The sequence below is a fragment of the Rissa tridactyla genome, chromosome W (genome assembly GCF_028500815.1).
Source record: "Rissa tridactyla isolate bRisTri1 chromosome W, bRisTri1.patW.cur.20221130, whole genome shotgun sequence".
NCBI lineage: Eukaryota > Metazoa > Chordata > Aves > Charadriiformes > Laridae > Rissa > Rissa tridactyla.
Window position 1 is genome coordinate 8,587,802 of NC_071496.1, and position 288,358 is coordinate 8,876,159.

Below are 288,358 nucleotides of genomic sequence, written 5' to 3' on the forward strand. Positions count from 1 at the left end.
TTCTGCTCCTCACACCACCCCACCAGTGAGTGGGCTGGGAGTGGGCAAGAGGTTGGGAGGGGACCCAGCCGGGACAGCTGACCCCAACTGACTAAAAGGATATTCCATACCATATGACATCATGCTCAGCAATAAAATTAGGAGGGAAGGAGGAGGAAGGGGGGACCTTCAGAGTGATGGTGTTTGTCTTCCCAAGTAACCATTATGCGTGATGGAGCCCTGCTTTCCTGGAGATGGCTGAACACCTGCCTGCCGATGGGAAGCAGGGAATGAACTCTTTATTTTGCTTTGCTTTGCAGCTTTTGCTTTCCCTAGTAAACTGTCTTTATCTCAACCCATGAGTTGTCTCACTTTTACCCTTCTAATAGTCTCCCCCATCCCACCAGGGGAAAGGGAGCGAGGGATTGTGTGGGGCTTAGTTGCCCACTGGGGTTAAACCATAACAGTGTTTTAACATAAGAAAACTTATGTCACGCAGTTCCTCATTCCATAAGATCTTCAAACAGTAGAATCACACAGAATTACTCATTGACAACTCACTAAAAAATAAGTTATCTGAACAGATAACTCAGACTAAAAATTATGCAATTATTTTGCAAACAGCAAAGCTAATTTTCATAATTTTTTTTAGACTAACACCCTCAAACAGTAACTTTAGCTCTTCTCTTATCTCCAAGACCCCTTCCCATTTCAGTATGACTAACCCACAAAGCCCCCACCTACACTGTCCCCATATAGACTCCAATACTTTCAAGTTCACATTTCTCCTAATCCTTCTCTTGGTATTCTTTGCATGTTTAGCCTACCACTAGGGCAAGAGATCACACATGCTGCTGCTACCTTGGAGCTACATTTATGCTGACTATTTAACTAATACAAATGTCCTGGCTAGTAAAGCAATCAATGCCTCTCAGCTGCTAAGTAAATCAAGCAGAATGGATGAAGGCTTGTGAGAAATAAGTTCCGGTCCGAATGAAATAGGCTCAGGCAGAATCCTCTGTGAAGCACATTTTTATTCACGTTCTTGCAAGAGCAGGTGACCTAGCAAGTAGGCACCCTTTCAGGTCTTGAAACACACCTTTTTATTCCCTAATCCCGGACGAATTTTTCCCTCCCCTGTTTCCCATTGGTTAGGTACTCCAGGGTTCACAGTCTGTCCGAGGCGCCTAAAATTCTTCCCGTATGTCCTGCCTCTGTTTACTTCTCTTTATGCTACACCTAAAGGGATTATCTGACTAGTTTATTTCCTTCCTTTTTGGTAAAAAAAATTGCTCAATGTCATTAGCCCTGGTTAAATGTCTGACTCCCCTTCTAGACACTAATCCAGTAGGAATCAGTTTGTCCTTTTGTCTGTGGGATAAGAGATGTTCTACAAGCCTTTGCTGGAGCCTCTTTGTCTTAGTCATTCCCTTATCGTGTCACCTCTGATGGAAACGGCTTTTCTCTTCTGCAAAAGCAATACCTGCCTTTCTTACAACTTCCCCCTTTCCTTTTTCATAATCTTATTGTCTTTTGCATTTCTAGGGCATGGTTCCATATAAGGCCTCTAGAGCCAACAGCATGATGTTACATTCTTCTTCTTCTTCTTCTTGAGTTTTTATTTTCTTCTAGATGAAGCATTTTTCCAGGTTATGGGGGAGGGTCTACTTCCATTCGTTTCGTTAGGGCAGTTTCAATTAATCGTTGAACTAATCCTTGCACACAGGGAATGATACAGCATCCTACAGCCACTAACATTCCCGCTACCATTATAAGAGAAGTCAATATTGATACCACCATACCTTTCCATTTCCCAAACCAGGAATCCAGCCAACTTGTCAGTGAGGTGTCTATTCCAGAGTTCTCAGGCATCTGTTGGCATCCCCTTCCCCCATGGATTCTAGTTTAAAGCTCTCTCGATCAGCCTCACCAGCTTACACCCAAAGACGTGTTTTCCCCATTGGGACAGGTGGATCCCATCAGGCCCCAGCATACCTTGTGTATCAAAAGCTCTTCCATGGTTTAAAAACCCAAAGTCTTGGTGCAGGCTCCAGTCCTGTAGCCAGGTATTGATGTCTTAGGCACATCTGTTTCTTCCAGTGTCTTTCCCCATTACTAGGAGGACTGAGGAAAACACTACCTATTGTGGCAGCGTGCTCTCCCCCTTCCCCCATCCGTGGCTCCTGCTAAAGCCATAACTGTCAGTGGGAGTTACGATGGGTTGCACCCGGACTTTGGGGGATGGATGGCAACATAGCCAAACACTGTCTGGCATAGGGACCTAGGTGTCTTGCTGCTATGCAAATATAACGATAGGTCAATCATCTTACCCCAATAAATACTAGACAGACCAAGGCCCGTTGAACTCTCATGAACAGCAGCAGGCTGCATGCCAGGATCTCTCCTTCAGCAGGGATGCCTGCTCAAGGTTACTCCTCAAGGTTTAGAGATTCTTTGCCACAACAGATCCTCGATAAGTGGTTAATAGCATGCTGAACTTTGAAATCTTAGCTAAGTGATATAAAGGATTGATTGCACATATATAATCCTTTAGACATAAACCGTTGACCAAGTCTGGGACTAGGACTGGATCCAGCCGTACCTAGACTCCTCTCTGAGAAGGAGTTTAGAAAGCCAGGGGGTCCTTTCTGAACCTCGTGACTCAATGGGAGGGTCTCCCTGACAGCTTGTCTGACCCTGGCCTCTAGGCAGTAAATAACCAAGTGTACCCTGGCATCAAATCTCATTAAACACCGTCGCATTCGCTACTAACTTTGTTAAATCACTGTTTTATATCAATAAATATTTCACTGCTTCTCTCTTACAAGTGAGGTGAATCACTCTGCCTGAGACACCTGTGCTCCTCAATTTTTTAGCATTCTTCCCATTAGTACATCTTCCCATTAGACATCATTAGTACCCACGTGAAAGAGCAGGAATGGATAGTAGTCTGAAGGTTGTACTCTTCAGTCTTGTGGTGATGTCCCTAATTCAGGCCCCAGGGAGGCAGCAAACTTCCCTGAAAAGAGGGTCCGGTCTGCAAAGGGATGCTTCCATTCTACACATGAGGGAATCACCAATGACCATAACTCGCCATTGTTTCTTCTCAGTGCTGGTCTTAATGCAGGTTTTGTTGTGAGGGGTTGGTCTCTCTGACCTTGGCAAGACTACTTGTGGAGATTCCTCCTCTATCTCATTATGTGCTTCATCTACCGTACCCAGGGCCTCATACGTATTCTGTAACGGTATCTTAAAGGGTAAGGAGTGTTTTCTCTTACTGCTCCATACTTTAGCTTTCTTTCACCCCTCCTTATCCCTCATAATTTTTTCTTCCTCCTGGCACAAAGCAGATCCTGGACCTGCCTCCTTAGTGGCCATGCTGAGTTGGCTTGCATGCATCATAGATGGCAGAATACAGCTCCCATTGATCTATCTCCCTCCCAGACTCTCGAATACTCCTCAGCCTGCCCACTTCCTCCTGCAGCTCAGCCACCAAGCAGAGCAGTTTATCAATCTGGTCACACCTTCCACAGGCTTGCTTGCTATCCCTTTCCACCTCTAGGAATATCCCTGCACACATCCCACAGCCAGAAACCTGGGTGGTCTCATGCTTTGACAGGAGCTCTGTCTGTGTGGCTGCACTGGTCCTACCAGGTGCTAGAAGCTCAGGAAAAGCAGAAGACACTACTGTTGTGGTTTGAGCCCAACTGGCTAATGAGAAGACAACAGATGCTCTCCCCCACCTCTCGCTCCAAGGAGAGGAAGAAGAGAGATAAAGAGAGTTAAGAGTTTAAAAGGAACTAAACTACTTTAATGAAATATTAATAATAAAATAATGAAATATATACAATATTTACAAAACCATATCAAGCTCCCAGGATGACATCGCCAGCAGGCACTAGGGTGGGGTTACCAGGTGTGGTAAAGAGGGGGTGCTTTGAATACTGGATAGTCCAGATGCATTGACCTGAGGTGGCTGCTTTGCTTTTGATTATGGTGGATATGCATGGCTCCCTCATTAATATGAAGAAGTCATAATACTTTTGGGGAGAGATGTCTATGTTTTATAAAGTTTCACAAAGCTGAGACTGGGGTTAGGAAATTGCCAAGTATAGTTCAAGAAATATTAAATGTACAAAGGAAAAAGGGTTTTAAAGTCTTGTTTTTTTTAAAAGCTGTTCAGCATTGGCCTCTGTGTTTCTCTGTCAGCCTTGATAAATGTTCAGCTTCAGTGGGAGCAGACTTTGGTGAATGAAATTGCATTTTCTTGTTTGCACTTCCACCCATCATGTATTATTTCTCCTAGTACTTTACCACTATGCAGCTATAGTAATGCTAAATGGGAGACTTCAGATATCCTTAACAGTTTTTTTCTATCAGCACATTTTACATTTCATGTTTCTTGACTTCTCTGCCAGAAGTCTGTCAAAAATTAATGTAGTCAATTAAAAAGTAAGAAAAAACCATATAGGCTCACTGTGATCTTATCCCATTCTCCTGACAACTTGGGTCCAGTTTCCTGCTCTGACCAGCTTCTAGGTGGATTTCTCCTTATGTGTATCTAAGGAGTAGTTCAGGCAGGCAAGGCAAATCAGCACAGAAGCTGCTCATGACCTTTCTCCTTTGGCTGTTACCAAAGGGGCCCTTGGGGTGAAGCAGTGGAGAAGCATCTCATTGCAGTTAGGCATCTGGTAAATAATTTGCTGATGTAATCTCTTTCCCCTTGAGAGGTGTTTGAAAGATGGTGTTGCTATCACCCAACTGTTAAATGGCCCCCTTTTGCCACATCCTACTTAAGTCCTCAAGGACACCCTTGTATGAGCAAATGTCATTGACATAACTTAGTGAAATAGGATTGGCCACTGCAGCAATTATTTTCCTTTCCCTCTCCTCCTTCCCCCCTCTCACATTACCTGGAATCCTGTGAGTACACCAACTTGTTATTCCCTTTACACTCTGGGCTCACTGCAGGTAGCAGGACGTGTCTACCTTCAGCTTCAAGGTCAGTTTAACTAACTCTATTGCTTATCTTATTTGAGATAACTCAAATGGTGGCATTTCAAATACAGGGCTTATTAAAAATTAATTCAAAGCACCACAGGATGTGGTTATAATTATAACCACATTATAACTTGGTTATAATGTATTGATTTGCATAACTACTTGGTGCAGGAAAATGTGTCAGCCTACTGTGCAGCTGCTTCAAATGTTAATCCTTAAGTAACAGTTTAAATAAGGGGAAAATAAGTTCCTTTGCAGAGGTGTAATAATAGTTCAGAGAAACTGTCTTTAAATTGGGAAGTTATTTGAGAGTTAGAGAGTTTGTAGCTCTCTGCACTGTGGAGATGAGTTTTTCATATTGTAAAATAGTGGTTGACTGATTCAAAAGGGCAAGCACTCCTAACACCTTTGACTGGCTTCAGTACAAAAATTTGGGGTTCTAAATCTCACCAGATAAAATCTAATTGACCAGATCTTTAGCTGGTAGAAATCAAAGAGAGTGTTGTGACCAAAGGGTAGTTGTTTGACCTATTAAGAGTCACAGTCTTTTCCATATCTCCTCCTTTCATAACAAGGAGTTTGGAGTTTTGTAGTTTATTTTCTTAAAAAGATTAGATTTTTATATCTGTTCAGTGACCTCTGGAATTATGAGGAGAAAAGAAACTGAATTTTAGTTTATTTTTCCTAGAGACATTCCATGCTATGATTAAGACAGAATGATGTCTGCACTAATATTATTTCTGCGTTCTGGAGATTTTTATCTTAAACAGAGATCAGTCAGAGTGGCTCAGGTCTTGCTCAGGCTGAGCTATGAGAAACTGAAAACAGCCCACCAATATTACTTTATGAGATTTAATGTTTTACTTTAGATCTTATCCTCTTATTCTCAAACCAGGACACCTTGTAGAGTGATATAGCAAACCAAGAGCAATATGTAAACTGTTTTTTAAGCATCTAAAATAGTATATCAGGCATTTAGTCACTTATTACATTTCTTGCAGATGTTTCTAAGGTGCCTACGACTGCTGCAGAAGGGCAGAGAAAAATTTCCACTGGCATCTGTGGGTTCTAGATCAAGCTAAGGATAACTCAAAGGAATTATTTCTCAAATATAAAAGACCAGCATCTTTTGTAACCCATTTCTCCACCACATGGAAAGTTCTGCTCAGTACAGTATAACCATTAGACAACTTAACAATTTAACATGTGCATATATGTTATTGGTGTTTATGTGTCTGTGTGAACTTTAGCTATGGCTCTGACATTCCTCTAAAATGTCACTCAGGATCACATGGTGTGGTACTTAATATCACCCATGACATGATTCAAATATTTAATCTAGTTCTATTTCTAGAAATGTCACTGTTAAGTCTGTAACCTTTGTACTTTCTTTCCATCCTTGGCTAAAAGCACATGTGCTGCCTAGTGTAAAATAAAGGACAATCAATACTTATGTTCAACTACATGAATATCCATCTAAGAAAATAGCGCCAACAACTTTCTCTTTAAAAGAAGTTCAAGAAATTAAAGGGTTAATTGCAAAAGAGTTTGTTTATATTAAAAGTAGTAGTAAACATTGCAAGTTCCTTAAAGGTTAAAGAGGTGGTTTGTGCATTTATGATGATTCAGTCTCTGAAATGGATGGAATGGTTTCACCTGTGTGCAGATCACAGGATCACTGTGTGCAGAAATTAAAAAAAGGATAGATTCAGACTAGATAATAAGGAATTTTTACAATGAGAGTGGTGCAATACTGACACAGATTGCCCATCCCTGGAAACATTCAAGGTCAGGTTGGATGGGACTCTGAGCAACCTGGTCTAGTTGAAGATGTCCCTGCTGACTGCAGGGGGGTTGGACTAGATGACCTTTAAAGGTCCCTTCCAACCCAAACTATTCTATGATTTTATTATTGCATTGGAGAGTTGGCGAGCCAAACCCAACAGTGATGCCATGTGCGGTAAATGCAGGTGCACACTCCCAGTTGAAGCATTGACTGGTATAGCAGTGCATAAGGTGCATTTTTGTATTTCTGTGAACTGCTATGGTATTTGAGAAGCTCCTGCTTTTCTCTAACTGATATTCTCTGTCTGCTATTCTTTTCATCAGCCTGCAATAACATTGATGCTGTGGATCTGTGGATCTGAGTTAGCGTTCTGATTTATATTTCCTCACTGGGAAATACCAGTTCTCATTTATTCAATTTGGACTGTTGTGTTTCCCGATGTGTTAACTTTTGATGATCTGCATATAGAATATATACAGTGCTCTAGATTCAACAGTCTTACATTGAAACGGTTCATTTTAGATCACTTCCCTAAAAATTTCTAATACAGTGTGCAAAATGGGTTAGTAGCTGAAATCCCTGACGTCATCCAATTAATAAAGGAAGAAGCTATCTATAATGTTTTGGAAAAACAGTCTTGTTACTATGAGAGTATCATCTGAGTGACATATGGTTGTGGTCTCTTGCTACAAATCCTAAAAGTGTCCTTCAAATATATAAAATTAAATTACTAAGCTTTATACTTCAAAAAAGTGTTGTGTACAATATCACAGAAATTAGACCTCATTTAGACAACTGAAGAAGAAATGTTTAAAGAACTAAAAATCACAGGTAGTTAAGATGCAACTAATTCAGTCATATACATTTCCAAAATAAAGTCCAAATGTGTATGTAGCTTGTGGTGCATTGAAAGAACTAATTTCTACAAAGATTGATGCAGTTATAAACCAATTAGCAGAGAAACATTTTTTAAGTAGTGTGGTGGGTTGACCCTGGCCAGCAGCTAAGCACCACATAGCTGCTCACTCACTCTCTCAGCCTACTGGGATGGTGGAAAGAATAGGAAGAGCAAAAGCAACAAAACTTGTGGGTTGAGATAAAGATAGTTTAATAAGTGAAGGCAAGAGGAAGAAAACAAAAGAAGTGATGCAAAGGCAATTACTCACCACCTCCCACAAGTAGACTGATGCCCAGACAGTCTCCAAGCAATGGCTACCTTCCAAACCCCTCCTCCCCTCAGTTTTTATTGATGAGCATGATGTCGTATGGCATGGCATGTCCCTTTGGTCAGTCTGGGTCAGCCATCCAGGTTGTGTCCCCTCCCACCCCCAGCCTACTCACTGCAGGGAGCAGAATGGGAAAAAAGAAAAAGCCCTGATACTGTGCGAAAACTGCTCAGCAATAGGCAAATCACTAGTGTGTTATCAACACTGTTTTAGCCACAAATCTAAGACACAGCACCATATCAGCTGCTATGAAGAAAGTTAACTCCATCCCAGCCAAACCCAGTACAACTTCTACACCTTATTCCATATCACTTACGTCACACTCAGGTCCTACACTATCCAATACATCCTTATTAATCACCACTTCCTGTTCCTTCCTGTTCCATACACACAAATCCCATTCCCTTAGTCTATGGGCCTCCCCTGTAGAATGTCCACAAAATGTCCATTGAGTTCAGTCTATGACTTGGGCTCCATTCATTATAGTGATCGCTCAGGACAGAAGAGGTTACATGTTGTGTTGAGTTATTGGATGTCAAAGCCAGTTCAGGTTGGGTCCCTGCTGCACTTGCTTGGCTTCTTGCAAGGCTCATTCTCTGTTGATTCAGGTGATTCCCCCTGTTGTACTTCCTATAATATGCAACCCAAATCATGGGTTATTTTCCCCTAGGGTTAAATCTCCTTGAGGTACCCAACAGATTTCTTCATCCTCCTGCATTACACACCAATTATACCCGTGTCCTCAACTGAAAGTGTCCTGGTTTGAGGTAAAACAGAACCAATTTTCTGTTCAGTGATTTTACTTCTTAGCTAAGCCTCTTCTAACTGTCTGAAATTAACAGCATATTGCGCAGAAACTGTTCACTCTCAGAGTGATAAGACCAAGGAATGGTAGGCAGAAAGGCTCCTGCTTAGACTTATTGCTAAAACAACCAAGGTCAGCTAACTTTGTTGTGTGCCCCGCTGGAGGGTCGGAAAAAGAAAAGCATAGAGGGGTTGCACCTGCGGGGAGGAGCAGACAGGACAGGTCACCCCAAACTGACCAACAGGGTATTCCATCCCATCTGCCTCATGCTCAGTATAAAAGCTCTTTCTTTAATACCGGCATCCAAGGAGAACTCTGTCTATTCATCTGCCTTTGATCCTGATCTGAGTGTTCCTGACTCCAGATCTGGAATCCAGTCCCCGTCCGACACTGAGTCCAGTCTGGGTCCACGGACTTATGTATGTTGGGCTTGCTACAGCCTTTGCCCCTGAAATTAGTTCAAATGATGCCTCTACGCATTTGGGATCTCGAAGGTCGAGGGTAGCAAGCGTGCAGGCTAAGATCCAAATTCTCAATGCAACACACACACAGAGATCACGATATTCATAAATTCACAGTCTAATTTGACAGAAAATAAAATACAGGAACATAGGAACATGAATGTACAAGCATAAGTATTTTGTTTCAGGGTTCCTTAAAAACAGTTCCTGGTAAAACAGGATTTCTACTACAAGCAAGGAATCGTGCCTTTAATCAGTGCTTTGCTAATTTAGCAACTCTCAATTTCATCAAATAGGGGCTATATCCCCAGAAATTCCTCTGACAAAAGGGCCCTCCAGAATCTGGAAGGCTATCCAATTACAATTTATAGAAACTTACAGCAAGGATGACTAACTAAAGATAGAAGTCTCTGAAAGCATTAGGAAAAGAGAAAGAAAGAGTGAGAGAGAGAGAGAGAGAGAGAGAGAGTGTGTGTGTGCGTGTGAAAGAGAAAGCTTCATTTTCTCGTATGAGATAAGGTCCCTGGTGTTAAGTTTGGACTTGCTTGCTTGCCTTCCTTTCTTCTTTTCTTTTACTCTCTGTTTTGCTGTGTGTAGACCCCATATTTATATGAAAATTATTCTTATGGAGTCTTTTTAAGATTTACATGTGTTAACAAAAAGGGGCTCTTAACTTATAAATTCTGCTTGGGGGGGGCGGTACTGGCAGAAAATAACAGATAGCTGTTAATCCTGGCCTGAGTCAGGGTAGTAGTAGATGGTTGCTTCTCCTGGGAACAAAAGGGAGGTTCCAGAGAGCTATTACCTTGGAAATCCCACCCAAAGCAGGACCATTAAGAGCTAACAGCTCTTCCTAGCTCTCTCTAGGTACAGGGAGTTGTCCACAGAAGGGGACTGTATTGTCATGCCTGGAAAGAGAATTGCATGAACATACATTTCAGTCCCATGCCCGTTATCAGTATTGCCATACCTGAGCTGTCACGGGAAAGTGTGCAATTGATTCAGAAGCATTTGAGATAGACTGCCAATCAAGCCCATGTACAGAATCAAAGAATCACAGAATCACAGAATCACAGAATGGTAAGGGTTGGAAGGGGCCCCTGGAGGTCATCTGGTCCAACCCCCCTCCTCAAACAGGGACACCTAGAAAAGGCTGTCCAGGACCATGTCCAGATGGCTTTTCAATATCTCCAAGGAGGGACACTCCACAACAACTCTGGGATACCTGTTCCAGTGTTCGGTGACCCTCAAAGTAAAATAGGGTTTCCTGATGTTCACACAGAACCTCCTGTGTTTCAGCTTGTGCCCATTGCCTCTTGTCCTGTCACTGGGCACCACTGAAAAGAGCCCGACTCAGTCTTCTTTACACCCTTCCATCAAGTATTTATAAGCATTGATGAGATCCCCCCTGAGCTTTCTCTTCTCCAGGCTAAACAGTCCCAGCTCGCTCAGCCTTTCCTCGTAGGAGAGAGGCTCCAGTCCCTTCATCATCTTCGTGGACCTTTGCTGGACTGTCTCCAGTAGCTCCATGTCTCTCTTGTACCGAGGAACCCAGAACTGGCCACAGTACTCCAGGTGTGGCCTCACCAGTGCTGAATAGAGGGGAAAGATCACCTCCCTCGACCTGCTGGCAATACTTTGCCTAATGCAGCCCAGGATACTGTTAGCCTTCTTTGCAGCAAGGGCACACTGCTGGCTCGTGTTCAACTTGGTGTCTACGAGGTCCTTTTCTGTCAAGCTGCTTTCCAGCTGGGCGACCTGCAGCATGTTTTGTGTCATCTGCAAACTTGCTTAAGGGTACACTCTGCCCTATCATCCAGATCATTAATGAAGATGTTGAACAGGCCTGGACCCAGTATTGACACCTGGGGTACACTGGTATTATTGGCCTCCAACCAGACTTTGTTCCCCTGATCACCACCCTCTGTGGCCAGCCGTTCAGTTTTCACCACACCTCGCTGTCTGCTCATCCAGCCCATATTTCAACAGCTTCTCTATGAGGACCTTATGGGAGACAGTGCCGAAAGCCTTCCTGAAGTCAAGGTAGACAACTGCTCTCCCTTCATCTCCCAAGTCAGTCATTTCCTCATAGAAAGTTATCAGGTTGGTCATGCATGACTACCCCTTGGTGAATGTCGTGTTTGCTTAAGCATTCCCCAATTGATCCTCTTCTACCAAGGGGTACATTTCCCTTGCTACAGCCTTTGCCCCTGGTCTCTGGAGCCTGGGATTCCCAAAGGCTGGTCTTGCTAGTAAACACTGACGCATTTGGTACCTCGGCCTTTTCCATGTCCTGTGTCACCAGGTCCCCTACTCCATTCAGCAGCGGGCCCACATTTTCCTAACCTTCCTTTTTCTACTTATCTACTTCTGGAAGCTCTTCCTGTTGTCTTTGACATACCTGCCCAGATTCAGTTCCAGGTGGGCTTCGGCTTTCCTAACTGCATCTCTGCATGCTCAGACAGTATCTCTGTATTCCTCCCAGGTTACCCATCTCTGCTTCCACCCTTTGTATGCTTCCTTTTTGTGTTTGAGTTTGGCCAGGAGCTCCTTGTTCATCCATGCAGGCCTCCTGGTATCTTTGCCTGATTTCCTGCTCTTAAGCTTGGAGGAGGTGATCCTTGAATATTAACTAGCTTTCTTCGGCCCCTTTTCCCTCCAGGGACCTATCCCAAGGGACTCTGTCGTGGTTTGGGCCGGACTGGCCACTGAAAGGAACGGCAGATGCTCTCTGACCTCTCTCCCTTCAGAGAAGGGAGAGCATCTCCCTTCAGGGAGAGGAGGAAGAGAGAGAAAGAGACTTATGAGTTTAAAAGAAACTAAACTACTTTAATGAAATACTAATAATAAAAAAATAAAAAGAAAATAATGAAAAATATACAATATATACAAAACCATATCAAGCTCCCAGGATGACAATCATGTCACTAGCAGGCACTGGGAAAGTCACAGACTGGACTCAGCAACAGACGGGAGCTGAACTCAGGAACTGGATTCGGGAATGCACAGATCAGGATCAAGGGCAGACGAACAGACAGAGTCTTCTTCGGACGCCAGCCATTGAAGAAAGCGGACTGACCCTTTGATCCCTCGGCTTTTATACTGAGCATGAGGCAGATGGGATGGAATACCCTGTTGGTCAGTTTGGGGTCACCTGTCCTGTCCGCTCCTCCCCGCAGGTACGACCCCTCTATGCTTTTTCAGTTTCCGACCCACCAATGGGGCACACAACAAAGTTAGCTGACCTTGGTTGTTATAGCAATAAGTCTAAGCAGGAGCCTCTCTGCCTACCATTCCTTGGCATAAATTATAAACAATCAAGTCTTATCACTCTGGGAGCGAACAATGTCTGAACGATATGCTGTTAATTTCAGAGAGTTTAGTTAGTTAGAAGAGGCTTAACTGAAAAGCAAAATTACTGAACAGAAAATTGGTTCTGTTCTACCTCAAACCAGGACAGACTCTTCCAAGCAGATCCCTGAAGAGGCCAAGGTCTGCTCTCCTGAAGTCCAGGGCTGTGAGCTTGCTTTTCACCCTCCTCCCTCCTTCCCCTCAGGATCCTGAACTCCACCATCTCATGGTCACTGCAGCCAAGGCTGCCTTTGACCTTCACATCCCCAACAAGCCCTTCCTTGTTGGTGAGCACGAGGTCCAGCAGAGCACCTCTCCTCATTGTCTTCTCTGTCACTTGGGTGAGGAAGTTGTCATTGATGCTCTCCAGGAACCTCCCGGATTGCTTATGCCCTGCTGTGTTGTCCCTCCAGCAGATATGAGGGTGGTTAAAGTCCCCCAGGAGGACCAGGGCCTGCAAACATGAGGCTGCTCCTAGCTGTCTGTAGAAGGCCTCATCCACTTGTTCTTCCTGGTCAGGCAGCCTGTAGCAGAAACCCACTAAATGTCAAGGGGGATAATATCAGGCTTGCCCGTGAAGAGCTGTGGGACAATAAATCAAGGTTAGAAGTGCTAGCGAGGGCCTTTAGCCCTCTGAGACATGCTGGGTACACTGCAGCACACTTGAAGCCTTACGGAGATGAGCCAGGGGCTCCTGAGGTAATAGGAGCCAAGAGGGAAACACCGGTGAAATACCTCAAAGGAATTAAGGAGTGTTCCTCTAAGAAGGTGACACGGCCAACAGCCCAGCTGAAGTGCCTCTACACCAATGCACGCAGCATGGGCAACAAACAGGAGGAGCTGGAAGCCACCCTGCTGCTGGAAAGCTACGACCTAGTTGCCATTACTGAAACTTGGTGGGACGAATCCCGTGACTGGAGTGCGGCTATCGATGGCTACAGGCTGTTCAGAAGGGACAGGTGAGGAAGGAGGGGTTGCCCTCTACATCAGGAAATGGCTAGAGTGTGAAGAGCTGTCTCTGAAGAATAGCCACGAGCAGGTTGAAAGCCTATGGGTAAGAATTAGAGACCGAGGGAACAAAGGGAGCCTCGTGGTTGGTGTCTACTACAGGCCGCCTGATCAAGGGGAGCCTATTGTCAAAGCCTTCTTACTCCAGCTACAGGAGGCATCGCACTCGCAGGCTCTCGTCCTGCTGGGGGACTTCAACCACCCTGACATCTGCTGGAAAAGTAGCACAGAAAGCTGTAGGCAACCCAGGGGACTCCTGGAGTGCATCGAGGATAACTTCTTAAGCAAGGTAATAGACAGCCCTACCAGAAGGCATGCGATACTGGACCTGATGGTCACCAACGCAAGTAAGCTAATCGGTGACATCAAGATTGGAGGCCTGGGCTGCAGAGATCATGCACTGGCGGAGTTCATAGTCTTGAGGGATATGGGTCAGGAGAAGAGTAAAGTCAAGACCCTGAATTTTAGGAAAGCAAACTTCCAGCTCTTCAAGGAGTTAGTTAATAGGACCCCCTGGGAAACTGCTCTCAGGGACAAGGGAGCAGAACAGAGCTGGCAGATCTTTAAGGACTCTTTAAGGTTCGAGACCACATGAAGAACCTGAACATATACAAGTCTATAGGACCTGATGAGATGCATCCCAGAGTCCTGAGGGAATTGGCTGATGTAGTTGCCAAGCCACTCTCCATGATATTTGAAAAGTCGTGGCAGTCAGGTGAAGCCCCTGGTGACTGGAAAAGGGGAAACATTACACCCATTTTTAAAAAGGGTAGAAAGGAGGACCCTGGGAACTACCGCCCTGTCAGCCTCACCTCTGTGCCTGGGAAGATCGTGGAACAGATCCTCCTAGAAGCTATGCTAAGACACATGGAGGACAGGGATGGGATTTGAGACAGCCAGCATGGCTTCACCAGGGGCAAGTCCTGCCTGACCAACCTGGTGGCCTTCTACAATGGAGTGACTGCATCAGTGGACAAGGGAAGAGCTACGGATGTCATCTACCTGGACTTCTGCAAGGCCTTTGACACGGTCCCCCAAACCATCCTTCTCCCTAAGTTGGAGAGATATGGATTTGATGGGAGGACTGTTCGGTGGATGAGGAACTGGCTGGATGGTCGCATCCAGAGGGTAGTGGTCAACGGCTCGATGTCCAGATGGAGAGGGGTGACAAGTGGTGTCCCTCAGAGATCCGTACTGGGACCGCTGCTGTTCAACATCTTCGTCAATGACATAGGCAGTGGGATCGAGCGCACACTCAGCAAGCTTGCCGATGACGCTAAGATGAGTGGTGAAGTCGACGTGCCAGAGGGACGGGATGTCATCCAGAGGGACCTGGATGAGCTGGAGAGGTGGGCCCGAGCAAACCTTATGAAGTTCAACAAGGCCAAGTGCAAGGTCCTACACTTGGGTCGGGACAATCCTCGTTATCAATACAGGCTGGGGGATGACGTGATAGAGAGCAGCCCTGCGGAAAAGGACTTGGGGGTCCTGGTGGGTGAAAAGCTGGACATGAGCCAACAATGTGCGCTTGCAGCCCAGAAGGCCAATCGCATCCTGGGCTGCATCAAAAGAAGCATGGCCAGCAGATCGAGAGAGGTGATTCTCCCCCTCTACTCTGCTCTCGTGAGACCCCACCTGGAGTACTGCGTCCAGCTCTGGAGCCCTCAGCACAAGAAGGACATGGACCTCTTGGAATGGGTCCAGGGGAGGGCCACGGAGATGATGAGAGGACTGGAGCACCTCTCCTATGAAGACAGGCTGAGAGAGTTGGGATTGTTCAGCCTGGAGAAGAGAAGGCTCCGGGGAGACCTTATAGCGGCCTTCCAGTACCTGAAGGGGGCCTACAGGGAAGCTGGGGAGGGGCTATTTGCAAGGGCATGTCGGGATAGGACGAGGGGCAATGGCTTTAACCTAGAGCAGGGCAGGTTTAGATTAGACATTAGGAAGAAGTTCTTTACAATGAGGGTGGGGAGGCACTGGCCCAGGTTGCCCAGAGAGGTGGTGGAGGCCCCATCCCTGGAGACATTCAAGGCCAGGCTTGATGAGGCTCTGAGCAACCTGATCTAGTTGAAGATGTCCCTGCTGAATGCAGGGGGGTTGGACTAGATGACCTTTAAAGGTCCCTTCCAACCCAACACATTCTATGATTCTATTCTATGATTCTATGATTCTATTCTATGATTTGAAAAGTTGTGGCAGTCTGGCAAAGTTCCTGCTGACTGGAAAAGGGAAAACACAACCCCCATTTTCAAAACGGGAAAAAAGGAAGACCCAGGGAACTACAGGCCGGTCAGTCTCACCTCTGTGCCTGGCAAGATCATGGAGCAGATCCTCCCGGAATCTCTGCTAAGGCACATGGAAAATAAGGAGGTGATTGGTGGCAGCCAACATGGCTTCACCAAGGACAAGTCATACCTGACGAACTTGGTGGCCTTCTACGATGTTGCCACAGCATTGGTGGATAAGGGGAGAGCAACCGACGTCATCTACCTGGACTTATGCAAAGCGTTTGACACTGTCCCGCAATGACATCCTGGTCTCTCAATTGGAAAGGCATGGATTTGATGGATGGACCACTCGGTGGATAAGGAACTGGCTAGATGGCCGCACTCAAAGGGTTGCGGTGAATGGCTCGATGTCCAAGTGGAGACCACTGACGAGTGGCGCTCCTCAGGGGTCGGTACTGGGACCAGTGCTGTTTACCATCTTTGCCGGTGACATGGACAGTGGGATTGAGTGCATCCTCAGCAAGTTTGCCGACGACACCAAGCTGTGTGGCGTGGTCGACACGCCGGAGGGAAGGGATGCCATCCAGAGGGACCTGGACAGGCTTGAGAGGTGGGCCTGTGTAACGGGTTCTTTTTTGGAGAGATTCCAACATACAAACCGGAGCCCACACAAAGAAAAAAAAGGTTAACTCTGCTTTATTGTGAAGCCTTGCTACAGAGAAAAAAAGCAGTGAATTCAGCTTTATTGAGAAGTCTTGCAAAGCGGTTCCCAAATGTCCCAAAAGTTACTTCAGAGAGTCTTACCAACCCATAGATCGTAGCAGCACCACTGAGCAGCAGGATAACGAGGAGCCCCATTGGTACGGCAGAGGGAGGCAAGGCACAGCGCGGTCAGGGCGTCCCCTGTATCTTCAAAATGCGCTCATGTCTCTCTCCCTCTCCCCGGCCTAGGACAGCCCCCTTATATCCTGCACCGGATTGAGTGGAAAAGTACAGGCTAGAGTCACTGCACGCGTGGCCAGCGCATGCAGCGAGCCTCACCAGACTCATGATCGGGCTTTGCTAACAGCGGCTGTCTGATACGTGACTACATTGTTGCAATCCCTTCTTGTTGTTTTCTTCTTCGAAGGTCAGGTTCTCATGGACACGCACAGAGTTTTTGCAGCAACAGTACTGAGGTCCTTTTTCTCGGCACGTATACTGGGTTTGGTTCAACTAGTAATTTTCCGTCGTGTCTCACTTGGACCATCCCCTATTATCCCTTACACAGCCTGTGCGAACCTCATTGTTATAGTTGAATTTAAAATAAATCAAGTCCGAAATAGATTCAATAAATATTTATTGAGGTAGGAAGGCAAAAGCAGCGCTGGGCGGCCGGGGAGCCGCAGCTCCACCAAAGGCTCGCAAATTCAAGCAAGCTGAGCAGCTCTTTTTATCTTCACAGAGGTCGGGTTTCGACATCTTCGGTACGCCCCTCCGTAGCTTCTTGCTTGAGGTAGTTTAGATAAAATGTTGGTCACAGAATCAGCTCAAAACAATACATTCTGATAACATTGTGGTTAAGCTTTTTGTCAAACAGGAGTTCCCATGTTGGTGTAGCAAGATAACATTGTGGACATGTCTCTTCTGGTTAAACAGGGAGTTCTCAAGACTGCCACAATGGGTTCGTTCCTCTTGCTTAACTTGTTCGATCAGCAAATCACCTTTAGTTACTTATTACAATCCCCCCCTTCTTTTATTTATAAGTGATTTGCTGATCAAACCTAGACAATACCTCACAAGCTGCATCTAATTCAGGATTTTCGTTCGGTATAAGTTTCATTTCCAGTTCTGATTGCTTCATCACCATTAGCTGCACTTTTTCTAACCTGCTTTCAACAAAGGTTACAAATTTGTTAATGACACAGGGTCCAAAAGTCAGAGCCAACAGCAACATCATGAGGGGTCCTGCCAAAGTAGAAATTAAGGTACTCAGCCATGGTGACTGATGAAACCAAGATTCATACCAGGAGGACTGAGCCTCTCGCTCTCGTTTTCTTTTCTCTAATCCCTCTCTCAGTTTAGCTAACGAATCTCTTACTACCCCTGTATGGTCAGCATAAAAGCAACATTCTTCAGCTAGGGCAGCACATAATCCTCCGTTTTGCAAGAACAAAAGGTCCAATCCTCTTCGATTCTGTAAAACTACTTCCGACAATGAGGTCAATGATTTCTCTAAATAGGAAATAGATTTTTCTATTCGGGCCAAATCTTCGTCTACTGCAGCTCTTAGAGATGTTAGACTCTGCTGTTGTTGCACCAAGGAGGTTATGCCAGTGGCGGTCCCAGCGACCCCTAAACCAAGTAGAGTAGCTATAGTAATTGTAGATATTGGCTCTCGTTTGTTGATTTTATGTCCTAAATTGCTCCAATGTAAATACATAGTTTCTTCCCCATGTAAGAGGATTCTAGGTACCACAGTAACCTGTACACAAAATTCTGAGATACTTTTCTTGAGAACAGCAGTGGACAAACACGGTGTTAATCCGGTTATGGAGCAGACCCACCATGCCCCAGGACTAGGCAGAACCCATTTAGTATTAGATGTAAAGTTTTGAGTCTGGTTGGTACATAGAGTTCTTCTCTCGTTCGTTACCTTCCCTATACACCAACCGCTCCCTCTGACCTGTTGGAGAGTAATCCCCGCCTTCCGTTCCTTCCAGTTACATCTGGAGGGATTGTCCTCGGTAGAGGTATTAAAAGGAGATGACACAGCTATCCCCTCATAAAAAGGGGGCTTTATGTCATAACATAACCAACAGGAAATGGTAAAATTTGGATTTGTTGTATTTAAAGCTTGATAGGCTGCCTGCATTACAGCCCATAAGGGTTCATTGTCTTTGGGTATTTTCTCCACTTTATTTGTAGAGGTTAGGTATGTCCCTGGGGTGACTGAGGCTGTGGAGTTTCCTACCTTTGGCTTCTTCTTTTTCCCTTTTTGCTTTGTGATGACTCGATTGGGCCCTACTGCTTGTGGCATTTTAACTTCCCGTTTTTGAATGAATATTAGTCCTCCTCTATCAGTTCCAGATTCCCAATATCGCATTCCCCAGGTTCGTCCCAATAACCATCCGTGGTCATTAGGCTGCAGGATTTCTAGTATAACATGCTTACAGTTGCCAAGGTGGGGGCCCTCTATGTGTCCATCCCAGCTAGGAGCTGGCGGGTTGCATCCTCTGGGTCCCCATGTTATAGTTAAAAATCTATCTTTAATGGCTACGTCCCAGTTTGAAGCTATGGTTTCACATCCCCAATATGCACAGTAATAGTGATTAGGGAAATTGCAATAGCTTTTCCCTGGATTCGAACTGGGGCAGAGATAAAAAGGTTTTATTGCTCTTTCTCGTCGGCCAGGTGGGTCTAGTTCATAAAAGACTAATCTTCCAATTTAACTTGGAATTCTGGGGGTCCGGCTGTCACATTATACCGAACTTCCATTGAATCTTCCCATCGACCTAAGGTCCAATTGAAGGGTTGATGTTCATTTTCTAGCGTCATGGTAATCAATACCATTAATAGGATACCAGCTTTCATTTCCCCACTGTTTAGTACCTCTCTGCCTTCCTCGTCTACTCCTTTGCAGAGAGCAACGGGATATCAAGATCTTCTTGGCGGCAGCAGCAGATAGTCTTCAGGGGAATTTTGCTGTTATCCTGTCAATAAGTTCCAAGGTCTAAAGAGTTAGTTATCTCTCAAATATATTTCCACCTATGTGGTTGTTGTGCCCGTTTCCAGGCGAATCTTATAGCACACTGTCTTAAAACTCTATACCAGTCTGTTTCATATACTTCCCAAAGTTCAGGTACTGACAGTTCCCACCCACAAAATAATTTACGAATTTCCACTGGATCCTCTGGTCCCCTGGCACGTATCAAATCATTGCGACATTTCATACAGTAGGGTTGTCTCTTAAATGAAACACAGGACCAATCTCTATTACAATTTAGACATCGGCAAACAACCCAACATAAATGTCCGGAAGTAGGGTGTTTTAAGCAGGGTATTCCCCAGAGATCTCCTATTCCGGGTGATTCGGGTATCTCCGTCTCTGTTTCGCAACAAAATGGAAAAAACTGGGGAGTTCCTGTTAGTTTGTATAATCCACCCCCCCCGTTTGGTCCGGTATCCTTTCTTCACTCCAAGGTGCAAAATATACCTTTCGTAGAGTATTTCCTGGTGGTATTCGGAACCATCGATATAAACTATCTCTTACTTCCCTTCTGGAGTGGTTCATTTACCGGTCTCACTTTTCCTTATCTTTACTCGAAGATCTCCTGGTTCCGACGTCACAGTCCACTTCTCTGGGAAGATAGGTCCCTTAATCCTACTAGCGTGAGTCCATCCTTTTTCTGCTGTCCGTACAGCCGTATCTGTGGTAAGTAAAACAACAAAGGGTCCTTCCCAACGGGGTGTTAGGGAGGTTTCTTTCCAGGTTTTGATTAGTACCTGGTCTCCGGGCTGGATTCGGTGTATGGAAATGTCCAAGGGAGGTCTTTGTACTACCAAGCCCTTCTTTCTTAGTTCCTGTCTTCTTTTTGTAAGTTCTAAAATATATTCTGTTCAAAGTTTATCCTCGACTTTTGGGTGTTCCACTAATAACCCAAAGTCATAAGGCATTCCATACAACATTTCAAAGGGGGATATACCAGTATCTGTTCTTGGCTGAGTTCTAATGTAAAGCAAAGCCAATGGTAAACATTTAACCCAATTCATTTTTGTTTCCACCATAAGTTTGGTTAGGTGTTTCTTTATCTCCCCATTCATTCTTTCTACTTTCCCAGAACTCTGTGGGTGCCAGGGAGTATGGTATTCCCATTTTGTACCAAACAATTCAGTTGTCTCTTTAATTACTTTGGATGTGAAATGTGGACCTCGGTCTGAGTCAATTACCACAACAGTCCCATATCTTGGAATAATTTCTTCCAAGAGAATCTTAATAACTGTCTTTGCAGTAGCTCTTACCACTGGAAAGGCTTCTACAAAGTGCGTAAGGTGATCAACCAAGACCAATAAATACTGATATCTCCCCACCTTTGGCAATTCGGTAAAATCCACCTGTATTTTCTCAAAGGGTCTTTTAGCCAATTCACGACCTCCTTGAACCTTTTCCCTAAGTTGTCATTTATTCACTTTGTGACAGGTTAAACATCCCTCTAAAATCCTTTTAGCTAGACCGTATATTCCGACACAGGCATAGTTTGTCTCAAACTGATCCACTAAAGCTTGAATTCCCCAATGAGTTTTATGGTGTAATTTATTCAGTATTCCCCGAGCTAATCCTTTTGGAAGAATTTCCCTGCCGTCTGGTAGCAGCCATTTATCACCATCTCTTTTTGCTCCAATTTGTTTTAGCTTCTCCAATTCTTGGAGAGTGAAAGTTTTATCTAATTTTAGCCTTTCAGGTTCCTCTCTCAAGGTCTGAACCATTAATAATGCAGCCCGTTTTGCCTCCGCGTCGGCTAGATTGTTTCCTCTTACAGTATGGGTTAGTCCCTTCTGATGTCCTTTTACATGGACTATGGCTATCTTTAGTGGACCTCTTAATGCCTTTAAAACTTCTAAGATTAGCTTTTCATGGACTAATCCTTTTCCCTGGGTGTTAATTAAGCCTCTCTCTTCCCAAATTTTTCCAAAAGTATGTACCACCCCAAAGGTATACTTTGAATCTGTATAAATAGTTCCAACTTTATTTTCTAAGAGCTTTAATGCCCTTAGCATAGCATATAACTCACACGCTTGTGCGGACCAGGCTTTACTTAATGGTCCTGATTCTTTTATCTTAAAAGTATACCCATTCACAATAGCATAACCTGATTTTCGTTGTCCTTCAACCACTCGTGAGGAGCCGTCCACAAATAATTTTTCTCCTTCGTCTAATTCATTGTCTTCTAAGTCCTCCCTTATTTTAGTCTGCAAATTTATTAGTTGGAGGCAGTCATGTGTCAAATCTTCTTTAGGTTCTCCGTATAAAAATTGGGCAGGATTCTGAATAGAAGTGGTTTCCATTTCTAGTCGAGGGGAGTTAATTAAAATTCCCTCATATTTTAGCAGTCGACTATCTGTAAGCCACTTATCAGCCCGTTGTTGCAATACTCCTCGAATGTTATGGGGGGTGTATACTTTTAGTTCACCTCCCAAGGTGACTTTTCCAACTTCTTCCACTACTAATGCAGTGGCCACTATTGCTTGCAAGCAGGTGGGCCACCCGCGGCTTACAGAATCCAGTATTTTAGAATAATATCCTACAGGCTTTCTCTGCCCTGCCCATCCTTGGGTCAGAACCCCATAAGCTGTCCCGTTATCTACATTGATAAAGAGTTGAAAGGGTTTACAGATATCGGGTAAACTGAGGACAGGTGCTTCTACCAGATCTCTTTTTATATTTTCCCAACGATTCTCATCTTCAGGGGACCATTTTACCAACCCGTTTTTAGTTAATTTTTCGTACAAGAATTTTACTTTACTGCTGTAATTTTCTATCCACTGTCGACAATACCCTAATAATCCCAATAACTGTCTTATCTGTCTTTTATTAGTGGGTGCTGTTAGAGACAAAATTCCTTTTACTCTTTCGGGATCTAATTTCTTGTGTCCCTTTATGAGCCAATGCCCCAAATATTTTACCTCTTCTTCAGTAAACTGTAATTTGGACTTAGAAACCATTAATCCCTTGAGGCCTAAAAAGTTCAATAATTTGATGCTCTCATTTCTGACTTCTTCTTGAGTTCTTCCAGCGATCAATAAATCATCCACGTATTGTATTAGAATTAGTCCCTGACTTAATTCATAAGATTCCAGTAACTGTTCCAGAGCTTGTCCAAACAAGTTCGGAGACTCTGTAAATCCCTGGGGCAAAACGGTCCACCGTAATTGTTGTTTTCTATGGGTCTTGGGGTTCTCCCACTCGAAAGCAAAATAGTCCCTACATTTTCCTTCTAAGGGACAAGCCCAAAAAGCATCTTTTAAATCTATAACACTATACCATTTATAATCTGGACTTAACTGATTAAGTATAGTGTGCGGGTTAGCCACCACAGGGAACCGGGTAATGGTTCGTTCATTTACGGCTCTCAGATCTTGTACTAAACGATAGGACCCATCCGGCTTCTTTACGGGCAATATGGGAGTATTGTGGGGAGACATACAGGGTTCCAAAAGCCCTTGGGCCAAAAGTCTCTCAATTACTGGCTGCAACCCTTCTCTCCCCTCCCTAGAGATGGGATACTGTTTTATCCTAATTGGCTGGTCTGGGTCTTTTATGGAGACCGTGATCGGTTTGATATTTAATTTTCCCACCGACCCTGGGCTATACCAAGTTTCTGGATTAATCTTGGCTTCATCTTCTGCAGTTAATAAGCATAATCTTACTTTTAATTTCTCTTGCTCTACTTCCAAATTGATTCCTAATTCCACCATCAGGTCTCGTCCCAAGAGGTTATACTCAGCTTCTGGGACCAATAAAAATGTTCCCACTCCATATTTATTTGGGGCTTCTATTGTTACATTCCTTATCAGGGGCACCTTAAAAGGTTCCCCCTTTGCACCAACTACTTGGAGTTTATCCTTTGATTCAACACATCCAGATGGTAACTTTTGGACTGTTGATCTTTCGGCACCCGAGTCCACAAGGAACTCGAACACTTCGTGCTGAGGACCCAATTTCAATTTTATCAAGGGCTCGGTAACCTTAGGGGTCCCCAGCAAATAGAGCCCCTGACCCCCCTAATCTTCCTTAAAAATCTCCTCATCCTGCCTTCTTTTCCGACAATTTCTCTGTAGATGTCCCTTCTTGCGACAATAAAAACATTCTATGTCCTGCGAACTAAATCTTCTTCTTCTCGGTTCTACTGGGCCCTTCCGGGGACTTTCTCCTCTCCTGCCCTGATTTTGTCCTTCCCTTACAGCTGCCATCAGGATTCTGGCTTGTTTCTTCTGATTTTCTTCCTCCCTTCTCACATACACCTTCTGAGCTTCTCGTAATAAATCATCTAACCCCCTTCCCTGCCAGTCTTCTACTTTCTCTAACTTTCTCCTTATATCTGTCCAAGATTTAGCTACAAATTGAGTTTTCAGCAGGGCTTGACCCACTTGGCTATCGGGGTCTAACCCGGAATATAGCTGTAAACTTTTTCTCAATCTTTCCAGCCATTCCGTGGGGGTTTCATCTTTCTTTTGTTGTTCATTAAAGGCCTTATTAATATTTTGCCCTCTGGGTACAGAATCTCTAATCCCCTGAATTATTATATCCCGGAGATCAATCATGTTATTTCTATGTGCGGGGTCTTGATTGTCCCAATTGGGCCGCTGTAAGGGCCATTTTACATCTCCGGCGGGACCATGCTGATGCCTCTGATCCCAATGCCTCATGCCTGCTGTTCTGATCATTCCTCGTTCTTCGTTTGTGAACAAGATCTTTAAAATAGATTCCATCTCGTCCCAAGTATAAATGTTAGGCCCGAGGAATTGATCAAAACGTTCTGCTACCCCTAATGGGTCCTCTAACAAGTGTCCCATTTCTTTCTTAAATTCCCTCACATCCCCGGAGCTGAGGGGTACAGATACAAATCCAACTCCGGGTTGTGGTCCCCCCATAGCAGTCTCCCTTAAGGGATACAATAAATTTTCCTCCCTCCTTTCTCTAGTTTGACTTCTAGTTATTCTTTGATTAGAAGGAGGAGCCTCTTCCCCAGGTTCTGTGGGGGCTGTTGGAGGGAGATCTTGCTCAGGACCTTGCGGAGGGGGGACATAGGGTGGGGGAGACGCTGGAGGTTCGTCTACATCCCACCTTTTCTTTCTATCATTTTTCTTTTCTTTTAATGGAAACAAATTAGCGGCCTGAGCCGTGCCCAGGATCCATAAAAAGGCGTATTCACTCTCCTCCTTATTAAATGGTCGTTTGTTGTTAACATATATGTTTAATTGTTGGCATATCCAATCCTCTAAGGATCCATGAATTGGCCAATATAAATCTTTTCTTATCTGTTTTCTTCCCCATACCTCCATACAATAATAGACCAATTTCTCCTTGGACTTCCCTTTTCGAGAAGGGGAACTATCCCAATATCGAATCATTAGGCCTAACGGGCTATCTTGGGGTATATCGGGGAGCCCACCCCCACCCCGTATCTCCTGCATGGAACCAGAAGTCCTACTTTTCTTCTGTCCCATCTTCCGAAAGTGCCTTCTTTCACTCAAAATTCACTCACTTCCCTCCGTTCGTGGCCCACGCCCTCGCTGACAATGGGAACCGCACTATTAGGAGGTCCACACTCACTTCGTCCGGTGGGCTACTAAGCCCAGTGGACGTCTCAGTCACTCGCACCCGGGTACCCAATCCCCGACCGAACGGAACCGCAATATACTTACTCACTCCCGAGTCTTCGTCCGGCTCTTCGTGCACAAAAATTACGGGGAACTGCAGTATCTCCTTTCTCTTTTCTTTTTGCTTTCCTATCTCAGTTCGGAAAATCCAGGTGAGCTAAGTCGGAATCTCCTCCGGGACCATCCGAAGATGGGGCGCCCTCCCAGAGTTGAATTCCGAGTCGGCTGTCTGGATCCGAGTCACGGCACCAAATTTGTTGTAGTTGAATTTAAAATAAATCGAGTCCGAAATAGATTCAATAAATATTTATTGAGGTAGGAAGGCAAAAGCAGCGCTGGGCGGCTGGGGAGTCGCAGCTCCACCAAAGGCTTGCAAATTCAAGCAAGCTGAGCAGCTCTTTTTATCTTCACAGAGGTCGGGTTTCGACATCTTCGGTACGCCCCTCCGTAGCTTCTTGCTTGAGGTAGTTTAGATAAAATGTTGGTCACAGAATCAGCTCAAAACAATACATTCTGATAACATTGTGGTTAAGCTTTTTGTCAAACAGGAGTTCCCATGTTGGTGTAGCAAGATAACATTGTGGACATGTCTCTTCTGGTTAAACAGGGAGTTCTCAAGACTGCCACAATGGGTTCGTTCCTCTTGCTTAACTTGTTCGATCAGCAAATCACCTTTAGTTACTTATTACATCATGAAGTTCAACAAGGCCAAGTGCAAGGTCCTGCACCTGGGTCGTGGCAATCCCAGGCACAAATACAGGTTGGGAGGAGAAGGGCTTGAGAGCAGCCCTGAGGAGAAGGACTTGGGGGTGCTGGTGGACAAGAAGCTCAGCATGAGCAGGCAACGCGCGCTTGCAGCCCAGAAAGCCAACCGCATCCTGGGCTGCATCAAAAGAAGCGTGGTCAGCAGGCCGAGGGAGGTGATTCTGCCCCTCTACTCTGCTCTGGTGAGACCCCACCTGGAGTACTGTGTCCAGCTCTGGAACCCTCAGCACGAGAAGGACATGGACCTGTTGGAACGGGTCCAGAGGAGGGCCACGAAGATGATCAGAGGGCTGGAGCCCCTCTGCTACGAGGACAGGCTGAGAGAGCTGGGGCTGTTCAGCCTGGAGAAGAGAAGGCTCCGGGGAGACCTTATAGCAGCCTTCCAGTGCCTAAAGGGGGCCTACAGGAAAGATGGGGAGGGACTCTTTATGAGGGAGTGTAGGGATAGGACTGAATAGTGGTGGGATGTGACTCAGGGCATTTTGTTTGTTAAAGGCACCATTCGGGTTTCCGGTTCTGATTGTAATGCAGTGTTGAGACCACCCCAGGCTGAGCCATTTCCACAGCTCCCCCCAAGTTATCTCTGCATAGATAGGCATCAATAAGCATCTGCCGAGGCGAGATGGAGCTGAGTCAAATGACAACTCCCTGCATCTCACCTTTTGTGTTCTGAAACCGGTTTGGCCAGGTAGCTCCCATTCAAACATCAAGGAGATTTTAAACACAGAAATAATGTAAAAAGAAGGTTTTTCTCCTCCAAGATGAGGTGGGGTTTTTTTGACTATATAGGCATTTATATAATATAGAATCATAGAATGGTTTAGGTTATAAATGGAAACATCTTCTTCTAAGCTAGGATACAGGTCTGTTGCAAAAAATTTGTCCGTATTAAAGTGATATAACTTTGAGCTTTAACCCAATAGTTCAATTAAAACTCAGTGAATAATCCTTGATTTCATCTATATCCAATTCCCTCCCCTATTTAAATGAGTTATCCGATTATTATAAACTGAATATACATACCCTATCTTATCCCAAGGTCTAGCATCCAGTGCTTTTTCACTGTGAGCAGCATTTTTGGAGCCCATCACTGGGAGCAGTCTAGAAAGCTTTAAAACAAATACCTTAAGTTTAACATAGGAATCTAGAGACACTCCAGTGAAGAAGAAAAGCACAACACAGCCCCTTTTTCTATAAAGACACAGTTTTATATGGGCAGAATCAACAGTGAAATAATCTACAAGAGCAGGAAAAGCTAAATGAAGACGTTCTAGCAGTATAAAATTGGTCCTTACAAATACATGTGAGAGAGGCTACAAGTGCTTCCCCAACATGAAAGTCCATGGGCCGGGCTGGACCATGAGCAGCTGTTGGCCTCACTCAGTGGCTGCAGCACATCTGTGGCATCTTTCGACTCTTGGCCTTCTTAATTACGCTACCAAAATTCACTGTTTCCATGCTGTTTTCACTTGCTAATTAAAGAGTAAGGTGTGTCGTTTTCTCTTTGTATTGTCTAATTTAAACTAATGTGCCACTAGAGGGAGCATACATCTGTATCTGTATCTTGGGCACAGTTGCTGGTGCATCAAGCAGCCAAGCGTATATCAGGCAGTCCTTATCCGGGGGCCACAGCCTTTTCAAACTCCTTCAGTAAATCTACGCTAGAGACCATTCCTTCTTTATTACTTGTCTTTAATATTTTTGTCTCTCTAGAGGAATTTCCTGTTTGCATTTTGCTCATTTTCCAGGGCTTTGCATCCACTACAGGGAGGTATGCACAAAGAGTATATTGATTTTATTAAACTCCGTCACTGCCAGTGAGAGCAAACAAAGATTTAGAAATAGAGTGCATTTACTGCAGGTAAAAATAATCGATGAACACCATTTAAGAGCCACTTTTAATAAGATGGGAAATAAAATCAGAGAGACTCGGGATTTCATTTTAAAACGAAAAATAACAAGATTGCTGATGAAGTTAAAGTTCAATGACAAAACTAGGACCCATTTGTTACAGCAACATGCTGACATTGAGCCAGTAGAATAAAAACCACTGCCAAACCTGATTCAAACAGCCAGAAAGGGCTACTAGAAAAAGACAACATTGGCCCAAGGATAAGGAAGATAAAGGCAATTAGGGATCACACAGGTGTCATACACATCACATAGCAATTTCAGATATACATATGCTATGTATTGATTAGACAGTATTTTATGAATTTTTCCATCCCTGGAAACATTCAAGGTCAGGTTGGACATGGCTCTGAGCAACCCGATCTAGTTGAAGGTGTCCCTGCTCATGGCAGGGGGATTGGACTAGATGACCTTTAAAGGTCCCTTCCAACCCAAACTATTCTATGATTCTGTGATTCTACAATGTCTCCCATACCTGTATGCTCTTTAATTCTTACCTATAAGCTCTCAGAGGCTCATCATCCATCCCCAGACAGAGCTCCATACGTTCCAGTTGTTCTCTAACTTAAAGGGCAACTCCCCCTCCTTGTCTTCCTGTACTGTCTTTCCTAAAAAGCCTGTATCCCTCCATTGCAACACCCCAGTCTTGGTAGCCATGCTACAACATCTCTGTGATCTCAACAGGCTCATAGCCCTGCAACTGTGCACAGATCTCTAATTCCTTATGTTTATTCCCCATGCTGCATGCATTAGTGTACAGGCACTTTAGAGAGGCACCCCAGCATGCTAATTTCCCAGAAAGGATTTTGAGGATTTCTTGTAGACACTTCCTTGCTTACATGCAAATGCTGTATGTTACCCCACTTAAGCCCCATTTTTTTGGTTTTGGGTTCCTTTTCTGTCACCCCAGGCCCCCCTCCTTGTCTTCCTTGCCTCTTCGTTATTGCTAACAGCAATTTACTCTTCTTTATTGACAACAGCTCCTGCCTGACTTCCCCTTAGGCATGGCTGGGAAAACTTTACTGTTTTACTCTTGCAGCTTCAGATATGACCTTCTGCCTCAGCCAGCATGGCTCTGAGTTGGTGGATTGCCTGGATGCAAGCTGGGAGCTCTGCGATACATCCAGTACTGACACCATCTCCATTTACTCTCATTTATTTTTATCTTTGGCTTTCTTCGGTGTACATGCTTTTCTGTGTAGCTAAGGAAGATAATCACAGCATAAACCCAGTAGTTAATGGCCTGTCAATATTTTTAGCATGATGGCAAATTGTCCAGAGTCTATATTTTGACTGAATACACACTGTGCAGATCAAAAAAAAATCATTTATGTTCCACGTAGGAAGGTCTCCGTCAAATCAAAAATATATGGCTATTGCCACCTCTTTGTCCAATTTATAAAGTCAATTCAGGAATCTATTTTGGTTATTTCCTTTAGAAAATATTCATATTTTCTATATTGGTAACAATTTAAACTACTAGTATAACATTGAGATAAATATTACATATTTTCTGTATTCTAGACTGTCAGGGTGTGGGGTTTTTACTATAAATTTTAAGTCAAAACTACACTAATTTTAATTTCTCCAAAATGATTGTAGCAAACTGCATCCAGGTCAATTTTTCCCAGTCCCATAACTGTGTTTAAGGACTTCAAGGATCGGGTCCATAACAATAGTTTTCATTGTCACAGAGATAAGAACACAAGGATTTTCATCATGGATTTTGTTGCATCATCTCATTATTCAGTTCCTGCAGAGACATGTTTGAGAGGATCAAAGTTTCCAAGTGTTTTCATGGCAAAACTGGGCAACAGTCAACTATTTTGAAAATCCATAACAGGGATTCATACTGAGACTTTTAAAAATGCAAAAATCTAGAAGATTGCTTAAAAAAAACCCCAAAGATTTAATGTGCATTTTAAACATCCTCTGGTTGCCCAGAGAGGTGGCGGATGCCCCATCCCTGGAAACATTCAAGGTCAGGTTGGACGGGGCTCTGAGCAACCTGATCTAGTTGAAGATGTCCCTACTCATGGCAAGGGGGTTGGACTACGTGACCTTTAAAGGTCCCTTCCAGCCCAAACTATTCTATGATTCTATCCAAAGGAATGGCTGTACCTTGTTAGCTATATTCATAGCGCATTAATCCATAACATCAACCAAAAGGGAGCTGATGAAATAGCATAACTATTTATAACCTTGCAACTAGGTGTTACACTCTGGATTAACCAGGAGTTAAGAATTTATGTAAGATCAGTAACTTTTTTCATTGAATGTCCTTGTCAATATGATTATTGACAAGATACTGATTACCTATCTTAGGTTTTAGTTCATTGCCTTCTTCAGCAGAAGAGAGCTCTTCAAGAAGCACAGATCAAAATAAGAGCGCTGAGAACATAATTCCTTCATGGTTTACTGGTTAAGCTCTTTGGGAAGTGGAACAGGCTTCCCTGATTCAGCATTTTGCCTTGTTTTGCTTGTTTTCACAGTAATGCAAATTTATGAAAATCAGGGCATTGAATGTTGCAACCTCAGAGTCCGTCTTTAACTCATATCATTGCTTACTTCCTTCAGTATTTTAGGATCTTGAACCTCTAAGATGTCAGTCTTTCTGCCAAACATTAATAAGCACCGTTTGATTTCTGTAAACTCAAGTCAGTGAGAGCTGAATAGCATTCAACACAGGAGGCATTCAGTAGTTTGCATATTTGGGCCATAGGCATGTAAGGGAAACTAATAGTGCTCGGTTGATTTCTTGCAAAAGTAGGATTTTTTCTCTGAAACAAAAATGCAGCATGGAGCAAATTGAGGAAATAAATGTTGTGTCCCTTATGATGAGCAGAGAGAACTCTCTCTTTTTTTTTCTGTATGGTTGGTGTTTGGGCTGCATCATGCCCATCACAGGGCATTCAAAGATGAAGGCCTAAATTTCTCAACTGAGGAGGAAAAAAGGTAAAGCTTATCAACTAGACGATCTTTAAGGTCCCTTCCAACCCAACCCATTCTATGATTTGATGATCCTATGATTCTATGAACTTGTCTACCTTGTCATATTTATTCTGGGTAGCTTGCCACCCTATTCTCAATTAAATCCTGACAAAAAACCCACAACATTTGATATGACAGCATTTGAGGAATTAAGAACTAATAATTTTTCAGCACACACATGAAAATCAATACTTATTTGCTTGGGAAAAAAACCCAGCCAATTGAAAACAAAATTATTTGGAATGCGGCAAGTCTGTGGCACACCAAGTGATACATTTATTAAATCAGAAATTGAACCTCCGATTCCTCACTGAACCGAGGAAAAGAACAAGTCTGTGATTCCAAAAGATCAAGCTTAACACCGATTTAATTCCTACCTTGATTCATACTCAAAATAAACTGCTACGTCTCTATGCTGGAGAAATCTCTTTTCAGATCTAGCATTGGATATTTTGCTATCTTTAAGGACTCATTGCCTTCTCCTACCCTGAAATTTGTCTGTATGCAGATGCACATTTCTGGTTTTAGTGGTTAAGTCCCTCCACAATCCCCTCTGTTGTGTGTATGTGGTATTAGGTCCTTCCTCTCTACAATTCAAAAATGTTTTTTGGCAAAACTTAAGTCATATTACCAGTGTCAGTGAGACTCTCCAAGAACCTGCCCTCTAAGAAAGTCACCTGGGTAAAGTGCTTTTAGTTTTCAGTCAGGCAGGAACCAGGTTCACAAGCCATGCTATGTGATTTACTTGTATCGATTACCTTCATATTAAATGCATAAGACAGTGTTATACTGCTTCTCTGAATAAACTTCAACTTTGGTTTGTTTTTTCTCTTTCTCTGTTTGTCTTTCTCTCTCTGGTCCCATTTTGGCATCCAGGATCATTTTCTCTTTGACAAGCCAGTGTCCCCTTTGCTAACATGTGCTGGGATGGCACGTGACTGGCCAGATGCCAGAGGAATCTGGTATGTTGTGTGACATGTAGAAGCTTGTGTCATGTTTGAAAGACCGTATTACAAGTCTCCTTGCTTGTCCTAACCCCACAGTCACTCTGCACTGATACTCACAGCATGTTCAGTTTGTTTTTACAACTTTTTTGCAGTGCTTTTAATAATTAAATTTTAAAAAAAAAGTAAGACCTTTATATTCATATAGGCGGCGCAGGGGCACGGGGAATGGGGCTTGCGGTCAGTTCATCACACGTCTCTGCCACTCCTTCCTCTTCATACTGTTCCCCTGCTCCAGCGTGGGATCCCACCCACAGGAGACAGTCCTTCACAAACTTCTTCAACGTGGGTCCTTTCCCCTGGGCTGCAGTTCTTCACGAGCTGCTCTAGCATGGGTCCTTTCCACAGGGTGCAGTCCTTCAGGAACAGACTGCTCCAGCATGGGTCCCCTGCATTTTTTTTTGCAATTTTTGAAATGATTAATTAAAAAAAAATTAAAAATGCACAACCTTTATATTCATATAGGCAAAGATGCAGCAAAGATGCAGCAAAGATGCAAGGGTTGTTGAAGTGCTAGAAACCATGGAAGTGCTTGAAAGAAGTCACATAGGAATTAGGGCTTCTCCCACAAAAAAGGTGGCAAGATCAATAGCCCACCTGAAGTGCATCTACACCAACGCACGCAGCATGGGCAACAAACAGGAGGAGCTGGAAGCCATTGTGCAGTGGGAAAACTATGATATAGTTGCCATCACAGAAACATGGTGGGATGCAATACAACTGGAGTGCTGGAATGGATGGCTATAAACTCTTCAGAAGGGACAGGCAAGGAAGGAGAGGTGGTGGGGTAGCTCTGTGTGTTAGGGAGTGTTTTGGCTGTCTAGAGCTTGACGATGCTGATGAAAGGGTCGAGTGTTTATGGGTAAGAATCGGGGAAAGGCCAACAAGGCAGATATCATGGTGGTCTTCATCCAACGAGGATGAAGAGGCAGATGAAATACTCTATAAGCAGTTGGGAGAAGTCTCACAATCGCTATCCCTTGTTCTCATGGTGGAATTTAACTTACCAGATGTCTGCTGGAAATACAATACAGTGGAGAGGAAACAGTCTAGGAGGTTCCTGGAGTGTGTGGAAGATAACTTCCCAACACAGTTGGTGAGTGAGCTAACTAGGGAAGGCACCCCACTGGACCTGTTGTTTGCGAACAGAGAAGGACTTGTGGGGGATGTGAGGGCTGGAGGCTGTCTTGGGCACAGCAATCATGAAATGGTAGTTTTCACTTCTTGGAGAAGCAAGAAGGGGGGTCAGCAGAACTGCCACCTTGGACTTCCGGAGGGCAGGCTTTGACCTGTTTAGGGGCCTGGTTGACAGAGACCCTTGGGAGGCAGTCCTGAAGGGCAAAGTAGTCCAAGAAGGCTGGACATTCTTCAAGAAGGAAATGTTCAAGGTGCAGGAGCAGGTCATCCCTATGTGCCAAAAGACGAGCCCGCTGGGAAGAAGACCAGCCTGGCTGAACAGAGAACTTTGGCTGGAACTCAGGAAAAATAAGAGAGTTTATGACCTTTGGAAGAAGGGGCAGGCAGCTCAGGAGGACTACAAGGATGTTGTGAGGTTACGCAGGGAGAAAATTATAAGGGTCAAAGCCCAACTAGAACTTAATCTGGCTACTGTCGTAAAAGACAATAAAAAATGTTTCTATAAATGCGTTAGCAACAAAAGGAGGGCTAAGGAGAATCTCCATCCTTTATTGGATGCGGGGGGGAAACATAGTGACAAAGGATGAGGAAAAGGCTGAAGTACTTAATGCCTTCTTTGCCTCAGTCTTTAATAGTAAGACCAGTTGTTCTCTGGGTCCCCAGCCCCCTGAGCTGGAAGACAGAGACATGGAGCAGAATGAACCCCCCATAATCCACAGGGAAATGGTGAGTGACCTGCTGCACCACTTAGACATGCACAAGTCTATGGGGCCTGATGGGATCCACCCAAGTGTACTGAGGGAGCTGGCGGAAGCACTCACCAAGCCACTTTCCATCATTTATCAGCAGTCCTGGCTAACCGGGAGGTTCCAGTTGACTGGAAGATAGCAAATATGATGCCCATCTACAAGAAGGGCTACAAGGAGAACCCAGGGAATTACAGGCCTGTCAGTCTGACCTCGGTGCCGGGGAAGGTTATGGAGAAGCTCACCTTGAGTGCTATCACGCAGCACGTACAGGACAACCAGGTGATCAGGCCCAGTCCACGTGGGTTTATGAAAGCCGGGTCCTGCTTGACTAACCTGATCTCCTTCTATGACAAGGTGACCCACTTAGTGAATGAGTGAAAGCCTGTGGATGTTGTCTACCCAGATTTTAGTAAAGCTTTTGACACTGTTTCCCATGGCATTCTCCTGGAGGAACTGGCTTCTCATGGCTTGGACAGGTGTGATCTTTGCTGGGTTAAAAAATGGCTGGATGGTGGGTCGCAAAGAGTTCCGGTGAATGGAGTTAAATCCAGTTGGCGGCCGGTCACAAGTGATGTTCCCCAGGGCTGAGTACTGGGGCCAGTTCTCTTTAATATCTTTATCAATGATCTGGAGGAGGGGGTTGAGTGCACCCTCAGTAATTTTGCAGACGACACCAAGTTGGGTGGGAGCGTTGATCTGCCTGAGGTTAGGAAGGCTCTACAGAGGGATCTGGAGAGGCTGGATCAATGGACCGAGGCCAGTGGTATGAGGTTCAACAAGGCCAAGTGCCGGGTCCTGCACTGGGGTCACAACAAGCCCATGCAGCGCTACAGGCTTGGGGAAGAGTGGCTGGAAAGCTGCCTGGCAAAAAGGACCTGGGGGTGTTGGTCAACAACAGGCTGACTATGAGCCAGCAGTGTGCCCAGGTGGCCAAGAAGGCCAACAGCATCCTGGCCTGTATCAGCAATAGTGTGGCCAGCAGGAGTAGGGAAGTGATCGTCCCCCTGTACTCAGCAGTGGTGAGGCCCCACCTCGAGTACTGTGTCCAGTTTTGGGCCCCTCACCACAAAAAAGACATTGAGCTGCTGGAGTGTGTCCAGAGAAGGGCAATGAAGCTGGTTAAGTGTCTAGAGAACAAGTCTTATGAGGAGCGGCTGAGGGAGCTGGGGTTGTTTAGCCTGGAGAAAAGGAGGCTGAGGGGAGACCTTATCGCTCTCTACAACTACCTGAGGAGGTTGCAGCGAGGTGGGGTTTGTTCTCTTCTCCCAAGTAACAAGCGATCGAATGAGAGGAAATGGCCTCAAGTTATACCAGGGGAGGTTTAGGATGGATATTAGGAAAAAATTTCTTCACGGAAAGGGTTGTCAAGCATTGGAACAGGCTGCCCAGGGAAGCGGTTGAGTCACCATCCCTGGAGGTATTTAAATGACGTGTAGATCTGTCACTTAGGGATGTGGTTTAGTGGTGGACTTTGCAGTGCTAGGTTAATGGTTGAATTTGATGATCTTAAGGGTCTTTTCCAACCTAAATGATTCTACGATTCTATTTAAACAATCATTGATATCAGCAACACAATGTAGCATCATAAACATGGCTCCTTCTATGGGTTTTTTATATCTGTTTTTCCTATTTCAAGATAAAAATTTGATTTGAGAAAGAGCCAGTGAATCACTATGAAATCAGCAGGGTGAGGTTACAAATACAGCCTAAAGCTGGAATGTAGCAACACTCTCAGCTAGGAACCACTGGCAATACAGTTGCAGGATATTGCACTGTAAATACCTTCCCCTCCTCCACACTTCTGAGAGACAGAATGTTATTTTAATTCCCCAAGCTGAAAGTGATCCTTTCTTTCCAAATAAACTGGACAAAGACTGGATACAGAAATAGTTGAATTTCCTTTTTGGTTTAGGTCTGTTTCTTCTTTTACAACCTTAATATTTTTTGTGCTTGAATAGAATATTTTTAGAGGAAGGGACAATAGCCCCCAGTACAGTGCACGCGCACCCCCCCTATCACATGATAGAGCACGAGCTCTCCACGGGGTCACAGCCTCCTTCAGGCATCCACCTGCTCCAGCATGGGGTCCTCCACTGGCTGCAGGTAGATATCTGCTCCACCGTGGACCTCCATGGGCTGAAGGGGACATCCTGCCTCACCGTGGTCTTCACCAGGGGCTGCAGGGGAATCTCTGCTCTGGCACCTGGAGCACCTCCTCCCCCCAGTTCTTCACTGACATTGGTATCTGCAGAGTTGCTTCTCTCACATATTCTCGCTCCTCTCTCCTGGCTACTGTCGTGCACCAGTTTTTTCCCCTTCTTAAATATGTTATCACAGAGGTGCTACTACCATCGCTGAATGGCTCAGCCTTGGCCAGCGGCGGGTCTGTCTTGGAGCGGGCTGGAACTGGCTCTCTCCGACATGGGGGAAGCTTCTGGCATCTTCTCACAGAAGCTACCCCTGTAGCTCCCCCCACTACCAAAACCTTGCCATGCAAATCCAATACATGAGCAGATACCCTCTTCCTCTACATACCCTTACAGATACTACTCCCAGCTCTACAGCAACACAGACAGCACATTCACCTGAGCATGTTTTGATTTTTTTCTTTGGAGAAAAACTGGCATTTTGAAAGATTACTGTGAAACCCTGAATATGTTTCAATATGCAGAAGAGAAGCAAAGGGACTGTAACTGTGCTATTTTTCCAAGATGCTTACAACATTGAATAGTGGTGAGCACTGAGAAGATTTTACTCAGGGTGGCAATACATCCTAGGCACTTGGATGACTAGTGCTGGAGCCTGGTCCTTATTACCTGGGACCTGAAAGCTGCAGGAAAAGACTGGAATAGGCCATGCTGGGCAGGTTTCTGTTGGATACAGAATATCAGCAAACTGATGTTTGTTACTGCTGATTTTTGGTCCAGCTTGCTGCAGCCTAAGGCCACAAGCCAGAGGTGGTGCCTGAGGAAAACACCAGAGAAGTGACCTGGTGAACTCTCCAGGGCTAAAAAAGTCTGAGGGTTTGAGATGACATGGTAAAGAAGTTTGTCTGAAAACCAGTCCTGGACAGAGAAGAGACAGCTCCCATACAGAGATGACAATGGGTTCCAGATGACAGGTCAAGTGGCAGACTTCAGAGACTGAAGCCATTTGCAGCTGCCTACTCTAGTTAACTATTGAACTTACCATGGTGTTGAATGCTGAAAAACTAATGAGCACTTTTCGGCACCTTCCCTTCAGACTGACAGATTTTGCTTGTCTGGACAGTCACTTGAGAGAAGTGCTTCTGTGAATGTAAATCAGGTGCTCATAGAAGACTGCATAAATACGGGCACATACAGGGTAGAATTAAGGATTTGTGCTTTTTGCATTATTCAAGTAATACTTTCCTTATCATCAGCCAAGAAAGAAAGGTTCAAAGCCTACATAAAGCTTGCTGAGATGACAAAGGGAAAAGGGAAGCAGTCCCTACAAAGTGGTTGTCCTACTAAAGCTGCACTAAGACTAGTTTCTGTCAGTGCAACCAGGCATCTAGAGAGACGTAAGGTATCAGGCAGTGTTTTATTACACAAGATATTTATACAGAGATATACAGAGGTGCTTTCTGTCAAAATGGCAGCCATATTTACCATCATTAACAGTCATCAGCCGCAAGATCATTTCTTACCAAACTGAGGTAATGGTGGTGGTACTTTAATGTCTTGACCTCTTTCCAGTTTCTTCTCACAGTCAACTAGATAGTTGACCCCATCAATGACAAGCTGAACTAGTTCTACCTACAACAACAAGAAAAACAACAATAATAAAAGATTTTGGTAACGCTGTTAATAGAGGAAGGAAAAAAATTGACTTGTACAGCAAAGACAGCAAGTAAACCCAGACCCAAGGAGGGCCATAGAGTCCTTGGCATAGAGATCACACATGCTGTGGTACAGGGAGTATGGGTCGTGCACTGGTCCAGTGGAAGCCCATAGTAATTCCCTTCTCCCTACCCCTTCTCCTATTCATGCTGAGTTTAGCCTTCTGACAATAAAAATTTTCAAATAGGCCCCTAAAGGTATTTCCACCAAATTCTGCTCCTACACATATCCCCATATAAACAAACAGAAGTGCTTAAATAAAATGTTTAGGCATGAGTTTAGAGACCTATCTCAAATGTGACCACTCTGAGGGTACAAGATCCTTCCCAAACATTTGCTGAGAACTACAGCCTGGCACAGCCATTGGTTCCTGTCTGCTGTGTTCTCAGCATCCATATATTAGGACAAAGAAACTGAAAAGGCAGTGCCATGGATGTTCAGAGTCACCAGGCAGTTCTCTCTGAAGCAACAAATGCCAGTGTAAGTAAAGAGGCTCTGGTATTTTGCCAACAGCATCTTGTGAGGTTTGGATTAATGCCTTTATCCAAATGCCTTTGGGCTCAAAAGCTATTGAACATTGGTCTGACATTTGGCAAATGACTTCAGAGACTACTGGCACTTTGTCTTTCTTCTGTAGAAAGGGGGGGGAGTTGTGTTTTCTTGATGGATAGGAATGAAAGATATGAGTAGTACTGAAATGATTTGAAGAATCATGCTGAGCCCTCCCTTACTGTTTAGCATGCCTAAAGAAACTGTACATATGAGCTTATTTTGTGGTGGTTTAGAGTGATGTTTTCCTATATCCTGTGAAACACAACAGCTTTATTCAATATACAGTCAGTACTGTAGAAGAAAGAATGCACTGCATCCAAATGGACACCAGTTAATTGCAGAGGATAATCCATTCTTACGTATGATAGAGGCATCTGTGCAGTGCCTAGCATTTGCATTCATGCTGGTACATTTCTAGGGTTTACCAGATGTTATAATTCTGGAAAATTAGGCTAAAAGGGATTGTGAGAAACCTTCTGTCCTATCTGCTTGCCTTAGGAAGGTTCAAGACTTTCAGAGAGGATGTGATAATGTGTACTCTTTTAGGTAACAATTTCTTCTAAAAGAATCTGGCTTACTGAAATATTTTCCAATCATACTAACTCTTTTTTTTTTATTCTGACTGAAATCTCACATGTAAGACAAGTCAAAATCAGATCTGTTCTATTCAGGAGATCCCTGGATAGTATTTACATTGTTGGTGCTTTTTCTGTTTGGTTGTAGACACAATGAACAGAATGCCTCAGATTTATCATTTTCCTAGAACAAATCTCTTAATCAGATTTAAATAGGCAGTGGGGAACTAATTGGAAGATCACTGACATAAAATATCCTCACAGATTTCCAACAGACTTTTGATCAGGTTTCCCAGTGCCTGCTCCCTGACAAAGCAGGTTTAACTTATCAGAATAATACTGGATATGCTTCTGAACACAATCCAATATTGCCATAGAACAGATTTTTTTCATCAGTATTGTCTCACTCTGCATTCCTTAAAGCAATGGGAAGACTCATTTAATTAAAGGGGGAGCTGAGTCAGGCCAACATCAATCTCTTTGGAAAATCCTACCCTGAATATTTGTACGTGACTGAAAATGAGATAACTGGACCTCTCTGTAACTCTAACGTCAGGCCACAGGATGTTTGCATCTGTTCAGTTTTGCATTAGCAAACTCCAAGTGTGAAAAGTGGGTTGCAGTAAAAGACAAGCTCTAAGTTAGGCTGTCAGTGAAGTTTCAATTTTCACGTATTTCAAACTTGATAATATTCCACTATTTGTATGAACAAGTCTAATCTTATCAATCACCTTCTACATTCTGTAGAAAGACTGCTGCAAAAGACAGAAAAAATGGAGAAAAGCCATGAAAAGTGACCTCAGGTTTGACCTAGCACTTTATAATCCTAGTCGTCACTGATCTGGCTGAAGCAAGAGTAGGTAACTTCTCTAGGCATTTTTATCTCAATTGACAAGCTAGGATCTTTAATGCAGTGTCCGGAAGCAACATGTAGCTGTTTTCCTCAGACATATAATTTGACTGATGTGGCAATTCAGTGTTACTAAGTGATATGAAGGGCAATGGGATTTGATTTAGAAGACAATGCAATTAAGTTAGGTCATATGGCTGGGCCCCCCAGTTAGTTGTTTTCTAACTGCACAATTTTCGAAGAACAATAAAAAACATCCTCAGTGACCGAAGATGCAAAATTTGGCTTCTCCCTTTGCCTGTTCTCTTAGTATCTGTAGCTCCCAACTGTGTTCATGTTTGAAGACATGTTCTTCATAGCTCAGCTTCGGGGCAGCATGATGTGATTAGACAAAATTGCTCTTCTCACTGTGACCTGAGAAACCTGCATAATTCCACTAGCATGGGGGATCAAGCTGTGAAAGTAGCTCATGTCCTTAATTGTGCAGAGAAATGTTATTTTGCAGTGCTTAACCTCTTCACAGTCCTGAAAGATTGTGATAAAACTAAGAATACTGAGAGTTATTTTTCAGGGCTTATCTTGTGCTTTAAAGCTACTCATTTTTTCTCTCAACCAGGCATAACAATGACAAGACGTTTCTTATCTGGATTAATGAAGAGGACCACACCAGGGTGATCTCCATGGAAAAAGGTGGCAACATGAAACGGGTGTTTGAAAGATTTTGCCGTGGTTTGAAAGAGGTAGTAACTCAATGAATTTATTATGCCTGTTTGTTTATTGTTGGGCTGTTGTCAGCACTATTTAGTGTGCTTATCACTGCACTGACATCTACAGAAGCAACAAAATAAAAGTAACAACAGTTCAAATAGCAACCCACATTAATAGCAGTTAAAGAAGAAAACAAAGACAAATTGTTAGCTGAATTGTAAGGAAAAATAGATAAAATGTCATTTTAGCTTTTATATTAAAAATGTTGTGGTTTAACTCCAGACAGCAAGTAGTACCACGCAGTCGCTTGCTCACTCCCCCTTCCCCCCCCACCAAGGGTGTATATGCATGTGTGTGTGTATGTAAGTCTAGGCTTCTGGGCAGTATGAGTGCCCCATGGGATCCCCAATCAGGATTACAGGCAGTAGAAAAGGCCATTTAAAACCTTTCTAAAAAATCAATAAAATAGTATTTACCCCTGTCATACGGCAGATAGGACCACGCAGATGCTAGTGCAGTTCTCTCCCTTCCCCCAGAAGGGTAGGGAGAAGAGGGAGAAAAGGAGGGGAAAGGGGGGAAAAAAACCCCATGGGCTGAGATAAAGACAGTTTAGTAGAACAATAACGGAAAAGGAAAATAACAATAATAATGAAAGTAATAACAATAATAGTAAAAGAATATACAAGACACAAGTCACTCTCACCGCCCTGTGAATTGGTTGCCCAGCCTGACTCAAGCAGAGATTCCCTCCCCCAGCCAACTCACATTTAGAATCATAGAATCATTTAGGTTGGAAAAGACCCTTGGGATCATCGAGTCCAACCATCAACTCCACTCTACAAAGTTCTCCCCTACACCATATCCCCTAACACCACATCTAAACGAGTCTCAAACACATCCAGGGATGGTGACTCCACCACCTCCCTGGGCAGCCTATTCCAGTGTCTGACCACTCTTTCTGGGAAGAATTTTTTCCTAATGTCCAGCCTAAACCTACCCTGCTGCAGCTTGAACCCATTCCCTCTTGTTCTATCGCTAATTACCTGTGAGAAGAGACCAGCACCAACCTCTCTACAATGGCCTTTCAAGTAGTTGTAGAGAGTGATGAGGTCTCCCCTCAGCCTCCTCTTCCTCAAACTAAACAGTCCCAGCTCCTTCAATCGCTCCTCATAAGATTTATTCTGCAGGCCCTTCACCAGCTTCGTTGCCCTCCTCTGCGCTTGCTCCAGCACCTCGAGATCTCTCTCGTATTGAGGTGCCCAGAACTGGACACAATACTCAAGGTGTGGCCTCACCAGTGCTGAGTACAGGGGGACAATCACCTCCCTCCTTCTGCTGGTCACACTATTTCTAATACAAGCCAGGATGCCATTGGCCCTCTTGGCCACCTGGGCACACTGCTGGCTCATGTTCAGCCGCTTGTCAATTAGAACCCCCAGGTCCTTTTCTGCCAGGCAGCTCTCCAGCCACACTGCCCCAAGCCTGTAGCGATGCATGGGGTTGTTGTGGCCCAAGTGCAGGACCTGGCACTTGGCCTTGTTGAAGCTCATCCCATTAGCATTGGCCCATCGGTCCAATCTATCCAAGTCTCTCTGTAGAGCCTCCCTACCCTCATGCAGATCAACACTCCCACTTAACTTGGTGTCATCTGCAAACTTGCTGATGATACACTCTATGTCCTTATCAAGGTCATCAATAAAGATGTTAAACAGAAATGGTCCCAACACTGAGCCCTGAGGGACACCACTTGTGACTGTCCGCCAGCTGGATTTAACTCCATTGACCACCACTCTTTGGGACTGTCCATCCAGTCAGTGCTTGATCCATCACTGAGCATGACGTCTATGGTATATATGCACTGAGCATATATACTGAGCATGACGTCTATGGTATGGAATATTCCATTAGCCATTCCTTCATTCTGTCTACGCTCCTTCTCAGCTTCTATGCAAAGATGAAAAAAGTCTTTGAAAAAATAAAAACATCACCTGGCAACAAATAAAACAATATGTATTATTGACATTCCTTTCATACCAAATCTGAAAACACAGCAACCACTAGAAAGGAAATTAACTCTATCCCAGCTGAAACCAGGACAGTATCCACCCCTTGTTCCATATCATTTACATCATGCCCACATCTTACACTTTTCAATAAGTCACCACCACTTTTCCTGTCTGTGATATATATCTATTTATATACACACATAGATATAATGCCCTTAGTCTGTGGGCCATCCCTCTAAAATATCCATTGAGTTAATTTAGTCCATAACTTTGGGGTCTATCTGACATAACAGTCTTTCAAGGGCAGAAGAGAGGGGGTGTGTGGTATTGAATTGTGGTATACTGCATCTGGAGCTCACAGCTGGTGTATCTGGCACTGTCCATGCCCATGGTCTGCGGGTTGAAGATGTTGATCTCGAGAAAGTTGCCGGGTGCCAGTTGCTGAAGCCAATTCTGGTTCCATCACCACTGCACTTCACTGAGTTTCATCAAAGTTCATTCTTCATTAACTTGGGAGATTCTTACTGTAATACTATTGATATAGCATATAGCAACCATAGTAGTGACATACAGTGGTAATTTAGCAATTAACAGTATACAGTTTAATTCATTGGCTGTTCTCACCCAAATCAAATCCCCTTGAGGTATACATCAGACTTCCTCATCTTTTTGCATCACCCACCAAGCGCACCCAGGTCCTTGAGCAAAAGCAATCCCACAGATGGATCTGCCTTTGCCTGAGGCAGGAATAACTCAGACTGTTTTCCCTAACATATCTTTCTTGTGCACTACGGGTACTTTATCCCCTTCTACAGTATGTAAAAAATCTGATCGGGCAGGGCCAGCTCAATTGGCAGAACCTCTAGTGTTAACTAACCAGGTGGCCTTTGCTAAATGTGCATCCCAATGTTTTAAAGTCCCACCACCCATTGCTCTCAGTGTAGTCTTTAGCAGTCCATTGTATCATTTGATCTTCCCAGAGGCTGGTGTGTGACAGGGGATGTGATGTACCCACTCAATGCCATGTTCTTTGGCCCAGGTGTCTATGAGGCTGTTTTGGAAATGAGTCCCGTTGTCCGACTCAATTCTCTCTGGGGTGCCATGTCGCCACAGGACTTGTTTTTCAAGGCCCAGGATAGTGCTCTGGGTGGTGGCATGGGGCACGGAACATGTTTCCAGCCATCCAGTGGTTGCTTCCACTATTGTGAGCACATGGCGTTTGCCTTGGAGGGTTTGTGGCAGTGTGATATAATCAATCTGCCAGGCCTCCCCAGATTTATATTTCAGCCATCGCCCTCCATACCAAAGAGGCTTTAACCGCTTGGCTTGCTTAATTGCAGCGCATGTCTCACATTCATGGATGACCTGTGCAATAGTGTCCATGGTCAAGTCCACCCCTCGGTCACGAGCCCATCTATATGTTGCATCTCTTCCTTGATGGCCTGAGGTGTCATGGGCCCACCGCGCTATAAATAATTCACTCTTATGTTGCCTGAGCCACTCCAATCCTAGCAGCCCGATCCACCTGCTGGTTGTTCTGATGTTCCTCCGTGGCCCCATTCTTCGGTACATGGGCATCTACGTGGCGTTGTACTTTCACAACCAGATTCTCTATCCGGGCAGCAATATCTTGCCATAGGTCAGCAGCCCAGATGGGTTTGCCTCTGCGCTGCCAGTTGCCCTGCTTCCAGTGCTGTAGCCACCCCCACAGAACATTTGCCACCATCCATGAATCAGTATAGAGATAAAGTACAGGCCATTTTTCTTGTTCAGCAATATTTAAAGCCAGCTGGATGGCTTTCGCCTCTGCAAACTGGCATGATTCACCTTGTCCTTCAGTGGCTTCTGCCACTCATTGTGTAGGACTCCACACAGCAGCCTTCCACTTTCGATGCTTTCCCACAATGCGGCAGGACCCATCAGTGAACAGGGCATATTTCTTCTCATTTTCTGGCAGTTTATTATATGGTGGGGCCTCTTCTGCACGCGTCACCTCCTCCTCTGGTGACATTCTGAAATCTTTGCCTTCTGGCCAGTCCACGATCACTTCCAAGATTCCTGGGCGACTGGGGTTTCCCATTCGAGTTCGCTGTGTGATCAGTGCAATCCACTTACTCCATGTAGCATCAGTTGCATGATGTGTAGAGGGGACCCTCCCTTTGAACATCCAACCCAGCACCGGCAGTCGAGGTGCCAAGAGGAGCTGTGCTTCAAGTACCAACTACTTCCAAAGCAGCTCGAACCCCTTCATATGCTGCCAATATCTCTTTTTCTGTTGGAGTGTAGCGGGCTTCGGATCCCCTGTATCCCCGACTCCAAAACCCTAGGGGTCGACCTCGGGTCTCCCCTGGTGCTTTCTGCCAGAGGCTCCGGGCAGGGCCGTTCTCCCCGGCTGTGGTGTAGAGCACATTTTTTACATCTTGCACTGCCCAGACTATCCCCAGAGCTACTGCATGAGCTATTTTCTGTTTAATTTGTTCAAAAGCTTGTCGTTGCTCAGGACCCCATTTAAAGTCATTCTTCTTCCGGGTCACTTGATACAGAGGGCTTACAATTAGACTGTAATCTGGGATATGCACCCTCCAAAAACCCACAATGCCTAAGAAGGCTTGTGTTTCCTTTTTACTAGTTGGTGGAGACATAGCTGCTATTTTGTTGATCACATCCATTGGGATCTGACGGCGTCCATCCTGCCATTTTATTCCTAAAAACTGGATCTCCTGCGCAGGTCCCTTGATCTTACTTCGTTTTATGGCAAAACCAGCTTTCAGAAGGATTTGGATTATTTTCCCTTCCTCAAAAACTTCTGCTGTGTTGCCCTATATGACGATGTCATCAATGTATTGCAGATGTTCTGGAGCTTCACCCTGTTCCAGTGCAGTCTGGATCGGTCCATGGCAAATGGTGGGGCTGTGTTTCCACCCCTGGGGCAGTCGATTCCAGGTGTACTGGATGCCCCTCCAGGTGAAAGCAAACTGTGGCCTGCACTCTGCTGCCAAAGGGATTGAGAAGAATGCATTGGCTATATCAGCTGTGGCATACCACTTGGCTGCCTTGGACTCCAGTTCGTATTGAAGTTCTAGCACAGCATGGCAGTACTCAGTGGCAGCATGACTTCATTCAGGCCACGATAGTCTACCGTTAGTCTTCACTCTCCCTTAGACTTTTGCACTGACCATATGGGACTGTTAAAAGGTAAGCGAGTCCTGATGATCACTCCTTGGCTCTCCAGTCAATGAATTACATTATGGATGGGAATCAGGGAGTCTCAGTTGGTGCGATATTGACATCGATGCACTATGGCAGTAGCAATTGACACCTGCTGTTCTTTAACCCTTAGCAGTCCCACCACAGAAGGGTCACCTGAAAGGTCAGGTAAGGTAGACAGCTGTGTAATGTCCTCAGTCTCTATAGCTGCTATTCCAAAAGCCCCCCCGATAGCCTTTTGGGTCTTTGAAATATCCTTTCTTGAGGTAATCTATGCCAAGGATGCATGGAGCATCTGGGCAAGTCACCATGGGGTGCTTTTGTTACTCATTCCTAGTTAGGCTCACTTCAGCTTCCAATACAGTCAACTGTTAGGACCCTCCTGTTACTCCAGAAATACAGATGGGTTCTGACCCTTTAGAGTTAAATGGCATTAGGGTACACTATGCACCGGTGTCTACCAGAGCTTTATACTCCTGGGGGTCTGATGTGCCAGGCCATCGTATCCACAAAGTCCAGTAAACCCGGTTGTCCCTTTCCTCCACCTGGCTGGAGGCAGGGCCCTTCAGTTCTGATCGTAGTATACACTATCAATTAATGGGTTTGTGTGGCTTGCATGGGTTTCAGTCCCATCCTTGCTATTCGCTTCTTGGAAATACAGATCAGGCGTTTCTCCAAGTGGATCAGAAACCCTTCTACTTTGTGTGGGAAACTGCCCACTGGAAACTGCAGCAGCAATTTTCCAGGAAGAGCCTCCGTTTGTGGTTGTTTTTCCTTGCAACTCTGTGGCGATGTGCTCTCCCCTTTTCCCCTTTTTCCCCCCCTGGCTCCTGCTCAAGCCATGGCCATCAGTGGGAGTTGTTATGAGTTGCACTTGAACTGTGGGAGATGGCTGGCAACATAACCAAAACACTGTCTGGAGTGGGGGCCTAGGTATCTTGTTCCCATGGGAATATGACTATAGGTCAGTTATCTTACTCCATAAATAGCGGACAGCCCAAGAGCCCTTTGAGCTCTCCTGCACGGCAGCGGGCTGCACGCCAGGATCTCCCCTTGAGTGGGGACGCTCGCTTAAGGTTCTGCTCCTCGAGGTTGAGAGATTCCTTGCCGCAACAGATTCTCGGTAAGTGACTAATAGCATGCTAAACTTTGAAATCTTAGCTGAGTGAGATAAGGATTGATTGTGCATATCTAATCCTTTAGACATAAACCGTTGACCAAGTCTGGGACTAGGAGTGGATCCAGCCGCCCCTAGGCTCCTCTCTGAGAAGGAGTTTAGAAAGCCAGGGGGTCCTTTCTGAACCTCATGACTCAGCGGGAGGGTCTCCCTGACAGCTTGTCTGACCCTGGCCTCTAGGCAGTAAATAATCAAGTGTGCCCTGGCATTGAATCTCGTAAAACACTGTCACATTCACTACTAACTTTGTTAAATCACTGTTTTATGTTAATAAACATTTCACTACTCTCTTACAAGTGAAGTTATTCACTCTGCCCACGACAAACTCATGTACCTGTGCCTGTAGGATGGAGGTAGGTTTTCCATCCCACTTCCTCATGTCCTCTCTGTGGTCGTGGAGGTAAAGCCACAGGGTGCCTCGTGGTGTGTACTCTTTATAGCCTCTCTCCTGAGCAGAAAAATGCTTACTCCTAATAGCTGAGACACTGGTACGTACAGGTGGAGAGTAGGACCTATCCTCTTTGAGTTGATGGTGCTCCCAGACCACTTTTTCGAACAGGCTTTTGTTTTTCTTGGACAGTCTTTCCACAGCCAAGACACAGGCCCATAGGGAAGTAGAAACACTTTCTTCATGTTGCCAGAGTTGGCCACCATTGTTGCCTCTTTGTCTCCCCAACTCATTGTTGCCAATGAGCTGGCATATGATGATGGTGCACTCTGTCGAAACTTCCGCCATATGCATTGGATATATTGGACTGCATCTGGATCTGTAGTTGACTGTGGATTGTGCAGGTTACGATAAATCAGCTCCCGCAAAGCCTTTTTCCATGATGGTCCGCTTGCCTGGGTGACATATAATATCTTCCGTGAAGGGATACTTTTCCTTCACAGCTAACAGAAATCACCTCCAGAGGCTGAGGGTTTGTGTCCTTTTTCCAATTGCCTTGTCAATGCTGCCTTCCCTAGACAGGGATTCCAGCTGCCTGGCTCCCCTACCCTCTAATTCCAAGCTATTGACCCCGTTATGTCAGCATCGGAGCAGCCAGGTGATAATGTGCTCACCTGGACGAAGACCGAAATCTTTTTCTATATCTTGCAGCTCACCCAAGGATAAGGATTAGTTGATTACCTCTGGTTCTTCCTCCTGTTCTTGTGATGTTCCTGGTTCATCTTCATCCCTTACTAAGCAAACTGATTTTTTTTGTGTATATCTTCTTCTGTATAGGGGTGACTGATACTGGCGTAGGTTGGTTCTCTAGTTCAGCAGCCACAGTGCTCATCTTGGGGGTCGGAGTAGCTGCAGTGCTTGTTGTGGGGGTTGGAGTAGATGCAGTACTCATCGTGAGAGTTGGAGTAGCCGCAGCCCTCATCGTAGGGGTTGGGATAGTGTGCCCACATATGCATCGATGTTTAAGCAAGACATGAAACATATTTAGAAGCAATGAAGCACCTAGCAATAGAAGCATGCTGGTTCGAGTATCCCAAGGGTATTCAAAATTCTTGAACGCTATTGTAATTAGCCTGGAGGAGAAGGGGGAGATGAAGGAATCCAATCCCCCACAGATTGGTGCTCCAAGGGGAGAAGGTAAAAAGTGTAATTACTAAAAGTTTCCACTAGGTTCCCAAAGTACAGAGATGAAACCGCTGCTGCCGTTTTGCCTGGTTCATCGCTTTTAATCATTAACAAGTACAGCCACAGCACACCCAATTTCATCATATCATAAGCCTGCACTACAAAGCACAGCAAAATTATAATCTTAACCCATTTCCCAGGGATGATAAACAGCACATCAGGGAGCACATACAGCAGATAAGGTATTGCAAAACACAACCTCGAGAGCAAGTACAACTTTGAGAGCAAATAAATTAACATTGTGACTATTAACCCAATACAATGAATGCTTATGACAAATTTGTTCTAATGCACTCTGATCTGATCTGTCATTATCTCAACCCATCAGGCCCCACATTGGGCGCCAAAAAGGACTGTTGTGGTTTAACGCTAGCCAGCAAATAGGACCACATAGCTGCTCACTCACTCCCCCTTCCTCCCCCAAAAAGGGTAGGGAGAAGAGGGAGAAAAGGAGGGGAAAGGGGGAAAAAAACCTCACAGGTTGAGATAAACACAGTTTAATAGAACAATAACAGAAAAGTAAAATAACAATAATAATAACAATAATGGTAAAAGAATATACAAGACACAAGTCACTCTCACCACCCTGTGAATTCGTTGCCCACCCCAACCCGAGCATTGATCACAGATTCCCACCCCCAGCCAATCCCCATTTATATACTGAGCATGACATCTATGGTACAGAATATTCCATTGGCCATTCTATTGTTCTGTCTATGCTCCTTCTCAGTTTCTATGGGAAGCTGAAAAAACTCCTTGACTAGTATAAACATCACCTAGCAACAACTAAACCAATATGCATTATTGACATTCCTTTCATACCAAATCTGAAAACACAGCAACCACTAGAAAGAAAATTAACTCTATCCCAGCTGAAACCAGGACATCAATCTTCAGCACTGGTTGGCTAAAGAAATTTTTCTTCTTTGCCACCTCATGTCTACAGGCTGTAGGAGTTCATAAATAAAGCATTTTATTTTGGATGACTAGCTTACTGGTTCTCATCCCTGATTCTGGGAGTGAACTGGATGTCGCTGAGGTTGTACACAGGACTCCGGACACAGGACTCCTGAACTCACTGCCAACTTTGGGGACATACTGGGTTTTGTGACTGAAGTACTATGGACTGATAGCCAGGGATCCTGGATTTTATTCTGATCTAGCTATTAATAAAGAAAAAAAAGCCCTCATAGAATGACGTGTGGGTTAAAACAGTTTTGTCTAGACAATCCAGGTATGACAGCAATTTGGCTCTGGGCCCAGTGTAGGCCTGTGTACTGCTCTGGCAAAGAAAAAGTTGCTTTAACAGAGAAAAAGGATTCCCACAAGCAATACTAGCAAAAAAGGCAAAGTGGGATAGGTGATGTGTCAACATTGTATTCTCCACTATTCTTGTCCACATCATTCCTGGATGGATTGCCATAGAATCATAGAATCATTTAGGTTGGAAAAGACCTTTAAGATCATTGAGTTATCCCTGGTTTCATCTGGGATAGAGTTAATTTTCTTCTTAGTAGCTGGTATACTGCTGTGTTTTGGATTTAGGATGAGAACAATGTTGAACACTGTTGAGAACACTGATTTTTTAGTTGTTGCTGAGCAGTGCTTATGCTAAGTCAAGGCTTTTTTCAGCTTCTCATACCACCCTGCTGAGGAGGCTGGGGGTGCACAAGAAGCTGGGAGGGGACACAGCCAGGACAGCTGACCCAAACTGACCAAAGGGATATTTCATACCATATGATATCATGCTCAATTTATAAACTAGGGGGAAAGCTGTCCGGGGGCCGCTGCTCAGGAACTGACTGGGCATTGGTCAGCAAGTGATGAGCAATTGCATTGTACATCACTCATTTTGTATATTCTATTATTATTATTATTATTATTATTATTATTATTATTTTCCCTTCCTTTTCTGTCCTATCAAACTGTCTTTATCTCAATCCACAAATTTATTTTTTTTTTCTGATTCTCTCCCCCATCCCACTGTGGGGGGGTTGAACGAACGGCTGTGTGGTGTTTAACTACCTGCCGGGTTAAACCATGACACAGTCCAACGGCTACCACCAAGTCCAGCACTAATCCATATCCCTAAGCATCACAACTACATGTCTTTTAAATCCCAGCAGTTAGGTTACGTAAGGTTGAAACTGGGTTCAAATTGTCTCCAAGAATGAAAGAATACTCAGGCTGCAGAAAAAAATTATTTCTCCCCATTGGGATCCTTAACATGCTCAGTTCATCTGCAATGTAGAGGAACAGTGTTTATATCCATCATACTGCTTTTGTTCCTTGGAACACTTGCTTCATTCCTCTCACTCTGGCAAAACAGCTTTCACTCCAGCTTCTCTGGCTTTCTCTGGTTTCTCTGGGAAACCCCAACTGCCGTAGAGTTCATACAACTGTGCACTCCCATATCACTTCAAAGCCACCAGCACAGGCCCTGGCCTGAAAAAAAAGGCCCAAGGCAAAGTAGGGAGACCAGAGAACTATAAAATCTGATTATGAAAGTGGTCCATGAAAACCAGAAGAAGGTAAGTTCAGAGCATCTCTAAGAAATTTTGAGTATGTAGTGAGTTCGGGAACGTGGAAAAACAAAAGCGCCTAATGGATGCTTCTTTGGCATCTGGGTGGTTCACTGGGATCTGATATGCTTCTCAGGCATACCCATGAGACCGAATAATGTACAGGATTGTGGCCTAAGTGACACAGCTTGTGGATGTTGTTTCCAGGTTTGCCTCTGCTAATGTGCTTAGCTCTTGTTCAACAGAAGTAGACCTATGGACCTTGCCATGAGAAGTGGTCAGATAGCTTTGGGAACTGTGGCCAGAGCAGTTGCCTGAGGCACGAAATCAGGTCTAGTTTCTTACCAGCAATTTCTGTGTCCTCACAAAATATAGAAATGATGTCAGGAGAGTCCATTATTTTGTATCCTTCTGCAGAATGGAATTATTTGCCTATATTGCAGAGGTCTTGTGAACCTGAGCTGGCATATGTATCTGATTCTCTGCTGACAGTGAATTCACTGAACTGAAATTGTATTGGGATCACAGAAATAAGTCTCGGAAGTGTAGCTGAGTGGACAAAATTGTGGCTTATTCAAAGGTCAATAGACCTTTGTGATATTTCTGAGGATAATGATTTCGGTCTCTTTTGTAATAGGGTTTTAGAACTACTAATGAAAAGCACTATATAGAAGCTATGTAGTCTTTTTACTGTGGAAGCAGGGCTGTGAAATTTAAGCATTTAGAAATCAAGTGTCCTTCACCTAGCATCACAGAATCACCTTGAAAATTATATAAAACTAGGCTTTGACTCCCTTTGCTCCACAGTGTTTGAGATGTTTAGGCTTGTGCTTTGCAACCTTTGTTTAAAAGCACCAAGCCTAGAAAATCATTTATATTCCAGGTAAAAGACATAATTATTATGTAAATATATGACTTCATGGGCTAAGGCTATGTGATAAAGTGCCAAAGAGCCTTCAAGTTATTGGTAGTGAAAAAATGAAGGAATCCATGTAATATTCACTTGATGCCTGATGAATGCAAAGGTTCACACTAGAGGCAAACCAGACTCTACTTGGGTATATGTTTATGCACCTCCATTTGTGAATAGCAAAGTTCATCATCTACATAGATACAAGGTGAAAAGAATTTCAGCTATAAAAAAGTGTCAAAAGATGAGACATTTGTATGCAGCTCTCTTTTTCCTTTCTCTTTTTTTTTTTCCTTCTTAGGTTGAAAGATTAATTAAAGAACGAGGCTGGGAGTTCATGTGGAATGAACGTCTTGGATACGTTCTGACTTGTCCTTCCAACCTGGGCACTGGTTTACGTGCTGGAGTCCATGTTAAACTGTCAAAGCTTAGCAAGGTACATATGTTGTTTAAAAGGCCAGTGACATAAATCAGGTCTTCTTTTGATTTATAAAAAAACAAATAAAAAATGACAGTTTACAGCAATTGGATGTTTGCATGATGTGCAACACAACTAGGTCCCAGGCATAATGCATGACTAATTGAGCATACTTTTATTCTGCAAATTATTGTATTCGTTATGGAAATTAATCTACTCAGCAGACAGCCACCAAGACAGGCTATAGTCCAAAGACAGAGGAAACTGTCTCTGCCTGTCTTTCTGGAGATGCTATTAGATCATGGATAATGACAATAAGCAAGGCAAAAGGCAATATGCACAAACCTATTTCTTCTGTTAGGATCCCAGGTTTCCAAAAATCTTGGAGAACCTGAGGCTGCAGAAGCGCGGCACTGGTGGAGTGGACACAGCAGCTGTAGCAGATGTGTATGATATCTCCAACCTAGACCGCATGGGTCGATCAGAGGTAACCTGTTTGGTTTTTCCTTGCTTTTAAACTCAGATCTGCACTGATATAAGTCAGTTTCCCTCCATTTGAGTTCACTCTGATATTAGAGTCACTTTTTAGATCTATGGTAGTTTTTTCTCCTGGTGAATTTGATCGAATGAAAAGGCTTACACAATGAAAAATTACTACTGTGCATGCAGTGTTTGACAAATATGACAATGAAAAAAAAACTGTAAGCAAGTTCCATAAATGTGACTTGTTTACACCCTGTCCCAAAGGCCAGTAGGCTGGGGGTGGGCAAGAGGTTGGGAGGGGACAGAGCCAGGACAGCTGACCCCAACTGACCAAAGGGATATTCCGTACCATATGACATCGTGCTCAGCAATAAAAGCTAAGAGAAAGGAGGAGGGGGGGCATTCATTATTAAGGCTTTTGTCTTCCAAAGCAACCGCTATGCGTACTGAGGCCCTACTTCCTGGGAAGTGGCTGGACATCACCTGCTGATGGGAAGTAGAGAATAATGTTTTTTGTTTGTTTCCTTTGCTTATGTATGTGACCTTTGCTTTTCTTTATTAAACTGCCTTTATCTCAACCCACGAGTTTTTAATCTTATTTTCTCCCCCCTTGTCCTGCTGAGGAGGGGGAGTGATAGAGCAGCTTGGTGGGGACCTGGCAGCCAGCCAAGGTCAACCCACCACATCTACAGTTAGACAGCAGGACTAAGCCAGTCCTTTCACACCAAAATAATGGAGGAGGATGGGTTGGTGCTATCTTACCATGTGCAATGTCACACTAAGCACAGAATGCAAGAGAGCTGGGTTTAAATCAGTCCTCTGCCTTCTGTAGAGCAGAGATTTGAATTGTCATGTCTGAGCCCTCCCTGTTGGTCTGTAGCTATTTCAGTTTGAATGCATATTCACTGAGCCAGAAAGAGAGTGGAAATGACCCTAGAGTCTGATGGTGTCCCCTTATTGTCAGGTGACAGATGGTGGAGTTGCTCTCCTGGAAGACTCAGGTCCCAGACCTCTTTCCAGTTTAATATTTAAATATTGTATAATACTTAATCTACAGGTGAATGAGGAAAAAACCAGTAGGTGTGAAACCAGTGTGAAATAGTTGTAGCCCACTTCCATTAGCTCTACCTGAGCCAAATCCTTACTCCAAGTCATATACTAAATCCTGTAGCACAGCTATACAGTTTCCCTTTCCTCACTGAGATCAGGGCTGTGTTCATCCTTGGACATGTCAAGAACAACTGAGATATAAAAATTAACCTCGCAAGACCCTGTAAGCCCAGGGATTTGAGCACTTTTCTAGTAGATAGGCAATATAGGTTCAAATCTTCCTTCAAACATGTCTTTCACTTCCCACATGAGTGCTCTAACCTCTCAGTTATGGTCAATTGGGCAGGCCCTAGCAGGATAGATGTCTCCTGAGGACTCTTACTCCACTGGACTCTACTAACAACACAAAACAGGGTTTGGTCTCAGATGCCAACCTGCTTGTATGGTTCAGGATTTGAAAGGCTGCCTGCGTGCATAGCAGCAAAATTTTAATTACATTGGGGCCTGCTGCAAAGTTAAAACTCCACTGCAAAACAGAGTGTCCTGTCAAGGTATATTTATCACAGAATAACAGAATGGTAGGGGTTGGACCTCTGGAGATCATCTAGTCCAACCTCCCTGCCAGAGCAGGTTCACCTAGAGCAGGTTGCACAGGAACATGTCCAGGCGGGTTTTGAATGTCTTCAGAGATGGAGACTCCACCACCTCTCTGGGCAGCCTGTTCCAGTGCTCTGCCACCCTCAGACCAGCATAGCACTGAGAGGCTTTAGCAGCTTAGGTATGTATACAGTTTGGTCCTATTACTGCAGCACAGCACCTGAGTTGAGACTGATTCTTGCCATGGTTTCATAACACAAATAGAATCCTGGGATAATGGACTTAGACTGCAACTAGATTAAAACTGGTTCACATCCATCCAGTTGGATTCCTTTTCTTGCTCACCCTGCATTTTCTGCCTATGGGACAGAGCAAATGCAGGTCTTTTGTCCTTTCTTATTTGGACATCCTATTAAATGTCTTCACAGACAAGGTGTGTTTGGACAGGGGTTTGGAGAATTTAAATTTTGGATGTTGATGCCTATGCTGGCAAGTAGATAGCTAACTTCCTTTGGATCTAGCCCTAAATATATAGTCATTTATTAATATCTGAAACATCACCATGTGTGCTTTATACTAAAATAACACTAATAATATAAAAAGGATTTCATGGCATGATTATTTAATGAGTTCTACTGACAGATGGCTTGAACCTATATATTTTGCTTATATGAAGACCTCCACTGAAGTCAGTGGTGCCTCATGTAGTGAGGATTCAAAGAATTAAGCCAATAGATAAGATACATTCCCTACCTTGTAGATTTTTAAATCTAAATAAGACAAGGCAAACTCAAAGGGATATAAATGTTTATTATTGGACATATTTTTTCAGTATATAATAAAATAAATTCCATTATGTGGTAAATGTGTTTACAGAACTGAATTGTATTCCTAAAGGCACAAGATAAAACTGTTTGCATTTTTCCTTTGTTTCAGTTACTGGTCAACACAAACTTAATATGAAATTATTTTTCTCCTGGAGGTTGCAAATTCAGACCTCTGATTTTCCAACACAGCTGGTCTGTAAAAGACAGTAAAATAAACTACTAAGCCACTGAATGCTTTATAGTAATAGCAAATCCCTTGAAAATAAGTCACTGTCACAATACAGAGACAATGGGATTTAGTCTTTGCATTAAGTTTTAACAAACCAGTCATTAAAGATTGCTATTGAACCATTTAATGAAGATTAAGAAAAATCTGTAATATAGCTTGCTGGCTACTGTGAAGCTAACAATGCCATGGGGCCTGGAGTCCTAGCATGTCACTGCCTGTGGAGGAATTATGCTGGGGTCAAGATATCTTGTATTTTTCAGTAATTTTGAAAAAGATTACAAAGATACCACTATGCTATGCAATATAGAATTGCAAATTTTGATGCTGCTCTGCGTCTGAATCCAGTCCTACAGTGTACATCAAGAGTGTGTCAGCTGAAAACAAAGGAATTATAGATGATATAAAGCCAGCGTGAGTTTAGGATGAGTCCCTCTACCTGAGAAATGTGGTTCCTGGGATTAATAAAACAGTATCACCTAAAACAGTATCACCATATTAATAAAACAGTAGGACATCTTTCCCTGCATAAAGGCACCTGATTGTAGGGAATGAGAAACTCATGATCATCTGCAGGGGAATGTGTGGTGCTGCAGGTGGAGTGAGCCATGTCTTTGAAGAAGTATAAGACAGTTTGATGAGCTCTATCAGCCAGTCAGTCTAAATGGCTGTGTCCAAAAGTCTAGTCCCCAGTCATGTGAAAGAACCCTCACTTCCCTCCTACTCCATGCATCCAGGAGCATTCAGGGCTGATGGTACCACAGAATTGGGGAAATGAGTGTGTCTCTTCCCCTCCTTGCACCCCCATTCCAATTAGTTTTCAGCTGACTGCTCACATAAATTCTCCTGAGAGCACAAGGGAACTGGAAACACACAGCAAGGGAGGTGAGACTGCCTCCCTTGGCAGCTGCAAGTGACCATTAAAGAGGAGCTGAGCTGGCCTTCTGCTGACAGTCCAGAAAACAGGGGGGTTAAGCACTTTTTCCTCTTCGGAATTTGTATGGACTCAAAACGGTGTTACGATAATGACTGTTCCTGAAGCTGCAGCTGGAAACACAGCTCTTGGGAGCTTCTTTCCAGTGTGTCCTGGGGGGAGGTGGGGGACAGCATCTGTCATTTGTTTCAGTGTCTGCCAGTTCAGCCAGTCTGCCCCAAACTATGACACAGTGTTTGCCAGGAGAGGAGCATATGCCTTCCTGGTACAGTGGAAAGTCAGCAAGCAGAGCAAGGGACAGTTTGTGCTCTAGGGCCATTGAGAGCTGTGCTGGCAAACATATTGGATTGTGTTCAGAAGCATATCCAGTATTATTCTGATAAGTTAAACCTGCTTTGTCAGGGAGCAGGCACTGGGAAACCTGATCAAAAGTCTGTTGGAAATCTGTGAGGATATTTTATGTCAGTGATCTTCCAATTAGTTCCCCACTGCCTATTTAAATCTGATTAAGAGATTTGTTCTAGGAAAATGATAAATCTGAGGCATTCTGTTCATTGTGTCTACAACCAAACAGAAAAAGCACCAACAATGTAAATACTATCCAGGGATCTCCTGAATAGAACAGATCTGATTTTGACTTGTCTTACATGTGAGATTTCAGTCAGAATAAAAAAAAAAGAGTTAGTATGATTGGAAAATATTTCAGTAAGCCAGATTCTTTTAGAAGAAATTGTTACCTAAAAGAGTACACATTATCACATCCTCTCTGAAAGTCTTGAACCTTCCTAAGGCAAGCAGATAGGACAGAAGGTTTCTCACAATCCCTTTTAGCCTAATTTTCCAGAATTATAACATCTGGTAAACCCTAGAAATGTACCAGCATGAATGCAAATGCTAGGCACTGCACAGATGCCTCTATCATACGTAAGAATGGATTATCCTCTGCAATTAACTGGTGTCCATTTGGATGCAGTGCATTCTTTCTTCTACAGTACTGACTGTATATTGAATAAAGCTGTTGTGTTTCACAGGATATAGGAAAACATCACTCTAAAACACCACAAAATAAGCTCATATGTACAGTTTCTTTAGGCATGCTAAACAGTAAGGGAGGGCTCAGCATGATTCTTCAAATCATTTCAGTACTACTCATATCTTTCATTCCTATCCATCAAGAAAACACAACTCCCCCCCCTTTCTACAGAAGAAAGACAAAGTGCCAGTAGTCTCTGAAGTCATTTGCCAAATGTCAGACCAATGTTCAATAGCTTTTGAGCCCAAAGGCATTTGGATAAAGGCATTAATCCAAACCTCACAAGATGCTGTTGGCAAAATACCAGAGCCTCTTTACTTACACTGGCATTTGTTGCTTCAGAGAGAACTGCCTGGTGACTCTGAACATCCATGGCACTGCCTTTTCAGTTTCTTTGTCCTAATATATGGATGCTGAGAACACAGCAGACAGGAACCAATGGCTGTGCCAGGCTGTAGTTCTCAGCAAATGTTTGGGAAGGATCTTGTACCCTCAGAGTGGTCACATTTGAGATAGGTCTCTAAACTCATGCCTAAACATTTTATTTAAGCACTTCTGTTTGTTTATATGGGGATATGTGTAGGAGCAGAATTTGGTGGAAATACCTTTAGGGGCCTATTTGAAAATTTTTATTGTCAGAAGGCTAAACTCAGCATGAATAGGAGAAGGGGTAGGGAGAAGGGAATTACTATGGGCTTCCACTGGACCAGTGCACGACCCATACTCCCTGTACCACAGCATGTGTGATCTCTATGCCAAGGACTCTATGGCCCTCCTTGGGTCTGGGTTTACTTGCTGTCTTTGCTGTACAAGTCAATTTTTTTCCTTCCTCTATTAACAGCGTTACCAAAATCTTTTATTATTGTTGTTTTTCTTGTTGTTGTAGGTAGAACTAGTTCAGCTTGTCATTGATGGGGTCAACTATCTAGTTGACTGTGAGAAGAAACTGGAAAGAGGTCAAGACATTAAAGTACCACCACCATTACCTCAGTTTGGTAAGAAATGATCTTGCGGCTGATGACTGTTAATGATGGTAAATATGGCTGCCATTTTGACAGAAAGCACCTCTGTATATCTCTGTATAAATATCTTGTGTAATAAAACACTGCCTGATACCTTACGTCTCTCTAGATGCCTGGTTGCACTGACAGAAACTAGTCTTAGTGCAGCTTTAGTAGGACAACCACTTTGTAGGGACTGCTTCCCTTTTCCCTTTGTCATCTCAGCAAGCTTTATGTAGGCTTTGAACCTTTCTTTCTTGGCTGATGATAAGGAAAGTATTACTTGAATAATGCAAAAAGCACAAATCCTTAATTCTACCCTGTATGTGCCCGTATTTATGCAGTCTTCTATGAGCACCTGATTTACATTCACAGAAGCACTTCTCTCAAGTGACTGTCCAGACAAGCAAAATCTGTCAGTCTGAAGGGAAGGTGCCGAAAAGTGCTCATTAGTTTTTCAGCATTCAACACCATGGTAAGTTCAATAGTTAACTAGAGTAGGCAGCTGCAAATGGCTTCAGTCTCTGAAGTCTGCCACTTGACCTGTCATCTGGAACCCATTGTCATCTCTGTATGGGAGCTGTCTCTTCTCTGTCCAGGACTGGTTTTCAGACAAACTTCTTTACCATGTCATCTCAAACCCTCAGACTTTTTTAGCCCTGGAGAGTTCACCAGGTCACTTCTCTGGTGTTTTCCTCAGGCACCACCTCTGGCTTGTGGCCTTAGGCTGCAGCAAGCTGGACCAAAAATCAGCAGTAACAAACATCAGTTTGCTGATATTCTGTATCCAACAGAAACCTGCCCAGCATGGCCTATTCCAGTCTTTTCCTGCAGCTTTCAGGTCCCAGGTAATAAGGACCAGGCTCCAGCACTAGTCATCCAAGTGCCTAGGATGTATTGCCACCCTGAGTAAAATCTTCTCAGTGCTCACCACTATTCAATGTTGTAAGCATCTTGGAAAAATAGCACAGTTACAGTCCCTTTGCTTCTCTTCTGCATATTGAAACATATTCAGGGTTTCACAGTAATCTTTCAAAATGCCAGTTTTTCTCCAAAGAAAAAAATCAAAACATGCTCAGGTGAATGTGCTGTCTGTGTTGCTGTAGAGCTGGGAGTAGTATCTGTAAGGGTATGTAGAGGAAGAGGGTATCTGCTCATGTATTGGATTTGCATGGCAAGGTTTTGGTAGTGGGGGGAGCTACAGGGGTAGCTTCTGTGAGAAGATGCCAGAAGCTTCCCCCATGTCGGAGAGAGCCAGTTCCAGCCCGCTCCAAGACAGACCCGCCGCTGGCCAAGGCTGAGCCATTCAGCGATGGTAGTAGCACCTCTGTGATAACATATTTAAGAAGGGGAAAAAACTGGTGCACGACAGTAGCCAGGAGAGAGGAGCGAGAATATGTGAGAGAAGCAACTCTGCAGATACCAATGTCAGTGAAGAACTGGGGGGAGGAGGTGCTCCAGGTGCCAGAGCAGAGATTCCCCTGCAGCCCCTGGTGAAGACCACGGTGAGGCAGGATGTCCCCTTCAGCCCATGGAGGTCCACGGTGGAGCAGATATCTACCTGCAGCCAGTGGAGGACCCCATGCTGGAGCAGGTGGATGCCTGAAGGAGGCTGTGACCCCGTGGAGAGCTCGTGCTCTATCATGTGATAGGGGGGGTGCGCGTGCACTGTACTGGGGGCTATTGTCCCTTCCTCTAAAAATATTCTATTCAAGCACAAAAAATATTAAGGTTGTAAAAGAAGAAACAGACCTAAACCAAAAAGGAAATTCAACTATTTCTGTATCCAGTCTTTGTCCAGTTTATTTGGAAAGAAAGGATCACTTTCAGCTTGGGGAATTAAAATAACATTCTGTCTCTCAGAAGTGTGGAGGAGGGGAAGGTATTTACAGTGCAATATCCTGCAACTGTATTGCCAGTGGTTCCTAGCTGAGAGTGTTGCTACATTCCAGCTTTAGGCTGTATTTGTAACCTCACCCTGCTGATTTCATAGTGATTCACTGGCTCTTTCTCAAATCAAATTTTTATCTTGAAATAGGAAAAACAGATATAAAAAACCCATAGAAGGAGCCATGTTTATGATGCTACATTGTGTTGCTGATATCAATGATTGTTTAAATAGAATCGTAGAATCATTTAGGTTGGAAAAGACCCTTAAGATCATCAAATTCAACCATTAACCTAGCACTGCAAAGTCCACCACTAAACCACATCCCTAAGTGACAGATCTACACGTCATTTAAATACCTCCAGGGATGGTGACTCAACCGCTTCCCTGGGCAGCCTGTTCCAATGCTTGACAACCCTTTCCGTGAAGAAATTTTTTCCTAATATCCATCCTAAACCTCCCCTGGTATAACTTGAGGCCATTTCCTCTCATTCGATCGCTTGTTACTTGGGAGAAGAGAACAAACCCCACCTCGCTGCAACCTCCTCAGGTAGTTGTAGAGAGCGATAAGGTCTCCCCTCAGCCTCCTTTTCTCCAGGCTAAACAACCCCAGCTCCCTCAGCCGCTCCTCATAAGACTTGTTCTCTAGACACTTAACCAGCTTCATTGCCCTTCTCTGGACACACTCCAGCAGCTCAATGTCTTTTTTGTGGTGAGGGGCCCAAAACTGGACACAGTACTCGAGGTGGGGCCTCACCACTGCTGAGTACAGGGGGACGATCACTTCCCTACTCCTGCTGGCCACACTATTGCTGATACAGGCCAGGATGCTGTTGGCCTTCTTGGCCACCTGGGCACACTGCTGGCTCATAGTCAGCCTGTTGTTGACCAACACCCCCAGGTCCTTTTTGCCAGGCAGCTTTCCAGCCACTCTTCCCCAAGCCTGTAGCGCTGCATGGGCTTGTTGTGACCCCAGTGCAGGACCCGGCACTTGGCCTTGTTGAACCTCATACCACTGGCCTCGGTCCATTGATCCAGCCTCTCCAGATCCCTCTGTAGAGCCTTCCTAACCTCAGGCAGATCAACGCTCCCACCCAACTTGGTGTCGTCTGCAAAATTACTGAGGGTGCACTCAACCCCCTCCTCCAGATCATTGATAAAGATATTAAAGAGAACTGGCCCCAGTACTCAGCCCTGGGGAACATCACTTGTGACCGGCCGCCAACTGGATTTAACTCCATTCACCGGAACTCTTTGCGACCCACCATCCAGCCATTTTTTAACCCAGCAAAGATCACACCTGTCCAAGCCATGAGAAGCCAGTTCCTCCAGGAGAATGCCATGGGAAACAGTGTCAAAAGCTTTACTAAAATCTGGGTAGACAACATCCACAGGCTTTCACTCATTCACTAAGTGGGTCACCTTGTCATAGAAGGAGATCAGGTTAGTCAAGCAGGACCCGGCTTTCATAAACCCACGTGGACTGGGCCTGATCACCTGGTTGTCCTGTACGTGCTGCGTGATAGCACTCAAGGTGAGCTTCTCCATAACCTTCCCCGGCACCGAGGTCAGACTGACAGGCCTGTAATTCCCTGGGTTCTCCTTGTAGCCCTTCTTGTAGATGGGCATCATATTTGCTATCTTCCAGTCAACTGGAACCTCCCGGTTAGCCAGGACTGCTGATAAATGATGGAAAGTGGCTTGGTGAGTGCTTCCGCCAGCTCCCTCAGTACACTTGGGTGGATCCCATCAGGCCCCATAGACTTGTGCATGTCTAAGTGGTGCAGCAGGTCACTCACCATTTCCCTGTGGATTATGGGGGGTTCATTCTGCTCCATGTCTCTGTCTTCCAGCTCAGGGGGCTGGGGACCCAGAGAACAACTGGTCTTACTATTAAAGACTGAGGCAAAGAAGGCATTAAGTACTTCAGCCTTTTCCTCATCCTTTGTCACTATGTTTCCCCCCCGCATCCAATAAAGGATGGAGATTCTCCTTAGCCCTCCTTTTGTTGCTAACGCATTTATAGAAACATTTTTTATTGTCTTTTACGACAGTAGCCAGATTAAGTTCTAGTTGGGCTTTGACCCTTATAATTTTCTCCCTGCGTAACCTCACAACATCCTTGTAGTCCTCCTGAGCTGCCTGCCCCTTCTTCCAAAGGTCATAAACTCTCTTATTTTTCCTGAGTTCCAGCCAAAGTTCTCTGTTCAGCCAGGCTGGTCTTCTTCCCAGCGGGCTCGTCTTTTGGCACATAGGGATGACCTGCTCCTGCACCTTGAACATTTCCTTCTTGAAGGATGTCCAGCCTTCTTGGACTACTTTGCCCTTCAGGACTGCCTCCCAAGGGTCTCTGTCAACCAGGCCCCTAAACAGGTCAAAGCCTGCCCTCCGGAAGTCCAAGGTGGCAGTTCTGCTGACCCCCCTTCTTGCTTCTCCAAGAAGTGAAAACTACCATTTCATGATTGCTGTGCCCAAGACAGCCTCCAGCCCTCACATCCCCCACAAGTCCTTCTCTGTTCGCAAACAACAGGTCCAGTGGGGTGCCTTCCCTAGTTAGCTCACTCACCAACTGTGTTGGGAAGTTATCTTCCACACACTCCAGGAACCTCCTAGACTGTTTCCTCTCCACTGTATTGTATTTCCAGCAGACATCTGGTAAGTTAAATTCCACCATGAGAACAAGGGATAGCGATTGTGAGACTTCTCCCAACTGCTTATAGAGTATTTCATCTGCCTCTTCATCCTCGTTGGATGAAGACCACCATGATATCTGCCTTGTTGGCCTTTCCCCGATTCTTACCCATAAACACTCGACCCTTTCATCAGCATCGTCAAGCTCTAGACAGCCAAAACACTCCCTAACACACAGAGCTACCCCACCACCTCTCCTTCCTTGCCTGTCCCTTCTGAAGAGTTTATAGCCATCCATTCCAGCACTCCAGTTGTATTGCATCCCACCATGTTTCTGTGATGGCAACTATATCATAGTTTTCCCACTGCACAATGGCTTCCAGCTCCTCCTGTTTGTTGCCCATGCTGCGTGCGTTGGTGTAGATGCACTTCAGGTGGGCTATTGATCTTGCCACCTTTTTTGTGGGAGAAGCCCTAATTCCTATGTGACTTCTTTCAAGCACTTCCATGGTTTCTAGCACTTCAACAACCCTTGCATCTTTGCTGCATCTTTGCTGCATCTTTGCCTATATGAATATAAAGGTTGTGCATTTTTAATTTTTTTTTAATTAATCATTTCAAAAATTGCAAAAAAAAATGCAGGGGACCCATGCTGGAGCAGTCTGTTCCTGAAGGACTGCACCCTGTGGAAAGGACCCATGCTAGAGCAGCTCGTGAAGAACTGCAGCCCAGGGGAAAGGACCCACGTTGAAGAAGTTTGTGAAGGACTGTCTCCTGTGGGTGGGATCCCACGCTGGAGCAGGGGAACAGTATGAAGAGGAAGGAGTGGCAGAGACGTGTGATGAACTGACCGCAAGCCCCATTCCCCGTGCCCCTGCGCCGCCTATATGAATATAAAGGTCTTACTTTTTTTTTAAAATTTAATTATTAAAAGCACTGCAAAAAAGTTGTAAAAACAAACTGAACATGCTGTGAGTATCAGTGCAGAGTGACTGTGGGGTTAGGACAAGCAAGGAGACTTGTAATACGGTCTTTCAAACATGACACAAGCTTCTACATGTCACACAACATACCAGATTCCTCTGGCATCTGGCCAGTCACGTGCCATCCCAGCACATGTTAGCAAAGGGGACACTGGCTTGTCAAAGAGAAAATGATCCTGGATGCCAAAATGGGACCAGAGAGAGAAAGACAAACAGAGAAAGAGAAAAAACAAACCAAAGTTGAAGTTTATTCAGAGAAGCAGTATAACACTGTCTTATGCATTTAATATGAAGGTAATCGATACAAGTAAATCACATAGCATGGCTTGTGAACCTGGTTCCTGCCTGACTGAAAACTAAAAGCACTTTACCCAGGTGACTTTCTTAGAGGGCAGGTTCTTGGAGAGTCTCACTGACACTGGTAATATGACTTAAGTTTTGCCAAAAAACATTTTTGAATTGTAGAGAGGAAGGACCTAATACCACATACACACAACAGAGGGGATTGTGGAGGGACTTAACCACTAAAACCAGAAATGTGCATCTGCATACAGACAAATTTCAGGGTAGGAGAAGGCAATGAGTCCTTAAAGATAGCAAAATATCCAATGCTAGATCTGAAAAGAGATTTCTCCAGCATAGAGACGTAGCAGTTTATTTTGAGTATGAATCAAGGTAGGAATTAAATCGGTGTTAAGCTTGATCTTTTGGAATCACAGACTTGTTCTTTTCCTCGGTTCAGTGAGGAATCGGAGGTTCAATTTCTGATTTAATAAATGTATCACTTGGTGTGCCACAGACTTGCCGCATTCCAAATAATTTTGTTTTCAATTGGCTGGGTTTTTTTCCCAAGCAAATAAGTATTGATTTTCATGTGTGTGCTGAAAAATTATTAGTTCTTAATTCCTCAAATGCTGTCATATCAAATGTTGTGGGTTTTTTGTCAGGATTTAATTGAGAATAGGGTGGCAAGCTACCCAGAATAAATATGACAAGGTAGACAAGTTCATAGAATCATAGGATCATCAAATCATAGAATGGGTTGGGTTGGAAGGGACCTTAAAGATCGTCTAGTTGATAAGCTTTACCTTTTTTCCTCCTCAGTTGAGAAATTTAGGCCTTCATCTTTGAATGCCCTGTGATGGGCATGATGCAGCCCAAACACCAACCATACAGAAAAAAAAAGAGAGAGTTCTCTCTGCTCATCATAAGGGACACAACATTTATTTCCTCAATTTGCTCCATGCTGCATTTTTGTTTCAGAGAAAAAATCCTACTTTTGCAAGAAATCAACCGAGCACTATTAGTTTCCCTTACATGCCTATGGCCCAAATATGCAAACTACTGAATGCCTCCTGTGTTGAATGCTATTCAGCTCTCACTGACTTGAGTTTACAGAAATCAAACGGTGCTTATTAATGTTTGGCAGAAAGACTGACATCTTAGAGGTTCAAGATCCTAAAATACTGAAGGAAGTAAGCAATGATATGAGTTAAAGACGGACTCTGAGGTTGCAACATTCAATGCCCTGATTTTCATAAATTTGCATTACTGTGAAAACAAGCAAAACAAGGCAAAATGCTGAATCAGGGAAGCCTGTTCCACTTCCCAAAGAGCTTAACCAGTAAACCATGAAGGAATTATGTTCTCAGCGCTCTTATTTTGATCTGTGCTTCTTGAAGAGCTCTCTTCTGCTGAAGAAGGCAATGAACTAAAACCTAAGATAGGTAATCAGTATCTTGTCAATAATCATATTGACAAGGACATTCAATGAAAAAAGTTACTGATCTTACATAAATTCTTAACTCCTGGTTAATCCAGAGTGTAACACCTAGTTGCAAGGTTATAAATAGTTATGCTATTTCATCAGCTCCCTTTTGGTTGATGTTATGGATTAATGCGCTATGAATATAGCTAACAAGGTACAGCCATTCCTTTGGATAGAATCATAGAATAGTTTGGGCTGGAAGGGACCTTTAAAGGTCACGTAGTCCAACCCCCTTGCCATGAGTAGGGACATCTTCAACTAGATCAGGTTGCTCAGAGCCCCGTCCAACCTGACCTTGAATGTTTCCAGGGATGGGGCATCCGCCACCTCTCTGGGCAACCAGAGGATGTTTAAAATGCACATTAAATCTTTGGGGTTTTTTTTAAGCAATCTTCTAGATTTTTGCATTTTTAAAAGTCTCAGTATGAATCCCTGTTATGGATTTTCAAAATAGTTGACTGTTGCCCAGTTTTGCCATGAAAACACTTGGAAACTTTGATCCTCTCAAACATGTCTCTGCAGGAACTGAATAATGAGATGATGCAACAAAATCCATGATGAAAATCCTTGTGTTCTTATCTCTGTGACAATGAAAACTATTGTTATGGACCCGATCCTTGAAGTCCTTAAACACAGTTATGGGACTGGGAAAAATTGACCTGGATGCAGTTTGCTACAATCATTTTGGAGAAATTAAAATTAGTGTAGTTTTGACTTAAAATTTATAGTAAAAACCCCACACCCTGACAGTCTAGAATACAGAAAATATGTAATATTTATCTCAATGTTATACTAGTAGTTTAAATTGTTACCAATATAGAAAATATGAATATTTTCTAAAGGAAATAACCAAAATAGATTCCTGAATTGACTTTATAAATTGGACAAAGAGGTGGCAATAGCCATATATTTTTGATTTGACGGAGACCTTCCTACGTGGAACATAAATGATTTTTTTTTGATCTGCACAGTGTGTATTCAGTCAAAATATAGACTCTGGACAATTTGCCATCATGCTAAAAATATTGACAGGCCATTAACTACTGGGTTTATGCTGTGATTATCTTCCTTAGCTACACAGAAAAGCATGTACACCGAAGAAAGCCAAAGATAAAAATAAATGAGAGTAAATGGAGATGGTGTCAGTACTGGATGTATCGCAGAGCTCCCAGCTTGCATCCAGGCAATCCACCAACTCAGAGCCATGCTGGCTGAGGCAGAAGGTCATATCTGAAGCTGCAAGAGTAAAACAGTAAAGTTTTCCCAGCCATGCCTAAGGGGAAGTCAGGCAGGAGCTGTTGTCAATAAAGAAGAGTAAATTGCTGTTAGCAATAACGAAGAGGCAAGGAAGACAAGGAGGGGGGCCTGGGGTGACAGAAAAGGAACCCAAAACCAAAAAAATGGGGCTTAAGTGGGGTAACATACAGCATTTGCATGTAAGCAAGGAAGTGTCTACAAGAAATCCTCAAAATCCTTTCTGGGAAATTAGCATGCTGGGGTGCCTCTCTAAAGTGCCTGTACACTAATGCATGCAGCATGGGGAATAAACATAAGGAATTAGAGATCTGTGCACAGTTGCAGGGCTATGAGCCTGTTGAGATCACAGAGATGTTGTAGCATGGCTACCAAGACTGGGGTGTTGCAATGGAGGGATACAGGCTTTTTAGGAAAGACAGTACAGGAAGACAAGGAGGGGGAGTTGCCCTTTAAGTTAGAGAACAACTGGAACGTATGGAGCTCTGTCTGGGGATGGATGATGAGCCTCTGAGAGCTTATAGGTAAGAATTAAAGAGCATACAGGTATGGGAGACATTGTAGAATCACAGAATCATAGAATAGTTTGGGTTGGAAGGGACCTTTAAAGGTCATCTAGTCCAATCCCCCTGCCATGAGCAGGGACACCTTCAACTAGATCGGGTTGCTCAGAGCCATGTCCAACCTGACCTTGAATGTTTCCAGGGATGGAAAAATTCATAAAATACTGTCTAATCAATACATAGCATATGTATATCTGAAATTGCTATGTGATGTGTATGACACCTGTGTGATCCCTAATTGCCTTTATCTTCCTTATCCTTGGGCCAATGTTGTCTTTTTCTAGTAGCCCTTTCTGGCTGTTTGAATCAGGTTTGGCAGTGGTTTTTATTCTACTGGCTCAATGTCAGCATGTTGCTGTAACAAATGGGTCCTAGTTTTGTCATTGAACTTTAACTTCATCAGCAATCTTGTTATTTTTCGTTTTAAAATGAAATCCCGAGTCTCTCTGATTTTATTTCCCATCTTATTAAAAGTGGCTCTTAAATGGTGTTCATCGATTATTTTTACCTGCAGTAAATGCACTCTATTTCTAAATCTTTGTTTGCTCTCACTGGCAGTGACGGAGTTTAATAAAATCAATATACTCTTTGTGCATACCTCCCTGTAGTGGATGCAAAGCCCTGGAAAATGAGCAAAATGCAAACAGGAAATTCCTCTAGAGAGACAAAAATATTAAAGACAAGTAATAAAGAAGGAATGGTCTCTAGCGTAGATTTACTGAAGGAGTTTGAAAAGGCTGTGGCCCCCGGATAAGGACTGCCTGATATACGCTTGGCTGCTTGATGCACCAGCAACTGTGCCCAAGATACAGATACAGATGTATGCTCCCTCTAGTGGCACATTAGTTTAAATTAGACAATACAAAGAGAAAACGACACACCTTACTCTTTAATTAGCAAGTGAAAACAGCATGGAAACAGTGAATTTTGGTAGCGTAATTAAGAAGGCCAAGAGTCGAAAGATGCCACAGATGTGCTGCAGCCACTGAGTGAGGCCAACAGCTGCTCATGGTCCAGCCCGGCCCATGGACTTTCATGTTGGGGAAGCACTTGTAGCCTCTCTCACATGTATTTGTAAGGACCAATTTTATACTGCTAGAACGTCTTCATTTAGCTTTTCCTGCTCTTGTAGATTATTTCACTGTTGATTCTGCCCATATAAAACTGTGTCTTTATAGAAAAAGGGGCTGTGTTGTGCTTTTCTTCTTCACTGGAGTGTCTCTAGATTCCTATGTTAAACTTAAGGTATTTGTTTTAAAGCTTTCTAGACTGCTCCCAGTGATGGGCTCCAAAAATGCTGCTCACAGTGAAAAAGCACTGGATGCTAGACCTTGGGATAAGATAGGGTATGTATATTCAGTTTATAATAATCGGATAACTCATTTAAATAGGGGAGGGAATTGGATATAGATGAAATCAAGGATTATTCACTGAGTTTTAATTGAACTATTGGGTTAAAGCTCAAAGTTATATCACTTTAATACGGACAAATTTTTTGCAACAGACCTGTATCCTAGCTTAGAAGAAGATGTTTCCATTTATAACCTAAACCATTCTATGATTCTATATTATATAAATGCCTATATAGTCAAAAAAACCCCACCTCATCTTGGAGGAGAAAAACCTTCTTTTTACATTATTTCTGTGTTTAAAATCTCCTTGATGTTTGAATGGGAGCTACCTGGCCAAACCGGTTTCAGAACACAAAAGGTGAGATGCAGGGAGTTGTCATTTGACTCAGCTCCATCTCGCCTCGGCAGATGCTTATTGATGCCTATCTATGCAGAGATAACTTGGGGGGAGCTGTGGAAATGGCTCAGCCTGGGGTGGTCTCAACACTGCATTACAATCAGAACCGGAAACCCGAATGGTGCCTTTAACAAACAAAATGCCCTGAGTCACATCCCACCACTATTCAGTCCTATCCCTACACTCCCTCATAAAGAGTCCCTCCCCATCTTTCCTGTAGGCCCCCTTTAGGCACTGGAAGGCTGCTATAAGGTCTCCCCGGAGCCTTCTCTTCTCCAGGCTGAACAGCCCCAGCTCTCTCAGCCTGTCCTCGTAGCAGAGGGGCTCCAGCCCTCTGATCATCTTCGTGGCCCTCCTCTGGACCCGTTCCAACAGGTCCATGTCCTTCTCGTGCTGAGGGTTCCAGAGCTGGACACAGTACTCCAGGTGGGGTCTCACCAGAGCAGAGTAGAGGGGCAGAATCACCTCCCTTGCCCTGCTGGCCACGCTTCTTTTGATGCAGCCCAGGATGCGGTTGGCTTTCTGGGCTGCAAGCGCGCATTGCCTGCTCATGCTGAGCTTCTTGTCCACCAGCACCCCCAAGTCCTTCTCCTCAGGGCTGCTCTCAAGCCCTTCTCCTCCCAACCTGTATTTGTGCCTGGGATTGCCACGACCCAGGTGCAGGACCTTGCACTTGGCCTTGTTGAACTTCATGAGGTTCGCACAGGCTGTGTAAGGGATAATAGGGGATGGTCCAAGTGAGACACAACGGAAAATTACTAGTTGAACCAAACCCAGTATACGTGCCGAGAAAAAGGACCTCAGTACTGTTGCTGCAAAAACTCTGTGCGTGTCCATGAGAACCTGACCTTCGAAGAAGAAAACAAGAAGAAGGGAGTACGACAATGTAGTCACGTATCAGACAGCCGCTGTTAGCAAAGCCCGATCATGAGTCTGGTGAGGCTCGCTGCATGCGCTGGCCACGTGTGCAGTGACTCTAGCCTGCACCTTAAACCACTGATTAGAGGTCTCCCTGATGCTATGAAAATGTATGTGCAAAACCTAAAGGAAAAAATTTCACAGGCAATTGACCATAATACTCGCAACCCCCACCAGCAATGGCAGCCTGTTTTAACTTGGGGGGAACTATTACAAGAAAGAGTGATTTATGGTAGAGACATGGGTTGGTTAGAGGAAGGTTCAAATACACAGCGCCGGGTCCGTCAGGCACGGTTTGTCGGGCATAATAATCCCCGTCCTCCTCGACAAACCAGTTCTCGTTTTGACCCTCAGCGTTATGAATTGTGGAAAAGGCGTTAGCATTAGGAATACCCCGATCAATGTTACATGGACAGTCCACAGAGAATATTCGTATAATGGTAAACTTGGTGGAGCAGCCTATTAACAAAGCTACAGAATGTACTGATGCTGTTAAAACACAGAAAGATAACGTCTCTGCCCCTTGGAACCCTTTCTCAGACTTAAGGAAGGATTTGATTGATCTAAAAAACTAGAAAGCGCGGGGGGGGGGGGGGGGTATTTTAGGCCAACCCACCCATGTGATATCTAACCTAGGATGGCCTAACCATTTAAGTGAACCACATATTGTTTTAGCTACTGGCCCCAGACAAATACCTGTGAATTTTCTAATTGATACTGGAGCTCAAATAAGTGTTAGCACCGAAAAAACAGCAAAAAGGATAGGATTAGTCCCCACCCAGAAGAAGATAAATGTAATAGGAGTGACCGGAGTCCGGAGTCCGTGAAATCAGACCAATTGGTGCATTGTGTGTCTGGCTTCCAGGAGAAAGCCGAATGACTAAGATAAAAGTAGTCATTGGTCCCTATCGTAATAACATTTTGGGATTTGATGTATTAGCAAACAAAGTCTGGAGATTGCCAGACGGCGCGGTATGGAGCTTTGGAGTCCCGCCGTGTGAGGTCCGGTGGCTGGAGATTGCCATTAGGCTGCCTCCTTCTCGGGTAACAAATGTTAATCAATATCCTTTAGCAGCCACAGCCAAAACGGGAATCAGGGAAGTAATTAAAGACCTGGAAGCCTGTGGTATTATAATCAGGACACACTCTATAATTCTCCGGTATGGCCAGTACGTAAACCGGACGGTAGATGGCGACTCACAATTGACTACAGGAGGCTTAATAGCAATGTAATGCCCCTTACGGCTGCTGTTCCTAATATTGCTGACCTGGTCACTCAGATTCAAGTTACCATCACACATGGATGTGCACTTTAGATCTTAAGGATGTGTTTTTTATGATTCCTCTTCAGGAGGAAGATAAGCCTCAATTTGCATTCGCGTGGGAGGGAGTGCAATATACTTTTAATCGTCTCCCACAAGGATACAAACATTCTCCCACTATTGCCCATAATGCACTAGCAAAAATATTGAAGGAGGTAAAGGTACCAGATGGGATAAACATGTACCAATACATTGATGACATCCTAATAGGTGGAGATAATGACGAGGCAGTCAGAGAAGTGTCTAGTCAGGTTTGGGACACACTGACGTCATTGGAATTAGAGATCCCTCCCACTAAATGTCAGGGACCAAGTCAAGAAGTTAAATTTTTGGGAGTTTGGTGGTCAGGAGGAGCCGTGGCTATACCAGCTGATATCCTGGAAAAAATAGAAGCTGGTAAAGCTCTGGAGAATAAGAAGGACATTCCATAATTGCAGACCCCTGTATAATTTGATTAAGAAAAATGTTGGTTGGCAGTGGACCCCTCAGCATGAGGAAGCCTTGAACTTGCTGATTCATGAACTTCACATATATCAGTCTTTAGCCCCCATACACCAGACAGATCCTATACAGATTGAGTGGGGATTTAGTGAACATGGTTCTCATGTTCTAATTTATATCAACAGGGACCAGAAGGCCCTGATAGACCCTTGGAATTCTCCTCTCATTCATTTAATGATACTGAGCAGAGTTATACCAATTGGGAAAAAGGTATGTTATCACTTGTGCGGGCAGTAAAAAAGGCTGAGCGGATTTGCACAAGCCAAGATATGGTTGTCGGGGGTCCTTTCCTCCTCCTGGAATCAGTTAAATCAGTTGGGAAAACCTCCAGAAGACGAAGAAGATAGCTGAAGCGACACATGAGCTGCAGGACCAAATAAAGGACACATGGTTGGGAAATATTTTTGGTAAATTAGGATGGGTATTGAAGTAGGGTTTGATATATTAAAGCTGTAAACTAATTGAAGTAGAGGCTTAATATATTAGAACTGTAAATTAGAGTAGGAGCTTAATTTAGGAGACTAGGCGCCTTAAGGCTGTACAAAGAGCAGATGCAACAGTTGTAGTACTAAATGGCAGAACTCGTCTCCTATTTTTTAAGACAGAATGCTTTAGGACAATATAACCTTGTAGTAGAAGCTTATCTCTCAAAACAAGGGGCCCAGGGTTACTGAGGAATGCAGAGACTAGTCAAAGCTAACACTTTTGATGCGCCAGTAAGAATAAAGAAGTAGAGCAGAGGCCTGAAGTTCACCCGGAAGTCACAACGATGAAGAGGAGTGGAGGAAGTTAACTTCGGCATTTCATGGCATCAGTATCATACCTGTTGCTTTGTTCCATCTTGCACTCTAAATCACTTGTCAAGCTTCTGCAACTAACTATTGCTCTGTTGTCGTCGTATGAGAAGTGATAGCAGGCTTCTTCAGACTTAAATCACAAGGTAGATCTGCATGAGAATTTCAGTTTAAGAGCAACAGCTGTTTTCAGGCAGTCAAACAGAGCATGTACTTGCATAGGACTGGAAGAGTATAAGCTTCCATCTTATTTCTGTTCTTTGCTTCAGTGATTGCTGAGGAAAGTGAGGTACTGAAAAGTTTGCACTATACTCTGTAAAACAGTAGCACAGATTAGCAATCTTCAGTAACTGTTGGACAAAGCTATTTGTCAAATGCACCTACTAATAAATATTCCAAGTGATTTCACAAAGGTATGTGTAGTTAGAATGCTATTTGAAAAGCCATTGTAAAAGGTGCTGCATGTAAAAATGCTTTGTATCCACAGGCAAACTTAAAAGTTAGGCAAATTATTAGAGTTTAAGCAAAGCTTTGTGCTACCAGAAACTTCCTGAATCTCCTTGTCTTAGAAGCTGGATAGAGCTTGGTATATAATACTTTGGCTATGTAAAAAGACTCCCCCCCTACACACTTAAAGACCTGTGGTTGCATTCATAAAGAGGCCTAGCTTTTGCAGTGCTTAGCACTACACTGGCTGAGGTCTAGGTGTCAGAGGGCAGAACCTGTAGGCCTGAGTTAGGCAGAATACCAAGACCACTTGGAAACCTTAGCTGCCTAAGTACTTGTCTTGGCCTGGATGGGATTCAGCTTGCATAATTCTTGGCACTGAGTTTATGGACGTTTGGATTTCTGTCCAGTCATGGATGGAGATGTAACATAATATATTTTCTCATCTTCGTTCACAGACTGTAGGACCACACATGTTCTGCAAATATATTTAACACACACATGCAGTACCTGGCATATGTGATAGCTTCTCTTATCAAAAATACTATCTCAACATACATTCCATCCTAACATTGAGGCAGCAAGCGAGTGAAAGACAGCCTTTCTGCAATGCTTCATCTGAGATCTCACAATCTCTCATCTGTCCATCTCACAAAATTGTTAGAAAAAGTCCTAAAAGCATATCTTTTGCATACTGTCTGTTCCTGTTTGAAATGACCTTAGCCTGCATTCCATACTTGCTGAATGACCAGACAGTGCCCATCTGACATATTACAGGAAAGACAATCAGGAAACATTTGTTTTAACATTTGAAACATTGTTTTCTCTAGTTTTTATTCAAAGTTGTATTCTGCTCTGTTCAGGAAGGTCCACCTGGGAAGGACATGCTCTTTTACTCTCTTGGAGGCAGTGATCACTATCTCTGACTTTTTTACTACAAAAAACTTAACTCAAAATTTCCCTTTACACTTGCAGCAATTGATTTATTTCATTTCAGCTTTTAGTACCTCAGCAATAAGCACTGCTAAATTCAGATTCCATTTTGACCAGTCAATCAGGCTTCATGTTAGTCATAAGAAATCTGAAATTTTGTCTCTAGATACAGAAAAGCAACATAACATTTCTTCATATTTAATTTTTTATAAGCCATAAATTCAGCAGAAAATGTACATTTTCAAATATCCGTAAGCTTTCCTTTACTTTCACCCTTTGATAAAAATCAGGATACAATGAATCATATAAGTGACAAAGCTTCTCCTTCAAGAGAGTATTCACCTCGTCAAACTCATATCACATCAACTGAATTTATATCAACTCTCTCTAATCATTATTCTACACCAAAAAAGTCAAATTAAAAAGCATCTCTAATAGCAACTCTGAAATCTATTCCAATTCAAATATACTTTATAAGATGTTATTTTTCTTAAAATCCAAACTGGATTTTCTTAAAATCCAATCCCCAAACTGGGACCCTTTAGATTGTTTACCACCCCCTTATAATCCACCCCAAGCACCACCAGTGCCAGTGCTCCCAGGTCCCAGTGAAGCTGCAGGAGCGGGGGAGCCCCAAGCCCCCAGGAGAGAAGAGCCACCTCGGGAAGATTCCCAAGGGAAAGTCCCCAGTGTGCCCCCCACCAAAGCATGCTCCAGATTGAGCAAGGAAATAGAGCAATGTCGTAAAGACATCTTAAATCTCCCTTTCCCTTCAGAAAAAGAACAGTCAGAAGGAAGTGGGAGCAAGATAACTGCATATCCCCTAAGGGAGGTTCCTCTAGGAGCAGAAGTGGGTTATGTTAGTGCTCCACTCACAAATAGCGAAGTGAGGGCATTTGAGAGAGAGATGAAATCTTTAACTGAGGATCCCATAGGGGTAGCCGAACGGTTAGATCAATTCTTAGGGCCAAGTTTTTATTCTTGGTCCGAAATGATGTCCATTTTAAATATTTTGTTCATGGGAGAAGAAAGAGGAATGATTAGAAGGGCTGCTATGCAGGAATGGGAAAAACGAAACCCACCTGCTCAGGGTGTAGTGCCAGCCGAACAGAAATTCCCAAATGTGGATCCCCAGTGGGATAATAATAATCCTGAAGACAGAACAAATATGAAAGACCTGAGGGAAATGATAACTTTGGGCATTAGAGAAGCCACTCCTAAGTCACAAAATCTTAATAAGATTTTGAAATACAGCAAGGAAAAGATGAGACACCCTCTGCCTTCTTACAAAGGCTGAGGGATCAAATGAGAAAATATTCAGGCATGAACACTGATGACCCAGTAGCACAGGGGTTATTAAAAGTTCACTTTGTCATGAAGACCTGGACAGATATACAAGGGAAGTTACAAAAAATGGAAGGGTGGAGCGAGAGACCCTTAGAAGATTTGTTGAGGGAGGCCCAGAAGGTATACGTCAGAAGGGAAGAGGAAAAACAGAAGCAGAAAGCAAAAATGATGGTATCTACTGTGGATCAAGTGGTAAGACAAAGGATTGATCCTGTAATAACTCAAAGGCGAGAAACTTGAGGGCGAGGAAGAGGGGTGAATAACAGGGGAAGAGGATGGGGACGAGGACTGCCCCGACCACTCCTACCAGCAGCTCAAGGTTCACCGGTAGGGTGTTATCATTGTGGGATTTACAGAATCCCCTAATTTGTTTGGGCAAGTGTTAGAACAAGTGCTTGAACAATTCAGCCCTCCATCGGGAGTAGCCCTGCTTCAGTATGTGGATGATTATTGGTATCTGGGGAGGAAGAAGGCAGGGTAAAAGAAGCCACAAATGAGTTATTGAACTTTTTGGGACAGCAAGGTTTGAGGGTCTCAAAAAAAAAAGAATTAAAAATTGCAATATGTGGAGACAGAAGTGAAGTACTTGGGACATCTAGTCAGTGAAGGGAGTCGAAAAATAAATCCTATAAATCCTGAGAGGATCAAAGGAATAGTAGACTTACCTCTGCCAAAGACCAGGAGGGAACTGAGAAAATTTTTGGGGCTGACTGGGTACTGTAGACTGTGGATAGAGGGGTATGCTCAAAAGACTGAAGGACTCTATTCCAAACTGTTAGCTGAAGAACCAAATGTATTGGTTTGGACAGAAGAGGAGGAGGATTTAGTGGAAAATTTAAAACAGAGCCTAATCAGAGCTCCAGTTTTAGCCTTATCTTCTTTGGAGAAATCTTTTCAACTATTTGTAACTGTAGACAAAGGGGCTGCGTTAGGAACTCAAGAGTGTGAGGGGGATAAGCGGCAGCCAGTGGCCTATTTATCTAAACTCTTAGATCTGGTCTCCCGAGGGTGGCCAGGGGAATGATAGAAGTTAGCACCCCTCACCAAGTCAAAACCATTTTAGCCCAAACCACGGGAAAACGGTTAACCAATTCAAGAATACTGAAGTATGAAGGAATTTTAATTGAAAAGGATGATTTGATTTTAACTGCCAGCCCTTGCCTTAACCCAGTGAGCTTTTTGTGGAAAAATAGAGGCAAAGGATGAAGAACTTACACACGAATGCATAGATGTAATTGAGTACCAGACTAAGATACGACCTGACTTAAGGGAAGAACCCCTATCTGGGGGTCTTCATTTGTTCGTAGACGGTTCTTCAAGGGTGACAGGAGGAAAGAGGTGTAATGGATATGCGGTGGTGGATGGAGTGAGCCAACAAGTAAAAGCATCTGAGAAATTACCTAGTGCATGGTCTGCTCAAACATGTGAGATGTATGCCTTAAACCAGGCACTTAAATTAATTGGAGAAAGGGGAAGGAACAATATATACAGACTCTTGTTATGCCTTTGGGGTAGTGCATACCTTTGGTAAAATTTGGGAAGAACGAGGACTAATAAACAGCAAAGGGAAAGAACTTGTACATGAAGTGCTTATAAAGCAGGTGTTAGCAAATATACTAATACCAAGTGAAATAGCAGTTGTACGCGTTAAAGGCCACCAGAGGGGCAATTCAATTACCGCAAGGGGAAATAGATTAGCGGACAAAGTGGCAAAAGAGGCGGCCTTGGGGCAGGAGACCATTAAGATTTATAATCTTGTTCTGCAAGTACCGACAGTAACAATCCCATTGATATTCACGGAAAAAGAAAAAGAAGCAACAACAGAAGCAGGGGCAGTGGAGAAAGATGGTAAATGGATTCTGCCTGATGGAAGGGAAATGGTTAATAAACAAGCCATGAGAGAAATAATGGCAGTGTTACATCAGGGAAGCCATTGGGGAACGCAAACCATGTGTGATATAGTTTAGTGGAAGTATGGATGTCTCGGCATTTACACAGTAGCAAAGCAAATCTGCGACAGGTGTATTATTTGTAAGAAAATAAATAAGACGACCCTTAGAAAACAGCCTTCAGGAGGATGGGAACTGGGGTTAAGGCCTTTTCAAAGTATACAAGTCAGTTTTACTGAACTGCCACCCATAGGCAGGTTTAAGTACCTCCTAGTCCTGGTAGATCACCTCACTGGGTGGGTGGAAGCTTATTCTTTAGCCTCTGCAACAGCTGCAGGAGTGATAAGAATAATGCTAGAGCAAATAGTTTCTAGGTATGGAATAGTGGAAAATGTGGATTCAGACCAAGGAAGCCATTTTACCTCCAAGGTGCTACAGGGAGTGATGGAAAGTTTAGGGATAGCATGGGATTATCACACTCCCTGGCATCCCCCATCACCTGGGAAGGTTGAAAGAATGAATCAAACCATTAAGAGGCAACTATCTAAATTGGTTCTTGAGACAAAACTGCCATGGATCAAGTGTTTACCAATAGCACTATTGAGAATCCGGACCTCCCCTAGAAAGGATACTGGTCTCTCGCCTTATGAAATGCTTTTTGGACTACCTTACACTGGAGGTAGGGAAGGTGTGCCCACATTTGAAACCAAGGACATGTTCCTTAAGAAATATATACTGGGGCTGTCATCTTCTCTCTCTTTCCTCAGAACTAAAGGCCTTCTTGCTCAAACTCCGCCATTGGAATTTGTTGTCCATCCGTATAAACCAGGGGACTGGGTACTAGTCAAATCCTGGACGGAGAGTAAGCTCCAACCAGAGTGGGAAGGACCATTCCAAGTACTCCTCACTACTGAAACGGCAGTAAGGACAGCAGAAAAAGGATGGACTCACTACACTCAGCTAAAAGGACCAGTTGAACCCCCGCCAACAGATCTGGTAGAACGGTGGACTGTACATTCTACTGACAGCCCGCTGCGAGTAACCCTAAAGAGACAATGAGCTGTGGGTTGGGGCAGGATGATCCAGTCAGGAGATATAAATCTGTGTACACTGTGAATTTTAAGAAGCATTTTGCGATGATACTGGTCGTAGGGGCGGTGTCATGCTTCCCACTAGGAAGCTGGAGTGTACGCCTAGATCACATATGAAGTGCACACCCAGATTACCCGGTTAGGCTTATCATAAATATCACTAAAGGAAATACCCCACAGACCGTACGCTTTGATGCCTGTCAAGTACTGAAGTGTGGGAATCTGGAGGCCCAAAGATGGTTGAGTGGTGAAAACAGTTACCTGTGCCCAGAAATTTGGAGGGTCGCAGAGGGATATCACGAGGCTGCACCTTGTGACCGATGGAGTGAGGTGTGGTGGACCACCCAAATTGGAGGGTGGACCGTTGATGACAAGTGGATCAAGTCTTCTTATTATTACCCTCTCAAAAAGAAAATACATTTTTACAAAGGATCACCTTCCCCAGAGTGTAGCCTTTTAGAATGTTGATAACTATCAACTATCAACTCTGTTGATAACTATAACCCAGGGGGATGATACGGCTAACCTAATATATGGAATAGGAGCAGATGTGTCTGGAAGAGATCCAAGGGGAAGATTTAGAATAGACATACTGGAAAATAGCAGTTAAGCAGAAGGGACAACTATGACTACTAAAACTCCCAGTAATACAACAGTGGGAACCACCGAATGATCCAGCTTTGGTCACGGTTACTGAGATTAAAGATCTTAGACAAACATTTGGGATTGAGACAGGGTACGGTGAGACAAATGCTTGGGTAGAATGGGTAAAATATACCGTTAATAGTTTGAACCAAAGCAATTGCTCTGCTTGTGCCACAGGAAGGCCCACAGCACAGATCGTCCCTTTTCCCTTAGGGTGGACGAAAGATTCCGTAGGGATGTGGTGTATGATAGCATTATACCAAGAAAAGACCACCTGGGGAAATGAGACTTGTCATTCACTTTCCTTATTGTTTCCTGCCTTGGAGTCTAGAGATGTTAAAGTGCCACCAGTATTTTCCACAGCAATTGGTAACCATCCAGCGTGCCTCTCACGGCAGGGTGTGAAGGCTGCCAGACCTGTGGGGGGATTTACCCTGTGCACTGAAACTCTGAATGTGACCAAGGATGTGAAAGGAAACTACTCAGTGATACGAGTGCCTCGGGCGGATCTCTGGTGGTATTGTGGAGGGAAGACCTTGCGATCTGTGTTGCCGGCTAACTGGAAAGGTACATGTGGCATGGTACAATTGGCAATACCATTCACCCTAGCATTTGAAAAAAAACGGGATCCCTGAGCTCAGGCAATAGAGTAAGAAGAAGTTTAGGGGTATCCTTTGATGAACGAATATATATAGATCCTATTGGAGTCCCTAGAGGAGTCCCAGATGAACACAAAGCAAGGAATCAGATAGGAGCGGGATTCGAATCTGTCTTTTTCTGGTGGGTAACTATAAACAGAAATGTAGATTGGATAAATCATATTTACTATAACCAACAGAGGTTTATTAATTATACCAGGGATGCATTAAAAGGAATAGCTGAACAATTGGATGCAACCAGCCGAATGGCATGGGAAAACAGGATCGCCCTGGACATGGTCTTAGCAGAGAAGGGAGGGGCGTGTGTAACGTTAGGGAATCGGTGCTGTACCTTCATCCCCAACAATCCAGCTCCAGATGGTACTATAACTAAAGCCCTTCAGGGGCTCACCAGTCTAGCTGATGAGTTAGCTGAGAACTCTGGAATAGACACCTCACTGACAAGTTGGCTGGATTCCTGGTTTGGGAAATGGAAAGGTATGGTGGTATCAATATTGACTTCTCTTATAATGGTAGCGGGAATGTTAGTGGCTGTAGGATGCTGTATCATTCCCTGTGTGCAAGGATTAGTTCAACGATTAATTGAAACTGCCCTAACGAAACGAATGGAAGTAGACCCTCCCCCATAACCTGGAAAAATGCTTCATCTAGAAGAAAATAAAAACTCAAGAAGAAGAAGAAGAAGAATGTAACATCATGCTGTCGGCTCTAGAGGCCTTATATGGAACCATGCCCTAGAAATGCAAAAGACAATAAGATTATGAAAAAGGAAAGGGGGAAGTTGTAAGAAAGGCAGGTATTGCTTTTGCAGAAGAGAAAAGCCGTTTCCATCAGAGGTGACACGATAAGGGAATGACTAAGACAAAGAGGCTCCAGCAAAGGCTTGTAGAACATCTCTTATCCCACAGACAAAAGGACAAACTGATTCCTACTGGATTAGTGTCTAGAAGGGGAGTCAAACATTTAACCAGGGCTAATGACATTGAGCAATTTTTTTTACCAAAAAGGAAGGAAATAAACTAGTCAGATAATCCCTTTAGGTGTAGCATAAGGAGAAGTAAACAGAGGCAGGGCATACAGGAAGAATTTTAGGCGCCTCGGACAGACTGTGAACCCTGGAGTACCTAACCAATGGGAAACAGGGGAGGGAAAAATTCGTCCGGGATTAGGGAATAAAAAGGTGTGTTTCAAGAACTGGAAGTGTGCCTACTTGCTAGGTCACCCGCTCTTGCAAGAACGTGAATAAAAATGTGCTTCACAGAGGATTCTGCCTGAGCCTATTTCATTCGGACCGGAACTTGTTTCTCACACCACTACCTGCACGTTCTGCTTGTAATACATTGGAACTGGCATAATAAGCAATGGGTTATGGCCCTGCTGGATACTGGGTCAGAAGTAACCCTAATATGCGGAAATACATCCCATTAGCCCAATACTAAACTGATTAATATTAATGTATTTAGGGGGAAGGGAGAAGAGTGGGCTTAACATGTTTCCCTGATCTTGAAATTAGAAGGATATCTGTCATTTTTGGCTCAAGTATGGATTATGAGAGTACACGAATACATTATAGGGCACAATCTGTTAGCAGGCAAGACCTTTTATACCACTAGGGGAAGATATTCTTTTGGTATCCGATCAGCTCAGATCTGGGCATTTATGGTAGGGAGGATTTTGACTTCCCCCATTGTGCTGACCCCACCCCATCCTATAGCCTTAAAACAATACTGGTTGCCTGGGGGGCATGCTGAAATTTCTCTAACTATTAAACAGTTGTTAGAAGCTGGAGTTATCAGACAGACACATTCACCTTTTAATAGCCATATTTGGCCTGCAAAGAAACCAGATCGGTCCTGGCATATGACTAGATTACCGGCTTTTGAACAAAGCTGCCCCTCCCATGGCTGCGGTTGTGCTAGATATCTTTGCCCTGTTCGAGCTGCTAGAAGCCGAGGCAAGCGCCTGACATGCTGTTATTGACTTGATGAATGCTGCCTTCAGCATTCCTATGGCTGAAGAGTTGCAGGAACACCTTGCCTTTTCCTGGGAAGGCCAGCAGTATGCGCCTTTACAGTGCTGCCTCAGGGATACCTGCATAGCCCCACAGTTTGTCACGGGATTGTGGGATTGGAGGAGCACAGCCTGCCCCCACTGTCAACTGTTCCATTACATCCTGCTGACTGGACCTATGGAGCAGGATGTTGGAGAGGCACTGAACAGTGCTGTGGACACCGTGAGGGGGCATGGTTGGGAAGTCAATCTGTTGTCCTAAAGCAGGGTTTACCTGGTGTGCAAGATGCCAATGTACACAAATCCACAAAAAGCACAAGGGCCAGCAGCTGAAGTAAAATTTTTAGGCTTCATCTGGCAAGGACTCTGCTGGATTATGCCTGAAGCTGCAAAACAAGTAGTACTTCATATAGCTGAGCCTCAATGTTGGAGAAATACTAGCAGTAAAGGGTACAATTAACCACTCTAAATAGTTAGCAAAATGTGGCCCTGGAGAAAGAACAGGAGGATACCATAAATTAGCCAAAATAAGGGAATACCAAAATAAGCTCAAGGGGAACAGAACTGGTAACAAGGCCAAAGAAGTCATTTGAACTATGAGTGAACTATCCTAAATATCATAGTAAAAAAAACCACCCTCGGGTAGGGAAAGCCCCCTCCCCATGGAGCATGTGTAGTAAAAAGAGAGGACACTGTGACTTCAAATAGAGATGAGGCACAGCAAGAACCAATGGGAATGAGGATGACTAAGTGTAACTGTAGAAATCACTGATAACTGTTGTTTAGCCGTTGCTCAAAACATATAAATGCTCAACTGTGTGCCAACCAGGGTGTGCTAGCTTTGTGGATGAACCACCTAGCACCCATCTCTGTACAGAAATGAAATAAACAAATATCTCGCCTCTGTGTGTATATCGGCTCCTTGCACACCGGGTTAAAAGAACCCAGATTTGGGACAACGCCAAAGCAAGGTTGATGTGTAGCGCTTTGTAGGATTACTGGGGTACTGGCCAGTTTATCCCACACAGCACAGATTTTAAGATCCCTGCATAATGTAGCAAGTAAGAAGAACCAGTTTGTATGGGGGGGAAGATGAAGAAAGAGCTTTCAAACTAGCTAAGCACACTGTCTCCTATGCTGTTGCATTGGGTCCTAAACAACCTCACAAACCTTTTGTAAGAGATGACCTGTAAATTCCCTGAGGAGGGGCAGAAGGCCCTCCAAGCCTTCAATGGAATGCCTCAAACACTCGCAAGGAAATAAATAATGCAGGCCTGGCCTTCAAAGAACTGATAAGGCTAACACTTCTGGTGCCTGAAAGTGTGGGAGAACTGTCTTGTGAAGACAGGATAGTTCTGCCACTCGTGTGGTGAGCTTGCTAGTTCTCAGTTCTCGAGGCCATTGTGTCCGATGAGTGACCTTTGCTTCATTATCTGCAAAATGCATATGAAAGCGCACATAATCTAATGAAGATTATAGAGATCATGCTAAACATGTATGACTATGGCACTCATCTCTCCACCCAAATCATGCTACATGTCACCTGGGAGGGGGAGAAACCTGAGATGAAACTGCCCCATAAAGAGTGGGGTGGGCCATGCTAATTCAGCAAACATAAAAGGGGAAAATAAGTGCCCCTAGAGAGGGAACAAAGAAGAAACAATAGAAGAAGATTGTGCCTGGGAAGATTTTTCCAAGAAAGAAGATTATACCTGGGAAGATTCCCTGAAAAAGACACTGGAACCAGGACCGGTGATCTCTTTGTCTCTTTTTTTTTTCCTATCTTTTCCTTTCTCTATCCCTCAGTTTCTCTTTCCTCTCAGAGTTGTTAAGTAACAGTTAGAGTTGTTAAGTAACGACCTTAAGTACGACCTTAAGTACCGCTTGCCACAAGTTGTCCTATACCTGTTGTTAAGTAACACAATGCACACCTCACCATTTGCCATAATTTGTTATATACCTAACCAATTATCGTGGACTTGTTCAGACCTATACTAATAATTTTGGGAAGCTAATAAATGTTTGTATATGGACCTTGAGATTTATCTCACCTTAGTCCACACTGTTGGGAATTTACAAATCTGAAGTCACGTACCCCCCCTCTTTCCTGAGAGTGGGACGTGACACCTTTTGAGCTGGAAGTTCTAGTTTCAGGAGATGATATTGCTAGCACGATGGAGCTTGTGGCAAAAAGGTGAAGGGAAGCAAATCCCGCTTGGCTTCTGGTCATGTCACACCCCCCACCCTACATGCCTTTTGAAAAACAACTACTGGCTGCAAATTGCGCTTTAGTAGAAACTGATTGAGTCATGGGGGGAAAGACTGTTACTCTGAATGTGGGCTTGCCTATATTGCAGTGGATTTTGTCTAATGATACCAACTATAGAATTGAAAATGCACAACAGTCCAGCACTGTAAAAGGGAAATGGTATATTCCCATGCAGGCAAAGCCAGGTCCCCACAAAATCAGTGCCTTGCAGGAAAAAATAGCACAACTAGAATTGACAACTGTATCTCAACCTAGTTTGGAGCCACTACCCCTTGCCTGGGTTCACAAAGCCCCACCATACAAACACCTCACTCCTGAGCAGCAACAGTGTGCCTGGTTCATGGATGGATCAGCAAGATATGTTAAGGGGGAGAGGTGGTGGAAGACTGCCACCTTTAATTCTGCCAAACAAATCTCTGACTCGGCAAGGCAAGGGGGGGATAGCAGTCAGTATGTGGAACTAATGGCTGTACTCATGATATTAGAAGAGACTCCCAGTCCTGAGCTATGCATATATATCAACTCCTGTGTGGCATATAAGGTATTAACCACATGGGTTAGTAAGCAGCAAGCAGACAATTGGACAATAAATGGGAAAACATTGTGGGATCAGGACTTATGGAAACAGCCCAGAAATGTGTGAATTTGAACCTGTGGATTCAACATGTTGATGTCCATGTCACCCAAGGTGTCAGGGAGGGTGTGGGAGCACAGTGCCACAGTTGATCGATTAGCTCAAATTAATAGTGCTGCTTTACCTCCTGATATTCCATCCTCTGATGCTCTATTACCTGATGAGGAAGCCCTTGGTAAATGGGCCCATGAAAAGTCTGGGCACCTGGGTGTCGATGGTATGTACAGATGAACCCAGAGTTGGGGCCTCCCATGTACCTAGAAAGCCATTCAGGAGCTAGTGCAGTGGTGTGCAGTCTCTAAGGTACTGAAAGATAAAAAGTTGCCTCAGCAGTCTTATGGGCAGATTCAACAAGGCCCTGTCCCTGGCTATACCTGGCAAACACATTACATCAGGCCCTTACCAAAAGCACAGCAGTTACAGTATATATTGGTAATGGCTGACACATATACTATGTTGCTGTGTCCCCAGCTACACATGCCAACCAGAAAGGGACACTGGAAGACCTGTGATTATTTAGCCAGTGGGTAGGCCCACCCACCTGTATCCAGTCAGACAATGGGTCTCATTTTACAGGCCAAAAGGTTCAACACTGGGCTGCAGAGCACAAAGTGCACTGGATATACCACATACCCCATCATCCCAGGGGAGCTGGCCTAGTCAAGCAGACCAATGCCTTACTGAAGGAACAGTTACATATGCTGTTCCTCTCACACTCTGCGTAACTGGCCAACAGTGCTACAACAAGCTGTAACGAATTTGAATAATAAAGCATACTTCCAAGGCTATACCTCCTACCAGCACTATGAGGTACAATACGAGATGCTGACAGAGTCTCATGACTCACTTTGAGTCAGAGGCAACTGCATGTACCAGACTCCTCAAGGGAATTTCATCCCTGCAGAGATCCTGGCAAAGAGATCAGAGGCTACGTACCTAATCCTAGAGGAGCAGGCAAACACACCTCATTGTGTGCCTCAATATATGCTGTACATAAAATAATGCCTTTGATTTTATCTCATGCAGAACTTCTATGTGGAGCCTCACACTGCTGCTTTTGTTTGCTGCATGCTATGTATCAACAAACATGAAGTGTTGGATGCCCCTGCCCACTGGCTGCATTAAAGCTCCTTCCTGTCCACTACACAAGTAACTGTACTGTTTGGTGAAATTTGTACCACCATTGTCTCACAGGACATGGGAGGAAGGGTGGAGCCTGACGGCAGGACATCTTCAGTAGTCCTAGCCCTAATATTGCTGTTCTATACTTATTTTTACAACCAGTATTTGTTTTACTTGTCACTATCCTTGTACTATTATTATTCGTAGTGACTAGCTTAAGTATAAGAAACTTTCTATTAGCTGAACTGCTTACTAATATAATCTATAACTTATAATATATTTAAGAAAGGTAAACTGTATGTGGATCAAGGGGTGGAATGTAGTAATCCTGACCAGGAGACCACTGTATGTCAAAGAGTTAGTGATCCACATAACAGTTAACCTGGGTAGGCCCAGGCCTGGGCTGTGCTGTACATACAGTGTGTCCTTCAGGTCTGCGTTGTGCTGCACGTATCCTTTGTGCAGCACATGTCACCTGGGGTTGAATGACAGTTAATACTAAGAAAAAAGAATACCAGCTAATCCATAATAAATTAAGACAACATTTGTGAAATAAACCCAAAACAGAATATGGAGGGGAAAAAAGTTTTCAAGTCTCTAGAAGGTAGTTATAAGAATAAAACTATCCTTTAAAATGTTAGCTATAGGAACCCATTTATACATCTTTGGGAGATAAAATCTTCTTCTAGTTCTTCAAATGCTTTTTTTTCCTGAAGAAGTTCAGAAATTCATGCACAATATTGTATTGCCAAAGAAGCTGGGGTTTTTTTGTCCTTTATTATTGAAGACAATATATTTTGTTGGTTATGGAAACATATGCTGAAATAAAACATAGTACTCAGGGCAATTTAGAGCAGGCTGTTAATGATTCTAGTAATTAATATCAACATATGCACCACAGATGGCAGACAAAACAGCTAACTGCAGATCAGATGTTCCGTTCTCAACTAACACACACAAGGGTTCTTCATGTGGACAATGATTTCTTTGCCTGAATAAAATGTAACATCTATTTTAATGAGCAAATACATAACAGTGTACTTACTACATAGTTCCCAGGAGATGCTGAAGAATAAGGTAATATCAACATAAACAAAACAGTAACAACTTCTGCAGAGAGATGGTATCCATACCTACATTTATTGACAGTCATATGTTAAAGCATATTTTTATAATTAATTTTAAAGACACAGTTAAAGATTATGGGAAAATGCTATTGGTAACAAACACACAGCACCTTTTCTAATTAAGAGCTAATGGTATGTTCAAGACTAAAGCTTGCAATATAGTGATAAACAGAATTTAATACCAAATACTGCAAATCAAAATATTTCTGTTTAAGATTACTGCATCCTGGAACCCATTTTACTGAAATCAACAGGAATAACATAGTTCACATACTTAAATATGTGCAAGTTGAGGTCTGATAGCTATTCTCTATTATTTCATACTAATACTGATGCATGCATGTTGAACAGCCAATATCACTCTTTAAGATACCAAGTTACAAACTCTAGTACCAATGCCAGTCCTTGTGTCTAGCACAAGAATCTTCTGATTCATAGTGTGGGAGGCACAATAAGCTCTGTAAAGATCTACAATCTTGTAAAAGGTTCAGATCTAGGATTATTAATGTAATGTGCTTTATAAAGTTCTAAGCTTAAGTAGCACATACTTGCATTTAAGTCAACAGGAATTCAGAGTCATGCTGAACATGGACTGAATTTCTATGTTCTTATATGTACTGAATTTTTATTAAAATCCAGACCATAAAAGGAAAAGCATCTGTCTCCATTTCTTTATTTCTTTCAGACAATAAGATACTAATTTTATTTCTTTGCATTATTCTTTCTTTTTTTTTTTTCTTCAAAGGACAGTGTCCTCATTCAATTCTGGTATTTGTTACAAAGGATATTTGGAGAAAGGCAGTTGCCTGCAAATAATCCATTTTTCTTCCTTATGAAATAGTCTTTGTGATGATTCTCTGTGAAGGAGCAGGGAGCAATGCCATTATAGGAGGATGGGCTAAGACTTAAGAAACTCACTTGAGAAATGACAAAATTATTTTGTAGAATAAGCATTTTCCATGGTTGTAGACAACTTGTCAGACAACTAATTTTTACAAATCTATCTAGTACTGGACTTCTCAATTAATTTCATAGAATGAAAATGTTTCAACTATGAGTCAAAAAATACCCTAATGCCTATTTTAGTTGAGTGCATGCAAAAGTAAACAGAGGAACAGTTTTAGCTCTTTTTTATTCCTAATTGCAATGGAGTAGAAATAAAAAAATCAAAACTGAGAACAACAAAAAGAATGAATACCATCTGACAAGCCAGACACATCTTATCCAACTGCAAATGCTGATGTCTTGCAAGCATTTGCTCTATGATTCTATGTTCCTTAGTTAACAGGAGTAAATGTGGGTTTTTTATGTAAAATATGTAAGCGCATGTTAGGATAAATCTTCTCCAACTATGATTTCGGTAGAGCTTGCTAGCCAGATAGTATCGATCTAACTCTTCTTACTTGCACTAAAGGAAGCTAAAATATATTTTAAATATACTCCAGGAAAAATTTTTGTTAAGGAAGTTCTGTAACTAATGTAGACCTGTTGTGTGATTATGGACAGAGATGGATTTTTGCAGTCAAAAATGGTCAATGAGTTCCCTGTTAAGACATGGTCCTCACTGTACCTACTCTGCATTAGGGTTAAAAGGAGCCTAATATAATGGAGAAAAAAATATAAAGCATGCAATATTCTATTTGTTGAATAAAGTAGATTTTGTTTCCTGTGGTTCCATGTATTGATGAAAAACAACTCCCTTAATATAAGATGATGGCTAATATATTTAAATATGTACTTACAGAATTGGCACTGGTTGGGTTTGGCCAAGGTCTACCACCACCTGGACCCCTGTAACAGAAGATGAAAGATGAGAAACAGAATGACCTCCCAGCTTCTGACCAATTAGGAAGAAACAAATGTTTTCAAGTAATCTGTTCCCAGATTAAGTTAGGATATAGCTTTTTAAATTGTAATAAAGTGTGATTATAAACCATAACTACACCAAGTTATAAAGGTATAGCAAAATTATAATTTTTGCACTACCTTCTTCATTTAATCAGTTTATGAGAAGATTAAAGATAATTTATTTATTATCAGAACCTTGCCATTTACATTTAAGACATTTCAGTTCCTAACTCATTCTATGGCCTTTTCAGGACACTACCTGCTAGAACTGTATCATAACAAGTGTTTCATCAGTAGCCACAGTGCCAGAGGCTATAGTGGAGATGATATAGTTTTGCATCAGTGTCAGAACACTTGCAGATTTAGGAAGTGTCAGACATTCCCCTATCATGTTCTCAATTGAACAATTTGTGCCATTTACAGTGCTTTCTTCTTGTTCAGGGAGAATTTAACTCTATGTTACATGGCACAGAAGTTTTAAAGAGAGTAAAATACAAATTGCAAAATTCTTTTAAGTTCTCACGAGGAGTGCTTTTCTTTGTACTTTGTTCCCATTTTTAAAAATATTTGGAGGAAGTATCACACATTCCGCAAAAGTCGATACGATATAGACCAAAGCAGACTAAACTGTAAGTGCAATTTCAGTGATAGAAATGTACTCTTGCTTACATAATTAAATACCTTCCTGAAAGACTGTAGCAAACATTTATTGAGTATGGGTCTCAAATACTGCAAGTATAGTAAGTTTTCATTAATAAAAGTAATGCTAGTTCCTTATAAATGTTTTCATTTAAATTATTTTTTAGAAAAACAAGCCATTTGATATAATAAGTAGATTTATATATTAAAAATTGAAAACATGCCATTTTATACATACATTTTAAGCATATATTTAGATATGTATCTAAAATTTGCTACTTGACTTGGGCTACATTATCTCCACAGAAATCACATAAACATGAAATTTATCACACAGCAGGCAAAATGGAAATTTCAGACTTTTCAGACATTCTTTTGTTACACTTTTCCCAAATGGTATATTTATGATTAAGTGGCAGTTTCTTAGCAGGTGGGAGAATACAACATACAGAAGAAGTCTTTGATAAAGCTAACTCAGACTAAACATCAGATAGATACTGTAGTGAGCAAAACAGTCTTGATTTGGGGAAATTTAACTTAATTTACTGACAATTAAAATAGTTTCTCTCTGCTGCTCCTTCCTCCTCATACTTTTCCCCAGCTCCATCGTAGGTTCTCCACAGGACACGATTCCTTCAGGAACTATCCACCTGTTCTGGTGTGGGGTCCTCTACAGGCTGCAGGGTGGATATTTGCTCCGGTGCCATGGAGCACCTCCTCCCCTTCCTTCTTCTCTTACCTTGGTGTTCCCTCTACTGTTTCTCAGTCTGTCGTCGTCGTCGTCGTCGTCGTCGTCGTCGTCTCCTCTTCCCCCCCCCAGCTGTGTGGTGGTTTTGCCCTTTCATAAATATGTTTTCACTGATGGGCTCAGCTGTGGCCTCTAGTGGGGCTGTTGTGGAGCCAGCTGGAACTGGCCATATCTGGCACAGGGCAGCCCCTGACCTCCTCCCACAGAGGCCACCCCTGCAGCCCCCCTCCCACAGCTTCCCTCCCGCTACTGAAACCTTGCCACATACACCTAATACAACTAAATTTATGATGTATATGCTCCTGGATTGAAATACTATCTATGACCTCTCAGGCTGGTTGTTGCCATTTTTAACAATAAAGGATACTTTTTCATCCAGAAAAATGTGAAATTATATTTGGCAGATATTTTGCTCTTAACCAGAACAGCTTCCTTTTGAGCTTTCATGAGAGAAAAAGCTGTATTTTAAAATGATAACTGTCTATGTGAAGACTAAATGTAAATGAATATGCACTATACATAAGGCAATAGAGAAGTTATCTTTCATAGAAATGAAAGTACTACATGACTTACAGATATTTCTTAGCATTATATAATCCCTTACAATTTATTTGATGTACAAAGTATGAATTCTAACACATTTGGGTCCATTTATTGCTACTGCCTATAGGTTATCCTTAGATGCACTCCAACTGATTTTGAATACTGGAATTGATCAGACAAGTCTTTACTAAGATTTCACAGTGTAAGGACTTCAGTACTATTAGATTTCAGACAAATTTGACAGCAATAACTTTACAGTAAGAAATCAAACTCATGTCCTGGAAATACAGTTAAAAGAAACCCAAACCACAGTGTATGTTACTCCATTTGAAAGAGGAAAAAATATTGACAGGGGAAAAAAAATGTTCTAAAAAGTCATTCACGTAAAAGGCATGCAATAATGGAACTCCTTACAAAGGTCTATGATTCAGCATATAACACATATCTACAGCATAATATTCCAGCATTAGCACTTTGGACTCTCTTAAGCCTTTAACATGCATTATATGGCAAGGGACAGCGTGAAGTCTTGTTCAAAAACAAGAAACAGTATTCTGTTCCCACTTTCAGCTGAACTGGAGTAGAGAGGAGTTTGTAAGAAATGTAAAGGAGTGCAGCATATGCCTGATTGATAGACACAGAGATAGCTATGGTTATCTACTTCATAATTACTACTTTATATAATGTTGCTCAGAAGAACTCATACACTGTCTCAAAGCTCATGAATCCCCTGAGTAAAGGACTGCAGCTCATGGTATCCCCTTCAACAAAACACACAAGTTCAAAGAAAAATGCACTTCCCACATCACTGAATTAAAAGAACACAATCTATGTACATTTACTGACTCAACGAAAGATGAAATGTGCTTCTTAAATACTGCAATAATGAAATATTAGTATTTCAACCCATAATCATATTCTTTCTAGCAGAGAAGTTGTTCTTTTTTTTTAATTCAGGAACCCATTTGCCAATCTTTTTTTATGTAAATACTGATTTATGTGGATAAATATCCTCAAAATATCTTACCTATCCTGAATTTTACTTATATAACATTTTATTTTAGAAAGTTGTATTTCCTTTTCTTATCATAAAATCTCCTGAGGACAATGTATGTACTGCCTATATGCTTGCACTGAATGTCAAATATCTAAGTATTTTTTCTACATCAATTCTATTTAAAAGAAGAAACGCCTACCCTTGGGAAGATTCCTAGAATTGTCTTGAGTCCAATATATGCTGTCTATAATAGAGTAACAACCAACTTTAGATTTTATTTGCTTCAAGAATTCAAGTTTTATCTGGAAATCAGAATAAATTAAGGATATTTTAGGTTAGATATTTTTCTAAAACTCAGTACCTCTTTTACTTTTTCGGGTTGGTAAGTCTTTATTTGAAATGGAAATTATCCTCTCTTCCTTACGTTTCCTATAAACATAAAATAAAACTTAAAAATAAGAGTAAAAATGAGTATCTATGATATAATAACAAGCATATATAAATCTTGACTGTGTTTTCTGTGTCAATCTGCTGCAAACTCATTCTTGAAAGTCAAAGATGTAAAAGGAGTAAGAAAATAAAATGTACTCTTCTTTAGATTGTAATATCATTTTAGCGTCTTGATATCCTGACTGACATGCTGCCTTCTGTGACCACGCAGGGATTGCAAAATGCTGGTTAAAAAACAGTATAGTAATTTATGTAGAGGTAGGGCCAAGATACAAGAATCACTTGATAATCTCTGGCCTGTGTTATGTTGAATGTAATTATAACAGCCTCTTAAAATTTCTGAATCTCTTAAGAGAGAAATCTAAACAATGCAAGGGCACCTTATTTTTTTCCCAGGCTTGCTAATCATAGAAACATCTCTTAGTGAGTAAAGGATTTATCATAAGTGCAGAAGATTCCTCATTTTGGGCTATTTGCTATGCTAAAATCCTTAGTTTAAATCTAGTCTACTGTAGATACAGTAATTTTACATCTGAAATTTTTCTACATGCTTAGGAAGAGTGTGTGTCTCTACAGGTGTAAAAGGAATAATGCATTCCAATGACCAAATCCACACCTGGAATAAATTCATATAGCTTAACTGAACTCATTCAATTTACACTAAATGACAAACCAGCCTAAGAAGTACACAGAAATACCGAAGAACTTATATCTGTATTACTGTTCTATCCTGTTAGAGTGGAAATAAATGTAGTTACAGAAATAAAAACAGCAACAGAGGGAGAATCAGCTACACGCTTTTTTTCAAATATCTGTCCTTTTTATAAATAGTTATATAAATGGTTTTATTTTGCTAAAATATTATATTGATTATGCAGAAAAGAAGAATACTTGTACTACTCTTGGCAAAATAATCAGAAAAAAGAAAAGGAAAACAATGTCATTAAAAAAAATACATACAAGCAAATATCAGTGACCACACTGACAAAATATTCCCAATATTTGAATTTTGACCTGTAAAAGAAGCTCAGTATTTGTACAGACTTGGAAGGAAAGCAAAAGAGCCTGTAAGTGATGTGTGCAGAAGAACTGCTGTAGGTTCACTTTTTTTAATTGCAGTTATTATCTGTCAAAGCATATTTACTAACCAAAGCATGTTCTCCCTTGTCTTACATTTATCAAATGTTACTTCTACAATGAAATAATATTTTTTTCTAAATATTATAAGAATTTATTATTATGCTTACATGTTCATTCCAGGCATCCCTGGGCCACCTAAAGCATTCAGCGGGGGTCTCATTGCACCTCCATAGTTCTGCAATGATAACCAAGGGTCAGACTACCACAAAACAAAAAAACAAAACCAAAGAGGAGGGGGAAAGAAAGTACAGAAGGTTAATGATATCCCTACACAACTGCTGACTAGATAGGCCAATGTAATTCATTCTCTCAGGAAGTTCCATTGTTGACTTAAATAATAGTTATCCCCAAGGAAAAATAATTGCATGTACTACTCAAACAATATAAACACACTAAGAATACTTAAAATGTCAGTCGTTTCAGGAGGAATTATTTATACATATGGAGATCAAGTCAATGGCCAGTGAGGGGTAGCTTTTATAATGTATTCAACTTTTATACCAAGGGAGCTCAATGAAAATAAGAAATCTGGACTGTTCTGAGATTTCTACATTACAAAATTTAAATAAAATTACTTTTAATTAGATTTTGTTAATGAACAGTGTATCAATAAATGCTTGTATGAAATTGAACCACATGATATCACTTTTATAACGTATAAAATAACCATTACATTTATCTTCTAATCAGTCTATTCTAATAAATATAAGGTAGCTAATATGAAAATTATTTAATATGATAATAAATTTAATAACAACGCCAATAAACATATTGCTCAAGGCAAATCAGAGTTTGTGCTTTGATAATATTATGGCAATAACCTAGCCACTGTACTTTTTATGAAAAAATAAATTATATCTATTTTTATTTAAATTAATGCAGAGCAATCTATCTCACCTCACAAGCATAATTCACTCTATAATCTCTGTTAATTCTGATAAATTTTTCTGATATTCCAAAGGAATGGATAATAGCATATTCTCTAAAATGAACAGCTGTGCACATTGAAGGGGAGGGGGGAATGATTTACTTAAAAAAAATCCTAAATCATTGTTGCTATTTTCCAATACTAGAACTAATATGCTCTACTTTTATAGTATAAACTACATATATTATACCATAAACTATATGACTCAAGTTTATGGGTGTTCTCTATATTGGTCAGATTCAAAGATCCATGTCAAGAAGAAGTCATGAAGACCTGGGAGAAATCCAACAATGAGATTCAAAGTATTGGTCTGGTGCTGTATATACTTTGAAGTGATACAAGACATATCAGTTACCTAGAACTGATCTAGAACTGCGAGAGGATGTTCTGTTGCTGCAAACAAAACCCCCACACTTATAATTTCCTTCATTATTAGAAACTCACAAAGTGTCCCATGACAACCCAGCTGGTTGTCCTGGTTTGAGGTTGGGGAGAGCGCCTGTTCATTTCAGTGGCCAGTCTGGCCCAAACAATGACACTGGTTTGCTATAATAGGTCCGAAGGCTGCAAACTGATGTCTTTTTCTAGATCCAACTGTGCCATCTGAAGATAGTATTATTCATAGCGGCTAGTCATCAAGCACTACTCATTCCTGCCTTTTTTCCTTCCGGACCAACTGATTGGTGTGCATGCTCAGACAAAAGTCACCCAGATTAACTCAAACCACCTGTTTAACCTGAGTTATCCTTGATAATTTTGCCTGACATAGATTAGAGGATGCTCACGGTAACAACTCCTCTGTCAGAACTGTAGGGTAGTAACTGGTGGGTAGCCAAAGCAGCTAGGCTTCAACATCTTCAGTTGGCACTACTGGATCTGGAAGAGAAAACAGTCTTACTGCAAAAAAACCCAGTAGTTCTGTATTAATTTTATTTCATTTTCACATCTTGATTTGGAGGGCTGAACCATTCTCCTTATTTGGTATCTCCCCTCTTTAGTTCAAGAATCATTTGTGTGGACCTGGGTTAAAGATCTTTATGGAATCCTGCAGGGCTAGAAGAATTCTACTCAAATGTACTTCTTGGTCATAAAATATTTTAATTAAGGCTACTGATACATAGGTTCCTTCAGCTGCAGCTATGCTCTCTGCAGAAGTTATTGCCCTAATTTGTTCCTTACAACTTTTTAATCAAAGTCGTCATCTCCACTGTTTATCTGGTGGTTGAGTAAAAAGTGCTCCCTAACTTCTGGTGGTCAAAATGAGCCAGATTATCCAAGACTTATTTTTTAAGTATTTAAGACAACCCAATTGTTTTTTACTAGAATGCATTAGAGAGCATGTGAGAAGCTCACCAGCAGAGGGGACTTGGAATAAGTAGCCAGTCACAGACTGTAGGTAGCAGCCTGTTCAGCTGGCATAACTGCAACTTGAAAAAGCCTGAACCAAAGCCTTTGGAGCTTTTCAAAGGCTCAAGGATTTACAACTTTATACCACTCTCTGCTTCAAGTTATTTAGTTTGAAACAGTCTAGAATCATAAAATATAAAATTGAGGTAACTTCTGGTTTTGGAGGACTTGAGTCACACTATGTCTTTACACTGAGAAAAAAAATTGTTTACAGTCATGGTTTATATTGACGTAAGTATATGACACAATCATATAGGCATCAAAGCATTTCTATTGGTAATAGTTTATATCAGTTGGGAAACAAACATATAAATTCTATACTTGATATAAGCATTTCTATACCAGCACGCTAAGGGGTTCCCATTTACTGCCTGTGCAGCAAGGCAGCAGGCTGATTTTTGCAATTCAAGGTTGCTTTGCTCCTTGAAAACAGAGCTAGAGAGATGCTTATGACTGATAAGGAGGAAAAATGAAGAAAAATTTTTAAAGAATATTGTTGGGATTTTTTACTACAAAGAGTTTGACTAACTTAATTGTATTAGATTAATTCTTCCCTCCTAAACAGCGCAATCAATTAGGTTGGGAGGATAAGGAAACACCTACTAAGTCCTTGAGCTCCTTTACAAATCTTAGCCTTTAGTTATAACATACACTGTCTGGGGGACAAACATAATGTTTCTGAAATAACCAACTTAAGTTTTAATTTCAACTGTTAATTAAAGTAACTTATTCTTGAATTTGGGACTTTCTACAGCTGCAACTCAGAATTAATTCTATAAAAGAGATAAAATTTATTTTAAAATGGGATTAGAAGAACAGATCCTGGAACATTCTATCTTCAACTCACAGAAAGCCAGAGTAATATAGTATAAGTACAGATCCTGTCAATAAAAAGAGATATATATCCATGGAAGGTACCTGTGGTCCTAAAGGAACAATTCCTCTTGGAGGAGTCATCCTCTGCATTGGCCCACCCATGTTTGGATGTCCTGGAAAGAAATTTCTGCAACTTGAACAGCTATACAATATACAAGCACCTTCTAAAACAACTTTAACAAATAATCCCTTGGTTTAACAAAGTTGCAGTAAGCTTTGAAACATAAAGAGAAAGACACAAGTTTGAGACTGTAGTACTTTTGAACCTTCCAAATAATTATTTCACACTTCACCTTGCTGCCGTGTTGGGTCCATCCCACTAGGCAATAATGGATGACTTCCTGGGACACCTCCAAGTGCCTGCAGACATAGAAACAGTATTAAAAGGAGATAGAATCATAGAATCTTCATGGTTGGAAAGGACCTTTGAGATCATCAAGTCCAACCATACACACACACAAAAACCCCCTACAATCTCTGCCACTAGAGCATGCCCTGAAGCACCAAATCTACATGTTCCTTAAATACCTCTAGGGATGGTGACTCAACCACCTCCCTGGGCAGGCTGTTCCAGCGCCTGACCACTCTTTCAGTAAAGTAATTCTTCCTAATATCTAACCTAAACCTCCCCTGCCGCAGCTTCAGACCATTTCCTCTGGTCCTGTCATTATTCACCTGGGAGAAGAGGCCACCACCCACCTCTCTCCACCCTCCTTTCAGGTAGTTGTGGAGGGCAATGAGGTCTCCCCTCAGCCTCCTCTTCTCCAAACTAAACATGCCCAGCTCCCTCGGCCTCTCCTCATATGACCTGGTCTCCAGACCCCTCACCAGCCTGGTAGCTCTCCTCTGGACACGCTCCAGCACCTCAATGTCCCTCCTGTACAGAGGGACCCAGAACTGAACACAGTACTCGAGGTGAGGCCTCACCAGTGCCGAGTACAGAGGCACCATCACTTCCCTACTCCTGCTGGCCACACTATTCCTGATACAAGCCAGAATGCTGTTGGCCTTCTTGACCACCTGGGCACACTGCTGGCTCATGTTAAGCTGGCCGTCCACCAGCACCCCCAGGTCCTTTTCTGCTGGTCAGCTTTCCAGCCACTCTTCCCCAAGCCTGTAGCGTTGCTTGGGGTTGTTGTGACTGAAATGCAGGACCCGGCACTTGGCCTTATTAAACCTCACACAGTTGGCCTTGGCCCATCGATCCAGCCTGTCCAGGTCCCTCTGTAGAGCCTTCCTACCCTCAAGCAGATCGACACTCCCACCTAGCTTGGTGTCATCTGCAAACTTACTGAGGGTGCACTCAATCCCCTCATCCAGATCATCGATAAAGATATTAAACAAAACCGGCCCCAAAACTGAGCCCTGAGGGACACCACTGGTGACCGGCCGCCAAGAGGATTTCACCCCATTAATCCCAACTCTCTGGGCACGGCCATCCAGCCAGTTTTTAACCCAGCGAAGAGTACACTTGCCTATGCCATGATTCGCCAGCTTCTCCAGGAGAATGCTGTGGGGGACGGTGTCAAAGGCCTTACCAAAGTCCAGATAGACAACGTCCACAGCCTTCCCCGCGTCCAGAAGGTGGGTCACGTGGTCATAGAAGGAGATCAGGTTGGTTAAGCAGGACCTCCCTTTCCTAAACCCATGCTGGCTGGCCCTGATCCCTTGGCTGCCCTGCACTTGCCCTGAGAGCTCACTCAAGATGATCCTCTCCATGATCTTCCCTGGTACCGAGGTCAGGCTGACAGGCCTGTAGTTCCCCGGATCCTCCTTCCGACCCTTCTTGTAGATGGGCGTCACATTAGCCACCCTCCAGTCATCTGGTACCTCCCTTGTTGACCAAGATTGTTGATAAATGGTGGAGAGAGGCTTGGTGAGCTCTCCCACCAGCTCCCTGAGTACTCGGGTGAATCCTATCCGGCCCCATAGACTTATGTGCGTCTAGGTGCAGAAGCAGATCATTGACTACTTCCTCCTGGATTATGGGTGGGTTGTTCTGCTCTCCATCCTTATCTTCCAGCTCCAGAGGCTGAACCCCCTGGGGATAGCTGGTCTGACTATTGAAGACGGAGGCGACGGAGGCAAAGAAGGCATTAAGTATCTCAGCCTTCTCCTCGTCCTTGGTTGCAACTTTCCCCCCGGCATCCAGTAAGGGATGGAGATTCCCCCTGGCTCTCTTTCTGTTGATGTATTTATAAAAGCTTTTTTTGTTGTCCTTAATGTTAGTGGCCAAGTTGAGCTCCAGCTGGGCTTTTGCCTTCCTAATTTTCTCTCTGTATAACCTAACGAGATCTCTGTACTCCTCCTGAGTTGCCTGTCCCTTCTTCCAAAGGTGGTAAACCCTCCTTTTATTCCTAAGTCCCATCAGAAGTTCCTTATTCATCCAGGCTGGCCATTTTCCCCGCCCTTTAGACTTGCCCTCTAGACTTGGGCACAGCCTGCTCCTGGGCCTTTAAGGTTTCCTTCTTGAAGGGCGTCCAGCCTTCCTGGACCCCTTTGCCCTTCAGGACTGTCTCCCAAGGGACTCTCTCAACCAGTGTCCTGAACAGGCCAAAGTCCGCCCTCCGGAAGTCCAAGGTGGAGGTTTTGCTAACCCCCCTCCTTACATCACTACCAATTGAAAACTTGACCATTTCATGATCACTAAACCCAAGACGGCCTCCGACCACCACATCTCCCACTAGTCCTTCTCTGTTTGTGACCAGTAGGTCTAGCGAGGCACCTCCCCTGGTAGGCTTGCCTACCAGTTGTGTCAGGAAGTTCTCTTCCATGCACTCGAGGAACCTCCTAGCCTGCCTGTTCTCTGCTGTGTTGTATTTCCAGCAGATATCCAGCAGGTTGAAGTCCCCAACCAGACCAAGGGCTAATAAGAGATAATACACTATAATTTGTTAAACATATAATACAGGCATTTTGGTTTTCATTCTCAGATGTTTCATCTGAATCAAGAGCAATCTGGAAGAGTTAATTCACCTAAGATCCTGATCATGTATTTGCACAAACAAAATCTTGTGCTTCCGTGGAATTATGTATAAATGATCTCCAAAATATACTCTTGGCTAATTTTCTTTCTTTTTTCCCCAGTTCTTCCTTTAATTTACCTTACCTATTTTTTAACCTCAGAACATTACCTATTTCTTGGTTACCTGCTAATTCATCCTAAGCTTAAATTTTTACAGTTTTACTTTTTAACCATTATTTTAACATCTTCCTTTAAGAGGCCAGGATGTGAAGATTGTGATCTTCTCTGAGAATGAATCATAAATGAGCCAACTTCACAACATTCAAAGGGTAAATTAGGGCTGTGATGCGAGTGATATTTTAGCTTCCACTCTGCCTTACTCTTGAAGGACATCAATGCTAACATAAGCTTATTATCCATCTACAGGAGAGTAGTACAAGAGTCACAAAACTTGCTCATAAATCTTGCCTTCAAGCATGAATATATATTGCGTTGTTACCTCACCTCTGGTCCAAATCAAATATATTGTTTTTAAATCACCAGTTTTTTATCTGCCCTTTGAATTTATAGTAACCTTTAGGTTTAAGGATAATTTCTACAGTCTCTTACCTATAGTTTAGTCAACTAGAAAAATGTTATAAATGGATCTTTGTAGGTGATCCATAAAGCGCTATTTAACATTTCAGAACAACAGCACATTTTCAGTAAAAATGTATCTGGAGTAAATAAATCTGGTATTATGAAAGTAATCTACTCAGGCAATACAGTTATTGCTTACTGAGGGAACGGTTCAGTTATTCTTGACTTGGAAATACTGTGGTAATTTGGGATATATGCAAAGGGAAACCATCTGCAAATATTCCAAGGTTTATTTCCACAAGAGGTAGGAAATTAAAAATTAAGATCCACATTGTTACCTTATTTTAGCAACTATTCAAAAGGTATTCTATTGCAGTATTTATGGAATATATATTAATCTGAGACTACATAATTTAAATAAGAGTTTTATATTTACTTCAGTGGCTCCAAGTCAGGACAATATGCAAGAACAACACATGAAATACACAGAATAGTGCCAAATACTAGTGAAGCAGGAATTGTTTATTTCTGTCAGAGATGACAGGTGATAAATAAGGGCAAGGAGGGAGGACCTGCTGTAAGCCTATTTGATTGAAGACTTAACTCATGTAGTAATTAGTGTGGATAGTTATATAAGAGACTGTAGTTCCTTTCCAGTGTATCATATTACTATTCAAGAAAACTGCACAGCACAATGTGTTGCCAAGAGCAGATGCTCTTGTAGGACTAGATGAGCAAGTCCTAGAGGCAATTTAGGTGCATTAGTATGATACTCAGTATATGCTAACTTTCTCGCTAAAAAGCTTAAAACTAGCTCAGATATCCTTACACAGTACTGCACTGTGCTGTGTACGCATGCCCTTTGTTACACTTCCTTGCATAATAAATATAATCCCTACTGCAATGCATTAAGAGATAAAATTATAGTTACAGTGGGAACTTTAACTCTGATTTTTACTGACTTTCATGTAATAAAAATTTCAACCTTAAAGCTGCATTGCAATAGTTTATTACTTCCACACACTGCCCATATATACTGTATCTTACAGTATAGCAGCATTGCGAAAAGCAATAATTCATGAATGCAGCACAATGTAAATGAATTGCAAGAGCTGTAATTCATTATGATTATGTTACAGCTCTAATCTGAAAATAATGTAATGTACAGACAAAAATAGCTGAAAAATAGTTCTGAAACTAAACCTGCAGGTTGATAGCACTTTTATAGCATTCAGAAACGTAGAAAGAGAAATAAAAAAGTGAAAGCCAAACACTTGTGTATCTTTGGCTAACATTATTGAAAGGTGCAAAAAGCAGGAAGATATCTGATACTGAACTATGGTATATCTATAACAAATATTTAACTAAAGCCCTAATATTGCACCCTTATATTGTCCCTTGATGATCACTGCAGGAATGTTAAGTCACCCATTTCCCTTGTGAGAAAGTAGCTATGCTATAGACAACTTAACCTGCTCTCAAATATCATCAAGAGGAACATTTGAAGAAGTTTTGCAACTTGAAGTGTCCAGCTCACTAAAATTTAAACTTCAGCTTTCTGGCAATGGTTTGCCAGTGCTCAAGATCATTTTGTTGACATTGTGCCATACAGACAAACAATAGCCAAAACTGAGGTTGGTGCAGAAGAGTCTCTTCATTTTCAAGAAGGAAGTCTTAAAGGCGCAGGAGCAGGCTGTCCCCATGTGCCAGAAGACAAGCCGTCGGGGAAAAAGACCGGCCTGGCTAAACAGGGAGCTAGTGTTGCAACTTAGGGAAAAAAAGAGGATCTATGGCCTTTGGAAGGAAGGGCAGGCCACTCAAGAGGACTACAAAGAGGTAGTGAAGCTATGTAGGGAAAAAATCAGGAGGGCCAAAGCCCAGCTAGAACTAAACCTGGCTTCTGTTGTCAAGGACAACAAAAAAAGTTTCTATAAATATATTAGCAATAAGAAGAGGACTAAGGATTATCTCTGTCCTCTAGTAGATGGGGCCGGCAACATAGTGACCAAGGATGAGGAAAAGGCTGAGGTACTTAATGCCATCTTTGCCTCAGTCTTCAGCAGTAGGACCAGTTGTTCCCTGAGTACCCAGACCCCTGAGCTAGAAGACAGGGATGGGGAGCAGAATGAAGCCCCTGTAATCCAAAGGGAAACGGTGAGGGACCTGCTTCAGCACCTGGAGGTGCACAAATCTATGGGGCCGGATGGGATTCATCCAAGGGTACTGAAGGAGCTGGCGGAAGTGCTCGCCAGGCCACTTTGCATCATTTATGAGCAGTCCTGGACAACCAGGGAGGTCCCAGCTGACTGGAGGTTAGCAAATGCGACACCCATCCACAAGAAGGGCCGGAAGGAGGATCCAGGGAACTACAGGCCAGTCAGTCTGACCTCGGTGCCTGGGAAGGTCATGGAACAGATCCTCCTCAGTGCCATTACACGGCACATGCAGGAGAACAGGGTGATCAGGCCCAGTCAGCATGGGTTCGTGAAGGGCAGGTCATGCCTATCAAACCTAATATCCTTCTATGATAAGGTGACCCACTTAGTGGATGAGGGAAAAGCTGTGGATGTTATCTACTTGGATTTTTGCAAAGCTTTTGACACTGTTTCCCACAGCATTCTCCTGGAGAAACTGGCTGCTCGTGGCCTGGACAGGTGTACTCTTCGCTGGGTAAAAATCTGGTTGGATGGCTGTGCCCAGAGAGTGGTGGTAAATGGAGTTAGATCCAGTTGGTGTCCGGTCACAAGTGGTGTCCCCCAGGGCTCGGTGCTGGGGCCGGTTCTCTTTAATATCTTTATCAATGATCTGGATGAAGGGATCGAATGCACCCTCAGTAAGTTCGCAGATGACACTAAACTGGGTGGGAGTGTTGATCTGCTTGAGGGTAGGTTGGCTCTGCAGAGGGATCTGGACGGGCTGGACCGATGGACTGAGACCAATGGTATGAGGTTCAACAAGGCCAAGTGCCGGGTCCTGCACTTGGGTCACAACAACCCCATGCAGCGCTACAGGATTGGGGCAGAGTGGCTCGAAAGCAGCCTGGCAGAAAAGGACCTGGGGGTGTTGGTTGACAGCCGGCTGAATATGATCCAGCAGTGTGCCCAGGTGGCCAAGAAGGCCAACAGCATCCTAGCCTGTATCAGGAATAGTGTGGTGAGCGGGACTAGGGAAGTGATCATCCCCCTGTACTCGGCACTGGTGAGGCCCCACCTCGAGTACTGCGTTCAGTTTTGGGCCCCTCGCTACAAGAGGGACATTGAGGTGTTGGAGCGTGTCCAGAGAAGGGCTACAAAGCTGGTGAGGGGTCTGGAGGACAAACCTTGTGAGGAATGACTGAGGGAGCTGGGGGTGTTTAGCCTGGAGAAGAGGAGGCTGAGGGGAGACCTTATCACCCTCTACAACTACCTGAAAGGAGGTTGCAGAGAGATGGGGGCTGACCTCTTCTCCCTGGTGACAAGTGATAGGACGAGAGGAAACGGGTTCAAGTTATGTCAGGGGAGGTTTAGATTGGATATTAGGAAACATTTTTTCACTGAAAGGGTTATTAAACATTGGAATAGGCTGCCCAGGGAGGTGGTGGATTCACCATCCCTGGAGGTGTTTAAAAAAAGGGTAGATGGGGCACTTAGGGACATGGTTTAGAAGTAGCTCTTGTCAGGGTAGGCTAAAGGTTGGACTTGATGATCTTAAAGGTCCCTTCCAACCTCAGCAATTCTATGATTCTATGATTCATCAAGCTGTGACCACAAGAAAAGCATCCCTGGAAGTTTAAGCTGCACAAAAAAACCCTGTTCCAGCTATCCTATCAACCTTTCCCAATCTTTTAATTGACTCAATTTCACTTTCAGAGCTCAAATGTTAATTTCCATCTGCTTATATCTAACTTTTTATCTGCTAACTACTGTGTTCTCCTTATCTATCTACACTAAGGAGAACAAAAATGTGAAAATTTGTAAAAATGCAAGTTATCTGCTTCCAGAACCATCTTTTTACAGATAGGTCAATAAAGGTCTCTGCTGACAAACAGCAGCTCATTGCTCATTCTGTAAGAGGCACAGTATACTTTATCATATCTATACCTCACTAATAGTCTCCATAACTGCAAAGTAAAAATACTTTACACGTCTAACAAGGAATAGGAGGGAGTGATGCATTTTACGCATAATTAAGTAAAAAAATTCTCTGTGCTAACTGCTTAATGTGGTTAGGAAAGTTTACAGAATATAACAACCATGGAGACATTCTGCTGCCTTCTCAGAGGAGACAGCACTGATTGGATAAGGTTAATGAAGCACTGCACAAGACAACTATATTCTCCCTCTGTAGACAGGCTTAATGCACAATAAATTTTGAGGTATAGACTCTAATAAAGCATAGGAAAGTGAGCTGAGAGTGGTGTGTCTTATCACACATCATATCAAAATAACCATTTAATGGCCAGACAAAATGAGGGAGAGAGAAACTATTAGTTTTGTATGTCAGAGAAATTGGTAGTCAACAAGAGACATTATACATTTCCTGTTCTCAATGCTGCACCGTGCCCCTGGAACACAAACGTGCATCAGTGATAAATTCTTACCTGATTGGGTATTCTTAAATGTGGCCTTGGACCTCCAGAGTATCGAGGGGACATGAAAGGCTATGAAAAAAAAAGGTATTGCTGAATAATTCAAGTTAGCTTCTAAATACTGTGTTGAGTCATCGGGCATATGGCTTGTGTCATGCTCAAATCTCAGGAATCCAGCTTACATGCTTCCACAGAGCATCCAGTACATTATTCTGCAATGTTTAGCTATAACTAAATAAATGTAAAGATTCTTAGTGTATCTATCTACTAAGATACATTATTTTAATTTTGCTACAACTATTGTGAAGGCAGATATAAAGAACATAATGTATCAACTATGAAGAATAAGAAACCATTTAGATCATATAATCACACATCTAATTTTTTGTCTGGATGTCCTGGTTTGAGATAAAACGGAACCAATTTTCTGTTCAGTGATTTTACTTTATAGCTGGGCCTCTTCTAACTGACTAATCTCTGAAATTAACAGTGCGTTGTTCAGACACTGTTCACTCTGAGAGTGATAAGACCTGATTATGCCAAGGAACGGTATGCACAGAGGCTCTTGCTTATTGCTATAACAACCGAGGTCAGCTAACTTTATTTGCCCTGATGGAGGGTCAGAAGCGGAAAAGCATAGAGGGGTCACACCTGCGGGGAGGAGTGGACAGGACAGGTGACCCAAAACCGACCAACAGGGTATTCCATCCCATCTGCCTCATGCTCAGTATAAAAGCTGAGGGATCAAAGGGTCAGCTCTTTCTTCGATGCCCAATGTCTGTTCATCTGCTTTTGATCCCAATCTGAGCATTCCTGACTCCAGATCCAGATTCCAACTCCCATCCATCACTGAGTCTGGTCTGGGACTTTCCCTGTGCCTGCTGGTGATGTGATCATCATCCTGGGAGCTTGATACGTTTTTGTATATATTGTATTTATTTATTTTAAAAAATTAACATTATTATTTATTATTTCATTATTTATTAATATTTTCATTCAAGTAGTTTATTTTTTTTCTAAACTCATAAATCTCTTTCTCTCCTCTCTTTGGAGAGAGAGGTGGAGGGGGGAGCATCTGTCATTCTGATTGGCCAATCTGTCCCAAACCATGACACTGGATAAGGGGGAATACAAAAGAAAAATGTTCTTTGAAGACTCAAGAAGTAAATAGCAGCATAATAATTAGCAAATACTTTCCCTTCACTTTTTTATAATAATACAGTAAAATATAATACAAGATTTAATCAGCGAGAGCACAGATTTCAAGTTTATGTCATAAATATCTAGAACTTTTGGTGGTGGTGAACTATATTAACTCAGTATTGTACTCCTTCCATCCCTCCATACATAGCCGCATGCTCATTACAACTCTACCTCTCTCAAAACCAAATATCCACTCAACTCTCATACCACCCTGCACTCTGTGAGATTCTAGTTGCTCTTTGCTACTACTGTAATACTTTGTAGCCTAGAAAAAAGTTTGATCTTTTAAACTATGTCAAGAAATAAATGATAAACAAATGGTAGCATCAGCAAATAGCTTTAACATCTCTACTTGTTCCATCTCAAAGCGTGACAGGTGGGTTGACCCTGGCTGGATGCCAGGTGCCCACCAAAGCCAGTCTATCACTCCCCCTCCTCAGCTGGACAGGGAGAGAAAACATAATAAAAGGCTTGTAGGTCGAGATAAGGACAGGGGGATGACTCAGCAATTACCATCATGGGCAAAAAAGACTCAGCTTGGGGAAAATTAAATTTATTACCAATCAAAATCAGAGTAGGGTAATGAGAAATAAAATCAAATCTTAAAACACCTTCCCCCCACACTTCCCTTCTTCCCGGGCTCAACTTCACTCCTGATTTTTCTACCTCCTCCCCCCAAGTGGCACAGGGAGACGGGGAACGGGGGTTGTGGTCAGTTCATCACACATTGTCTCTGACACTCCTTCCTCCTCAGGGGGAGGACTCCTCACACTCTTCCCTTGCTTCAGCGTGGGGTCCCACCCATGGGAGACAGTTCTCCACGACCTCCTCCAACATGAGTCCTTACCACAGGCTACAGTTCTTCATGAAGTGCTCCAGCATGGGTCCTTTCCACAGGGTGCAGTCCTTTGGGAACAGACTGCTCCAGTGTTGTGTCCCCCGCAGGGTCACAAGTCCTGCCAGCAAACCTGCTCCAGTGTGGGCGCCTCTCTCCATGGGTCCACAGGTCCTGCCAGAAGCCTGCTCCAACGCGGGCTTCCCATGGGGTCACAGCCTCCTTCGGGCATCCACCTGCTCCAGCATGGGGTCCTCCACTGGCTGCAGGTGGCTATCTGCTCCACTGTGGACCTCCATGGGCTGCAGGGGGACAGCTTGCCTCACCATGGTCTTCACCAGGGGCTGCAGGGGAATGTCTGCTCTGGCGCCTGGAGTACCTCCTCCCCCTCCTTCTTCATTGACCTTGGTGTCTGCAGAGTTGTTTTCTCTCACATATTGTTACTTCTATCTTCTGGCTACTGCCATGCAGGTTTTCCCCCTTCTTAAATATGTTATCACAGAGGCGCTACCACCGTCGCTGCCTGGCTCAGCCTTGGCCAGTGGCAGGTCCGTCTTGGAGCGGGCTGGCATTGGCTCTATTGAACATAGGGGGAGCTTCTAGCAGCTTCTCACAGAAGCCACCCCTGTAGCCCCTCCGCAAACAAAATCTTGCCAAGCAAACCAAATATATTCAGCAATTTATAAATCTAAAAAGCAGGGTGATTAGTGGCAAGTTTGAGATCTACAGGAGAAAGGCATAAACATCTGACTAAACGTATCACGAAGAGGATTATTTTGGCAAGCAAACATACCTATAATTCCAGGAAAAAATGAAAACTAAATGTGCACTTTGACTGTGAACACAGGGACAAAAAAGACTGTTTCCTTTAAGAGCTTGAGGGGAAAAAAACTCCTTTCCATGACATTTCCTCTCAAATCTTCTACTAATACACTAGCATCTTCTCTCCTGTGGCTAAACTGCTGGCCACTGGGAAAGCAAACATGCCATAAAATTTTATATTATGAAACAGAAGCTCACTTCCATTCATGAACCAGCATAGCGGTCACAGGAGAAATGAGAGATATAAAAGAAAGGAGTCTCATAGAACTTCCCAAGACAAATCTCTTATGACAAATGAGCTACTGCAGAAACCCACTCTTTGGGATTTCTTGGAAATAAAACAAATGTTCCTAACCAGAAACCATCTCGTCTGCTATAGCTAAGGAACACAAAGAGGTCACTAAAACTCTATGGTCAACAGCATTGCTTCATGAACAAATGGCATATTTGGTCTCTGTCAGCTGTACCGTGTTATAAACTGTCATTATTAGTAATGCATGCAAAAATATTAGTAATAACTAGCAACATAATTACCTTACTAATAATTAATAATAATTTTCACATGATCTGCAGAAAAAAATTAACTGAATCTTTCACATGTCCAAATCAGATGAAAGTTGTAATAATAATCTACATAAACACATGAACCAAAAAGATACTAGAAAGTAACTTAAAATACTGAGGGTTTACGAACTGGAGAATAAAAGTTAAATGAAAGTTGTGAAAAGATTACATTAGCATGCTGGTTTTGACTGGGATAGTTAATTTTCTTCATAGTAGATAGTATGGGGCAATGTTTTGGATTTGTGCTGAAAACAGCATTGATAACACAGGGATGTTTTAGCTACTGCTGAGCAGCACTTACACAGAGTCAAGGCCTTTTCTGCTGCTCACCCCACCCCACCAGCGAGCAGGCTGGGGGTGCACAAGAGGTTGGGAGGGGACACAGCCGGGACAGCTGACCCCAACTGACCAAAGGGATATTCCAGACCATGTGATGTCATGCTCAGCAATAAAATTAGGGGGAAGGTTGGCCAGGGGGCCGCTGCTCGAGGACTGGCTGGGCATCGGTAGATTGGTGGTAAGCAATTGTTTTCATTTGCATCACTTGTCTTTCTTAGGTTTTATTTCTCTCTCTTTGTTATTTTCCTTTTCATTAAAAAATTTATTATTATTATTATTGTTGCTATTGTTATTATTATTATTTTATTTCAACTATTAAGCTGTTCTTATCTCAACCCACGCGTTTTCTCACATTTAGCTTCTTCCCCCATCCCGCTGTGGGGGAGTGAGCAAGCTGTTGTGTGGTGCTTAGTTGCCTGCCGGGGTTAAACTGTGACAATTAATTAAAAGAGCCTTTGAAATTATGTGCTAGAAAAGATGGAGGCTTCTTCATGCCCTCTATCTGATGGTGAGATTCTATGATAAAAAGAGAGAAAAAAGGGTTGTGTGTGTGGTGAAGGTTGTAAACGTGATCCTTGTGAAACAGTAAGAGTGGGAGGAAATCAGAATTTAAACATTTTCCTTAAAGGTCAACTAATTGCATTCCATGGAGTGCAGCACACTAGTGTACTTGTTTTACTATATTCATCAAACAGTACTTTATTTACAGCATTTATTATTTTATAATAGTGCATAACTCAAAGACTGTCTACTCTTTCAACTTATATATCCTTTCAAGCAGGATGGAACTCATTTTATCACCTTTAATTCTAGCTATGTCCACTCTCTTCCCAATGGGTTTACTGTTCTGTTCAGTTTATAAAAATACCCAAAAAATTAGCAACATATTTTTGTACACAATCAAAAGCTTATAAAAAGTGCTTTTCATCCTCATGTCAATGCTGCAGAAAATGTAAGAGTACAAAGTTCTGAAACCGATCCTCCCTCTGCATTAATCAGGTTTTATGAGGTTTGCTCATACAAAATCAAAATTTTACTTTTCAAAATATGACTTATTTTGTTTACAGTGCTGGAAAAATGGTAATGTCCTGGAAAACCAGGAAACTACATGAGGATTAGGGGAAGGCAGTAGTTTAAACAGTTCAAAGAAGTTTTAAAAGAAACAAAAAAAAATTCAAAATCAATGTAGATACACACTGTGGACCTGAAAAGATCAGTCATTGTTTAACTTTAGTCATGGAATTTAGCTGCAGGAATTAGATATCTTCATTCCTTGTACAAACAACAACCCCTCAGTGGACAATTCAAAATGGCTTTAAAGGGACACTGGAGGATTTCTCTCTCCTTACCTTTCTTACTGTTGGATGCTTGTTCATATTAGCAATTTGGGAGGATGTTCTGCATCTGCAAAGTGGCTGACATAGAGGATAATGTACCCAGCAGATCCCTGTCCAGTAGTATAGTTTCTAGGAGACTAATACATGTGATGCAAGGACTGAGTGAACCTGTAAATGTCCTGGTTTCACTCCACACTGTCTTGGAATCAGAAGAGATGTAAAGATGCCATCTGTATTTATTTGGGAGGCTTCACTGATCAATGACTTTAAAAAAGGACAGACTTTTTATATCCTTTCACATAAGCTTAAAAACCCATTTATAAATATACACATAGTTCACTATTTCTGTTTTGAAATGCAAAGAGATGTATGTTGTTACTGATTTTTAATTCGCTAACTTATTTTAGTTATTTTCACTATCTATTTGCTATTTAAATTTATGGGGTTTATAGCTAATAGTAATGCTAGGCAGGAAAGGAAATGGAAAAGTTCTTTTTGCTCTGTCTTACTGTAACAATGCTCTACCAGAACATTAGGTCAGCTCTACTAAAGCACAACAAGGCTAAAAGTAATAGAATAATATGGATTGAGCTAATATAAGAATGACCAACTGCCACTAGATGTCATGACAGCCTTATATTACTTTGGTAGGGTGGATTGTGGGTGGGTATTTTCGCTTTATGTAATAGCAATACATAACATATGTATTTCAAACATGCTGTCAACACATTATTCCCATGCCGATACTAGTATTTCTGATGATCAAAACCAGCGAATGAAGCAAACTACATGACAATTCCTTTACATTATTTATGCACTTCAGAAATAAGGTTTGGAGGTTAGCTCAACTAGAACAAATCTTAACAAATTTACTACAAAACAGTAACACATTTAAAAACACACTTATATGTGCAAAAGGTATAGTCAGTGGTAGAGTTTAATTTTTAAAAATTTACCAAATTAAAAAAGGGAACCGGTTTCCTCCAAATCTCAGATGGCACTTGATGACATAAATATTTAGCAGTGTCTCCCAGGTGTGTTAAGTACAATCTCAATGTTTTTATCTACCTGAGTGAGGAGAAATAACTGGACTCCAGACGATCCAATGTGAATCAACAGAAGCCGTTTATTAAGCACAGATCATCATCTTTTATACCCTGCGTTGTAGCCGTACACGCCACTGGCTTATTTCTGATTAGCTAGTTACACTGTCCATGCACTGTCCATGCAGTTCGTTCACACATCAGATTGGTTACAAGAATTCACATAGTCAATTGCTTAGTCATTAGCACAACATGTTTTCTACCTTCTCAGTTCCCGTTTTTCCCATGTACTAATTCCATCTTCTACCACCTGTTTTGCCCTTAATCTAATCTCTCACAGTAGGGAGGCTGGCTCACATGGCCATTTTCTCTCAGACACATTCCTACAATACCCCCTTTTTCTTCTTATGCATGGCATTTTCTATCATGTCAGTCACTTTGCGAAGAACACACGAGGCTACCATAATCAATAATAATATAACCAACAATAGCATGAGCCCTTGCTTTAGTAAGTCTGATAACCATCCCGTTATACCCTATGAGCTTAACCAATCATTGAAACCATTTTTGACCACTTTTAATTTGGACATGTTATCCTTCAGATCCCGTAACTGCTTATGAATGGATGATGAGTGGTCGGAAAGGTTCATACAACACATACCTTCAAAATCTTCACATCCATGACCCTGAGCCAACAGCAAAAATCAATCATCACCCCTGTGGTGTCTCCACAAAAGTTCACTAGGGACGTGTTAAATGTTGGGTAAACTGAATTGAATCCTGCTGTATTAAAAGAAGCCGAAATACCAAGGGTTCTCAATTTTGTGCTCAGCTACAACTTCCAATCACAAGGATAAGCCCGACACTAATTCCCAGTGGCATCTTCAAATATCAGTACCCTTGCCCTTCTTTCTGCGCTGTAGATGACCGAACCTGTTGCTACAGTGACGTACTACCTGTTCCCACTAGTCCTCCGGAACCGACCAGACCTCTGGCAGTAGCACTGTGTAACAGCACTGTATGCCACACCCTGACCAATCCTTGTGAATGATAGACTTCCCTAATCTCCTGTCGCTCAGCCAGCTCGTGTTGAGGTGAACCTGACTCTACGTACTCTATTGCAATAGCTAAACGAATTAAACCTGTCACCTTACTTAGTTCCTTATTAAAACACACAGCACACCGGAATCAAAATACTAGAATTAAAATACACAGCACACCGGATTTAAAACACACAGCACACCGGAATTAAAATACTAGAATTAAAATACACAGCACACCGGATTTAAAATACTAGAATTAAAATACACAGCACACCGGATTTAAAACACACAGCACACCGGATTTAAAATACACAGCACACCCTGTCACCTTACTTAATTCCTTATTAAAACACACAGCACACTAGAATTAAAACACACAGCACACCGGGCCGCAGCACGTGGTCTTTCAAACCACCACCGGCCTCAACAATCCTCACAAGGCACAAGGATCTATGGGTCACAGTTCCACACCTAGGGCACTACACTTCTTCAGCCCTCATCGTCGTCGTTGGTGTTGTGGGGTAACTCATTCGAATCCGTCTGCTCAAACCAGGGCTTTATCCACTTGGCTGGTACCCATCTGGTTCCGGCATCTGTAACGACACAGGCATATCCTCGACCCCAGGTTAATAGTCTACACGGTCCTTCCCACTTCCCCGTCACACTGTTTTTAACTGCTACCATGCCATTTTCCTGCCTAAAATCTCCCAGGTCCCTCTGCAGGCCTGCGCCATGCTGCACGATTGGAGGTACAAGGCAGTGTTGAGGAAGGCGTAGGAAGTTCAGGACGTAAACGGCTTTGTTCAGTCGATCTACAGGACTCAGCCCTTGCTCTCCCCCTTTTTGTTTTTGAAGCAAATTTTTTAAAGACTGGTTCATGCGTTCCACTATGGCTTGAGCCGTCGGAGAATGTGGTGTGCCAGTCACATGTGTAATGCCCCACAGCTGTAGACATACCTCTGTTGAACGGGCTACGTACCCTGGGCCATTATCAGTCTTTATCACACGCGGTACACCTAAGGCTGCAAACGCGGATCGCAAATGCTTTTGTACATGTTTACTAGATTCACCAGTCTGCGCAGTTGCCCAAATTGCAGTTGAATAACAGTCTACACTCAGGTGTATAAATTTCAGTTTTCCAAACTCTGACACATGGGTTACATCAGTCTGCCAGAACTCCAAAGGTCCATGCCCTCGGGGACTGATGCCTGGGTTGAAGTTAGGTATAAATGGTTGACAATCAGCACACGTTTGCACTATACCTCGGGCATCAGACTCCGAGATCCCGAATTGTCTGCGCAGCATTCGTGCAGATTGATGGAAAAATGTATGAGATGCCCGTGCCTGTGCAAACTTATCTGGAGGTGGCGCGGCCCATGCAGGAGCCACAAGTTTATCAGCTCGTCTATTGCCCTCAGCTAAACCTTCTGGGAGCCCCGAATGGCTGCGAATATGGGTGATGAAATAAGGATCGTGCCGTTCATTGAGTAGGAGCAACAATTCATGGAGCAGGGTGAACAGCTGCTCATCTCTGACCTCCTTCAGCAAAGCACGCTCCATTCGTTGAACGATTCCAACCACATATAAGGAGTCACATACGATATTAATACCTACCTTTGTCCACCTGCGAAACACTTCTAGTACAGCACGTAATTCCAGCTTTTGTGTGGACCCTTTACAGTCCGTGATCACAATATCATGCCATTTATTGTCCATGTACCATGTTATTGCTGCTTTCTGTGTCTTCCCCCCGGCATCTGTAAAGATTGTCGGCCCTCGGACAGGTCGTTGAGACAACGCGGGAATTTCCTCAATGTGTCCTACTTGTAGCACACTAAAAAACTTGTGCGGAGGCAAATGTACCTTAACTGTCCCAGCATAGTTCAAAAGCGCAATCTGCAACGCCATAGAGTGTCGCAAGGCCCACTGCAAGTATTCAGCTACTAAAGGAATTACCACATATTCAGGTTCCTGACCGGATATCTCAATGATCCTCTGACGCCCCTTAATCACAAGTTGCGCCATCACCTCTATCCTCAGGATAACCGTATGCTTTGGTTGGAGAGATAAAAAAATCCACTCCAGAATTCGTAGCGGGTCCCTTTCCTGTACCCATTGCATTACTAAAGCGAAAGGATGTTCGTCATGATTTATAATTAATAAACCTATCGAATGATCAGGGTCCCATCGATGCGCGTAGGCGTTGATGACCTTATCACTGACCATCTGCATCGCCTTCTGCGCGTCCAAAGATAACTGTCTAGGGGCATCAACGCCACCGCCTCCTCGCAGCAAGCACATGAGAGGTGCTAAGTCTTCATTCGTAAGGCCACACAATGTACGAACCCAGTTTAGATCTCCTAAGAGTTTTTGAACATCATTCAGCGTCGAAATGTGTGTTCTAATCTCTAACTTCTGTGGCCTAACTGTAGTTTTAGATATTTCCCATCCTAAATATTTCCAGGGTGGTTCTTTTTGAACCTTTTCTGGTGCAATTTGTAACCCTGCTTTCCCTAATACCTGCTGCAGCTCCTCAATAGCCTTGTCACACTCTAATTGTTGTCCAGCTATCAAGATGTCATCCATATAATGATAAATTATCCACTCAGGGTGTTTCTTCCGCACTGGTGCCAAAGCCCATGCTACGTACATCTGGCACAAGGCGGGTGAATTTTTCATTCCTTGTGGCAACACTACCCAATGATACCTGCACATAGGCCCGTTCTTATTTGTTGTTGGCACGGAAAAAGCAAATTTCGGATAGTCATCGGGGTGCAAGGATATTGTGAAAAAGCAGTCCTTCAGATCTATTATCAGAATCTCCCACCCTTTAGGGATCATGATAGGGGATGGCAAACCTGGCTGTAAAGCACCCATGTCCTCCATAGCCTCATTGATTTTTCGTAAATCGTGCGGTAACCGCCATTTGCCACTCTTTTTGGGGATGGTAAAAATAGGTGTATTCCAGGGGCTGGTTGTTGGTTCTATATGTCCCTTCTCTAACTGTTCCTGTACTAATTGCTTAATGTGGGCGATTTTTTCCGAATTGAGCGGCCATTGGTCCACCCACACCGGGTCATTCGTTTTCCACTTCAATTTCAAAATAGGTCGCCCTTCCCCAATGGCCGCCCCGGAAAATCCGTCCCCCCAGTCGTTAAATGAGTGCCCAGTTGACTTAAAGCATCCCGGCCGAGCAGGCATACCAGTGCTACTGTCACATACGGTCGAATTGAGCAAACTCCACCATCAGGCATTTGGCATTGAATCACCTCTTTGCTTATTCTTGTCGTCTGAGTTCCTCCGACCCCCATTATGGATATAGCTGGGTGTTCTAGGGGCCAAGAGGGTGGCCAACACCCTTGACTGATAACAGTCACATCAGCGCCGGTGTCTACAAGCATATCAAGCATGCATTTTTGACCCCCTGGTGCTCTTAGGGCAACTCGCTGCAAGGGCTTTGTTTTACTGATTTCAAGGGCTAAATATATATCTGCATTACCTGTTGAGCCAAAACCTTTATTCCCCCTTATCTGATTTCCAGCCGTCGGAACGGCAGCCTTAAATGGCACTAGTTGTCCAATGCGAGTACCCGCTGGGATATGCACAGGTGGAGTGGGTGTCCATACCATCATTTTAATTGGACCCGTATAATCAGCATCTATTACCCCAGGTAACACAAACAAACCCCGTCTGGTAATGGAAGATCGTCCCAATAATAGTGCACTCAGTCCATACCCCAACGGCCCTTTCATATCAGTAGGAATGCACTGCACTTGGGAGTCTGTAAGGGTAACCTCCTTTATTGTTGCCACGTCCACTCCGGCGCTTCCTGTGGTGGCAGAGGCTGCACTACCCAAGCACCCTGACCCTGAGGCCTGTTTTGTGTCATCGCGCTCGGGCCCCCCGCGCTCATCAGCCCGCTTCCCAATGGTATGCCATTCTTACGAAATTTTGAGCGGCATTCAGATGCTCTATGTCCAAATTTCTGACACCGATTACATGTGCCTGTAAATCCTCCCGTTCCTCCGCTCCTAACAGGCGTCATATCTGTCTCTCCCCTCTGCTTTCCTGCTCTACACTGTATCTTCAGATGACCAACCTTCCCACACTTAAAGCATTTCGGTCCCAAATTACGATTATTAATCAAGGGCTTGACAGCTGCAGCAAAAGCGGAGGCCAAAAATCCTGCCTGTTCTTCAGGTGTCCCTACCCTAGAGCATGCCTCTATCATGTCGGTAATGGTGGCGTGTCGAGGCAAAGCTTGCAAGATACGCTTACAGGCTGAATTAGCGTTCTCTACGGCCAATGACTGAAAAACCGCCTCTTTGGCTGCCACTGGCAGTTCTCCCCGGTCTAACGCATTCCTTAGTCTATCAAGAAACTGCATATATCCCTCGCTGGGGCCCTGTTTTATCGTCGTATATGGGGGAGTGACCTTGCCATCCTCTGGCAAGGTCCTCAGTGCTTCGCGCGCCAACTCTGCAGACTGTTGTAAGATAGCGACATCTAGCCGCGCTTGTAGCTGAGCATCAGCAAAAGGACCTGTTCCTGATAACATCTCCATAGTCGCCAACCGTAACGGATCCCCCTCTGCTCTACTCAAATTCGCTACAACCGCGCGTTGTACACCATCCTCCCACCTTGATCTCCACATTAGTTCTTGCATTGGTGTGAGGATAAGGGACATCAGTGTCCGGCTATCAAAAGGAGTCATAATATTAGTAGTGAAAATATTGTTAAGAAACGACTGAGTGTCGGGAGAATTAAGACCAAAGTCATGCACCGATTTTCTCGCTTCCTTTACGATCGGCCAAGGAAGACCCTCCCACCTACTGGGATTCTTTCGACCTCCCGTAGTTCCCCCCAGTATCACCGGAAATGCTGTTGGTAACATTACAACCTCTATCAAGGCATTTTGAATAATTCCTTTCCAATGCAATCGCGGATCCGGCGGCTCCCCTGAGCCCGCGGTTGCACCCCCCAACTCTCCTCCCACGTTCCCGTTACCGCCACCCCAAGCCCCCCCGCTTTCACCCCTCAGTCGCCTCTCCATATTTCGTATCGCTTGCTCCTCCTCTAGTTTCCATCGATTCTGCCGTTCTCTCTCTAGCTGTTCCAATTTCTGTTGCAGCATTTTTGCCTCCACGCATGCGCCTTGCAGCAGTTCTTGTTCAGCAGGAGAGGGAGGTGACGGTGGAAGCGGTGGGTACAATGATGGATCAAAAGGTTGTCTGGGGCGCACATCAACACGCTGCCATGGAGACTTAGGTGGACCTTCGTAAAGCCCAGTTCTAGGGTTGTACCATTCTGGTGGAGGTGCCGTTGGTCTCACTTCCGAGGGTGGTGGTACTGGCCAGGGAACGTCCTCCTCCATCGGTTCTTCTTTCTCTGGAACTTCCTCAGGTGGAGCAGAGGGGATCGGCAGGGGATCTTCCCAAACCTTCGGACCTGGTCTGTTCGATCCTCCCCCCGTGGGTTGTAATGCTGCAAACGCCTCGGCCGTCGCAGCTTGCTCTGCTTCTATATCTTGTAAGGTCGAATACACCAACCGCCACGTTGTCGCTAACGGTGATGCCTCTTTGTCTCCTTTACTTATCACTTCCCACAGTTTTTCCCCAACAGCCTCCCATATTTCTGGTCTAAAAGCTATCTGGGGCTCTGGTGCGAATCTGTTCTCTCTGCACCAGGTTAACAGCCTTCGGAGCATACGCTCATCATATTTCACCCCTCTCTTAGAGAGGATATGCAGGAGAAGTTTTAACATAGCCCCTTCTTCTTTTGTTACTTGTTGCCCCATCTCCTGCCCCGGCTGCTCACCTCTCTCTGGGTGTCCGTGGCCACATCGTCTGTTTCCTCTATTCCGGATTGCCGCCCAATCCGCCCGGTCTCAGTCCAGCTGAGCCGTCCTCCAGCCGGTGGATCTCCTTCTGGGTCTTCCGCCCCTCGCGTTCCGCTGCTCAAGCCAAGCGCCGATCAGTATCATGTCGGGGTCACCATCTGAGGAGAAATAACTGGACTCCAGACGATCCAATGTGAATCAACAGAAGCCGTTTATTAAGCACAGATCATCATCTTTTATACCCTGCGTTGTAGCCGTACATGCCACTTGCTTATTTCTGATTAGCTAGTTACACTGTCCACGCGCTGTCCATGCAGTTCATTCACACATCAGGTTGGTTACAAGAATTCACATAGTCAATTGCTTAGTCATTAGCACAACATGTTTTCTACCTTCTCAGTTCCCGTTTTTCCCATGTACTAATTCCATCTTCTACCACCTGTTTTGCCCTTAATCTAATCTCTCATAGTAGGGAGGCTGGCTCACATGGCCATTTTCTCTCAGACACATTCCTACACCTGAGAGCCTTGAAAAAAAAAAAAAGAAGATAACTGGGTTTTCATTAAATATGCATTTAAATGTTTCTCATAATTGCACTGCAAAATTAAACAACCTGAGTCAGATATTCCACAGTGCAAATTGTCATTAACTTGGAGAAACACGATGAATTCCAGTGGATTAGAACCTACAACTGTATATTTACCTATGTTAAAACTGAAAAAAATAACTAAAAGGCAAAGAAAATCATAGAATCACAGAATGGTAAGGGTTGGAAGGGATGTCTGGAGATCATCTAGTCCAACCCCCCTGCCAGAGCAGGGTCACCTAGAGCAGGTTGCACAAATTTGTCAGGCACGATTTGCCCTTAGTGAAGCCATGTTGGCTGTCACCGATCGTCTCCTTATTTTCCATGTGCCTTAGCATTATATCAAGACAGATCTGCTCCATGATCTTGCTGGGCACAGAAGTGAGACTGACTGGCCTGTAGTTCCCTGGGTCTTCCTTTTCCAGTCATCAAGAACTTTGCCGGTCTACCACAACTTCTCAAATGTCATGGATAGTGGCTTAGCAACTTCATCCACCAGTTCCCTCAGGACCCGTGGCTGAATTTCATCAGGACCCATGGATTTGTGCACCTTCAGGTTCCTTAGATGGTCTCGAACTTGATCTTCTCCTACAGTGGGCAGTTCTTCATTCTCCTAGTCCCTGCCTTTGCCTTCTGCTACTTGGGCGGTGTGGCTAGAGCCCTTGCTGGTGAGGACAGAGGCAAAAAAGTCATTGAGTACCTCAGCCATCTCCATATCCCAGGTAACCAGGTCTCCCTTTTCCTTCTGGAGGGGGCCCACATCTTCCGTAGTCTTCCTTTTGTCACCAACAGACCTATAGAAGCTTTTCTTGTTGCCCTTGACGTCCCTAGCAAGATTTAACTCTATCAGGGCTTTAGCTTTTCTAGCCCGATCCCTGGCTGCTCAGACAATTTCTCTGTATTCCTCCCAGGCTACCTGTCCTTGCTTCCACCCTCTGTAGGCTTTCCGTTTGTGTTTGAGATCATCCAGGAGCTCCTTATTCATCCATGCAGGCCTTCTGGCATTTTTGCCTGACTTCCTCTTTGTTGGAATGCATCACTCCTGACCTTGGAGGAGGTGATCCTTGAATATTAACTAGCTTTCTTGGCCCCTCTTCCCTCCAGGGTTTTTTTAGATCTTGCTAAATTGGTATGCAGTGAGTTTTATAAAATATTCTGTAATGCTAATGCCTTTACGTTTTTCAAGAACTGAATTTAAGGTTAATATCTTAAATCTGTAAGAAACTGATCATATTGCAAAGGTAATGCAGCGTAGTCTGTCAGTATAGATAGGGCGGGGTTTGAAAACTTAATTAATCATCTACTAATTGAAGTGAATAGTAAAATTCTCTGTAACTTCAGTGGGAGTAGAGTTAGGTCAGCACTTGAAGGTTTGAAAAGCATGTACAAAGTATTCAAGTAGATTAGCCAGCCTACAGAAATGAGTTTCTCAAAAAAGGTAGCATTGGTAAAAGTAAAAAAAAGCAATGACACTTTTTGCAATTATCACGTGGAAGACTTTCACTTGACTTTCACATTCAGAGATGGGTCTGTGCATTTTTCCTTTACCATTATTTTTCTGTGTAATATTATTTTACTAGATTATCTCAAAAAAGATTGCAGTAATATTTTTTAATGTCTGATCCTTTCATAGTTTCCAATAGGGCCAGGGTCAGATGGACCTATGAGTGGACTGGGTGGAATGGATTCACATCATATGAATGGATCATTAGGTAATAATGGTAAATGTTATGAACATTGTGAATTTACAATGATGACTGGCATTTTCTATGACTAGTTCTCTGAGTTATGTGGGATATTTTAAAAATTAAAAAAGATGTATATACGTTAATAAATATTAAGATACTTTTTAAGCATATGAATTGGATTATATAATGCACCTCTTGAAGAAAAATACCGTATGTTATTAATATAACAGAGTATAATTTTAATCCAGTTGTTTCAAACCACCCTATAAGCATACCATCACAGTAATGTAGAACTGATGGCATAAGACCCATTTTTCTTACCTCTCTTCCTCTTTCAAAAACTTTAGAAGGTATCACTATGACATGCTGGTCTGAGTTCTTATCAAGTACATGGAAGTAATTAATTACATATATTGATGTATGTGTTAAGCTGGTTTTATCCCATATTTTCATATCCTTTTTATTCTATAATTAGCCTTCTGTCTGTTCAGTATTAGTTTTTTTATTTCACAGAATCACACAATGATAGGGGTTGGAAGGGACCTCTGGAGATCATCTAGTCCAACCCCCCTGCCAGAGCAGGGTCACCTAGAGCAGGTTGCACAGGAACGCGTCCAGGCGTCTCTCCAGAGACGGAGACTCCACCACCTCTCTGGGCAGCCCGTTCCAGTGCTCTGCCACCCTCAAAGTAAAGAAGTTCCTCCTCATGTTTAGGTGGAACTTCCTATGCTCAAGTTTGTGCCCATTACCTCTTGTCCTGTCCCCGGGCACCACTGAAAAGATCCTGGCCCCATCCTCCTGACACCCACCCTTTAAGTATTTATAAGCATTGATGAGATCCCCCCTCAGTCTTCTGTTCTCCAGACTAAAAAGACCCCAGTCCCCAAATCATCTTTGTAGCCCTTTGCTGTACCCTCTCCAGCAGTTCCCTGTCCCTCTTGAACCAGGGAGCCCAGAACTGGACACAGTACTCCAGATGCGGCCTCACCAAGGCAGAGTAGAGGGGGAGGATGACCTCCCTCGACCCACTGGCCACACTCTTCTTGATGCAGCCCAGGGTGCCATTGGTCTTCTTGGCCACCAGGGCACATTGCTGGCTCATGGTCATCCTGTTGTCCACCAGGACTCCCAGGTCTCTTTCCACTGAGCTGCTCTCCAGCAGGTCAGCCCCCAACCTGTCCTGGTGCAGGGGGTTATTCCTCCCCAGGTGCAGCACCCTACGCTTGCCCTTGTTGAATTTCATAGGGTTTCTCTCCGCCCAACTCTCCAGCCTGTCCAGGACTCTCCATATGGCGGCACAGCCTTCTGGTGTGTCAGCGTCTCCTCCCAGCTGTGTCATCAGCAAACTTGCTGAGGGTGCCCTCTATCCCCTCATCCAGGCCATTGATGAGTATATTGAAGAGGACTGGACCCAGTACTGACCCCTGGGGAACACCACTCGTCACTGACCTCCAACTAGACTCTGTGCCCCTAATCACGACCCTCTGAGCTCTCTCGTTCAGCCAGTTTTCAATCCCCCCCACTGTCCATTCATCCAACCCACACTTCCTAAGCTTCCCTATGAGGATGCTGTGGGAGACCATGTCGAAAGCCTTGCTGAAGTCAAGGTAGACCACATCCACTGCCCTCCCCTCATCTCTCCATCCAGTCATGCCATCATAGAAGGCTATCAGATTAGTCAGACATGATTTCCCCTTGGTGAATCCATGTTGACTACTTCTGATAGCTTTCTTATCCTCCACATGCCTTGAGATGATGCCCAGAATGAGCTGTTCCATCATCTTTCCAGGGATGGAGGTGAGGCTGACCGGCCTGTCGTTCCCTGGGTCCTCCTTCTTGCCCTTTTTGAAGACTGGAGTGACATTGGCTTTCCTCCAGTCCTCAGGCACCTCGCCTGTTCTCCAGGACCTTTCAAAGATGATGGAGAGTGGCCCAGTAATGACTTATGCTATCTCCCTAAATCCTATAAAATCAACCATTTTCACGTTTTTAAAAAAATTAACATACTTCAATGAACACAAGGTCCAGAACTTTCCTCTGTCTTTTGTTTATTATATTTAGTAAAGCTGATAATATAGATAAAGATCACAAAGAAATATGGTCATAACAACAGTGTTACAAGCTTGGGGAAGAGTGGCTGGAGACCTGCCTGTCAGAAAAGGACCTGGGACCTGACTATGAGCCAGCAGTGTGCCCAGGGGGCCAAGAAGGCAAACAGCTTCCTGGCCTGTATCAGGAACAGTGTGGTGAGTAGGACTAGGGAAGTGACCGTCCCCCTGTACTCAGCACTGGTGAGGCCCCACCTCGAGTACTGTGTCCAGTTTTGGGCCCCTCACCACAAGAAAGACATTGAGGTGCTGGAGTGTGTCCAGAGAAGGGCAAGGAAGCTGGTGAGGGGCCTGGAGAACAAGTCTTATGAGGAGCGGCTGAGGGAGCTGGGGTTGTTTAGTCTGGCGGAAAGGAGGCTGAGGGGAGACCTTATCGCTCTCTACAACTACCTGAAAGGAGGCTGTAGAGAGCTGGGGTTTGTTCTCTTCTCCCAAATAACAAGCGATAGGACAAGAGGAAATGGTCTGAAGTTGCGCCAGGGGAGGTTTAGACTGGATATTAGGAAAAATGTTGACACTGAAAAGGTTATTAAGCACTGGAACAGGCTGCCCAGGGAAGTGGTTGAGTCACCATCCCTGGAGGTATTCAAAAGACGGGTCGACATAGTGCTTAGGGATATGATTTAGTGATGGTTTTTGTCAGAGTTAGGTTGATGGTTGGACTAGATGATCTGAAAGGTCCCTTCCAACCTAAGCAATTCTATGTTTCTATGATTTGGAATACCTTATAGTAAGTTAGCGTGAATCTTGCCATCTTCAAATCTGTAGTTAAGTCGCTGTTCAATTATTTTGTTAAATCACTTTGTAAACCTCTAAACTGGTTAATGATTAAGTGCTGCTAAAATTAACCTCTTGATCTGCCTTAAATCACTAATACATTTTGAATCACTGTTTAATCATAACTATGTCAAATATTTCCATCTGTGATAAATTGGCGTAGTCAGTAGGATGGCAAGCAAAATCATCAGATACTTACAGAAACACGGTATCCAACCAAATCCCACCTTCCCAGAGGACTGAGCTTGTAATAATTGGCATAGCTGGGAAGAGGTCGAGAAACAGTTAACTGATGCTAGATGTACAATTAAAGGTGAAAAGGATAAAGATACAGTTTTAATAAATTTTATAATTTTAATTGTTTAATCATAACCGTGTCAAATATTTCCATCTGCGACACCATATCAAAGGCCTTACAGAAGTCCAGGTAGATGACATTCTTAGCTCTTCCCTTATCCACTGACGCAGTCACTCCATTGTAGAAGGCCACTAGATTAGTAAGGCATGATTTGCCCTTAGGGAAGTCATGTTGGCTGTCTCGAATCCCCTCCCTGTCCTCCATGTGTCTTAGCATAGCTTCTAGGAGGATCTGTTCCACGATCTTCCCAGGCACAGAGGTGAGGCTGACAGGGCGGTAGTTCCCAGGGTCCTCCTTTCTACCCTTTTTAAAAATGGGTGTAATGTTTCCCCTTTTCCAGTCACCAGGGGCTTCACCTGACTGCCACGACTTTTCAAATATCATGGAGAGTGGCTTGGCAACTACATCAGCCAATTCCCTCAGGACCCTGGGATGCATCTCATTGGGTCCCATGGACTTACGTATGTTAAGGTTCCTCAGGTGGTCTCAAACCTGATCTTCTGCTACGATGGGAGGGACTGCATTTTCCCAGTCCCTGCACTGAGGTTCAGGGGCTTGAGAGATGTGGGAAGAGACATTGCCATTGAAAATGGAAGCAAAAATGTTTTTGAGTACCTCTGCCTTCTCCATGTCCTTGGTCACCAGATCCCCTGTCTCATTTATCGGGGGGATTGGGGTGTGTGTTACAAATTTTTTTGTCTTCCTTTTCTGACCAATGTTCCTGTAGAAGCCCTTCTTATGATTCTTCACATTCCTTGCCAAATTAATTTCCAACTGTGCCTTAGCTTTCCTGAGCCCACCCCTACACATCCAGGCAGCGTCCCTATATTTTTCACAGGATACATGTTCCTGCTTCCACTGCCTGTGCATTTCCTTCTTATGCTTTAGTTTGACCAGGAGGTCCTTACTCAGCCATTCTGGTCTCCTGCCTTCCTTGCCCGATTTCTTACACATGAGAATCAAGACCTCTTGTGCTCTAAGAAAAATGTCCTTAAAGAGCTGCCAGCTCTGTTCTGCTCCTTTATCCCCAAGGGCAGTTTCCCAGGGGGTCCCATCCACTGATTCCTTAAACAACTGAAAGTTCACTTTCCTAAATTTAAGGGTCCTGACTATACTTCTCACCTGGCCTATATCCCTCAAGACCATGAATTCCACCAGGGCATGCTACAACCAGTCTTGTCCTCTCCAGTAAATTCCTCTGCATTAGTGAGCAACATGTCTTGTAATGCTTCTCCTCTGGTTGGGCTGTCTATCTCCTGGTTTAGGAAGTTATCCTCTATGTACTCCAAGAGTCTCCTGGACTACCTGCAGCTTGCTGTGCTGCTTTTCCAGCAGATGTCAGGGTGATTGAAGTCCCCCAGCAGGATCAGGGTCTGCGAGCGTGATGCTTGCAGTGTAAGAACACTTCATCAACAGGCTCCCTTTGATCCGGTGGCTTGTAGTAAACACCAACCACAAGGTTTCTTTTGTTGGCTTGGTCTCTAGTTTTCACCCATAAGCTCTCAACCCGTGCACTGCTGTTTTTCAAGGACAGCTTTGTGCGATCAATCCATTTTTTTATGCAGAGGGCAACCTTTCCCCCCTGCCTCTCATTCCTTGCCTGTCCCTCCTGAACAGGTTATAGCCATCTATTGCAGCACTCCAATCATGTGATTCATCCCACCAAGTTTTGATGATAGCAATGAAATCATAGCTTTCCAGCTGCACAGTGGCTTCCAGCTCCTGTTTGTTACCCATGCTGTGTGCACTGGTATAGAGACACTTCAGTTGGACTGTCGACTGTCTCACCTTTTTGGTGGAACCTTTTTGGAGGGCTGGGGAGCATTCCTCACTAATCTGCTAGGTGCACTTATCCACCCTGTTGCTTGTGAGCACACAAGTGTCACAGCTTTGGACACCATCCCCCAAGCTTGTTAGTTTAAAATGTGATTAAATAAGTCAGTCAATCTGACAGCAAAGATTTTCCTTACTCTTCTAGATAGGTGGATCCCATCTCTCCCCAATAATCTGTATTCATCGAAAGACATCCCATGATTGTAGAAACCAAAGCCCTGGTGATGGCACCAGCCACAAAGTCGAGTGTTGATCTGCATGATGCGTCAACTTTTGCCTGCGGCCCATCCCTGACTGGCAAGACAGAGGAGAAGATTGCTTGGGCTCCTGTCCCCTTCACTTGTGCCCCCAGGGCTCTGAAGTCCTGCTTGATCTTGCCCAGGTTATGCTTTATCATGTCATTGATGTCCACATGGAAAAGTGCTTTTTACCACTTGTGGCAATCTCTCTGTGACATCACAGATCTTGGCTCCTGGCAAGCAGCAAACTTCCCTTGACTGTATATCAGGCTGGCAGATGGATGTTTCAGTGCCCCTCAGCAGAGAGTCACCCACTACTAGCACTTGCCACTTCCTTTTGCAGCTTTTAGTGTGTGCAAGTGGTGCAGTTTCTCCCTGTGAGTCTTGCTCATTGGCTTCATCCAGTGCTAAGATTTTGCATCTGTTGCTGGTTGGTACATATGAGGAAATGGGGGTGAAGTGATATCTTGTTCCCATGGGTCATCAGAGACCATGGCACCTCCTTCTCCAAGGAGCTGTCTGTTTGCTGTTGATGCTCTTTGTCTGGTAGTCCTTGGAGATCAGTGCCACAGGGCCCTAATATTTCTTCTTGCAATGCCTCAAATAGTACTATATTTCTTGTTCCCCATCCTTAATACAGCATAACCCACTGACTTCCTCCTGCAGCTCCTCCACCCACTGCTGGAGTAACTCCACCAGAGCACACCTTGCACAGGTGGAGCTTCCACCCTCCTCCACCCAGGACTGTGGGGTGCAGTCTTTGCAGCCCTCCACCTGGACAGCAGATTCCCTGATAGGAAGCTCCATCTGGGTGGCTGCCTCCACTCGTCCCAGGCTAGCCTGGCTAGATAGATGGGCTCCCAGCTGCTGCAGAGCACTGCCCTCACCTAGTCTCTGCCACAATGCTTCCGACGATCTCAAAGAACTGCTTAATATGCCTTTCTAACTCCCTGGAGACCTCAAGCTGCTGGGTAGGCATACACAGCCATCAGCTAGCTGGGGAGACCATCGGTGCTGCAGCCTAAGCCTGTGGGTGAGCAGAGCAGGCAGCAGCCCGACAACTGGTAGAGTGCCCCACCCTTCTCGCGCGAACTGCTGCGCCGCTCCCTTCAGGCACTGCTCCCTGTTTGCACGAGAACTACCACGCTATGCCCTGGTCGCTGACGCTCCCTAGCGGTTTGAACTAGCTGCGGGGACCGCCAGCACCACCTAACTCTCTCCTGCCCCTCTCGCGATACGTGTCGCCTGCCAGACGGTCCCTCCACACATACAGCCCAAGAGTGCCGGGGGTCCAGAAACCCCCTCAGACACCTCCCGGGGACCTCACAAGCCTCACACTCTTCTCAGCACACGGCAACAACTGCTGCTGCTGTTCTATTAGAACCTTGTGTAAAACTTTGACCACAGATATTATATGCATCCTCTAATATCTAGACCTGAAGGTAAATAATTGCTACATTCTTATTTAACTCCTAATGCACCCTTACTGTTTCAGTATCAGATAGGGATGCAAAAATAGGGGTGAAGACTAGGTCATGTTGATGTCTGTGGACAGACATACCAAGACATTTACAAATTACTAACTTTGATGCTTAAAAGTGACTCAGAAAATGTGCTAAATTATTTTATTAACATAGTAGCTGAGTGCTTTCCTCACATTGTAACTCCATATACAGCACAGATCATCAATGTAATGAATGTGGTTGTATTGAGCGCAGGTGGCAAGGTTTTGGTAGCAGGGGGCTGCAGGGGTAGCTACTGTGGGAGGAGGTCAGGGGCTGCCTTGTGCCAGACATGGCCATTTCCAGCTGTCTTCACAACAGAACAGCCCCACTTCAGGCCACAGCTGAGCCCATAGGTGAATTTGGTGGTGCCTCTGTGAAAACATATTTAAAAAAGGGCAAAAATGCTGGACAGAAACAGGAGAGAAAAGAAGACCGAGAAACAGTAGAGGGAACACCAAGGTAAGAGAAGAAGGAGGGGGAGGAGGTGCTCCATGGCACTGGAGCAGATATTCCCTGCAGCCCATGGAAGAGCCCACACTGGAACAGATTTTCCTGACTGGAACTATGACTGGAAGCAAGATTATTTTAGATGAGAATTTCAGACATGTATATAGTCATCTTATCCTTATGGAATCTAAGATAGTTTTATCATTTCTACTGCCAAAGCAATTCATAATCTTTAAAAAGGATTTTCTCTTATGACATTCCTTTTTGTTTGTGGAAAAACAAGAAAAAAGAGAAATGAAATTACTTATCTTGGATTACCCAGGAGAAATGTAGCTTAGGAAAGAACTGCACACATGGTTTTAAGATCCAGTCTAGCACTCTGATTTCTAACCATTAGCTTTCTCTGAGGCTCCTTATCTAAGAAAGGAACTTTCAGATTTGCTGACTCTCCAGAAATCCCAGTCATTGAACTGCTTTTGACCCACCATTACAGCCAGATACAAAGACAACTCTAAAATTTGTTTAGGTTCTCCTATTTGGGATTAAAGAGCTTCAGATCACAAAACTATTCTCTCTTCTGGTAGTCCCACACATTGAGTTTTGCAGCAAATGAAGCAGGAGCAGATTCAGTTACTGTTTAACACCAATTTATTTCCAGAGTATAACCTATCCTATGTACTGAAAGAAGACAAGGTCCTATGGATAAAAAAATATGTAGCTCTGAAATTAAAAGTTATATTAAAATACATACTGTACCAGATCTGGCTGGGATGGAGTTAACTTTCTTCATAGTAGCTGGTATGGTGCTGTGCTTTGCATTTGTGGATAAAACAGCATTGATAACACAACAATGTTTTGACTATTGTGATGCTGTGAAATGCCTTAACCCTGAACGTGTTTTACCTATATGCCAAAAATTTAAAGAATATTTAAAGAATACCTTATTAGATGGTCCTTGTCTGCTCCTGCAGTGATCCGATTGAGGCAAGGAGTCCCTCCGGGAAATTCATGGGAGTACCCTAGAGAGTCCCATTCTCAGCAGGTTCTGCAGCCGAGCAGAGCAGGTCCCATCTGGGGTGCCAGAACTGATGCAGTGAAATGCCGAAGTTAAGGCTCAATAGCCTTGGTGACTATTAAGCAGGTATTCTTTATTGCAGTGCCGGGCGCACAGGGGATTGATCCACCTAATGTGCGCGACAACTGATTTAGAGGTACAGTTTACATACTACGTATGCATATTCACTAGTTTTCCAAGAAATTATTACCTATTCATTAACTCATTATTACAGGTTACTGCCCACTCCTGCATGCGCACTAGAGTCTCTCGGTGGTCTTCAGAGACATCTGGTGGTCGTTTACTTCCTCCACTCCTCTTCATCGTTGTGACTTCTGGGTGAACTGCAGGCCTCTACTCCTTTATTCTTGCTGGCGCATCAAAGGTGTTAGCTTTGACTAGTCTCTGCATTCCTCAGTAACCCTGGGCCCCTTGTTTTGAGAGATAAGCTTCTACTACAAGGTTATATTGTCCTAAAGCATTCTGTCTTAAAAAAATAGGAGATGAGTTCTGACATTTAGTACTACAACTGTTGCATCTGCTCTTTGTACAGCCTTAAGGCACCCAGTCTCCTAAATTAAGCTCCTACTCTAATTTACAGTTCTAATATATTAAGCCTCTACTTCAATTAGTTTACAGCTTTAATATATCAAACCCTACTTCAGTTGCTGAACGGTGCTTGCACAGCATCAACGTTTTCTCTGTTTCTCATTCTGCCCCCTCAGTGAGTAGGCTGGGGGTTGTAGTGGTCTTGACCAGAAGACCATTTTACATTGAGGAGTTAGGGATGCCTGTAACAGTTAACCTGAGCAGGCTCAGGCCTGTGCTGTGCTGCCCTGTGCTAGCCCTAATATAATTGCTGTTCTACAGTTATTTTCACAACCAGTATTTGTTTTAATTTTCATTATCCTTGTACTATTATTATTCGTAGTGACTACCTTATGTATAATAAACTTTCCATTAGCTGAACTGCTTACTAATATAATCTGTAACTCATAATATATTTAAAAAAGGTAAACTGTATGTGGATCAAGGGGTGGAATGTAGTAATCCTGACTGGGAGATCACTGTACGTCGAATGATCCACATAACAGTTAACCTGGGTAGGCCCAGGCCTGGGCTGTGCTGCGCTGTGCTGCACATACAGTGTGGCCTTCAGGTCTGTGTTGTGCTGCACAACCTCATTGGCTACAGGATAAACTCAGACGGCTCATTGTAACAGAGAAGCCTGCAGGCAGCTGCCCTCTTGCTTCGATTACGCTATCTTCATGGCCTTGCCTTTATCTAACAGTGCAGCAAGAAGTTCTCATGAGAGCATACTTTCTGTTTGCCAGCAGAAATGAATAGAGTTGTTTCCTTGTAAGAAAAGCCTATAATAGCTTGAATGACCTAAATGTGGGAGTCTCCTCTATGGACAACAAAAGGAGGGCTAAGGAGAATCTCCATCCTTTATTGGATGCAGGGGGAAACATAGTGACAAAGGATGAGGAAAAGGCTGAGGTACTTAATGCCTTCTTTGCCTCAGTCTTTAATAAGACCAGTTGTTCTCAGGGTACTCAGCCCCCGGAACTGAAAGACAGGGACAGGGAGCAGAATGAAGCTCCCATAATCCAAGGGGAATAACTGTCATTATCTCAACCATGAGTCTTCTTGCCTTCCTTCTATTTTCTCCCTGTTCCACAGGAGAGGGGAGTGAGTGAGAGGCTGTGTGGGTGTTTGGCTGTTGGCCAGGGTCAACTCACCACATTTAGCAAAGCTTCCAGTGTTTGACTATAGGAATGACTACTGTGTCATACTAGTGTACTGGATTCTTTTTCTTTTTTAAAAAATAAAGGACAATTAATAGCAGTGGGCAGCAGTTACAGCGAAACTGGAACCCGTATAAGGTTTCTTGGTTCCTAGCTCAGTCCCTACCTGATTTCCACCTTCCTCTGAATTGTCTGATGAGAAGCAACTGCTGTAGCAAGACCATCCATTTTGCTTGTGTCCTAGTTAGTAGTTTGCACCACACACTGAAATCAAGTTCTAGTGCAAAACTAAGATCCAGTACTGATGAAAAATTAAATGGTTTTAAGTCACCTAGCAATTCAGAGTTAGCCAAGTAGAGCTGTAAAGATAGTGGTTGTTGACAGCTGTAACTTAGACTAATCCAAACATTTTCATGAATGCAATGAAAGGCAGCTTTATCATTCCAGGATGATCTTCCAAATAAATTGTAGTTTGCAAAACATTGAACTGTTACAATGTTTTTGTAATGGAAAGTCTTAGTAAACTAAATATAGTCTACTATAGTCTATCTATAGTATATATAGTAGACTACTATAGTCTACTATTGTCCTGGTTCCGGTGGGGATAGGATTAATTTTTCCTGGTATTCCATGCCATGTGAGCCACGCCCACCCTGAGCTGCCGGGGGAGGGGGCAGGAAGTTGCTGCTTAAAAGCGGGCTGGGGCGTCCCGGGTCCGGCCGGCGAGCGGCGACGAGCGGCGGGGGAGCGGCGGTTCCGTAATCGTGTTTGTATATTCCCCTATCCGTGTTGTTGTTGTTGTTTGCCTGTTCCCTTTGCTGTTCTGTTAAACTGCCTTTGTCTCAACCCAAGAGTCTTGCCTTTTCTTACGATTCTTCCTGTATTAGGAAGGCACGAGCGAGCGGCACGTGGTTCTTTGTTGCCGTTTGAGGCTAAACCACGACAGTCCTTTTTGGCGCCCAACGTGGGGCTCGAAGGGTTGAGATAACGACAGAATCCAACTAGAACGTGGAAAAAACGGTTTTGGGTTTTTTTTTGTATGCATTTATTTTATTAGGTAAATAGTCACTGGTCATCATGTTGCTTGGTTTGTTCTCATGGCTGTGTTACATAAATTCCTATATGGCTTATGTACTCCCTGCGATGCTGTTTACCATGTCTGGAACAGGGATGAGGATTATCATTCTGCTGTCCTGTGCGATATCTGTTTATGATATGATAACATCACTGTTCAGACGGCTATTTTGGGGTGTTTATGTGGTTTTGCTGTCCTGTCCGTACATTGGACACCGTCTCTCAGAATTTGTTAATAATTTCCCCAGCCCTTTTGCCTCCCTTTTCTCCTTCGGGTCAGGTATGACAGCTTTTGAGAATTTTGAATATCCTTGGGATACTCAAACCAGCATGTTCCTAGTGCTATGTCTCCTGAATACGTTCCAGGTCTTGTTTAGGGTTAAGCGACGATTTAAGACTACCACCCGGAGATCTGCCCCGAGGCTGGATAGTCAGGGGTGGCAGGGCATGTGGGAGAGCATGGGCAGATACCTAGAGAACTACTCACCTCCAATGGTCTGGGATTTCACCCCTGAACAATTACAGGACCCTGATAAAGTGGTAGAACATTTGAAGGGAAAATGCTGTGGCTATTCTAGAGAGGCACAACTCACTGCGCTGTGCTGGGCCCTGGCCAGTATCTACCAGGCACTGCTCAGAATTATGCAGCACCCTCAAGGGGAAGAGATGGAAACCAGACCAGCAGCCCCTGCGGCTACTGCAACCCCTGCGGCAGCCCCTGCGGCTACTGCAACCCCCGCGACAGCCACTGCGGCTACTGCAACCCCCGCGACAGCCACTGCGGCTACTGCAACCCCCGTGGTAGCCACTGCAGTTACTCCAACCCCCATAGCAGCCACTGCCACTGAACCAGGGAATCAACCCGTGCCGGTATCAGTTGCCCCCATACAGAAGAAGAAGTACACAAAGAAATCAGTTCGCTTAGTAAAAGATGATGATGAACCAGGGCCATCACGAGAGCAGGAGGAAGAGGCAGAACCAGAGATAATTACTCGATCCCTATCCTTGAGTGAGCTGCGGGATATGCGAAAAGATTTCAGCCAACTTTCAGGTGAGCACATTGTCACCTGGCTGCTCCGGTGCTGGGATAATGGGGCCAGTAGCCTGGAATTAGAGGGTAGGGAGGCCAGGCAGCTGGGATCCCTGTCTAGGGAAGGCGGCATTGACAAGGCGATTGGGAAGAAGACCCAAGCCCTCAGCCTCTGGAAACGACTCCTGTTAGGCGTGAGGGAGAGGTACCCCTTCAGTGAGGATGTTGTATGTCAGCCAAGCAAGTGGACTACCATGGAAAGAGGTATCCAGTACCTGAGAGAATTAGCCGTGCGGGAGATGATTTATTATGACTTGGACAATGCAGACTTACCCACAGACCCTGATGAGGTGCGATGCACAAGGCCCATGTGGCGGAAGTTTGTACGGAGCGCACCATCGTCATATGCCAACTCCCTGGCAGTAATGGAATGGAAAGGCAAGGAGGGACCAACGGTGGATGAGGTGGCTGGCCGGCTCCGGCGATATGAAGAAAGTCTCTCTTCCCCCCTTGTCTCAGCTGTGGAGAAACTGTCGCGGAAGGTCCAGCAACTTGAAGAGAATATGTCCTACTCCCCACCTGCACGGGCCAGCATCTCAGCTATTAGAAGCAGGCATTTCCCCACTCAAGAGAGAGAGTACGGAGGGTACACACCACGAGGCACCCTGTGGTTCTACCTGCGGGACCACGGAGAGGACATGAGGAAGGGGGATGGACAACCTACTACGATCCTGCGGACACGGGTACAGGAGTTGCAAGGAAGGACAACCACAAAAGGGGATCCCTCCAGGAAAAGTGCCGCCCCAGTTTCCAGTGGGCCGTTCCCCAGACAAAGCAGAAGGCCTGATCTTGCTTCTGATCCTCTTGAAGGAACTTCCAAGTCATTTATGCAAGAAGTGAGTAATGGATACTATGACCAGTATTAGGGGGGCCCTGCCTCCGGCCAGGTGGAGGAAAGGGACAACCGGGTTTATTGGACGGTGTGGATTCGATGGCCTGGCACATCAGACCCACAGGAGTATAAGGCTCTAGTGGACACGGGTGCACAGTGCACCCTAATACCATCAAGCTATAGAGGGGAAGAACCCATCTGTATTGCTGGGGTCACAGGGGGATCCCAAGAGTTGACTGTACTGGAGGCGGAAGTGAGCCTAACTGGGAATGAGTGGCAAAAGCATCCCATTGTGACTGGCCCAGAGGCTCCATGCATCCTTGGCATAGATTACCTCAGGAGAGGGTATTTTAAGGACCCAAAAGGGTACCGCTGGGCCTTTGGCATAGCTGCTTTGGAGACAGAGGAAGTTAAACAGTTATCTGCCTTGCCTGGTCTCTCGGAGGATTCTTCTGTTGTGGGGTTGTTGAGGGTCGAAGAACAGCAGGTGCCGATTGCTACCACAACGGTGCATCGGCGGCAGTATCGCACTAACCGAGACTCTCTGATTCCCATCCATGAGCTGATTCGTCAACTAGAGGTTCAAGGAGTGATCAGCAAGACTCGCTCACCCTTTAACAGTCCCATATGGCCGGTGCGAAAATCTAATGGAGAGTGGAGGCTAACTGTAGACTATCGTGGCCTGAATGAAGTCACGCCACCGCTGAGTGCTGCCGTGCCAGACATGCTAGAACTGCAGTACGAACTGGAGTCCAAGGCAGCCAAGTGGTATGCCACGATTGATATAGCGAATGCATTCTTCTCAATCCCTTTGGCAGCAGAGTACAGGCCACAGTTTGCTTTCACTTGGAGGGGCGTCCAATACACCTGGAATCGACTGCCCCAGGGGTGGAAACACAGCCCCACCATTTGCCATGGACTGATCCAGACTGCACTGGAACAGGGTGAAGCTCCAGAACATCTGCAGTACATTGATGACATCATTGTATGGGGAAACACAGCAGAAGAAGTTTTTGAGAAAGGGAGTAAAATAGTCCAAATCCTTCTGACGCTGGTTTTGCTATAAAGCGAAGTAAGGTCAAGGGACCTGCGCAGGAGATCCAGTTTTTAGGAATAAAATGGCAAGATGGACGCCGTCAGATTCCAATGGATGTGATCAACAAAATAGCAGCTATGTCTCCACCAACTAGTAAAAAGGAAACACAGGCTTTCTTAGGTATTGTGGGTTTTTGGAGAATGCATATCCCAGATTACAGTCAAATTGCAAGCCCTCTGTATCAAGTAACCCGGAAGAAGAATGATTTTAAATGGGGTCCTGAGCAACGACAAGCTTTTGAACAAATCAAACAGGAAATAGTCCATGCAGTGGCCCTGGGGCCAGTCCAGGCAGGACAAGATGTTAAAAACGTGCTCTACACCCCAGCCGGGGAGAACGGCCCTACCTGGAGCCTCTGGCAGAAAGCACCAGGGGAGACTCGAGGTCGACCCCTAGGGTTTTGGAGTCGTGGATACAGAGGATCCGAAGCCCGCTACACTCCAACAGAGAAAGAGATATTGGCAGCATATGAAGGGGTTCGAGCTGCTTCGGAAGTAGTTGGTACAGAAGCACAGCACCTCTTAGCACCTCGACTGCCGGTGCTGGGTTGGATGTTCAAAGAAAGGGTCCCCACCACACATCATGCAACCGATGCTACATGGAGTAAGTGGATTGCACTGATCACGCAGCGAACTCGAATGGGAAACCCCAGTCGCCCAGGAATTCTGGAAGTGATCGTGGACTGGCCAGAAGGCAAGGATTTCAGAATGTCACCAGAGGAGGAGGTGACGCGTGCAGAAGAGGCCCCACCATATAATAAACTGCCAGAAAATGAGAAGAAATATGCCCTGTTCACTGATGGGTCCTGCCGTATTGTGGGAAAGCATCGAAAGTGGAAGGCTGCTGTGTGGAGTCCTACACGACAGGTTGCAGAAGCCAGTGAGGGACAGGGTGAATCGAGCCAGTTTGCAGAGGTGAAGGCTATTCAGCTGGCTTTGGACATTGCTGAGCGAGAAAAATGGCCAGTACTCTATCTCTACACTGACTCATGGATGGTGGCAAATGCTCTGTGGGGGTGGTTACAGCAGTGGAAGCAGGGCAACTGGCAGCGCAGAGGCAAACCCATCTGGGCTGCTGACCTATGGCAAGATATTGCTGCCCGGATAGAGAATCTGGTTGTGAAAGTACGCCATGTAGATGCCCACGTACCGAAGAATCGGGCCACGGAGGAACATCAGAACAACCAGCAGGTGGATCGGGCCGCTAGGATTGAAGTGGCTCAGGTGGATCTGGACTGGCAACATAAGGGTGAACTATTCATAGCTCGGTGGGCCCATGACTCCTCAGGCCATCAAGGGAGAGATGCGACATATAGATGGGCTCGTGACCGAGGGGTGGACTTGACCATGGACACTATTGCACAGGTCATCCATGAATGTGAGACATGCGCTGCGATCAAGCAAGCCAAGCGTTTGAAGCCTCTTTGGTATGGAGGGCGATGGCTGAAATATAAATCTGGGGAGGCCTGGCAGATTGATTATATCACACTGCCACAAACCCGTCAAGGCAAACGCCATGTGCTCACAATGGTGGAAGCAACCACTGGATGGCTGGAAACATACCCTGTGCCCCATGCCACTGCCCGGAACACTATCCTGGGCCTTGAAAAGCAAGTCCTGTGGCGACATGGTACCCCAGAGAGAATTGAGTCGGACAACGGGACTCATTTCCGAAACAGCCTCATAGACACCTGGGCCAAAGAACATGGTATCGAGTGGGTGTATCACATCCCCTATCACGCCCCAGCCTCTGGGAAGATAGAACGATACAATGGACTGTTAAAAACTACACTGAGAGCAATGGGTGGTGGGACTTTCAAACACTGGGATACGCATTTAGCAAAAGCTACCTGGCTAGTTAACACCAGGGGATCTAACAATCGGGCTGGCCCTGCCCAATCAAAACTTCCACGTACTGTAGAAGGGGATAAAGTCCCCGTAGTGCACATGAAGAATATGCTAGGGAAGACAGTCTGGGTTAGTCCTGCCTCAGGCAAAGGCAAACCCATCCGTGGGATTGCTTTTGCCCAAGGACCTGGATGCACTTGGTGGGTGATGCGGAAGGATGGGGAAGTCCGATGTGTACCTCATGGGGATCTGATTTTGGGCGAGAATAGCCAATGAATCAGATTGTGTGCTGTTAATTGCTATCAGTTGTACTACAAGTAAGGCACAGGGATGATGGGATAAGAACTGATCTCAGCAGCTGGCGCCCAGGAGTTTCCTCAAGATCTACATCTTCAGCCCACGGACGGCGTGCATGAGCCACACCAGGTGCACCAGTCACAAGCTCCGAAAAATACAGCATGCAACAGACCAGCACCACCCAGCATCTCACCTGCCCTGAGAGACTGTTCTAACAGATGGAGCCCAAAGCCGTGGATTAAAAGAACTCAACGGACACTTTGGAGGGATGGCCCATAAACTAAGGGCATTATATGTGTGTGTATATATATATATACACATAACAGGGTAAAGTGGTGGCAATCCATTGGAACCTGCTGGGCATGGCATAGATGGTATGGAATAAGGGGTGGATAATGTCCTGGTTCCGGTGGGGATAGGGTTAATTTTTCCTGGTATTCCATGCCATGTGAGCCACGCCCACCCTGAGCTGCCGGGGGAGGGGGCAGGAAGTTGCTGCTTAAAAGCAGGCTGGGGCGTCCCGGGTCCAGCCGGCGAGCGGCGGCGAGCGGCGGGGGAGCGGCGGTTCCGTAATCGCGTTTGTATATTCCCCTCTCCGTGTTGTTGTTGTTGTTTGCCTGTTCCCTTTGCTGTTCTGTTAAACTGCCTTTGTCTCAACCCAAGAGTCTTGCCTTTTCTTACGATTCTTCCTGTATTAGGAAGGCGCGAGCGAGCGGCATGTGGTTCTTTGTTGCCGTTTGAGGCTAAACCACGACAACTATATATAGATATAAGTACCATTCTACCACTATTTCTATAAACTTCCCACTCTTTAAAAAATAGAATTGTTCACTTACATAATCTAGGAGTGAATTGCAGGTCCAGGTGTATAGAATCATAGAATCTTCATGGTTGGAAAGGACCTTTGAGATCATCGAGTCCAACCAAACAACCTACAATCTCTGCCACTAGAGCATGCCCTGAAGTGCCACATCTAGACATTTCTTAAACACCTCTAGGGCTGGTGACTCAACCACCTCCCTGGGCAGGCTGTTCCAGCGCCTGACCACTCTTTCAGTAAAGTAATTCTTCCTAATATCTAACCTAAACCTCCCCTGCCTCAACTTCAGACCATTTCCTCTGGTCCTGTCGTTATTCACCTGGGAGAAGAGGCCATCACCCACCTCTCTCCACCCTCCTTTCAGGTAGTTGTAGAGGGCAATGAGGTCTCCCCTCAGCCTCCTCTTCTCCAAACTAAACATGCCCAGCTCCCTCGGCCTCTCCTCATATGACCTGGTCTCCAGACCCCTCACCAGCCTGGTAGCTCTCCTCTGGACACGCTCCAGCACTTCAATGTCCCTCTTGTACAGAGGGGCCCAGAACTGAACACAGCACTTGAGGTGAGGCCTCACCAGTGCCAAGTACAGAGGCACGATGACTTCCCTACTCCTGCTGGCCACGCTATTCCTGATACAAGCCAGAATGCTGTTGGCCCTCTTGGCCCCCTGGGCACACTGCTGGCTCATGTCAAGCTGGCCGTCCACCAGCATCCCCAGGTCCTTTTCTGCTGGTCAGCTTTCCAGCCACTCTGCCCCAAGCCTGTAGCGTTGCTTGGGGTTGTTGTGACCCAAGTGCAGGACCCGGCGCTTGGCCTTATTAAACCTCATACAGTTGGCCTTGGCCCATTGATCCAGTCTCATCCCTCAGTGAAAGACAACTGGTAATTCATAGAAAAGGGACTAGAGTCCCTCAGTATTTAGGCTAAGACAGGTGAACACATTTTATGTGTCTTGGTTTACTCTTGTGATCAGTCAGGATCAGTGGAGTTGCAGAAGAGTATATGGAAACTTATTTACTAGTTAAAGGTGTACTAGAAAGACAGCATCTATTAAGAAAGTAGGATGTTTTGCCCATGAGTTTGTCTTTCTTATTTGTGTTATCACCTACTTTTTAACAAACAGGTGATGTCCCTCAATTTTCAAGGTCCACATTACAGGGCTGATGTCTGCCAATATATTTTCTTGTCCTCAGATAAATTGATATCTATAAGATTCAGCTCTGAAGGCATTACAACCAGATATTAACTGCTTCTTGATAATAGACACTCATCCCAAAACCACAATACATTATCATGGACTGTGTACATATTTGCTTTATATACACCTTATAGTTTCCACATACTATGTAACTGACAATTTTGGCTTAACTTCCTTTTGTCAGGATTGTTCCCAACCATATTAATATATTTGCTATCAAACTTACAGTTGGATTTGCTAACTAAAATTATTTCTTTATATATATTCTTAAATATTTAACTATAGAGAAAACTAATAGCCTCTTGAAAAATGCTTGTTTTGTTAACTAGGCCATTCAACTGAAGAAAGTAGATTTCTAGCAACTAAAACTACAGAGGACTCATTTCAGGTCTTGCATGTTACAGAGATACATGATGACAAGGACTCGGCGATTTTAAGAATAGGTGAATGGTAATCTCTGGAGGAGTCCAAACTAATTGGACTGCATAGATCAGTTCTTGAAACCTGCCTTGCAGAAGATTCATCAGACATATTTTTGAGTTGATTATAGCTCTAATTATTGTTACAAAATATTACAGTGGAAATAGATTTTTCTCAATTTATTTTCAGTCACAGGCCCTAGAAAAAGAGCAGGCTGGCTGTGGGGGTTCAAATAAGACTGAATTCAGATACTGACAAACAAGAATCTTTTTCTTCTGAGATATCAAGCCAGTACTGAGGCTTTTGGGGGAAGAGAATGGAAGCTTTAGTGGAACAGAAAAGGAAAGACTTTCCTCTATGGAGGAATCTTTAACACTGCAGAAATTTTTCCTGTCTATTGGCCTCACTACTGCCATCTCCTGAAGATTTTGTGACAGACAACTATAAGATATTTTATACTTGCAAGTATCTTTTCATTCATGTATTAAATGCATTGACGGAGTGACTATATCAGTGGACAAGGGAAGAGCTACGGATGTCATCTATCTGGACTTCTGTAAGGCCTTTGACATGGTCCCCCTCTAAATTGGAGAGAGATGGATTTGATGGATGGAATGTTTGGTGGATGAGGAATTGGTAGGATGGTCGCATCCAGAGGGTAGTGGTCAACGGCTCAATGTCCAGATGGAAATCGGTGATAAGTGGTGTCCCTCAGGGGTCCATATTGGGACCAGTACTGTTTCATATCTTCATCAGTGACATAGACAGTGGGATCAAGGACACCCTCGGCAAGTGTGCAGATGACACCAAGCTGAGTGGTGTGATTGACGCACCTGAGGGACAGGATGCCATCCAGAGGGACCTGGAAAAGCTCAAGAATTGGGCCCATGTGAGCCTCATGAGGTTCAACAAGGCCAAGTGCAAGGTCCTGCACCTGGGTTGGGGCAACCCCTGGTATCAATACAGGCTGGGGGATGAAGGCTCTGGGAGACCTTATTGCGTCCTTTCAGTATTTAAAGGGAGCTTATAAGAAAGATGGGGACAGACTTTTTAGCAGGGCCTCTAAGGGGTAATGGCTTTAAACTAAAAGAGGGTAGATTCAGACTAGATATAAGGAAGAAATTTTTTACAGTGAGGGTGGTGAAACACTGGCCCAGGTTGTCCAGAGAGATGGTAGATGCCCCATCTCTGGAAACATTCAAGGTCAGGCTGGACGGGGCTCTGAGCAACCTGATCTAGTTGAAGATGTCCCTGCTCATTGGAGGGAGGTTGGACTAGATGACCTTTAAAGGTCCATTCCAACCCAAACTATTTATGATTCTAAAAACCACACTTCGGATTCTGAGTCAATCAAGGAAACAACATGCTCATGCCAAGTTTTGGATTTTTCTAGGTAGATATCAATACTGCAACATAGCACTCTTTCCCCCTGTGACTGTGGGAAAAGGAACACCACCCAAATAATCCGTTGTCACTTACAAATAAAGATTGCTGATATCCTGCCATTTTTTACAGTCAACATTTTGATAAGAGAATAAAGAATTGTAAAGATGTAAGAGAGTAAAACAACTCTTTATTCAGATTAAATAGCTTCTTTTGTCAATGTATCTTATGGAAGAAGGAAAATGATGTTACCCTGTATCTCTACCTGGATTTCAGCACTTGGTTTTTATGGAACAGAAGCTTCCTATCATGATCTTCTCCCCACATCACGGTCCTGGAAATCTGAATTGTTCCTTTCACATCATGAGCTCAAGTATGTGAAACGGAAATCTCTATTGTGCCCCATCTTAAAGGACTGTTTCAATTCCAGAGTGGTATTTGCTCCTACTGCTGCATAGAGAGAGTTTGCCAGTGAGGAGAAAAAAACCTGAGCTTTGGTGACCAGGAGATGCAAGCTCACTCATATGAGCAATCCAGTCTTTGACTGCAATTGTAGTTTGGCCTTACACTATAAGTTGCATTTTTTTCCATGCTAGTATTCTGTATCCAAAGTGGTAACTGGCTATTTAATTTCATTTATGACAAAATTTATGAGAGGCAACATATGCTCTAATTGTTTTTAGAAATTGGGGTTGAGATCTTGAATGCAAAGAGATGCTCAGTAGGATGTTCTTAGTTGTCTAGGTCTAAATTTCATTGAAATTTGAACATCTTAAATGTCTGCCTTGTGGCATGACCAACAAAGTTCTTATTTCAATTATAATATTCAATTCTATCATAAGAAGTTGTTATAAAATTATATTCAAGCATTTTCAAGCTCCAACCATCAACTGTCACCATTTCTTTTTCCTGAAATTTTGAAATTAGTTGTGCTGTACTATTTCACAAATTGAATATTTGTCAGTTAGAGAGATCCCTTCCTTTCCATATATTTACTTCCATATAATTACAAACCTCTCAAGTATTGTACTGTATAATGACATATAGTTTAGAAGAAGACCTTTTCTACAAACTTTTAAACAGTGTTATGGAGGATTTTCTATCCTAAAGTTCCTGTAGTCATAATTTTTCTGAATACCTGAAAAAAACCTGGTGGTACAGGACCTACTGACATGCCATCTCCTGGGGGAATGTTTCCTACCACTGGACTGGGAGCTGCTGCAGCACTCTGAAAAGAACAAAGGGAAAATAAACCTTTGTCATTGCATGGTAACCTTAAAAAAAAAAACAAAAAAAAAAATCACCCAAAAACCTGCCATGACCAAAATGCAGAAAGTAATTCTGCAGATATGCCATAATGTCATTGTTTCATCTAAAGGTAAGTCAAAATTGTATCGTGTTTAGTCTTTTTTTATACAAGCAGAATGATTTGTTAAAGATGACAAGTGTATGTTGAGGGGAAGGATGCTAGAGACTGTATGGACACACAAATATTTATTGACTAGATAGATCTCGACTATATTTTTTTAAATAAATATATCTCAGTGTGTCTATATGTAACTTGCACACTTTTTTTTGTATTGTGTATAAACATTCCCACACATACATACAGATATATATGTAGCATAAGTAAATTAATTTACGCATTTACGAACAATTTCCAAGCACTTTAAAGATAATTTCATCAGACTGTAATATTCTTTCAAAATTATATCAAGCTTCAAAATATGATTCTGTTACAAATAGTACAAGAAGGAATGCTCACAATACTACTAGTAATACTCATGATTTTACCAACCCTCAAAATAACCACCATGATAAATTAGAAGAATTCAGGTTACATTTTTGGAAAGGAAAAGAAAAAAAAGGTATTTCTAAGAAGTGAATCAAAGAATGAAATTAGTTACCTTTGCAAATCCTTCAGATGGAAGAAGCAAGTAAAGAATATTGCTTCTGGCAATTTATAAGCAGATCATCACAAAAAGGAAAGCCAATTCATTATTGTTTTCATGTATTGGAACCTCAGTCACTTTTAATTTCCAGCAGTCTTTCTTTCTGAAATATGTTTCTGTTAGGGCACAAGTCTGAATCACCTATAAAAACTTACAGTCTTTTGTAAAAGTACTCACACACACACAGTGCAAAGTGAGCTGCTTGCAGTTCACTAATAATCTGCCAATATCTGCCCTACAGAATATGTATGCCATGTTTATTAACTTATTACTCCATGTACTCTCACACTTGCTATCAAAAAGATGCAGATCTGTAAATTATATTTCCAGGTGTTTGGCACACTGTCTAGGAAATTAAAGAATAATACTGGAAAGATTTGAAAAGTATCACAAAGATGGACTGACCTTTTTTAACCAAGCAAAAAGGAAATATTCAGTTAATTACCAAAGATTTTTCAATGGCCTAAACTGTGCTTTAGAATCAAATTTTTGAACAACTACCAGTAACATATTTATCATCTAAGCTGTACATTCTTCTCAAACAAAAGTCTAGAATGTGCTATTAAAGCATGAAGTTTGTAATAAGTACTGGCTTCAGAACTGAGTACAAGACACTTGATTCCCTAGAAAACCCTGTAAGAAAGGCCATTCTTATTTATACAAAGGTCTGGTCTGTAGGATCAATGTTAAAATATTAATTGCAATTCACAAAAAATGTCAGTCACATTAATTTGAAGTAGCAACCACATTTGAATCATAATATCTTTTTGTGAAGGACTAACATAAACCTATCAAGTTATTCTATAAAGCTTCAGCAAATAAAGATTATTGTCTGCTAGTAATGGCCATTCCTTTAACACTGCCTGAAGTTCATGGGATTGGAGTATGAGGCTGCTTAAATGCATGGAAAAGCATACTATTCCCTGGAACATCTCAGGTCCTTCTTCCATGTCTTGGCACTAACTTGGACTCCCAGAGGGGAAAATAAGCAAGTGGTGTGAATACACAGAAATAACTCATGAAGAACCATGTAATTTTGTTATCCTTCTTTTCTTTTGCACGACATCTGTGCCTGCCCACTAATTACTCTCAGAATATCTGTATTTCCAAAGGAGAACAGACAAGAAAGTTCTGGGGATTTTTTTAGGCAAAAACCAGACTTGGTTAAACTGTGCATCAGATCATAATGTCAAGTAAAATCATGAACAGATGTACAACTTCTAGATGTACAGGTTTTCTAGCTAAAGAATGACAACAGTTAACATCACTGATGGAGAAAACGAATGATATTAAAAACTTGAACAACCTAAAATGTCCAAAATACTCTGCACTGCAGCCTCAAACTAAGAGGGAGTAGCCCACTAAAAGGGCATTAATAATTATGAACTTATTACAATATCATCCCTCCTTGCATACTAATGCCTTATTCTCCCTATGCTACTTTAGATGTGTCTGTCTTTAGTGGTCATGCATGAAGCACTGCAATATGTCCAACAGAGTTGATGTTACAGAATAAAGCATTTGAACAGACTAAAATAAATCACTGGGCAAACATATGTCAACAGTATCAAGTCAGTTATTCAAAATCCTGTAAATTGAGAGATCTCAAAAAAAGAACCAAGAACCTCCTTTGATATATGACCAGTTTTCTGAAGGCTCCCACCACAAGTTCCACATTTGCTCACATTATTTAAACTAAATTATATGAGGCATTAATGCATGTCAGAGTGCCTTAATAAGCAATGGAAAATGGGTCTTAGATGTCCTTCTCGATTGAGAGCTCTGCCAGACTATCCTGGTTATGAAACAATGTAAGAGGAGAGAGTGACTTTGCACAGTACAGTGTTCCTATAGGGATAAGGTGATCTGCCCCAGCAGAGTTCACTGTTTTTCACACTTCAAAAATCACTTTAAAATAGAACAGAGCAAAAGAAAAAATGATAAATTATACTTAACAGGTAAAAAAAAAAAGAGAGAGAAAGAAATAGTGACTATTCCAAAATGGTGGAAAAAAAGCTAAAAATTATATCTGTTAAGATTTTTATGAGCCATTAAACTTTCCTAACAAAGCTTTATTTTAAAATATGCCTAAAGATAGTATTTAGGTAATTAAGCATCAATAGTTTTTTCTTTAAATATATTTTGATTACAATTTTATAATCTGACTTATCAACGATACCAGAGGAATCCAGCTCTGTTCATTCAACCTGAGGGAATAGTACACAATTTTCAAGGCCTGTAATAGTAGCAGCCATGCAGAACAATTCTTTGTCTACTGAGCTACAGACATAGCAATGTTCACATAGCAATGAATGAACATAAGTCTATCTCACACATTTATAGATGTAAATAAATTTATTACTTTTGGAGATGCTGTCACTATTGATTCCTATGAAGGGGATATGACTCTAAAGTGAACACATTTTAGGAGGAGTGATTTTTGTACAACTTTGTTAATGGAGAAGACGTATAGAAAGGAGCCTGACAAAGTAAATATATAGGGTTGGACAGTTTCTACAGTCTCCTCAGAAAGCTATTTGTTTGAGGACTGAAGCCCCATTTTGGAAAGCTACTCAGAGGATGGCCAAAAGGGTGCAAAAGAGCCATACTGTATGCTATCATACAGTAATAAAGCAGAGGTTGGCAAAAGGGAATTCTTTGTGATGATGAAGGGAAAAGGAAAGCAACATCTTGTGGAAGTGATTATACCACAAGTGATCCAGACCGAATTATTCAATTATTCTCAGTTCTAATGGTTTCTGGAGAAAAAAGTCTCAACTAGAAGAGAAACAGCTCTTTGCTCCATGCTAGTTACTAAAAATTAGTAATAGTAATGTTGGGTCATTTTTTTGTGTGGACCATGATGTTACAGGGAGGTATTCAAAGTGTTGATTTTAATTGTCCTAAATTATTTGAGACTTGATTACATTGTGTAGTTTATGGACACTACGTAAAACCATTTCTCCTCTACATTTCTGGGAGTGGGAAGGAGGACAGAATGATGCAAAGTGTGAGTGGCTACAAAAGTCGGTCAGTTTTATCACACCTTGCTAAATAATGGTAAATGTGTGCTGCTTTATAATTGTAAGAATTTTGTAGTTATAGGCATTCCACAGTAATTTAGGCTTAGGTGTTCGTGAAATTACAATTTCTATCTTTCATTATGTAATGTACTGGGGTTTGCTTCTGTCTTCGTGTTTGTTTGGTTGGGTTGGGTTTTTTCCCCAAAGGACAATGAAGTCCCAAAACCAGAAATATTTTCAGTGTTTTAGGTATTATATGTTTTCTAGACTGCACTATATGGCAAACATTTTAAAAACTTATATCAGGTAGATCAATAAACAAAACTGCAGCAGCTGCATTGAAATATTCTTATTTAGCTTGTTCTGATGAATTAGTCAGTTCTCCTTTCACACTCTCACTACAAACCATGGCTTCTTTTTGCATGCATTACAAGTTGTTCAGGATTTATATTTCCAATACATTTCCAAATTTAAAATATATGCAATATTTGAAATTTGCTTTCCTTGCTTTTCATAAAAAGAAAATTTAAATTGTTTAATCTCTTCATATATTTTACCTCCTTAAAATGGAAAACTTTATTTGTTTTTTCTATCTAAAATACTGAATTTATGGTATCTCTTTACAATTATTAAATAAAATGGTCTACCTGAAGAACAAATACTGTGAACATTTATTGATCTACCCAAGCAACACTAGACAATGTAAAAATAGATGATTATATAAAAAAATTAAAACTAGTGTCTAATCAGTAGCTGCTGATAGCCATGGTTTAGACTAATTTTTACCAATAAAGAAATTACAAAGTAAATACAAAATAAAAATACAAATAGATTAGTTATTCCATTAATTCAGTATCTGCAAACATTGAAACCACATATAAAAATCATAAGAGCAACTTGCAATACACAGATCATTTTCTGAAGCTATCAGGAAAAGGAGTTTGTGACAGAAGCTCACAGGGCAAATTCCATATGCGATCACAATATTTTACAAAGAAAGGACTTGAGTTTATCTATAAAAATCCTAATCTCTCTCATTCACTAACCTGGAAATTTCATTTTAAGTATTTTGCTTAGAGCAAGACATCCTTATTTTTTTCCAAAGTAAGAATTTAACATGTGTTACTAAATTTTTCCACAAAAAGGCAGTCTCCAGTTTTTTAGAAGTCTATTTGTAATGAATTAAAGAAGTTGGATCTAACATATATGGCAGATCGATAGCCACTCTTACTAACTCAATTCTCTCATCACCCAAGCCTACTTCACAAACGTCTTCCACATTAGCTCTAATTCGGCACCTTTAACTTGACAATACTAGTTCATGATGAATTCCTAGAGGTGGTTGATACCCACTTCTTCCTCAGCTGCACCAAGCAAACCTCTCCTGCTACTGGTTTATTTGGAGGCAGCACCCTTGTCCTCTGTGGCATGAGCATGTAACAGGTGAGTTGTGCTGTGAAGACCAAGCAACTAAAAGTCCATGCTGGACTCCAGGCAGGAACAAGCTAGTGCCTCTAGATTACATTGAAACTACTAGCACTACTGTCCATGAAGCAGGCAAGTTCAAACTACTGTCTAAGATTCAATGATGCTAAAGCTGGCATCAAAGAGCAAGGGAGACCAATAGAATCATGGAATCATCTAGGTCGTAAGGGACATTTAAGATCATTGAGTCCAACCATCAAACTAACACTGACAAAACCATCACTAAACCATGTCCCTCAGCACCACATCTACCCATCTTTTAAATACCTCCAGGGATGGTGCCTCAACCACTTCCTTGGGCAGCCTGTTCCAATGCTTGATAACCCTTTCGGTGAAGAAATTTTTCATAACAGCCAATCTAAACTTCCCCTGGCACAACTTGAGGCTGTTTCCTCTTGTCCTATTGCTTGTTACCTTTCAGGTAGCCTCCTTTCAGGTAGTTGTAGAGAGCAATAAGGTCTCCCCTCAGCCTCCTCTTCTCCAGACCAAACATCCCCAGTCCCCTCAGCCGCTCCTCATAAAACTTGTACTCTAGACCCCTCACCAGCTTTGTTGCCCTTCTCTGAACATGCTTCAGCACCTCAATGTCCCTCCTGTAGTGAGTGGAACAAAACTGAACACAATACTGGAGGTGCGGCCTCACCAGTGATGAGTACAAAGTACTTCCCTAGTCCTGCTGGCCACACTATTGCTGATACAGGGCAGGATGCTATTGGCAGCCTTGGCCACCTGGGCACACTGCTGGCTCATATTCAGATGGTTATTGACCAACACCCCCAAGTCCTTTGCCACCAGGCAACTGTCCAGTCACTCTTCCCCAAGCCTGTAGCATTGCATGGGGTTGTGTGACCCAAGAGCAGGACCAGGCCCTTAGCCTTGTTGAGTCTCATACCATTGGCATAAGCCCAGAAATCCAGCCTGTCCAGATCCCTCTGTAATGCCTTCCTACACTCAAGCAGGTCAACACTCCCGCCCAACTTGCTGTTGTCTGCAAACTTACTGAGGGTGCACTCAATCCTCTTGTCCGGATAATTGATAGATATTAAAGAGAACTGGCCCCGATACTCAGCCCTGGGGAACACCACTTGTGAGAGGCCACCAAATGGATTTAACTCCATTCACCACAACTCTTTGGATCCAGTCATCCAGACAGTTTTTAACCCAGCAAAGAGTACACCTATACAAGACATGGGCATCCAGTTTCTCTAGGCGAATGCTGTGGAAAATGGTGTCACAAGCTCTACTAAAGTCCCGGTAAACAACATCCACAGCCTTTCTGTCATCCACCAAGCGGGTCACCTTGTCATAGAAGGAGATCAGGTTTGTCAAGCAGGACCCGGCTTTCATGAACCCATGCTGACGGGGCCTGATCACCTGGTTGTCATGTACGTGCTGTGGGATGGCACTCAGGATGATCTGTTCCATGACCTTCCCAGGCACCGAGGTCAGACTGACAGGCCTGTAGTTCCCCAGATCCTTCTTCTGGCCCTTCTTGTAGATGGGCATCACATTTGCTAACCTCCAGTCATCTGGGACCTCCCCGATTAGCCAGGACTGCTGGTAAATGATGGAAAGTGGCTTGGTGAGCACTTCCGCCAGCTCCCTCAGTACCCTTGGGTGGATCCCATTCAGCCCCATAGACTTGTGTGCATCTAAGTGGTGCAGCAGGTCACTCATCATTTCCCCTTGGATTATGGGGGGCTTCATTCTGCTCCATGTCTCTGTCATTCAGCTCAGGGGGCTGGGGACCCAGAGAACAACTGGTCTTAGTATTAAAGACTGAGGCAAAGAAGGCATTAAGTACCTCAGCCTTTTCCTCATCCTTTGTCACTGTGTTTCCCCCCCGCATCCAATAAAGGATGGAGATTCTCCTTAGCCCTCCTTTTGTAGTTAATGTATACAATGTATAGAAACATTTTTAATTGTCTTTTACAGCAGTAGCCAGATTAAGTTCTAGTTGGGCTTTGGCCCTTCTAATTTTCTCCCTACATGACCTCACAACATCCTTGCAGTTTTCCTGAGTAGCTTGTCCCTTCTTCCAAAGGTCATAAACTCTCCCTTTTTCCTGAGTTCCAGCCAAAGGTCTCTGTTCAACCAGGCTGGTCTTCTCAAAAACATTTTCCAATTCTGCTTTTGAATCTGATTTGGTTAAATGTATTTCCTAACTATAAAATAGTTAAAGGAAAGTAATCCATGAGGTGAATTTTACTATCTTTTCTGTTAGGGGGGTAGAATACAGATCATAGAACTCTAGAATCATAGAATGGTTTGGTTTGGAAGGGACCTTTAAAGAACATCTAGTTCCAGTCCCCCCTGCCATGGGCATGGACACCTTCCACTTGACCTCCAGGGAAGGGGCAGCCACAGCTTCTCTGGGAAACCTGAGACAGTGTCTCACCACCCTCATTTTAAAGAAATTCTTCCTTATATTTAATCTAAATTTCCCCTCTTTCAGTTTAAATCTGTTACCCTTCGTCCTGTCACTACACTCCCTGATAAAGAGTCCCTCCCCATCCTTCCTGTAGGCCCCCTTTAGGTACTGGAAGGCTGCTATAAGGTCTCCCCAGAGTCTTCTCTTCTCCAGGCTGAACCACCCCAACTCTCTCAGCCTGTCTTCATAGGAGAGCTGCTCCAGCCCTCTGATCATCTTTGTGGCCCTCCTCTGGACTCGTTCCAACAGGTCCATGTCCTTCTTATGTTGGGGGCCCCAGAGCTGGACACAGTACTCCAGGTGGGGTCTCACCAGAGCAGAGTAGAGGGGCAGAATCACCTCCCTCGACCTGCTGGCCACGCTTGTTTTGATGCAGCCCAGGATGCAGTTGGCTTTCTGGGCTGCTACTGCGCATTTCCGGCTCATGTTGAGCTTCTCATCAACCAACACCCCCAAGTCCTTCTCCTCAGGGCTGCTCTCAAGCCATTCTCCACCCAATCTGTTTTTATGCTTCAGATTGAAGCATAAAATCTTAGAGACCACTTGGCCAAACTGGACATCCATAAGTCCATGGGCCCTGATTGGATGCACCCGCGAGTGCTGAGAGAGCTGGCAGATGTTATTGCTTGGCCACTCTCCATCAGCTTTGAAAGGTCATGGAGGACAGGAGAGGTGCCTGAGGACTGGAGGAAGGCCAATATCACTCCAGTCTTCAAAAAGGGCAGGAAGGAGGACCCAGGGAGCGACTTGTTCTGGATGTCATATCCAAGCACATTCAAGAGCAGGAAGTTATTGGAAGTGGTCAACATGGCTTTACCAAGGGTAAATCATGCTTGACCAATCTCATAGCCTTCTATGATGTTATAAGTGGTTGTCTGGATGAGGGCAGAGCAGCAGATGTCATCTACCTTGACTTCAGCAAGGCTTTTGACACTGTCTCTCATAACATCTTCCTTAAGAAACTGAGAAAGTGTGGACTAGACGAGGGGACAGTGAGGTGGATTGAGAGCTGTCTGTGTGACAGGACTCAGAGGGTTGTGATTAATGGAGCAGGGTCGAGTTGTAAGCCTGTAACCAGTGGTGTCCCCCAGGGGTCAATACTTGGACCAGTATTGTTTAACATATTCATCAACGACCTGGATGAGGGGACAGAGTGTATCCTCAGCAAGTTTGCTGATGATACCAAACTGGGTGGGGTGGCTGACACCCCAGAGGGCTGTGCTGCCATCCAGCGTGACCTAGACAGGCTGGAGAGCTGGGCAGAGAAGAACCTAATGAGGTTCAACAAGGACAAGTGTAGGGTCCTGCACCTGGGGAGGAAGAATGTCAGGCACCAGTATAGGTTAGGGGTGGACCTGCTGGAAAGCAGCTCTGAAGAAAAGGATCTGGGGGTCTTGGTAGACAGTAAATTATCCATGAGCAAGCAATGTGCCCTTGTGGCCAAGAAGGCCAACGGAATTCTGGGCTGCATAGGGAAGACTGTGGCCAGCAGGTCAAGGGAGGTCATTCTCCCCCTCTACTCTGCACTGGTGAGGCCACAACTGGAATACTGTGTCCAGCTCTGGGCTCCCCAGTTCAAGAGGGACAGGGAACTACTGGAGCGAGTCCAGCGGAGGGCAACTAAGATGACTGAGGGACTGGAGCATCTCCCTTATGAGGAAAGGCTGAGAGAGCTGGGACTCTAGCCTGGAGAAGAGAAGGTTGAGGGGGGACCTGATTAATGTTTACAAGTATCTAAAGGGTGGGTTGAAGGAGGATGGTGCCAGACTCTTTTCAGTGGTTCCCAGTAACAGGACGAGGGGTAACAGGCACAAGCTGGAACATAGGAAGTTCCGATCAAATATGAGAAAAAACTTCTTTACGGTGAGGGTGACAGAGCACTGGAACAGGCTGCCCAGGGAGGTTGTGGAGTCCCCTTCTCCGGAGACTTTCAAGACCCGTCTGGATGCAGTCCTGAGTAATGTGCTCTGGGCAATCCTGATTTAGCAGGGGAGTTGGACTAGATGACCTCTAGAGGTCCCTTCCAACTCTGAAAAATTCCATGATTCTGTGATTGGCCTGGCCCACATGCAGGACCTTGTACTTGGCCTGGTTGAACTTCATGAGGTTCACATGGGCCCACCTCTCAAGCCTGTCCAGGTCCCTCTGGATGGCATCCCTCCCTTCCAGCGTGTTGACCATTCAACACAGCTTGGTGTCGTCAGAAAACTTACTGAGGATGCACAAAAATCCCACTGTTCATGTACCCGACAAAGATGTTAAACAGCACTGGTCCCAGTACCGAAGCCTGAGGACCGCCACTTGTCACTGCTCACCACTTGGACATGGAACAACTCTTTGAGTGCAACCATCCAGCCAAATCCTTATCCACTAAGTGGTCCATCGATCAAATCCATGTCTCTCCAATTTAGAGACAAGGATGTCGTGCGGGACAGGGTCAAATGCTTCGCACAAGTCCAGGTAGATGATGTCAGTTGCTCTTCCTTTATCCCCCAATGCCATAACCCTGTTGTAGAAGGTGACCAAATTTGTCAGTCACAATTTGCCCTTAATGAAGCCATGTTGGCTGTCACAAATCACCTCCTTATTTTCCATGTGCCTTAACATATTTTCCAGGAGGATCTGTTCCATGATCTTGCCAGGCACAGAGGTGAGACCTACCTGCCTGTAGTTCCCCGGGTCTCCCTTTTTTCCCTTTTTAAAAATGGGGGTTACGTTTCCCCTTTTCCAGTCAGTGGGAACTTCACCAGACTGCCACAATTTCTCAAATATGATGGATAGTGGCTTATTACATTCATCCACCTGGTGAATCAGGACCCACGGATGTATCCCATGGATTTGTGCACCTTCAGAATCCTCAGATGGTGTCGAACCTGATCTTCTCCTACAGTGGGTGGTTCTTCATTCTCCCAGTCCCTGCCTTTGTCTTCTGCAACTTGGGTGGTGTGGCTAGAGCCCTTGCCGGTGAAGACCGAGACAAAAAAGTCATTGAGTACCTCAGCCTTGTCCATATCCTGGGTGACCAGGCCCACATTTTCCCTAGTCTTTCTTTTATCACTAACATATCTATTGAAGCTTTTCTTGTTGCCCTTGATGTCCCTGGCCAGATTTAACTCTATCTGTCAGGGCTTTAGCTTTCCTAACCTGATCCCTGGCTGCTCAGACAGTTTCTCTGTATTCCTCCCAGGCTACCTGTCCTTGTTTCCACCCTCTATAGGCTTCTTTTTTCTGTTTGAGATCATCCAGGAGCTCCTTATTCATCCATGCAGGCCTCCTGGTATTTTTGCCTGACTTCGTCTTTGTTGGAATGCACCGCTCCTGAGCTTGGAGGAGGTGATCCTTGAATATTAATCAGCTTTTTGGGCCTCTCTTCCCTACAGGACTTTATCCCACAGTACTCCATCAAGCAGGTCCCTCAAGAAGCCAAAGTCTGCTCTCCTGAAGTCCAGGGTAGTGAGCTTGCTGTGCGCCCTCCTCACCTTCCTAAGGATCTTGAACTCCACCATCTCATGATCACTGCGGCCAAGGCTGCCCTTGAGCTTCACATTCCCCACCCAGGTCCTCCTTTTTGGTCCAGCATAGCACCTCTCCTCATTGGCTCCTCTATCACTATCGTTGCGCTCCCTAGACTGCTTTTTATAGGCGGGAGGGTGGGGGTGGTCGCGGTTGCCATGGCAACGTCCAGGCCTCGTCAGCGCCTCCCGCGAGAGCTGCTGGCTCCTGGCGGGTCTCTCCGCTGCCCTAGCGTGTTCTTACCTCAGGAAAAACCCCTGTGCGCCGAGCTCTGCTGCTCCGCTGCAGGTCGGCCCGGCTCCGGAGCACAGAGGTCTTGCTAGAATACTAAATCCAGTAATATGTGACCTCCAAAACCCAAAAGTTGCTAACAAAGCTCACAAGTCTTTTTTTATCAGAAGGTGCCAGAATGCTTTGTATCTCTGCTAATATAGATTCTGCCACAGTTTTCCATCCTCCTGTCCATAGGGTACCTTAAAATGTAACCTCTTGACTTAGTCCTTGCCATTTTGAGTTGGGAATGCTAATATTTAATTAATTCTAGCTCTTTAGCTAACATGGCACCGGCAATGTTTGGGCTATGTTTAAAATCTTGGGGTAAGTGATTAAAAGTATATTGTATTCCACTCCAAGTAATAGCAAACTTTGGTTTGTCTTGCTCTTGTATTGGGATCACAAAGAATATATCTTTTATAGCTAACACTGCCAGTCAATTCAATATTTTATTTTGTATCTAGAAAAAAATGTACCATAAAGACACAGTGTGTGCTAACTGCATATCTTCAGAAATAAAAGAAGAAAAAAAAAACACTGATAGAAGTCAAATATATTAAAAAATAGCACCTATTTAAAGAGTAGATACAATTTTCTGGTTTTCATGGTTAATTGAATCATTTTTGGCTACCAAAATGTTCACAGATAAAAACAAACTGTAAAGAATGTGGTTTTACTTAAACTTTACTCCACATAGAAATGAGAAGAAAAACATTTTGCTGTAATACAACAGTCCCTCAACAATATTAAACTGCAAACTGCTGAGCAACCAGAACAAAGAATATTGACAACAGCGTTACATTCAGAAACTAAGTAATTGAAAATGAAACTTGAACCAATTCTATGGTTCATCAAATATATGCATAATATGTTGAATCTAGTGCAGTTACAGGCAATCAATCTGAATGCCTGTCAGGTCATAATAAAATATTAAAGCAGAGGTCTTGGCGTGTTTTCTGAAACAGTCAGTAATGCTAGAAGGGGTTCAGAGGGAAGGTCTCTCGTGAAGAAATATGCAGGGTTGCATCTTTGCCTATATCAGGTGTGAACCAAAAGGGAATGTTAAAGGAGTTCCAATTAAAAAAAAAATAAATCACTTGGCAGTGAGGAATTATCAGAACAATGATGACAGCGGGTTGAGAAAAGAAGATGAGACAAGCAAGAAAAACTTGCATACTTCATCAAGGCTGATAGCCAGTTTTGAGATGGACATGATATTCCTAAAGAGCAGTATTTCAGTCTTGTTTTTATCTTTTTTTTATACAGGATACTAAATACCATACAGAAAGTGAAAATATAATTTTAAAAACAGAATCAAAGAGCTCAAGGGATTTATTTTGATGTGCACAGCTTGTGACTGTTCACTCAATTCCAACCCAGGGATTGGCCTAACACACAGCTCATGGTAAGGTATGCTGGGAGCAGTGCCATTCAGTCAGAGCAAGAGCAACATGTATGCAGGACACAATGGACAGGAAGGGATAAGGGCCATTCTGCCACCGTTATCACCTGGAGCTTGCTGTCTCCTGCAGCCATCATCTCCTTTTTGCATAGTAACTCTTTCGCAGTTTCTTCAGAATCCACTAACTTACGGAAATGGTATAGACCAAACTTCCAAGCTGGAAGGTATAAATATGTCAGCTAACCCAAAAAGCTTTTGAAGCAGATCCAACAGCAGCCGAACTGCTGAGGCTTTTCATGCTTCCCGGTGTGATACAGGGGACACTCACACCATGATGGAGGAGGAAGAACTAGCGCTCTCATCATCAGCTAGGTGACTATAGGTATGTGAGTTAGAAGTTAGAAAATTTGCAAGTGAGAGAATTTGCAAGCGAGAGAATTAATGAATTAATGAAGTAATGAATTTGAGATTTCATGTTAGACTAGTCTGTACAAAGAAGATTGATCCCTTGTTTGATTTCTTTTTTTTCCTTATGGGCTCATGAAATACAGTTTAATTTACAGAACACGTCCTGTAAATTTGAGAGATCCAAATGTCTGCTCTAGAGACAGACATATTTGATTGATTTCCCAAACAGAATGTCAAAGTGACAATAGTTGTCAAGAAAAGACTAAAAACTACACTCTGTTATAGTATGCAAGTCTAGCAGACAAAGAATTCCCCTGGTAAGGAAAGGTTCAGGAGTTAACTAGGCCATGAGCTCACTAATTCACACCAGAAAAGGAAACACTAGATAATGAAACACGTCCAAGTCTACATTAATAGGTAATACCCAAAGAAACAATTTAGTATAAAATGTCTTGTGGCATATTGCAGAAGTTTTCTTTTTGAGTTTTTTTAATTTTAATGACCTTGCAGATTAGATACTTCCAAAAGCTACATGTAGAAAAAGGTAAACAGAGAAAATCGACACATGATAAATAATTACAATGCCTTAGCTCCTCCTCCTTTTCTTCATTCAAATCTCCTGATGTCAAACTAACTAATTCACTAGCTATGTTCTGGAGGGCTCTGTGTTGTTTTCTCATGAGAGCCTCAGACCACTTTTGGAGCACAGTTAGATGGTCCACAGAAGTGGTCTCCAAATGTTTTTGATCATGCATCACTATTAGTAAAAAATTTTTGAGCATGCATCTACACTATATGTATATTTATTTATAAATTATATACATATATGACTGTACTAATATATTATGTACATTATAAAACATACACAAAAATAAAAATTAAAAAATTATGAGATAAAAATTAAATAAACACTATTTTAAAAAATATTCTTTTATTTTATTTATTAATGGTACAAAAAATTTTCTTCCCATACCCTGTGCACTCACCCCCCTTTGGAGACCACTGGTCTACAGAGAGTCAGCGAAGCACTCATTCTCAGAAGTTATTCATAGTAAGATTCTGGCAAAGTTGTTATAAAATATTATAAATACATAAAATATTTAAAAATCAGTAAATCAAGTTTAGATATTTAACAATTAAGTTATTCCATTTTACTCTAGCAATTTGTACAGTACCAATTAACTAGTATAGAAACACTTTTACAGAGCAGGCAAATGCCTATTTAAGTTCCAGTGAACCACAGAGCCATCATAACAGCATCAGGTTCAAAACTTCCTTTTCCCCCATATTAAGAAAGTGCTTTGAAATGCAAGAAGCAATTTTTATTGAAAAACTACTTCTGACAGTGAAAATGGAAAGTTTCATCATAAGAGCAAAAGGGACCTGAACTATAAGGCATATGTCTATGAAAGAGTAGAGAATACTAGGTAACAATCTTTTGGCCAAGGGAGGGCTCATCCAAAAGAAAGTTTAAGGATTGACAGATTCAGTGTCATAGGACATAAAAATAGCAAGCAGTTAGGAGAATTATATCAGGACTGTGGGACTACATGATGTTTTAAAAAGTTCAAATAAGGCGTGTTCTCCACAATATAAAAATGAAGGCATTTTACAGTTTTGCTGCTTCAATAGGTGTATCCAGCAAAAATATAACATACTGACAGAATTCTTCTTCCAGAAGAATACATAATATACATGCTTAGGTAATGGTGGTGTGTAATTGCTTACAATAAGCACAAAAATAATAATTCAATTTTTACTGTTATCAAAGCAGTATCTCAACTGCTGCAACATTTGTCAGGCCCTGTTTAATAAAGTTAGAACACATTTTCTGACACAGTTTCTAGTCACTAATAAATATGAAAACCAATACATAAATGCTTTATAATCTATTTCTTGAAATATTTCCTTTGATCTTACCCTGAAACTCTGAAAACTGTGAGTAATCTGAAAACAAAATAGACCAGGTATTCAAATAATTATGTTTTACTATAATTTTTTTAAACCAGGAAAATTGTTACAGAACCAGGATATACCAAATCTTTTATGTGACCAGTTTATCAAATCTCTTCAATTTATGCAGTATTACCCCTGTATCAAGAAATGTTTTTAAAAAAACAAAGATATTACTATTGAAACATGTATGAACTGAGCTATAGTTTGGAACAATAAAACCCAAGATTTAAAAGAATAAGTATCGTAGTACCATATATGCACTCAGCCTCCTAAATAGCCTGATTTATGACAGTTGGAGCACCTCCGGAATTCATCTGGATTCAATAAAAGCTGCTGCATACTCAGAGGTTTTGAAAACAAATAATAATTAGGCTAACTGTATTGGCATGAACTTTGGAGCCAATCCTAGCTGAAATTTAATTCTTCAGGGCCCAAATTACTAGCTCTCAGCTCCTGCTAGCTTTATATGTATTTTTAAAGCAGAAAGAGTTTTTAACAATCATTCAAACCTAGGCTCAATGGTAATAATATTAATAATGTTAACTGGGGTGACAGATCAATGAAACCCTACAATGGCAGAAGGCACAGACCATGTACTCATGAAGCTCAGGGAAGAATATAGGAAGTAACCGCAGCTGTTGCAAAGAAAGCTGAACTTACCTCAACACAAAGGGGACTGGAAGGTGGCCTTTGTTTTAGATAAATGGCTGTATCAGTTGAGTGGATCAACTGGTTGTGTAAATGGCCTTCCCAGAGTTAACCAAAAAGGTTCTGAATATCTTCCTGAGCTAGCCAGACCAGGACGGGGGAAGTGTATATGTGGCTCAGCCCAACATAAAGTATAAAAACTGAACCAACATTAAAATGAACTTTGAAGAGAGCAACAGGATTGAGGTGACTTCAACCCATGCATTCGTTCCTGGCAACTGGGGGCACCCAGTGTCGTGACAGTGAGCATCCGTGATGATGAGACTGATAATAGGAATCACATTTGCATTGTGATTCAGCTGTATATTATAATTGATATATTATGCTTGTATTGTGATTTCAGTATATTGCTGTCTCACTCTGCTAAATCAAAATCCTGTCGAATAGCTTCAAATAAGTAAATATGGTTATTAAAACATTAAATTCTCCTTGTGTGGAATGTCTAAAAAAACTTGGTCAGAGAGTATTGGACTCTGACAACCAAGCCATTCCCATCTAACATTATTAAACAAATCATCCTCTGCTCTTTCTGCCAGCTGTATTTTTGAACCAGTGAGGGACCAAGTTACACAAAAATCCTACTTTTCAAGAACCGGAGAACAGGAATCTCCTTAATATAAAAATCCTGCTGGTTCACAAGAACAGAATAGCTAGGATAGTTGCAATACATTGCAATGTGCATAGTGTCATTCAGCTATACATTTATTTGAGATCAATTTATTTTGCATTTTGGGTAGCTGATGAATAAAAAAGATACAGCAAAATAAACATATGAAGATGATAATATTTTATCTTCCATTTATTTTGAAGTTTTTAAGTCACAGATCTGTCAACAGTAAATACACCAATTGTTAGAGATGCCTAATCTACAAAAATGTGGATTGGCCCAAACTGTCATTGAAGGACACTTTAAAGACTCCTCTTCAAGTTGAAGAGGGTCTTGCAGTAGAACGTGAAGGTTCCATCCAAAAGAATTTGCATGCTTAATATGGGATTTAAACAGGACATAGCTATTTAATAAAAAATACCTTCCAGAAAAATCCAGTTCTCATACCATCTAACTTCACAGATGTCTAATTGCTGTCACAGCCCCTCCCCTTCCTTTAGACAAACATTCGTACTCAGGACTGTACTTTATGGAAAGTGTAGTGGTGACCACTGTTTTCTCAAACTACTGCTGGTGATGTCACAACCCCACTCTCTCACACCCATTAAAAAAGACAAAATCAAACCTCCAATTAGTGTCACAGCACTCACTGAGAAACTGAAGCATGCAGGCTCAGTAACTTATAAGCCTGGGGCTATCAGCACACATCTCTATAACACCACACAGTTTTGATGACACCAAGCTGAGTGGTGCAGTTGACGTGCCTGAGGGATGGATGCCATCCAGAGGGACCTGGACAGGCTTGAAAAGTAGGTCCATGTGAACCTCATGAAATTCAACAAGGCCAAGGGCAAGGTTCTGCACCTGGGTCAGGGCAACCCCTGATATCAATACAGACTGGGGGATGAAGGGATTGAGAGCAGCCCTGCAGCTGGTCAAACTAAAAGGCAAGAAAGAACTGCTCAGGCAGTTCAAGCAGGACCAAGTATCCTGGGAAGAGTATAGGGACGCTGCCTAGTTGTGTAGGGATGAGGTCAGGAAGGCCAAGGCACAGCTGGAGCTGAACTTGGCAAGGAACGCAAAGAATAATAAGAAGGGCTTCTACAGGGATGTCAGCCAGAAAAGGAAGGTCAAAGAAAGCGTGCCCTCCCTGATGAACAAGAATGGCAAACTGGTAACAACAGACGAGGAGAAGGCTGAGGTTCTCAACAATGTTTTTGCTTCGATCTTCACTGTCAGCCTCTCTCCTCACACCTCCCGAGTTGAAAGACCACAGGACGGGGCCCTGGGGGACAAAGTCCCTCCCACTGTAAGTGAAGACAAGGTTTGTGACCACCTGAGGAACCTGAACATACACAAGTCCATAGGACCTGATGAGAGGCACCCCAGAGTCCTGAGGGAATTGGCTGATGTAGTTGCCAAGCCACTCTCCATGATATTTGAAAAGTCGTGGCAGTCAGGTGAAGCCCCTGGTGACTGGAAAAAGGGAAACATTGCAGCCATTTTTAAAAAGGGTAGAAAGGAGGACCCTGGGAACTACCGCCCTGTCAGCCTCACCTCTGTGCCTGGGAAGATCATGGAACAGATCCTCCTAGAAGCTATGCTAAGACACATGGAGGACAGGGAGGGGATTCGAGACAGCCAGCATGGCTTCACTAAGGGGCACGTCCTGCCTGGCCAACCTGGTGGCCTTCTACAATGGAGTGACTGCATCAGTGGACAAGGGAAGAGCAATGGATGTCATCTATCTGGACTTCTGCAAGGCCTTTGACACGGTCCCCCAAAACATCCTTCTCTCTAAGTTGGAGAGATATGGATTTGATGGGAGGACTGTTCGGTGGATAAGGAACTGGCTGGATGGTCGCATCCAGAGGGCAGTGGTCAATGGCTCGATGTCCAGATGGAGAGGGGTGATAAGTGGTGTCCCTCAGGGATCTGTATTGGGACCCGTGCTGTTCAATATCTTCATCAATGTTGTAGACAGTGGGATCGAGTGCCCCCTCAGCAAGTTTGCTGATGACACCAAGCTGAGTGGTGCGGTTGACAGGCCAGAGGGACAGGATGTCATCCAGAGGGACCTGGATGAGCTGGAGAGGTGGGCCTGTGCAAACCTCATGAAGTTCAACAAGGCCAAGTGCAAGGTCCTACACTTGGGTCAGGACAATCCTCGTTATCAATACAGGCTGGGGGATGACGTGATAGAGAGCAGCCCTGCGGAAAAGGACTTGGGGGTACTGGTGGGTGAAAAGCTGGACATGAGCCAACAATGTGCGCTTGCAGCCCAGAAGGCCAATCGCATCCTGGGCTGCATCAAAAGAAGCGTGGCCAGCAGATCGAGAGGGGTGATTCTCCCCCTCTACTCCGCTCTGGTGAGACCCCACCTGGAGTACTGTGTCCAGCTCTGGAGCCCTCAGCACAAGAAGGACATGGACGTGTTGGAGCAGGTCCAGAGGAGGGCCACGAAGATGATCAGAGGGCTGGAGCACCTCTCCTATGAAGACAGGCTGAGAGAGCTGGGGTTGTTCAGCCTGGAGAAGAGAAGGCTCCGGGGAGACCTTATAGCGGCCTTCCAGTACCTGAAGGGGGCCTACAAGAAAGCTGGGGAGGGGCTGTTTGCAAGGGCATGTCTGGATAGGACGAGGGGCAATGGGTTTAAACTAGAGCAGGGCAGGTTTAGATTAGACATTAGGAAGAAGTTCTTTACACTGAGGGTGGTGAGACACTAGAACAAGTTCCCCAGAGAGGTGGTGGAGGCCCCATCCCTGGAGACATTCAAGGCCAGGCTGGATGAGGCTCTGAGCAATCTGCTCTAGTTGAAGATGTCCCTGCTTACTGCAGGGGGCTTGTAGATGCCCCCTCCCTGGAAGTGTTCAAGGTCGGGTCGGACAGGGCTTTGAGGAACCTGGTCTAGTGGGAGGTGTCCCTGCCTATCACAGGGGTGTTGGAACTAGATGATCTTTAAAGGTCCCTTCCAATCCAAACCATACTATGATTCAATAATTCTATGATATCTATCCAACCCCCCTCCAACAGAAAAGGTACTAAAATTCACCTCATGGATTACTTCCCTTTAACTAAGAACTTTGTACATTTCATAGGCTAAGAATTCAGGTTTGAAATACATTTAACTAAATCAGATTCAATAGCAGAATTGGAAAATGTTTTCAAGAAGACCAGCCTGGTTGAACAGAGACCTTTGGCTGGAACTCAGGAAAAAGGTAGAGTTTATGACCTTTGGAAGAAGGGGCAGGCTACTGAGGAAAACTACAAAGGTTTCGTGAGGCTACGCAGGGAGAAAATAAGAAGGGTCAAAGCCCAACTAGAACTTAATCTGGTTTCTGCTGTAAAAGACAATAAAAATGTTTCTATAAATGCGTTAGCAACAAAAGGAGGGCTAAGGAGAATCTCCATCCTTTATTGCATGCAGGGGCAAACTTAGTGACAAAGGATGAGGAAAAGGCTGAGGTACTTAATGTCTTCTTTGCTTCACTGTTTAATAATAGGATCAGTTGTTCTTGGGGTCCCCAGCCCCCTGAACTGGAAGACAGAGACATGGAGCAGAATGAACCCCCTATAATCCAAGAGGAAATGGTTATCAACCTGCTACACTACTTAAATGCACACAAGTCTATGGGGCCAAATGGGATCCACCCAAGGGTACTGAGGGAGCTGGCGGAAGTGCTCACCAAGCCACTTTCCCTCATTTACCAGCAGTCCTGGCTAATTGGGGAGGTCCCAGTTGACTAGAGGTTAGCAAATGTGATGCCCATCTACAAGAAGGGCCAGAAGAAGGATCTGGGGAACTACAGGCCTGTCAGTCTGACGTCGCTGCCTGGGAAGGTCATGGAACAGATCATCCTGAGTGCCATCACACAGCACGTTGTCCTGGTTCCAGCGGGGATAGGGTTAATTTTTCCTGGTATTCCATACCATGTGAGCCATGCCCACCCTGAGCTGCCGGGGGAGGGGGCAGGAAGTCTCTGCTTGGAGTAGGCTGGGGCGTCCCGGGTCAGGTCGGTGAGCGGAGGGGAGCGGCGGTTCCGTAATCGTGTTTGTATATGCCTCTATCCGTGTTATTGTTGTTTTTCTTATTCCCTTTGCTGTTCTGTTAAACTGCCTTTGTCTCAACCCACGAGTCTTGCCTTTTTCTTCTGATTCTTCCTGTATTGGGAAGGCCCGAGCGGGCGGCACGTGGTTCTTTGTTGCCGTCTGAGGCTAAACCACAACAGTCCTTTTTGGCGCCCAACGCTCGAAGGGTTGAGATAACGACAGAATCCAACTAGAACGTGGAAAAACGAATTTTTTGTATGCATTTATTTTATTAGGTAAATAGTCGCTGGTCATCATGTTGCTTGGTTTGTTTTCATGGCTGTGTTATATAAATTCCTATATGGCTTATGTACTCCCTGCAGTGCTGTTTACCGTGTCTGGAAGAGGGATGAGGATTATCATTCTGCTGTCCTGTGCGATATCTGTTTATGATATGATAACATCACTGTTCAGACAGCTATTTTGGGGTGTTTATGTGGTATTGCTGTCCTGCCCATACATTGGGCACCGTCTCTCAGAATTTATTAATAATCACACCCAGTCGGGTCGGGTATGACAACTTTTGAGAATTTTGAATATCCTTGGGATACTCAAACCAGCATGTTCCTAGCGTTATGTCTCCTGAATACGTTCCAGGTCTTGTTTAGGGTTAAGCGACGATTTAAGACTACCACCCGGAGATCTGCCCCGAGGCTGGATAGTCAGGGGTGGCAGGGCATGTGGGAGAGCATGGGCAGGTACCTAGAGAACTTCTCACCTCCAATGGTCTGGGACTTCACCCCTGAACAATTACAGGACCCTGATAAAGTGGTAGAATATCTGAAGGGAAAATGCTGTGGCTGCTCCAGAGAGGCACAACTCACGGCACTGTGCTGGGCCCTGGCCGGTATCTACCAGGCACTGCTCAGTGTTACGCAGCACCCTCAGGGGAAAGAGATGGAAACCAGACCGACAGACACTGCGGCTACTCCAACCCCTGTGACAGACACTGCGGCTACTGCAACCCCTGTGGCGGACACTGGGGCTTCTGCAACCCCTGCGGAAGCCATTGCAGTTACTCCAACCCCTGCGGCAGCCACTGCCACTGAACCAGGGAACCAACCCATGCCAGTATCAGTTGCCCCCATACAGAAGAAGAAGTACATGAAGAAATCAGTTCGCTCAGTAAGAGATAATGATGAACCAGGGTCATCACGAGAGCAGGAGGAAGAGGCAGAACCAGAGATAATCACCCGATCCCTATCCTTGAGTGAGCTGCGGGATATGCAAAAAGATTTTAGCCGACTTTCAGGCGAGCACATTGTCACCTGGCTGCTCCGGTGCTGGGATAATGGGGCCAGTAGCCTGGAATTAGAGGGTAGGGGAGCCAGGCAGCTGGGATCCCTGTCTAGGGAAGGCGGCATTGACAAGGCAATTGGGAAGAAGACCCAAGCCCTCAGCCTCTGGAAACGATTCCTGTCAGGCGTGAGGGAGAGGTACCCCTTCAGTGAGGATGTTGTATGTCACCCAAGCAAGTGGGCTACCATGGAAAGAGGTATCCAGGACCTGAGAGAATTAGCCGTGCGGGAGATGATTTATTATGACCTGGACAATGCACAGTTACCCACAGACCCCGATGAGGTGCGATGCACAAGGCCCATGTGGCGGAAGTTTGTACGGAGCACACCATCATCATATGCCAACTCACTGGCAGTAATGGAATGGAAAGGCAAAGAGGGACCAACGGTGGATGAGGTGGCTGGCCGGCTCCGGCGATATGAAGAAAGTCTCTCTTCCCCCCTTGTCTCAGCTGTGGAGAAACTGTCCCGGAAGGTCCAGCAACTTGAAGAGAATATCTCCTACTCCCCACCTGCACGGGCCAGCGTCTCAGCTATTAGGAGCAGGCGTTTCCCCACTTGAGAGAGGGAGTACAGAGGGTACACACCAGGAGGCACCCTGTGGTTCTACCTGCGGGACCACGGGGAGGACATGAGGAAGTGGGATGGACAACCTACTTGGATCCTGCGGACACGGGTACAGGAGTTGCAAGGAAGGACAACTACAAAAGGGGATCCCTCCAGGAAAAGTGCCGCCCCAGTCTCCAGCAGGCAGTTCCCCAGACAGAGCAGAAGGCCCGATCTTGCTTCTGGTCCTCCTGAAGGAACTTCCAAGTCATTTCTGCAAGAAGTGAGTAACGGATACTCTGACAAGGATTAGAGGGGCCCTGCCTCCGGCCAGGTGGAGGAAAGGGACAACCGGGTTTATTGGACGGTGTGGATTCGATGGCCTGGCACATCAGACCCACAGGAGTATGAGGCTCTAGTGGACACGGGTGCACAGTGCACCCTAATACCATCAAGCTATAGAGGGGCAGAACCCATCTGTATTTCTGGGGTGACAGGGGGATCCCAAGAGTTGACTGTACTGGAGGCGGAAGTGAGCCTAACTGGGAATGAGTGGCAAAAGCACCCCATTGTGACTGGCCCAGAGGCTCCATGCATCCTTGGCATAGATTACCTCAGGAGAGGGTATTTTAAGGACCCAAAAGGGTACCGCTGGGCCTTTGGCATAGCTGCTTTGGAGACAGAGGAAGTTAAACAGTTGTCTGCCTTGCCTGGTCTCTCGGAGGACCCTTCTGTTGTGGGGTTGTTGAGGGTCGAAGAACAGCAGGTGCTGATTGCTACCACAACGGTGCATCAGCAGCAATATCGCACTAACCGAGACTCTCTGATTCCCATCCATAAGCTGATTCGTCACCTAGAGGTTCAAGGAGCGATCAGCAAGACTCGCTCACCCTTTAACAGTCCCATATGGCCGGTGCGAAAATCTAATGGAGAGTGGAGGCTAACTGTAGACTATCGTGGCCTGAATGAAGTCACGCCACCGCTGAGTGCTGACGTGCCGGACATGCTAGAACTGCAGTACGAACTGGAGTCCAAGGCAGCCCAGTGGTATGCCACAGCTGATATAGCCAATGCATTCTTCTCAGTCCCTTTGGCAGCAGAGTGCAGGCCACAGTTTGCTTTCACCTGGAGGGGCGTCCAGTACACCTGGCATCGACTGCCCCAGGGGTGGAAACACAGCCCCACCATTTGCCATGGACTGATCCAGACTGCACTGGAACAGGGTGAAGCTCCAGAACATCTGCAAAACATTGATGACATCATTGTATGGGGAAACACAGCAGAAGAAGTTTTTGAGAAAGGGGGTAAAATAGTCCGAATCCTTCTGAAAGCTGGTTTTGCCATAAAACAAAGTAAGGTCAAGGGACCTGCGCAGGAGATCCAGTTTTTAGGAATAAAATGGCAAGATGGACGCCGTCAGATTCCAATGGATGTGATCAACAAAATAGCAGCTATGTCTCCACAGACTAGTAAAAAGGAAACACAAGCTTTCTTAGGCATTGTGGGTTTTTGGAGAATGCATATCCCAGATTACAGTCTAATTGTAAGCCCTCTGTATCAAGTGACCTGGAAGAAGAATGACTTTAAATGGGGTCCTGAGCAATGACAAGCTTTTGAACAAATTAAACAGGAAACAGTCCATGCAGTGGCCCTGGGGCCAGTCCGGGCAGGACAAGATGTTAAAAATGTGCTCTACACCCCAGCCGGGGAGAACGGCCCTGCCCGGAGCCTCTGGCAGAAAGCACCAGGGGAGACCCGAGGTCGACCCCTAGGGTTTTGGAGTCGGGGATACAGAGGATCCGAAGCCCGCTACACTCCAACAGAAAAAGAGATATTGGCAGCATATGAAGGGGTTCGAGCTGCTTCGGAAGTGGTTGGCACAGAAGCACAGCTCCTCTTAGCACCTCGACTGCCGGTGCTGGGCTGGATGTTCAAAGAAAGGGTCCCCAACACACATCATGCGACTGATGCTACATGGAGTAAGTGGACTGCGCTGATCACGCAGCGAACTTGAATGGGAAACCCCAGTCGCCCAGGAATTCTGGAAGTGATCATGGACTGGCCAGAAGGCAAGGATTTCGGAATGTCACCAGAGGAGGAGGTGACGCGTGCGGAAGAGGCCCCACCATATAATAAACTGCCAGAAAATGAGAAGAAATATGCCCTGTTCACTGATGGGTCCTGCCGGATTGTGGGAAAGCATCGAAAGTGGAAGGCTGCTGTGTGGAGTCCTACACGACAAGTTGCAGAAGCCAGTGAAGGACAAGGTGAATCGAGTCAGTTTGCAGAGGTGACAGCCATCCAGCTGGCTTTGGACATTGCCGAGCGAGAAAAAGGGCCAGTACTTGATCTCTACACTGACTCATGGAGGGTGGCAAATGCTCTGTGGGGGTGGCTACAGCAGTGGAAGCAGGGCAACTGGCAGCACAGAGGCAAACCCATCTGGGCTGCTGAACTGTGGCAAGATATTGCTGCCCGGATAGAGAATCTGGTTGTGAAAGTACGCCACGTAGATGCCCACGTACCGAAGAATCGGGCCACGGAGGAACATCAGAACAACCAGCAGGTGGATCGGGCTGCTAGGATTGGAGTGGCTCAGGTGGATCTGGACTGGCAACATAGAGGTGAACTATTCATAGCTCGGGGGGCCCATGACTCCTCAGGCCATCGAGGAAGAGATGCGACATATAGATGGGCTCGTGACCGAGGGGTGGACTTGACCATGGACACTATTGCACAGGTCATCCATGAATGCGAGACATGCGCTGCAATCAAGCAAGCCAAGCGGTTGAAGCCTCTTTGGTATGGAGGGCGATGGCTGAAATACAAATCTGGGGAGGCCTGGCAGATTGATTATATCACACGGCCACAGACCCATCAAGGCAAGCGCCCTGTGCTCACAATGGTGGAAGCAACCACTGGATGGCTGGAAACATACCCTGTGCCCCATGCCACTGCCCGGAACACTATCCTGGGCCTTGAAAAGCAAGTCCTGTGGTGACATGGTACCCCAGAGAGAATTGAGTCGGACAATGGGACTCATTTCCGAAACAGCCTCATAGACACCTGGGCCAAAGAACATGGCATTGAGTGGGTACATCACATCCCCTGTCACGCACCAGCCTCTGGGAAGACAGAACGATGCAACGGACTGTTAAAAACTACACTGAGAGCAATGGGTGGTGGGACTTTCAAACATTGGGATACACATCTAGCAAAGGCCACCTGGCTAGTTAACACCAGGGGATCTACCAATCGGGCTGGCCCTGCCCAATCAAAACTTCCACGTACCGTAGAAGGGGATAAAGTCCCCGTAGTGCACATGAAGAATATGCTAGGGAAGACAGTCTGGGTTAGTCCTGCCTCAGGCAAAGGCAAACCCATCCGTGGGATTGCTTTTGCCCAAGGACCTGGGTGCGCTTGGTGGGTGATGCGGAAGGATGGGGAAGTCCAATGTGTACCTCATGGGGATCTGATTTTGGGTGAGAATAGCCAATGAATCAAATTGTGTGCTGTTAATTACTAAGTAACACTGTCACTGTATGTCCTCATGACTATAATTGCTATCAGTTGTACTACAAGTAAGGCACAGGGATGATGGGATCAGAACTGACCTCAGCAGCTGGCGCCCAGCAACTTCCTCAAGATCTACATCTTCAGCCCATGGACTGTGTGCATGAGCCACACCAGGTGCACCAGCCACAAGCTCCGAAAATACAGCATGCAACAGACCAGCACCACCCAGCATCTCACCTGCCCTGAGAGACTGTTCTAACAGATGGAGCCCAAAGCCGTGGATTAAAAGAACTCAACGGACACTTTGGAGGGATGGCCCATAAACCAAGGGCATTATATCTGCATGAATATATATGTGTATATATATGACAGGGGAAAGTGGTCATTCATTGGAACCTGTAAGATCTGGGCATGGCATAGATGGTATGGAATAAGGGGTGGATAATGTCCTGGTTCCAGCGGGGATAGGGTTAATTTTTCCTGGTATTCCATGCCATGTGAGCCATGCCCACCCTGAGCTGCCGGGGGAGGGGGCAGGAAGTCGCCGCTTGGAGTGGGGGTCCGGTCGGTGAGCGGCGGGGAGCGGCGGTTCCGTAATCGTGTTTGTATATGCCTCTATCCGTGTTATTGTTGTTGTTTGCTAGTTCCCTTTGCTGTTCTGTTAAACTGCCTTTGTTTCAACCCAAGAGTCTTGCCTTTTTCTTCTGATTCTTCCTGTATTGGGAAGGCCCGAGCGAGCAGCACGTGGTTCTTTGTTGCCGTCTGAGGCTAAACCACGACACATACAGGACAACCAGGTGATCAGGCCCAGTCAGCATGGGTTCATGAAAGGCAGGTCCTGCTTGACAAACCTGATCTCCTTCTATGACAGGGTGACCCACTTAGTGGATGAGGGAAAGGCCGTGGATGTTGTTTACCGGGACTTTAGTAAAGCTTGTGACACCGTTTCCCACAGCATTCTCCTGGAGAAACTGGCTGTTCATGGCTTGGATTGGCATATGCTTTGCTGGATAAAAAACTGTCTGGATGACTGGATCCAAAGAGTTGTGGTGAATGAAGTTAAATCCATTTGGTGGCCTCTCACAAGTGCTGTTCCCCGGGGTCAGTATTGGGGCCAGTTCTCTTTAATATCTTTATCAACAATCTGGAAATTGGGATCAACTGCACCCTCAGTAAGTTTGTAGATGACACCAAGTTGGGCGGGAGTGTTGATCTGCTTGAGGGTAGTAAGGCTCTACAGAGGGATCTGGACAGGTTGGATCTATGGGCCAAGGCTAATGGTATGAGACCCAACAAGGCTAAGTGCCTGGTCCTGCACTTGGGTCACACTTGGGCACTTCACTACAGGTGGGACATTGAGGTACTGGAGCATGTTCAGAGAAGGGCAACAAAGCTGCTGAAAGGCCTGGAAGGCATGTCCTATGAAAAGTGGCTGAGGACTCTGTGTTTGTCTAGTTTGGAGAGAAGGAGGCTGAGGGCAACCTCATTGCTCTCTACAGCTTCCTGAGGAGGGGACGTGGAGAGGGAGGTGCTGAGTTCTCCCTGGGATCCAGTGATAGGTCACGTGGGAATGGTTCAAAGCTGCGCCAGGGGAGGTTTAGACTTTACATTAGAAAGCATTTCTTTACCGAGAGGGTGGTCAAACACTGGAAGGGGCTTCCTAGAGAGGTGGTTGATGCCCCATGCCTGTCAGTGTTTCAGAGGCATTTGAAAAATTCCCTTAATAATATGCTTTAACTTTTGGTCAGCCCTGAAAGGGTCAGGTAGTTGGACCCTTCCAACTCTTCTGTTCTATTCTGTTCTATTCAATCGCGGATATCCATGTTTCCTCAAGAGGCTTTCATGCTTTCCCTCCTTGTCCTGCTGTACTCAGCACTTCTGAGGCTGCACCTTGAATACTGTGTTCAGTTTTGGGCCCCTCGCTACAAGAAAGACATTGAAGTTCTGGAGCATGTCTAGAAAAGGGCAAGGAAGCTGGTGAGGTGTCTAGAGCACAAGTCTCATGAGGAGCGGCTGAGGGAACTGGGGGTGTTCAGCCTGGAGAAAAGGAGGCTGAGGGGAGACCTTATCGCTCTCTACAACTACCTGAAAGGAGGCTGTAGAGAGGTGGGGGTCAGTCTTTTCTCCCAAGTAACAAGCAATAGGACAAGAGGAAATGGCCTCAAATTGCACCAGGGGAGGTTTAGGATGGATATTAGGAAAAATTTTTACACTGAAAGGGTTGTCAAACATTAGAACAGGCTGCCCAGGGAAGTGCTTGAATCATCATCCCTGGAGGTATTTAGAAGTCATGTAGATGTACCACTGAGGGACATGGTTTAGTGGTGGCCTTGGCAGTGTTAGGTTAATGGTTGGATTGATGATCTTAAAGGTCTTTTCCAATCTAGAGTGTTCTATGATTCTACTAAAAGTTTAGAAATAAGCCATTTTTCAGTGCACTGTATTTAAACTCATGGTAGTATGTATATTCTCATTCTTAAAAGCAAAATCAATTAACAACAAGCAAAATTTCCACAATTTGTGAGGGAATATATATAACCCACAAGGTTTATATGTTTATACTTTATTAAAATGTATACACGAAATGTCTATGTGTATAAAGAAGGGTTTGCATTTGTAATATAAAAAATATCCCCTCTCTATTGAAACCTCGGTTAAAAAGATTGAGTTCACTTCAAATCATTAAGTCTAAGTTTTAAATTATAACACAGCCTTTGTTGTAGTAGCATAAATACTCCATTATAGCACATCAAAACTGAAAATTTAAATTTGAATAAATAGAGTTTATTCCAAATACATCAGGAGTCAGTTGCTTGAAATTTTGGAGTAATATATATTGAACAACATAGCTCTGAGAAGTGGTTAAAAGTTAATAACTGTTCATCATCACAACCAAGCAGAAACAATTTGTAATATCCTGGGATTTCCATAGAACTAATCAAAAATTTCCAGTGGGGCCTCCTTATAGACAATAACATACGACATAACTTTAGAGCAGAATAACCTTGGATTTATTTTAATTACGAAGAAAGTACCAGACTTCAGAACACAGAAAAGTAAACTCATGGAGAAATCTATTATGGGATAAAGCTTCTAGTAATTTAACAGTGCATCTATGCATCTATCAATGTTAAAATAAAATAAATTTTACAACCAGATTTTACCTGTATGTTCCAAACACTGAAGTTTTCTGGAAAGTTGCAAAGCAACCTGAGTATTCTGGCCACTTCCCTTAATCTTCTGACCTCTACCTTATCCTGTACTTGCCATCTTATCTCCTAGATCACTCAGCTCTTCCTTAACCTGTTGAATCCTTACATAATACCCCTTACCTCCAAGTAAAAAAAAAACAAAAACAAAACAAAAAGCTTCCTCCTTTTGTCCCATTTCACAAACTTGGCATGGGTTTAAATACAGGCATACATAAAAAACTTTTTAGTGTTCTATTGTGAAAAATACTATTTTTGCCACAGAACATTCCATGAAAGTCTCCCATCATTAGTGTCCTGGTTTGAGGTAAAAGAGAACCAACTTTCTGTTCAGTAATTTTACTTCTTAGCTAGGTCTCTTCTAACTCTCTGAAATTAACAGCATATCGTGCAGAAAACTGTTCGCTCTCAGAGTGATAAGAGCAATTTTTATAGTTCAAGCCAAGGAATGGTATGCAGAGAGGCTAAAAAAGGGGCTTTTCCCGAGCTTTCCAGAGACGGGGAAAGGCCAGGAGAGCACAGGCAGCCTGCCAAAACCGGCAACTCACACGAGGGTTGCTGAAGAGGCAGAGGCAGGGAGGCAGGGCCAGCAGTAAGGCGCCCCCTCCACTCCCACAAAAGGCGGCCCTAGGGAGCGCAGCTACCAGAGCAGGCAAACAAAGTGTGATGCAGCAGTTTGTGCAGCCAGGCATTGAAGGGCCTTGACCCGGTAGAAAGCCTTGGTATCTCCAAGCCCTACAACCAGCAGGACTGACGCAGCTTCCCAGATGGAGCTCTCGTGGGAGCATGCTGCCACCCAGGTGTCAGGCTGCAGGGTGTGCCCTACCCTTATGCCAGTATCAGATGGCAGCAGTGAGCATGTCTATAGGAGATGTGCCCAGGTAGAGGAACTCCTTCATCTAGTGACAGAGCTCCAGGAGGAGGTAAGTAGATTGAGAACCATCAGGGAGCACGAGAGGGAGACAGACTGCTGGAGTCACAGCCTACCTCCCCTGAACCAGGCCCAACAGGCAGAAGGACCACATGATGCAGAGGATTCCCTGTCCTCTCTCTGCTTGGCTGAACAAGATAACTTAGAGGATAGGGGGCTGTGGGAACATGTCCCTGCCTGGCGAAGCAGGTGTGTCTCCCCAGTAACTCCCCCACCTTCCTATGTACCCTTAAAAAATAGGTATGAGGCTCTGCAAGGGGAACCCAATTATGACAAGGAAGATAATTCAATGTCTGCGGAGGTGTCACCAAGGTTAAGTCAAACTACATCCCGCATCAAAACATCTTCAGTTAAGAAAAAAAGATGGGTCATTGGCGTAGGTGACTCCATCCTGAAGGGAGAGGAAGGCCTGATGTGCAGACCAGACCCACTTCTCAGGGAAGTCTGCTGCCTCCCTGGGACCTGGGTTAAAGATATAAAAAGGAAACTTCCCTCCCTGGTAAGTCCCTCAGATTACTACCCGCTACTAATTTTTCAGACAGGCAGAGATGATCCGTTAACAAGAAACCCAAGGGCGATCAAGAGAGACTTCCGGGCCCTTGGGATGACTGGTTAAGGGGTCGGGAGTGCAAGTAGTGTCCTCCTCTGTCATTCCAGTCACAGGGAAGGATGAGGGAAGCAACAAGAAGAGCCAGCAGATCAATACCTGGCTCCAAGCCTGGTGTCAGTGGCAGGACTTTGCTTTTTTTGATCACAGGATGGTTTACACAACACCAGGTCTGCTAGAGACGGATAGAATACACCTGTCTCAAAGGGGGAAAAGGATCTTGGCACAGGAGTTGGCAGGGCTCATTGAAAGAGCGTTAAACTAGCTTTGGAGGGGGAAGGGGATGAATCCAACAGCAGAGACGCGAGGGTCATTGATGGGTTAGAAACTATGGCTGCACCTGGGAATGGACAGGTAGAAGTTAAGGCTTCTTCCAGCAAAAAGGTGGCAGGACCACTAGCCCAGCTGAAGTGCTTCTACACTAATGCACGCAGCATGGGCAACAAACAGGAGGAGCTGGAAGCCATTATGCAGCAGGAAATCTATGATGTAGTCACCATCACGTAAATGTGGTGGGATGACTCGCATGACTGGAGTGCTGCAATGGATGGCTACAAACTCTTCAGGAGGGACAGGCAAGGAAGGAGAGGAGTTGGGGTGGCCCTGTATGTTAGGGAGTGTTATGAATGTCAAGAGCTTAATGATGGTGACAATAGGGTTGAGTGTTTATGGGCAAGAATCAGGGGGAGGGCCAACAAGGCAGATATCATGGTGGGAGTCTGTTATAGGCTGCCCAACCAGGATGTAGAGGCAGATGAAATATTCTATAAGCAGATGGCAGAAATCTCAAGATCACTGGCCCTTGTCCTGGTGGGAGACTTCAACCTACCAGATATCAGCTGGGAACACAATACAGCTGAGAGGGAACAGTCTAGGAGGTTCCTGGAGTGTGTTGGGGATAACTTCCTGACACAGCTGGTGAGGGAGCTGACTAGGGAAGGAGACGTGATGTTTGTAAACAGAGAAGGACTTGTGGGGGATGTGAAGGTTGGAGGCTGTCTTGGGCATAGTGATCATGAAATGACAGAGTTTTCAATTCTTAGAGAAGCAAGGAGGGGGGTCAGCAGAACTGCCACCATGGACTTCCGGAGGGCAGACTTTGGTCTTTTCAGGAGCCTGCTTGACAGAGTCCCTTGGGAGGCAGTCCTCCAGGGCAAAGGAGTCCAGGAAGGCTGGATGATTTTCAAGAAGGAAGTCTTAAAGGCGCAGGAGCAGGCCATCCCCACGTGCTGAAAAATGAGCCGTTGGGGAGAAAGACAGGCCTGTTTGAACAGAGATATATGGATACAACTCAGGGGGAAAAAAGGAGAGTTTATGGCCTTTGGAAGAAGGGGCAGGCCACTCAGGAAGACTACAAAGATGTTGTGAGGCTATGTAGGGAGAAAATTAGAAGGGCCAAAGCCCAACTAGAACTTAAACTGGCTTTGGATGTTAAGAACAATAAAAAGAGCTTCTATAAATACATTAGTAATAAAAGGAGGACTGAGGAGAATCTCCATCCTTTATCAGATGAAGGCAGTAACATGGTGACAAAGGATGAGGAGAAGGCTGAGGTACTTAATGCCTTCTTTGCCTCAGACTTTACTAGTAGAGTTGGTTATTCCCTGAGTACCTGGACCCTTGAGCTAGCAGATAGGGGCAGGGAGCAGAATGAAGCCCCCGTAATCCAAGGGGAAATGGTGAGGGACCTGCTCCAACACCTGGACATACACAGGTCTATGGGGCCGGATGGGATCCACCCGAGGGTACAGAGGGAGCTGGCAGAAGTGCTCACCAAGCCACTTTCCCTCATTTACCAGCAGTCCTGGCAAACCACGGAGGTCCCATTCCCAGTTGACTGGAGGCTAGCAAATATCAGGCCCATTCCACAAGAAGGGCCAGAAGGAGGATCTGGGGAACTACAGGCCTGTCAGTCTGACCTCGGTGCCTGGGAAGGTCGTGGAACAGATCATCCTGAGTGCCATTATGCAGCACATGAAGGACAACCAGGTGATCAGGCCCAGTCAGCATGGGTTCATGAAAGGCAGGTCCTGCTTGACAAACCTGATCTCCTTCTATGACAAAGTGACCCACTTGGTGGATGAGGGAAAGGCTGTGGATGTTGTTTACCTGGACTTTAGTAAGGCCTTGATACAGTTTCCCACAGCATCCTCCTGAAGAAACTGGCTGCTCATGGCTTGGACAGGAGCACTCTTTGCTGGGTAAAAAAACTGGCTTGAGGGCTGGGCCCAGAGAGTGGTGGTGAATGGAGTTAAATCCAGTTGGCGGCCAGTCACCAGTGGTGTCCCCCAGGGCTTGGTACCGGGGCTGGTTCTCTTTAATATCTTGATCAATGATCTGGAGGAGGGGATCGAGTGCACCCTCAGTAAGTTTGCAGATGACAGTAAGTTAGGTGGGAGTGTCAACCTGCTTGAGGGTAGTAAGGCTCTGCAGAGGGATCTGGACAAACTGGATCAATGGGCCAAGGCCAATGGTATGAGGTTCAACAAGGCCAAGTGCCAGGTCCTGCACTTGGGTCACACCAACCCCATGCAATGCTACAGGCTTGGGGAAGAGTGGCTGGAAAACTGTCTGGCAAAAAAGGACCTGGGGGCGTTCGTCGACTGCCTGCTGAATATGAGCCAGCAGTGTGCCCAGGAGGCCAAGAAGGCCAACAGCACCCTGGCTTGTATCAGGAACAGTGTGGTCAGCAGGACTAGGGAAGTGATCGTCCCCATGTACTCTGCAGTGGTGAGGCCCCACCTCGAGTACTGTGTTCAGTTTTGGGCCCCTCACCACAAAAAAAGACATTGAGGTGCTGGAGTGTGTCCAGAGAAGGGCAATGAAGCTGGTGAGGGGTCTGGAGAACAAGTGTTACAAGGAGCAGCTGAGGGAGCTGGGGTTGTTTAGTCTGGAGAAGAGGAGGCTGAGGGGAGACCTTATCGCTCTCTACAGCTACCTGAAAGGAGGCTGTAGAGAGGTGTGTGTCAGTCTCTTCTCCCAAGTAACAGGCAATAGGACAAGAGGAAATGGTCTCAAGTTGTGCCGGGGAGGTTTAGACTGGATATTAGGGAAAATTTTTACACTGAAAGGGTTGTCAAGCATTGGAACAGGCTGCCCAGGGAAGTGGTTGAGGTACCATCCCTGGACGTATTCAAAAGACGGGTCGACATAGTGCTTAGAGATATGGTTTAGTGATGGTTTTTGTCAGAGTTCGGTTGATGGTTGGACTCGATGATCTAAAAGGTCCCTTCCAACCTAGGCAATTCTATGTTTCTATAAGTAAAATTTCCTTAAAAGTTCTATTAGTTGTAATGGTGCATTTGTAACATAGTCTTTGTTAACTACAAATAAGGCAAGATCACCATTAGTTCACATATTATAGGATGCTGAACTGTCATCAGATTATGACAATTTGTGTCAGTATCTTGAAATGAAATAGACAGTGGAAAATGATCACTTGGGTGATTTGCCTAAATTTTTCCAAATTTCTGTTTATAAGGCATTGTCGTATGGCAGCCTACTTTTAATTTTGTGTAGAAATATTTTTCTGCAATAATTAAAAAATATTTTTAAGGCAGAATTAGAAAATACTTAAGGAAAGAGGTTTCAGAATTATGTAACTGGGGGAGTATTTATATTCTTTCTTTATATTATATGATTGGCCAAAGGAATGTTAAACCCAGCTCAGTCAGTTACCTGAGGATTTTGTTGGTAAAAAGGAAAGGGGGTTGGACTAGATGATCTCCAGAGGTCCCTTCCAACCCCTATCATTCTGTGATTCTGTGAAATCAACAGATGAAGAAGTGCTGTCATAGTAAATGTATCCCAAATTCCATTCCAACTCTGGAATGCAGTTCCAGAGTGCTGGAGTTCTCTGTTTACATTACGAGAATATTAAAAAAAGGAATGGAAAACTGTTACAGTGTTGATGTTGTCCCTAGTTTCTCGAACTTTTTTTTGGCCCTTGCAGGCAAAACATAACCTGCTGTGTTTTGAACTGGAACTCAGTGGCATCAAAATCAGCATAATACTTTTGTTCTTTCCCCTTTTTCTTTTGCTCTAGTAGACTAGATGATTTATATTTAACTTGTTCTATGACGCATAAGTGTTTACTACTGTAACAAAAAATACTTATTTCAGGATACCAAAATATCTAAAGAATAATCATATGTTAAATCAGTATGGTCCTGTCAGTAGCCATGGGATCAATTCCATCTACTGAACTGTCTTCTCTTCAGCATTGACAGGATACAATTATTTGGACGGCACATATCTGTGCTTCTATTTGGCCTGGGTTTTTATGACTGAGGCCAGGCTGATGTGTCTGAGAGGGAGAGAGAGAAGGACATCCTTCATTCTTTATTAATGTATGGGACAGCGCTTTGACCTGTGAGAGAGATTCCAGGAGTTTCCTATGTGAAACTAGGTAATCACAGGATTAGACAGTCTTAATTCTAAGGCATCCCTGGAAAGCAAATGAGAGTTACTTATATATGACAAACTCCTGCATTTCTGAGTCACCATCCTGCAGAAATATTTCTCTGTCACATTCATACATACATGATAACAATTAATAAAAACATTATAAAGATATATAAAACTTACATAGTCATGAAAGGCTTTTGCTTCACTTGAATGTTCACATGTTTCTTGTCTTTCTGGAGCTGCACAGTAGAGATCCCAAAATACACTGCAAGTTAAGAAGTAAGAGATATGGTGAGAAAATCATTGCAATTACCATAGATTTTATGGTGTACACACACACCACACATATATATGTGTGAAATATCACTTTCTAGCCAAGACCCGAAAACACTTACCTCTATGAAAGAATTCAGCTTTGTAAAACATCTATGAGGAATCAAGTCCTGTTACCTGTTATCTGATTCTCTGAAGCAAGCAGTGCTTGTATTTCTTTAAAACCACTGTAGTATAAACCAAGAAGCTAGTCTAATATCCAAGCTTTCAGAGTACAAAGAAAATTAATAGAGCTCTGCATTTAACCTCATACCTCTGCAACTGCCATAACTTACTACCATAAAGCACTGGAAGGCACAGATTCATACAGTAATACTGGGATGTTGTGAAAAGGCAAGAAAATGAAGAGAAAAATGGAAGTTCTTCCAAGTTCCAATACTGTCCTTTAAACAAAAGTTCCTAGAGAAACAAATGTATGGATAAAACTAGAAAACAGAAGAGTAAAAGGAAATTATGATACTCCAATAAGTCTTCCCTGCCTAAAATGGAGTTATACATGAATCATTTCTAACACACTGCAAGTATCTCTGAACTGTTAGGAAACAGTATATAAGATCATAGAATCATTTTGGTTGGAAAAGACATTTAAGATCATCACATCCAACCGTTAACCTAGCACTGCCAAGTATACCACTAAACTATGTGTCTAAGCACCACATCTATAGGTCTTTTAAATACCTCCAGGGATGGTACCTCAACCACTTCCCTGGGCAGCCTGTTCCAATGTTTGACAACCCTTTCAGTGTAAAAATTTTTCCTAATATCCAGTCTAAACCTCCCCTGGTGCAACTTGAGGCTGTTTCCTCTTGTCCTATCGCCTGTTACTTGGGAGAAGAGACCGACCCCCACCTCTCTGCAACCTCCTTTCAGGTAGTTGTAGAGAGCAATAAGGTCTCCCCTCAGCCTCCTCTTCTCCAGACTAAACAACCCCAGCTCCCTCAGCTGCTCCTTGTAACACTTGTTCTCCAGACCCCTCACCAGCTTCATTGCCCTTCTCTGGACGCACTCCAGCACCTCAAGGTCTTGCAGTGAGAGGCCCAAAACTGAACACAGTACTCGAGGTGGGGCCTCACCAGTGCTGAGTACAAAGGGATGATCACTTCCCTAGTCCGGTTGGCCACACTGTTCCTGATACAAGCCAGGATGCCATTGGCCTTCTTGGCCACCTGGGCACACTGCTGGCTCATATTCAGCCTGCAGTCGACCAACACCCCCAGGTCGTTTTCCACTGGGCAGCTTTTCAGCAATCTTCCCCAAACCTGTAGCTCTGCATGGGGTTGTTGTGACCCAGGTGCAGGACCTGACACTGAATATTTTGTTATGGTAGGAATGTTAGCCTCAAAGTTTCTATAATGAAATTATCTATATGCTAGAACAATTAAAATAATAAAATTTGTTAGTTCCATTTTTTTTTCTTTATTGTTTTAGACTTAACCCTCTAACTTAACCCAGCACCATAGTTCAGAATTGTGGAAAATTTGACCACTCTGCTGCAGATGATCAAAATTAAGGACAATGCAGACATCAGAGGTATGAGGAACAAGTTATCCTTGTCAGGCTTCCATCACTTAATTAAAAGCAGAAAGGTCAATAAAGCATATGTCATCTTCCACACAGCTGTACAGATCACATGGGGTTTTATATTCAAGTAGGACTACAGACTGCTTTACAACTTATAGCTTAATTCTTGTACAGAATTTTTGCATGGATGGTTGTCCATATTCTCCATGATTTTGAATTATTGCAAATGTAACCATATTGTATATATTCAAATCAATGCTAAATCGGAGTCTCTTTTTGCCTTGGTATTTTTATATATACAAATGTGCATATATATGTAAAATGTGTATATTTTCTCTAGACACCAAGATAAATAAGTAAGGAGCATCATGCATAAAAAATTACGAGTCAGCTCTGTGTCCTACCCATATTCTGAGCTAAAAGAAATTGCAAAAACAGCTACTACAGCTCCAAGCTCATGCTAACATATACTGTCTCTCAAAAATGCTTGTAGCTTGGGTTCAGCTAATGGATTTCATATGCTATTCCCATGACTAAAATGTGCACTAAAGACTGAGGAAACTCACATATATTTGCAGAGTCTCTGTATATATTTCTTTCAAATGTAGTTATTCAGGATATAGAGAATGATCTCTTAAATAACAATTTAATAAAAGGTGGTAAACAAAGAAATGCAGGCCATCTTCTTTCAAAGATGCTGCCTTATCAATCTGTTATTCAATATTTCTTTTCCTATATCTGATATCTATATATTCTCCTATATCTAATTTTCTGTTCTTTCAAAACTTTATGAGAAAATAGTTCTTGATACTTATCTTCACATCCTTTTTACAATGTTCACCTGAATTTCTTGCCTCCAGATGTTGAAATTCACAATGAACATATTCTAATAATCAGAGGAAAAGAAAATTGACACTTACCACCACCAGGAGTGCAAGAATCCTGGGGGCTCCCCTAGTATGATGTTTTTTTCCCATCCTATCTGAGGAAAAACAGTAAAAACAGTCTGTACTCTTTTTGTGATCACTGTGACTAAAAAGCATTACTTAACTTATTCAGGTAGTAAAAAAGGAAGAATAAAAGATTTTGTAGTTATGAAAGGCTTTATCATAATCAGTCTGGGTGGACGTATTATTTACTTCATCACACTATGGTGGGTTGACCTTGGCTATGGGTGAAATTCCAACCCAGCAGCTCTCTTGCTCCCCCTCCTCAGCAGGACAGAGGGAGAAAATAGGATGGGTTGAGATAAAGACAAGAAATCACTCACCATTTACTATCATGGGCAAAACAGATTCGACTTGGGGAAAATTAATTTAATTTATTGCCAATTAAAAAATAGAGTAGGATGATGAGAAACAAAATAAAAAGTTAAAATAACACCTTTTCCCCACTCCCCCCTTTTCTCAGGCTCAACTTTGCTCCTGCATTCCCAACTCCTTCTACCTCCCCACCCGCATCATCCCTGAGCCTCTGGGGGATTACAGTCAGGGCATAACAATTCCTCTCTGACACTCCTTCCTCATAAAACTTTTCCCCTGCTCCAGCATGGGTCCTTCGATGGGCTGAAGTCCTTCAGGAAAAAATCTGCCTGAGCATGGGTTTTCCACAGGCCGCAGTTTCCTTCAGGAAATATCCAACTACTCTGTCATGGGGTCCACCACAGGCTGCAGTGTGGATATCTGCTCCACCGTGGTCTCTTCCAACAGGGGGCTGCAGGCGAATCTCTGCTCACATATCTGGAGCCCCTCCTTCCTCAATGACCTTGGTGTTTGTACAGTCATTTCTCACATTTTTTTCTTCCCTCCTCTACTCATCTGGCATTTGTGTCCTTTATTAAATATGTTTTCACAGGGGTGCCACCAACTTTTTTGATGGGCTCAGCTTTGTTCTGCAGTGAGGTTTGGGGTGGAGCAGAGCCCACTTTCTGTTCAGGGAGAGAGGCTCTTGCTCACACTTGTTGCTGTGGCAACCAGGGTCAGCTGACCTGGTTGTTTACCCCATGGAGGGGTCGCACCTGTGGGGAGGAGTGGACAGGTCAGGTGACCCAAACTGACCAATCGGGTATTCCAGCCCATCTGCCATGCTCAGCATAAAAGCTGAGGGAGCAAAAGGTTGGATTCTTCAATATGCTGAAATGGCTTGGGGATGGAAACCCTTTGGGTTGTATAGGAAATGAATATTACTTTCAGAAGATTGTGATTTTGTTGCTGGTCCTCCTGAATGTGTTGCAGGGGTGGGTTTGTATTAAACATCAGTGCAGGAGTGGGTATTGCGTGACATGTGTTGCTGCTGCTCATATCCCATGGGCAAATTTGCAGCTGTGCACGGACACAAACTACTCCCCAAGCTTCCCCCCCTACACTGGCACCAGCCATCCTCTGCCCCCACCTGTATAAGCACCAGCTGCTACTGTCACTACTCCAGCTGCTTCAACAACGGGTACTGCTGGTACTCAAACTCCATCAGAACTGGTACAAGTTGCCCTGGTGAACAGGAAACAGAAAACAAGATCAGCTTGTTCCCCTGCCCCTTATGATAAAGACCAGCTCATGCCAGATAGCATGGGAGAGGGTCCTTCTCAGCAGTGTCAATGCAGGAGGAAGATTCAGATGCAGAGATAATCATTAAATCCTTCTCTATGAAGGATTTGCGAAATATAAGGAAGGACTTTAGTCGTTATGAAGGGGAGACACTTATCTCCTGGTTGCTCCGATGCTGGGACAATGGAGCGGATTCCGTAGATTTAGACGGTAGAAAAGCCAGGCAATTGGGAAACATGGGAAAAGATAGAGGTATTGATAAAGCAATTAGAAAGAAGACAAACACCGTCAGTCTCTGGAGGTGACTGCTATCAGCTGTAAAAGGCAGGTATCCCTTCAAGGATGATATCGAATGCCATCCAAGCAAATGGACCAGCATGGAAAAAGGTATCAAATACCTGAGGGAACTGGCTGTGCAAGAAGTGATTTATGTTGACTGGCGAGTGAACGTAGACCCTGATGAAATGCCATGTGTGGGAAAGCAACGGAAGATCGGCGAGGAGAATTGTAAATACGCTCAAGTGACTCATACCTGGGGTGCTGGGAAACACGTATATCACACTAATTGTTGTTCAGTCTTGGGTGCTTGCAAGTAAAACACTTGCACTTAGATGACAGAAGTCTGCGATGGACTCAGGGACACCTTATCTAGCTGCTTGAGAATCCCGGCCTGTTGTTGAAGAAGATCAAAGCACAGTGGGAAAACTAGGCCTGCTTGAACCCTTGAAATACCAGCAAGAACAGGGAGTCCACGTGCACTCTTGCTAACAAGGACTCTCTCGCTGCCAAGGACTCTTGCTGACAAGGACTCTCTCTCACTTCGCGGTGCCCACGTTCCCTGCTTGTGTGCCTCTGCCCGGGTGTTGCTTTGGAGATTCCCCGGTCCGTGAGGTATCGAGATTAAACTTGTTCTTTCCCTTTCATCCATGGTTTTGTGGTTGTTCCTGCATCCTGCCTGCATCAGCTCACACACTATGCAAACAATCTTTACTAAGAAAGTTTGTGCAGAGTCCACCATCGATGTACTCCCATACATTGTCAACCATGGTTTGGGGAGGATCCGATGTTGATGCACCAACTATAAATGAAGTGGCTAGCAGGGTACGAGGGTACGACAGTATGAAGACAGTCTCTCTCCTCCCCTCACTGTGGCAGCCGTGGAAAAAATGACTGAGAAAACAGAGGAAATGACCAAGACAATAGCAGAGCAAAATGAGGGAATAGCTAAGAAAAATGAGCAACTGTTTGAAAAACAGTCTGGGATGGAGAAAGAATCCCACTCTTCCCCTCAACAGACCCACATCTCAGTCATTAAGAAAAAAACGCCCTCCTATGAAACTGATTCAAGAGAAACAGGACCCACTCCGAGATTTCCTGTGGCTTTGTCTCTGCAACTATGGAGATGATATGAGTAAATGGGATAAAAAAAACCCTACCCCGGTCCTACAAGCGCAAGTGCTTGAGTTGCAAGGTAAAGCAGATGGAAGAAAGAATTTTTGCAGGAGAGCGGCTGCTCCAGTCCACAGTAAGAGGTTCTCTGGTCTGGATAGGAGCTTATCTGCTAATTGTAGATGATGTTCTCAACATTAGAGGGGCCCTGCCTCCAGCCAGGAGGAGGAGAGGGACAACAGAGTTTATTGGACTGCGTGGATTCCATGGCCTGGCACATTAGAGCCACAAAGTATAAAGCCCTGGTGGACACTGGTGCACAGTGCACCCTACTGCCATTGAATCGTAAAGGGACAAAACCTGTCACTATTTCTGGAGTGACAGGTGGGTCTCAAGAACTGACTGTACTGGAGGCTGAAGTGAGCCTGAATGGGAATAAATGGGAGAAGCACCCCATTGTGACTGGCCCAGATGCTCCGTGCATCCTTGGCATAGACTACCTCAAGAAAGGGTATTTCAAAGACCCAAAAGGGTATGGGTGGGCTTTTGGTAAAGCAGCTGTAGAGACTGAGGATATCACACACCTGTCTACCTTACCTGACCTTTCAGATGACCTTTCTGTGGTGGGACTAGTGTTATCAGCAGGGCTTTGGGTTTTTTGATCATAGGCTGCTATATGAGTCACCTGGCCTGCTGGTGGCAGGTGGGATGCACCTGTCCCAGAAGGGGAAAAGAATTTTGGGGCAGGAGTTAGCAAGGCTCATTGACAGGGCTTTAAACTAGATATGAGGGGGGAAGGGGAGATAACTGGGCCTGTCAGGACTAAACCCAAGGGAGGCATGCCAGGGCTTGAAGGATGGTGGACTAGCGAGGACTCTCACTCTGCCATTCCATTTGAGAGAAGGGATAGATGTTTAGAAATCATGGAAGCACTTGGGAGGGGTCTGGTGGGAAATGGGGCCCACACTCACAAAAAGGTGCTGGAGTCACTGGCACATCTGAAGTGCATCTATACCAATGCACGCAGTATGCGCAACAAACAGGGGGAGCTTGAAGCCATGATGCACCAGGAAAACTATGACATAGTGGCTATCACAGAAATGTGGTGGGATGCCTCACATGACTGGAGTGCCACAATCGATGGCTACAAGCTCTTCAGGAGGGACAGACAGGAAAGGAGAGGCGGTGGAGTGGCCCTGTATGTTAGAGAATGCTATGAGAGCTCGGAAATCAAGTATAGTGATGATGGGGTGGAGAGTGTTTGGATTAGGTTAAGGGCCGATAAAGCTGATATCGCTGTGGGAGTCTGCTATAGACCTCCCGACCAAAGCAGTGAGGCGGATGAAGCTTTCTATAAGCAGCTGGGGGGAATCTCGCAGTCACTTGCTGTTGTTCTTGTGGGGGACTTCAACCTCCCGGCTCTCTGCTGGGAATACAACACAGCAGAGAGGGAACAATCCAGGAGGTTCCTGGAATGTGTGGAAGATAACTTCCTCACACAGCTGGTAAGTGAGCCGACCAGGGAAGGTGCCCTCCTGGACCTGCTTCTTGTGAACAGGGAAGAACATGTGGGGCAAGTAAAGGTTGGTGGCCGTCTAGGGCACAGTGATCATGAGATGATTGAGTTTTTGATTCTTGGAGAAACAAGGAGAGGGGTTAGTAAAACTGCCACCTTAGACTTCCGGAGGGCAAACTTTGACCTGTTCAGAAGACTGCTTGACAAAATCGCTTGGGAGGCTGCCCTGAAGGATATAGGAGCCCAGGAAGGCTGGACATACTTCAAGAGAGAAGTCTTAAAGGCACAGGAGGAGGCTGTCCCCGTGTGCCGAAAAACAAGTAGGCGGGGAAGGAGACCGGCCTGGCTAAATAGGGACCTTTGGCTGGACCTCCAGAACAAAAGGAGAGTCTATGACCTCTGGAAGAGGGGGCAGGTCTCTCATGAAGACTATAAAGATATAGCAAAGCTATGCAGGGAGAGAATTAGGAGAACCAAAGCACAGCTAGAATCATAGAATTGCTGAGGTTGGAAGGGACCTTTAAGATCATCAAGTCCAACCTTTAACCTACCCTGACAAAAGCCACTTCTAAACCATGTCCCTAAGTGCCCCATCTACCCTTTTTTTAAACACCTCCAGGGATGGTGAATCCACCACCTCCCTGGGCAGCCTATTCCAATGTTTAATAACCCTTTCAGTGAAAAAATGTTTCCTAATATCCAATCTAAACCTCCCCTGACATAATTTGAACCCGTTTCCTCTCGTCCTATCACTTGTCACCAGGGAGAAGAGGTCAGCCCCCATCTCTCTGCAACCTCCTTTCAGGTAGTTGTAGAGGGTGATAAGGTCTCCCCTCAGCCTCCTCTTCTCCAGGCTAAACACCCCCAGCTCCCTCAGTCATTCCTCACAAGGTTTGTCCTCCAGACCCCTCACCAGCTTTGTAGCCCTTCTCTGGACACGCTCCAACACCTCAATGTCCCTCTTGTAGCGAGGGGCCCAAAACTGAACGCAGTACTCGAGGTGGGGCCTCACCAGTGCCGAGTACAGGGGCATGATCACTTCCCTAGTCCCGCTCACCACACTGTTCCTGACACAGGCTAGGATGCTGTTGGCCTTCTTGGCCACCTGGGCACACTGCTGGATCATATTCAGCCGGCTGTCAACCACCACCCCCAGGTCCTTTTCTGTCGGGCTGCTTTCGAGCCACTCTGCCCCAATCCTGTAGCGCTGCATGGGGTTGTTGTGACCCAAGTGCAGGACCCGGCACTTAGCCTTGTCGAACCTCATACCATTGGTCTCAGCCCATCGGTCCAGCCTGTCCAGATTCCTCTGCAGAGCCAACCTACCCTCAAGCAGATCAACACTCCCACCCAGTTTAGTGTCATCTGCGAACTTACTGAGGGTGCATTCGATCCCTTCATCCAGATCATTGATAAAGATATTAAAGAGAACCGGCCCCAGTACCGAGCCCTGGGGGACACCACTTGTGACCGGACACCAACTGGATTGAACTCCATTCACCACCACTCTCTGGGCACGGCCATCCAGCCAGTTTTTTACCCAGTGAAGAGTACACCTGTCCAGGCCACGAGCAGCCAGTTTCTCCAGGAGAATGCTGTGGGAAACAGTGTCAAAAGCTTTGCAAAAATCCAAGTAGATAACATCCACAGCTTTTCCCTCATCCACTAAGTGGGTCACCTTATCATAGAAGGATATTAGGTTTGATAGGCATGACCTGCCCTTCATGAACCCATGCTGACTGGGCCTGATCACCCTGTTCTCCTGCATGTGCCGTGTAATGGCACTGAGGAGGATCTGTTCCATGACCTTCCCGGGCACTGAGGTCAGACTGACTGGCCTGTAGTTCCCCGGATCCTCCTTCCGGCCCTTCTTGTGGATGGGTGTCACATTTGCTAACCTCCAGTCAGCTGGGACCTCCCTGGTTGTCCAGGACTGCTCATAAATGATGCAAAGTGGCCTGGCGAGCACTTCCGCCAGCTCCTTCAGTACCCTTGGATGAATCCCATCCGGCCCCATAGATTTGTGCACCTCCAGGTGCTGAAGCAGGTCCCTCACCGTTTCCCTTTGGATTACAGGGGCTTCATTCTGCTCCCCATCCCTGTCTTCTAGCTCAGGGGTCTGGGTACTCAGGGAACAACTGGTCCTACTGCTGAAGACTGAGGCAAAGATGGCATTAAGTACCTCAGCCTTTTCCTCATCCTTGGTCACTATGTTGCCGGCCCCATCTACTAGAGGACAGAGATAATCCTTAGTCCTCTTCTTATTGCTAATATATTTATAGAAACTTTTTTTGTTGTCCTTGACAACAGAAGCCAGGTTTAGTTCTAGCTGGGCTTTGGCCCTCCTGATTTTTTCCCTACATAGCTTCACTACCTCTTTGTAGTCCTCTTGAGTGGCCTGCCCTTCCTTCCAGAGGCCATAGATCCTCTTTTTTTCCCTAAGTTGCAACACTAGGTCCATGTTTAGCCAGGCCAGTCTTTTTCCCCGACGGCTTGTCTTCTGGCACATGGGGACAGCCTGCTCCTGCGCCTTTAAGACTTCCTTCTTGAAAATCATCCAGGCTTCCTGGGCTCCTTTGCCCTGGAGGACTGCCTCCCAGGGGACTTTGTCAACCAGGATCCTGAAAAGCCCAAAGTCCGCCCTCCGGAAGTCCAAGGTAGCCGTTCTGCTGACCCCCCTCCTTGCTTCTCGCAGAATCGAAAACTCTGTCATTTCATGGTCACTGTTCCCAAGACGGCCTCCAACCTTCACATCCCCCACAAGACCTTCCCTGTTTACAAACAACAGATCCAGCAGGGCACCTTCCCTAGTTGGCTCTCTCACCAGCTGTGTCAGGAAGTTATCCCCAGTACATTCCAGGAACCTTTTAGACTGTTCCCTCCCTGCTGTATTGTATTCCCAGCAGATGTCCGGCAAATTGAAGTCCCCCACGAGGACAAGAGCTCGCGATCTTGAGACTTCTCCCAGCCGTTTATAGAATATTTCATCTGCCTCCTCATCCTGATTGGGCGGTCTATAACAGACTCCTACTACGATATCTGCCTTGTTAGCCCTGCCCCTGATTCTTACCCAGAAACACTCAGTCTCATTATCACCATCATTTAGTTCAACCTGGCTACAGCTGTTAAGGATAACAAAAAATGTTTCTATAAATTCATTAACAACAAAAGGAGGGTTACGGAAAATCCCCCTCCCTTATTGGATGCAGAGGGAAACATAGTCACAAAGGATGAGGAAAAGGCTGAGGTGCTCAACGCCTACTTTGCCTCAGTCTCTAGCAGTGGAACGAGCTGTTCCCTGGGCACCCAGCCGCTGAGCTAGGAGACAGGGAGGGGAAGCTGAACGAGGTCATCACAGTTAAAGAGGAAGTGATCAGTGACCTGCTACATCGCTTGGATGCACACAAGTCTATGGGACCGGATGGGTTACATCCAAGAGTGCTGAAAGAGTTGGCAGACGTGCTCGCCAAGCCACTTTCCACGATCTACCTGAAGTCATGGCTAACTGGGGAGGTCCCAATGGGCTGGAGGGTAGCAAATGTAGCACCCATCTACAAAAAAGGCAGAAAGGAGGATCCAGGAAACTATAGGCCTGTCAGTCTGACCTCGGGAGCAGGGAAGGTCATGGAGCAGATCATCTTGAGTGCCATTGCAAGCCATATAAGGGACAAACAGGGAATCAGGCCTAGTCAGCATGGGTTTAGGAAAGGCAGGTCCTGCCTGACGAGCCTGATCTCCTTCTATGACAAGATGACCCGATTATTGGATGAGGGAAAGGCTGTGGACATTGTCTACCTAGACTTTCGAAAAGCATTTGACACTGTCCCCCATAGAATTCTCATGGAAAAACTGGCTGCTCATGGCCTGGATGAGCATACGATCTGCTGGATCAAGCACTGGCTGGATGGGCGGTCCCAAAGAGTGGTGGTCAATGGAGTTAAATCCAGCTGGCGGCCGGTCACAAGGGGTGTCCCTCAGGGCTCAGTGTTGGGACCATTTCTGTTTAACATCTTTATTGATGACCTTGATAAGGACATAGAGTGTATCAACAGCAAGTCTGCAGATGACACGAAGCTAAGCGGGAGTGTTGATCTGCATGAGGATAGGGAGGCTCTACAGAGAGACTTGGATAGATTGGACCGATGGGCCAATGCTAACGGGATGAGCTTCCACAAGGCCAAGTGCCGGGTCCTGCACTTGGGCCACAACAACCCCATGCATCGCTACAGGCTTGGGGAAGTGTGGCTGGAGAGCTGCCTGGCAGAAAAGGACCTGGGGGTTCTAATTGACAAGCGGCTGAGCATGAGCCAGCAGTGTGCCCAGGTGGCCAAGAGGGCCAATGGCATCCTGGCTTGTATTAGAAATAGTGTGACCAGCAGAAGGAGGGAGGTGATTGTCCCCCTGTACTCAGCACTGGTGAGGCCACACCTTGAGTATTGCGTCCAGTTCTGGGCACCTCAATACGAGAGAGATCTCAAGGTGCTGGAGCGAGTGCAGAGGAGGGCAACGAAGGTGGTGAAGGGCCTGCAGAATAAATCTTATGAGGAGCGATGGAAGGAGCTGGGACTGTTTAGTTTGAGGAAGAGGAGGCTGAGGGGAGACCTCATCACTCTCTACAACTACTTGAAAGGACATTGTAGAGAGGTTGGTGCTGGTCTCTTCTCACGGGTAATTAGCGATAGAACAAGAGGGAATGGGTTCAAGCTGCAGCAGGGGAGGTTTAGGCCGGACATTAGGAAAAAATTCTTCCCAGAAAGAGTGGTCAGACACTGGAATATGCTGCCCAGGGAGGTGGTGGAGTCACCATCCCTGGATGTGTTTGAGACTCATTGAGATGTGGTGTTAAGGGATATGGTGTAAGGGAGACCTTTGTAGAGTGGAGTTGATGGTTGGACTCGATGATGCCAAGGGTCTTTTCCAACCTAAATGATTCTATGATTCTATGACTGCTGAGGGTTAAAGAACAGCAGGTGCCAATTGCTGCTGCCACAGTCCATAGACGACAGTATCGCACTAATCGAGACTCCCTAATTCCCATCCAGAACCTGATTAGTTGGCTAGAGACCCAAGGAGTGATCAGCAAGACTCACTCATCCTTTAACAGCCCTATATGGCCAGTGCAAAAATCTGATGGAGACTGGCGGCTAACAGTAGAAGGCCATTCATGGCCTGAATGAAGTCACACCACCATTGAGTGCTGCTGTGCCAGACACGCTAGAACTGCAGTATGAACTGGAGTCCAAGGCAGCCCAGTGCTATGCTACAATTGACATTGCTCATGCCTTTTTCTCTATTCCTTTAGCAGCAGAGTGCAGGCCACAGTTTGCTGTCACCTGGAGGGGCGTCCAGTACACCTGGAATCGACTGCCCCAGGGGTGGAAACACAGCCCTACTATTTGCCATGGACTGGTCCAGACTGCACTGGAGAAGGGTGGAGCTCCAGAACACCTGCAATACATTGATGACATCATTGTGTGGGGTAGTACAGCTACAAGAAGGTTTCAAGAAAGGTAAGAAGATAATCGAGATTCTTCTGAAAGCAGGTTTTGCTGTAAAAAGAGGTAAGGTCAAGGGACCTGCATGAGAGATCCAGTTCTTGGGAATTAAGTGGCAAGATGGTCATCGCCAGATCCCAATGGATGTGATTAACAAAATAACAGCTATGTCACCACCAACTAACAAAAAGGAAACACAAGCCTGCTTAGGTATTGTGGGTTTTTTGGAGAATGCACATTCCAGGTTATAGTCAGGTTGTGAAACCTCTTTATGAAGAGACTCGAAAGAAATATGAGTTTACGTGGGGTCCTGAACAATGACAGGCCTTTGAGCAAATTAAACAAGAGATTGTGCATGCAGTAGCCCTTGGACCAGTCTGAACAGGATGGGACATTAAAAATGTGCTCTACACCACAGCCCGGGGACAATGGTCCTACCTGGAGCCTATGGCAGAGAGCACCAGGGGAGACTCAAGGTCAACCCCTAGGATTCTGGAGTCGAGGCTATAAAGGCTCCGAGGCCAATTATACCCCAACTGAGAAAGAAATCCTGGCAGCATATGAAGGAGTCAGAGCTGCCTCAGGGGTAATTGGTACTGAAGCACAGCTCCTCCTGTTCAATCGGTAATCCACCGATTACCAGTGCTGGGCTGGATGTTCAAGGGTAAAGTTCCTTCTACTCATCATGCCACTGATGCTACCTGGAGTAAGTGGGTTGCCTTAATCACACAGCGAGCTCGAATAGGAAACCCCAATCATCCAGGAATTGTAGAAGTGATCACAAACTGGCCTGAAGGCACAGACTTCACAATGCCACCAGAGGAGGTGGTGACTCATGCTGAGGAAGCCCCACCATATAATGAACTCTCAGATAATGAGAAACAGTATGCTCTGTTCACTGATGGGTCTTGTCATATTGTAGGGAAACATCGAAAGTGGAAAGCTGCTGCGTGGAGTCCTACACAACAGGTCGCAGAAGCAACTGAAGGAGAAGGTGAATCGAGTCAATTTGCAGAGGTGAAAGCCATCCAGCTGGCCTTAGACATTGCTGAATGAGAAATGTGGCCAATACTCGATCTCTGTACTGACTCATGGATGGTGGCCAATGCTCTGTGGGGATGGTGTGGAATAATTACTAAATTGGCTAAAAATACAAAAGTACAGCATTGTTCACACATTAAGGAAAAGTATAAAATCAAGAGGCTTCTGAGGTAGAAAATAGCCGCAGCTGGCATGAAGAATACATCTGTGGTTCCCTGATAAGGATGCTTGTGAAGCTACATGAGGTACGGGGCAGGATGCAATTATTCCGCGGCTTTACCTTATGATGTATAGCAGATACGGGAATGGGATGATACCATGAAACAGATAAGCTGCCAATTAACTGCCCGCTCGATACTCGGAACCAACATTTTGTCAAATTTTGATGAAATGCTGTCCTTTGTGCGAACTTTGCTCATTATAATGTCATTATAATACCAAAACACACCTCCATCCCAAAGGCTACCTGCCTCCAAGGTGCGACCACTCCTCCTTGAGTCTGCACCCTGAATTTCTCATAAACTATACCTTTAATTGTGAAGCGAGAGAAATTTACACCAATCATGATAAAAGTATGTATGACTCGAGTCACTCAAACTCCACCTTGAAGATAACAAATAGTATAAAAATAGCCCGAGAGAGGGGGGATACCCAGGGAAGACACCATCGCAAAGAATTCCATCACTGACTTCCGGGATCAGTCGACGGGCTGAGCCTCTCTTCCCCCTCATAGGGACGCCTTTGGGTAAGACTTAGATTATACCAAGTGCTTCCTCAGGAAACTTAGAAATCTCTCTAGAGACTCTCTACCCTACATTTATAGCCAGGCTGTATCGTTTATAACTTTGTCGCGCGTTTTCTATATGTAACAATCCTTTCATTTGCACATGCTTTGCAGACAGTGTATTTATCACTGGCAATCCTAAGAACCTGTATATCTGTTGTTCAAATAAACTGCACTGTTTAAGTAGCTAGTCGTTTCGGTTTCTCACTGAACGCGACCAAAGACTGGAGAGTGGCCGTGCTAGTTCATGAGCATGACTAGACTGAAGGTGCAGTCCACTATTAGTGTATCCAAATCGTAACAGTTTAATGCATATTAAACGCGACTGGACTGATAGTGCTGAATTGGGCATCACTCAGAATTTAAACCTAGCCGCACCTGGCCTCCCACCTCGGTGAGGGGTGTTAGAATGCAAGGGGGTTTATCTTCTGCCAAAACCGCTTGGCCCCTTTCATGCAACAGATTTGGAGTGGGAACATAAAGGTGAACTGTTTTTAGCTCCATGGGCCCATGACACTTCAGGTCACCAAGGAAGGGATGCAACATATAAATGGCCCATGACCAAGGGGTGGATTTAACCATGGACACTATTGTGCAGGTTATCCATGACTGTGAAACATGCGCCGAAATCAAGTAAGCTAAAAGGTTAAAACCTTTGTGGTATGGAGGGATGATGGCTGAAATATAAACATGGGGAGGCCTGGAAAACTGACTACATCACACTCCCTCAAACCCACCAGGGTAAGTGCTATCTGCTTGCTATGGTGGAAGGAAGCACCGGATGGTTGGGAACCTACGCCGTGCCCCATTCTACTGCCTGGAATACCATCCTGGGCCTTGAAAGGCAAGGCTTGTGGCGACATGGTACTCCAGAAAGAATGGAGTCAGACAATGGGACTCATTTCAAAAACAATCTTACAAGTACTTGGACAAAAGAACATGGCATTGAGTGGGTATAGCAGATCCCCTGTCATGCACCAGCTTCTGGGAAAATAGAGTGATACAATGGATTGTTAAAAACCACCCTGAAATCAATGGGGGGTGGAACCTTTAAAAACTGGGACAAGCATTTAGCACAAGCTACCTGGTTAGTTAACACCAGGGGATCCATCAATCGAGCTGGTCCTGCTCAGTCAGACCTTTTACATGCAGTAGAAGGGGATAAAGTCCCTGTGGTGCATGGAAGGAATATGCTGGGGAAAACTGTTTGGGTTTTTCCTGCCTCAGGCAAAGGCAAACCCATTTGTGGGACTGTTTTTGCTCAAGGACCTGGATGTACTTGGTGGGTGATGCTGGAGAATGGAGAAGCTCAATGTGTGCCTCAAGGAAATTTGACCCTGGGCGAGACTCAATCCTGCGTCTATAATAGATGAAGTTCTATAATTATGAACTAAGTGGACTTAATGAATTTTTGTGTATAGTGATAAATGATAAGGTACTGATCTGTGTGTATATACATTTATATCTGTACATGCGTGATGGATAAGATTAGTGATCTGAGCAAGGTGCTAATGGTATGGACTAAGGGGCAGAATGTCCTGGTTCGGGGTGGAGCAGAGCCCACTTTCTGTTCAGGGAGAGAGGCTCTTGCTCACACTTGTTGCTGTGGCAACCAGGGTCAGCTGACCTGGTTGTTTACCCCATGGAGGGGTCACACCTGTGGGGAGGAGTGGACAGGTCAGGTGACCCAAACTGACCAATTGGGTATTCCAGCCCATCTGCCATGCTCAGCATAGAAGCTGAGGGAGCAAAGGGTTAGGTGCTTCTTCAATGGCTGATGTTTGAGGAGGATTCTGTGAGTTTGCATACCTTCTATCCCCATCAGCGTGTTCTGGAATCCAGTTCCCATTTGTCAGTGAGTCCAGTCTATAACTTTCCCAGTGCCTACCAGTGACATCTCACTGGAAGGTTGATATGGTTTTGTATATATTTTATCTATTTCATTATTTCTTTTTTTATTTTATTATTAATATTTCATTGAATTAGTTTAGGTTTTTTTAACCTCATAACTCTCTCTATCTCCTTGGAGTGAGAGGTGGGGGAGAGCATCTGTTGTCTTGTCGTTTGCCAACCCAGACCAAACCATGACAGGATATTGTGGAGCTGGCTGGAACCAGCTGTGTCCAGTAGGGGGCAGACCCTGAACTCTCCTCAAAGAGGCCACCCCTGCAGCCTCCACCACTGGTATCAAAACCTTTCCACACTTATTAATTTAGCTGATACCTCTTATTTTAACAAAGCATGTTTTATATTTATTTTTAAAATATTTTGAATAAAATTTTAAGGATATATTTTGTATTTTTCCACCATTAAGACAGGAGTTTATTTAAGTTCAAAAATGCATAACAAAAAAGTGGTTAACCCCCCCCCCCCCAAGTTATCAAAAAGATTTTTCCAAGAATAATTCCTAAGAAAGTCATACAAAATACAAGGACTAATGTTACTGATTCAGCAGGTGGCAGTCTTCTCTCCAAATCTGAAGTGAGCAAACATTTTAGAATCCTCAAGGAATACTTTACTCTTAGAGGTAACATGACAAATCTGACTATCATCAGAGTAACAACAGAGTTATAAACCATTTTCCTGGTTTCAGCTGGGATAGAGTTAACTTTCTTACTAGCAGCTGGTATAGTGCTGTGTTTTGGATGTAGGATGAGAATAATGTTGATAATACACTAATGTTTTTAGTTGTTGCTAAACAGTCAAGGCCTTTTCTGCTCTTCATACCACCCTGCCAGTAAGTAGGCTGGGAGCGCACAAGAAGATGGGAGGAGACATGGCTGGGACAGCTGACCCCAACTGACCAAAGGGAGATTCCATACCATATGAAGCTGACCTAGAGCTTATGGGTCAGGATTAAAGGGAGGGCAGGGACAGGTGACATTACATTGGGGGTCTGTTGAAGACTACCCAACCAGGAAGACCGAGCAGATGAGGCCCTCTATAAACAGATAGGAGAAACCTCACATTCACAAGCCACAGTTGTCAACTGTACCAATTAAGTTCATAACAGATGATCTATTAATCAGGAAATGCCTAACTTCCTGGTCTAATCAAGCTAATGGAATTATTCCTTCAAGGCTGGAACCTAATCTCAAAGGATACTAAAGCATTAAAATATGTGGGCTAGGATCAACTCTTCAAGGAAATTGTAGCAGCTTGGCCAAAGGAAAAATTCTGGAGCAGAGCAGCTTCTTCTGTTTCAAAAATTTGGATACCGCATCTGAATACCCTTTTTTTTTTAACCCTCATAAGGAAATGTCGTGGTTTTGGCCAAATTGGCCAATGGCCAGTGACAGATGCTCTCCCCCAGCTTCTCGTGCATGGAGAGGAGGAGGAGAGATAAAGAGATTTATGAGTTTAGAAGAAACTAAACTACTTTAATGAAATATTAATAATAAAATAAAAAGAAAAATAATGAAATAGATACAGTATGTACAAAACCATATTAAGCTCCCAGGATGACATCACCAGCAGGCACTGGGGAAGTCCCAGGCTGGACTCAGCAACAGGTGGGAATCGGGTTCCAGAGCTGGAATCAGGAACACATGGATCAGGATCAAAGGCAGATGAACAGACAGGGTCCTCCTCGGACGTCAGCCATTGAAGGAAGAGAGAGTTGACCCTTTGATCCCTCAGCTTTTATACTGAGCATGGAGCAGATGGGATGGAATACCCTGTTGGTCAATTTTTGGTCACCTGTCCTGTCCACTCCTCCCTGCAGGTGGGACCCCTCTACGCTTTTCCGTTTCCAACCCTCCAATGGGGCAACTAATGAAATTAGCTGACCTTGGTTGTTATAGCAATAAGTATAAGCAAGAGCCTTGCTGCATACCATTCCTTGTCACTAACTGTCTTATCACTCTGAATGAACCGTTTCAGACACAACATGCTGTTAATTTCATAGAGTTAGAAGAGGCTTATCTAAGAAGTAAAATTACAAAACAGAAAGTTGGTTCTGTTTTACCTCAAACCAGGACAGGAAATGACGTGCTTTACATGAAATCTAGTTGTGCTGGCCTCTTGCCATTTTGCCAATTGTACAATAACTACATATTTAGGGATGAAACAGCTGTTGAGTTACTTCTATCAATTACTTCACGCCATGTCTCTAGAAAGGAAGTAATTTGCAGACCAAGAGACTAGAGCTATAGTTAATAAACTAGAGGTCTCTGCAATCCAGAGATCCAGGGAAAGGCTAGTTGAACATGAGGTCCTACATTTTAGAGATGAAGGCAACAAAGCTCTGAAGGCTGTACTCAACAGGGACCACAAAGACATGGAAACCACAGTGCATCTTGTAAGTGAGAAAGACCAGCAGAGGGCTTCTGGAACTTACTGATCTGTGAATCAGTTCTATGAAATTTAAACTAGACACAGTGCATCACAAAAATGTATAAATGCTTCAGACAACCATCTCTAAGTTATCTAACATCAGAGTGATTTCATGATATCCAACTTAAATTTTCTTTTTCTTAATTTTGTTCCATTAATTTTAATAATTTTCCCTGGTAGAACTTTAAGGAAGGGATCTTAATCTGTCATTTATACTCTTTTGATATCACAGACAGCTCTATTGCTCAGATTATATATGCTTATTTCTTTTATGCTCCAATAGTCAGTTTTAAAGCTACTACTCTGAATTATTTCATCTTTTAAAAAAATCCACCCAAACTGTTCTGGCAGCTACAGACTGAGCTACTGGCATGGCCCAGCCGGCCATGCTCTTTCTGGAGTGACCAAAACAATATCAATTTCCTCCTATGCCACTTGGATATCTCCTAAAATTGAAGCATTCTCACAACTAATTCACTGCAATAGGGCAGTTGTTTCTCAACAGGCATAAGTCAGAAAAGTACAGACAGACGGAAAATCATAACTTTCATAATATCATAAATTATTTGTCTAGAAGACTTTTTTTGGACTTATCTCAACTGTTGTTCTCTCATTTTCATCTTGTATCCCAATAATAATTTTCTAAAAAGTACAGCTGACTCACAGGGGGTAGAGAGGGGGAATAGAGCTATTATTTTGTGGTTTACAGCCCACAAGTGCTGCTTTTACCGCTTGCCATTTGACTTGTGGCTTAGATTATTTCCTCCAAGTTGTATTAGTATATGGTTTTCTCAACATGAGCCACATTTTATGACTTTCAGATCAAATATCAGATTTTTTCCAGGTTTCTCTGTATTAGTGGTAACTGCTTTTTGTTCCAACGTATAAGCATTTACAAACATTATCAGCATAGTCTTTGACCCTCTGCATTGCTAATGAATAGGATAAACAAGCTTACAGCTCTCTGTGAAACCTAACAGACAACTCATACCAATACAAACCATTATTAATTACCTCTACCTCATACTCATCATCTTCTGGCTAGTCTCAGTCTGAATTTGAAAGCTGTGATATGTTTTCAGATTGTATTAGCTCAGATCCAACATTTTCTCTATAGTCCAAGTTTTAATTATCTTTAAGAGAAACATGTCAAGGCACTATACTGAATATTTTCATGAAATTCAAATGACAGAAGTTAAACTATCAACTACTCATTTTGGAAATTGTCATAGTTTGTGCTGGGTTGGACAATGACAAGATGACAGATGCCCTCCCCCACCTCTCACTACAAGGAGAGGAAGAAGAGAGATAAAGAGAGTTATGAATTTAGAAAAAAAAATTACATTAATGAAATATTAATTATAAAATAATTTTTAAAAAATAATGAAATTGGTACAATAGCTATAAATATATACCTGATCAAGTTCCCAGGAAGATGTCACTGTCAGACACTAGCAAAGTTACAAGTGGAAAATGGAAGACACTGACTGGGATCAAAGGTAGATGAGCTAACAGGGTCCTCCTCAGACATCAGTCACTAAAGAAAGAGCCCACAGAAGAAAGCCAAAGAGCTAACCTGATGCCTTTGCTCCCTCAGCTTTTATGCTGAGCAGGGCAGATGGGAGGGAATGGAATACCCGATTGGTCAGCTTGGGTCACCTGACCTGTCCACTCCTCCCCACAGGTGCGACCCCTCCATGGGGTAAACAACCAGGTCAGCTGACCCTGGTTGCCACAGCAACAAGTGTGAGCAAGAGCCTCTCTCCCTGAACAGAAAGTGGGCTCTGCTCCACCCCGAACCAGGACACAAGTATATCCTAAAATCAAAATGAGGATATATAAATACCTGCACAGGGTATTATTTATGTGACAGCTGTTTTCTAAAAGCCAAGACTGTATTCTCCATGTTTTTCTCTTTTTTCTCTTATTTTTATGTTGCTTTACTAAAAGAAAAAAATAGTCAAAGACATACTTTAATATAAACATAAATTGATACTACCACAATTTTTAACCCTTCTACCTAGCTGTTATGTGAATTTTTCATGATATCTACCTAAACAACCCTCCTGTTCTCTTCCTTCCCTCTCCCACCTCCAAAATATCATCATTAGCATATCACTATTATCTTTTGGAGCAGTGTGGTGGGTTAACCTTGGCTGGCTGTCAGATGCCTAACAAACCACTCTCTCACTTCCCCTCCTCAACAGGACAGGGGGAGAAAATAAGATGAAAAAGCTCATGGGTCGAGATGAGAACAGGGAGATCACTTACCAATTATCATCATGGGCAAAACAGACTCAACTTGGGGAAAATTAATTTAATTTATTGCCAGTTAAAAATAGAGTGGGATGGTGAGAAACAAAGACAAAACTAAAACCACCTTCCCCCTACCACACCCCTTCTTCCAGGCTCAACTTCACCCCTGTGTTCCTGACTCTTCTACTTCTTTCATCCATCTCCTGAGTGGTGCAGGGGAGATGGGGAAAGGGGGTTGGTGTCAGTTCATAACACTTCATCTCTGCCACTCCTTCCTCAAAATTTTCCCCTGCTCCAGCGTGGGGGCTCTCCCACAGGATACAGTCCTTCACAAACTGCTCCAGCATGGGTCTTTTCCATGCAGTACAGTCTTTCAGGAAAACACTGCTCCAGCATTGGCTTCTCTCCATGGGCCACAATTCCTGCCAGGAGCCTTCTCAAGTGTGGGCTCTCCAGAGACTGCAGCTTCCTTCATGGCATATCTACCTGCTGCAGCATGAGGTCCTGCACAGGCTCTGGCATGGTACTCCATGGGCTGCAGGGTGGACAGGTGGACAACCTGCTTTTCCATGGTCTTCTCCAGGGGCTTATACAGTTTTGGCTGGGATAGAGTTAAATTTCTCCATAGTAGCTTGAATGGGGCTATGTTTTGGATTTGTTCTGAAAACAGTGTTGCTAATACAGGGATGTTTCAGTTATTGCTGAGCAGCGCTTACACAGAGTCAAGGCCTTTTCTGCTGCTCACCCCACCCCACCAGCGAGCAGGCTGGGGGTGCACAAGAAGCTGGGAGGGGACACAGCCGGGACAGCTGACCCCAACTGACCAAAGGGATATTCCAGACCATATGACGTCATGCTCAGCAATAAAAGCTGGGGGAAGAAGAAGAAAGGGGGTGACGTTTGGAGTGATGGCATTTGTCTTCTCAATGTTAGGCATGATGGAGCGCTGCTTTCCTGGAGATGGCTGAACACCTGCCTGCCGATGGGAAGCAGGGAATTAATTCCTTGTTTTGCTTTGCTTGTGTGCATGGCTTTTGCTTTACCTATTAAACTGTCTTTATCTCAACCCACAAGTTTTGACACTTTTACCCTTCCAATTTTCTCCCCCACCCCTCTGTGGGGGAGTGAGTGAGCGGCTGTGCGGGCCTTAGCTGCCTACTGAGGTTAAACTATGACAGGGCTGCAGGGGAATCTCTGCTCCGGCGCCTGGAGCACCTACTACACAGAATCACAGAATGGTTTGGGTTGGAAGGGACCTTAAAGGTCATCTAGTTCCAACCCCCCCAGCCATGGGCAGGGACACCTCCCACTAGACCAGGCTGCTCAAAGCCTCATCCAGCCTGGCCTTGAACACTTCCAGGGATGGGGCATCCACAACTTCCCTGGGTAACCTGTTCCAGTGCCTCACCACCCTCACAGTAAAGAATTTCTTCCTAATATCTAATCTAAATCTCCCCTCTTTCAGTTTGAGGCCGTTACCCCGTGTCCTACCATAACACTCCCTGATAAAGAGTCCCTCCCCATCCTTCCTGTAGGCCCCCTTTAGGCACTGGAAGGCTGCTATAAGGTCTCCCCGGAGCCTTCTCTTCTCCAGGCTGAACAACCCCAACTGTCTCAGCCTGTCCTCATAGGAGAGGTGCTCCAGCCCTCTGATCATCTTCGTGGCCCTCCGCTGGACCTGTTCCAACAGGTCCATGTCCTTCTTGTGCTGAGGACTCCAGAGCTGGACGCAGGACTCCAGGTGGGGTCTCACGAGAGCAGAGTAGAGGGGCAGAATCACCTCCCTCGATCTGCTGGCCACGCTTCTTTTGATGCAGCCCAGGATGTGGTTGGCTTTCTGGGCTGCAAGTGCGCATTGCCTGCTCATGTTGAGCTTCTCATCCACCAGTACCCCCAAGTCCTTCTCCTCAGGGCTGCTCTCAAGCCATCCTCTGCCCAACCTGTATTTGTGCCTGGGATTGCCATGACCCAGGTGCAGAACCTTGCACTTGGCCTGGTTGAACTTCATGAGGTTCACACAGGCCCACCTCTCAGGCCTGTCCAGGTCCCTCTGGATGAAATCCCTTCCCTCCATTGTGTTGACCGTGCCACACAGCTTGGTGTCATCGGCAAACTTGCTGAGGGTGCACTCAATCCCACTGTCCATGTCGCCAACAAAGATGTTAAACAGCACTGGTCCCAGTACTGACCCCTGAGGAACGCCACTCGTCACCGGTTTCCATGTGGACATTGAGCCGTTGACTGCAACCCTTTGAGTGCGGCCATCTAGCCAGTTCCTTTTCCACTGAGTGGTCCATCCATCAAATCCATGCCTTTCCAATTTAGAGACCAGGATGTCATGTTGGACAGTGTCAAATGCTTTGCATAAGTCCAGGTACTACCCCTCCTTCTTCACTGACCTTGGTGTCTGTGGTAGGTTGACCCTGGCTGGACACCATGTGCCAACCAAAGCTGCTCTAACACTCCTCCTCAGCTGGACAGGGGGAGAGAAAATATAATAAAAGGCTCATGGGTCGAGATAAGGTCAGGGAGATCACTCAGCAATTACTGTCATGGGTAAAACAGACTTGACTCGGGGAAATTAATTTAATTTTTTGCCAATTAGAAGTCAGAGTAGTGTAATGAGAAATAAACTCCAAATTTTAAAACACCTTTCCCCAACCCCTCCCTTCTTCCCAGGCTCAACTTCACTCCCAATTTCTCTACCTCCTCCTCCCAAGCAGTGCGGGGGATGGGGAATGTGGATTGTGGTCAGTTCATCACATGTTGTCTCTGACGCTCCTTCCTCCTCAGGGGGAGGACTCCTCACACTCTTCCCCTGCTCCAGTGTGGGGTCCCACCCACGGGAGACAGTTCTCCACAAACTTCTCCAACATGAGTCCTTCCCACGGGCTGCAGTTCTTCATGAACTGCTCCAGCATGGGTCCTTTCCACAGGGTGCAGTCCTTCAGGAACAGACTGCTCCAGCATGGGTCCCCCTCGGGGTCTCAAGTCCTGCCAGCAAACCTGCTCCTGCGTGGGCGCCTCTCTCTCCACAGGGTCACAGGTCCTGCCAGGAGCCTGCTCCAGCACGAGCTCTCCATGGGGTCACAGCCTCCTTCGGGCATCCACCTGCTCCAGCATGGGGTCCTCCACAGGTTGCAGGTGGATATCTGCTCCACTGTTAACCTTCACGGTCTGCAGGGGACATCCTGCCTCACCATGGTCTTCACCAGGGGCTGCAGGGGAATCTCTGCTCTGGCTCCTGGAGTACCTCCTCCCCTTCCTTCTTCACTGACCTTGGTTTCTACATAGTTGTTTCTCTCACTCCTCTCTCCTGATTGCTGTCATGCAGTTGGGGTTTTTTTGTTTTTTCTTAACTATGTTATCACAGAGGTGCCACCACTGTTGCTGATTGGCTCGGCCTTGGCAGCTGTGGGTCCATCTTGGAGCTGGCTGACATTGGCTTTATTGGACATAGAGGAAGCTTCTAGCAGCTTCTCACAGAAGCCACCCCTGTAGTCCCCCACTACCAAAACCTTGCCATGCAAACCCAATACAGTGTCTGCAGGGTTGTTTCACATTTTTTTTTCTCGCTCCTCTCTCTCACAGCTGCTGCACAATGCTTTCACCCCTTTCTTAAATATGTTATCACAGTGGCACCACCAGCTTCACTGACTGGCTCAACTTTGACCAGTGGCAGGTCTGTCTCAGAGCTGGCTAGAACTGGCTCTATCTGACATGGGAGCATCTCCTGATCTCTTCTCACATAGGCCACGTCTGCAGGCCCTCCACTACCAAAACTTTGCCATGTAAACCCAATACAAGAAGTATCATTTGAAGCAGCAAATTATCCTAGTACAACATTCTGCCTTTTTTTTTCTCACTTCTGCTCAGTACTCAGTTATTATTATTATCTTAAATATCCTAATCAAAGACAAATTTATTAAAAACAATATAGTGAAAAGACTTCAATATGTTTGGTACACAGGTGTTTTTGTATTCCAGAACAAATATAATATACTAAAGAGATATCATTTACTTCAATCTTCAAAAGATATATACAAGTCTTTAAAAGACTATGAAAAATACTAACTATTGTGTGACAGTAAAAATTCTACTAGCAGTTAAAAAGTGTTTAAGAAACAGGACCTAAATGGTTATAGTCATAATTGATTCTCCAGATGAAAAGAAGTGAAGCAGTTAGAAGCATGGTAAGACTATATATGGAGATTAACAATGCTTAAGAGAATGAGAACTGCAAGTATATGACAGTAGGATGTAAAATACTTGACTGCTGTGTATTTAGGATGGCTCCATTATTCACAATTGGGGGTGTCAACAATAAGTTAGTAGATCATCAAAAAGGAGCACCATCGATGCATTCTCATGCATATTTATTAGAGAAAATAGGGGAATCTTTCTCATTGTAGTAGCAAATCAGAGAACAGGGGGTAACAAATCATAGAAAAAGTAATTATACTAAGGCATGTAAAATGACATAGCAAACTGGCTTTTGCAGGATCAGAAATCTATGCTGATCAACATAAACTGATACTCAAGGTTATCACTGCTTTTTATTTTAAACCGACATATTTATTTCATTTGCACATGCTTGAAAGTTATGGAAGAAAAAAAAAAGAAGGGGAAAACATACCTCTGATAAAAATGTCTGGGCTGATTTCTGTGCTCCTACATGGAGCATATATTCATATACGTACAGTGCTAATCTGAAAAATAAACAAGACAATATTTAGTATTGTGCATTTGTTTTCTCCTCTTTTTAGAAACAAAGGACTTTAGAAATCACTGTTGCACACTGTTTCCTTTCAGAAACCATTATGCACCAAGCATGTCAAATCTATTATCTATAATGAACTTTTAAAACTTGAACATATAGGTCAATCTGAGCAGAGGTGTTTAAATGGTAGCTAATTAAATATTATTAAAAAACCATATTACTTGATGTCAATATTTTAATGATATTTGGACAGGTGCCCAGTTAGCTAACAACTGACCTACTGCTGCCTATTTGCCCACTATAGCATGTTTACTGTAAATATAATATATTCATGCAACAACACTGATTATTTTTCCAAATCAAAATTTTTTACATGTAGAATGTGTAAAGCTGTGAGCACATGTGAACAGTAGTTTATGTTTATTGAAAGAACATGCAAACTTCAAGCTGCATCAGGAAAAGTAATTACAGAATCCACGACTACTGTAGTACAACCACATCTCTTAAGCAGAATGTAAACATATTTTTAGATTTAGTCAGATGTGCATCTTTGAGTTCTGATGACAACACAGCTACACATTATTGTCACAGTTCCAGAAGGAGCTTCACAAAAAGTGATCTTCAGCAGGCAGGCACATATCCAAGTAAATCAATAGAGTTGGCACAAGGATCTCAATGCAAAAAGGGGACTCATACCCTGAATGGCTATCCACTAGAACTTGGGCCGAGAATGCCTTTTAAAAAACCCAAGAACAGGTGAGCAGTAACAAACAACAATTTCTGTTAATATAGGCTAGATCCGAGTAAGAAAACTGAACGTGTAGCACTTCCTATTCTGCAACTGATTCTCTAGAGATGTTCCCGTCTGTCTGCATTTTTCAAGTCTTTCAAAATGAAATCTCATTTACTAAGGTTTTCATCTCTGTTTAAAATAATGATTTAATAATAATGCTTAGAAATTGTCTATAAAACATTTCAGTCCAAGAAAGAAAAGAAAATCAGGTTGTACTTTTTTAAAAACTGCTAGCTGAACTGTTTTTAAGAAGCAAAAATCAATGAGTGCACTTTGTGATATACTGCTATTTAATAATTAAGCATATGATTGGTTTTAGTTTGAAGCTTGAAAGGGACCGTACCCACTTTTTAATTCTGGCATTTTACAAAACAGTTGTCTATTAGTTTGTATTAAGCCATATGAATAAATACAAACAGTGCGATAAGGAGAAAGCACTTAAGTTATTCTAATGGATCATGGTACCATTCATTGCTCAAATGCCTAACAGCTCAGAGATAATACAGTGATATGCTTTTTCTAAGTACTGTGAAGAGAGAAAGGCTCACTTATTCTAGATTATCATCTCAAAAGTAAGTACAACCAAATCTTTTTTTAAAAAAAGAAAAGTCAAATCTTGTTGACTTAATACTTTCCAGTTGAACTATGATTCAATTTTTAAGCAATAAATGGTTATAGACAAAATCTAAGATCAGAAAGATGTAAAAGACAGAGGAAGAACTCTATATAATAACCAAGACAACTTATAGTCCTGGTTTGAGCAACACAGGACTAATTTATTTTCTAATGCTTGGGAAAACTGCACTTTTAGAAGGCTCTAGTGTCTGAATTTACTTTATAGCCAGCTAGGCTCTGTGGGATTCAAGGTCTCAGTGTTTTCTAGCCTTGCCAGGTGCAGGGATTAGGAAGAGTGAGACCCAGGCATTTGACCCAGGCTGGCCAACAGGATTATTTCATACCATGAACGTCAAACTCAATATAAATTATGAAGTTTGCTGTGTAGTTCTCTCTCTCCCTTGATGGCGGTAGTCCAGAGAACTCCTTGTCCTGGTGCCAGACCCCTGAGGCCTTCCCTTCCTCCCGAAGCCGTTGCACTCTCAGTGTCCGACATTTGCTGTCCACTGCTGGGAGTGCACAGCTTCCTACTGATATAATTGGCTGGGTATAATCCTTGTATATCTTATATTAGTATCGGGATCAATACTGGTTCTTTAGTATTATTGTTAATTATTTAGTCTTATCCTATTAAATCTATTTATATTTCAACCCTTGTGTTTCCTTGCTTTCCCCAATTCCCCTTCCCATGTGGGGAGGGGTCCTCGGGTGATAGAATAATTGTCTAAATTACAATAAACTGTTATGAGATTTTCAAACCATAACACTTATATACCTAGCAACACTTAAAAATACTTCATTTGTCTTCCAAGATGCACAATTTTTTGTTCTTATCAAAACATGAAGCCTGCAGTCCAGATAAAAGGATTTGTGTGATCACATCCTTTCTATCCTACAAAGGAAAGCAAAAAAGCACCAGAACCAGGCGTTTATTGCAGATACACCACCTTCATAAGTCTGACGCCTATTAAAAGCTTTAGCGAATACTGCACTATGATACCCAAATCAACAGCATAATACTTTAATATCATAAAAGATTTTTAAGTATCATCTAAGGACTCCGGGATTCTATCTGCAAAACACAGCACATGCCAGCAATATTCCAGTATAACTGAATATCACTACCCTGCATGCATCCTAGTTGGTCAGCATCTAAAAAAAACCAAGATATTTTTAACACAACAACAAAGATAGCACTAGAGGTTTGATATAAGCATATGTAATGTGCTAATTAAACTGTAATTAAAATTATAGTCTCCTACACTTTGACATACATCCTGGTCTAAATATACTATGAAATGAAATGGTGAAACAACTTTGACAGATGCAAGAGAGAAGGCAAAGTATAAAAAATAATCCGATTGGTTCATTTTAAATGTAAATTGTTTGCTCATCCTAGTTATTATTCTGTCAGTAAGTTTTTACAGAAGTTAACAACATTATAGTTCCATTCAGAAATAAATGCATTTGACACAGAGATATAAAAAACAACTAATGTTTTACTGCATTAGTCACAGCAAAAAGATGCATGAAAACTGATGCTCTGAGGAAAGATCGCAAAGAAATCAAAAAAGATTCAACACAGTGTAACAAGTAGGATTAATGGACATAGTGATTTAACTATGACATAAGAAAGACTAGAACAAGATAAAAATGGCCACAGTCAGAGTATGTAAAATGAGAATAGATGTAAAATATGTATGTAAAATGTAGACTAGAATAGAACAGAATAGAACAGAACAGAATAGTCCAAATGCCTCTGAAACACTGACAGGCATGGGGCATCGACCACATTTCAGCTGGTCCCTTACAATTTCAGTGCCCACAAATCTAAAGTCACTGTTCCCACACTCATGCTCCTCTGACTCAGGGGACCGGGCAGCCCGAGGTCTGTCAGTATTATTAAAGACTGAGGCAAAAAAAGCATTGAATGCCTCCACTTATTTCTTCATCCCTATTAGTCAGGTGACCATCTTCAACAAATATTGGTCCAATGTTTTCTTTGGACTTCCTCGTGCTATTAACATACTTTAAAAAGCCTTTCTTGTCTGACACAACACTGGCCATTTTCATCTCTAATTGAGCCTTTCGTGGTTTCTTCCTGCATATGCAGATCACAGCTCTGTAATCTTCCTGCAAAGCCTGACTTCGCCTCCAGAGATCATGCAATTTCTTTTTCCTCCTGAGCTCCACGAGGAGTTCCCTGTTCAGACAAACTGGTCTTCTGCCCTGCTTGCTTGACTTATGGTAAAATGGAATTGCCTGCTCCTGTGCTTCTAAAAGGTGGTTCTTCAAGACTGACCAGCACTCGTGGACTCCTAAGCCCTCAAAAACTCTGGAAAAACTCAAATGGAAGAAGGAAGTTTACAGAAGGTGGAAAAAGGGACTGGCCACTTGGGAGAAGTATAGGAACATTGTCAGAGTATGCAGGGATGCAATGAGGAAGGCTAGGGCCCACTTGGAATTAAACTTGGCAAGGGATGTCAAGGACAACAAGAAGGGCTTCTTCAAGTACATCAGCAGTAAAAGGAAGACTAGGGAAAATGTGGGCCTGCTGCTGAATGGGGTGGGTGCCCTGGTGATGGAGGATGCAGAGAAGGCGGAGTTACTGAATGCCACCTTTGCTTCATTCTTTACTGCTAAGGCCATCCCTCAGGAACCCCAGACCCTGGAGGTAGGAGAGAGAGCCTGCAGTAAGGCAGACTCTCCCTTGATCGAGGAGGAAAATTAGAGATCATTTGGGCAAACTTGACACCCACAAATCCATGGGCCCTGATGGGATGCACCCATGAGTGCTGAGGGAGCTGGTGGATGTTGTTGCAAAGCTGCTCTCCATCATCTTTGAAAGGTCCTGGAGAACAGGCGAGGTGCCTGAGGACTAGAGGAAAGCTAACGTCATGCCAGTCTTCAAAAAGGACAAGGAGAAGGACCCAGGAAACTACAGGGTGATCAGCCTCACCTCCATCCCTGGAAAGGTGATGGAACAGCTCGTTCTGGGCCTCATCTCTAAGCACGTAGAGGAAAAAGCTCAGGATCAGTGCATCCCTAAGAGCAAGAAATCAGCCAAGGGACGCAGGAGACCTGCATGGTCGAGCAGGGAGCTTCTGAAAAAGCTCAAGTGGAAGAAGGAAGTTTACAGTAAGTGGAAGAAGGGACTGACCCCTTGGGAGGATTACAAGAATGCCGCCAGGGCGTGCAGGGATGAAACGAGGAAAGCCAAGGCCGCCTTGGAATTAAACCTGGCCAGGGATGTCAAGGTCAACAGGAAGGGCTTCTTCAAGTATATTGGAGGCAAAAGGAAAACTAGAAAAATGTGGTCCTGCTGTTGAATGAGACAGGAGCCATGGTGACGGAGGATGCGGAGAAGGCGAAGTTACTGAATGCCTTCTTTGCTTCGGTCTTTACTGCTCGGCCCAGCCCTCAGGAGTCCCAGACTTTGGAGAAAGTAACAGGGAAATTCTGGATGAAGGAAGACTTCCCTTGGGTTGAGGAGGATCATGTTAGAGATCAATTAAGTCAACTGGATATCCACAAGTCTGATGGGATGCACCCAAGAGTGCTGAGGGAGCTGGCAGAAGTCATTGCTGGGCCGCTCTCCATCATCTTTGAAAGGTCCTGGAGAACAGGCAAGGTGCCTGAGGACTGGAGGAAAGCCAATGTCACTCCAGTCTTCAAAAAGGGCAAGAAGGAGGACCCAGGGAACTACAGGCCAGTCAGCCTCACCTCCATCCCTGGAAAGATGATGGAACAGCTCATTCTGGGCATCATCTCAAGGCATGTGGAGGAAAAGTAGTCAACATGGAGTATAGGAAGTATCAGGAGTAGTCAACACGGAGTCAATCACATCCTCCTCTACCTGTCTGGCATTTTCTGCTCACTCTTAAATATATTTTTACAGAGGCACTACTGACTTAGTTGATGGGCTCAGCTTTGGCTAGCAGTGGGTCTGCTGCAGAACCAGATAGAACCAGCTGTGTCCAGCAGAGGCAGCCCCTGAACTCCCACAGGGGCCACTCTGCAGCACCACCATCCTTCCTAAAACCTTACCACATACACATACCTTAAAAAAATAATATATATTTTAACTGAAGGTATAGTTGTATACAACCATTATCCAGAAAGTAATAAAATCAATGTGGTAGAGTGAAAGCCTCAAGCTCCCCAAATTTGGCAGTGCGTCAAAGTACATTCCAAGTAGTATACTCTTTCACAAAGTCTATGACAGAGATTAGTGCAATCACAGAAATATATCAGCTTATTTCCTAGATGTTAGCACCTCCTTTGCCAGCAATAGCTATTATGCTGTTAACATCTGATGCTGGGTATAGGAAAAATTATATATATAGTTGTAATGTTCCAGATCTGAGTATCACAGAAATAGCATTTTTGTATTGTTAATAGACTTCATTTTTTTAAACTAATCGTGTATGGAAAGTTCTGCATACAACACACTACCCATAAAACATTTAATATTAAATAATAATTTAAAAAATCAAAATGAAAACTAATAAATCAATATCCATAGATAATTTTTAGTTTGTGTGAAGGAGAGTGAAACAGCTGAGCAACATTTAAAAGTAGTTCCATAGAAGTGATCCTAAATGTTCCTTTCTGTGTTTAAGGAGACTTACAGTATTCCAAAAAAGTGGTTTTTTTCATATTTTCAACAGTCATGTATGCCATGGCCAAACCATGATCTCTTCCCTATTTTATCATACTGACGAGCACAATCATAGAATATCCCAGGTTGGAAGGGACCTCTAAAGATCAGTGAAGAGTACACCTATCCGAGCCATGGGCAGCCAGTTTCTCCAGGAGAATGCTGTGGGAAACGGTGTCAAAGGCTTTACTAAAGTCTAGGTAGACAACATCCACTAAGTGGGTCACCTTGTCATAGAAGGAGATCAGGTTTGTCAAGCAGGACCCGGCTTTCATAAACCCATGCTGACTTGGCTTGATCCCCTGGTTGTCCTGTATATGCCGTGTGATGGCACTCAGGATGATCTGTTCCATGACCTTCCCAGGCACTGAGGTCAGACTGACAGGCCTGTAGTTCCCCAGATCCTTCTTCCGGCCTTTCTTGTAGATGGGCATCACATTTGCTATATTCCAGTCAACTGGGACCTCCCTGGTTAGCCAGGACTGCTGGTAAATGAGGGAAAGTGGCTTGGTGAGCACTTCCGCCAGCTCCCTCAGTACCCTTGGGTGGATACCATCAGGCCCCATAGACTTGTGCATGTCTAAGTGGTGTAGCAGGTCACTCACCATTTCCCCTTGGATTATGGGGGCTTCATTCTGTTCCCTGTCCCTGTCTTCCAGCTCAGGGGGCTGGGGACCCAGAGAACAACTGGTCTTACTATTAAAGACTGAGGCAAAGAAGGCATTAAGTACCTCAGCCTTTTCCTCATCCCTTGTCACTATGTTTCCCCCCCGCATCCAATAAAGGATGGAGATTCTCCTTAGCCCTCCTTTTGTTGCTAACGCATTTATAGAAACATTTTTTATTGTCTTTTACAACAGTAGCCTGATCAAGTTTTAGTTCGGCTTTGGCCCTTATAATTTTCTCCCTGCGTAACCTCACAACATCCTTGTAGTCCTCCTGAGTTGCCTGCTCCATCTTCCAGAGGTTATAAACGCTTTTTTTTTCCTGAATTCCAGCCAAAGCTCTCAGTTTAGCCAGGTCAGTCTTCTTCCCCACTGGCTCATCTTTTGGCACATGGGACAGCCTGCTCCTGTGCCTTCTTGAAGAATGTCCAGCCTTCCTGGACTCCTTTGCCCTTCAGGACTGCCTCCCAAGGGACTCTGTCAAGCAGGCCCCTAAACAGGCCAAAGTCTGCCCTCCGGAAGTCCAAGGTAGCAGTTCTGCTGACCCCCCTCCTTACTTCTTCAAGAATCAAAAACTCATTTTGTGATCGCTATGCCCAAGATGGCCTCCAACCCTCACATCACTCACAAGTCCTTCTCTGTTTGCAAACAAATCCCATGGGGCGCCTTCCCTAGTTGGCTCCCGCACCAGCTGTGTCAGGAAGTTATCTTCCACACACTCCAGGAACCTCCTAGGCTGTTTCCTCTCCACTGTATTGTATTTCCAGCAGACATCTGGTAAGTCCCCTGTGAGAACAAGGGCTAGTGATCTTGAGATTTCTCCCAGCTGCTTGTAGAATGTTTCATCTGCCTCTACATCCTGGTTGGGCAGCCTATAACAGACTCCCACCATGATACCTGCCTTGTTGGCCTTCCCCCCAATTCTTACCCAACCCTATCATCACCATCATTAAGCTCTAGACAATCAAAACTCTCCCTAACATGCAAGGCTACTCCACCACCTCTCCTTCGCTGCCTATCTCTTCAGAGAGAGACTCCCTGATACTCTTCAAGCTACTCACTTCCTCCTGGAGCTCTGCCACTAAGTGGAGGAATTCTTATGCTGGTGTCGGATGGCAGTGATGGGCACGCCTGTGGGAGATGTGCCCAGGTAGAGGATCTCCTCTGATTAGTGACGGAGCTCAGGGAGGAGGTAAGTAGGTTGAGGAGCATCAGGGAATGTGAGAGGGAGATAGATACTTGGAGTAGAATCCTGCATCCCACGACAGAAACCCAGCAGGCAGACAGAACCCCTGCAGCAGAGAGCTCCCTGTCCTCTCTCCCCCCAACTGAAGGTGGTGACTTGGAGGACAGGGGGCAATGGCAGGAAGTTCCTGCCCAGCGCAACAGGCACTGCACTCAGGACTGCCCGGCAACTACCCCATCTTCCTGGGTGCCATTATGTAACAGGTACAGTGCTCTGCAAGGGAAGCTGGATGATGACAAGCATGATAGTTCTCTACCTTGGAGGTGTCAGCAAGGTCTAGTCAGACCTCCCCTGCATCAAAACCTCTGTGGTAAAGAAGAAAAGACGGGTCCTTGTCATAGGTGACTCGCTGCTGCAGGGAGCAGAAGGCCCAATATGCAGGCCGGACCCGGTACATAGGGAGGTCTGCTGCCTCCCTGGGGCCCGGGTCAAGGACGTGAAGAGGATGCTTCCTACCCTGCTACGGCCCTCAGGCTATTACTTGCTTTTGCTCTTTCAAGTAGGCAGCGACGAGGTAACAAAAAGAAGTCCAAGGGCAATGAAGAAAGATTTCAAGACCCTGGGACGGCTGGTCAAGGGATTGGGAGTGCAAGTTGTGTTCTCGTCTATCCCCCCAGTTGTGGGGAATGATGAGGGGGTAAATAGGAGGAGCCAGCAGATCAATGCCTGGCTCTGAGCCTGGTACTACCAGCAGGACTTTGGGTTCTTTGATCATGGCCTGATCTACAGAACGCCAGGCCTGCTGGTAACAGGCGGGAATACCTTGACTTCCAGGGGAAAAAGGGCTCTAGGACAAGAGTTATCAGGGCTCATTGATAGGGCTTTAAACTAGATTTGAAGGGGGGTGGGAACGGTACTGGGCTTGCTGGTGAGGTGCCAGAGCGTAGTTGCTCAGCACTTGTGGGAGAGCGTGCCAGTATTTCTGAGAGCCAGAAGGCATAGCACATCTCAAGGGTCAAAACTACACACACGACTCCCTCTCTGAAATGCTTATACACCAATGCACGCAGCACGGGGAATAAGCAGGAAGAGCTGGAGATCTGTGTGCGGTCGCAGGGCCACGATCTCATTGCAATTACAGAGACGTGGTGGGACAGCTCACATGACTGGAATGCTGTCATGGATGGCTATGTCCTTTTCAGGAAAGACAGGCCAGCGAGGCGTGGTGGTGGAGTTGCTCTTTATGTGAGAGAGCATCTGGAATGCATCGAGCTCTCACTAGGGGCGGATGAAGAGAGGGTCGAGAGCTTATGGGTAAGGATTAAGGGGCAGGCAAATATGAGGGACACTGTTGTGGGTGTTTATTACAGGCCACCTCATCAGGATGGGGAAGCTGATGAGGCCTTCTACAGACAGCTGAAGGTAGCCTCACAATCGCAGGCCTTGGTTCTCATGGGGGACTTCAATCACCCCGATATCTGCTGGGAAGGCTACACAGCCAGGCACGCACAGGCCAGGAGGCTCCTCCAGTGCATTGATGATAACTTTTTGACACAGGTGGTACAGGAGCCAACAAGGAGAGGAGCACTCCTGGACCTGGTACTGACAAACACAGAGGGACTGGTGGGGGACATGAAGGTTGGGGGCAGCCTTGGCTGTAGTGATCACGAGAAGATACAGTTCAGGATCATGGGTACTATGCACAAAACAACAAGAAGTAAAATCACAACCTTGGACTTCAGGAGGGCTAACTTTGACCTCTTCAAGAAACTGCTTGGAGAGATCCCGTGGGCTAGGGCTCTGGAAGGCAAAGGGGCTCAAGAAAGCTGGTTGGTATTCAAAGACCACTTCCTCCAAGCTCAGGATCGGTGCATCCCTAAGAGCAGGAAATCGGCCAAGGGACGCAGGAGACCTGCATGGTTGAGCAGGGAGCTTCTGAAAAAGCTCAAGTGGAAGAAGGAAGTTTACAGTAAGTGGAAGAAGGGACTGACCCCTTGGGAGGATTACAAGAATGCCGCCAGAGCGTGCAGGGATGAAACGAGGAAAGCCAAGGCCTCCTTGGAATTAAACCTGGCCAGGGATGTCAAGGTCAACAGGAAGGGCTTCTTCAAGTACATTGGAGGCAAAAGGAAAACTAGAGAAAATGTGGGCCCACTGTTGAATGAGACAGGAGCCATGGTGACGGAGGATGCGGAGAAGGCGGAGTTACTGAATGCCTTCTTTGCTTCGGTCTTTACTGCTCAGGCCACCCCTCAGGAGTCCCAGACTTTGGAGAAAGTAACAGGGAAAGAGAAAGACTTCCCTTGGGTTGAGGAGGATCGAGTGAGAGATCAATTAGGTCAATTGGATATCCACAAGTCCATGGGTCCTGATGGGATGCACCCGAGAGTGCTGAGGGAGCTGGCAGAAGTCATTGCTGGGCCGCTCTCCATCATCTTTGAAAGGTCCTGGAGAACAGGCGAGGTGCCTGAGGACTGGAGGAAAGCCAATGTCACTCCAGTCTTTAAAAAGGGCAAGAAGGAGGACCCAGGGAACTACAGGCCAGTCAGCCTCACCTCCATCCCTGGAAAGATGATGGAACAGCTCGTTCTGGGCATCATCTCAAGGCATGTGGAGGAAAAGAAAGCTATCGGAAGTAGTCAACATGGATTCACCAAGGGGAAATCATGTCTGACTAATCTGATAGCCTTCTACGATGGCATGACTGGATGGAGAGATGAGGGGAGGGCAGTGGATGTGGTCTACCTTGACTTCAGCAAGGCGTTCGACATGGTCTCCCACAGCATCCTCATAGGGAAGCTTAGGAAGTGCGGGTTGGATGAATGGACAGTGGGGGGGATTGAAAACTGGCTGAACGAGAGAGCTCAGAGGGTCGTGATTAGGGGCACAGAGTCTAGTTGGAGGTCAGTGATGAGTGGTGTTCCCCAGGGGTCAGTACTGGGTCCAGTCCTCTTCAATATACTCATCAATGACCTGGATGAGGGGATAGAGGGCACCCTCAGCAAGTTTGTGATGACACAAAGCTGGGGGGAGGGGTGGCTGACACAGTGGAAGGCTGTGCCACCATTCAGGGAGACCTGGACAGGCTGGAGATTTGGGCAGAGAGGAACCTTATGAAATTCAACAAGGGCAAGCGTAGGGTGCTGCACCTGGGGAGGAATAACCCCCTGCACCACGACAGGTTGGGGGCTGACCTGCTGGAGAGCAGCTCGGTGGAAAGAGACCTGGGAGTCCTGGTGGACAACAGGATGACCATGAGCCAGCAATGTGCCCTCGTGGCCAAGAAGGCCAATGGCATCCTGGGGTGCATCAAGAAGAGTGTGGCCAGCAGGTCGAGGGAGGTCGTCCTCCCCCTCTACTCTGCCTTGGTGAGGCCGCACCTGGAGTACTGTGTCCAGTTCTGGGTTCCCTGGTTCAAGAAGGACAGGGAACTGCTGGAGAGGGGACAGCAGAGAGCTACCAAGATGATGAGGGGACTGGAACACCTCTCTTATGAAGAAAGGCTGAGGGATTTGGGTCTCTTCAGTCTGGAAAAAGGAAGACTGAGGGGGGACCTTATCAACACTTATAAATACTGAAAGGGGGAGTGTCAGGAGGATGGGGCCAGGCTCTTTTCAGTGGTGCCCAGTGACAGGACAAGAGGTCATGGGCACAAACTTGAGCATAGGAAGTTCCACCTAAACATGAGGAGGAACTTCTTTACTTTGAGGGTGGCAGAGAACTGGAACAGGCTGCCCAGAGAGGTGGTGGAGTCTCCATCTCTGGAGACATTCAAAACCCGCCTGGACGTGTTCCTGTGCAACCTGCTCTAAGGTGACCCTGCTCTGGCAGGGGGGTTGGACTAGATGATCTCCAGAGGTCCCTTCCAACCCTATGGTTCTATGATTCTATGATTCCTCCACCTGGGCGCACTTCCCACAGGTGTGCTTACTACTGCCATCCCATACTGGCATAAGAGTAGGGCACACCCTGCAGCCTGTCATCTGGACAGTAGCATATTCCTGCTGGAGCTCTGTCTGGGAAGCAGCATCAGTCATGGTGGGTGCAGAGCTTAGAGATGCCATGGCTTTCTACTGGGTTGATACTATTGCTCCCTGGTTGAGCTCCCAGAGCTTCAGCACCCTTCCATGCAAACTGCTGTGCCATGCCACGCCACACCTTTGCTGACATGCCTTTCCCTGTTTGTCCACCCTGTTTGCGGCACTCCTGGTCCCTAGTGCTCCCTAAAGTCTTCTTTTATATGTGGGGGGGGCTTGGCCACCATTGCTGTTGGCCCCACACAGGTCTCATCAGCTGCTGTTGTGTGAGATGCAGACTCCTGTCGGCTCTCTTGGCTCCCCCTGAGGTTCCCCCAGTTTGGAAAACCCCCCTGTGCACCATGCAAGGGTGCTCCACTGTGGATTGGGCTGTCACCAGAGCTGCTCACCTTGGCGACTGATACTAGTCTACAGGTCTCAGCTTGTAGAAATTCCTACAGATCCAAAATACCACAATATTAAAACATTCCTTCTGTATACTTAATTCTGAATGGGATAATTTTCATTGATTCCCAAATTCTAAATGCTTCATCAAAAGGCTCATTTTCTTGATGACCTCTAAGGTTTCACAGCTATGTTTTGCACATATATTCCTCAAGAAGTTTACCAGTAGACTTTCACAGACTTCCTAGTCAATGGTTAAAAGAGAAGTAAGGCTTATATGCCTGGAAGTTCGTATCCTTTTTCCAGCTATATTTGCTGGTGTAACAAAATATAGTATATCTTCCTACAAACCTTGTTCTCTTAGGCCATTACAGCCACATCATTATTCCTACAATATAGCTATGTGAAAATTGTTAAACATCAAATGCATCAACTGTTGCAATTGTCAGAAATAGGGCTACCTTTAATTTCCTTTGCAAATGATAGATGCAAATGAAAACTGAAACATGTGCTGAAAATAATTCTAGTTGACTTTGTATTTTCAGAGTGTTTTTTATGTAGCTTTCAACTGTCCTGTTCTTTCAGTTTATTCAGTTGCCACTACCTCTGCTTAACAGATTATGTACAGATTATGATTTTTCCCCAGCATTCTCCTGGAGAAACTGGCTGCCCATGGCTTGGATGGGAGTACTCTTCGCTGGGTAAAAGACTTGCTGGAGGGCCAGGCCCAGAGAGTGGTGGTGAATGGAGTTCAATCCAGTTGGCGGCCGGTCTCGAGTGGTGTTCCCCAGGGCTCGGTACTGGGGTCGGTTCTCTTTAATATCTTGATCAATGATCTGGATGAGGGGATTGAGTGCACCCTCAGTAAGTTTGCAGACAACCCCAAGTTAGGTGGGAGTGTCAACCTGCTTGAGGGTAGAAAGGCGTTGCAGAAGGATCTGGACAGGCTGGATCGATGAGACAGAGATAGATAAGTGGTTTCAGAACCATGCTCCTGTGGCAGACACCACTGAGAATGAGGCATCTTGGACCCTGGTGAACCACAAAAGTAGGAATGCTTCCGTCCCCACCCTCCATCATCACAACCAAAACCAGGTATGAAGCTTAACAGCTGTAGACACCCACAAGCAAGGTCTGCAAGGAGAAACTGTACCAGCAGTACACAGTGGATACCATAAAAAGAAACGACGAGTGTTCATAGTGGGTGGCCCTCTGTTAAGGGGCACTGAGACACCCACCTGCCGGCCTGACAGGGAGTCACGTGAGGTATGCTGCCTTCCGGGAGCTAAGGTCTGAGATGTTGCCGAGAGGGTGCCACAACTTGTCAAGAGCACAGACTACTATCCACTGTTACTCTTTCACGTGGGCAAGAATGACACCGCAAGCTGGAACCTGGGCAGAATCAAAGAAGACTATAAAGCCCTGGGGGTGCAAGTACTGGTGCCCAAGTTATCTTTTCTTCCATTGGTTCTTATGGGTGACATTTGTTGAAAGAAGAATACAGCAGCTCACATGTCATCCATCAAGTTCCTGGAATGCGTAGAGGACTGCTTCCTCATACAAATGTTAGATGTGCCAACCAGGAATGAGGCACTGCTGGACTTGCTACTCACAAACCAAGAAAACCTGCTTTGTAATATCTCGATTAGTGATAGCCTTGGGTGCAGTGATTTCAGTATGGTCTAGACAAGTGGTCTGTGCGGTGGGTGGGGAACTGGCTGACCAGCCGCACCCAGAGGGTGGTGGTAAATAGCTCCTTTTCAAACTGGCAACCTGTCACAAATGGGGTCCCCCAGGGATCTATATTGGGTCAAACACTGTTTAATATCTTCATAAGTGATTGGGATGATGGGATCAGGTGTACCCTGATGAAGTTTGCTGATGATACCAAAGTGAGTGGGGAAGCAGACACTTCAGAATGGAGAGCCACCCTGCAGGAAGAGGCAGGAAGAGGCTGGAAGAGTGGGCTAACAAGAATCTTATGAATCTGATGAAGTTCAACAAGGACAAGTGTAAGGTCTTGCACCTGGGAAAACATAATCCAGGAGTGCAGCACAGGCTGGGATCTACCTGTCTGGGGACCAGCTCTGTGGAAAGGGACCTGGGGGTCCTTGTGGACAAGCAGCTCAATATGAGAGAAGAGTGTGCTGCTGCTGCGGCAAAGAAAGCCAACAGGATGCTGGGTTGCATCAACAAGGGCATCATCAGCAGAGATAAAGAAGTCTTTATCCCACTCTACTCATCAGTTTTCAGGCCACACCTGGAATACTGTGTTCAGTTTGGGTCCCCGCTATACAAAAAAGATGTGGACAGGCTGGAGAGGGTCCAGAGAAGGGCCACAAAGATGATCAAAGGACTGGGAAGCCTGCCATATGAGGAAAGGCTGAGGGAATTGGGTTTGTTCAGCTTTGAGAAAAGAAGTCTTAGGGGAGACCTTATCACCATGTTCCAGGATTTAAAGGGTGGCTACAAAGAAGATGGAGACTCCCTTTTTACAAGGAGTCACATGGAAAAGATGAGGGGTAATGGGTACAAGTGACTCCTGGAGAGTTTCTGATTGGACACAAGGAAATTTTTTTACAATGACAACAGTCATTGGAATAATCTCCCCAGGGAAGTGGTGGGTTCCCCATCATTGGACACTTTTAAAATTTGGCTGGACGGGGTGCTGGGCCATCTTGCCTAGACTGTGCTTTTGCCAAGAAGGATTGGACCAGATGATCCCTGAGGTCTCTTCCAACCTGTTATTCTGATTCGCATGGCTGTCCAACACTAAGCTAGTCTGCTGCTGATGTGGCCTTTGCCATTTATGCTTCTCCACTGTGAGGGCATGCTATTTACGCTGAAATAGGCCTATTCCTTCCTGTAAATTCAGGAAAGAAGGGTGAGTTAATCCAAACACTCACTGACACTGAGGAGCAAGTGTCCTCTTCCCACTACTCCCTCATTTCTTCTCCCATCCACAGCTAAAGTGGTTAGAAAACTAACCCAACCAAAAAAGTAAATAGTTTTCTGCTTGAGTAGTGAGCAGAATCAGCCTGTTGAAGGTCAGACAAATGCCAGAGCAGCCACAAAATGCCTTTCATTCTTCCTTGCGGCTAGAATCTCAGACTTGTCATTTTATAAGAACAAATGTATTTTTAAGGTAATGTTCAAGTAGTTCCTTTGGCAATCATTCTTCTTTTATCCAAGTTCCAGTTAACCATATAAACTATTCAACTTAACTATAAAATTTGTTAAATGTCAGCTAAAAATGTTAAACAGTAAAACACTTTTTAAAAAGAAAGTTGAGAAAATTCAACACCTTTATAAATATAGGAGGGTCCACCTCTTCCTGGTAATAAAGGTGATAACTTTGGTCTTCCCTGCTTCTTTCAAATGGGATAGTAACAAATTTTTACATGCTATTTTTCCCTACTATGTAATTTACTATGGTTAAAGAGTATAATGAAATGCATCCTGCCCCAGCAGTAAGGAGAGCTAACAGCATGGAATTATCCTTTCAGGAGAAAGTATTCTCTGTTTTCAGCAGTACCAGGAAAAGGCAGAGAAAAAGGAGGAAGCGTGAATGTATACAGCCAGTTCCCCAAGAATGAATTAGATTAATCTCAAATCAGTGCTAGTTGGAAGCTGTAGTGTGAATCAGCTCCACTTACTACACAAGGCAAGTAGGAAATAACTGTATTTCATTCATATGAGGAAAACAGTATTTCTGAATATCTAGCTACTAGAAGGGTCCACATTTTTGCCAGTTTTCTTAGCTCTTCTCAGAAAGTATAGGTTTAATATCTTTATCAAATGTGGTGGTTCCACAACAATAAGGACTACCAGGTATCACTGCCACTGAAACCTCAACTCCCCTCTTCAAAGCTGAAACAGTGAGACAACAGGAAACTAATATCTAAGTTGTTATAATGTGGAGTGAAGAACTGGAGACAAGGACTCTGGATGGGAATACAGGCAGGGCTGTAGGAGTCAAATAATTGGGGTTTTTTTCTTCTTTTAGAGCATATCATGGCTAATTCCGCTGTAGGCAACTAGCAAGCAGCATACTTCTTGTACAACAGCATGAGAAGTCGCAGATAATTAGTCAAATAAAGACTGTATTGTTCTTTCCCATTCACTGCCTGCTCCAGCTAACATCAAAAACATGTTCTTCTTTGGCAGTTGGTTAGATGCTCTAAAGAGTTCTTTTTAAGTATCAAAATCTGTCATATTAGTGAAGCAGCTTGAGGTCAGTGTACTTACAGACTTACATGGCAGCCAACTGGAAACAGGTGGAAATCCACAGACATCTATTTGGAAAGCTTCTGAGTCGATCATGTCTGGCTTTTCAGCATACCCATGTGGTAACAAATAAATAGGAAAGAGCTGAAGAATTTGGGTTCAGACAGCAGCATACAGCTGTAGAGATTTCTAAAACACAGATTCTCCTCTACTAAGAAGCACAAAGTTTTAGAAAAAACACTTCTAAGTTTACTGACTGGTTTAGATGAAATTGAATCTCAGCAATTTATTAGAAAACTACTTCCTGAATTTCATCACAAAGTTTCCTTTTAGAACCAGATAGACAAAGACTGACTCTTATTAACACTCCTGGCTGGCAGATTATCTCAATGGCAAGCTGAAATAATGGTCATTATCACAAAAGAATAAAACAGTAAACTGCCAGGAGCAACAAAAGAATCATGAAACAGAGTCAGTCTCAAAAGAGGGAGGGAGAAAAAAGAAGGAAGAGACAAGCAAGAATATGTTCACGTCATCAATCTTATGGGAATCATATGGGATGATTTCCCTGAGTATCTATCTAAAAAGTAATGGTGGAAAGTAATTTGTGTGACTGGTTATAAAATGATAGCAGAGAGAGGAAGTCCTGAAAGCATCAGAATAAACGTTTGTCTGTTAGCCTGTTTGAATTTGTCAAACAAATTCAGGGAATTAGTGGAAAGAATTTCTTGACTAAATAAATAACCTGAAGAAAAGAGTGCAAGACATCTTAAGTGATTCCAAACAACAACAAAACCCAAACAACACAATGGCAAATATCACATAGAAGTAAGATAGGAAATAATATGAGGTTATTTTTTTATATTCGGAGCAATCTGCTCTAGTTGAAGATGTCCCTGCTGACTGCAGGGAGGTTGGACTAGGTGACCTTTAAAGGTCCCTTCCAACCCAACACATTCTATGATTCTATTTTGGCTGCATCACAAATTCCTCAGTGACAGAAGAAAAAGGTGCAACAACAAAAAAGAAAACAATGACATAACAGTATTTAGGAACACCAGGAGCATGTAGTGACAAAATCAGAAAGACTGAAGTCCAAAATAAGTTTCAATTAGCAAGGACATCAATAAGGCAGCAAGAACATATTTTATACCACCAAAGAACTAGATTTCTACTATTAAATGGAAAAAAGAGCATAAAGGAAAGAATGTCAAGTATGAAGTCTTAATGCCTTCTTTGTTTCCACCTTCACAAAACAGGAAAAGACAGCATTATTATTTAAATGCAACAACAGCAATACACACAGTAATAGGAAACAACAGGTTAAAGAATACGTAAAGTAAGACAGCTATACTACAGTTGAGAGGACTTGATGATATTCCCTCAACACCGCTAAGAAACAAGACAAAGTATTTTCTGAACCTGGAAGAACTGAAGAGTCTAGTACACGTCTTTTGAAAAGGGAAAAAGAAATGGTCCAGGGATTTACAGTCCACTCAGAAACAATCTCTAGCACCACGAATGTTCACTTTTTAGGATCAGACAAGCCAAGAACATAACATTGGCTCTGCTTCTTAATAACAGATCACATGAATTCTACTTCAATAAAATCAAATTTCCTTCTCTGACAGAACTGGTGGTGTTACAAATGGGGAAAGCAGACCTTGACTTTAGTCAGGCTAGGAAGCATGCCCTCAGTGTAAATCATCATGGCCTCCATGAAGAGTAGAATCCAATGGCTGTTCTGGCTGCAACATTATGGTGCCCAAAGTATGGTAGTGCTGAGACCTGTTTTGGTGCTAAGGGCAGCTTCAGCATTGGCAGAGACTGTGATGAAGCTGCTGACACCAGGAGGTTTCAATCTGGATGTCCAGCATGGAGTCAGCAGTAAATTCATTACCTGTCCAATGCCGCTGCCTTGCAAAAGTTGGAGCCTGTACTTCTGAATGTCTTGTCAATGCATATGTGAGAAAACACTATGCTTTTTCTAAAGCGTCCCATTTCACCACCACAAACTGCCAAGTTCAGAATGGCTTTCCTTATTTATTTTGGAGGCTGAGTCATTTGCCTTCGAATGCTTTGCGACTCCAGAGTTGCAGATAACACGCTATCAACTATAACATTAACTTTTATGCACTTCCTTTTTTCTTTCTGTCATTTTCTCTGCAGAGATCATGAAAACTGCTTGCCTGCTTAACAGCGCACAGAATGGTGCAGGCTCAACCAACATCAGAGTATTGAGGCCACCAGGAAAAGCAGTTTTCAAAGGTGTAATATTAAGTTTCACCTTTCTAAATTTCTGGGTTCAATAAGATGACAACTAAGGATCCATTTGAATTGGAAAGTTTCCCTTCCAAAATGGGCAGCTACTATGCTGATTCCTGGGAAGAATCACACCATTAGCTTTGAGTTTGCTATTCATGTTGGGAGAGAAGTTCTGCACAAGGGACCAAAGTGAAAGAATTCAAGGTATTTCCCTTAAAAAAATATACTAAATAAAGTTAAAAAAACCCCAAAGATACTCTACATAGTATAGGTACAGAAATTTTTGGCACACGTAACTTGATCCTGCAAAATGTCATGCACAAAAACTTCAAATCACTGCAGTTTGCATCTATAGGTCAATTGCACACAATTTGATATGATCAGACCTACCAACTAACATATGGCTGCCAGCCCTATTACACCTGTCTGCTGAATTTTCACACATCTGGCTAACCTGATGGAAAGCTATAAGCATTTGCCTGCAATTTCTCTGCAACTGAAGCATCCATCTACAAGCTGCAGTCTATGTTAAGCTTCAAGTCCTCTCTCAAACTGCTGAGGGGATAGTCTACTGCACAAACATACATATTTTACAACTTTACAGATAATTTGCTTAAACTTCAAACTGGAAATTACTGGAAATATTTTCTTTCAAGAAGTAAGGCATAAAAAAGGCTAGTTTCAATATCGTCCCAGAAATGTTTAGTGAGAATACTTTCCAAACAGAAACAATTTAATCAGTGGAAGGAAGGTATTTCACAATCTGGCTAACACAGAGTTGTTCCATGCAAAAAAACCAACCAACCCAGTAATTTTAAAATCCTGTAGTTGTGAAGCTATACTACCAAGTGTGATGAGCAATCCAGAGAATTTTATTGCTAAATGACCAAATTGCTTCTACTTGCTGGTCTTACAAAGGAAGAAAGCAGACACTGGACAACAGGGATGAAAGTATTTGATTCCATACTGATGGTGGAAAAACTGATATGGTACGCTATTTTTTCATAATAAAACCAAGGGAAAATATGCAAACCACTTCTGGGACAACCTCTGGCTGAGTACTTCTTATTTTGAAATCAAAATTCAAAAGATCCAAGCATCAAACAGACTGAAATTCTACCATGTGTAGGACACAATTCAGACTGGCTATTTTGCTCTTACCAATTATGAATGCATTTTTGTATAGTACATATTCACTTCATAAAAAATTGTCTTAGATTTTGCTTTTTTTGTGTACCTAGGTCCCCAAATTATATTTTCTCAGTTCTGTAAGTAGGGATTACAAGAACTACTAGAATCTGTTGCCTTTTGAAGGCATAACCAAATTTAGTTTACAAATTAACTTTGTTGACATTTTATAAGCAGGCAAATCAGGAGACATAGACTGTAAGCCACTGTCATAATGCCAAAATGGAATGCTGCAGTGTGTACCCAAAGCAGCAAAACAGTAAAGAACAAGAAGACTCCAAAAGGTCACGGTCAGGTTTTAAGATGGGGAAGAAGGAAAACAAAAACAAACAAAAAAACCCACAAATGGGGTCTTGGCAGCAAAACAATTTAAGCTTCCAGAAGTTAGCATCAAGGCTTATGCTCCAATAGGCAGACGCACTGCAACACTGCACACCTATTAATACGGCTGCATGAGTCTACACCTGACTCCAGCTATGGAAGCACATTTGAAAGCACTAATACCCATAGGGAATACCAACAGTGGCATATCAAGCATAGCTAAAAAGTACTACTGTTAGCTTGTCAACAAAGAAAAAGAGAGTGAATATATCTCAAAGGACTCAAAGCATTACAATTAAAAAATGCTGGAGAGCTCTTTGCAAGGACTTTAGGGATGGAGTTAGTTTTGCTAAGGAGAGTTTCAAAATACATTTTCCAAAATATGATCAGTGATAAGGCATTTTACCAAAACATCCTCTGTAATAATAGTAGAAAATAAATTTAAGGCTCAAAAGGCACTCAAAAATGTTTTATTTAAATATAAATACTACTTTACTACTCAGGTTCAAAAAACTGCCTGAGCAGGTTTTTTAATTTCTTCTCAGTGACTTTTTAAAGAGTTTTGATCAAACTATTTCTTCAGAACACAGAAAAACTGACTTTACTGTCTTTAAAGAAGACATGCTTTTTAAATAACATCCCTGTTAAGATTTGGTTTAAGTTTCTTGGTGCTTATTCAATAACAACATACATCAAATGCCAAGATGACTTATTTATGTAGATTTGAACATCTTTTAACAATTAGAAATACAATAGCTCATGGAAATGCGGATTAATATAATCTTGAAATGGATATCACAATCGTAAAATCAAGCCAATACAAAAAAGTTCCTTTCCTTGAACTCTCAGGTTAGCTTTTGCGATGTCAATCTCAATTTTCATCATTTAATACAGTACTCTAAACAGTAACAAGTTCCCTCAATGCTTCTTCTATTCCAAGTATTTGTATGTTATTTCTAAAAACACCTTCTCAAACCCAACTTGCAGTTCTTTAGGCTGTTGCTTTTCTCTTTCACATGCCTTTTTGTCACATTTGCAGATAACAATGGAAGATTATCCCTCCAAAGTGCTTTTTACATTTCATTCAAGGTGAACATAACATAAAAACCTTTCTGTGTGTCAGTGCTAACTTTACAACAACAGGACTAAATTTCAAGCATAGTAAGCTGGAACTCAAGATTTACATGAGATATTTGGTAACAACTGGTTTTACTGAGCACTCTACTCCAAAGCTCAATACAATTTTGACCTGTCTGGTACCAGAATGAGTGATTATCTCCCATTTGTTCTATGTGGGCTAACAGGTTAGATTAACGCTTGCATGAAACTATGCCTTTTATGTAAATAAATACATATACACATACACACTGTGGTGGGTTGACCTTGGCTAGACACCAGATACCCACTAAGCTGCTCTCACTCCTCCTTCTCAAAAGAATGGGGGAGAAAAATATGATGAAAAGTTCATGGGTCAAGATAAGGCAGGACCTGTGGCCCTGCAGGAGACCCACACTGGAGAAGTCCGTTCCCAAATGATTGCACCCTGTGGAAAGGGCCCATGCTGAAGCAGTTCATGAAGAACTGCAGCCTGTGGGGAAGGACCCACATTGGAGAAGTTTGTGAAGGACTGTCTCCTGTGGGAGGGACCCCATGCTGAAGCAGGGGAAGAGTGTGAGGAGGAAGCGGCAGAGACAAAGCATTAGGAACTGACCACACCCCCCATTCCCTGTGCCCCTGAGCCGCTAGGGGGAGGAGGTAGAAGAGTTGTGAGTGAAGTTGAGCCCGGGAAGAAAGAAGGGGTGGGGGGAAGGTACTTTCAGATTTATTCTTATTTCTCATTATCCTACTCTGATTTTGATTGGCAATAAATTAAATTAATTTCCTCAAGCTGAGTCTGTTTTGCCCATAATGGTAATTGCTATGCGATCTCCCTGTCTTTATCTCAACCCATGTCGTATGTCATCATATTTTTCTCCCCCCTGTCCAGTTGAGGAGAGGGATTGACAGAGCGGCTAGGTTGGCACGTGGTGGCCAGCCAAGGTCAACCCACCACAGAGGAGCAGGGAAGTTAGGATTAAATAAATAAAAGAGACCACTACTATTTCTACTATTTTAGCTGCCAGATTTAAGGATTCAGCTTTGTAAACAACTACTGGAAGGTTCAAGCTCCCTAAAAGGAATAGTTGTATGGTGAAGAGCTGCTGTAGACTTGCCAATACTTACTTGTACCCAGCTGGTCCCAGTTAATAGAATATAACCTTGTGGTTGTTGACAACCTTCTAGAGGCTTTAACTTACTATAAACCAGACTGGCAAACAAAGGACTTCAGACAAAGATTTTGCATAGATTGCACAAAGTCATCTCTCTACTCTGCAGAATTGCATCAGATTGCTAAGTGGATATGGTAAGAACAATATAATATATTACCATATATAAATAGAATAGCTTAGAGTGGATAAGGCGAAAAAGGTAATATGGACAAATTATATCCAACAGCAAATACCATTTAATTTTCTTTTTAAACTGAACATGATTTCTGCCTCCCCCACTCCCTACGCCCTTCAGGGAGACCTTTAGAGTATTTACTAGAATCATTATATTTCAGTGAGACAAGCTAACACAGGTATAATCAGTAATAAGTTTAATGATAACAACAACATTCTCGGATTTGAAGGAATCATTTGCCTAATTAAATGTTATTCCAATGATTCAAACAGAATTACTATTCAAACAAGTTTCAAAACAGGTTGTACAATTTTGTTAGAGAAAAAAAAGAATCTATGATAACAAAATTTGTACAGTTATGGTTAAACAGTGTCCTGGTTTGGGGTGGAGCAGAGCCCACTTTCTGTTCAGGGAGAGAGGCTCTTGCTCACACTTGTTGCTGTGGCAACCAGGGTCAGCTGACCTGGTTGTTTACCCCATGGAGGGGTCGCACCTGTGGGGAGGAGGGGACAGGTCAGGTGACCCAAGCTGACCAATCGGGTATTCCAGCCCATCTGCCATGCTCAGCATAAAAGCTGAGGGAGCAAGGGCTTAATCTTTTCAATGGCCTGCTCTTTTCAATGGCTGATGTCTGAGGAAGACCCTGTCTGTTCATCTGCCTTTGATCCTGATCTGTGGGTTCCTGAAGCTAGATCCAGAATCTGGTTCCCATCCATCACTTAGTCCAGTCTGGGACTTCCCCAGTGCCTGCTGGTGGCATCTTCCTGGGAAATTGATATATATAGAGTATTTATTTCATTATTTCCTTTTTTATTATATTATTAATATTTTCATTAAAGTAGTTTAGTTCCTTCTAAACTCACAAATCTCTTTATCTCTCTCCTTCCTCTCCTTGGAGCAAGAGGTGGGGGAAAGCATCTGTCACTTTGTCACTGGCCAACCTGTCCCAAACTGTAACAAACAGTTTAATGTTCCTAAATGCAAAAGGTCAATATGAAGTGTTTTATTTCAAAGTAAAAGTGATATAAATTTCATGGAGGGGTAAGTTTATTCAGAAACTTGGAAATGCTGTATATACAAGATGTGCCAGCAAGTTCAGTATTTGGAATATTAAAGAACTATATAAGACTAAGACAGGCAATCAATAAAACAGTAACTTTAGGAATAAGACAGAGCGTCCTGCTGTTCAAAAGATAATTGAAAAAAATAACATTTTTTCATATTATTTATGGATTTAAATAATAATATAACAAGAGTTCCCATTTTATGATTCTTTGAACCTTTTAGTTTATTTATTTCTGATTTAAGTGGGTTTTTGAGCAGAATATCAGTTGCATACATTTTTAATAGTAAATACATTATCTTAAAAATAAAGAAGAAGATTCAATGAGAAAATTTTTCTAATATTTGTCACAGTTTAGACCAGGACCCAAACTTCCCCAAAAATTCTGAAATGTTCAGATTCCTGGGAATAAGTACAGGCAATTTGGCATATACTAACTAACAAGAGACATTTTTTCCCCCAATTAATATATTATCAGGGGAAAAATATATAAAGAGGCTAACATATCTAAATACCTCAGGCTAAAATTATCAAGAACTCCCTCAACAAGAAGTTAACAGAGCTCTAACAGAAATAAAGAAACAAACCAACATAAATTCTTTCCCTTCCCTGCTGAAAACAAGCTACATTAAGGAGGAAAGTATTCAAAACACAGTAACAGAGGTAACTCACCCATACGAACATATTTTGCACACTGTAAACAGGGCAGGGTGACACACCCAATAATGCAGTTCTGAAGGGAGGAGAAAAACGACCTTGCAGAGGGATCTGGATAGATTGGAGCATTTGACAATCATCAGTGGCATGAAATTTAGCAAGTCCAAATGCCGGATTCTGCACCTGGGAGGGAGTAATGCCAGACACTAGTATAGACTGGGAGAGGAGTGGCTGGAGAGCAGCCCTTCAGAAAGGGATCTGGGGGTGCTGGTCGACAGCAGGCTCAGTGCGAGTCATCAGCATGCCCTGGCAGCCAAGAGGGCACACCGCATCCTGGGGTGCATCAAACACAGCATAACCAGCCGGATAAGAGAGGTGATGATCCTGCTGTATTTAGCGTTGGTGCAGCCTCACCTTGAGTACTGTGTGCAGTTCTGGGCCCCACAATTTAAAAAGGATGTTAAGGTAATCAAATGCGTCCAGAGGAGGACAACAAAGCTGGTGAGAGGGCTGGAAGGCATGTCCTATGAGGAGCGTCTAAGGACTCTGGGTTTGCCTAGTTTGGAGAGAAGGAGGCTGAGGGCAACCTCATTGCTCTCTACAGCTTCCTGAGGAGGGGACGTGGAGAGGGAGGTGCTGAGCTCTTCTCCCTGGGATCCAGGGACAGGAAGCGTGGGAATGGTTCAGAGCTACGTTAGGGGAGGTTTAGACTGGACATTTGGAAGCATTTCTTTACCGAGAGGGTGGTCAAACACTGGAAGGGGCTTCCTAGAGAGGAGGTCGATGCCCCGTGCCTGTCAGTGTTTCAGAGGCATTTGGACAATGCCCTTAATAACATGCTTTAGCTTTTGGTCAGCCCTGAAGTGGTCAGGCAGTTGGACTAGATGATCGTTGTAGGACCCTTCCAACTGAACTATTCTATTCTGTTCTGTTCTATTCTAAACAAAGATGACATACATCTAAATACTTAGGGAAAACAGCTCTCCTCCTCTCTTCCCAGGCTCAACCTCACTCCAGATACCTCTCCCCCCACTTCCTAGTCTCCACTCCCCTTTTTATCACTGCAGGTTGAACTCAGTCCCTTTGGTGAGGTGACCAGTGGCACAGGAGGTTGGGATCAGGGTGTAGGAGTTTCTTTCTGCTGCTACTTGTTTCTTATTCTATTATTCTACTGCTTCCTTTTTATTTGTTTTGTCTGCTCCAGCATGGGTTATCCATGGGCCACAGTCCCTTTGTGGGTGTTACCAGCTCCACTATGGAATGCCTCCTACTGCTCTGGCTTATTGGTCCTTTCTCCCTTGTTGTTGCCTTTTTTTGGCCTTTACCACCCTTTTTTTAAATATGTTTTCATTGAAGCACCACAAACTCTTCTGATTGATTGGCTCAGCTTTGGCCTGCGGTGGATCTGCTGCGGAGCTGTCTGGAACCAGCTGTGACTGGCACAGGGCAGTCCCTGACCTCTTCCCACAGCAGTCACCCCTGTAGCCCACCCCCTACTACCAAAACCTTTCCATTAATACCCAATACAAACTTGATACTCCTTCCATAAAACCTGACCAATTAACATTAACAAAGACAACCAGAAACAAACCTGGTCGGTCATGCTAATTGAGGGACTATCAAGAAACTGCAGGCAAACTGTGACTTTGCAACTGATGAGGATACAAACCTGAGGGTCCAGGATGTTGGAGAGAGTGTGGAATATTCCAGCTGATGAGACAATGTGCAGGGGAAGGGGGAGCAGGGAGTGACAAAGAGGGAGGGGTAGACAGAAAAGGGTCTAAAAGGTGCCAGTCAGTACTCATCTGGCTAAGTCCTGTGCCTGATGACCACAGTCTGTCTTATCTTCTTATATCTTCTCATTAAATCTTTTCTTAACTATCTCTCTGGGTAATCTCACTCTGTATCCCGTGTGTGTGTGTGCTGAGAGAACTACATACAAGCTACTGGTGAGTTCTGTGCGTGTGTCTGTGAGTGAAATTTGGTACCAGCTACTGGAGTCAGACTGGGAGTGTAGGCACCCCAGGCCTCTGGTGTCAGCTACTGGAGCAAGTGGGGGTTGGAGGGGCCATAGGTCTTGGGATCTAGGGAGGGTCCTACAAGCTTTGTGCCCAGAGTGTCAGCTACTGGGGGGAGTGACTTTGGGGCCAGCTACTGGAGTCAGACTAGGGGTGTAGGCACCCTGCAACCTGTGGTGCCAGCTACTGGAGCAAATGGGGGTAGGGGTGTGTCTCAGCATCAGTTACTGGAGCAAACAGGGGTCTTTAACCTCCAGCAACTGGGTTGTGAACAGCATATGTCCTGAAAAACCAGCTACTGGGGGCCTGACATGACTGCATGCGTATGTGTGCATGTGTGTATGAACTGAAAGGACTAGGTGCCAGCCACTGGGGGGAACCAGCATGAATGGATTTGGTGCCAGCTACTGGAGTCAGACCAGGGGTGTAGGCGCCCCATGGCACCAGTTACTGGAGTGGGGGTCCTAACATCAGTAGTTAGAGGGGCCATATCTCTCTGGATCTAGGGAAGGGCCTACAGACTGAGCCTGGAGTGCCAGCTACTGGGGGTACTGGCAGACTGGCATGAGTGGACTGGGTGCCAACTACTGGAGTCAGACCAGGGTTATAGGTGCCCCACAGCCTGTGGTGTCATCTAATAGAGTGAGTGGGGGCCTCAGCCACCAGCTGCTAGGACGCAAATGGTGTGTGTCCTGACCACCAGCTACTGGGGGGAACTGGCATGAGTGAGGCAAGTAAGGGGCTCAGCACCATTGGCTGGAGCAGGACAGCAGGTCACAGCCTATGCACCCAGTGCCAGCTTCTGGGGGACTGACTGTCTGTATCTTCCCCAAACCTGGCAGGGCGGGGGGTGGGAAGTGAGGTGCGTGTGCATGTGTGATTCACTAGCAAACTTCAAGCTGGCTAGCCAACAAGTAGCAGAGGAGGGCCTCGCATATGGGCAGGGGTATCAGGCAGGCAGGGATCTGTGCCAGTATGCCCAGTGTGGAATGCCTGTGGGACAAGTGTGTGAGTGCATACGTGTTTGTGAGCAAGTGAGCATCAAACTGGACTAGCCAGGGAATAGGGGACCCATGAAGCGAGTAAGAGGGCACAGGATCCGGGCAGGGGTACCAAGCAGAGGGGCTATGCCGTGAATGTGTGTGTTCTTGTAAACCTAGAGAGTGTCATGTGTGTGCCTTCACTGGAGACCTATCTCTGCCAGCCAAAGAGGAGGAAGGGGACTTGGCTGTCTATGTTTATGTTTTATGTGAGTCCTATACGTAGATGCCGTTGAAGGCAGTGCCTTATCTGTGGCCATCTGTGTAACCGGCCATGTCAGTGTCCTGTGTGTGTCTATGTATGTCCTATGTCTGTCTCTAGGATATGTGCTCAGCTTCGCTACTGGTTGAATCTGCAAATAGGAAAGCGACAGCTGCATCCCTCAGCCTGGGCAAAGACCCCGGATCCCTGGGTGCAGCAGGCTGGGCTCAAGCATGCAGGCAGGAGGGAGTCCTGGGCCAGAGTGGCCAGAGGAGGCAGCCTCACTCTTAACATCACCTAACATTGTACACTTCCTTTTTATGTCTGCGGTCAGTCAGGAGCTACTTGTTCGTCCATGAAGGCCTCCTGCCATCTTTGCTCAATTTCCTACTTGTTGGGATGGACTTTTTTTGAGCTTCAAGGAAGTGATCCTTGAATATCAACCAGCTCTCCTGGACACCTCTTCCCTCCAGGGCCTTATTCCATGGGACTCAAACCAGGACAGTCTTCCAAGCAGATCCCTGAAGAGGCCCAAGTGTGGTCTCCTGAAATCCATGGCTGTGGTCCTGCTTTTTGCCCTGCTCCCTCCTCTTAGGATCCTGAACAATACCATCTCATAGTCGCTGCAGCCAAGGCTGCTCCTGACTTCCACATCCCAAATCCACAGGGGGAGAAAAAAAAAAAAAAGATCTGAATTTACTTCCCACTTCAGAATAAATTCAAACTCACATATCCCGTATTCCAGGACTATGCTTTAATTGCCACAGTATAAGATGAAGCTCTGCCATTGTACAGAAAAGAAAGCAAGTTTTAGACAAACAGAAATGAGCCGCCCAACTTCTCAGTCCAACTGTCAAGAGTGCTCATGTGAGGACAGTCACACAGTTTTGCATCCCTATTCCAGAGGCTGTTTACACATATTATATTAGTCTGGTATTGGAGAAAACAAAACCAACAAGCAACAGAAATCTTAACATGCCATTGCATGTATAAAAATACAAAAATTAGTGCAGACATCAGCTTTACTATCAAAAACATACAGAAAAAAAATCCAGAAACAATTTTATAAACACCCTTAGGATACATAGATAAGAAAGAGCCCACATCATCTGTTAAGAAAAAAAATATTAAAAAATCTGTCCACTCAGTTTGGTTTATATTAATGGGTAACTGCATAATGAATAAGAAAGAACAAGTGGATAGCTTACTAAAAGTTAAGATACAAGAGTTTTGATTCTTAACTCATCACATGACATTTACGTAAGCAAAGGAGACAGTCTTCATGAAATGAAAAAAAATGGTGTACAGCTGCTTGAAAAAATAATCAGCTATCAGTACATTAGTACAAATGAGAGGACATTTCAAGAAGGCTCTTGCTATCCTGAACCGATTCCATCAAAAGATTTTCATTAGAGCTGGATGTAGAAATATAAAAGCATAGATGACAAGTTGGGAAATATTATAAGCCCTTTTGGGGACATGAACAGAGATGGGAAAGTTAATAAGAGAAAACTAAATGCAGACAAATGTAAAGTACTACACTCTACACTCGGGAATAAGAAAACAAATGCACAAATATGAAATAATTGGCTAGGCAGCTGTATTGTAAAAAAGAACCTGGAGGGCATGTGGACTGCAAAATGGATAATTTTGTTGGGGAAAAACAAAACAAAAAAAAGAGCAAACATTCTAGGGAGTATTAACAGCAATGTTTTATATATAAAAACCAAGTAGTATATATTATATCCAAAGAGAAGCAATTTCATTCTGTTCAGTTCTGTGCTCTGATCTGGACTCTAAGATGGAGAAAAACTGACAAGAATCCAGAGGCAAGCAGCTAGAGTAATGGGGGGTGGGGGTGGGGAGAAGACCCATGACAAAAAGTTTCAGTTTATTTTCCTCAGAAAATAGAGAATTTGAAGGAAAGGAAAGAAAAGAAAAATAAAATAGGATGTTATGGTCTTGATTACTGCAACCTTTTAACTTAACACAGGACCCCCTGGGACCCCCCCCAGGATGTCCATGGGCCCCCTCCCCTGGCCACCCCCAGCCCCTCCAGGATGCAGTCCAAACAAATCAAATAATTTTCTTTTTATCTTTATATGACAAGGTGACCCGCTTGGTGGATGAGGGAAAGGCTGTGGGTGTTGTCTACCTAGACTTTAGTGAAGCCTTTGACGTTTTCCACAGCATCCTCCTGGAGAAACTGGCTGCCCATGGCTTGGATGGGAGTACTCTTTGCTGGGTTAAAAACTGGCTGGAGGGCTGGGCCCAGAGAGTGGTGGTGAATGGAGTTAAATCCAGTTGGCAGCTGGTCACGAGTGGTGTTCTCCAGGGCTCAGTACTGGGCCATTTCTCTTTAATATCTTTATCAATGACCTGGATGAGAGGATCGAGTGCACCCTCAGTAAGTTTGCAGACAACACCAAGTTAGGTGGGAGTGTCAACCAACTTGAGGGTAGGAAGGCTTTGCAAAGAGATCTGGATAGGCTGGATCGATGGGCCAAGGCAAATGGTATGAGGTTCAACAAGGCCAAGTGCCAGGTCCTGCACTTGGGCCACAACAACCCCATGCAATGCTATAAGCTTGGGGAAGAGTGGCTGGAGAGCTGCCTGGCGGTAAAGGACCTGGGGGTATTTGTCAACAGCTTGCTGACTATGAGCCAGCAGTGTGTCCAGGTGGCCAAGGCGGCCAATAGCATCCTGGCCTGTATCAGCAATAGTGTGGCTATTGGTCTTGACTTAGCCAAGTTGGCCTCCTGCCTCCCATGCCCGACTTCTTGCGTCCCTAAAATACTGTAGCAAAACCCACCTCCCCCAAAACAAAAAAAAACCAACAACAAAACCACCTCAAAAATCCAAACCCGAAACACTTCTAGTTGAAGGCTCAAGGCAACCTGCCTGAATGAAAACTCATCACTCATGTTTGGACTATTCATTGTCATGTTAAATGCAATTTTGAAGCAATACTGTTTTTGCAGAAGACACATGCAAACATATTTTCGGTTAGAGGTCACTTGATTCTCTCAACAGCCTCTCTCAACCTTCTAGCAGCAGACTGATTCAGTAGCCTTTACCAGGCTAAAGCCACTTATACACTTTCTCCTCCCCCTTCACTTTATTCTGCTTTTCCTCCTTCACAACCATCACCTCCAGCCTGTGCTAAACCAATCTCAGTAATGCAAAGCAAAGCTGCAACTACAGTGAACTTAAAGAGACAGTACTCAAAAGTAATTTTTCCTTCCAGTTATTTTGCACCTACTATATCTGCAAGTAATGTATAACGTTATAATATCTGAAGGACCGTTTGCTTTCTTCTAATGCCTTTGCTGTTTTGTGGGTTTTTTTAATGGACTAAAAATAAACAAAACAATGAACACACCACTGCTTTCCCCTGTCTCTTGAAACACAATATCCCACGCAAGCATTCCCCCCCTGCTTGCAGTAACCCCATTTTAACTCCTGGAGAACGATGCACTTCACTCCGTGCCCGCACCCCGGGCCTGGACACGGCTGGCAGGGCCAGCCAGGCGGAGAAGAGGAAGACAAAGGAGGGGAGGGGGCAGGAAGATACGTGGTCCCGATGAAAAGTTGAGAGCCAGAGTTATAAAGCAGTGGTGGGAGGCTCCCGATGCCCCCGCCCCCACCCAGCGGCAGCACCATCTCCAGCAGCCGGGCCGAAGCTCTTTGTTATCAAAGTTGTCCCAAAACCTTACGCTGCCACAAACACCCCCTGGCCCCGCTGGGGCAGGAGGAAGGAGCGCCCAAGTGCACTCCTCTGTCCTTGCCCTCGCGCGCCGATGGCTTGACGGTCGTCCTCCCTGACTCCACATCCCGCCGTGCTGAGGAGCGGGGGAAGAGGGGGCGGGCGATGGTCTCCGCCAGCACGACCTATGCTTCCCTCCTTTCCACTCACCCAGCCCTTGCCGGCTCCTCCTGTCCCGCCACCTCTCCCGCCGCGGGGTGCTGAGGAACCCCTTCCCGGACCCTTCTCGCCCGCCGCGCAAAAGGCAGCCTCGATCGTCTCCCTCCACATCGCCCCCAGCCCCCATGTCGTGCCTCCCTGCCCGCCGCGGTGCAAGACCCAGGGCCTCCGCGGCCTAACTCCTCCCTACTTCCCGCCGCCCCGGCCCGTTCCCGCCCGGTCCCTACCGCTCCTCACGGGCTCCCCCCTCCTTTCCCGGAGCGCGCACCCGGCCATATCACGCGCGAGCAGGAAAGTTACGTTGTGCAAGGTATGTACGTGTGTAGGCGCCCGGTCAGGCAGGTTGTACTCACTTCTCCCTGGCCTGGCTGTCGGACGGGACGCTGCTGCTGTTCTTGCCTTTGCCGTACATGCCTGCAGAGAGCTCCAACTGTCACGCACCTGTCAACCTATCTCAACGTCACCGAGAACAGCCCCGTCACCATGGAGACGCTGCCCCCCCCCCCCCCCCATTGGCCCGCCGCGCAGGAGGGTACACTCCCGCGCGGTGATTGATAGGCAGAGAACAGGACAGACTGCTTCCTCCTCCTTCCCCTCTCTCCCCCCACCCTCTCTGCTGCTTCTCCTCCTCCTTCTTCCTCCTCCCTCCCCTCCCCCGCTTGCGCTCTCTCTTCCGCGGTGCAAGGGGGAATTAGAAACGGTTCTAGAAGGATTTTAAACAACTCGCTGTTCCGAGCGCGCGCTACTCGCCCTCCGTTGCTACTGGCGAGGGAGAGCACGAAGGAGAGAAAGAAAGCACGGACTGGACTCCACAGCTAGTACCACCAGGCAGCTCACAGTCTCCCTGTTGTTCAGCCAGCTGCACAGGCCGCCACTCACTTGCCGCCCTCCCCGGCACCCCTAGCCCATTCAACCAGCTGTGGAGTGCGCTTCACCCCCAATTCCCTGCAGGCTAGGGGCAAAGCCGGCACGGAGTGGCCTCTGCCCTGGGATCTAGAGTGGCCCTGCAGCTGCCTCCATCCCTCTCCTCCTCTCCACCCCAACTGCCCTCGGCATGCACGGTGACCCCCACTCCCTGCAGAAGTCCCCTCAGCAGCTGCAGGGCCCTGACACCCGGCCCCAAACTACCTTAGGGTCTGCCACACCTATTGTGCCTCCTCTGGCCCACTGGAGATGCTCTACACATCCTGCACAATGTGGGAGCCCGCACCAAGCCTTGGCACTGCAGGACCCTTGCCCCTGAGCCCTCTAACCACCTTAGAGGCCGCTTCATGGGCCCTTCCACCTAGATCCCTTCGTGCTGAGCTTCAAATCCTCTTTTAGTACCCACAGTTCCCCCCAAGCTATAGCACATGTAGCTCTGTCAGGCTCCAAACTACTTGAGCATCTATGTTTGCCCTCACACAGAAATCTACTCAGCTCCTACATTCCTTGAGCACCAAAGCTCAAGCCCTTCTAGCACAGCTAGGAAGGGTATCACAGTAGACATACTGAATCAAAATAGTATGTCTTACAAAAGCTTAAAAAAAAACATTATCAAAACCTTAAGATTTTTTTAAAGGTACATTTCAAAAATTTGCATGCTCCTGAGACATGATAGGAAGAGAAACCACTGCTACCATTTATTTCTTGGGTTTTTTAAGTACCTCAAAGTTTCAAGACTTTTGTTGTTGCTACTCAAGTATAATCCCAATTTTTTCAGATTTTGATACATGTTTATCTTTCTAAATATATGACTAATCCTGTAAATCTTCTCATGTGTGCAACCCAAGGGGGCTTTTAGTGTTTAATGTCAAGCATTCAGAGTGCTTCTTAGTAAGGCCACATTGTAAATTGTTAGGAAAATCTCATTCCCTAACTATTGTACCAATTAGCCGTTATAGTATGAAATTTTATGAACTTTCTTAAGATATATCTATCATAGAATCATTAGAGTTCAAAGGGACCTTAAAGATCACCTAGTTCCAATCCCCCTGCCATGGGCAGGGACACCTCCCACTAGATCAGGTTGCTCAAAGCCCCATCCAACCTGGTCTGGAACACTTTCAGGGATGGGGCAGCCACAACTTCCCTGGGCAACCTGTTCCAGTGCCTCACCACCCTCACAGTGAAGAATTTCTTCCCAATATCTAATCTAAATCTCCCCTCTTTCAGTTTAAAACCATTACCTCCTCCTATCACTCCGCTCCCTGATAAAGAGTCCCTCCCCACCATTCTCGTAGGCCCCCTTTAGGTACTGGAAGGCTGCTATAAGGTCTCCCCCGGCTGAACAACTCCAACTCTCTCAGCCTGTCCTCATAGGAGAGGTGCTCCAGCCCTCGGATCATCTTCGTGGCCCTCCGCTGGACCCGTTCCAACAGGTCCATATCCTTCTCGTGCTGAGGGTTCCAGAGCTGGACGCAGTACTCCAGGTGGGGTCTCACCAGAGCAGAGTAGAGGGGCAGAATCACCCCCCTTGCCCTGCTGGCCACGCTTCTTTTGATGCAGCCCAGGATGTAGTTGGCTTTCCAGGCTGCGAGCGCACATCACCAGCTCATGTTGAGCTTCTTGTCCACCAGCACCCCCAAGTCCTTCTCCTCAGGGCTGCTCTCAAGCCATTCTCCGTGCAGCCTGTATTTGTACCTGGGATTGCCGTGACCCAGGTGCAGGACCTTGCACTTGGCCTGGTTGAACTTCATGAGGTTCACACAGGCCCATCTTTCAAGCCTGTCCAGGTCCCTCTGGATGGCATCCCTTCCCTCCAGTGTGTCGACCGTGCCACACAGCTTGGTGTCATCGGCAAGCTTGCTGAGGGTGCACTCAATCCCAACATCCATGTACCCAACAAAGATATTAAACAGCACCAGTCCCAGTACCGACCCCTGAGGAACACCACTCATCACTGGTCGCCACTTGGACATCAAGCCGTTGACCGCAACTCTCTGAGTGTGGCCATCCAGCCAATTCCTTATCCACTGAGTGGTCCACCCGTCAAATACACGTCTCTTCAATTTAGAGATAGATATATAGATAGATATAGTTTACATTGTATACTGCATAGTCATGGTTAAGTAAGCATGACCAAAGGACTCCAGCTCATTGCAAGGAGGGCAACGACAGCACCGACCCTGAAGAGAAAAGGATACCCCTCGACTACTGAGATAATGCTTGCCCCTCTAACACCTCTGTGAAAACTTCCCTTTATCTGGCATCAGAGATAAGTAACTGTAGCAAGACTGACTCCGGGGACATCTTGATCAAGAAAGCAGCAGATGGATGATGATGCCACAGAATTATAGTTGCTTTCCTAACAGTAGTACGTGTGTGTTAAATAGTGATTGGTCAAATCATGTTGTATCTGAACGCTTGAAAGGTATAAGCACCTTGCGTAAAACCACATTCAGTGTGCCCGAATTTGAATGGGACACGTCATGTGCATGAATAAAGAATTAATCTTGTAATTCTGTACTTTGTGTCCTAGCCTCTTTCCTTGGTCAGCACAAGGCAGTTGTGAAATTTTTTTGACAAAACATACCCACCTCTCCATTGTGCTTACAGGAAAAGGTCTCTAACAATAATTGCCACACAAAATTTGAGGAGGAAAGTTGTATAAGACATATACCACCAGCATCTGCTTATCATTGTTAGAGCTGCAGAAAAAAATATCCTTTGGATTTTTATCTGCTAGAATGAAAGAAACAATTGGTCAGGCAAATTTGGTTTGGGGGGTTTAAGAGTATTAATAACAGAATCACAGAATCACAGAATGGTAGGGGCTGGAAAGGACCTCTGGAGATCATCTAGTCCAACCCCCCTGCCAGAGCAGGGTCACCTAGAGCAGGTTGCACAGGAACGCGTCCAGGTGGCTTTGGAATGTCTCCAGAGACAGAGACTCCACCACCTCTCTGGGAAGCCTGTTCCAATGCTCTGCCACCCTCAAAGTAAAGAAGTTCCTCCTCATGTTTAGGTGGAACTTCCTATGCTCAAGTTTGTGCCCGTTACCTCTTGTCCTGTTTCTGGGCACCACTGAATAGAGCCTGGCCCCATCCTCCTGACACCCACCCTTTCAGTATTTATAAGTGTTAAGATCCCCCCTCAGTCTTCCTTTTTCCAGACTGAAGAGACCCAAATCCCTCAGCCTTTCTTCATAAGAGAGGTGTTCCAGTCCCCTCCTCATCTTGGTAGCTCTCTGCTGTCCCCTCTCCAGCAGTTCCCTGTCCTTCTTGAACCGGGGAACCCAGAACTGGACACAGTACTCCAGGTGCGGCCTCACCAGGGCAGAGTAGAGGGGGAGGATGACCTCCCTCGACCTGCTGGCCACACTCTTCTTGATGCAGCCCAGGGTGCCATTGGTCTTCTTAGCCACCAGGGCACATTGCTGGCTCATGGTCATCCTGTTGTCCACCAGGACTCCCAGGTCTCTTTCCACCGAGCTGCTCTCCAGCAGGTCAGCCCCCAGCCTGTCCTGGTGCAGGGGGTTATTCCTCCCCAGGTGCAGCACCCTACGCTTGCCCTTGTTGAATTTCATAAGGTTCCTCTCTGCCCAACTCTCCAGCCTGTCCAGGTCTCTCCGTATGATGGCACAGCCTTCTGGTGTGTTGGCTACTCCTCACAGTTTTGTGTCATCACAAACTTGCTGAGGGTGCCCTCTATCCCCTCATCCAGGCCATTGATGAGTATATTGAAGAGGACTGGACCCAGTACTGACCCCTGGGGAACACCACTCATCACTGACCTCCAACTAGACTCTGTGCCCCTAATCACGACCCTCTGAGCTCTGTCTTTCAACCGGTTATCTATCCACCTATCCACCATCTACTTGTTGTTTTGTGCATAGTACCCATGATCCTGAACTGTATCTTCTCGTGATCACTACAGCCAAGGCTGCCCCCAACCTTCATGTCCTCCACCAGTCCCTCTGTGTTTGTCAGTACCAGGTCCAGGAGTGCTCCTCTCCTTGTTGGCTCCTGTACCACCTGTGTCAAAAAGTTATCATCAATGCACTGGAGGAGCCTCCTGGCCTGTGCGTGCCTGGCTGTGTAGCCTTCCCAGCAGATATCGGGGTGATTGAAGTCCCCCATGAGAACCAAGGCCTGCGATTGCGAGGCTACCTTCAGCTGTCTGTAGAAAGCCTCATCAGCTTCCCCATCCTGATGAGGTGGCCTGTAATAACTCCCATAACAGTGTCTCTCATGTTAGCCTGCCCCTTAATCCTTACCCACAAGCTCTCAACTCTCTCCTCATCTACCCCCAGGGAGACCACGATGCATTCCAGATGCTCTCTCACATAAAGAGCAACTCCACCACCACGCCTCACTGGCCTGTCTTTCCTGAAAAGGACATAGCCATCCATGACAGCATTCCAGTCACGTGAGCTGTCCCACCACGTCTCAGTAATTGCAATGAGATCGTGGCCCTGCGACCGCACACAGATCTCCAGCTCTTCCTGCTTATTCCCCATGCTGCGTGCATTGGTGTATAAGCATTTCAGAGAGGGAGTCGTGTGTGTAGTTTTCACCCTTGAGGGGTGGTATGCCTTCTGGCTTTCAGAAATACTGGCACGCTCCCCCACAAGCGCTGAAATATAATGAGTGACTGGAACAAATTAGTGACATAGTAGTAGAGACAACAGGAAGGAGCAAAATGCTTGAGAGTCCTACATCCTTGTAGTTACACAAGTACAGCTCCCTATCATAGACACTGTGGGATTTATGCTTTTGCATCTCACTTTAATAATTTTTCAGATTAAAGCATACCACAACAAAAGCCATTTTATACCAAATTTGTTTGTCTGTCCTAGACTTTTGCCCCACTATATTTTTTTATATTAACAGGTCAGTGGGACAGAGTAGTTGAAAGAAGTGTATTAGGCTGTCTATTCAACCAGCTGACAGTAATGACCCCAGGCCTCCATATCTTTGCAGGACCAGACTCCTGCTTACTTGCAAGTTACACCACTGAAACCAGAGAAAGAATGACAAGCAAGGTGGCCACAAAGAGTTATGGTGGGGGTACAAAGAAGTGGGAAATGACAGAAGAATATGAGCAAGAACATGGAATGGAAGGATAAGCTAAGCTAACAAAGGGAAAAAAGGAAGCGTAAATGACCAAAGGTGAGAATAGAAAAAAGGAAGCAAAGTCCAGGAATAATGCACAATGATTTTGTGTGATAAAGAGTGAAGAGTGAACTAAAGGGACATATTTTGACCTTGTTCATACTAAAGAATATTTACATATATTGTATCATGGAATTCACATGAGGGCAAGTCATGTGACTGATTTTATTCAATGTGAAAATGAGTAGCAAAAAATGATAGAAAGAAAGGCAGAGAAAGAATCAGGACAGAGAACAAAGAAGGACTTAGGTTGTGAGCAAAATATAAGAGTAGCTGAGGGGAGGAAAAGAGTGAGCATGGGTATTCCTAGGCAAATGCTAGAAGTATAGTCGACACTTATTTTGGTACAGGATCCACTTGTCCCGATGGGGAAAAGGCATCTTTGGGAATAAGCTGGCGGGGCTGATTGAGAGAGCTTTAAACTAGAACCAATGGGGAAGGGGATCCCAACAGGATCGCAGTAGGTAAGCCAAGGGTTGGCATGGCATCATCTGAGGGTGGCAATGCTAGTGGGAACATTTACACTGCTCCTGGGAGCATGCAGGTTTCAGGAGCATATATGAAATTCTTGTACACCAACGAATGTACTGTCGTGGTTTGGGCTGGGCTGACCACTAAAACAAATGATAGATGCTCTCTATTACCTTCAGAGAAGGGAGAGCATCTCCCTTCAGAGGAGAGGAAAGAAAATGAGAGGAAGAGAGAAATTATGGGTTGAAAAAGAAACTAAACTACTTTAATGAAATATCAATAATAAAAAAATAAAAATAAAATATTATTAATAAGAAAATAATGAAATAGATACAATCTATACAAAACCGTATAGAGCTCACAGGATGATGGTCACGTCACTGGCAGGAACTGGGTCCCAGACTGGATTCAGAGATGGTCAGGAACTGGATTCCAGAACTGGATTCAGGAACGCATGGATTGAGATCAAAGGCTGATGAACAGACAGGGTCCTCCTCAGATGTCAGCCATTGAAGAAAAAGACTGACTCCTTTGATCCTTCAGCTTTTATAGTGAGCATGATGCAGATGGGATGGAATACCCCGTTGGTCGGTTTTGGATCATCTTTCCTGTCCAGTCCTCGCAGTTGCAACCCCTCTAGGATTTTCCACTTCCGACCCTTGAACAGGGCACACAACAAAGTTAGCTGACCTTGGTTGTTATAGCAATAAGTATAAGCAGGAGCCTCTCTGCATACCATTCCTTGGTATTAACTATAAATATCAGATCTTATTGTGAGAAATGCTCCTTATCCAATAACCAGGGCTCAGGCAGTGATCGGTGTTGCATGAAAAGGGGCAAAGTGGTTTTGGCAGAAGATAAACCTGAGGAGAAACAACTGGACTCCAGACAATCCAACGTGAATCAACAGAAGCTGTTTATTAAGCACAGATCATCATCTTTTATACCCTGCGTTGTAGCCGTACACGCGACTCGCTTATTTCTGATTAGCTAGTTACACTGTCCACGCGCTGTCCATGCAGTTCGTTCACACATCAGATTGGTTACAAGAATTCGCATCGTAAATTGCTTACTCATTAGCACAACATGTTTTCTACCTTCTCAGTTCCCGTTTTTCCCATGTACTAATTCCATCTTCTACCACCTGTTTTGCCCTTAATCTAATCTCTCATAGTAGGGAGGCTGGCTCACGTGGCCATTTTCTCTCAGATACATTCCTACATAAACTCCCTTGCATTCTAACACTCCTCACCAAGGTGGGAGGCCAGGTGCGGCTAGGTTTAAATTCTGAGTGATGCCCAATTCAGCACTATCAGTCCAGTCGCGTTTAATATGCATTAAACTGTTACGATTTGGATACACTAATAGTGGACTGCACCTTCAGTCTAGTCGTGCTCCTGAACTAGCATGGCCACTCTCCAGTCTTTGGTCGCGTTCAGTGAGAAACCGAAACGACTAGCTACTTAAACAGTGCAGTTTATTTGAACAACAGATATACAGGTTCTTAGGATTGCCGGTGATAAATACACTGTCTGCAAAGCACGTGCAAATGAAAGGATTGTTACATATACAAAACGCGCGACAAAGTTATAAACGATACAGCCTGGCTATAAATGTAGGGTAGAGATTCTCTAGAGAGATTTCTAAGTTTCCCGAGGAAGCACTCGGTATAATCTAAGTCTTACCCAAAGGCGTCCCTATGCGGGGGAAGAAAGGCTCAGCCCGTCAACTGGTCCCAGAAGATAGTGATGGAGTTCTCCCGACTTGTTTGCGATGGTGTCTTCCCTGATATCCCCTCTCTCTCGGGCTATTTTTATACTATTTTCTTTATATTCAAAGTGGAGTTTGAGTGACTTTAGTCATAAATGCTTTTATTATGATTAGTGTACTCAAGGAGGAGTGGTCGCACCTTGGGTGCGGGTAGCCTCCAGGATGGAGGTCTTTTTTGGTACATTGTAATGAGCAAAGTTCGCACAAAGGACAGCATTTCATCAAAATTTGATGAAATGTTGGCTCGGGTAGCGAGTAGGCCACTTATCTGTTTCGTAGTAAGCAAGTAGGCAGCTTATCTGTTCTGTAGTACCATCTCGTTCCCATATCTGCTATTCATCACAAGGCAAGGCCACGGAATAATCGCGTTTTGTTCCATCCCTCGTGTAGTTTCACAAACAACCTTGTATGGGGAATCGCAGATGTTGCATTCTTCGCGTGCCAATCGGTACGAAGCCCTGGGAAGAATGCTAAAGGATTCAGGAGCACAGGTAGCGTCTTCCTCAGTCCTCCCAGTAATGGGGAGAGACACTGGAAGACTCTCTTTGTAAATGAGTAAAGACTGTCTTTGAAAAATTACTCTCTCTGAAAATGCCAAGACCTTTCCTGTTGAAGAATATATCACTATTATTTTCTTAGTCTTCTCTTTATATGTGAAATTCTTTATACCTCTGTTAGTTGTAGACCGGACTCTCTTTTCAGGGAAGTTTGCTGCCTCCCTGAGGCCCAAATTAGTGACATTGCCACAAGACTGGAGAGCTTAGTACAACCTTCAGACTACTATCCATTCCTGCTCTTTCTTTCATGTGGGTACTAATGATGTCGCGACAAAAAGTCTGATGTCAATCAAAACAGATTTCAGATACCTGGCAAGAATGCTAAAAAATTTGGGAGCACAGGTAGTGTTTTCCTCAATCCTCCCAGTAATGGGGAGAGACATTGGAAGAAAAAGGTGTGCACAAGACATCAATACCTGGCTACAGGACTGGTGCCTCTGCCAGAACTTTGGGTTTTATAACCATGGAAGAGCCTTCGAGAGACAAGGTATGCTGGGGCCTGACGGGACCCACCTGTCCTGATGGGGAAAATGCATCTTTGGGCGTAAGCTGGCGGGACTGATTGAGAGAGCTTTAAACTAAGATCCATGGGGGAAGGTGATACCAACAGGAGAGCTGATGGCAAGCCAAGGGTTGGCATGGAACCACCTGAGGGTGGCAACGCTAGTGGGAACATTTACACTGGAAGCATTGGTCAGCTCCCAGAGGTACGATATCATTAGTATTAGTGAGACTTGGTGGAATGAGTCCCACAACTGGAGTGCTGGGATGGAGGGCTACAGGGTGTTCAGGAGGGATAGGCAGGGCAGGCGAGGTGGAGGAGTTGCACTCTGCATAAGGGAGAGGTTTGGCTGTACAGCCCTTACAGTTAGGGATGATGTGGTTGAGAGCCTCTGGGTGAGGATTAGGGGGATGGAAAGCAAAGGAGATGTTGTAGTGGGTGTCTACTACCGATTGCCCAGACAGAATATAAACGCTGATGAGTTATTCTATAGGAAATTAAGAGAAATTTCTGGATCGGTAGCCCTTGTACTTATGGGAGATTTCAACTTCCCAGACATCAACTGGAAGTGCCATATAGCTGAGATGAGCAGGTTTTGGAAATTCTTGAAGTTTGTAGGAGATAACTTCTTGTCACAGGTACTCAGTGAGCCAACTAGGAAAGATGTCCTCCTAGACTTGCTATTTGTGAATAAGTGGTTAATAGCATGCTAATAATATCCTCAGCAAGCGGTTAATAGCATGCTAAGCTTTGAAATCTTAGCTAAGTGAGAAAAAGGATTGACTGCACATATATAATCCTTTAGAACATAAACCATTGACCAAGTCTGGGACTAGGATTAGATTCAGCTGCACCTAGACTTGTAAGGGACCACTCGTAATTTCTTCTAAACAAAACAGCCTGAAGAGACTTTTAATGTCTCAAGCACTTGCAGTACCAGGCCTTCTGCTCAAGGAACTAATAAGGCTAACACCTGGTTATCTCTTCTGCAACTCATGAGAAAGACAACTGGTGCCTGAACGACCAGTTTTAAAGAAACAGAACAGCCCTGTTTTCTCTCCCGTGAAGGACGAGCTGTTTCTTCAAAAAAGATGATATGCCCAGTGTTGACCTTTGCCTCATTACCTGCGACATGCATATTAAAGTTCATACCCCTGTATATGCTAATGAAGATTATCAAGATCATGCTAAATATATATGACTATAGCTCTCGTCTCCTGTCCTGGTTTGGCCTCAGACGGCAACAAAGAACCACGTGCCACTCACTCGGGCCTTCCCAATACGGGAAGAATCAGAAGAAAAAGGCAAAACTCTTGGGTTGAGACAAAGGCAGTTTAACAGAACAGCAAAGGGAACAAGCAAACAACAACAATAATAACACAGACAGAGGAATGTACAAACACGATTATGGAACCACCGCTCACTAACCAGACTGGGAAGCCCCAGCCCCCTCCCCCAGCAGGCAGCTCAGAGTGGGCATGGCTCACATGGGATGGAATACCTGTGTCCCTGACAGAGCCTGGGGAGAATTAACCCTGTCCCCGCCAGAACCAGGACATTATCCACCCCTTATTCCATACCATCTTTGCCATGCCCAGATCTTACAGGTTCCAATGAATTGCCACCACTTTCCCCTGTCATATATATATATATATACACACATATATTCATGCAGATGTAATGCCCTTAGTTTATGGGCCATCCCTCCAAAGTGTCTGTTGAGTTCATTTAATCCATGGCTTTGGGCTCCATCTGTCAAAACAGTCTCTCAGGGCAGGTGAGATGGTGTGTGGTGCTGGCCTGTATTTTCGGAGCTTGTGGCTGGTGCACCCGGTGTGGCTCATGCCCACAGTCCATGGGCTGAAGATGTAGATCTCAAGGAAGTTGCTGAGCGCCAGCTGCTGAGGTCAGTTCTGATCCCATCACCGCTGTGCTTTGCTCAATTTTCCATCAAAGTCCATCTGTCCTTAATTTGGGTGATTCTTACTGTAGTACAACTGATAGCAATTAGAGTAACGAGGACATACAGTGGCAGGGTTACTTAGCAATCAGCAACACACAAATTGATTCATTGGCTATTCTCACCCAAAATCAGATCCCCATGAGGTACACATTGGACCTCCCCACCCTTCTGCATCACCCACCAAGCGCACCCAGGTCCTTGGGCAAAAGCAATCCCACGGATGGGTTTGCCTTTGCCCAAGGCAGGACTAACCCAGACTGTCTTCCCTGACATATTCTTCATGTGCACTACGGGGACTTTATCCCCTTCTACGGTACGTGGAAGTTTTGATTGGGCAGGGCCAGCCCGATTGGTAGATCCCCTGGTGTTAACTAGCCAGGTAGCCTTTGCTAGATGTGCATCCCAATGTTTTAAAGTCCCACCACCCATTGCTCTCAGTGTAGTTTTTAACAGCCCATTGTATCGTTCTGTCTTCCCAGAGGCTGGTGCGTGACAGGGGATGTGATGTACCCACTCAATGCCATGTTCTTTGGCCCAGGTGTCTATGAGGCTGTTTTGGAAATGAGTCCCGTTGTCCGACTCAATTCTCTCTGGGGCACCATGTCGCCACAGGACTTGCTTTTCAAGGCCCAGGATAGTGTTCCGGGCAGTGGCATAGGGCACAGGGTATGTTTCCAGCCATCCAGTGGTTGCTTCCACCATTGTGAGCACATGGCGCTTGCCTTGACGGGTCTGTGGCCGTGTGATATAATCAATCTGCCAGGCCTCCCCAGATTTATATTTCAGCCATCGCCCTCCATACCAGAGAGGCTTCAACCGCTTGGCTTGCTTGATTGCAGCGCATGTCTCACATTCATGGATGACCTGTGCAATAGTGTCCATGGTCAAGTCCACCCCTCGGTCACGAGCCCATCTATATGTCGCATCTCTTCCTCGATGGCCTGAGGAGTCATGGGCCCCCCGAGCTATGAATAGTTCACCTCTATGTTGCCAGTCCAGATCCACCTGAGCCACTCCAATCCTAGCAGCCCGATCCACCTGCTGGTTGTTCTGATGTTCCTCCGTGGCCCGATTCCTGGGCACATGGGCATCTACGTGGCGTACTTTCACAACCAGATTCTCTATCCGGGCAGCAATATCTTGCCACAGTTCAGCAGCCCAGATGGGTTTGCCTCTGCGCTGCCAGTTGCCCTGCTTCCACTGCTGTAGCCACCCCCACAGAGCATTTGCCACCATCCATGAGTCAGTGTAGAGATCAAGTACTGGCCATTTTTCTCGCTCGGCAATGTCCAAAGCCAGCTGAATGGCTGTCACCTCTGCAAACTGGCTCGATTCACCTTGTCCCTCACTGGCTTCTGCAACCCGTCGTGTAGGACTCCACACAGCAGCCTTCCACTTTCGATGCTTTCCCACAATCCGGCAGGACCCATCAGTGAACAGGGCATATTTCTTCTCATTTTCTGGCAGTTTATTATATGGTGGGGCCTCTTCTGCACGCGTCACCTCCTCTGGTGACATTCCGCAATCCTTGCCTTCTGGCCAGTCCATGATCACTTCCAGAATTCCTGGGTGACTGGGGTTTCCCATTCGAGTTCGCTGCGTGATCAGCGCAGTCCACTTACTCCATGTAGCATCGGTTGCGTGATGTGTGGTGGGGACCCTTTCTTTGAACATCCAGCCCAGCACCGGCAGTCGAGGTGCCAAGAGGAGCTGTGCTTCTGTGCCAACCACTTCCGAAGCAGCTCGAACCCCTTCATATGCTGCCAATATCTCTTTTTCTGTTGGAGTGTAGCGGGCTTCGGATCCTCTGTATCCACGACTCCAAAACCCTAGGGGTCGACCTCGAGTCTCCCCTGGTGCTTTCTGCCAGAGGCTCCGGGCAGGGCCGTTCTCCCCGGCTGGGGTGTAGAGCACATTTTTAACATCTTGTCCTGCCCGGACTGGCCCCAGGGCCACTGCATGGACTATTTTCTGTTTGATTTGTTCAAAAGCTTGTCGTTGCTCAGGACCCCATTTAAAGTCATTCTTCTTCCGGGTTACTTGATACAGAGGGCTTACAATCAGAGTGTAATCTGGGATATGCACCCTCCAAAAACCCACAATACCTAAGAAAGCCTGTGTTTCCTTTTTACTAGTTGGTGGAGACATAGCTGCTATTTTGTTGATCACATCCATTGGGATCTGACGGTGTCCATCCTGCCATTTTATTCCTAAAAACTGGATCTCCTGCGCAGGTCCCTTGACCTTACTTCGTTTTATGGCAAAACCAGCTTTCAGAAGGATTCAGACTATTTTACTCCCTTTCTCAAAAACTTCTTCTGCTGTGTTGCCCCATACAATGATGTCATCAATGTACTGCAGATGTTCTGGAGCTCCATCCTGTTCCAGTGCAGTCTGGACCAGTCCATGGCAAATGGTGGGGCTGTGTTTCCACCCCTGGGGCAGTCGATTCCAAGTGAAAGCAAACTGTGGCCTGCACTCTGCTGCCAAAGGGACTGAGAAGAATGCATTGGCTATATCAGCTGTGGCATACCACTGGGCTGCCTTGGACTCCAGTTCGTACTGGAGTTCTAGCATGTCCGGCACGGCAGCGCTCAGCGGTGGCGTGACTTCATTCAGGCCACGATAGTCTACAGTTAGCCTCCACTCTCCATTAGATTTTCGCACCGGCCATATGGGACTGTTAAAGGGTGAGCGAGTCTTGCTGATCACTCCTTGAACCTCTAGTTGACGAATCAGCTTATGGATGGGAATCAGAGAGTCTCGGTTAGTGCACTATTGCCACCGATGCACCGTTGTGTTAGCAATCAGCACCTGTTGTTCTTCGACCCTCAACAGCCCCACAACAGAAGGGTCCTCCAAGAGACCAGGCAAGGTAGACAACTGTTTAACTTCCTCTGTCTCCAAGGCAGCTATGCCAAAGGCCCAGCGGTACCCTTTTGGGTCCTTAAAATGCCCTCTCCTGAGGTAATCTATGCCAAGGATGCATGGAGCCTCTGGGCCAGTCACAATGGGGTGCTTTTGCCACTCATTCCCAGTTAGGCTCACTTCCGCCTCCAGTACAGTCAACTCTTGGGATCCCCCTGTGACCCCAGCAATACAGATGGGTTCTGCCCCTCTATAGCTTGATGGTATTAAAGTACACTGCGCACCTGTGTCCACTAGAGCCTCATACTCCTGTGGGTCTGATGTGCCAGGCCATCGAATCCACACCGTCCAATAAACCCGGTTGTCCCTTTCCTCCACCTGGCCGGAGGCAGGGCCCCTCTAATACTGGTCATAGTATCCATTACTCACTTCTTGCAGAAATGACTTGGAAGTTCCTTCAGGAGGACCAGAAGCAAGATCGGGCCTTCTGCTCTGTCTGGGGAACTGCCCGCTGGAGACTGGGGCGGCACTTTTCCTGGAGGGATCCCCTTTTGTGGTTGTCCTTCCTTGCAACTCCTGTACCCGTGTCCGCAGGGTCAAAGTAGGTTGTCCATCCCACTTCCTCATGTCCTCTCCGTGGTCCCGCAGGTAGAACCACAGGGTGCCTCGTGGTGTGTACCCTCTGTACTCTCTCTCTCGAGTGGGGAAATGCCTGCTCCTAATAGCTGAGATGCTGGCCCGTGCAGGTGGGGAGTAGGACATATTCCCTTCAAGTTGCTGGACCTTCCGGGACAGTTTCTCCACAGCTGAGACAAGGGGGGAAGAGAGACTTTCTTCATATCGCCGGAGCCGGCCAGCCACCTCATCCACCGTTGGTCCCTCTTTGCCTTTCCATTCCATTACTGCCAGTGAGTTGGCATATGATGATGGTGCGCTCCGTACAAACTTCCGCCACATGGGCCTTGTGCATCGCACCTCATCAGGGTCTGTGGGTAACTGTGCATTGTCCAGGTCATAATAAATCATCTCCCGCACGGCTAATTCTCTCAGGTCCTGGATACCTCTTTCCATGGTGGTCCACTTGCTTGGTTGACATACAACATCCTCACTGAAGGGGTACCTCTCCCTCACGCCTGACAGGGGTCGCCTCCAGAGGCTGAGGGCTTGGGTCTTCTTCCCAATTGCCTTGTCAATGCCGCCTTCCCTAGACAGGGATCCCAGCTGCCTGGCTCCCCTACCCTCTAATTCCAGGCTACTGGCCCCATTATCCCAGCACCGGAGCAGCCAGGTGACAATGTGCTCGCCTGAAAGTCGGCTAAAATCTTTTTGCATATCCCGCAGCTCACTCAAGGATAGGGATCGAGTGATTATCTCTGGTTCTGCCTCTTCCTCCTGCTCTCGTGATGGCCCTGGTTCATCATCATCTCTTACTAAGCAAACTGATTTCTTTGTGTACTTCTTCTTCTGTATGGGGGCAACTGATACTGGCACGGGTTGGTTCCCTGGTTCAGCGGCAGTGGCTGCCACCGCGTTTGGAGTAGCTGCAGTGGCTGCCGCAGAGGTTGGAGTAGCCACAATGTCTCTCACAGGGGTTGGAGTAGCCACAGTGTCTGTCGCAGGGGTTGGAGTAGCCGCAGTGTCTGTTGGTCTGGTCTCCATCTCTTTCCCCTGAGGGTGCTACATAACACTGAGCAGTGCCTGGTAGATACTGGCCAGGGCCCAGCACAGCGCGGTGAGTTGTGCCTCTCTGGAGCAGCCACAGCATTTTCCCTTCAAATATTCTACCACTTTATCAGGGTCCTGTAATTGTTCAGGGGTGAAGTCCCAGACCACTGGAGGTGAGAAGTTCTCTAGGTACCTGTGTGAGAAATGCTCCTTATCCAATAACAACGGCTCAAGCAGTGAACGATACGAAGCACATTTTATTTGAACATTCTTGCAATAGCAGGTGACCTAGCAAGTAGGCACACTTCCAGTTCTTGAAACACACCTTTTTATTCCCTAATCCCGGCCGAATTTTTCCCTCCCCTGTTTCCCATTGGTTGGGTACTTCAGGGTTCACAGTCTGTCCGAGGCGCCTAAAATTCTTTCTGCATGTCCTGCCTCTGTTTACTTCTCCTTATGCTACACCTAAAGGGATTATCTGACTGGTTTATTTCTTTCCTTTTTGGTAAAATTGCTCAATGTCATTAGCCCTGGTTAAATGTTTGACTCCCCTTCTAGACACTAATCCAGTAGGAATCAGTTTGTCCTTTTGTCTGTGTGATAAGAGATGTTCTACAAGCCTTTGCTGGAGCCTCTTTGTCTTAGTCATTCCCTTATCGTGTCACCTCTGATGGAAATGGCTTTTCTCCTGTGCAAAAGCAATACCTGCCTTTCTTACACCTGCCCACGTTCTCCCACATGCCCTGCCACCCCTGACTATCCAGCCTCGGAGCAGATCTCCGGGTGGTAGTCTTAAATAGTTGCTTAACCCTAAACAGGACCTGGAACACATTCAGGAGACATAACAATAGGACCAGGCTGGTTTGAGCATCCCAAGGATATTCAAAATTCTCAGAAGTTGTCATACCCGACCTGAAGGAGAAAAGGGAGGCAAAAGAGCTGGGGAAAGTGTCCCCTCCTGTTTCCCGCTTGTTATACTGCTTGCTATAATTCATTGTATACCTGTTATTAAGTACCACTTGCCATAGTTTGTTGTATACCTGCTGCTAATTAATGCAATGCATACCTTACTGCTTGCCATAATTTGTTATATACCTAACTAATTATTGTGGACCTAGTTAAGACCTGGTTACTAACCTAATAAATGTTTGTATATGGACCTTGAGATTTGTCTCCCCTTAGTACGCACCGCTGGGGATTTACGAATCTGAGTAAACTCCTTTCTGAGTGGGACGTGACAAGACTCCTCTCTGAGAAGGAGTTTAGAAAGCCAGGGGGTCCTTTCTGAATTTCGACTCAACAGGAGGGTCTCCCTGAGCTCTGTCTGACCCTGTCCTCTACTTGTAAATAACCAAGTGTGCCGTACCATTGAATCTTGTTAAAACACTTTTGCATTTAGCATCAAACTTTGTTAAATCCCTGTTTTATATCAATAAATGTATTGCTGCTTCTCTCTCTGAGTGAAGTGAATCACTCCATCCGTAACAGATGCCCTCCTAGACTTGCTATTTGTGAATAGGGAAGGACTCACGGGGGATGTGATGGTAGGTGGCTGTCTTGGCCACAGTGATCATGAAAAGGTTGAGTTCAAAAGTTTTGTTGTAATGAGAAAAAAGGAAAGCAGAGTTGCTACCCTGGACTTCAGGAGAGCAAACTTTAAGCTACTCAGGGAGCTATTTAGCAGAGTACCCTGCAAATCTGCTTTTGGGAGCTCAGGACTCCACGAGTGCTGATCAGTCTTGAAGAGAACTGATCTTGAAGAGAACTTGAACCACCTTTTAGAAGCACGGGGCAGGCAATTCCATTATGTCATAAGTCAAGCAAGTGGGGCAGAAGACCAGCTTGCCTGAACGGGGAACTCCTCGTGGAGCTCATGAGGAAAAAGAAATTGCGTGAACCCTGGAAGAGAGGTCAGGCTTTGCAGGAAGATTACAGAGCTGTGGTCCGCATATGCAGGGAGAAACCACGAAAGGCCAAAGCTCAATTAGAGGTGAAAATGGCCAGTGTTGTGTCAGACAACAAGAAAGGCTTTTTTAAGTAGGTTAATAGCAAGAGGAGGCCCAAAGAAAACATTGGACCGATACTTGTTGGAGATAGTCACCTAGTCACCTGACAAAGGGATGTAGAAAAAGGGGAGGCATTCAATTAAGTTTGTTGTCATAATCTGACATGATGCCCTTCCAGGCCAGGATGGAGCTTCTCAAAAGCTGTCTTCCTACCCTGCACTTTTGTATATTAGCAACAATCACATAAAAAAATGCACCTCCATCTTCCTTCCTAAAATCTTTAGGATACTCCAGCGTCACCAGCAGGCACTGGGAAAGTTCCAGGCTGGACTCAGTGACAAATGGGAACTGGATTCCAGAACACACGGACCAGGACCAAAAGGCAGATGAACTGACAGGGTCCTCCTTGGGCCTCAGTCATTGAAGAAGCCAAGTCATTGAAGAAAAAGAGACAACCTAACCCCTTTGATCCCTCAGCTTTTATACTGAGCATGGCAGATGGGATGGAATACCTGATTGGTCAGTTTGGGTCACCTGACCTGTCCACAGAGGTGTGACCCCTCCACAGGGTAAACAACCAGGTCAGCTGACCCTGGTTGCCACAGCAACAAGTGTGAGCAAGAGCCTCTCTCCCTGAACAGAAAGTGGGCTCTGCTCCACCCCGAACCAGGACACCAGGTTGAGTTGTAGTTGGGCTTTGGCCCTTCTAATTTTCTCCCTACATAGCCTCACAACATCTTTGTAGTCTTCCTGAGTGGCCTGCCCCTTCTTCCAAAGGCCATAAACTCTCCTTTTTTCCCCCTGAGTTGCAACCATAGGTCTGTTTAGCCAGGCTGGTCTTTTTCCTGGCGGCTCGTTTTTGGCACATGGGGATGGCCTGCTCCTGAGCCTTTAAGACTTCCTTCCTGAAAATCATCCAGCCTTCCTGGACTCCTTTGCCCTTCAGGACTGCCTCCCAAGGGACTCTGTCAAGCAGGCTCCTGAAAAGACCAAAGTCTGCCCTCCGGAAGTCCATGGTGGCAGTTCTGCTGACCCCCCTCCTTGCTTCTCTAAGAATTGAAAACTCTGTCATTTCATGATCACTATGCCCAAGACAGCCTCCAACCGTCACATCCCCCACAAGTCCTTCTCTGTTTACAAACATCACGTCTCCTTCCCTAGTCAGCTCCCTCATCAGCTGTGTCAGGAAGTTATCCCCAACACACTCCAGGAACCTCTGAACCACACTGTTCCCTCTGAGCTCTATTGTGTTCCCAGCTGATATCTGGTAGGTTGAAGTCTCCCACCAGGACAAGGGCCAGTGATCTTGAGATTTCTGCCATCTGCTTATAGAATATTTCATCTGCCTCTACATCCTGGTTGGGCAGCCTATAACAGACTCCCACCATGATATCTGCCTTGTTGGCCCTCCCCCTGATTCTTGCCCATAAACACTCAACCCTATTGTCACCATCATTAAGCTCTTGACATTCATAACACTCCCTAACATACAGGGCCACCCCAACTCCTCTCCTTCCTTGCCTGTCCCTCCTGAAGAGTTTGTAGCCATCCATTGCAGCACTCCAGTCATGCGAGTCATCCCACCACATTTACGTGATGGTGACTACATCATAGATTTCCTGCTGCATAATGGCTTCCAGCTCCTCCTGTTTGTTGCCCATGCTGCGTGCATTAGTGTAGAAGCACTTCGTATATGAATGTTGGAAGAAAAAAGTTTCAGTAGAAAAAGATATCTAATTGTCCAGAATGCAAAGGAATCAGGGAGCCATTTCATTTACATGTGCTAGCTTCCCCTCTGTTTATTTATTTTTTTTTTAATTACAATTCTTTAAAGAGTTTAGACCTGATTTCTCATTGCCTTAAATGGAAGCAGGACTAAGCACTTCGTCTGACTTCCCAAGAAGAACTGGCTGAAGGGCAGGGCTGAAAGGGTTATAGTGAATGGGGCTACATCTGGTTGGTGATCGGTCACTGGCGATGTTCCTCAGGGCTCAATTCTGTTCAATATTTTTATCAATGATCTGGATGCAGGAGTTGAATGCAACAATAGTAAATTTGCTGAGGATACTAAACTGGGAGGTGTTGTTGACTCTCTCGAGGGACAAAAGGCCTTGCAGAGGGATCTGGATAGATTGGAGCATTGGGCAATGATTAATGGCATGAAATTTAACAAGTCCAAATGCCGGATTCTGCACCTGGGAGGGAGTAATGCCGGACACTAGTATAGACTGGGAGAGGAGTGGCTGGAGAGCAGCCCTTCAGAAAGGGATCTGGGGGTGCTGGTCGACAGCAGGCTCAGTGCGAGTCAGCAGTGTGCCCTGGCAGCCAAGAGGGCAAACCGCAGCTGGTTAAGAGAGGTGATTATCCCATTGTATTCAGTGTTTTTGCAGCCTCACCTTGAATATTGCGTGCACTTCTGGGCTCCACAATTTAAAGCAGATGTTAAGGGACTTGAATACATCCAGGGGAGGGCAACAAAGCTGGTGAGAGGGCTGGAAGGCATGTCCTATGAGAAGCGGCTGAGGACTCTGGGCTTGTCTAGTTTGGAGAAAAGGAGGCTGAGGGGTGACCTCATTGCTCTCTACAGCTCCCAGTCTTCACCTCTGTGGTAGGTTGACCCTGGCTAGATGCCAGGTGCCCACCAAAGCTGCTCTATCACTCTCCCTCCTCAGCGGGACAGGGGGAGAGAAAACATAACGAAAGGCTCCTGGGTCGAGATAAGGACAGGGAGAGATCATTCACCAATGACTGTCACAGGCAAAACAGACTTGACTTGGGGAAATTAGTTTAATTTATTACCAATCAAAACAGAGTACGATAATGAGAAATAAAAACAAATCTTAAAACATCTTCCCCCCACCCCTCCCTTCTTCCTGGGCTTGACTTTACTCCTGAATTCTCTACCTTCTCCCAACCAGTGATGCAGAGGGATGGGGGATGGGGAATAGGGGTTGCAGTCAGTTCATCACACATTGCCTCTGCCGCTCCCTACTCACACTCTTCCCCTGCTCCAGCATGGGATCCCTCCCATGGGAGACAGTTCTCCACGAACTTCTCCAACGTGAGTCCTTCCCACAGGCTGCAGTTCTTCATGAACTGCTCCAGCATGGGTTCCCCACAGGGTTACAAGTCCTCTCTCCACGGGTTCACAGGTCCTGCCAGGAGCCTGCTCCAGTGCGGGCTCTCCATGGGGTCACAGCCTCCTCCAGGCACATCCACCTGCTCCGGTGTGGGGTCCTCCATGGGCTCCAGGTGGCTATCTGCTCCACTGTTAACCTCCACAGGCTACAGGGAGACAACCTGCCTCACCATGGTCTTCAGCATAGGCGGCAGAGGAATCTCTGCTCCAGCACCTGCAGAACCTCCTCCTTTTTTTTCCCCTTCTTAAATATTCTATCATAGAGGCGCTATCACCATCGCTGATTGGCTCAGCTTTGACCAGTGGTGGGTCTGTCTTGGAGCCAGCTGGCATTGGCTCTATTGGACATAAGGGAAGCTTCTAGCAGCTTCTCACATAAGCCACCCCTGTAGCTCACCCGCTACCAAAACCTTGCCACGCAAACAAAATACACCCTCCCAAAACTATTTCACATGGCATCTGATTTGAGCCACAGGTTTTACAGCTACCACCCACACCTTTCCCATTCCACCCAAGTGCCAGTATTTGATAGGTATCTGTAGATTTTGTCTTTAGTATAAGACATTTCACCCTCGAGTTCCATAGATGTACTGGCAGCAAAGGAATGATTCTTTTCTAGTATCTGGAGGGAGTGTAAGTTCCTCCTAACTTAACAAAAATCTTCCCTTTTCTGATTTGTCTCCTTCAAGGTATTCTGGTTGTTGTTCTGGCTCTATTCTCTGCTTTGTACTAGGTTCATTTTCCTTGTCTAGATTCACTGAGCTCCCAGGCAGATCTCTGATCCTACTGCCAGTCTCCTTAGAGAGTAATTCTTTGTGTTATCTCTCTAGATCTGCCATTTCTACCCTACTTCCTCCTGTCTCCTTCACCAGTCCAATGCCGATTATCTCTATTTCCTTACATCTCTTAACTGTAGGCTCCAATCACTCATATTTATGTTCTCCTTCTCATCAGTGTCCAGTCCCAAATTTCTCTCCAAGCTTCTCTGATCCCTGTATTTCCATATGTTTCAGTTCTTTTTTCAGTCCCTCTGCCTAGCCAGTTCCAGTTCTCTCATTGAACTCTCCACGTTCCTGTCAAATTCTTCTTATCCAATGCCCAATCCCTTTCTCTAAGAATCTGAATTCAGCCCAGCTCTTCATACAAATTTTCCATCCACAAGTGAACTCTAGCCAGTATCCCTTGTCCCCTTCTTAGCTCCTAGATCATGTCTCCTATGCAGACAGATGAAGTTTCTTAACTCCTTACAGAAAAAGTCTGGTTTCGCCCATAAGCCCTTGGCTACTGCATGTTGTGTCACTGAACGGGAAAGGATATATGTCACACAGAAACCAAACATTCGGGGCTTGCTCACTCAAAACCATGTGAATGGCATGTGTGCATACACTGCACACAAGATGCATGTCAGAATGCATCTTTGGAGCATTCTCAGAAAAAAATGAAATATTCAGAGATTACAGTTAGTAACCCCTAAGCATATTGTCCTGGTTTGTGGTAGAACAGAATCAACTTACTGTTCGGTAATTTTACTTCTTAGCTAAGCCTCTTCTAAATCAAGCAAGCTAAAAGGTTAAAACCTTTGTGGTATGGGGGATGACGGCTGAAATATAAACATGGGGAGGCCTGGAAAACTGACTACATCACACTCCCTCAAACCCACCAGGGTAAGTGCTATCTGCTTGCTATGGTGGAAGGAAGCACCGGATGGTTGGGAACCTATGCCATGCCCCACTCTACTGCCTGGAATACCATCCTGGGCCTTGAAAGGCAAGTCTCGTGGCGACACGGTACTCCAGAAGGAATTGAGTCAGACAATGGGACTCATTTCAAAAATAATCTTATAAGTAATTGGGCAAAAGAACATGGCATTGAGTGGGTATATCATATCCCCTGTCATGCACCAGCTTCTGGGAAAATAGAGTGATACAATGGATTGTTAAAAACCACCCTGAAAGCAATGGGGGGTGGAACCTTTAAAAACTGGGACAAGCCTTTAGCACAAGCTACCTGGTTAGTTAACACCAGGGGATCCATCAATCGAGCTGGTCCTGCTCAGTCAGACCTTTTACATGCAGTAGAAGGGGATAAAGTCCCTGTGGTGCATGGAAGGAATATGCTGGGGAAAACTGTTTGGGTTTTTCCTGCCTCAGGCAAAGACAAACCCATTTGTGGGACTGTTTTTGCTCAAGGACCTGGATGTACTTGGTGGGTGATGCTGGAGAATGGAGAAGCTCAATGTGTGCCTCAAGGAAATTTGACCCTGGGTGAGAATACTCAGTCCTGAGCTCTATGATATTAATTGTTATATAATACTAACAGTGTTCAATAAGTGTTTTCCAGGATAACATAGTAGTGATGAAACCTGAGCCAGCTTCATCAAGTGACGTCCAGCAAAACTCTTCAAGATAGACATATTACCTGTGGGCATGGACCACGATGAATTTCGTTCATCTTTCCTATCCTGAGTATCTGCTGTGAGAGATGAAACTGTACAGTTATGAACTAAATGGACTTAGTGAACTTTTGTATATAAAGATAAATCATAAAGAGAGGTTCTTGCTTATACCTATTGCTATAACAACCAAGGTCAGCTAATTTTGTTATTTGCCCTGTTGGAGGGTTGGAAACGGAAAAGCGTAGAGGGGTCCCACCTGCAGGGAGGAGCGGACAGGACAGGTGACCCAAAACTGACCAACAGGGCTATTCCATCCCATCTGCCCCATGCTCAGTATAAAAGCTGAGGGAGCAAAGGGTCAGTCTCTTTTCTTCAATGGCTGACGTCCGAGGAGGACCCTGTCTGTTCATCTGCCTTTGATCCCAACCCGTGGGTTCGTGACTCCAGCTCTGGAATCCAGTTCCCACTCGTCGCTGAGTCCAGACTGGGACTTCCCCAGTGCCTGCTGGTGATGTCATCCTGGGAGCTTAATACAGTTTTGTATATGCTGTATCTATTTCATTATTTTCCTTTTTATTGTATTATTAATACTTCATCAAAGTAGTTTAGTTTCTTCTAAACTCGTAAATCTCTTTATCTCTCCTCCTCCTCCTCTCTGTGTGCAAGAGGTGGGGGGAGAGCATCTGTCACCGGCCATTGGCCAATTTGGCCAAAACCATGACAACCCCTGAGCTGGCAGACAGGGACTGGGAGCAGAATGAAGCCCCCATAATCCAAGGGGAAATGGCTAGCAACCTGCTACACTACTTAGACACACAAGTCTATGGGTCCGGATGGGATCCACCCGAGGGTCCTGAGGGAGCTGGCAGAAGTGATCACTAAGCCACTTTCCCTCATTTACCAGCAGTCCTGGCTAACCAGGAAGGTACCAGATGACAGGAGGCTTGCAAATGTGAAACACATCTACAAAAAGGGACGGAAGGAAGGAGGATCTGGGGAACTACAGGCCTGTCAGTCTGACCTCGGTGCCATCACACAGCACGTACAGGACAACCAGGTGATCAGGCCCAGTCAGCATGGGTTCATGAAAGGCAGGTCCTGCTTGACAAACCTGATCTCCTTCTATGACAAGGTGGATGAGGGAAAGGCTATGGGTGTTGTCTACCTAGACTTTAGTGAAGCCTTTGACGTTTTCCACAGCATCCTCCTGGAGAAACTGGCTGCCCATGGATAGGATGTGCGTACTCTTTGCTGGGTTAAAAACTGGCTGGAGGGCTGGGCCCAGAGAGTGGTGGTGAATGGAGTTAAATCCAGTTGGCAGCTGGTCACGAGTGGTGTTCCCCAGGGCTCAGTACTGGGCCATTTCTCTTTAATATCTTTATCAATGACCTGGATGAGAGGATCGAGTGCACCCTCAGTAAGTTTGCAGACAACACCAAGTTAGGTGGGAGTGTCAACCAACTTGAGGGTAGGAAGGCTTTGCAAAGAGATCTGGATAGGCTGGATCGATGGGCCAAGGCAAATGGTATGAGGTTCAACAAGGCCAAGTGCCAGGTCCTGCACTTGGGCCACAACAACCCCATGCAACGCTATAAGCTTGGGGAAGAGTGGCTGGAGAGCTACCCAGCGGTAAAGGACCTGGGGGTATTTGTCAACAGCTTGCTGACTATGAGCCAGCAGTGTGTCCAGGTGGCCAAGGCGGCCAATAGCATCCTGGCCTGTATCAGCAATAGTGTGGTGAGTAGGACTAGGGAAGTGATCATCCCCCTGTACTCAGCAGTGGTGAGGCCCCACCTTGAGTACTGTGTTCACTTTTGGGCCCCTCACTACAAGAAGGACATTGAGCTGCTGGAGCGGGTCCAGAGAAGGGCAAGGAAGCTATTGAAGGGTCTAGAGAACAAGTCTTATGAGGAGTGGCTGAGGGAACTGGGACTGTTAAGCCTGGAGAAAAGGATGCTGAGGGGAGACCTTATCGCTCTCTACAACTACCTGAAAGGAGGCTGTAGTGATGTGGGGGTTGATCTCTTCTCCCAAATAACAAGTGATAGGATGAGAGGAAATCGCGTCAAGTTGTGCCAGGGGAGGTTTAGACTGGATATTAGGAAAAATTTCTTCACTGAAAGGATTGTCAAGCATTGCAACAAGCTACCCAGGGAAGTGGTTGAGTCGCCATCCCTGGAGATATTTAAGAGATGTGTAGATGTGGCGCTTAGTAACATGGTTTAGTGGTGGACTTGGCAGTGTTGGACTTGATGATCCTAAATGATTCTATGATTTTTATGTCCCTAGCCACGTTCAGCTCCAGCTGTGCCTTGGCTTTCCTAATCCCCTCCATGCACTCTCGGGCCACATCCCTATAATCTCCCCAGTATGTGTATCCCTGCCTCCACTGCCTATGCACATTTTTTTTGTGTGTTTTAGTGTCGCTAATTGGTTTTGACTTAGCCAAGTTGGCCTCCTGCCTCCCATGCCTGACTTCTTGTGTCCCTAAAATACTGTAGCAAAACCCACCTCCCCCAAAACAAAAAAAAACAACAACAAAACCACCTCAAAAATCCAAACCCGAAACACTTCTAGTTGAAGGCTCAAGGCAACCTGCCTGAATGAAAACTCATCACTCATGTTTGGACTATTCATTGTCATGTTAAATGCATCCACCTGCTCCGGCGTGGGGTCCTCCATGGGCTGCAGGTGGATATCTGCTCCACCATTAACCTCCACGGGCTACAGGGGGACAACCTGCACTTCGTCTGACTTCCCAAATACTCCATTCTCCATCATCAGTTGGTGGCTGCTCATGAGAATTGTTCTGGATTTGATACTTCTATTTAAAAATATTAAAACCTGGCAAGCATATTCCTTTTTTTAAAGCTGTCAGTATTAAAGGTAGCATTAATGTTAATGGAAATGAGAAATTAATCCCGCAAAGAAATGCACAATTATAAAAAGTGCCCATTTCAGATTATTTTTGTCATTTGCCCTGCACACGTAATTTTTTAAATTGATTTTAAGAAATATTTTTTTTTAATGAGAGGTTTTTTCCATTTTTACTGTCTTTGATGAATCCCCTTTCTCTTCCATAGGTGCTTGTAATGTCTAAAGGAACAATACATTTTAAATTCATGTTTAGCAGGTGTCACGGTTTAGCCTCAGATGGCAACAAAGAAACACGCGGCTGCTCTCTCACCCACCACACACCCACCCCCCCACCCCCCGCTTATTCTATGGGCCATCCCTCTAAAATGTCTGTTGAGTTCATTTAATCCCTGACTTTGGGCTCCATCTGTTAGAACAGTCTCTCAGGGCAGGTGAGATGCTGGGTGGTGCTGGTCTGTTGCATGCTGTATTTTTGGAGCTTGCAGCTGATGTATTCGGTGCAGCTCATGCCCATGGTCCATGGGTTGAAGATGTTGATCTCAAGAAAGTCACTGGGTGCCAGCTGATGATGTCAATTCTGATCCCATCACTGCTGCTCTTTACTCTGTTTTCCATCAAAGTCCATCTGTCATTAGTTTGGGTGATTCTTACTGTAGTACAGCTGATAGCAATTAGAGTAACGAGGACATACAGTGGCAGGGTTACTTAGCAATCTGCAACACACAATTTGATTCATTGGCTATTCTCACCCAAAATCAGATCATCCCCATGAGGTACACATTGGACTTCCCCACCCTTCTGCATCACCCAGCAAGCGCACCCAGGTCCTTGGGCAAAAGCAATCCCACGGATGGGTTTGCCTTTGCCTGAGGCAGGACTGACCCAGACTGTCTTCCCTGACATATTCTTCATGTGCACTACGGGGACTTTATCCCCTTCTACAGTACGTGGAAATTTTGATTGTCTTGGTTCTCATGGGGGACTTCAATCACCCCGATATCTGCTGGGAAGGCTACACAGCCAGGCACGCACAGGCCAGGAGGCTCCTCCAGTGCATTGATGATAACTTTTTGACACAGGTGGTACAGGAGCCAACAAGGAGAGGAGCACTCCTGGACCTGGTACTGACAAACACAGAGGGACTGGTGGGGGACATGAAGGTTGGGGGCAGCCTTGGCTGTAGTGATCACGAGAAGATACAGTTCAGGATCATGGGTACTATGCACAAAACAACAAGAAGTAAAATCACAACCTTGGACTTCAGGAGGGCTAACTTTGACCTCTTCAAGAAACTGCTTGGAGAGATCCCGTGGGCTAGGGCTCTGGAAGGCAAAGGGGCTCAAGAAAGCTGGTTGGTATTCAAAGACCACTTCCTCCGAGCTCAGGATCGGTGCATCCCTAAGAGCAGGAAATCGGCCAAGGGACGCAGGAGACCTGCATGGTTGAGCAGGGAGCTTCTGAAAAAGCTCAAGTGGAAGAAAGAAGTTTACAGTAAGTGGAAGAAGGGACTGACCCCTTGGGAGGATTACAAGAATGCCACCAGGGCGTGCAGGGATGAAACGAGGAAAGCCAAGGCCTCCTTGGAATTAAACCTGGCCAGGGATGTCAAGGTCAACAGGAAGGGCTTCTTCAAGTACATTGGAGGCAAAAGGAAAACTAGAGAAAATGTGGGCCTGCTGTTGAATGAGACAGGAGCCATGGTGACGGAGGATGCGGAGAAGGCGGAGTTACTGAATGCCTTCTTTGCTTCGGTCTTTACTGCTCAGGCCACCCCTCAGGAGTCCCAGACTTTGGAGAAAGTAACAGGGAAAGAGAAAGACTTCCCTTGGGTTGAGGAGGATCGAGTGAGAGATCAATTAGGTCAATTAGATATCCACAAGTCCATGGGTCCTGATGGGATGCACCCGAGAGTGCTGAGGGAGCTGGCAGAAGTCATTGCTGGGCCGCTCTCCATCATCTTTGAAAGGTCCTGGAGAACAGGCGAGGTGCCTGAGGACTGGAGGAAAGCCAACATCACTCCAGTCTTTAAAAAGGGCAAGAAGGAGGACCCAGGGAACGACAGGCCAGTCAGCCTCACCTCCATCCCTGGAAAGATGATGGAACAGCTCGTTCTGGGCATCATCTCAAGGCATGTGGAGGAAAAGCAAGCTATCGGAAGTAGTCAACATGGATTCACCAAGGGGGAATCATGTCTGACTATTCTGATAGCCTTCTACGATGGCATGACTGGATGGAGAGATGAGGGGAGGGCGGTAGACGTGGTCTACCTTGATTTCAGCAAGGCTTTCGACATGGTCTCCCACAGCATCCTCATAGGGAAGCTTAGGAAGTGCGGGTTAGATGAATGGACAGTGGTATGGATAGAAAACTGGCTGAACGAGAGAGCTCAGAGGGTCGTGATTAGGGGCACAGAGTCTAGTTGGAGGTCAGTGATGAGTGGTGTTCCCCAGGGGTCAGTACTGGGTCCAGTCCTCTTCAATATACTCATCAATGACTTGGATGAGGGGATAGAGGGCACCCTCAGCAAGTTTTTGATGACACAAAGCTGGGGGGGTGGCTGACACAGTGGAAGGCTGTGCCGCCATATGGAGAGACCTGGACAGGCTGGAGAGTTGGGCAGAGAGGAACCTTATGAAATTCAACAAGGGCAAGCGTAGGGTGCTGCACCTGGGGAGGAATAACCCCCTGCACCAGGGCAGGTTGGGGGCTGACCTGCTGGAGAGCAGCTCGGTGGAAAGAGACCTGGGAGTCCTGGGGGACAACAGGATGACCATGAGCCAGCAATGTGCCCTGGTGGCCAAGAAGACCAATGGCATCCTGGGGTGCATCAAGAAGAGTGTGGCCAGCAGGTCGAGGGAGGTCATCCTCCCCCTCTAGTCTGCCCTGGTGAGGCCGCACCTGGAGTACTGTGTCCAGTTCTGGGTTCCCCGGTTCAAGAAGGACAGGGAACTGCTGGAGAGGGTGCAGCAAAGGGCTACCAAGATGATGAGGGGACTGGAACACCTCTCTTATGAAGAAAGGCTGAGGGATTTGGGTCTCTTCAGTCTGGAAAAAAGACGGCTGAGGGGGGACCTTATCAACACTTATAAATACTGAAAGGGGGAGTGTCAGGAGGATGGGGCCAGGCTCTTTTCAGTGGTGCCCGGGGACAGGACAAGAGGTAACGGGCACAAACTTGAGCATAGGAAGTTCCACCTAAACATGAGGAGGAACTTCTTTACTTTGAGGGTGGCAGAGCCCTGGCACAGGCTGCCCAGAGAGGTTCTGGAGACATTCAAAACCCACCTGGACGCATTCCTGTGCAACCTGCTCTAGGTGACCCTGCTCTGGCAGGGGGGTTGGACTAGATGATCTTCAAAGGTCCCTTCCAACCCCTATCATTCTGTGATTCTGTGATTTATAAATCCATTATTTCTTTTTAAGCCGACTTAATTTGGGAACTTTGAAATAATTTGATAGTCCCCTATTGTTTTGACTTCCATCTGTCTAAATACTTTTTGAATGAGGAGATTGTTGGGCAATAGCTGTTGGAGATATATATGTGGTAGATGCACTGGAAGTACTTAAAGATTTTAGTCACTGTTTCCCTCATGTCCTTCCAAAATTTGAAAATTTTTATTTTCTTACTTCTTAGCAGTAATGCTTAATCCTACATCCTCATCCTTCCTGTTTTCAATCGAAAACTTGCTCATGAATGGACTATATGATCAGACCTGCTGTCCTGGTTCTGGCGGGGTTAGGGTAAATTTCCCCAGGCTCTGGCAGGGACACAGGTATTCTATTCCATATGAGCCATACCCAGGCTGTAGCCAGGAGCTGCCGGGGGAGGGGGCAGGAGGCGGGAAGTCGCTGCTTGGGAATGGGCTGGGGCTTCCCGGGTCTGGTTGGTGAGCGGTGGTTCCGTAATTGTGTTTGTACATTCCTTTATCCGTGTTATTGTTGTTGTTTTCCTGTTCCCTTTGCTGTTCTGTTAAACTGCCTTTGTCTCAACACACGAGTTTTGCTTTTTTCTTCCGATCCTCCAGCACGGCCGGGGGCGGGGGGGCCGGGGCGGGTGAGAGCGCGGCCGTGTGGTTCTTTGTTGCCGTCTGAGGCTAAACCACGATAGTCTTATTTGGCGCCCAACGTGGGGCTCGAAGGGTTGAGATAACGACAGATCTGGACAGAGCGTGTTAAAATGAATTTGTTATATGCATTTATTATATTAGTTAAATCGTTGCTGGTCACAATGTTGCTTTGTTTGTTCGCATGGCTGTGTTATGTAAATTCTTATATGCTCTATGTACTCACTGTGATGTTATTTATCACCTGTGGGAGAGGGATCAGGATCATCATGTTGCTGTCCTGTGTGATATCAACTTATGATATGATAACATCACTGTTCAGGCAGTTATGTTGGGTGATTATGTGGCATTGCTGTCTTGCCCATACCTTGGGAACTGTCTCTCGGAATTTATTAATAATCACACTCAATCTATGGGAGAAACAGGGGGACACACTTTCCCCAGCTCTTTTGCCTCCCTTTTCTCCTTTGTGCCAGGTATGACAGCTTTTGAGAATTTTGAGTACTCTTGGGAGGTTCAAACCAGCCTGGTCCTATTGCTAGGTCTCCTGAATGTGTTTCAGTTCCTCTTTAGGGTTAAGCAACTATTTAAGACTGCCACCCAGAGATCTGCCCCGAGGCTGGATAGTCAGGGGTGGCATGGCATGTGGGAGGACACGGGCAGGTACCTAGAGAACTTCTCACCTCCAGTGGTCTGGGACTTCACCCCTGAACAATTAACAGGACCCTGATAAAGTGGTAGAATATCTGAAGGGGAAATGCTGTGGCTGCTCCAGAGAGGCACAACTCACCGCACTGTGCTGGGCCCTAGCCAGTATCTACCAGGCACTGCTCAGTGTTACGCAGCACCCTCAGGGGAAAGACATGGAAACCAGACCGACAGACGCTGCGGCTACTCCAACCCCTGTGACAGGCAATGTGGTTACTCCAATCCCAGTGACAGGCACTGCAGTTTAACCAGAAATCCAATCCATGCCAGTATCAGTTGCCCAGGAATTCTGGAAGTGATCATGGACTGGCCAGAAGGCAAGGATTGCGGAATGTCACCAGAGGAGGAGGTGACGCGTGCGGAAGAGGCCCCACCATATAATAAACTGCCAGGAAATGAGAAGAAATATGCCCTGTTCACTGATGGGTCCTGCCGCATTGTGGGAAAGCATCGAAAGTGGAAGGCTGCTGTGTGGAGTCCTACACGACGGGTTGCAGAAGCCAGTGAGGGACAGGGTGAATCGAGCCAGTTTGCAGAGGTGACAGCCATCCAGCTGGCTTTGGACATTGCCGAGCGAGAAAAAGGGCCAGTACTTGATCTCTACACTCACTCATGGAGGGTGGCAAATGCTCTGTGGGGGTGGCTACAGCAGTGGAAGCAGGGCAACTGGCAGCGCAGAGGCAAACCCATCTGGGCTGCTGAACTGTGGCAAGATATTGCTGCCCGGATAGAGAATCTGGTTGTGAAAGTACACCATGTAGATGCCCATGTACCCAAGAATCGGGCCACTGAGGAACACCAGAACATTGCTGCTTCTGCTTCCCCCACTCTTTCAGGGGAAGTCCCTCCAATCAGAATATCATCTGTATATTGGTAGAGTTTAACATCCTGAGGCAAGGGAGACTGTAAAAGTTCGGCAAACGTGGCATGAGCAATTGTGGTTGAATGTTTATACCCCTGTGGGAGTCTGTTAAAGGTATATTGTATCCCCTCCCAAGTAAAAGCAAATTTCTCTTTATCCTCCTCCTGCAAGGAGACCATAAAGAACATAACTCCGACATCTAGCACTGCCATCCATGGGTGTGCGGCTGCTTGTAGCATGGCTGTTAAAGTTGCAATATTGGGTACTGCAGCTGTTAGCAGAGCTGTATTGGCATTTAGACACCAATAATCAATTGTCAGGTGTCAGCTCCCATCTGGCTTTTGGAATGGACAGACGGGTGAATTGTATGGGGAGTAGGTTCTGGAAATAATGTGCCATTTTTCCAAGTCTGTTATTATGTCCAAAATTCCATTTCGTGCTGAATCAGAAATTGGATACTGCATCACATTGGCAATTTTTGAATCAGGGAGTGCAGGGGCTGCATGGAGTACAGGCACTGCAGCCTCCCAATTTCTACCGGGGTTGGTACTTGAACCGAAGTACCACATGCTGCCATCTGGCAAGCACCAGTTTCGTCTGGTCAAAGGATCGAAACCCAAAATTTTTTCATTGTACTTTTTAACTGCAAAGCAAGTAGATGACGTGCACTTCTTGCCCAGGAGCCATAAATTAACTTTCGAGGTTTGCCAAATAACACTTGTTCCATTTACCCTGGTGACTTTAACTCTTTGCCATCCGGGTTGCACACACAGCTTCTTGGCATCCTGTTGTGTTTGTATTGAAATTTGTGGTCATGTACCTATTAGAAATTTTACCAGTTGTCATCGAGGACTAACTGGAATCAAAATGTAAGGGCCTCCTTCATTTAGTAGCCTTAAAACTACATAATCTACCATGGCAGGTATCAGGGTATCATCGGACTTTCCCCATGTGTGCATAGCTTGTATACAGGTGGCTTTCATGACAGCAGTGGAGAGCTCACTTAGGGAATGGATGGGAATTATGGATGGTTCACCTCACAGAATCACAGAATCTTAGTGGTTGGAAGGGACCTTTGAGATCATCGAGTCCAACCACATAAAAAAAACCAAAACAAAAAAACCACACACAAAAAAAAAAGCAACCACCAACTAAACTCCACACCCACAACCCCACACACAACACCCCACCACAAACCAATAATCTTGGGCACTAGAGCATGCCCTGAAGAGCCATGTCTGCACGTTTCTTAAATACCTCCAGGGATGGTGACTCCACCACCTCCCTGGGCAGGCTGTTCCAGTGCCTGACCACTCGTTCAGTAAAGTAATTCTTCCCAATATCTAATCTAAACCTCCCTTGCCGCAGCTTCATACCATTTCCTCTGGTCCTGTCGTTATTCCCTTGGGAGAAGAGGCCAACCCCTGCCTCTCTACAGTTTCCTTTCAGGTAGTTGTAGAGGGCAATGAGGTCTCCCCTCAGCCTCCTCTTCTCCAAACTAAACATGCCCAGCTCCCTCAGCCTCTCCTCATAGGACTTGTTCTCCAGACCCCTCACCAGCCTGGTAGCTCTCCTCTGGACACGCTCCAGCACTTCAATGTCTTTCCTGTAGTGAGGGGCCCAGAACTGAACACAGCACTCGAGGTGAGGCCTCACCAGTGCCAAGTACAGAGGCACCATCACTCCCCTGCTCCTGCTGGCCACGCTATTCCTGATACAAGCCAGGATGCTGTTGGCCTTCTTGGCCACCTGGGCACACTGCTGGCTCATGTTAAGCCAGCTGTCCACTAACACTCCCAGGTCCTTTTCTGCCGGGCAGCTTTCCAGCCACTCTTCCCCAAGCCTGTAGTGTTGCCTGGGGTTGTTGTGACCAAAATGCAGGACCCGGCACTTGGCCTTATTAAACCTCATCCCATTGGCCTTGGCCCATTGATCCAACCTGTCTAGATCCCTCTGTAGAGCCTTCCTACCCTCAAGCAGATCAACACTCCCACCTAGTTTGGTGTCATCCGCAAACTTACTGAGGGTGCATTCAATCCCCTTGTCTAGATCATCAATAAAGATATTGAACAAGACTGGCCCCAAAACTGAGCCCTGAGGGACACCACTGATGACCGGCCGCCAACCAGATTTTGCTCCATTAATCACAACTCGCTGGGCACGGCCATCCAGCCAGTTTTTAACCCAGCGGAGGGTACACTTGTCTATGCCATGATTCTCCAGTTTCTCCAGGAGAATGCCGTGGGGGACGGTGTCAAAGGCCTTACCAAAGTCCAGGTAGACAACATCCACAGCCTTCCCCTCATCGAGAAAGCGGGTCACATGGTCATAGAAAGAGATCAAGTTGGTCAGGCAGGACCTCCCTTTCATAAACCCATGCTGGCTGGCCCTGATCCCTTGGCTGCCCTGCACTTGCCTTGAGAGCTCACTCAAGATGACCCTCTCCATGATCTTTCCCGGTACAGAGGTCAGGCTGACAGGCCTGTAGTTTCCGGGATCCTCCTTCCGTCCCTTCTTGTAGATGGGCGTCACATTGGCCACCCTCCAGTCATCCGGCACCTCTCCTGTTGACCAGGATTGTTGATAGATAATGGAGAGAGGCTTGGTGAGCTCTCCTGCCAGCTCCCTGAGAACTTTTGGGTGAATCCCGTCCGGCCCCATAGACTTATGCGTGTCCAGGTGCATAAGCAAATCATTAACTACTTCCTCCTGGATTACAGGGGAGTTGTCCTGTTCTCCATTCTTATCTTCCAGCCCAAGAAGCTGAACACCCTGGGGGTAGCTGGTCTGACTATTAAAGACAGAGGCAAAGAAGGCATTAAGTATCTCAGCCTTCTCCTCGTCCTTGGTTGCAAGGTTTCCCCCCCGCATCCAGTAAGGGATGGACATTCTCTGTCACTCTCTTTTTGTTGATGTATTTATAGAAACTTTTTTTGTTGTCCCTTATATTAATTGCCAGGTTGAGCTCCAGCTGGGCTTTTGCCTTCCTGATTTTTTCTCTGTATGACCTAACACGATCTCTGTACTCCTCCTGAGTTGCCTGTCCCCTCTTCCAAAGGTGGTAAACCTTCCTTTTTTCCTTAAGTCCCATCAAGAGCTCTTTGTTCATCCAGGCCGGCCATTTTCCCTGCCCTTTAATTGTGCGCCTCATGGGGACAGCCTGCTCCTGGGCCTTTAGGATTTCCCTCTTGAAGAGCGTCCAGCCTTCCTGGGCTCCTTTGTCTCTCAAGACTACCTCCCACGGGACTCTCCCAACCAGGGTTCTGAACAGGCTAAAGTCTGCCCACCGGAAGTCCAAGATGGAGGTTTTGTTAACCCCCTTCCTTACCTCACTATGGATGGAAAACTTAACCATTTCATGGTCACTAAGCCCAAGACGGCCTCCGACCTCCACGTCCCCCACTAGCCCTTCTTTGTTTGTGAACAGTAGGTCTAGCAAGGCACCTCCCCTGGTAGGCTCACCTACCATTTGTGTCAGGAAGTTATCCTCCATACACTCGAGGAACCTCCTAGCCTGCCTGCTCTCTGCTGTGTTATATTTCCAGCAGATGTCTGGTAAGTTGAAGTCCCCAACTAGAACAAGGGCTGGCGTTTGCGAGACTGCAGCCAGCCGCTTATAGAATACCTCATCAACCTGCTCATCCTGGTTGGGTGGTCTATAGCAGACTCCCAGCACAAAATCACCTCTGTTAGCCTTCCCTTTCACCCTTACCCATAAACACTCAACTTCTTCATCACTGGAGTCTATCTCTATAGAGTCAAACAGCTCCCTAATGTACAGAGCCACACCCCCCCCTCCTTCCTTGCCTATTCCTTCTGAAGAGCTTATAGCCACTCATTGCAGCATTCCAGTCATGACCATCATCCCACCACGTTTCCGTGATGGCGACTATGTCGTAGTTGTCCTGCCGCACAATGGCTTCTAGCTCATCCTGTTTGTTGCCCATGCTACGTGCATTAGCGTAGATGCACTTGACCTGGGCTACTGATTTCACCCCCATCTTTGGCCCTTGACACTCAGGTTCATTACCAGCGGGCCTGGTTTTATCCCCTTCCCCCTTAACTTTCGGCTTAAAGCTCTGTCCATGAGCTTTGTTAACTCTTAGCCTAGTACCCTTTTCCCCTTCTAGGAAAGGGTTTTCCCAATGTTCTCTAGCAGTAATTTCTAAACGTCTATCACCTTTCTCTGATGAAATGTCAGAGTGGGAGTCCTCACTAATGTGGTCTCCTTCAAACCGTGGCATGCTTTCCTCAGGTTTAATCTTGACAGGCCCAGTTATCTCCCCTTCCCCCCTCATATCTAGTTTAAAGACCAGTCAATGAGCCCTGCTAACTCCTGCCCCAAAATTCTTTTCCCCCTCTGGGACAGCTGTGTCCCACCTGACAATGGCATGCCAGGTGTCTCATACAGCCACCTATGTTCAAAAAACCCAAAGCCCTGCCTGTAACACCAGTCCCAGAGCCACAAGTTGATCTCTTGCCTCTTCCTATCAATTTCTTTATTCACAGTTGCCACTGGTGGGATAGAAGAGAAGACAACTTGTGTTCCTGACCCCTCGAGCTGCTGCCCTAAGGCTCTAAAATCTCTTTTAATTGATTTCGGCCTCCTCCTACCCATTTCATCACTACCCACCTGAAATACTAACAGGGGGTAGTAATCAGTGGGGTTTACTAGGTCTGGGAGTTTGTTCATCACATCCCTGACCCATGCCCCAGGGAGGCAACAGACTTCCCTGTGTAGCGGGTCAGGGCGGCATATTGGTCCCTCTGCCCCCCTCAGCAGAGAGTCACCCACAACTATGACCTTTCTCCTTTTCCTTTTGGAGCTAGTAGTGAAGTTGGGTCCGCTGTGACATGTACTTTCTGTCTTCTCTAGTCTTGGTGTGCCATCCTCCTCTCCATCGGCCAGTTCCTCCTGCAGGACTCCATACCTGTTCTGCAGGGGTAACTGGGAAGCTGGGAGAGGTTGGGAGGGGACTCGCCTGCTTCCTCGAGCAGGGACCTGTTTCCATTCCCCCTCTTCTCTGAGATCCTCTCCTGTTGCTTGGTGAGAAGAGGGGAGAGGGTCCTCCGATTTACACGGGGCCTCAACCTGTTCCCCTACTCTCAGGGAGTGGGCCCACCAGTCAATCTCTCTTTCACACTCCCTGATGCTCCTCAGCCTCTCCACTTCATCCTTCAGCTGGGCCACCAGGTTGAGCAGATCATTCACCTGTTCACATCTTATACAGGTGTTGTCTCCGCTACCCTCCATTGCCAGCGCCAGGCTCCGGCACTCTCTGCACCCAGAGGCCTGCACGCCCATATGTTTGCATGGGGCCTCGGTCTGGGTGCCCACAGCTTTCCTAAACATAGCCTTCAATCTGGCAGCAACCATAGCTGAGTCCCCAGGAGCAACTGACCTTACCATGTATGCCAGTAGAGGCACTGGACCCGGCCGGTACACACACCAGCTCTGGTTGCTCCCTCTGTGCACTGTGGGCAGGGACTAGTCCCTGCCCTCCCAGACCCAGACCCTCCCTGCCCTCCCTGACACCTTTTATCCCCTGGAGGCGGGATAAACCGGGGGTGGTGGTGGCTCCGCCCAGGCTTGCTCAGCAGCACCGCCCCCCAGCTGACAGCCCCCAGGACAAGCAGAAGCCTTGTCCCGGCTTCAAAAAAAGCCCCCAAAAGAGCTTCTCGTTGGTCTTTTTCGCTACAGATCCCTTCCCCAGCGCAGTCTTACCTGCCCTGAAGCTGGTCTCCATGGCAATGACCTCATTCCTCAATTACCTCATTCCAAGGCATCTATTCCCCCAGCCTGATAAGTTTCCCTACAGGTGATAGAATGGGATCACGAGGTATTCATTCCTTGGGAGTCTTTGATTTGTGTTCTCACCTGCCATTGTGCCGTCTGTGTTCCTCTAGCCTTCTGCAGGTGGGCCTTTGATGAGCTGATGGCACCAGTAATAGGCCTGGGAGTAACCTGTGAGGGTATTATTTAGGGACCTGCCATTGTCTATCTGAGTTCCTTTGTGGGTGTCCAGATGACCTTTATCACAAAACCGAACACCACAGACATTGTGTCCAGAGAGCCAACTAATGGGGAGACCAGCATGAGTGAAATTGGAGAGACCCAGGTGAGTGGATTAGGTGTCAGCTACTGGAGTCAGACCAGTGGTGTAGGCACCCTGGGCCTGTGGTGTCAGCAACTGGAGAGAGTGGGGGTCTCAATTCCAGCCACTGGGACAGGATCGGTGTGTAACTTGAAAACCAGCTACTGGGAGGGACCTGTGTGAGGTGAGTGAGGGGCTCAACACCAGTAACTGGAGTGGACCTGTGTGCCTGGTGCCGGCTGCTGGCAGAGAGTATGTGTCTATAAGCTTTCCAAATCTGGTGTGCGTGGGGGTGTGCGTGGATAATTTGCTAGCAAACTTCAAGCTGGAATAGCCAGCAAGTAGGAGGGTCTGGGTCCAGGCCAGGGTTTCAGGTGGGAAGAGGGTTTGATCTGGTATTCAGGGGGACCTGTGAGCGTGGAGCGCCTGTGAAAGTAGCATATGAGTGTGTGCATCTGTTTGCTGGCAAGCACTGAGCTGGACTACCTGGTGCTAGACCTGTACAGTGGTTAAGAAGGCTCAGGATCCAGGCAGGGGGTCTGTGGCAGTACTTTAGGGATACACGAATGTGTGTGTACCTGTGAATCTGGAGAATGTGGAGGTGTGTGTTTTCACTAGCGACCTTCTCAATGGAGATATATTATAAACACAGTTCAATAGAGCTGTTCAATAGAGTGAGGTTAGACTCTAATTTGAATATACAAACTAAGATTACAGGAGGCAAACTATCATACTGAGGTTCCCTTTTATTTACCATGATGTTATTTTTACTGTTTACCTCACGTTGGACTAAATTTACAAAAAATTGTCATGAGATCTGTATGATTAATAACAAGAAAATGATCATAGAATCACAGAATGGTTCGAGTTGGAAGGGACCTTAAAGATCATCTAGTTCCAACCCCCCTGCCATGGGCAGGGACACCTCCCGCTAGACCAGGTTGCTCAAAGCCCCATCCAGCCTGGCCTTGAACACCTCCAGGGATGGGGCATCCACAGCTTCCCTGGGCAACCTGTTCCAGTGCCTCACCACCCTCACAGTAAAGAATTTCTTCCCAATATCTAATCTAAATCTCCCCTCTTTCAGTTTGAGGCCATTACCCCGTGTCCTACCATAACACTCCCTGATAAAGAGTCCCTCCCCATCCTTCCTGTAGGCCCCCTTCAGGTACTGAAAGGCTGCTATAAGGTCTCCCCGGAGCCTTCTCTTCTCCAGGCTGAACAACCCCAACTCTCTCAGCCTGTCCTCATAGCAGAGGTGCTCCAGCCCTCTGATCATCTTCATGGCCCTCTGCTGGACCCATTCCAACAGGTCCATGTCTTTCCTGTGCTGAGGACTCCAGAGCTGGACACAGTACTCCAGGTGGGGTCTCACCAGAGCGGAGCAGAGGGGCAGAATCACCTCCCTCAATCTGCTGGACACGGTTCTTTTGATGCAGCCCAGAATACGATTGGCTTTCTGCGCTGCAAGCGCACGTTGCCTGCTCATGTTGAGTTTCTCATCCACCAGCACCCCCAAGTCCTTCTCCTCAGGGCTGCTCTCAAGCCATTCTCCGTGCAGCCTGTATTTGTACCTGGGATTGCCCTTACCCAGGTGCAGGACCTTGCACTTGGCCTGGTTGAACTTCATGAGTTTTGCACAGGCCCACCTCTTAAGCCTGTCAAGGTCCCTCTGGATGGCATCCCTTCCCTCCAGTGTGTTGACCGTGCCACACAGCTTGGTGTCATCGGCAAACTTGCTGAGGGTGCACTCAGTCCCATTGTCCATGTCTCCAACAAAGATGTTAAACAGCACCGATCCCAGTACTGACCCCTGTAGAACAGAATCATAGAATATCTCAAGTTATCAGGGGTCTTAGACTCATATGACAGTACAATATTTGTTTCTCAGATAATGAGAAACAGTATGCTTTGTTCACTGATGGATCTTGTCATATTGTAGGAAAACATCAAAGGTGGAAAGCTGCTGTGTGGAGTCCTACACGACGAGTCACAGAAGCAGCTGAAGGACAAGGTGGATCGAGCCAGTTTGCAGAGGTAAAAGCCATCCAGCTGGCCTTAGACATTGCTGAACAAGAAAAGTGGCCAATACTCTATCTCTGTACTGACTCATGGATGATGGCCAATGCTCTGTGTGTGTGTGTGTGGTTAAAGCAATGGAAGCAGAGCAACTGGCAGCACAGAGGTAAACCCATCCAGGCTGCTGAATTGTGGCAAGATATTGCTGACCGGCTAGGAAAACTAGTCATGAAGGTACACCATGTAGATGCCCGCGTACCCATGAGTCAGGCCACTGAGGAACATCAAAACAATCAGCAAGCTCATTTAATATTATTTATAAGACAAAACGGCCCTTGATGTTATGCTGCTTCCCATCATCAGATATCATTTTGCTCTAGCATATTAATATTAAATTTTTTGTATGATAATATTTTTAAAAGCATTTCCCAATAACAACACCTACAGTTTTAGTAACTCATTTTATTTTCTTGTGTTTCCTGGAAGATAGTCCTTTTCTTTTTAAGGAATACAAAAATAAGTTTGTTACAACTCAACTCGGAAGTTGATTCTATAGGCTGTGCTTAATGAAGGATTTTATTTAAACCACTGATCTGGACAGGACATGCAGGATTGGATACCTTTTATCAGCTTCTAAACTATGCTCTTTTTTACTGAAACTTTATAAAATAACATTAATTAAGACTTCAAATGTAATGGAAAACTGCTAATTGAGAAATAAAAGATAGCAAGGAAGAGAAAGAGGTAGAACGCAGTCGGTCCCTTCTGTAACATGCCATATCAACTTCAGTCCACAAAATGACATACTTTGGCGCACAACACCATCCTATAAATACATTAGCTAGTAAAATATTAAGCAATAACTACATATGTAGAATATGCTACCAATTGCAGGTTTACTTCTCAAGGAATAATTATAAGGAATAAAAAGTAAGTTCAAATTTCATTTTGACAAAATTTAAAATACTTCAATTTCAAATTCAGCAATAAATTTACTGTCCTTGAATGGGGAAAGTTCTCAGTGAATATAATGCATATGTATTGCCAGATCAGTCTAAATTGTATATTTGAAATATTGAAGCCTACTTTCAAAATAGGAAAAAATGGAACATGTAGTTGTGTTGGTGTATTTTGGGAAACACAGTAACTTCTATTAATGTAAAAATGTAAACCTCATTTTAAAAATATATTTCTTATTACCATCTTATCAAGGATATTTTAACTAAAGATTGAATTTCAGACCTTTGTAAATTATTTGTGGCCAGTTCAACATATTTGTTATTGGTCATTGTGGTTTAGTATAGTAAACATTCTCACTATTACCTTTTTGTTTCAGTACTCTACTTTGGCTAGTCTTCAGTTTATATTTCCACCTAAAAGGGCCAAATTCTACACTCATTTAGATCCACCCAACCCCATCAACCTCAACTGTATTCTTATTCTGATTTACAGCCTCATTAGGATTTTGATGATGTAAATGAGAGTGGAATTTGTTCTTCATTCGAAATGAAAGAGCATATTCACATTTCAGTATAGTATGTAGGAGTACGTGCCTCAAACAGAGAATACACAGATAAAACTTGGCAGGCAAGGTCTCAGACAGAAGGCAGGTTTTTTTTAATATTGAGCTCACTACTTTCCTTAAATAAGTAGGCACATATTCCCATGTATCTGGAAAATCAGTAACAGTTCTACACATGCATGTACAAGTGTAGTGCTGTTTTTACAAGTTATGCAACAATTCTTACTCATATATCTTTCTGATGAAAGAATCAAAGTGGCAGATCTATGAGCAGAGGCCTGCGTACGGCCAAGGACACAGTGAGCAGAGCACACAGAAACAGGAACGCAGATGTCGATACGGATGGAATGAAGAGGAACTGGCTCAATATAAACATGGAACAAGAAAACAGCTTTGCGCGCTTATCTTGGTGGGAACTGAATAAGGCGACTGGGTTAGTGATCTGAAATATGTGTTTACTTGCCTAGCAGGTGCATGGAAAGTTTTAGAGCTTGGGTATAAAAGCCGAGGCTTGAGAAGCAATAAATGATTTTGTGCTTATCACAGCTGGAGTCCGTGCCCTCATACACCACAAATCAAGTTGTCAGTCTAAATATATTTGGTTTCACTTAAGTTGCAGGACTACAGAAAGAACAGATGCTTACCAGCTCTTGGTACTTTCTTTGAGTACCTCTACTGCGGCACCAAAGGTTCACATCTAAAAATACTAATTAGGTGGGCAGTGAATGAGGAAGTGCCCTTTAGAAGAAGTCTTTTTGGGGGGGAAATTTATAAATCTTAGTCTTGAAGCCTGAACCAAAGCTCACAGAAATCAGGGGAAAAATTCCCGTTAACTTCAGTGGCCTAGATCGGGTCCTGAAAAAGAAAATACCATGTATCACTTTCAGTATCTTCTATAAATTAAAGCCAGAAAACCTCTACTGCTTCTAAAACACCATATATTAAACAGTGACTCTGAAGAAGTTAATATTTATATTATGCAGATCCCATTATATTTAAATGCATTTTATAGCACATGTGGACAGGGAATTACAATAAGTGACGTATTTACTCTGACCTTATGCTGTCTGTAGCTTGGATGTATGAGTAACTCATAGCAGAGACCCACATTATCCAAAATCATTCTCTTCTTCCCCACAAATTGCACCTATGATGAAAGAAGATATTTTGCAGAATTTGCTCCGTAAGCATGATTTCCATGTAGTCTTCTCTTAAAAAAATCCGAAAAACAGAACATCAGATTAGAATGACCCTGGGCGGCTGATTTTTTATGCTAAGCCTAGAATTAATTCAGCCATTGCTATTCCAATGCCAGTAAATTGTAAACAGTGTCACATAAATAATACATCAGTAATGGAGTATGATGGTGTGCCCAGTAATAACAGTACCAAGTTTTGGGGATACTTGACCAAGCACACAGATTCACAATTCCCAGCAAAATCACTAGTGCAAGATCAGGTTGCATGTCACATGGACTGGTTTGAATACTTATGCACAAAAGGAAGAAGTTAAGAATTTCTTGTTTAAGTTAAATTAGGGCTGTTTGGTTTTGAGTTTATTTTAAAGTGTATTGAAACTTGATTACTTTTAGTAATAGGTGAAGTACTGCAGAGTCAAGGAGCAGAAGAATTTTTAAAGATCTAACATAACTCTAGTAATATTTTTAAGCATATTAATTGGCAGGTGCTTCTCACAAATGAGGAGGTGACTTTCTAAAAATATATCTGCCTTGAGTATAGCATAGCTTATTTTGTAGCTTTTATCAACAATAGAATTCACCACCTGTAAAGATAGCACACATTTTTAGAAAGAAGTAATTGAGAGGAAGCTTTCCTCCCCAAAATGAAGTGACACAATGAATAGACCAGATCAGAAAGGGAATATGGTCAAAACTAGGCAACTGTCAAATTCTGCAGAAGTGTTCAGAGTCATGTTCCAGCCCTCTGGGCCAATAAATCTGCCAATAATTGCAAGTGTTTGGGACTCATTATCATTTCAATATGATCACTCCTTGAGTAGTGATTATTCATGCAAATAAAGTTTACAGGATCTGGTCAGTGCATATAGTATGATTGTTCTTCCTGCAAGACCATGGGTGGGCAGTGCCAAGTCCTATTGCTCAACTGCCTGTGGTCCTCACAGCTTAAAAAGGCAATTCTTGGAAAGATCAAAAGAAATCAAGTGTTAAATAATAGTGCTGTCAGTAACTGGTTCATAGTAATTTTCTCTTTTTTGCTTGAGACAGTTATCCTTAATGCCCAACAGAGAGAGGGCATTCCATCCCATCTGCCATGCTCAGTATAAAAGCTGAGGGATTAAAAGGGTCAGGTTGTCTCTTCTTCTTTGGCTCCTCTCCAATGGCTCTTCTCAGTGGACAGCTTCTTCAATGGCTCTCTTTCTTCAATGACTGACATCTGAGGAGGACCCTGTCAGCTCATCTGCCTTTTGATCCTGGTCAGGGTGTTCCAGTTCCCATTTCTCACTGAGCCCAGTCTGGAACTTTCCTAGTGCCTGCCAGTGATATCTCCCTGGGAGCTTGATACACTTTTGTCTATATTTGTATATATTGTATATATTTCATTATTTCTTTTTTTAAATTTTATTATTAATATTTCATGAAAGTAGTTTAGTTTTTTCTAAACTCACAAATGTCTTTATCTCTCTTCTTCCTCTCCTTGGAGCATCTGTTATCTCAGATATCTCATCTAAATCTCCCCTCCTTCAGTTTGAAACCATTGCCCCTCCTCCTATTGCTCCACTCCCTGATAAAGAGTCCCTCCCCATCCTTCCTGTAGGCCCCCTTTAGGTACTGGAAGGCTGCTATAAGGTCTCCCCGGAGCCTTCTCTTCTCCAGGCTGAACAACCCCAACTCTCTCAGCCTGTCCTCATAGGAGAGGGGCTCCAGCCCTCTGATCATCTTCGTGGCCCTCCTCTGGACCCATTCCAACAGGTCCATGTCCTTCTTATGTTGGGGGCCCCAGAGCTGGACACAGTACTCCAGGTGGGGTCTCACGAGAGCAGAGTAGAGGGGCAGAATCACCTCCCTCGATCTGCTGGCCACGCTTCTTTTGATGCAGCCCAGGATGTGGTTGGCTTTCTGGGCTGCAAGTGCACATCACCAGCTCATGTTGAGCTTCTCATCCACCAGCATCCCCAAGTCCTTCTCCTCAGGGCTGCTCTCAAGCCATTCTCTGCCCAACCTGCATTTTTCCTTGGGATTGCCCCTACCCACGTGCAGAACCTAGCACTCGGCCTTGTTGAACTTTATGAGGTTTGCACGGGTCCACCTCTTAAGCCTGTCAAGGTCCCTCTGGATGGCATCCCTTCCCTCCAGTGTGTCAACCGTGCCTCACAGCTTGGTGTCGTCAGCAAACTTGCTGAGGGTGCACTCAGTCCTGACATCCATGTCGCTAAGAAAGATGTTAAATAGTACCAGTTCTAGTACCAACTCCTGAGGAACACCACTCATCACTGGTCTCCACTTGGACATTGAGCTGTTGACCACAACCCTTTGAGTGCAACCGTACAGCCAGTTTCTTATCCACCGAGTGGTCCATCTGTCAAATCCATGTCTCTCCAATCTAGAGACCAGGATGTCGTGTGGGACAGGGTCAAATGCTTTGCTCAGGTCCAGGGAGATGATTTCAGTTTCCGTCCCCTTATCCACCGATGCTGTAACGTTGTCGTAGAAGACCACCAAATTTGTCAGGCACGATTTGCCCTTAGTGAAGCCATGATGGCTGACGCTGATCACCTCCTTATTTTCCATGTGCCTTCGCAGAGTTTCCAGCAGGATCTGCTCTGTGATCTTGCTAGGCACAGAGGTAAGACTGACCGGCCAGTAGTTCCCCAGATCTTCCTTTTTTCCTTTTTTAAAAATGGGGGTTATGTTTCCCCTTTTCCAGTCAGTGGGTGGTACCTCATTCTCCCAGTCCCTGCCTTTGCCTTCTGCAACTTGGGCGGTGTGGTTAGAGCCCTTACCAGTGAAGACTGGTAGCTTAGTTGGGAAGAACATAGTGTGGGGCACATAATACTGAGGTTGAACACACATCTTAAATCTCATTATCCTTGCCGCCTCCCCCATCTAAGTAAATGATCATCCTTCTCCGACTTTTATGCATTTGTTGTGATATCTCATATCTGAACTCCATTCCTAGCAGTGTCCTTGACTTTCAGTGTTTCCCTTTTACTGTCCTCTTGTAGCTGCTGCATTCAAAGTCTGTTCTGCTCCTAACTTCATCTTATTTTCCTCCTCAAGTGCTAAATAGCTTTGTACAAAGTGTGTATGCATGTGTCTATATATGTGTGTGCATGTATAAAGAAGTATCAGTATATACAAGATTTTTTCCAGTTTCCTATACCCAAAGCTCCTTTTTTGCCTTTCTTGACATTTTCTATGCACAAAACATCATGAGGCAACTTTTTCACAGTCACGTCTCAGTGCAGAAATCTCAACAGCCTTTAAAATTTTGCCAGGAAAATATTTTAAGAGATATTTAACCCTTTACATGTGTCAAGTATATTCAGATTTTATTAACTGAGACAGCTAATAACATACAAATTTCCTTTGTTAATTTTACCTTACCTATCTGCAGACAACAGGGTGCCAGCTGCCCTTATCCTTTTAATGCTTTCCTTGTTTCCATCCTTGCATTCCAGTACCCAAAAGGGAACAGAGAAACAATTGCATTCAGTTAAAATTAAACAAAAAACCTGTACTTTTGGCTAAGGCATGCATAGTATCTTCATGCAAACCAAACGAAATTACAAAGTGGCTATCTTACTGAATCTTTAGAGGAATCAGGCATTCTTTTTATTATATTGTTAGCTAATGTAACACACATACATACTCTACGCAGGTTCCTTAACTGAACTATGTAATGCTATGCTAGATTTTACTTCACCAAGGAATATTTCTTGAGTGTGACCCTGACTCTGATGGCAAGAATCCAAGACCACGACACTGAGGTCTTTTAACAAAGCACTGGCTCAATCAGGACAAGGACCTGGGCAACCTGCTCTAGGCGACCCTGCTTGGGGTGGGGGGGAGATCCAGAGATCCCTTCCAACCTCAACCATTCAGTGATTCTGTGATTCAACAGTGACCACAGAACTACCCTTTCAGAGAGAGGCATTGACACTCAGCACACTATCCTGCACTGTCAGCAGGGAGGGTGCAAAAATTACAAGGATTTACTGTTCTCCTAATACTGCTGATTCATTGACAAAAATGGAATTAAATTGCACAATATTAGTACTATTCGTAGGCCTTCTACCCCTGTTGCAGACTGCAATATTTCTAAAGACATTTCCATTGGTGACAGAAACAGATTATCTACAAAACTCTCTGACCAACATTGGATCAAACAAGGTCATTAGTAATTTTGTACCCACACCTTTGCTCTTGTTTAGAATCATAGAATGGTTTAGGTTGGAAGGGACCTTAAAGATCATCTAGTTCCAACCCCCCTGCCATGGGCAGGGACACCTCACACCAGACCAGGTTGCTCAAAGCCCCATCCAGCCTGGCCTTGAACACTTCCAGGGATGGGGCAACCTCTTCCAGTGTCTCACCATCCTCATAGTGAAAAATTTCTTCCTAATATCTAATGTGCAAGTGCACGTTGCCCGCTCATGTTGTAGGTTGGGATTTTGTAAACTAGCTGAAAATACAGCACTCAGGTAATTTGAAGAGGAATATGACACCAAAATTTACAGATGGATTTAAGAAAAAAATAAAAATTAAAGGTTGTTGTTCAACTGAACAGAATTATGGACTAGTCTGGTGCAGGAACAACTACATCCTAACAGATGATGTCCCTATTACTATTCACTTGAGCAGCTCCAGGTCTGGATGCCTATCTGCTACACTTGACCCTCAAGTCTTTCCTGACAGTCAGCTGCAGTACTTCTACTGCATTGGTAAATGATATCATGAATATGGTTTAAAGGAAAGGGATGTAAAGTTTAACAAGCTGTTGGCATTTCTTCTCTGTTTTGTCATCTATTAATTGCACAAAATAACCTCATGGCAAATTCAGCACATTTGGAAGCCCTTATCAGAAAAAATCTAAACTCGGTCACAGAAAGTTTATGGTGAAATGAGCATCCCTCTAAAAAGACATAGTTTCAAAGTGTTCACTGATACTGAGACAATTTCTGCCAGGAAAAAAAGCTTTGTGGCTTTTAAGTTCCATCCCCAGGAGGGAAGTCTAGGACCTGTTATAAGCCCAGGGGCTTTTGATCAAAGCATGGGGAGAGATAGTCATCCCAGAAGGGAGACAGGTTGCTGACTGGGAAGGTATTTGCAGGTTGCAATCAATGAAATTAGGGAATTAGTCAGTTTTTAACTGTGTTCACAAAAACTGTTCTTCCCTCTTGTTCAGTGATTGACTAAATGAACTGCAGAAACTGTCCTGGGAGTAAGAACTCTCACCTCTACAGTAAATGCCCTGATCACTAGTCCACAGGGTCCTATTACCTTTTGTACATAATTTTCCTGGAATCTGGCATATGTTTCTGCATACCAATAGCTTCAGATGCTGGGAGGAGGGGCATCTATCTTTCGGCTAGCCAAGATTCTTCTGTCCCTGCAGTATGTGGAAAGTAGCAACTAGAGCTGTATATTTGAAAGGGTCTGATTCTGTGTAATATATTCTGAGAATATTTACCAGGGCTGGTAGAGGGAACCTAAATGGAAATATGCCTAGCTTCTATAGTGCAGTGGATCTTAAGGCAGATGTCAAATTGGGCTGTGTGGTGCTTGACAAAATGTTGAGTCAAAAAGAAACATACCTATGAGTTCATAGCTGCCAGCAGCTGAAAGTGGATATTTTAGATCACAATATTCTGCTTAGTACTTCAGTTCCAAGTCCTTCTTTAGGTACCTACATCCTTTACTAGATCTAGCCCATATAGTTTTTATAATATTTTGAATAATTAAAATGTTGTATAATTAGTATTGATATTGTGATAGCTCAGGCAGAATCAGGGCTTCATTGTGCTAAGCTCTTCCAGACAGGTAGATGCAAGTCTCTGATACATAAAATTTGTCATCTAAATAGACAAAGCTTTTGTAGAAATGCAACAGATAAAGCTGAAAAAACAAACAAGAAAGATGCAACAAAAGCCCACAACATTTGTCCACACTGGAGGATTGACAGTTGATCTCATATGGCATGAATAAGGGGAAAAGGAGGCTCTGCTTGGCCTTACAGAGGAGGGCAACAAAGCTGATGGAAGAGCCTGGAAGGCATGTCCTATGAGGAGTGACTGAGGACTCTGAGTTTATCTAGTTTGGAGAGAAGGAAGCTGAGGGCAACCTCATTGCTCTCTACAGCTTCCTGAGGAGGGGACGTGGAGGGAGAGGTGCTGAGCTCTTCTCCCTGGGATCCAGTGATAGGACGTGTGGGAATGGTTGAAAGCTGCGCCAGGCTTCTGTTTCAAGCAGGATATTGGATCCCTGGAATACCAGAGACTTTCGTGCTTCCTGGTGTGATACAGGGGACACCTGCACTGTGATGGAAGAGAAAGAATGAGCACTCTCACTGTCGGTTAGGTAACTATTTTGCTCATAGGCACGCAAGTTAGAAGTTACGAATTAGAGAGCTTATGAGTTAAAAACCTCATGAATTAATGAAGTGATGAATTAGTGAGTTCATGTTAGACTAGTTTGTACAAAGGGTATTGAGCCCTTGTTTGATGTGTTTGTTTTCTTTCCTAATGAGCTAATAAAATAAAGTTTCATTTCCAAAGTAACTTGTCCTGTAAATTTGAGAGATCCAAACGGACTGTGAGAGACCCATAGAGATGTTGCCAAGAGCTATGGCCCCTCTCTAACAACTGATGCTGAGACCCTCACTTGTTCCAGTTGCTGGCACCAAATCCACTCACATGGGTCTCACTGACACCTAGTCCTTGCAGCATGCACGCACATGCGTGCGTACACACACAAGGGATATGAAGTGAGATTACACAGAAAGATAGTTAAGAAAGGATTTAATGAGATGTGGTGGGTTTACCTTGGTTGGCTGCCAGGTCCCCACCAAGCTGCTCTATCGCTCCCCTCCTCACCGGGACAGGGGGAGAAAATAAGATGAAAAAACTCATGGGTCGAGATAAAGGCAGTTTAATAAAGAAAAGGAAATGCCTTGCACAGAAGCAAAGGAAACAAAAAAAATATCATTTGCTACTTCCCATCAGCAGGTGATGTCCAGCCACTTCCTGGGAAGCAGGGACTCAGTATGTATAGTGGTTGTTTCGGAAGGCAAATGCCTTAATAACAAATGCCCCCCTCCTCCTCTTTCTCCTTTCTCTTAGCTTTTATTGCCAAGCACAACATCATATGGTACGGAATATCTCTTTGGTCAGATTGGGTCAGCTGTTCTGGATATGTCCCTTCCCAATCTCTTGCCTACCCCCAGCCTACTAGCATTTGGAGGGGTGGGGGGTTGGAGAGACAGCCTTGATGCTGTGCGAGCACTGCTCAGCAGTAGCCAAAGCATCGGTGTGTTATCAACACTGTTCTAGCTATAAATACAAAGCACAGCACTATGAGGGCTGCTATGGGGAAAGTTACCTTCCATCCCAGCCAGACCCAATACCCTTATTCCATACCATTTATGTCATGATCAGGACCCACATAATTTAATACATTTATATATCTTCCAACCATCCCATAATTCGTATTACTGAAATCCCCTCTTACCAACACTTACAACTTATACTACATACTTAAACCATCTTTATACCCAACATACAGATTTATACATTCTCATAAACTACTATATCCCCTGTCCCTTAACAGATAGATAGATATTATTTTCCCATTCCATGGGCTTTCGCCACTCCCCTAAATGTTCATAAGAACAGGCTATGACTTGGGCCCCATCTGTCAAGATGGTCACTCAGAACAGGAGAAGCAGCATGTTCGATTGCTGGGTGCCAACACCGGCTTGGTTTGGGTCATCGTTGCACTCACACAGTTCCTTGCAAAGTCCGCTCTTCATCCATTCAGGTAGTTCCTGCTACATTACTTCCTACAACATACAACTCACATCACAGATTATTTTTCCCCCCAAGGTTAAATGTCCTTGGGGTACACACTGGGTCTCCCCATCTTTACACATTACCCACTAAGTACACACGAGTCCTTGAGGAAAGACAATCCCATGAACAGGTTTGCCTTTTCCCAAGGGAGAAGCAAGCCACACCGCCTTCCCCAACCACTTCCCTGTGTGCACTACAGGACAGTATGTAGGGCCTTGGTTTGGGCAGGACCAGGATGGTTAGCAGATCCTCTGGTGTTAACCAGCCCAGTGGCTGATGCTAAATTTACATTAGTCATATGAGGAGAGGCTGAGGGAGCTGGGCATGTTTAGCTTTAGCCCTCCACAACTACCTGAAAGGAGGGTGGAGAGAGGTGGGTGGTGGCCTCTTCTCCCAGGTGAATAATGACAGGACCAGAGGAAATGGTCTGAAGCTGCGGCAGGGGAGGTTTAGGTTAGATATTAGGAAGAATTACTTTACTGAAAGAGTGGTCAGGCGCTGGAACAGCCTGCCCAGGGAGGTGGTTGAGTCACCATCCCTAGAGGTGTTTAAGAAACGTCTAGATGTGGCACTTCAGGGCATGCTCTGAAGGGCAGAGATTGTAGGTTGTTTGGGTTTTGGTTGTGGTTTTTTTGGTGTGTGTATGGTTGGACTTGATGATCTCAAAGGTCCTTTCCAACCATGAAGATTCTATGATTCCATGATTCTATGATTTTAACAATTCATTATATCCATTATATCTCTCAATCTTTCCAGAGGCTTGTGGGTGATACACCTACTCAATGCCATGTTTCTCGGCCCATGAGTTTATGAGGTTATTTCAGAAATGAGTCCCATGAGCCTCAATTCTTTCTGGGGTACTATGTCCCCACAAAATTTGCCTTTCAAAGCCTAAGATGGTGTTTCAGGTAGTGGCATGGTTTACAGGGTATGTTTCTACCCAACCAGTAGTTGCTTCCACCATGGTGAGCACATAGCACTTGCCTTGGCATGTTTGTGGCAGCAGTCCAATATAGTCAATTTGCCAGGCCTCACAATATCAAAAACCCAGCCACCACCCTCTATTCCAGGGAGACTTTACTTGTGTGGCTTGCTTGATTGCAGCACATGTTTCACATTCATAGGTGACCTGTGTGATAACTTCCATGGTCAGGTTTACCCCTCGATCACAAGCCCATCTGTATGGTGCATCTCTGTCCTGGTTTGAGGTAAAACAGAACCAATTTTCTGTTCAGTAATTTTTTTCTTAGCTAGGCCTCTTCTAACTCTCTGAAATTAACAGCATGTTGTGTCTGAAATGGTTTGTTCAGAGTGATAAGACTGTGCCAAGGAATGGTACGCACAGAGGCTCTTGCTTAGACTTACTGCTATAACAACCAAGGTCAGTTCACTTCATCATTTGCCCCGTTGGAGGGTCAGAAACAAAAAAGCATAGAGGGGTCCCACCTGCAGGGAGGAGCGGACAGGACAGGTGACCCAAAACTGACCAACAGGGCATTCCATCCCATCTGCCCCATGCTCAGTATAAAAGCTGAGGGAGCAAAGGGTCAGCTCTCTTCCTTCAATGGCTGATGTCTGAGGAGGACCCTGTCTGTTCATCTGCCTTTGATCCCGATCCGTGTGTTCCTGACTCCAGATCTGGAACCTGGTTCCCACCCATCGCTGAGTCCAGCCTGGGACTTCCCCAGTGCCTGCTGGTGACGTCATCCTGGGAGCTTGATACGGTTTTGTATATACTGTATCTATTTCATTATTTCCTTTTTATTTTATTATTAATATTTCATTAAAGTAGTTTAGTTTCTTCTAAACTCATAAATCTCTCTATCTCTCCCCCTCCTCCCTGTGCACGAGAGGCAGGGGGGAGAGCATCTGTTGCCGGCCATTGGCCAATTTGGCCAAAACCACGACAGATTTATTGGCGCCCAACGTGGGGCACGAATGGAGCTCTGATAGATTGCCTGAATAGTTTGAATTCCAGTTTGCTCGGGGAGAACAGACAGTTCACATCGTCATTCTTATGCGAAATCTTATATTGTGTCTTTAGAGAGCTTTGTATGAAGTTAATTGATGCAGTGGTGTTTAACTGGTCAAATATATTGCATGGTCTATTTCTTCTTTGTGTTTGGATGCGGTGGTCTAAGCGTGCTATGTTGGTGTGGATTTGCCTTCAGATGCATAAAATAATTGCTTGGATAACGGTTCTACCTGCATATCTTGGGCATCTCATGATGGAGTCTTTTACTAATTACACTTTCGGGATGGATTCTTTTACTAATTACACTCTTGGTTTTACCTGGGAAAAGTTTACTTTGCCCTTGGATGATTATGCCAAAGTGACAGTAACAGAATCAGGGGATGAAAAACCTTATGAAAAACCTTTGGGCTGTTTTGAGAGTGAATGTTACATTCATTCATATGTGATTTTGGTTTTGGGTTTCCTGAATGTGTTGCAGGGGTGGTTTATTGTTAAATATCAGTGCAGGAATATTATGTGACATCTGATATTGCTATTCAAACCCCACGGCCAGAGTCAAAGATAGCAGAAACTCAGACAGCCCCACCTCCAAAAGCCACAGCAGAAATTCAGACAACCCCCCCACTGAAAGCTGCAGTAGGAATTCAGACAAACCCCCACTGAAAGCCACAGCAGAAACTCAAACAGATTACTGCCAAAGCCACAACACAGACACAAACAATGCCACCGGCCCCAACACCAGCCCGAGCGACATCGGCTGCCCCCCTACAGGCCCACGACATCGGCCAGGCCCACAGCGGCTGCCCCCCCACCGGCTCCGGAGAAAGCCACGCCTCCGCCCGTACAGGTCAAAGCCACGGCTCCGGCCATAGCGACGCCGGCGCCAGCGGCTGCCCCCCCACAGGCCCCGGCAAAAGCCACGGCACCGGCTCCAACACCGGCACCGGCCCAGGCCCCGGCCCAGCCCATGCCGGCAGCAGTCCCTCCGCAGCCTGCGGTCAAAGTTACCCCGCCGCCTGCCCCCCCCGCCTGTATCGCCAGCCCCTCCCCCACCCGCAGCGGCTCCAGCTGCTCCAAAACCACGACAATCTCTCCCTAGATGTCCCAGTGTTTCGTGGGCCCATCGAGCTACAAATATCTCCCAGTTCAGGTCTACCTGAGCCACTTCAATTTTCACAGCCTTCTCTACCTGTTCGTTGTTTTGATATTCTTCAGTGCACAGTATTTGGGCATGCAAGCATCTACATGACGTACCTTTAGAGCAATGTTTTCTACCCGGGCAACGATGGCTTGTCACAATACAGCAGCCCAGATGGATTTAGCTCTGCAATGTCAAGTTGGTCTTCTTCCATAGCTGCAGCCACCCCCATAGGGCATTTGACAACATCCATAAGTCAGTACAGAGAGAACTGGCCACTTTTCTTGTTCAGCAATCCATTGGGCTAGTTGGATGGCTTTCGCTTCTGCAAACTGACTTGACTCACCTTCTCCTTCAGTGGCTTCAAAGACTTGTCATGAGGGACTTCCACTTCTGATGGTTTCCTACAGAGCATAATGCCTTTCATCTTCTGATAACTCATTATATGGTGGTGCCTCTTGAGCATGAACCACCTCCTCAGGCAATGCTCCAAAATCTCTGCCTTCTGGCCAGTCCATGATATCTTCCAGGATTCCTGGTGTGGCTGGTCTTCCCCAGTTGAGCCGGTTGCATGATCAGCACTACCCACTTACTCAATGTAGCATTGGTTGCATGATGTGTAGAGGGGATGTTTCCTTTGAACATCC

General features: G+C 44.7%; 2 protein-coding genes across 2 annotated transcripts; one reads left to right on the plus strand and one right to left on the minus strand.

Annotated features, from left to right (window-relative positions):
• The first annotated feature begins 31,114 nt into the window (after positions 1-31,114).
• On the plus strand, positions 31,115-58,395 carry LOC128901882 (creatine kinase S-type, mitochondrial-like). The gene is made up of 6 exons (XM_054184035.1): positions 31,115-31,123; positions 31,749-31,834; positions 40,219-40,342; positions 52,067-52,201; positions 52,545-52,670; positions 58,220-58,395. The coding sequence occupies exons 1-6, from the start codon at positions 31,115-31,117 to the stop codon at positions 58,337-58,339; spliced, it is 600 nt and encodes a 199-aa protein (XP_054040010.1). The 3' UTR covers positions 58,340-58,395.
• A 26,510-nt stretch (positions 58,396-84,905) lies between these two features.
• LOC128901883 (single-stranded DNA-binding protein 2-like) lies at positions 84,906-234,384 on the minus strand. Its single transcript, XM_054184036.1, has 12 exons — positions 234,326-234,384; positions 202,198-202,270; positions 179,123-179,184; positions 176,529-176,613; positions 141,126-141,215; positions 104,578-104,637; positions 96,748-96,814; positions 96,497-96,567; positions 93,351-93,442; positions 88,620-88,669; positions 86,797-86,831; positions 84,906-84,935 (listed from the first exon to the last, which is right to left on the minus strand). Exons 1-12 carry the CDS (start codon positions 234,382-234,384, stop codon positions 84,906-84,908), a joined length of 774 nt encoding a protein of 257 aa, XP_054040011.1.
• Between the last annotated feature and the right edge of the window lie 53,974 nt (positions 234,385-288,358).

What these genes read in the sequence shown, in the direction of transcription:
- LOC128901883 (XM_054184036.1), bottom strand. Translation starts at nt 234,384, where the DNA reads ATGTACGGCAAAGGCAAGAACAGCAGCAGCGTCCCGTCCGACAGCCAG. An exon ending in CCCAACCAGTGCCAATTCTG is followed by an intron (nt 86,832 to 88,619) that starts TAAGTACATATT and finishes TTATGTTGATAT; the next exon opens with TACCTTATTCTTCAGCATCT. An exon ending in CATCTCCTGGGAACTATGTA is followed by an intron (nt 84,936 to 86,796) that starts GTAAGTACACTG and finishes TTTATCTTTCAG; the next exon opens with TACCTTAGAGACTGCACACC.
- LOC128901882 (XM_054184035.1), top strand. An exon ending in TTTGCCGTGGTTTGAAAGAG is followed by an intron (nt 40,343 to 52,066) that starts GTAGTAACTCAA and finishes TTTCCTTCTTAG; the next exon opens with GTTGAAAGATTAATTAAAGA. An exon ending in AACTGTCAAAGCTTAGCAAG is followed by an intron (nt 52,202 to 52,544) that starts GTACATATGTTG and finishes TTCTTCTGTTAG; the next exon opens with GATCCCAGGTTTCCAAAAAT.